Below are 248045 nucleotides of genomic sequence, written 5' to 3' on the forward strand. Positions count from 1 at the left end.
TGAAATAGAAGTCATCTTCTCCAATAATCTAATAATCAATTCCCTTTGAATCTTTGAAAGTTCTCCCATCTGCAAGAAACATCAAAACTACTAATTTTAATGTATATATCTTCCAGCATCCACTTCCCCTGATCCTGTTATCATGATCCACATTTTGTGAAACCTAGGTTTTCATGCAAAAATGTGAAGATTTTGTCTAAAGGATAAGTCATGTTCCTCTCTTAAAGTGAATATGGATAGCAAAACAAAAAATATTAGGAATTATTCTTTTTATTATCATACCTATTCATAAGCCCTTAGTATTTACTCCAGTCAGGCACAAGAAGATTAGTAACCCTTTTAAGATTACTAACTTTTGTTTAACTAAGCCAACTATTCAAAGTAGGTGAAAACTTCTCTTAGAATGACAAGATGTGTTTATATGTTGTTAATATTGTGTATGCAGAGCAGAAGACACACTGAGACATTTCCATTCCAAAATGTTTACCCTCAGATAGCAACATCTGTTACCATGATGTTTTAGATCTTACTAATTTAAAACAGAAGAGTGACTTACAGCAATGTGTAAAAAATCACTTCAGATGTTCCCTCTTTGACTGTTTCAGTCCATCTGTAATTGCTGGTTTCCAGCATCCAAGAAAATATCTTGCCAAAGCACAGAACCGCTGGGAAAGAATTCTAATATGCTACTAATTCAAGTATGTACTTTCCTTGGAGACTGGATTTTGAAGCCATATTATTTATTGTTTGTAAATGTCAGTCATGCTCTTGTCAGACATTTTTAGTTTCCTAGGATGAAGAATTAAGGATTTGCAGAAGAATTCAGAGTGTAAACTAAGTCAAAATGTTAAATTCCATTTCAGAATCATAAAATTAATTTAAATTGGGAGATTAATTATTTCAGTGGTTTTCCCTTCAATCCCTTTTGACGTCCATGTACAATATTATATTATCAAGAATGAAAATGTCATCTTTTCTGAGATGCATCTCATGATTTTACAAATTAAAAAAAAAAAATTACAAAACAGACTCTATTTACATGGAAGTTTTCATTTTGACAATCATATTCTACACCAGTTCCTTTCTCATGGAAAATTACTGAAAACTCATAGAATATTTGAAAACAGTGCAGTGTTGATATACAGTCTTGTAACCCAAATAAAAGCAGCAGGTACTGGAGTTCACTGAAATCTGACAGGAATACCATTAGTAACTGCCACATGCAAAAGAGCAAAGTGAGTAATGTACATCAAAATTTCTTCACAGCATCACTATTTAGCTCTCACTGATGGAGGTTTCCTTGGGATAATTACACTGCTAGCAAAATCCATGCCATTCATGGGATGACTATGTCATCCTTTGCTTTGCTCTCTTTGCTTCTTTCTACTAGAATCTAGCAGTAAATTCCCCTTGGTATGACCACTCACTCCCTTCCTCTCTTGCCTGTTTTTCCCTCTTCTTCCATCTTTCTGCCAGACTAAAATAACCTTTAGAACAGCATAAGGCTGTCACAACCTCTCGCAGTAAATAGTGAATAAAGGAGATAATAAACTCAGGATATGACAAAGAGCCTTTCCTTTCTGGCACTTTTCTTTTGAAGAGTGAGTACAGAGCTATGTAAGAAAAACAGATTCCCAAATTCTTCACATTCTAGTGGTTCAACACAAGACATCCTTCCAGCCATATATTTTCCATAGGGAAATCACACAAGACAATATGTAATAAGAAGCCTTGCAGGTAGACTGCCTTGGCTTCCTGTAAGTTTTGCAAAGAAAATGCTGAACAAAGCAGACAGCTCCTAGGTCTGCCCCATTCCTGCCCAGATATGGAGATCTTACTGAGCTCTACCAGTGTGGAGAATGGAGCTGGAAGTAGCAAAAAGTCCCATAATCATTTTCTACAGTGCAGCATTAGCTTAAAATTATAATTCAGTCACTTCAAAAAGATGACATCACTACCAGAGCAATGGAACTGTATTTGCCTTATAAAATTATTCAATATGTGTCATCAGAGTCACAGGCTGAATTAAGATCAACCTGTATGAGCTAGGGACATCACAAGCTAAGCTGAATTCTACTGTGCTCTGATTTTGTCATCCATTGAATTGCAAAAGCTGTAGAAAAACCACAACCACCGTGGGCAATTGTGCTATTGGATATGCCTAACTCCTAACCTGCACCCTGGGAACAACTAGACTAAGCTAGAGTAACCATGTACAGAGAATATTAATCACTAAAATAGAAAGGATTACAGGAAATATGAATACAGATTGTTCTCTGATGCACAGTGAGGAGAAAAGAGACAACTGTCTCAGCTTGCAGCAAAAGCAATTCTGACTAGATTTCTGGAGAAAATGTTCTCTGTGGAAGAGGTTAAACACCAGCACAGGTGCCCTAAGAAGATATTCAATCCTTGGAGGAGATGTCTTGTCCTCAGCCAGACCAGGCCCTGAGTGACTTGATCCAGCTTGGGTATGAGATTGGACTGGGTGATGTCAAGAGAACCTGCCAAAACTGTTTTTTTTTTTTTAAATGAAGTTAACGTTTTCTACACAAATATTCTCCAATCATGTTTAGACTCCCTTTTCTACATAATTTTTTTTTTTAATACCTGTCTTTACCAAAATGTTACAAACCAGGAAGCACAGCAAGTGAAAGTGTAGATAAACTTCCTCAAGTCCAAGCTACCCTCCAGTCCCAGCCTCTCTCCTGACCAAAGCCTGTTCACATTGTTTTTAGCAGATTAGGCAAAACAAGATTTTGTGCCTTGCAGACCAGCTCAACATTGCAGCGCTCGTAATTCAAGCCAGGAGAGCCAGGAGCAGAGAGCTGATTTGGCTACCTCCATCCAAAACATGCTCCACACAGCTGCTCAGCAAGTTGCCTGGCATGTGCTACCATCATCTGTATCCAGGATGTCATTCACTGAACAAAACTGGGAGGTCAAAGTTCAATTTTGACTAGGGCCTAGTCGACCAGCACAGCCATGCTAGGCCATGCTGTTAGTGAACACAAATACCTTCTTCAGGAAAGATGAAACACTGGTAGCAATCAGAATCAAGGCAATGAAAGGTCTTGTGCTCCTGCCTTGCCTAGACAAACTCAGTCCTCAGTACCTTTATACTGCTGAACAAATTAGTGCAGAGCTCTTCATCTACCATTGTCCTCCTCCTCACCTTTAAAAGGCCACACTGTGCACTTGGAACAATTCCTAGACTCACAAACTGCTTCCAGAATTTGTCAAGGAAACTTAATGTTTACCAAAGTTTTGTTGAGGAGTCCCTAAAACGCTGCATGGGCAACTTCAGCTTTAGATAAAAAAAAATGGGCTGGTTCACAACCTCAAAAAGATCCTTGTGTATGATGTGCTCGGCAAAAACTTCTCACTCTTATCATTCTTCAGAGATTTGCCAAAGGGTTTTATTCCATTTCCCACCCTGGATTTCCATGCCATGGTGCCAACCTCGACACACAGACAAAGTTCATATAAGTGCCATGGCTAGTAAGCAATGAGACAGACTATTAGAAACAGCCAAGAATTCATTCTAATGAGCAATTGTATAGCAACCAGTGCAATAGCAAGAAAATGATGAGTCATATTATATAAATAAAATATTTTAGGCAGTTTCTCTTCACAATATTATATTATCTATGGCAGGAGTTTTCCAGAAAATTTGTAATTGACTAGATGAAGAGAGGAGAGAAATCAATTTAGATAAAGCATTTCAGCAGGCAATTTAAGTCAAAAAGTCATACTCAGCAATGAGTATTTGCTACAAAACTAGGAGGAAGAATGTCTCATATGTTGAATATATTTAGTGCAGGTAGCTCACTATGCAGATTGAAGTCTGGGTGGCAAAGCCTGAGGCAAGTGTCCATGAACTGCCAACCTTTTGTGTAACAAATGCACAGGGACCTCTGGCTCAGCCAGGTGAGGAATGCTGCAGGAGCCAAGGACTCAGCAGGGAGACCCCAGATGTCCCCATGCAGACTGACAGAGTATAAAAGTCCCTTTTTTGGGGGTCCCTCCTCCTCCTCCTTGGCACCAGCCTGAGGTGTTATTCTGTTGTTGCACAATGATTACATTATTTTAAGGAGCCAGAGGTCTGAGACTCTGCTCTGGGAAACCTGAAGTCGAGGCAGTAAGGAAAGTGGTCTGACTGTGGGGTGTGGAGGGAGCCAAGCAGGGCATCCATCACCTCCCTGGGGCTGCCTCTGCAGAGGGGCTTCAGTCCCAAGCAGGTGGTGCCAGTGTGGAAAATGACCTCCAAGTGCAGATATTACAAATAAAAATCCAATACTCATCTAGGTTTACACTGTAAGAAATTTGTTTGAAAATAGTGTGAAGCTAAGAAGAATACGAAGCCCTGCCCAACACAGCTGTACTGACAAAAGACCTTACTGGAAAAACAACATTTTTTCAGAATAATAGCTTGTTTCCCCTGGGGCAGGTGAGTGGGAGGTCACGGTGGCTTTGCTATATGTGTAAATTGCAAATCTTTGTCTTTATAGTTCTACTGCTAATATATAACATCTAAGTGTCTACATTCCAGGAAAGCACTCCTTATGTAAACAAACATAGGCTAAAGTTCAACCTTTTCTTGCTAAATTCCCTAGACATCAATGTTTTAAAAGTCACCTTTCAGATAAAATTGGATAGGCTTTGTGTATTTCTGGAGTTGTCATCCAGGCAAAATTCTTCTGACATGGCCAGAGCAATACCTTTTGAAGGCAGTACTTTAGAACAAGCATATTCAAATGTGAGTAGGATATGCTACTGGTTCAGATTTTTAAGCTTCAGAATAGAAGTTAATAAATCAAAAATATAAGAAAGCAATTGACCATGTTCTCTGATAGTTAACAAGACTGATTCACATCTCTTGGAAAAGTGTGATAGTTGCCATATATCTGTCTCCAAAAATACTGCTAGTGCTGGCACACCCCACTGCTGGCAATGCCTGTAACTGCTGCTTCAGCATTTTCCTCCTCTGGTAAGCATGCTAGCCTACCTGCATGAGCCTGCCATTTGGCCTTAAACAAATTACTCCCCAGATCCTTGGCCAGGGTAGTTAGAGTGTGTTATTTAAAATGCAAAAGACTTTACTTTTCTCTCCTACTGATTTATCAAAAATGTTCCACATAAAAGATTGGGATTAATGGGAACACGATTTATTCTGGCCAAGTTCTTGTCTTGGCATCATGCAGAAGGCTGGGTAGCTATTGGTCTTATAGGCCCCCAGAGTGGTAACCAAGTTTATCTAGCAACTGTCTTCAGTCTCCTGCTGAACATGAAAGAAGGCAAAAATGTCTTCACAGTCTGGAAACAAAACCAGAGTGGGGAGTGTTGAAGGAGGACTGCAATGAGGAAGCAATTAGTCAGAACTGCAAGGATTGTGCATTTCAGCCAGGCATGTGTTCTTTTATTTATCTGAGTTTATAAGTGAAGACTACAAGGGGAGCCAAATTTTAAAGAACACATTGTACATCTTTAGTACTTAAGTTCCATAAATATGTAATACTGCATGTCCTAAAAACACTGATCCTGGGCTAAGATAAAGTCAGTTAAGAATACTATAACAAAAACGGAAAAAAAACAAAAAGAAAGTAAAAATAGTGCATTTTCATACCATGAAAGATCTCTAGATCATCTAAAGCAAAGAAATCACGTGGGCTTTCTTATATTAGATTCTGATTTCTTCCACTGTATTACTTAGGGAGCAGGAAAAAAAAGGCACAGGATTTTAATTATCCTTCATGGTGAATATGCTGATCTCAAATGAAAATCTTTATACATGTGATTATTTATTTATACATTTTTATAAAATGCACCTGTGCAAAGTGCAGACCTCTGCTGCTCTGTGGCAATAGCCCGTATCTTCCACCTCAGGCACAAAAGTTATATGTACCCTGCATATGTAAGAGGTGTCCCAAGGCAAGGTTCAAGACCAAATGAACCATTCATATGAACAGAAAGCACAGTCAGAGGCCACTTTATGAAACACATTACATGCCCAGGTATGTCCAAAGCCTTGGCTGGTTGCTGGATGTCTTAACATGCACCTTAGAGCTGACAGGCTCCCTATGGCCTACCTGTGGGCAGTCAGTGCAGCAGTGGTGTGGATCAGGGAGAAGTCAATCCTAATGCTGCTCACAGTTTTTTCTGGCACAACTCAAAAAGCAAGACATAGATAAAGCCATAGAATCCAAGCTCTGTGTGACTGCAATTCCACTGAGCAAAGACCAAGATGTGGAAACTTTCACCTTTTCTTTCACTTTGGCTCTTTCCACCCAAAGCCCACTAGCTCAGGGCCATGAACTACACAAAGAGTGAGTCTTGCAGACCACCACAGAGATGAAGGGAAACTGCTGGGTTGTACTTACAAGCGTGACCACAGGCAGAATACTCCAGACTTGCCAAATGGCATAAGAGATAGTGGATAATGAGCCTTCGTCATTCTGACCAGCCCTAAAAGTCTTGCAAACATCCTGTTTTATACAGACTCTGTAAGATTTGTGTACAAGAGCTTTCTCTCTTTCTCCTGTTTCATTCTATCATATGTTTTTCACAAAATGGGACACATGTTGTAGTCTGATTTTCAGCCCTCTGGCTAGGTGCTTGGTGTAACAATTACAAAATAGCAGGTGTTTACGATGTGTGTTTATTTTTGTATATATTTTCTTATATTTTTTTAATTAGGTACTGCATCTTTTCCTGTTATTAGTTGCTCAAATTCAACTGAAGTCATCTAGCTGGGCTAGTGCCTTTTCTTACTTGAAGGTTAGTGTTGATAAGAATTAGATTTTCATTGCCAATACCACACTAAGATCAATAACTCATGAATACCATTTATTCATTTAGTATAAACTTGTGAGTAAATGTCACTGTTTAAACTCACCAAAATAAAAAAAGAACAGCAGAATAACAATGTGGATGACAAGTCTCTCACTAATTTCTCTGTATTCGTTGTCTGAAAAGTATAACGTTTGCCTTCCTTTACATGATTATTTACTTTGTTTGTACCCATGGCATTTAATTCATTCTCTGATTCACTAGAAATAGCCTTCTTTCCTTGTGTAACACAGGAGAGATGTTGGTCTTAGCCCACATTAGAAAATGAGTAATACTATTGCTGTTTCTCGGTAAGCTCCCAATCCCTGTGGGTGAAATTCATCTTCATGGGTGGGGAGGAGGGGAGAGGAGGATCTACTCCAGACCTATTTTATTCCACAGAGCAGGGAGTTAGCACACAGCTGATATTTAACCCTTCCCACCAGAGACTGACAAGCCATGAATCTGAAAATGAGTGTCAGTCCAGAACCTTGTCCCCATAAAGACACAGCAGTCTGCTCTCAGCTTTCATATTACAGATCCAAGCCTATGACTCAGACACATGAAAGGATTTAGATCTCTGAAATAAATCACCAGCAGGACTTCAGTCAAAACATTCAAGCCTTGTGACCTCTGTCTAACCACAGTGCTGACTAAATCTTGGAGACACCTCAGGTCTGAGGCAGGCAGTTTAATGGGAGCATCTTGTCCAGCTCAGCATCTGTGCAGATGTGACTCAGAAAAGTCTCTGCTGAATTCACTACCACTGAGGTCCATCAAGGACCACAGATGCTCCCCACCTCAGGGATTTTAGCAGATATCCACAAATCTCACCCAACACACCTCAACCGCTCATTCAAAAGTGTGGCCAGCCAACAGAAAGCTGTTAACAGCATAGCTGATAACAGCACGTGTATCTAAGAGCAGCACACCCAGTAGGTGTCTACCAGCATATTTTGACGTCACTTGCCAAGATTAGGATACACAGCTTCTAAAATAAGTAGTTTACAACAGTCTTTTACGATACACTAAATATTTTCATCGGCTCCAGAAAGGATAAAAAATGTACTAGCACCATGAGGTCTGGACAGATGTTTTGTCTTTCAAAATTAAATTCTGAAAGAAACCACAGATCTGGATCTCCAAACATGAGAACTTGGTTTTCCAATGTGTACACTGACTATTACAACTATCCAAAAACTGAATTCTTACTCCCTGTCTCTCAGATTTCCATCAGTCATTACAGCTTTTTATGAAAAAATGTTGTCTTCTCTCAATTCCAGAAACAAATTACACATATAAATTAGTGAGCTAAAAAAAAAAAAAAGAGTTGAGGAATATACACTGATAATCAATGACAATAACTTACAAACAAATATTTCAGAGACTCTGCCATAAAGAGGATCAGAAATATCAGGCTGTGACATATTTACATCACAGAGCATTCAACACCATACAGACTGTACATTAAATTATCCACATTTCATGGCAATGATCAACAGTGAGATCAGCATTCCAAATATCACAGGAATCATCCCTGTAATTAGTCACTAAGGAATGACTACTACACATAGCAGAGTGTACTGAATAACTAATATTCCGTACTAATGCTAATGAAAAGCAAATCTATAGCTTATCTTACTACTAATATAATAATTCAGACACAGATCTTTCACTTACTCTAAAACTGGTACTTTAAATCAGAAACTAAAGGTCAGTTCTGTTCTCCATCACTTCAGCTACTCTGAGGAGCCATACAATTATAATCAGGAAATGCAGAATTATAATTCATGGGATAATTTAATCCAATTAATCAAAATATTTTTTGTATTCAATTAATTTGTATGCTACCAAGAAAAAATTAAAATATGAGGTCCTTTACCTGCTATTAGTTGCTTCCAAGAACTCCAGTAGCTTTACGTACCATCGTAGGACTCCTACTTTGTCACTCATTTCATATACTGTGAAACATGTATCTTTGCAAAACTATTTTCTTTCTCGGTTTCCAAATATCACAAAAACATTCCTACATCACAATCACATGTTAATGGCTATATCATCTGGACTGCAAATATTTTTTAAATTATTAGTACAATTTAGAATTATTTCCTCTTTAAGGAAATTGGCCCAGATTGTTTCAATATTTTGCCATTTCCTTAGTATTGTGTATACTGCTTGCCTTATTAAGGTGTAGAGATTTTCAAATTTGATTACATTTTTTGTGTATCAAGTTTAGATGCATTAAGAAGACTCCACTGTCTAAAAAACTCTCTTTAAAATTATCAAGAGTGGGGGACGCAAGGTTTGAATCCACAACTCAAATTTACAAGTTACTTTTGGAAATCAAATTATCTTCTTTTTATAACCATGTTCAATAACATAAAATAAATCAAATGATGTTGCTTAAAATCAAATTGTCTCTCACCAGTTTCCCATGTGAGGACATGACAGGCTGTGCAACACAGAGAAGGATGAGGGAGACAGTGGTGGGATCTCAGAGACCCTGCAGGCTCAGGAGTCTCATCCCACCATGGCAGCAGAGGTGCAGGTGTATTCTGTGCCATTTCGAGCAGTAAGGCAAGTGTCTGTTGAATGTGAGGGCTGGAAGCAGGTCACTGCCCACACAAGAAAGAGAGCTCCTGCTCCTCCTGAAGACCAGCAGTTAGCAAATAGGTTTGGTACCTCACAAAACAGGTATGAGGGTCTGGAAGTGGATGGAGTGATCATAGATTCATAGAATGGTTTGGTTGAAAGGGACCATAAAGATCTTCCAGTTCCAACCCCCTCTGCCATCGATAGCAACACAAGACCAGTTTGCTCACAGCCCCTTTTCAACCTGGACTTGAGCACCTCTGGAGATGGGGCAGCCACAACTTCCCTGGGCAACTTGTGCCAGGGCCTCACCACCCTTACAGCAAAGAGCTTCCTCCTAATATCTGATCTAAACCTACTCTCTTTCAGTCTGAAGCTATTCCCCCTTGTCTGGTCACTACATGTCCTCGCAAATACTCCCTCTCCATCCTTCTTATAGGATCTCCTCGGGTACTGAAAGGCCAAAGCATTCTCTTCTCCAGGCTGAACAATCCCAGTTCTCTCAGTCTTTTCTCATAGGAGAGGTGCTCCCTCCCTCTGATCACCTTGGTGGCCTCCTTAGGACTCACCTATATTTTTAAAAAATATGTGACTCTTTTATTATTCCATGTTCAATTATGAGATAAGTTCAACAATTGAAAAAATGGACAGACTTTCAAAACTTCTTGGCTTCCATAACTGAGGCCAGATTTTTGGAATAGATAGATATATCAAGCACAAAGTTCTCGGGTGTCCAGTCAGTAGGGTCGCAGTGGAAACTGCTAAATAATGAGCATTAAAAAAAAAAAAAAAGGCCCTAAACTGGTAAAAGCATTCAGTATTGCATGCTTTTCACTTCTTCAAAAGATTAAGCACATAATACTCAAAAGCTAATTATTTCTTTTGCTTCTTTTGCTTTAGCAAGGCTCATGATCTCATGATTCACAATCCTTCATGTTACAAATCAGGAATGGAGTGGAAATCAATTAGTATTAAATTTCAAGGAGCAGGATGATGTCTGAATCACTTCCCCAAATCTTTAGTGCTTAGAAGATCAATAGTGTGGAGAAGAGTATATTTTTCATCAATCCCATTATATATTTATTTGATGTCAATATTCCATTTATTCCACATTTATTCTACTTAAACAAGTCTACAGATGCAGTTACACTGTGAGTTATTAGTTTGATTAAAAATTGTACTTAAAAATGTTATTTTAAAAGTGTTTTTTCTCTACCACTTCCCAGTGGTCTCTGGAACAGCTATATACCGTTCTGCCAAGCACTGACTTCACAGCTGCTATGAGTTAGTTATTTATTTATGCACCATCCTACTTGGCACAATAGGTTTGATTTTGTTAAAGGCACAGTGAATAGGCACAAATCAGAAATTTCAAATTAATTCATGGCTATCAACTGTTAATGTTAGAGGCTGAGAGCCATTGCTCAGACAGTGCTCACCCTCCAGAAGTGTGAAAGCCAAAGAGGTTGCTCAGCCTTCCTCTCTCAAATCTAACTTGGCCCTCAAGCTGAAAGGACAATCTCTGGCATCTCAGGCTCTAGGCCAACACATACCTGACTGGAAAAAAACCTCACAGAAATTACCTGAGTGGGTATTTTGGATTATGAAACATTTTCAGGGCCAGTGCCTTAACTGATTTCTCATCTACCACTTCCAAGTAGGCAGCTGAAAAAGCACTATGGGTGAATCTTACAGCATGAAAGTACTTCTCACTGGAAAGGTGCTGAAATTCAGTTTTCTTCAGGTCACTGAGTAGCTGCCAGATTCCGTGAGGCTTTCTGACACCAGTGACCTCCACCTGACTGATTTTGAAGCCAAAATTCCAAAGCAGTGAGGTCCTGGGCTGTGCTGGGGAGGATGTGGTGTCCTTCAGTGGTCAGTGTTAGCTGTGTGAAGCCCTGGCATGCCATGTCAGTGGAGCATCCCAAAGGTGCCTGACAGGGCACATTGTGACACCAGCCTGTGCTTTGCACCCATCAGCAGATTAGGACTCAGGGTCAGTATCAGAAAAATCTACCCCCTGGATGACATACCTTTGCAGCTCATCCTTATAGCAAATCTAGACTGCTTCTGAGGGCTCTTGGGACAAGTGTGTGGAAGGGTGGGCAGGACATTTCCTGGTGGAACTGGCTTTTGCTGTGAAAAGCAGTATGAAATATCTGTGTATGCATGCTGCAATCAATCTGGCATGTTGTCCAACACTGATCATCACTATAGTTACAGGGCCTGATCTATTTTGGATCCAAAATGACAAAGAAATGTAGAATATCATCCATTCATAGGCTGGCCAGATACTACAGTCATGCAAGCATTAAAAATATGTGTGGTAAATCAGGTAACCAAGCAAAGGTAGTCAGACAGAAATGTGGATTTTGAGATGCAAAATATTATGCCTGTGTTTGTTTTGGTGAAATGACACATCCTTCAGCATAGAATCTGGTACAGTCATGTGTTTTTGTGGTACTGTATAAGTAATACACATCAGGCAATTACCACTAACTAACTGAAAAAAAAAGAAAAATCACACCAAAATTATGGCACAAGTACTGTCTTACTCATTTTCTTTAAAAAATTAAAACCGGGAACTAGAATATCTAGGGTAAATTGTGGAATAACACCTCTGTTTGTTTTTGTTTGTTACCAACACACACCATACTACAGTGAACTGTTTTGAGTTCTTAACAAATGCATTCAGTCTTGTCACACTAAATGGGAAGGTTCCTATGAAAACCATTTTTCTTGTGAAGTGGAAAATTATGTTTTTAATAATTTAAACATCATCTACCAATAGTGCATTGTCCCACTGAATAATTCAGAAGTATATTGGGTTGATGTTATGACATTTCAAATCTAATGTTTGCATTTTTCAGTCACCCTTTCTAATCAAGTCTCCATAAATAATCTGATTAAAATAAATTAATCCCTGATTTGATGCCTTATGCTGATAAATAAGTGCAGATAGTTTGCAGGCTAGCTTAAAGTTGGGGCTATGTCTAAACAACCACTGCTTCAGTCAAATCTTTTGAATAATTTCCTCACATCACACTGCTTCTGAAAGCTAAACCACTTTTGATACCAGAAAATGTGGTATCCACTTTGGGCTCTTCATTTTCAACTTGAGAGGGACTTGGCAAAGGATTAAAAGAGAGCATTACTGGATGCTGATACCTTCTAGAGATTTTGAATAGCAGAATAGTGCTCTGCTACCAACCTGCCTACTCCACACACCAGGAACTTCCAACACTAGGGACAGGAAAACAGCCAAAAAGACAGTTCTGCATTCTCCTTCCTTGATTTCCCCCAGAGTGTCAACCAGGCCAGAGTCCTGGCCCAGACATAACCCATTCCTAACATCAGAATCAGACCAGTTTAGCCCTCGTCCTTAAACGTATTTACACACAGCCACATTCTGTCCTTGTTTATACAAGCATGGATGAGAGGCTTGCCAATAGCCCACTTTTTGGCTCAGACTCAGCAGGTGTCAGACTCGCAGGGCCAGCCATAGGTACAGCAGCCAGCTGTTCCTCTACTCTGAATTGTTCATGAACCTGATACTCAGCACCTTACTGGCTGTATGCCCAGGCTTTCTTCTGGCAGACAGTTCACCTCCTGTTTTCAGTGGTTACTATCTGTGCTATTTTCTTATTTCCCAAGTGATTCAGTGCTTGTTGGGCATCACTTCTCCACTGTTCCACCATACTTTCAAAACTTTGCGCTGTCCTTATTCCTAGTGGCTTGACTACCTCTTGCTGCCTTTATTGTATCTTTCTCCTCACTTCATGCCTGTTAGAGTTCCTTTTTCTTTCACACAGCACTATTCCCACCATCTTCCTGTTCTTCCTCTGTGTTCCAAGCAAGATTTTCTTGCCTCCTCCTGGCCATTTTTCTTACTCAATTTTTGGCACACTTTCCTACCTTTCCTAGCTGCCATCTCTGTTCTTCCATGGCTTGCTGCTTGATCCTCGCTTCTATATTCATTCTTCTCCACCTTCTCCACATCTTCACACATTTCCAGAAGTCACCTACAGTATCTGGCTGCCCCACTTGGCATAGACCTCTGCAATTAACACAACCCCATTTCTGTGTTGGTCTCTCCTCTTCTGCTTCATGCTGCCCGTTACCATGCCTAAGAAAAAGTAACTGGAAAATCAGGTTTCTCTTTTCCTGTTCAGCTCACTTCAAACTATCCCTTCATGTTCCTATACATCATATTTGAGTCATCTCCTCAAATCTGGCTCCTTTAAGTTAAAAACCTCTTGCTGTGCTTCTCAAACAGTGATTAAAACATTTCTACTATGAAGACTTTCCCTATTCCCTCCAATATTCTTTTTTCTTCCAGTTGGATGTGTCAGATGTGAGTAGATTGAATTTGCTTGTAAAGTCCTGAGGGATGTTCCTGACATACTCTAGGTTTATTTACTGTCTTGTATACTTAGGTTGCAGCACTGTTTAGAACTTACATGCACTTCTAAATGACAAACAAATACAAGTAATAAAATTCAGTTCCACTGCAATCTGCAAATATATTGCTACTTTTTTCTAATGCTGATTAGCAATTAAAAGTGAATTTTAATTGTAGATAGTACTCTTCTACTCTTTCTGTCATATAAATTCCTCTTCCAGTAGTGAGCCTGAGAAATGCCAAAACCAGGATGACAGAAAGAATGCAAAGAGAAAGGTGGGGAATTCTAAAGGAATAAATAAACATTTTTTTAAAAATTAATAAAAAACAAACATCAACAAAAATAAACAAAAACAAATCAAACAAACCAAAACCAACAAAACCAAAACCAGCCCCCCCCAACAAATAAACAAATATAAGACAAAAACAAAATAAGACCAAAAAAACTCAAACACAGAAAGGAAAGCATGCATTCAGCAATTGATCTAAGATCTAAAACTCGGGATTATTGCATTCACTGAACATTTATCTTCCATTTTCCTGAAGCTCAAGGCAAAAACCTGGGCCCATTACAGTGATTTAGGCCAAGGTGTTGACATGTTACCTGATTTCTGAAAATTTGTCTTCTCCATCAAAATGAAAATATTTGACTCAGTGAGACTGGTAGAAGCCTCATTTCTAGTTAAAGTACAAAAACACTTACCAAAGCACCCTTATGCCAATATACTTCTATCTATCTCCTCAGGCCTTGACACAAATTTAAAAAAAAAAAAAAAAACCTTAAGGACTGTTTCTGCTAAGTTTTTTTAAATTATAAAAATATATCTTATTTTTCACCTATTATATGTTAGCTGAATTTGGGTAAAGAGTATCATGTCTCTGAAAACATGAAGGGAGCAACATATTTGAAAAAAAATGTTCTAGAAAAGTAATGCAGTACCTGGAAATCTTGTTTAATAAGGTTTCCTAAAAGCTGTGGGTCAAATGACAAATGACAGTACATCTCCTTCTCGTCTACTTTTTTCTGATTTGCAACCCACAGTTGTACTGGGACTAGAGCAGGAGATGCTGTTATGATGTATACTGCCTGTCCTTGAACCTTATTGCACATAGTAAATCGACAGCTGTGTCAGATGGCCTTGCTGGAGGATAATAATTTAAATAGTCAGAATAGCAGGGAACTAAATTTAATCTAGAGTGGAAATTAATGTCAGGGAAGGACAGGAAGATTTCCTTCCATTACTTACCACTGCAGCCAATATAAAATCATTGGTTTCTACCTTGCCATTTGTGGCTTTTCTGATACCACCTAAATTGTCAGAGGTTATTGCTTCAACAAAGTCTCTAATCTGCACCTGCATTATTCATTTGTTTTTGTTGACTTACAGAATTTTCACATACACTTATAAATGTGTGCCTGCATTACAATTGTAATATCGATTGAAAGGCATTTTAAGAACCACTCAGCATGTACTCCACTAAGTTGGCAGCAGCAATCTCTACACTAAATGCCTCTTGCAGCCTAATTTCAACAATCCCACTCTTAACAACAGCTTTCCTGGTGGGTAGCAAACATCTGTAGATGTATTTGAGCATCTGTACAACTGTAACCATGGGCTTGAATAAATCTTTCTTCTTCTTACAAAGGTAACCAGCAGTGATTACCACTTATGGCAAATTGCTACACTTAAATTTTACTCTTTCTTATGATATGCTGGTACAATCCTTGCTCCAGTCTGAGTGTGAAAACAGGTGTGTGACTGTGTTTGTGTCTGCCACAGAAATATGAGGACAGCCCATACCCTGGCTCCAGGATACTCCCACCTGCAGCTTTCTATAATGTGCAAAGATTTTTACTAGGCCACAATAAGAGAATTTATTTTGCATTTTTCTCTCTCATCATCTCAGTTGTTATTTTGGTCTGCATTTTGTGTGCAGAATGTACAACACCATTTACAAAGACAAAAGTTTTTTACCAGGGAAGGAAATGTTTGCATGTTTTGGGCACACTGAAGTATGTGGTTACATGCAAGGGAGGTATGTATGCTTCAGTGCTGCTTGAGAGGGAAGCAGGTAGAATTACTGAAAGTACAGAGCAAAAAGGCTGGCATGACCTTTTGAGAACCATGTGTAATGTTACACTATCAGACAGGAATATAATGTGAACAGACAAACTGAAGAAGAATTTTAACATGTCCTGTTCCTTAGACAGTTGCCAAACAGGCTGAGTAAAATCTGCCCACAAAAAAGCATGAGATAATGCAGGCATAGGTTAGCCTGAATGACTGTATCACAATTAAATCATAATTATTTGCGAAGCATTACAGCACAAGCAATATACCAAGAGCTGCCTCAGTACAGCACAAGCTTGTTGCTAATACAGATCACACTCCAAAACCACTTCAGTCTATGGCACACAGCCAAGTGGAAGAGTATCTGCTATGAGCTCATCATCCGGGGGGAAAGGGGATGGGCTGCAAGCAGCCAACTTCACTGAACAGTCAGTGCTGGCCGGGCGAGCCTCCTTCTCACTCAGCCAGTGGCTCCCAGCAGCTTAAGGTCAGGTACCATCTCTACATAGAGATGAATCAAAGGGCTTGCAACCACTTTCTGCCTATAGCTTTCCTTCACTTGTCGCTTTTTTTTTTTTTTTTCTGGAATTAACCCTTCTGAGCCTACTCAGTACTTAAATATCCCTTCACCCTACTCTCCTGCAATGGCCATGATTATGGATTGTTTATTATTCTCAGAATTTCTAGAAGTGCTTCTAGAAATAAAGGGCACTTAATTCTTTACTTTGCACGGTTTTCCTCTTTCCACTCTTCTCAGTGCCTTCTGAACCCAAAAAATATACAGCCCTCTACATCTCAGCACATAAACTGCACTGAGAAAAAATGAGATATCTATTTATTTATCCTAGTCATCTGCAAAGGAGTCTGTAGAGATACAATACTCAGGGAGTCGCAACTGAGGAGGCCTTGCCATTTGTACAGTTGTCTATTATTTTCTTCCACTTTCAACTCATCTATCACTGACTATATAGGTAAACAAAACTAGTTCCTTCCAGTTTACATGAAACCCACTTCATTTCAAAGTCTGGGGTTTTTTTCGTTTATGATGTGCTGCAGAATACTACACCACTGCTTACTGCAGTATTAATAATTCTTGCCCCCAGGCAGCATATCCTGAAAGATCTCTTCCACACCACATGGTTGCTGAGGCAATTGCACTTATTTCAATGTGCAAAGCTTGGCATCTAGGTCCAGGAGCCTAATAACCAGAGGGTTAGCTCCTGCTGAATCCTCTAGGAGTCTTGAATAAACCTTTTAAGATTTGACACTATGGAATCAATGAGTTGATATCTTGTGCTTAGCTGAAAAATACTTGTACAAGCTGAAATTCAGACAAATTCTTGGACTACACCTGCAAGTTTACATTTCTTGGTTTTCATTAAAATTTTGGATTTAGACAAGTTCTTACTTTGTCTGGTTTAATGATACTAATTGTGCTTTCAGCGTCTCTCTGAACCTATGTGAATGACACCCTGTTTTATCAACTGGGAAAATTCCTCCTTTGCTCTGTCATTTTTGGTTTTAGGTCCTTATGTGAGACACCTGCATGTATCATCCTGCTTCTCCCACTCACACACAGACCTGTGGTAAAAGGAGCAGCTAATAACTCCATAGCCTCACATTTCTTGGCTAGAGTATACAAGTTGGTTTTATCACTATATACCAAAAAGATGTACCTCTAATCATCAAACAGCTACTGTTGTCTCTGGATCCTTGGGATTACTCATGCTCTGTATCTCACAGGACTTGAGCTAGAGGGGGGTCAGCCAACCTTGGAGCCATTCTAGTTCTCTGCGCAAGGTGGATCAGCAGCACTGCTGATGTTACATTATACTGAATTTCAACAACTGCTGTGCAGCTTTCCAAGCAGCTGGGAGCTGCTGTAATGCTGCAGTCTTTTCCCATGATGTGCCTTCCATCCAGAAGCAGTTGAGAGAGAAGACCCAGCCATGCAGCAAACTGAGTACTCAGGGACAGAACTGGTACCTGAAATTTAGTTTGTACTGGACTACCTACAAAAAATTTCTGGTCTATTAGCCTATATAATTTCCTGAGCTTTGCCACCATTACTCACAAGTGACCTCACTGACCATCTAGAAAGAGTTCTGGGTCAGAACTCTGTATTTCTGCCCTGTTATTATATTTTATGCATCATTACTTTCTCTTGGTTTTGTAATGCTGGTTGGGGTTTTTTTACCACCATGCATCTCCATGAGAAGCAGCAAAAAGAAAGATAATACCAAACTGTGTTAGGGCATGTCCTCTCAACATCATAATCCATCCCTGAGAAGTGCAGCACCCGCCTGCAGTACAGCACAGAAATACTTTTCTTTCATTATAGCTGATTGTGTTTGCTCAATTAAATTAAAGCACACAATAGTTTTGTCTAAATCAGAGCTTTCAGCTTTGTTTGCACAGGCAAAAGGAAACCTCAACCCTTTCAACACATCCAAGAACTACCCATTCAAGCAGAATGTCCCAAAAGCAAACATTCTCAAAAGGGAAACCAGAATTTAAAACCTGTTAAAACCTTCAAGTTCCAATGCAATCTGTTTTGTGATCACATTGTTTCAGCAGAAATTGCTCCAATATGCAGTCTAGACTGTAGCCTTGACAGACTTATCTTTTATTCATGGAAGAAACTGAGAGAGCAGTTGCAGATTTCATTGTACACCTACTCACTCCTTGCTACTGTTTCGCTGACATCAGTATGTTTTGCCCTTTTGCATCTATTATCCATCACCATATGTCCTCTGTTCACAAACATGATCCTCAGGGAACCAAATAGGGAAGCACTCTAAATATCAGATATTCAGATTTGCAAATGATCTGTCCCTTGTGCCATACACACACTCACTGTGTGCATGGCCCCACCACTGGACAGAAGTAGGTTTTCACTCGAGCTTTAGACCTATTTTCCACAGACCATAGGGACACAGTGCTTTAGGTCAGTCTACTTTTGTTTAATTTGAGCATTATGATGTCAGTCCTGCACAGTGCTGATGCAGGCAGCACCCAGACTTCACAATTCTACAAGTTTTCCACAGCCCTCTCCTTATTACAAGGGTGAGGAGGGGAGCATCTCTTATGCCCTACAGGCCACAGGAGGAAACTGAGGCCAAGCCATGCCCTGAAATCCTTCTGTCCTCTCCTTCAGTCCTTCACTGGCCAAGGACTAACTCCTATGCAGAGGAAAGCTGAGGAGCAGCAAGAACAGGGCTCTGAGTTGAGCAGGGGCAACACACCTTGGCAATGCAGTTGCCAGCAGCCTGCAGTTGTCTGCGTGCCACATCCCCATGTCTACCACAAGACACCCTTGCACAGAGCAGGAGGAATGGAGGAAAAGCATAGAGATGCATTCTTCTGTGACTGTGGGCACACTTTCTACCTTATCAGGGTAGGAAGCTTGGAGCTGTTTCAAGTTTGCCTTGCTTTAACTGGATGCATCATGCACCCAGAATCCTCTCATTCATCTGGTTCCTAGGCTTAAAAAATCCCAGCTCTGCTGGGTAGCCATGACTTCTAGCAGAGAAGTGATATTTTTGAAACAGAAGGCAAGGAGATTCCAAGGGAAAAACAGGATGCCTGATTGTGCATCTCAGGGAGAGACTGAGTAATGCCCAGTGGCAGTAAACCTCCGCTCACTGCTGAGAGAGACAACTGTGGACAAGGGAGGAAGGTAAGGAAATGACTGGAAACACCAAAGACAGTGGAATATAAATAATTTTGTATTCTTCCACTGTATGCCACACTAGAAATTATTTTCCAGTTGCTACATTCGCAGGCATTAGACAATCAGGAAATTCAACCTTCTCTCCCTTTTAACATCTTACACTTTTGGCAGCTCACAGCAGTTCATTTGGCAGGCGCATGCACCAAATGTGCTTTTCAGTCTTGTAACAGATGGAGTACATTACACACAGAACTGCATGCCTCACATACAATATCTAACACTTAAACTAGGAAAGGACATCCAACAGATCCCACTGACCACAAAATTATTTCCATATTGCTGAAGGGAAGAATTTTATAAATGAGTTAGGAGCAAATATTCTCTCTCCTCATGGTAAATAAATGTGTTATGCCTGACTCCACAGCCCTTGTTTTCAAAGATGCAAACAAGTTATTCTTGTATTCACATTTTACTTTGGATATGTCCCACCTGAAATCTAAACCTAAATAATTAAATATCCTCTGATCTGTTTACATTTGTGGTATAATTCTTTCAGAAAGAATGAGTACCAGATAATTTCGCTAGCTGTTTGGTTTTAATGGCTTCTTTGTTATATGTTTATAAATCCCAGAATAAAATATTAGCCACACAGAATTGTCAGGGACCACAGGATTTGATTAATCTACAGATTAAAACGTTTTATTCAATTCATAGATCAAATCCAAAGGCACTGTAATTTCAAATACAACTTACAGAAGATTTTCAGAAATTCTCAGAAATTTTTTCCTAAGTGCCCACAGCAGACAGGTTGATGGAGCTAAAGAAAGTGCCTTTCAAAACATGGCAGGTACCAGGTGCATGGAAAAAACAGCCAGAGGGCAGAATAGAAAAAATAACAGAAGGACAAAATATTAAAATATAAACACTGATGGGTTTACTATTTATATATTCAGAAACTGAAGGAGGGATTTGCACAGTTGTGAATCATACAGCAAGTTAGAAACTACCAGTGAATGTTTAATATATATTAAATACATGTGCTAAATTATACAGAATATGATATAACATATATTAATCACTCATGGGTGCTTTCTAACTTGCAGCATGACTTGAGGTGAGATAGTCACTTCTTCGATTTCAGAACTGTTCAGATGGGGATAAAAATATTTGTTGATATCAGTGGTCTAGCCTGAGGATGTTCTGGTATTTCAACAGCAGCCATTCACGTGTATAAGTGTTACAGTTTTTATCACTGAATTATAGATAGTGCTGTCAGTACTTCAGCAACTCAAATACCAAGGTAAGCCATGGACAGAAAATCCTATCCTTTTCACTGCAGAGCTGTACTCAAGAAACAGACTCTGGGCCCATTTTCTCCTGTGATCAACATTGTCTCATCTAGAGAAGGGTCAACTGTAGAGACAAAGAAATTAACTGTACAATGGATGCTGCAATGTTAGCTGCTGCTCAATGTGACTCACTAGAAATCATGTGAGACTTCGTCCCATCCCATCATAAAGGGGGAGAGAGTTTAAAGAGTTTAATTTCTTCAATTTTTTTATACATGTATGTATGAGTAGCTGGTATTTCTCATGTTTCTTGGTATGCATGTTTTATATGGTATTATGTGCATATATAATGCCAGTGTTTCTTGGTATTTCTAGCTAGTGTTTCTTGGTATACATCCTGACATGAAATAAATATAAAGCAAAACATAACACTTCATTTGGGGACATAGCAATGCATTGTTTGGTCTGTCTGAAATTAGCTATCTGGAGGACAAGTGTATATCCAATTAGACAGTGACATATGTGAACAGAATTGCAGTACAGAAAGGTTCAACAAAATAATTTACTGTATTTGTTCTCATTCTATGGAAGATAATAATAGATCTTCAAGAAAACCTCCAAAGCCAAATACTTTTCTTCAAAAAATTCATTTCCTGCTGTCACAGAAACAATCTTAAATTGAGCAAAGCAGAGGAACAAAGTTAATGTTGACTGAATTCTTACATTCCAAAAACTTATCCAGACCATGAAGACAAGATAACAGAGAGAGGTAATGAACAACTCTTAATTCATGGAAAGAGAGTAAGAATTTACAGGAAGGAATAGTCCTGTATTCAGCCAAGCCTTATCTCTTTGTTCCAAGTACAGATGGATTCTATTATGCCAGAGACAAGAGCCAATAAAGCAAGTTCACAAATTTCTGTATGACACAAAACAATGCTGTTTATAACAGCAGTATGTAGATGTATTACTTCAGTATAAACATATAATAAACTATTTCAGGTATAAAAGTTCAGTCTTTCTTGAGAATTCAGTTGCACCTATAAAACAAGTCAAAACAGAGCAGGTAGATAAAAGGAATAAAAAGCACATCAGACTGGCTGTGACCAGTCTAAGGCTTCTCCTCTCACACGGGCACATGTGAATCTTCTTAGTTCTGCTGTGCTATTGAATCTAGACAAAGAAAGTATTGTATCCCACAAACCCAGACTGCTCTCCAGGACAGGGCTCTTGACTGTAGAGTGGCATTGGTAAAGTGCTGAGGACTAGGGCCTCATGGGGCTTTTATAATGTTAATAATGATTATATGGACAAAGGCACTGATGACAATGCACACAGCAGAGACAGAGCTGTGCTACTAGCAAAAATGCTGCACCAGATAAATTATCAAGCCTGGGTTTCCTGAGATCTTTGCTTCAACAGGGTATTGCATTCATACATTAGGTTTATCTGACCTTCATTCACTATTCACATGCAAGATATCAGTCAGTTTAAGCAATACCCCGCTGTGCTCTGAGATGAGCTAAGCATAGTGATTCCCTTAGATCTAACTCCAGAAATAAAAGGATAAATATGTGCAATATATAGCAAGAGAGGTGTAGGACTTGTGCACACAGCTCAGGACCTGTTCTGCCTAAAACCATGACTTGGCAAGCTGTAAGGCAGGTCATCTCAAGAACCCATGGGACACGGTGTTGTGCATGTGCTATGCTAAACACTCTGACTCATGGACATCACCAGTGTTAGATGACAAACGTCATGGCTTAAAAACTGATGACTCTGCTGTCACCAAGCACTAGTGGCAAAAAAAGCATGTCCCCCTTCAGCAATGGTAGTTCACATCCAGAACTTTGATATCATCAGGTAAGAATTTGGGGTGCTAACAGCTGGGGTACAAACCATCTCTTACAAGATTTCTGATGGAAACTGCTGCATCTAGAACAGCTAAAACAAAAAGGGAGCCTGAGTAAGAGCTCAGCCATATTGCTACTGTTGGGCCTATCTTAGAATACTGCAGGGACTGGTTTGCAGGCAGATATCTAAATATCCCCTTAAATTATATCAAAGAAATGTACACATAATAAAGGACACCTTTCCAACATCTATGCTCCTGACTTTTGTTTCTTGTAAACTGAACACGAACCTACAGTGTGGATTATTACTGGGATGTAGACCAAAATATGATGCTTGAAAGAGCAAGCATCTTTAAAAAAGCCCCACCATACCAAAACCAAAATTAAAACAACAAAAGCAGCAAAATCAAACACAACATCAACAAAACAGCATTGGTTTTAGCCAATTTTTACTCATAGTCACCAGAACAGTGTAAAAATAGTAATTAGATAGCTATACAGCAGGCATGAACACAGTACAAATATTTTGGTTTATGTATTCTGAGGGTCTCAACCATCATTCAGAAGATTATTAAGATGATAAAAATAGCTCAGCATTTAGGTTTGTATTAATCCTGAAGGCCTCTGCTTAAACTTTGTACAGGAGTGAAGCAGCTACCTACTTGCTTTACAATTTGTATTTAATTCTTTTTTGCTCTCCCTTTCATTTGATATAAAGCACATTTTTAATACAGGCTACATCAGTGCCACATTCTCCAAGAAGATTTCCGATGATGTAGAAGGTTTCCACATGGGTGAGGGTAATGAAAAAATAATTTATTTCCAGTTTTGGCAAAATTCATAAAAACCTGTGTAGTGGCTATGCAGGTTCGTAAAAACAAATCATTTCAATTCTCCAGGCACTTGACAGGTTATGTCTTGGCAGGCTTCCATTTAATCTTTCCAGATATTTGATAGAATTTGTATGACTTTCTGACAGCTAAACTCAGTGTTGTTGCGAGCTGTTATTCCATTGCAACCCTGCTTCATCCTCCTCTATCTGCTCAGCCACCCTCCACCTGGTGCGGGTAGGGATTTTAACACCAAGTGCAGCTGCTTCAATGGGTGATCACTGCAGCTCACAAACTGGAACAGGAGTTGAATGTGGACGGAATTTTATATTGCTGCTATGATGGGCTGGAAACAGCAGTGGCTAAAGTGCTTTCACTGGTCATCATCCAGATGTCTGCCATAAAGTTAGTGATCTCCAGGAGGGGAAAGCTGGGAAAAGGGGATGACAATAAAACTTCAACACTGGGACTAACACTTGCTGTTCCAGCCTCCCTAGAAAAAATACACCTATTCAATTGAATTCCACTCCCACTTAGCAATAATGCCTTCTCACATTTTTATGCTTCTTTATCTTGTTAAAAATACCTTAGCTAGTTTCCCAGTTGGTTAAGATAATCATATTGCTTCAATAGTCAAGGCAGCTCCTTCCCATCTAATTCTGGTCATGGCACGAAGACACAGATTTTGAGTTTAGACCATTCTGTTGTTATCCACACTTCACACACCTTATTGTACGGCAGTGTGATCTTAATGAGGTTTTCTCTTCCAGACTTGAAAAGGTGACAATGGATTTGATTTTTAATCATACCACTTCCTGAGAGTGCGTGGTTACCAACACTCTTTGACCTTAATAAGTTGTCTGTTGGATTCTAGGTGACATTGAACAGCATAAGCTCTGATCTGAATACTTTGAGAGCTGCCCATTTGGAAAACTTACTCTTTCCTCATGGGATAGTGTTAATGCATCTGCCAAAGATGGTGGATGACCTGGAGCTCTGAAAAATAAAAGGGAGTGATGGAAGGTATTTTTTTGTACGGCTTAGCTCCAGGACTTCTTCATCTTTTAATAAAACCTGCCTGGGATCTTTTAGACTAGTGCAATGGGTATTGTTAGACACTGAATTAAATCTCATTGAACCTGGTTCAGACATCTCCCCTCACCAAACAGCCAAAGGAATTCTGTTGCTATAGGTAAAAGGGATTTTATATGTTTTTATTTGAAGTTTGAATGGATGCTGGGCACGTAAGTTCGGAAAAAAGTGACATGCTGATAGGGCAGGACAAAAAAGTCAAATATGCTTGGGCATAGAAAGAGGTACAAAACCAGGGTTGGCCCTAAACAAAAGGACTATGAGGAGGATATTATTTGATTACTGCTCTGCTCAAAAAAAAAATACAAATTTTCTGCATTATTGCAAACAAACACACCAGAACAAACTAACTCAGCTCACTGCTTGGTCTCTTTTCCTCACTGGAATATCCTTAAAAGCCCCAAATGTTTTCTAGTCACTTGGACCAAGAGGAAGGCAATTATCTGTGCTAGGTCTTTCGGGAAGAAAGAGAATTTGTGTGGGTAGAACTATTCCCTGCTGTTCTACATTTGTTCATGTTTCTGATGGGTGTATTATGGTTAATTAAGCTTTACATAATTTGTTATTTAAATAGTTGCTAAATTATTTAATTCTCAAGTAATTGTAGGGTCTAGATCTGGAAATGGATGGAAAAAAGAAACAGCATAGTTGCTCATGGAACAATATTAGTCAGGTATTTTATTTTCTTCCATTTTCTTTCTCTTTTTTCCTCACATCTCAGGAGATGGGTGACATTCCATAACTTGACCCCAATCGTAGCTTTTCTTGAATTATCTGAATTTTCCATCTCTCTTACTATAACCAACACCTAATCATTACTTGGAAACAGCTGGAAGCTTTTTACAAAAAAAAAAAAAAAAAAAAAAAAGCAGGAAGGAATTAACAAGACAGCATGTTTTATAGTCCACCCAAAAGACCAAAAGCTTTCTCTCTTCAACACACCTCCACATGAAACTGTGTTGTAAATAAATTCAGGGTTGAAATTTAAAGGAAAAATAAATCAAACACAATTAAAAGAACTTTACAGAAAAAAGCTTGAAAGCTATTTCAGCTTTCTGCATAGTCCATTATTGACTCCTACCTGACCTGTTTGAAACTAAACATCTTTGTTTAAAAATAAATACAGTTGTCACTAACAAAATGATACTTTGATTCATCTCCATCGATCTTATCTCCACACATGGTGGGTTGGCCACCTGTTTAGTGTCAACAAAAGAACCTCTTCCTTTCTTATAGGAGGGGAGAGCCAAGGATATAATTACTATAGATGGTACATGGAACACAATTGTCTCACACTTTCCAGCTTTTATTTTTCATTATAAACTTTCTTCTCTGCATCTTACTCTTCTGGGTAATTTCATGGTTTCTGGACTTCAATGGGGAAATGAAACTAGAATTCCATCACAGGTGTTGTTGACTGATAAAGAATGAAGTCTATTTTTAGAGCTAGCTAACTAATAAGTTTAATTGTTTATCACTAATGTTCCCAGATTCAGATGTTGTGATAATTGCAATGGATGGTCTGAAATGTAATAAACAGATGACAAGACATAAAATGTTACACTGATGTACTTAAAGTTTTATTTCAATATATTCTATCTACTTATAGGAAAAAAAAAAAAGAAGAAAACTGGAAAACTTAAAATCTCAAAAATTAAGCTTTTCTTCAAAGACATCCATTATCGATGGAATTAGGTTTTATCCAAAGTGCCACTTAAAACACTTGATCTTTAGCACTAACATAAGAAAAATACTTTAATAACACAAAACCCATAGAAAGTGATTAGCACTTCAAATTTTTTGATATGTCATCTCCTCATCTTGTTCACATTTATCCTTTATTTAAGTGGAATCACTTAAGTTGTCCCTGTGTGTTTTCTGGTCCAAGCTCTTACCCAAAACGGGTCTCCAAAGAGCCTCCAAGTTGGATTAGTTTGATCAATATCTGTCCTACAATGAGAAATCTCCAGAGATCAACATTAAATATTTTCATAGGACACCTGTGCCTAATCACTCCCACAATTAAACAGGTTTTTTGCCTTATACCTACTTAGAATCTCTTCTTCTGCAAGTTGGGACTGTTGCCTTTTGTCCTTCCCTCCTCACACCCCTAGGAGCAGTGGGGTTTCATCTTGCCAACAGCCCTCATTCTGCAGCTGAAGAATTAAGTCTTTTGAAAATAGAGCCAAAAAAACCCCATGGCCCTCAGTCAGAATGTTATGTGCTCAAAGCACCTACTGCTGACCTCACCCAAGTTTTGGCAAGAACTTTCTTGTACTGGGGTCCCAAAAAGGGATAAAGTATTCCAGATGTGGCCTCATAAGTGTATAAAGGGAATAACCAGTGGTAAATGAATTCTGGCTAATGAAGCCCATCTTCTATACACAATGTCCATCTTACTCACCATGCTGCTAGTACTTAATATTTGTCTCTATAGGCACATGGGTTCCAAACAGGCCAAAACCTTGGTTTTTTGTACAGCCTAGTTGAAATAAAATCTATGCTATCACTCTTTTAAAAAGATGATTAAACAAATGTTAAATATAATACCTACACAGAGGTCATCTGATGAGCAGAATAAATGTAGGTGTCCAAATCTAACACCACAAACACTTAAGCCATGAAACATGGAAGTCTTGTTATTTCAAAAGGCTGTTTTAACCTCAAGCCTCCAACCCCTCACAGCATGCATAAAAGAATGGTTATTTCCAAAATAGCCTTGAGTTAGAAACTAGATCAAGCATTGGACTTTTCACTAGTTTAATGATGATATTTTGCTAATGTTAGACTGAAATGCTACTTTTCTCTGAACAAACACTAGTAAATTGGACACTGATTTTTGCTAGCAGTTTGAAAGGTGTACTACACCATGGACCATTTCTTTTGGTCTGCCCAGGTAACTGCACATATGGCTCACCACAGTAAATTATTTTCATTATAAGAAGATCTGGTGTCCTATTGAGTACTCCTATCTACACAAAATTTATTTCAAGATATTTCATAAAGTTGTTCTCTTCTTGCACAAGTAAGTTCTACAAAGAAAAAATGGAGAACTAGTTCTTCCTTTCTTCCTTGCAAGTGCACTGGATTCTTCTTACTAAACAGTTTTTATGTAGTCTATTTTAACATGTTGTTGCTAGCCTTCTAAACAAGTAAAGCAAAGCCTCTGGAGAAGATAATTTTCTCTCACTTTACACTAGCTTTTCTTAAGCAAAAACTACTTGTCTTCTAAGCAAGGTCTCTCAAACATCAGGTTCTGAAAAAAGAAAAATTATTTATTTTGTTTGTGCTATGAGTGTTTTCAGGATCTGAAATGCTGTCTGAATGAGACCTTTTTCAGAAAATGTTTTTTCAAAGTCTGTCTAAACACAAACCGTGATTTTGACAAAGCTTACAATAAGGTAGGGATTGAACTGGTAGTTTCACAGATCATCTGCCAAAAGATTAGAAAGAATCAACAAGAAATTACTTGTATGATTCTGAAGTCAAGCCACATCTTGCTGTGGTAGGAAAACACAACCATAAAATGAAGGATAGACAAGATTTTTACATAAGAAGGCAAGTTTTATTCATGTTTATATCAACTGAAATGACACGATTTTTTGTCTCAATCTTGGGGCAGTAAAAAAGTGAACAAACAGCAGTTCAGGTATGCAGATAAAGCCTGTATCACTGAAAGTCACATCAGGGAGAGAAAAGACAGTCCCTGTCATTAACTTTTGCTTATCAGCCAGCATCTCAACTTCTATCTCTTCAAGTTCAACTCTTCAAGCCTGTTACTGTTAGCCCTACAATGACATGTCCAGAAATCCTAGTCAGCATCAATGTCAAAAATTGTTAGACATACTTCATCAAGAAAAAAACCCAAACCAAAACAGCAACAACAAAATCACAAGGCTTTTGCTAGTGTACATTAGCATATAAAAATTTGCATATAAAGTTGCAGCTCTGTCAGGAAAATATTTTGCATTATACTGGCGAAATCTTTCTATTGGTCCTATTTCCAGAATACCTTATACAGGAATGGGAGCTACTAAAATCAACCCATCTCCCCAGAGTTTGAAACTGCAGGCAGTCAGGCTACTGGTGGCCAGAGCCACCCAGCTGTCTGCCACATTTCTTCAGAGCTAACTTACACCACACCTAATACCAGTGATTTGGTACAATCAATGTCAACATCAAGGAACAGCCCTAGTGGAAAAACATTTTAAAAATTCATGTAAATTAAAACAGTAGACACAGGGGAAGAAAAAGCAACATGAATATGGGGGTAAATGAGCACAAAGTCACATAAAAAGTCAGACACAGAAGCAACTGCAGAGCTCTGTGGAGCAGAAACAGGCATTTTTCCACTCTTACATGTAACTTGCCCATGTAACTTGTCCATGAGAACAGTTCAGTTTGAAGAAATTCACTTGGAGAAGTGAATCTGCAGCCTAGATTAAAACTGTGAATTCACAGTTTTAATGGAAGTCATGGCGAAATTTAGTTTCCATGTCTTCCAGTCCAGTATCTTTAACGCTTATTAACTGTTATGAAAAAAAAAGTTAAAATTTTTAAATATAATATTAACTCATTGCTATGGTCATCATGAAAACAGACTACAAATCCAAGCAGCCTGAATTATTCACATTTCATTTCATTTATAAGAAATACCTGGCTGTATTTCAGCTTCAGTCTTAATAGAAACAGCCACTTGTACACTAACTTGTTCATATACCAGAACAGTTTTTACGCCTACTTGAAAAAAAGTTTCAACAAAATATACCGTAAAAATTGTTTACAATTTTTAAATTGACTTGCAAAAAACCAAATCCTAACTTAATGACTATTCCCAAATGTACAATATTCTACTCATGACAGAAAAGTACTTCACTGCATAGATCCTGTTTGAAGTACTAAGGTCATATATTCTCAGACAAATTCCTTCCTAATTAACCAATCAGCCTGGGAAAATTCTCCAAGAAAGCCTACTATAGTATGCCCAAGTGACAAATTCAATAACTTTTGCCTTTGTATATTCAACAACTATTACAATAAATGTGCGCAGAGACAGGGATGCCTCCCTGAAGATGGCCTATTAAGTGAACATCCAAAAAATAGAAGTATTCAGATAAAAATATGTGAACTTAAGGAAAAAAGGATATTTTTTAAGGGAAACATACCTGATGCATAGGGAAAAGCAACACACCCTATCAAGTGACTACTTTTCTCAACCAAAACTAATAATCGTTTTCAAAGTCATATATTAAGTATGTGCAAAGAAGTACTCAGAAATTACATGAACAGAAATTGCTTAGCAACTTATTTCAAATAACAGAAAGATACAAGGAAACTGGAAGTAATTCATGCTTAATTAACAGAAAGAGAACATATTCATTGAATAAAGGATTTGAATAAAAATTATTGTCTTGCATCTCGCAGTTCAAGTTTCCATGACAACTTTTCTTTACTCATGAATAGCAGGTTTGAAGTAGTACCAAAGTATGATTCAAATGTACTCTACATTTCATTTGAGCTTATCAAGCAAGATCCCTAGTAAAGAGAAGAAAAAATACATGCTTATTACATTCATTTTACAAAATACCTGAGTGTGCACTACAAAAGAGTCCATAATGGTGATGTGTTGGTAATTATTTCAATTTAAACTCCTGACTGCTAGTAATGGCACATACACTGAAAGCCTATGCTTACAAAACATTTAATTACCATAAACAAGCCCAGTCAAATTTATTTCAAATATTAACAAGTTTTGCTTGCAACTGAAGTGTCTCCATGTTTACTAGGTTTCATCATGAAAATTGCACAGAAACTCAAACTCCTGTTAACTTCAACATATCAGTATCTGAATAACCAGCAGCAGAAAGAGTAAGTTTCTCATGTGAGTGGAGTGTTAAATGGAAGGAAAAAAAAAAAAGGTGAAGTACCTTCCAGTGACTGTGATGTCATCAAACTAGTTTAAATAAAATTATCATTTTTATGATATGGTGGTACCTTTGTATTCAAAAATTCAATACATTGCCAACTTTTGAGGATGACAAGATTAAAAAAAATGAAGCAAGGAGGATTACCACATAAATAAATTAGCTGGATTTCTTTTTCAAGATAACTCTTCTTACACAAGCTCCATTCTCTGGGTTCATCAATTGAAAACCTCCATAGAAATAATAGGGCAAGTTTAAAAGACAGAATTTGCAATTATCACAAAAGAATTATCAGCTTAGCAGTCCCAAAGGATACATATCTTTTTCTACTACCTCAAGGAGCTCTAGAGACAGGTGCAGAGACACATGAGCTTGCTCAGCACAGCTTATTAACTCAGGCTCAGAGTCATGGTAATGAAGCTATATGATCTGCAGGCCAAAGCTGGCCCAGTTCCAGGAAACTTCCAAGTGTAGTCAGAGGAAATGCATTCACTTTTTGTGTCTGTCCATAAAAATGACACTTACAGCCAGTATTTCAGCTTCAGGTGTTCATTCTGCTTGTCACAAATTTTGAAGCTCAGCATGTGATTTAGAGCTGCCCAAATTTAAGCATCAGCTACATCAAATCCCAGGAACTGAGCTCTTATCTGAGTTTACTATGTTCACATTTGAAAAGACTGGCCATGGTCACCGGTTTTCAATCTGAGGTTTCATGCATTATTTCTAACCGTGAAAACCAGGCCTGGTCTCAACAGGCTAAGGCTGAGAATAAAAGGCACATCTACCAGAGTGCTTTTTAGAGGATCTGCAAGGTGAAGAACACTGGCAGCTCTTCCCAGAAAAGTACTCTGTTCACTGCCCTGGAGCATCACTCCACATCTCCCACCAATTGTACTGAGACTTCTCATCCCACTAAGTTACTGAATATACAGCTCATGTGCAAATATTTCTGCCCTCTATTTGTCAGCAACATTTTCCTCTATGACAAAGGTCTTGTGCATAGCCCTACTCCTTTGCTTTCTGTACCTGCATCAGCAATCTGTTTTCTGTCACCTTGTGCTAATAATATTTACTCACATAAGATTGTCACCAGGAACTACTTCAATCTGTTGCAGAGAAATGCTCATTTGAAGTGTTTCAGAGTGTTTGCCTGAGAAATACATTTGACCATTGCCTGTCACTTATTTGTGAAAGAATGCATATTTAAGTACACTTAACAAGTTTCTATTACCTTTTGTCCTTCTCCCAGAGATATTAAGATGCTAGAACCTAAGATAAAATGTATGTTTGTCACATCACATTTGTACCACAGAAGTTTTGTGCTTGATAGTCTATACACAGGATTCCTAAAGTGATGTTTAGAATGGCTGATTCACTCACATGAGTCAAAGTCACAAGAGTGAGATGAAATCCTAATTCAGAACTGTGTTGACTGATGTCAACAAAAGAAAACAGTATGAAGAAAACACAGAGAACAGTTGAGTCCTGAATAGCCAATTCTAGTATTTTAAAGACAAGCCCAGTTGTCAGTTTTCTTCTATCACATACACAGTTGTATCAATGGTAATTTCTGGGGAAGAAAGATAAAAGTGTTAGGAATACTACTAAATATTACTAAAAAACACCAGCTGAGGTCTTATGTAATTCCTTGTGTCATCTCACTTCTATATACTACACACACCATATGTATAAAAAAAGGATTTGTGAACACTAAAATAAGACAATGCTGTATAGCATCTGCAATTCTTGTCTCTACAGAGCTTATTCTTATGTATCTTGTATTCAAATTACTGTAATAGAGAAATTTTAAAGCCATCAATAAATTATACAAGCTTCCTTTCCTTAAAAAAGTTATGGATTTGATGTTTCTAGTCTTTTAAAACATTACAGTTGTCACCAAACATTGCAGTTTCAAGGCAAATCTTTGCTTAAAAAATCCAAAGCTAGAACAAACACTGGATTAAATTACTTTAATAATGGCTTATGAACATAGGCTATTTTTGAAATAAAAGATGCCTACATAACTAATTTTTAGAAAAGTGAAGAAAATGTTTTCTTGTCATGCTCTCTTCTTCCTGTAATCATTTGTTGTGTTTAGAGGCTTCAATATTTGGAATAAATCTCGTAGGTGATAAATTAATAGGAACTGCACATCATCATGATCACAGTCACCAGATAAATTGTAGGAGGTCAGACAGATTACTAATCCTGCATTCATACAAATATGTATGTAAGAGAGATGGAATGGAGCATGGGCCAGTCTCTCTGTTTAGATTTTACCTGAAAAACACCTCAGTATTGCAGCACCATACAAACATGACAGGTCCAAACAAGAATGGTATACTCTTTTCCATAATGCAATAGTGCATTTGTATTTTATGGAATTATACAACTTTAAAAAAAAAATTCCTAGGCTGTGCTTACCAATATTAAAAATACAGAGAATTACAAGTACACTTGTAATATTCATTACCTGTATGTACCACCTTTTACAACAGACCTAAACCTACCTCCTGCAAGTGACCTTTTTTATCAAGACCTTAATGAGATAAACACATGGTGACTATCTTCCTTTAAACAAAGGCTTGATTTTGGTGTCTTATCTGTATAGCAAAGCACATGAACAACTAAAGCTCAGTGAAGCTCCACTGCTCCATTTTGTGAAAATAATTCCATGAACCATAGTGAACTGCAGCAAAAAAGTCAGCAAGCTGTGGCATCATTACTCTTTGGAAATTCTGTCTACAGGCAGGCTGTCTTCAGCATAAAAGTGAAGAGGTCTGGCTCTGCACATTTTAAATTTTATTCTCTTCCACTCTGAATACAGTAAATCTTATATTAAAACAAAAAAAAAATCATTTCACAAGCTACTTTAAAAGTACTGTAGTTGTTTGCATAGAGACAAAAACAAAAAGAAGGAAGAATCTGTTTTAAGGACTCCACCACTTATGGGAAAAACTCCATTATTCCCCCACACTATGAATGTTCCCAAATATATAGATATATGTATGTATTAATATCAAGCCCTCCATATGATCTCCAGTATCGTCACCATCTGTTAGCATATATGACCAAGAAGGTACTTGTCCAGTAAAATTAATTTCATGGGGTTGTGTCTTTTTCTTCTTCTTAGATGACAGCTCCATTTGTGAAGTTGTGCATTGCTTCACTTAAATCAAAACGCATCATGATGGAATGACATTGCATAAAGAGGCACATGCAAGAACATCATTTTGTGATGCAAAAATACAGTTTGGTTTATGATACAGCATAGCAAGGGTTTCTGACCTTCTCCTAGATCATTTCAGAGCAAGCAAAAACATGTGTCCAAATTTTCAGTTCACTTGAACCATAGTAAGTCCTTCTCATATACTCACTCTCATCTTATTATGGTATATAGGAGCTTCTGTTTAGTATTACAAATCAAAATGGTTTTCCATTCTGGTGTAGTATGTTACTGCCAAGAATGAGTCACCTTAATCACATGGAATTTTAAGTGGCTAGTCCTTGCTTTTTGAGCTGAATAAATTAAGTTTTCTGCAATCCTGACCTGCCATGGTCCATATTTAATATAACTGTTTATCTTTCTAGTTTCAGGTAATTATAAGAAACAAATGCGTAGTTTCAGAGATGACTTAACATTTGTGCAAATCTGCAGCTTTGAATCTGAGTTCAGTAAAGTTATCCCATAAGCAGAGTGACATAAGTTTAAAAATATTCCTTGACTAGAAACAGTGCTTTCTTTGACATTTTTTTAACCTAGGCCTAAAATACAGCGACGCATTGCTCTACACAAACAAGCCAAACAAAACCAAACAAACAAACAAACAAAAACAGCAACTCAGAGAGAGAGGAAAGATACTCAAGAACTAATAAAATTATGTCCTGGCCCTGTCTGTTTTCAAGTGCATTTTTCTGGAAATGGTCAGAAAACAGCTTTTTTGCCTGCATTTTGCAATCTTTCTAGCAGTCACATAGCTTATATTCCTTGTTTAGAAGCTACTTTACTCTCTACTTTAAAATCCATATTTGAGTATTTAGTTTTTATTTCAGTAACTAACTTATCTTAGATATAAGTGCTTTTCATTCCCAGGCAAAAATGAAATCTGCTTTTGTTTTCAATTTTTAAACAGCTGTGTAACAGGACACATAAGGACATAATAATAATAATAATAATAATAATAATAATAATAATAATAATAGACACAAAAGTATGTGGACATGTTTTCAGTTTACCTTTAAAATGCAGAATTAATTGTATCTCTCTATTTTTAAATCACTTACTTTCTTAGGCCCAGATCTTGTATTTATACACATCTAACCTTAAGCATATAATTAATGGCACTGTTGCCCTGAAGGAATTCATGTAATCTTGATAACATAGTTGTCACTAGCTCTTCACTACAGATCAGGTTTTCAGAAAACAAATTCTCAAGGTTGAAAATTATAATTTTAGGGTTTTTATTCACATCTAGGACAGTAGGGTTCCATTATTTTCTGAGTCTACTAAGTCATCTTCTGAGCTCTACTGGAAATGAAGAGGTATATACTGAGATATATGAAAAAAGCATAGACTTAACAAGGGATTGCAATTTGGACCCTGCATGTTACTTGGCTTATCTGTAAAGAAAGAAAAAGGAGATTAGATTCAAAAATAGGAAACCCTTTCCAGGCGCAATTTAGGATTTGGAAAAGCATCTCCAGCATGAGCATTAGGCTGTGCCAGAGAACATGGTTGGCTAGGCTTCAGCATCAATGTTTATTAGTTTGCAGGGCTCACACGCACACACTCTGATGCCTCCATTTCAAGGGCAAGTGAATTACCTAATACCCACTTTTGGGCTGTGTGCAGTGGACAGTGGCATCTCTACCATGCTGATCACCTGGAGGTCATCAAGTCAAGCTTTCCAGGGGTAACTACAATTGCAGCAGCGTGGCATTCTGTTCAGTCTGTCCCAGAAATAAACCCTTGTGCAGCTGGGTTTTGCAGTGCTGCACACTGTTCATGCCTGAATGGCCCTATTTAGCAACACCTTGCAGGTGTCTGCTTGAGTGAAGTTCATACCTTCCTCTACACGTGCATGGAAGTAGAAAGCAAAGACTCACAAACAACCTCCTATTCCCCTATAAAACTAAAGAATGCTCTGTTTTGTTGTGATTGAATATTATTAATTTCTCTATTTTAACGTTATCTAATGTTCCCCATGTAGATCTGACCAGTTCCATAAACTAGCAGTCCTGAGGAAAGATCCTATTTTACATTTCTCATTGGATCAATTTCGGTTTTGAAAATAGTGATTTTCTCATTACCTGAAAGAGTAAGTATTACAAGGTGTTCCATGGGTAGCAGAACTAAGAAGCAGGTTTCTTAGGGTTGTGTCCTTTGTTCTCAACCTTTAGAGAACACCCTCACAAGGGCAAGAAATAGAACATGCAGCTGCTAACATCCAGCTCCCAGCTGGTTAATGCGCTACCAAACACAACATCTAACACCTGAGTTGTCTGTGTTACTTCTTTCTGTGACACCTTTTGCTTATAAAAAGCCTGTAGTTCTCATTAGATTTATAGGAGGAATGTTTCTAGAAAATAATTATTTTAAGTGTAAAATCTATAATACTAACCAAGAATGAAGAAAACATACTACTATAGACACTGTAATATCTATTCTCTGTGTTAGCTATGCCTGTGTTCCAGCTGCTTGATTGCTCAAGCACCAGTTACCTCTTGTTTGCTTCCAGGTTGTAAACACTTCATGGAACACAGGACTACCAACTAGTGTTTAGCACATATCAGCACACACAGATAGAGGTTTCAAGCCTTGTTGTTCTTAGAGTCTTTTCTTCACATAAACAGAGAAACCTGAAGATTTTTTTGTTATCTCAGGACATTCTGTTTCCTATTCATTAGGGAGGGAAACACAGCACATTATATATTATAGTTTGAGGTTTTTGAAGTTACTGAGTAATAACAGACTATCTCACTTATAGCCATATGCCAAGGAAGAACACATAGCCATATGCACTATGAAGAACTACAGTGACAGCTTTCTGAGAGTCAGACCATTACACATTTGAGAGGTACACAGATCGATTCCCCTGGCTACTTATGTTCCTGCCCATCTGTTGCAGTGGCAAGGTGCCTGCTTATGGACAGACATTTCCATTTCAGTAAAGTAAAAATAACAATTGTCAAGAACAAAAAAGCTTACAGGTGACGTAAAACTTCCAGCACTCATACTTCCACAAGGAATCCCTCCTCAGTTGCAGCAATACCATATGCTCCTCTCACACCACTCCAGTGTCACATGTGCCAAACTCTGTTGGTAGGAAGGAAGAACACCATGGATTCACAATTGCCAGGATGACAGACTGAATACAGCAGGAGGAATCTGAGAAGTACACTAAGACAACATGTGATGTTCAAACATGTCACAAAGAAGCACAACTGGCATCCGTGGCTGGTAAAAGCATTCACAGCTGAAGTCACAGTGTCAGTTGTAACTAAGACACTCCAATTTGTATTCCCTACCTTCATGTTAAAACAAAAACTTTTTTCTTTTTTTTTTAACTGATATACTGATGTCTCTTAGGCAGGTCTTTTGAGCATTCTGCATTTATCATTCTGGAACTTTCATATCAGTATGTTCAAGTCAAAAGGAAGTACTTTCTGACAAGCCCAAATTTAGCATGTGATTTGAAAGTCAAGATGAGGTCATTTCTGTTTGCATATGATCGTGAGAACATTCAGCAGGAATAGGAAAACCCATTGTTTTCAAAGGACATACAAAACTTGGCATTCAGTAAGCAACTTCTTGAAGAATATACAAAAAGAAGACTCAGTGTATTCCTTTTAGATGAGTCAACTCTAAGGGTAACAGGAGGAAAAGCTGGTTAATGCTTGTTTATCCTGTCCTCCTGAATGCGGTGAGCAGATCTGTTGAGAAACAAAAGCCTTTCCTGCAGTCACATCCTGACACAGAGCAGTTTTTAAATTCTAAGCAAATCAAAAATGAAATTTTTGTCTAAAATGAAATTTTATACAACATCATATCTGGTTGCCAGTCTAAAGGCAACTTCCAGAGAAGCTGCATGTATTCTGGGTTTTAACTAGTTGAGGGAATTACATGATGAATTTGGAAATCTGCATTTATTCCAGGCACCTAAATAGCAAATTTTAACCTGGCCAGGTAGCAGCAGAGTCTTCCATTTAGAAGTCTGAATGAACCAGCAATTAGATACTGGTAAGCAAAGCCAGCACTACACAGCAACGAATAGACAATGAGCACAGTGAAATAGTGACATCTATATTTGAAAACTCTTTTCAAATGGATATCAGGGTGCTCTGAGAGGCTTCCACCTTCATGTCCATATTAAGTCATATGTACAGGTGTATTGCAGTGCAAAACCGAGACTGCTCTGGTATCAGATCCATAGAGAAATATAGGCTTCATAATCCTGAGAGTAGCGTGGTGATCCCATGTTGCCTCGGCTTTGAAGTCTGTCTCCCTCTACCATACAAAGGGAGAGTTCAATATTTCAGAACAAGCATGAGGAAAGAAACCCATTATTTTCACACAGAATCATACACACTGAATCACTAGATTGGAAAAGATCTTTAAGACCGTCAATTAAGATCATCAAGTCCAACTCAGCCCTAACACCTCAACTAGACCATGGCACCAAATGCCATACCCAATCTTTTTCTAAACACATCCAGGGATGGTGACTCCACCACCTCCCCAGGCAAACCATTCCAATACTTTATCACCCTTTCTGTAAAAAACTTCTTTCTAATATCCAACCTATATTTCCCTTGATGCAGTTTGAGACTGTGTCCTCTGGTTCTGTCAGCTGCCTGGAGAAAGAGACCAACCCCCACCTGACTATGACCACCTTTCAGAAGTTGTAGAGAGTGATAAGGTCACCTTTGAGGCTGCTTTTCTCCAGGCTAAACATCCCCAGCTCCCTCAGTCATTCCTCACAGGACTTGTGTTCCAAGCCCCTCACCAGCCTTGTTGCCCTCCTCTGGACGCGCTCAAGCGTCTCAACGTCCTTCCCGAACGGAGGGCCCAGAACTGGACACAGCACTCGAGGTGTGACCTCACCAGTGCTGAGTACAGGGAAGGATGATGTCCCTGCTCCTGCTGGCCACACTATTCCTGACACAGGCCAGATGCCATTGGCCTTCTTGGCCATCAGGGCACACTGCTGGCTCATGTTCAGTCAGCTGTTGACCAGTACCCCCAGGTCCCTTTCTGCCTGGGCACTGTCCAGCCACACCGTCCCCAGCCTGTAACATTGCAGGGGGTTACTGTGGCCAAAATGCAGGACTTGGCACTCGGACTTATTAAACTTCATCCTATTGGACTCTGCCCATCCATCCAACCATTCCAGGTCTCTCTGCAGAGCCCTTCTACCTTCCAACAGATCGACACACAATCCCAGCTTAGTGTGATCTGCAGATTTACTGATGAAAGACTCAATCCCCTCATCCATGTCATCAACGAAGATATTAAACAGAACTGGCCCCAGCAGAGAGGGACACCACTGGTGCCTGGCTGCCAGCTGGATGCAGCACTGTTCACCACCACTCTCTGGGCCCAGCCATCCAGCCAGTTCCTAACCCAGCAAAGAGTGCTCCTGTCCAAGCTGTGGGCTGCAGCTTTTCCAGGAGTGTGCTGTGGGAGACAGTGCCAAAGGCTCTGCTGAAGTCCAAACAGACAACATCAACAGCCTTTCCTGTATCCACCAGATAGGACACTTGGTCATAAAAGGAGACCAGGTTGGTCATCACGACCTACCCCTCCTAAACCCATGCTGAGTGTTTACCTTACCAGGTACTGAGGTCAGGCCAAATGGCCTATAATTACCAGCATCCTCCTTCCTAGCCCTCCTGTGAAGGGGCATCACATTGGCTAGCTTTCAGTCATCTGGAACCTTGCCAGTGAGCCAGGACTGCTGGTAGATGATAAGAAAGTAGCTTCACAAACTCATCTGCCAGCTTCTCATCACCCTGGGATGGATCCCATCTGCTTCCCTAGATTTCTGAACATCCAGGCAGCTCAGCAGTTCTCTGACTGCCTCCTCCTGGATAACAGGGGGACCATTCAGCTCCCTGACACCATCGGCCAATCTAGGAGGACAGTTGTCCTGAGGACAAGCCATCTTCCCACTAAAGAAGGAATAGAAGTACTTCCGCCTTCTCCTCATCTGCAGTTACTAAGTTCCCTCTCACATTCAACAGAGAACAACGGTTGGTACCCTTCATTTTACCATTGATATATTTGTAAAAACATTTTTTATTATCCTTTACAAAAGTTGCCAAATTAAGTTCAAACTGAGCTTTGGCCTACTTTTTTTTCCTACATGCCCTAGCAACCCCCTTAAATACTTCTTGAAAAATCTGACCCTCTTTCCAAAGATGATACATCATCTTTTTATTCCTATCTTCTTTTTATTCCTAAGTTCCTTCAAAACCTCATTGCCCATCCAGGCTGGACGTTTTCCTCATCGATTCCTCTTTTGGCACACAGGGACAGTCTGTTCCTGTGCCCTCAAGACCTCTGTGTTGAAGCACACCCACCTTTCCTGGACTCCTTAATTTTTAAGGGCTACTTCTCAAGGAACTCTCTGAATAAGTCTCCTAAACAGGTAAAGGCTGCCCTCCAGAAATCTAATATAAAAGTCTTGATGTTTGATGTTCCTCCTGATTTCACAAATATTAAGAACTCTATAATTTCATGACCACTGTGCCCCAAGCAGCCTCCAACCACCACATCTCCCATGAGGCCATCTTTATTTACAAGCAGGTCTAACATAGTCCCTCCCCTGGTAGGCTCACTCATCAACTGTGACAAACAGTTGTCCTCCACACACTTTAAAAACTCCCTTGACTGTCTCTTCTTGCTGTATTAAGTTCCCAGCAGATGTCTGGTAGGTTAAAATCACCTACAAGAACAAGGTGATCCTGAAACATTGTTCAGTTGCTTATAGAATAAGTTGTCCAGCTCCTCTTCCTGGCTGGGTGCACAATAACAGACTCCCAGGAGGATGTCAGCCTTGTTGGCCTTCCCCTTAATGCTTACCCATAGGGACTCAACTTCATCGTCATTAGTTTCAATACCTATGGCACCAAGAGCCTCCCTAATATCAAGGGCCACCCCCTCCACCTCTTCCCCCTTTCCTGTCTCTTCTGAAGAGCTTGTAGCCATCCAGTGCAGCACTCCAGCTCTGTGAGTCATCCCACCACATTTCCGTGACCCCAGCTACATCATAGCTCTTGCTGTTGCACCATGGTCTCCAGCTCTTCTTGTTTGTTGCCCGTGCTGCATGCATTGGTACACATGCACCTCAGCTGGGCGGCTGATTTCACTCCTATCTCAGGCTTACCAGCCTTCAGCCTGCTTCCAGACAGCCTAGCTGCATCCCCTTCCCCCTTCAAACCTAGTTTAAAGCCCTCTCAATGTGTTCTGCCAATTCATGAGCTAAAATCCTTCTGCCCTTAACAGAGAGATGGAGCCCATCCAGTTCCAGCAGGCCAAGTGCCAAAAAAGTTTCCCCATCATCAAGGAACCCAAAATTCTGCTGACACCAATCCTTGAGCTATTTGTTAATACCATGATTCTCCTGTTCCTTTCAACATTTTTCTCCACCACCAAAGGGACTGAGCAGAACACTACCTGTGCTCCTGCCCTATCAACCACTTGACCCAATGCCCTAAAGTCCCTTTTATTGCCTTGACACTCCTTTTTTCGATCTGATCACTGCCAGCCTGGAGTATCAGCAGTGGGTAATAATCAGAGGGTCAAATCAGCCCAGGGAGTCTCTTGGTAATATCCCGTATCCAGGCCCAGGGAGGCAGCAGACCTCCATGTGGGATGGGTTTGATTAACATATGGAGCCGTCTGCTCCCTTCAGAAGGGAGTCACCCACTATGACTACCCTTCTTTTCTTTTTAATATCAGAAGTGGTGATCTGTCCAACAGACAAAGTGTAATTGGGAAGCTCACTGGGCAGATAATTTTCTTTTACTTCCTCTGGCTGACCCTCTAGATCCAGGGCCTCAAACCTATTCTGAAGTGGCACCTGGGTAGGTGATGGGGGTCAGGAGGAATTTTTATTACCTCCCCGAGTAGGGATCCATTTCCACTCCTCTTTATCTACCACGTGTCCTTCTATTGCCTCCTACTGACAGTGGGAGACATGGGAGCCTTCTGACTCTTAATGGGTCTTCCTCAAGAATGGAAAGGCCAAACTCCACCAATCTATTTCCCTTTCACTTTCCCTGATACTCCTTGGTCTTTTAACTTCCTCTTTAAGCTTGGCCACTAGCAAAAGGAGATCGTTCACCTGTTCACATCACAGGCAGGCTTCTTCTGCAATGCCCCCTAGAACGACTGATAAGCTCAAACACTCCAGACAGGAATAGGTCTGGACAGACACAGCCTTTTTGGTTGGCTACATACACTTTTACTAATTGCAGTTTTTGATCGTGAAAAAGCCATTGCTAACAAAAAAAGCCCAAAAACCAACCAACAACAACAACAAAAAAAAAAAAAAAAAAAAAAAAAAAAAAAACACACACTAAAAACCTCACTAGCAGAAGCAAACCTGCAGCCCTACTTGTGTGAACTGCCACACAAACTGCTGTGCCACGCTCTCAGAGCCATGCCATGCTCCCTAGAGCCCTCTTTTAATTACCCCACCGCTTGCAGGAGGAAAAACCCACCCTGCACCTACGTAGCTAACAAGAATGAGCAAGTGCTACCTATAAGGGTCAATAGAAAGCTTGCTACCAAAGCCACACTCTGCCCTTTCCATAGTTTGGCATTGCATTTACCCCAGCGAGAAGGCAAGTCTGCAAGGAGCAAACAGGTAGGTGAGGTATCCAGTGCCTCAGCTGGCTCAGCCTGGTCTGCAATCAATGTGCATCCCTGCCACTGCAGCTGGGTATGTCCTCAGTGGACCCTGAACACAAATTTCTCCTATGGAATGGACACCTGTGACCAGCAGATGTTCTAGTCTAAGTTAAAGCCAATAGCTCTTGAGGAAGAGTGAAAACTTGTATCCCATTTTCATAGTGAATAAAACTATGGGGGTTTTCTTATGCATGGGACAAGAATTGCAAACCTATTCGTACTGCAGTACAAATGAATACCACAGTGTATAATTTATCATTTATAATTCATCACTCATAATTGCTCATAGTGAATGGGACAAATATTGTAGATTAATACTGACATATTTCATATTGCAGCCTGAAAGGATCTTCTACTCTGCAATTTCCTAATTAAAGAGGATGTATGCAATCACAGAATGAAATAAAAGCTCTGATTATCTTAGCCTATGTCAAGCCAACACATTTTCCAGTGAAACTACAATGTTGAGGGTTAATAAGCAGCATTAATGTAAAATAACGTTAATTCTGCATATTAGCACTGGCAGATAACATTATTTCTCAGCTATGAGCACAGTCTCACAATTGGATATTTCATTCTCTGAATGACACTGTGCTGCTGTTTCAAAAGAAAAATCTCCTGGAATTTTACATCCTACTCAGAAAGGATATATTAAAAAAACCTGAACCATGCAAAAGGTCAATGGTCATCAAATAATACTATAGAAGTGCATAGCAGAAGAAGCAGATGAGGAAAGAAGGCACATGGATTAAACTGATTTCCAGTTCTGTGGTCAGTTTGCAGCAAGCCAAGGCAATTTTTCTAGCCTGCAGTTTGCTTCCAGTTGCCCTTTTTCCTGAGGACTCTATGGAAACAAGTCACAAGGTGGACAAATTCTTATATAATCTTCACCTAGCTGCCTCCCTTCAAAGGAGCCCTCAAGATTTGTTACTGATTATTCCATGTTTCTACGAAGCCTCAGGTCTACCATTTAAGCAGAACAGAACTGTATATATTCACAACTGCTCTTCTGGTTAGGGGATAAATATGGCCCACTTCCACCATTAGGTAAAACAACACTGTTCACTGACTAGAAAACCTGGTCATCAGGCAAACAAAGATATGTGTCAAAGTACTCTTAAAAGGGTACCACTTTTTCTTTATTAGTCCAAATTAGGTAATTCCTAAGCACATCAGGACTAGGAACATCTAGCAGGGACACAGAAATGTCAGATCACTACAGAAAAGGCCACATGAAAGACATCAGTGGCTAACTTTTTTGGAGGTGGCCATTTTTAAACACTCCTCTCACCCGAAACTTTGTGTGTTTGTCAGCACATCTCTCTCCTTCCAGTTCCCCTGCTTCCCAGTGACCCAGAGACATGGTGATTTCCAAGATATGTCATTTGTATACAGACAGCAGCACTTACAGTAATGATATGCCAGCACCCTTTTCAGAGTGAGAAATGCTGCCAACACAGTCAGTGCACAGAGAATTGTTACAGCTTCTTAAACCTATATAGAACTAAAAGCCAGACCAGTGATGCATCACTCTGCAACACAGCCATGGGCCCCATTCTTACAAAGCCAGAGGAGTTGCACCTACAGAACATTTTTACAAAGAAAATGTATTGGTAATTTACCTAGGTGTCAGCTCCTGATTATCTGGACAAGAATAAACAAGCCCTTGTTGTAACAACAAATTTTGAATCTCTTTTACTCCTTTCCACTAGAAATTAAAGAACAGGGAACAAGGAGAGCCTGGGACCTATCCAAGGGACTCTGCAAAGAGAACACACCCTGAAGAAAAGCAAGGATACTGTAATCTTTCTCACTATTGTTCTGCCCATTTCCACAGGACTAAAAGAACCTTGTTCCAAAAAACTGAAAAAATTATTCAAACTAAACCTAGAAGCCATATTCAAAAGTGCCCAGTGTCAAATTAACTAAACAAGCTACTCCTGGTTAATGTGCAAAGTGCCATAATAAGACTGAACTTCTAGTGGAAAGAAAAAAGCTACTTTCACAAATCACCCTTAAAAAGTACCAGCACTATCACTACTACTTGGTGGTAATTTAGACAAATAGTCACCATTTTTACTCTGTGTCCACCTTGACTGAGCTTCTCAACAAAAAATAAACAGTTCAAACCCTTAACAATGATGGTGAGAATGAGGGGGTGTATGTTTGTTTACATTAACTAATGTTTTGAAAATAAAAGCTATTTCTAGACTATTTGAATGTATTAGAAATTAGAGTTAACTTTTCCAAAACAAGTGTAGTGTATATACCATATACAGTGCAAGACAGTGCTAATACAGATACAAAAACATCTTGCTTTGAAAATAATCAGTCCACCAACTCAAAAATTAAAATTAGACCTAACAACAGAGAAATTCTCACAATCAGAATCTGGGGCAGGTTCATCCACCATCCCCACAGAGGACCTGAGCAGCTCAGATCTTCTGAGCAGAACTGTGGACACTATGCCAAGGACTAATGTGTCATTTTCCTGCATCAGTTTCAAGTTTTCTTCTTAATTCAAGAGTAAATAAACATATGCTGCTGGGCAGATCTCTACACCAAGCAATTCCCATATTGATTTTCTGTGGCTTTTTCAATAATTTTGAGAATCATTTATACAATAATGGAAATACATTATCCTAAAAGCATATGTAAGAGAGCAGTCTGTTATTTGCCACTGATGCCCAAATTTACACATTGGAAAATGAATCTTCTTTTAGATGCTCAGGTGCACGAAAATCTGCTTTACTAACTGATTTACCTGAGCTTGAGTACTTATTTCTACCAAATACTCAGTCCTAGAATTACCAAAAATAGTCAATTGCTGGATTCATATCACAGGGGGAAAAGACAATTGCTCAAAATATTTGTTATGTCCAGGATAACCTAGCCCATTGTCTCATTAGTAGTGATAAAAATCACAGAACAGGTAGGAAAACACTCTGGCAAGCCAGCTTCAAATGCAATGCACCAGATGAAGAGACCTGTGATACAGAGTGGTTGCAAAAAATTTCTGAACAGAAAAAAAATCTTACATGTTTAACAAAATTCTTAGTGTGCCAATATTTTAGTGGGTTTTGTAGTTTAACATACTTAGCAAGTGAGGCTACCAACAGAAGCTGAGAGGAGCTTGCAAACGGCCTGCACAAATCAGCTGAATAGGGAAATACAGTGGCGAACAAAGTCAGTAACAAATAAAAACTAGAGGAGAAAAAAGAAATTACACTAAGAGTCCCAAAATGTTTCCCATTAATATTATATTAATATTATAACGTTTGAAGGAAATTGGCATGTCATTGTAGTCCAGTGAGGAGCTTTATTCAATGAACAAGTGTTGCCAGAAAGGGAAGGGAATGAGCCATTGAGACAAAAGCTTAATAAGATTAGGCCATTCTTTGGCTCTCCAGAATACCTGAAAAGCTGCTAATTGACATTAACACTCTTTCAAAGATACAGCCAGCATCATGCTTCTGGAGGCCTGTCAGCCTCTGACAAGCTCACCATCTAGAGGTGACTTCACTCTGACTTATTGCCAGCTTCATACCCTTTCCCTAATTCAACTGGTACTGACAAAAGACAAGGTACGCTGCTGACAGATCGCTGCTACGCTCCTGTGACCCCAGCAACTTGGCATTACTGTCCTGGCCGTACTGCTCGCCATTCTTGGCATTGCACTGACCTCTGGTGGGCTGCAGGAAAACAAGACGCCGAGAAATAAAGCGGATGAAAAGCCAAGGAAATCATACCCTGCAACTTCGGTGGGAGTTCAGCGAGGGCATGCAGAAAGTCTGACTTTGAAAGTGCCTCAAGATAGGCCGATAGGAACAATGCCCCACTAATGCCTCGCTGCTCACAAACCACTGAAGAGATATTTCAGCTTTTTCACACGATGCTCTCTCCAAATACTCTACTGTGTTGTGTTAAGGTTTCCTGTAACACCACTAAAATATTGTACACACAGCAGCCCCTTAATCTTTATGAAGAAAAGGAAGCAAAGAATAAGTGGATCTGCAAGTTTTCTCTGCAATATGCATCTCAAACTGAAATGCATATGTTTAACATTTCTTGACTCTTCTCAGGCTATATTTAACTATTTTTGTTTATTTTATTATCTTCTATTGCACATTTTAGTGTGCCTGAAGGCAAATTGCATGTTTTTAAGAGTCTGACCGTTTCAGTGACCGGTTTTGTGGTATGCTGCCACAAATACCAGTACTGAAAAAACTCATGGAGCAGTTAATTGATATTGGGAACTGAAATGAGGCCACAAGCCAGGAAGGGAAAGAAGTAGTTTTCTTGCTGAAGAAAGCACAACGGGGAATTTTAGCCTTAAAAGTTAGTGATGGAATTCACTCAGGAAAACTAAGGACACACCCAGACAGAGTGGAACAAAACAAGATGTTTATTGCAGATTCAGATTTTGACTGCTTATTAGCGTTCATAGGAAATCAATGACTACTGAAAAGGACAAGGAGCCAGAACTGTGCTTACTGCACTTGTAGAGTAAGACCAAATATTCACTCTCCCTTGCACACAGTGTTAAATTTACAAAAAATTAACTTAGTTTGACATTCTACTTCCTGGGGAGTGGTGGTGCAGGGAGCCCCCTTCTGACTATGTCAGTTGCCAGCTGTTGAATTCTACTTTGAAAATAAGAAGTAAGAGTTAATGAAGAGATCATTTATGATATGCAGTACTTTTTAAAACTAAAGTTAATGTCATTTAAAGCCTAAATAGGCTCTTTCAGTACTAACTTGTCAGAAATATTCTCAGGTCTGACAAAATACATCAGTAATAAGAAAAGGCTTTTTGTGCATGTTCAGGAAGTGCCCAAGAATATTTTAACTGAAAGGAAAAATCTCAGCTTATGTAGCTGTTAATAGCAGATTCACTTAAGTGCTGGGTTTGAAGCAGCTCAGCAGACCTTGAAAACACAAATGCTGTCCACAAGTACTCAGAGACACTGGTACCTTGCTGCTAAAAGTCTGCAGTGCCACTTGCAAGCTGGTTTAATAGACTGAAAAGGAATCCTGTCTTTTGTAAACTGTGCCACTGATTATTTTTACTGTCTTCAAAGTTGTTCAATAAGAAAGGAAAAACAGGATGTGTGATCAATGTCCCTAACCTGTTTATGATCATGGTATATGATTGCTTCAGCATTTTACAGATGACACCAAACTGAAAGGCATGAGAGAAGGGATTCTCTTCAGAGAGACCCCAACAGGTTTGAGGGGTGGGTTCAGAAGATTTGGTGTTGTTCAGCCTGGAGAAGAGAAGGCTACAGGCAGACCTTAAAGCCTGTAGCCTTTCAACACCTAAAGAGAACTTATAAAAATATATATAGACAGGCTTTTTACCTTTCCCTGTAGTGACAGAACAATGAACAATGGTCTGAAACTAAAAGAGGAGAAATTTAGATTGGACATAAGGAAGAAATTCTTTATTCTGAGGAGAGAGTCAGATTGCCCAGAGAAGCTGTGGATGTCCTCATTACTGGAAGTCTTCAAAACCAGGTTGGTGGGGTGTCTTTGTGCAACCTGGTCTAGAGAAAGATGCCCTAGCCAAAGACAGGGAGTTTGGACTAGCAGGTCCCTTCCAACCCAGACCATTCTGTGACTCTGTGATTCAGTAACAACTTCTGGGTTCACCCGAAGTGACTACATTGTTCATACAGTCAGTTAGTGTTCTATAGATGGAACATTTTCTCATTTAGCTGTTCAAGTTCTCCTATATCCCCAGGCATAAATAATAAATGTCATGGACATTTAAAACTTTTTCCTCACTATACTGTTCACTGAGATAGTCAAAACCCAGTTATATTTGACGTAAACTTTTGTCCAGGCAAGTGTCCCTGAGCTGCAAATCAACTCTTGACTGTATCAGCAACACAGAGTAACAGATCTCCACTGATTTAATAGCTTGACTGTCACCAACAATCTCATCCATGTCCCTCCAAGACCACTACTTGTGAATTACAAGTATCACTTTAGTCAAAGTGCTGACCTTTATGCATGCATAAAGTTTGGCTTGAGGCAACATCTAAGACAATCTTCCTCATGTGCAAAACAGAATTTCAAATGACAAGCCAAAGCTATTACAGGTGAATCTGCTTAAAATTAATGCTGATGTTATTTTAGTTTGTGCTACAAACAGAGCACTAATATACCCTGTCTTGGACATGTCTAAGCATAATGATGCAAAAGCTAATTTCTATGAAGTCTTTCCCAGAAGCTGTAAGTGGTGACATCTGCTTGCCCCTTAACTTTTTCTTTTATTCATCTTTATTCCTCCTAACTGTCTTGGCTGCAATGAATCATGTCTCTTTGCCTCAGCATTAAGCAGCCTTCTCATAACCTCCTGTAATTTAGCTAAGGCATCACACTCCAGGCTGTTCTGCAGAAGTGACTTGGCAACTCTGCCTTCCGGCCACTGTATAAGTGCTCTGATATTCCCAGGTAAGGAGGAGCCAAAAGAAGCAAGCAGACCACAGCAGCCCCAAGAAGCAGAGCAGGGTGGATTCCAGCAAAGAATGTGAAACCCTATCGAGAGCAAGAGAACGCTGACCACTCCACAAGCAAAGAAGCAGGTACACAGACAAAAACTGCACAGATATTCCAACTTGCACCTGATGTCTTGTGTTTCACCCACAAAATATTGTAAACATTGGGTTTTTGTAAGTGTGGGAATCAGTAGTGTTGTAGAATTTTTTGTTAGACGATAGCTTAATCCACCAGAGCAAGGCAGGTAGGAGAGCTGTGCAGGTTTCCATACAGCTGGCACCGGCCTCGTCCTGATCTTCCCTAGACACGGTGCCAGTTTATCCTCCTCATGTACCTGCCTGTTCTGATTCCACCTTCTCACAGGATTTCAAATGTGTGAACACAAGGTCAGGAAATGTGGAAACTGTGCACTCAGAGCTGAGCTTCTGCCAGTGCTCAAGCCTTAAATATTGAGGACTGTCACAACTTGCAGTGTGAACCAAGGCTGGTTCCTCTCTCCACGTGCTCCCGGCGGAGCAAACAGCAGGACACTGCTGGGATGGATGTGGCCGGTTTTGGCCCTCTGAACACAGACACAGAGCAAGTTTGGAAAAGAAACATTGCTTATTCTGCAAGGGAGCAAAGTGGAGGTTTCCACAAATCAAGCACACCAAAGGGTAAAAGGTCACAGCTTTCACACAGCAAAACATTCTCGGCCCAGCTAATGCATGTGTATTTCTGTGACGTAACCTTGCGCAATTCTTCAAACACAGCCCTTTTCTTTATTAAGCAACTTCTACCGTATGTTATCTGAGGGCACTGGTTATGTTTACAAAAGGCATGGGGAATTCAGCCTGGGGACAGACAATTCAACCTGAAGGCATCGCAACCACGGTACACGGGATGGAGGTGTTTAAGTGATCTCCCCCCATAAAGATAAAGGGAACCCCGGGAACTTGCCCGCCGCAGCCTCCTCGCCGCGAAGGCACAGGGATCACAGGGACCCCCACAAAGGCCCCGGTAACATCGGGAGCTTCCACAAGGAATACAAAACACCAGGAACTTCCCCTCCACAGCCCCCACGTGCCTCGGAGGGCGCGGCACTGCGCATGCGCAGACAGCGGGATGCGACACTGTCTCCCTCTCGGAGGCGCCTCCATCGCCGCGTTGACACAGGGGGGAGAGCCGATGCTGGTCCGCACCTTGTCGCCTTCCCGGGGCGGTGTCGCCTGCTCAGGATTCCTCCTGCATGGATGGCCGATTCTGTAGCCTCGCGTCTGCGGCAGACGCAGTACGCGGCCGCTGCGCTGCGGGAAGAGGAGAAGGCGGTGCACGGCGTGCCCCCCTCCCTTTCGGGATGTTTCGCTCCGCGGGAGGCACGCCGGGAGCCGCGGAGCGGCCGCAGCCGCAGAGGGAGCTGTGGTGTGAGGTCGTGGTCATTGTCTTCGAAATCGGGCACTTACCTCTAGTACGTCTTTTTAGACTCCTTGTACTCTTCTTGTGTCTCTGTCACTCTTCCAAGTAAGTCTTCTCCCTTTTTTTTTTTTTTTCCCCTCAGATGAAAGCAATGGAAGTTGGTCAGTGGCCGGAGCATGCACCAACATGACCAAAAGATGTCCCAAGAGCATGGTATTCTTGGCTTTTCTTATTAAATGTTTGCTCTGTATAAAATGTTAATTAATTGTGAATTTTGAAATAATTTTCAACTGATTAATTGCTCTTTTTCATAAGTTGTGAATTTAATTTTGCAGAGGTAAAGAGTTCCCATGCTTAAGTTTTGGCCTTTGTGTTACCTGTTCATTCCTGTCCAGAATGGATGTGGTGTCAAAAAAGGCAAACAGGAATTGTTGCTCAAACTGGTTTAGGGAGCTGGTTATGTACCTTCCTCCTCTGTTTTTCCAAGGACAAAATACCCCAAACAACCTGTAGAAATAGTGTGGTTGAGTAGCTACGTAGTAGATTTTATTCTCCAGTCTTTTAAAGTGTAGAATCTGACAGTTACTGAAAGCAGAAAAAGTAACATTATAATGGCTTATTTTAGCATTGCTTAGCTCTCCTGTCTGTCATGACCTTTACATCTGCAGGTAATTAGTACATAACTTTCCAGGTTTCCAGCTGTGTCCTCTAGTTTTTCTATTGTAAAAAGATATTTACAGCTTAAAAATCATGCATGGAAAAGATTAAAATCTTCTTAAAGGGAAAAAATTGTGTTTTGTTTTTGTAGATTTGTGGCTCTGTTACTCAATATTGAATAATATGTTGTCTACTCTTTTGCTGGGCTTTCCTTGATGCCCTTTTGAAAGTGTAAAGTGTACTTTGATACTGTCACATTCCCGACAGAATGTTTAATGCTAGGAATGCTTCTTACAGGTTTCTAGTGTGTTTTGCCGGAAGTTTGGGATCTCCCAGAGATAGCCCTGTGTGGTGAAAGCCTCTGAGTGTGAGAAGGTCATGTAGGAAGAAGCCAGCAAGTGCTGATTGCACAGCTGTGAGTAACAATAATTCCTTGTTCAACTCTGTCCTGTAGCCTGCTCTACAATGAAGCAGGGTTTCTGCTAAGAAGGAGGTTTGACACAATGACTTCAGAGCAGAAATTAGACCTGAAACAGTGAGAGTGAGATCAGCCTGATGGCTGTATTCTTATCAACAGGAGCAAAGTGGAAGCTCTAAAATAAAAATTTTGGTGTGGGTGGCTTGTTAAATCAGTATGTGGCTGCCAAGACAAGGACATGCTTTCTCATGTTTGTTTTTACGGGCAGTTATTGTGAAGCAGTTCAGAACACTAGGATTGAAAATGTTAAAAAGACAGGCAAAATATGAAAGAAAGCTTGGAATGTCATATGCCAGATATTGCTTCACTGTAAAGTTTTGGAAAAGCCAACATTATTGAAAAGCTGAGTAGTGCAAGTCAGCCCAAAATTCATTAGTACAAACAAGGTATTAATAAAAATTGCATGCACTATCAAGTCTTTGTTGCTGAGGCTGTGATTTGTTAAACTACATAACCAAGGGTGTGACACATAATCCAAGTCTCTGAAGCCAGGAACTTCTAGGTCAATAGTGGAAATCTGGTGTAAGAATGACCCAGTACTACATCACTGTAGCTTTTGTTTGGGTTGGGTTTTTTTTCAGGAGAAAATGTAACTAATCTTCAGTGCAGTGATGAAAATCTTTCAGGCTGGCGATGATGCTCTTGAAAATAGTAAAATCAGAAATTTTCATCAATGCAATGTTAAAATCTGCTTGAGCGACACAGATGCACTGAATCCTTTACCACTGCTGCTGGTACAAAATGAGTCTGTGAAATCCATCCACACCTTCTCTACCCCAGGCACTGGGGACTTTTGCAGGGCTGCTACTTGTTTTTCCAACATAAAATTATTAAATCGTGTATTATTGGCTTACTGTTCCCAGAGTGTTTTCTAATGCACAGACATATGCATGAAATTTCTGTTGATTCCCACTAGGCAGAAGTGTTATTACTGCCACCAGCTTGTAGTTACCATCTGAATTCTCGCTTAGGTGGGCAAAAGGCTTTTCTTACAGGCAGGATTCTTAAAAATTAGATGGGCAAATTTTACCTTTTTGCCCATGGGATGAGGCGAAGCTTATTTTTTAAATTTTGTACTAGTGTTGGGGATGTAGAGGATGTTACTGAGAAGAGCTGTGTGCTACATGTGTCCAGTCTCACATTGTGTGTTTATTTTTTTCCTTAGGAAGAATTGTTAGAAGCAGCCTGAAAGCAATGTCTGTCTATTGAAACACTCCCCCCTAAGAAACAAAAAACTGTTTAAAAGATGGACTATTAAGCCTCCGTGTAGTAAGACGAAGTGCATTTAACTGCATTGTGTCAGTGTCTGGTAATGTTTATATAGACAAAAAAATAAATACTTATGTTTCTGTTCTCAGAATTTCTGTCTTTTCCAAGCTTTAGTAACAATTACTTCTGTTTCAGAGTTCGGACTTCTTTGTGTTACTGTTGGGATACCAGTGTACCCCTTTGGATGAAATAAAGCCTAGGAGTGAGTTGGGATGAGATGACTTAAACCATGATCTCCTGTAGTATTTGGAGATAAGGTTGGCTGAGATTTGTATCGTAGTGAGCAAAAGTAGAAATTTAAAAAGTAAAAGTTCCGCAAACCTGGCTTTAAAAATAGCAGGAAAGGTGTTTATCCAACATGGAGAATGGCAAGCTTGTTTTATTATCACCTTGACCAGCTGTGTAATGTAGTACTTCAGCATAACTTGGAATGAAATACTCTTGAGATAATTGGGATTGCTGTTTATTTTTCTAGGAAGGCTTAACATGTTTTATCAGAAGAACAAATGTTTAAATTGTGTATCTTGCAATGTGTGATTTTTCAGTGCTGAATGTAAGCATGTTACTAATTCTAAGTGTAAGGTTGTTTTTAGTTTGTCAAGCAAGAAGGAGGTTTAGACAAGAGTAATTAATTTTTAGAGATCCAGCTTGTAATTATGGGATGTACTTGAAAGTTTAGGGTTTTTATTAGGGATTACATTCCCTGAAGATACCATCTGTTCAGGAGTTCTGCTCGTGGGCCTTTGTTCTTGAAGTGTAAGACCAACTGGAGTAGCTTTTTTAAACTTTTATTTTATTTTGTATGACTGGTTAACTGAATTGCACCCTTAAAAAAAAACAGACTATAAGGATCTGCTCAGCAATAAAATCTGAAGAGAAAGAATAAGAAATTTGTATTCTGGAACAAGTTACTACGTGTACTGAAGCTCTACTTTGCAGGAACTGGGTGGAGACCATGTGCTCCTGGGAAGTAGAAAAGTAAATCTTTTGGAGTTTGGGTTTTTTTTGCTTTTGCTTCTGCTTTATTGAACTCCTTTGTCTTGACCCACAAGGATTTTTTCCATCTAATTCCCTTGCCCATCCTGTTAAGGAGGGGAGTGATAGAGCAGCTTGGTGGGCACCTGGTGTCCAGCCAAGGTCAACATACCACAGCTCTTATTCAGGAGAACAAACACAGGAATAAAAACAGACACATTAAGGAGAGAGTGTCTACCACACTGGCTCTGAATCTGTGTGTTTGCTTTGACAGCTTACACAGTCTGCTGTTGCTCTCTGGTGATTTTTAGGTGAGAAAGGAAACTGGTATAGATGTGCAGTGGAAATGCAAAGCTTACACTGACAACTTCCTGCTACAAGATAAAATACTTAATCTGGAGAAGCTGTATTCTCAAGTGGATTTTAATTGGTACTACACCTGTTTTTACCAGATGGTGGTGTCAAATGAATCTCTGTTTCTGAAGGCTTTGCTCCTTAGTGTAATGTAAATAAGACACACAGGCAACCATGCAATGCCCTAAAAATTCAAGTTTTACTTGACTTTTAAATAACCTGGACACAAGTATTGACACAGCCATCTATCAAACTCATTTTAAAATAAAGCACACACAATTGCTTCATGAATACCTAATGTACATGGAACAAATGTATCACATTAGTATATGCGTGTATGTTGTCTTCAAACACCTTTCTAGGGAGTTCTGAATTAAATCTTCCCAAAAGAAAACATGCCATCTCTTCACTTCAATACCCAGCTGTATAAAGGGAATGAATTTGGCAACTTAAATGGTAATGACTTTGCAACAAACATCACCAATATCATGAGCTTAGTTAGAATACAAGTTGCAGAGTTAGTGATACTGGTAAGAGGTGCAGTGTAGAAAATAGCAGGTCCAGGCTAGTTCCAAATGAAAGAAACCAGCCAACTAAGCAAGGAAACCAGTACAGGATGTACAACAGTGCTTTTGTGCTGTGGTTAGCAAGCCTTCTTTATTGCATAAAATACGTGTTTTGCAAAAGGTTGTACAAATATGTTGTAATTGTTGCTAATTAGTGAGAGTTCTGTAACTTACCAATGCTTAGCACTTACAGAAGTCTCAGAAGAGGTAAAGGCAGAGGCACAGTTAAAATCATTGGCCTGAGATCAATTCAGGAGAATTAGGATGAGAATGCCTCAAATACCAATCCTTTGTCCAAGTGAGCAGGGGTCTATATGGCATTCAACCCCAGAGTAAGCTTCCTGACACTGTTACGCATCTCTTTTGCCTGATTCATCAGGATGTACAAGTATTTTAGACTGACATCCAGACTCCAGATCTGAAAATGCAACTGCCTCTAGGCAGTGAATGCCCCAGGAGAGCTGGGGAAGGGTAGCAAGAGTGGAGAGGGCAAGGTGTAGCTCAGAGGTGTAAGAGGCTGGTCACTTAGACATGTAGAGCTAGTTTAGGTGTGGAAGGCATAGCTGTAACACAGTAAGTGTTTTCAGTGATTGATCATTTGTGTGTATCTCTCACAAAAATATCATAAAAAAGGTACTTTTCCTCAAATGATTGAGGAAAAGAAGCTTGGAGGGAAAGGAGGATCACATATATGAAAGAAATTTACTTTTCTGACAGTGATATCCTTGTTGCAAGTTTTGCCTTGTTTTGGCACAGCAAAACATTTGGAAAACGTGTAATAGAGGTGTTACATCTTTAGTCTTTTGTGGACACAAAACTGGATTGTAGTGGCCCAGTCTAACATCAGACTTGCTAAAAACCTGCTTCCTACATAGTCTCATCAGGGAGAGATTCACATCTAGGGCTCTCTCCATAAACTTCTCATCTAAATGCAAAAAAGTTGGCTTTATTACAAAACAACTTTCCAGAGAATTTAAACCTTTCACTACTAGACTAGACAGAAGCTATTTTCTGATGAAGTGCAGTAAGTAAAACACCATGCACTTGGCTAATGGTATCCAGCAAAAACACACAAAAGGCCTGCAGGAAGATGAAAGCATACAGGAAAACATGAGGTTGGATATAAACCTTCTTGATCAATATTTAAAGATTGGTAAGATAGATACACTATGTACAGATAATTCTCAAATAATAACACAAATCCTCCTGCAGTAGTAGATATGTACTACTTACTTGTGCCGGGGTAAGGATAGCGAACTAATGGTAATGATTAGAAAGCAGCAAACTAAGCAAGTGTGTAATGCTCCAAGCTGGAATACCTTCTCAAAGGAACAAGGAGTGGCTTTCATTGCTGACACGAACCAGTTCTTGTATAGTTTGTCATTTTTCAGTTATCTTCCAAAAGATTGTGATGCTCTCCATTAAGCCATTTTGCCATGCTGATGTTTTTTTTCCTAGGGGTTGGTCAGGGTTTTTTGTTATGGTTTGGTTTTGGATTTTTTTTTTCCATTTTGGTTTTGTTTGGTTGTTTGGGTTTTTTTTTGGGTTTTTTTGGGGTTTTTTTTTTGTTTGTTTGGTTGGGTTGTTTTTGTTTTTGTTTTTTGATTTGGTTTGTTTTTTTTTTTTGTCTGGGCTTTTTTTGACTGTTGTTCTTGACAATACTATACAAGTTCATAAACAGATCCTAAAGGATCATTTTAAATTGGAGCAATGACAATGAAACCATTTAACAAACTTAAAAAGCTGAGCAAATACTTTAAGCCAAGCCCAACAATGTCCTAGAATTAAATCCAGAGGAAATTAAAAAAATTGTGAAGAACCTCCATGAAAACTGAATTTTTACTACAGAGGGGTTCTTGCTCTTTCCTTCCCTTAGATTTGTTCACTGAGACTGTAGAAGCAGAGTTGTCCCAAGTAAATGACCAAAGTATTTGTTAAGTGAATCTGCCTTCCCTGCAGCACTTCCCAGCATAGAGACCACTCCATACTGTGATAGGAATATACAAACTATGGCTGCCACCCTGGCTAGTAACATCCACCTGACCACCTCAGATCATGAACAATGAAGAATCAAAAAATAAAGTGAAAAATAAAACACATTGTACAACATTTTGCTTACCAGTTTAGTCAGTTAAAATGTGTATTAGTAATCCCATGCCTCTTGTAAGGTGTAACTTAAACACCTTATGCTAACTTCAGTTCTCAAGCAGTGTTGCTTTTCTGACAGGGCTGCAATTCCCTGGTGTTGCTTGGACTGGAAGACACAGGATCACTGCAAGTCTCTGTGGGTTGTGAGGATTGAGTGCAGAGAGGACAGATGTAGAAAGGCACATGAGCTGCTACAGCTGTTTGCGACACTGTTTGACAAATTCAGTACTTAGTTCAGTGATTACACTTAGCTACAAATTACTTCCACAACACAAAGACTTTGCTAAGCTCCCTAGCAAGTCAGCAACACCTGAAGGTTCATCCATGTGCTGACTGTGGACAAATGGGAGGCAGAGAAGTAATTTTCAGATATTTGTAAGAAGCGGTAGGAAAAGAGGAAAGCCAGGCATCACTTGAGATACATATTAGAAGATAACCCAGTCAATCATCATTAAAATTTCGTATTAATCATTACCATTAAAACTCAGTGCAGCATAATTAAAACTTAGTATTCCTACCATGACAATAGAAAAAAAAAATTATAGTTCTCATACCTGAAATACTGCCTTTGTCATTTTAACATAGTAGAAATGGCTCAGAGAAGTGTCAGATTATTTTATATGAGATATTAAGACAGATTTTGCTAATCTAGATTAAAAAAAAAAAAAAAAAGAAAAAGCTATTTTCTAGCTGTTTTAAATACTACTCCACAAGTTTCATTTAACCAGCACTGAAGTGCCTTGTTAAGCAGTCTTAACACAGTGGGTCAATTTATATTCCCCCGTTTCCAGTGTGCTTTACTACAAGCTGGTAAATGTATTTCTGTGGTATAAAATGTTCATTTAAATAGTCCCTCTACACGAAAGGACATTCAAAATTTAGAACACTTAAACCTGCCCAAAGCAAAGTGAGTCTGTATCACCTCTGGAACACACTGCTACAGCATGTTACAGAGTCTATTGTTTTTGAGCTAAAATGGGTTGAGTCAGAATTTGTATCAACAACACAAGCATCTGTTATTGTGCTAGGTTAAAATAACCCTTGTAAGAGCTATCTGTCCTTATGTCTCAGAACATAAGTTGATCCCCATATAAATTGTGAAGACAATTTCCCCATATCACACTGTATTGCACAATTGACCAAAAATATGACTATTTTACTTAACTTGAAGCATCTGATCCTGATCATGTCAGTTAACAGTCGCTTCTTGGAACAAGGCTATTCAGTTACAAAGCAGACCATGAAGCCTGTTTTGTTGCAGCAATTTTTTTTTGTTCATTTTTTGGAAATGTAACTGCTGATCTTTCAGTTTTGCAAAAACTTTTGGTTTGGATGTCTATCAGGCAGCTTGTCCTCAATCAGTCACACCACTAGAATGGTGTTGGTGATAAAACCATTGCCTGGTCTTCCCAGCAAGCAGGCTGCACTGCCAGGTGTCCTGAAGGAAAGACCACCACGTCGACTTCAGTTCCTTCCCTTGCACACATAAAAAAATTATTACTTTCCAAAGACCAAAATCCATTCACCATCTTCAATTCATCAGTCAAGTCTCCACCTTGAAGCGTGACACCTGTACAGTTTTTACAATCTTAGTGTTGGGTTTTCCATCAACATTATTAGTGGATAGCAGAGGTGGTTCTTCTATTAGGTTGTCCTTAGATCCATTCTGCCTCTGAAGAGAATAAATTAAATGTGTTGTTGAAAAGATACAGCAGAATTTAAACACTATTTTGCTAACTTGTTATAAAAGCCTTAGGCTATTGGTATGGCAATTCATATATATATATATATACACTCATTAGGAATATTAAAGGCCATTTATTTGATCAAACAGAACTTTTTTCCCCTCTTGCCTCCTCCCAGCTGCTGCCCCTTTGTGCTATTGCCTATTCAGGAAACGCCATGATTAATTATTTGATATTTAGCAAAACGCAGCAAGGAAACACTCACAAGGAGTTAATGGCCACTGTCATGAGGGAGCCTGGGGCAGAGGGAAGAGAGAGGTGTTTGTAGACACTGAACATTTTAACATTACTGTTATGGTAAGTTAGGTGTCTGGAATTCTCCCTTCCATGTTTTGGTTCTCCTGTTTTGTGTTTGTACAAAAAATCTGTGAGTGCTTTTGAATAGAATTTGTTTTTCACATTCAGTGCTCAATAAAACTATCAAAACTGAGAGATATGGCAGTGTAATATATGATGAAAGACAGTGATTAAGTTAGATTAACAAAAGGCAAGTTCTGTCCTTTTTAGATGTCAATAAAAAAATATATAAAAAATAGCCTAAAAAATATTCAGTATTTGTGGGGGGAAAAATAAAAGAGAAAGGAAAAGAAAAGAAAAGAAGCACTGTTTCAAGCCCAAGCAACAAAACTCTTCAGACAACTTCTAAAAGAGATGATTAAATGGTGTGATTACAACTGCATCACAACCACATCTGCATAATTCAAGAAGTGGTAAAAGTCAGTTTTCCTTCTGTGACAAGCAGATATGCATCTTAGGAATGCATCAGATTGGGAGAGTTCTCCAGCAGCAGAAGCAGGTGTTCACAGGGGCATATGCTAAGAACTACATGTATTTTGGGATACAAACAAAATGTAAGTAAAATAAAAAAAATCAATTCACACTGCTGCTGAAAAAAAATCTCGTCTTTATTTTTCACTGAAAAACAAAGAGTATCTTAAATAAAGCACTAGAGCCCCACTTCTCCCTCCAATAAAGAGGAAAATTGCAAAGGATGTACAATAACTAACCTGTTGAGTCAGCTGGATGCTGGGAACTTTTCCATCTGAAGATCGTGTAACAGGCAGTGGAGGGACCAGATCAGTTTTGATACTGGAATTATGATATCACAAAATGGATATTGCTTTAATGAGGTAAACTGTAACACTGCAGAGTAAGAACAATGAAACTGACAGACTGCTCTATAGATCTGAAAGGCTTTTATCACCTGACTTGGGACATCTGAAAGCTGTCATGCTGATCTTCTGTGGGCACCTTCGGGGCATAGCCCATCCCATCCCTGTCTTTTCCTGGTCTTTGGAAGCAGCCCAAATTGATACAACATCATTGAATCATAGAATGGTTTGGTTTGGGAGGGACCATAAAGATCATCCAGTTCCACTTCTTGTTGTGGGCAGGGACACCTTCCACTATCCCAGGTTGCTCAGAGCTCCATCCAACCTGGCCTTGGACACTTCTAGGGATGGGGTAGCCACAACTTCTCCAGGCAACCTCTGCCAGGGCCCAGCCATCCTCATGGCAAAGACAAGTCTCACATAAACACATGGGTGTGCCACACCTCCTTCAGGGTGCTATCCAGCTAAAACTAGTCTTTCAGGTGGGGGCTGCTGTTCATATTTTTATGGCCTTGCTGCAACCTAGAATGGGGCTGTTGCTCTTCCATTCATAAGTACTCTTCAGTCTTCTAGGAAAGCCTGATCCACCAATTCATGAAGGGGGTTTTACCAGAGTTCCTATGAAACAAATTACAGAGCTAGCACAGATAACATCTGAGCTGCACTAGACTAGTTCAGTGCTAATAACCACTTTCACATACTTCACTTCAGACAGGACAGATCTCTCCCCATCAGAGCACTGGGACCGCCGGTACTGCCGGTAGCTGCGAGGCGAGTGCGAGTGCCGGATACGGATGGGGTCACCTTGAGTCCTGAGAGAGACACAGAAATCATAACAGAGGGTTGGTAAACCAGATCTTCAGCACAAAACAAAAATTCAGCTGCAAACTGACAGCCTTCCCATTTTGTACTAAAGTGTAACAGATGGCTTCTAGCTGAGTTTAAAGGGCTAATACTTATTTTTCAAGGACTGTACTTGGAATTCAATGCTTTAAGAGAGCAGAGGTCACAAACTGGCATGCCCATATTTGAGAAGGGAACTTTAATAAAGAATGTATTAATTTATATGTCCTTAACATCAGCCTTTTTTGCCTAGTGGTGTTTGGAAATACATGATAATGCAACCCAGGATCCCATGTGTGCCACATTCAGCTGCTTACACTGACACATGGAATCCCAAATGGGCAATTATTGCAGTGAAATGGATGTTGGTTCTTAAGGAAATAGTTATGCCCTGGCAGCTGCCCATGACAAACCAGGGAAGGGATTAAAGAGTACCTTGGATGATTGGAATATTTAAAACAAAGAAGTTTAAGAAAGAATTTATTTTCTTGTTTTCATTCACTTCTTTCTGGTTCTGTAGTTTATAATATAAGAAAGTTTCATGGCTAGCATAGGGAGACATACAGAACCTACAGACAGGTTGATGAGTGTGTGGGAGAGATTAGGAGAGATTAAGATTTTTTTTTTCTTATTTTGAAAAGGAAAAATATTTGATTTTAAGATTATTAAGTATCCCCACCCAACCCATAATGGGGGAGTATTTGGAATAGATATGAGCATATAGATTATATATAAACCCATACCTATTTCAGTAGGACAGAGTTCACAGTAAAGTAAGAAAAGTGGGCCTTTATATTCACAAAAAAAAAAAAAAAAAAAAAAAAAAATCTGACATAAACTCACTCTACTTTAGTGTATGGAATTTCTTTCAATTGCTCCTCGGATAGGCCAGATGGATCCACAAGCTCCTTCCTATAAAGGATCAGGAAAAGTAAAATATGTAACAGTAACTGTGAAGTGCAAAATTTTTTTTTATATTTGGCTGAAAAGATTTACTAAAACAAGCTGTTGTCAGCCCTGAAGCTAACTTGACATCAAAATAGGACACCTATTTTGAAATAAGTGTAACTTCACCTTGATTGCGTCAACTGCGTGTCTCATCCTGTTCCACCTTCTTCTCACCTCCCTGCAAATCTGATCTTGTCGCCTCAGAATATCATAAACATTATGTGTGCTAAACACATAAATAAAAGTGAATATGCTTTGGAATTGCTAAATATCTTCCTAAGCGGTAATGGAGTGTCATGCTAAAAGTGTCAATATTGACATTTTGGAAGCCACATAGGAATAAATCTCTAAAATGATGTATTGTTCTTTAATAATTCATTTAAATACAATGGTCATCTTTATTCATTGCACTCAGTGACCTGCAGTATATTCTATACACAGGAGGTCATTAACATACACATAATTTACTGAAACTAAATCAGTGTAGTGCCACAGTGGAGGGGAATTGAATAACTACATTAAAGGCAAACCAAGCATCTCTCAGACCCTACAAGGACCATACTTACTGAATATGTTTCCACAGTTCTTCTTTAGCTTGTACATCTGGGCTTCTCCTATAAATATCAACAAAGACAACAAAGGCTCAGCTGTGAAAACCATCATCTGACATGTCACCTATTTATGGACTTAAATATTTTAGCAAGTATTTAATTCACATGTAAAGAACTTACCAAAGATGGTAATCTCCTACATAGAGATGTAGCAAAGCAAGCCTGAGGGGCATGTTTAGTATTTTCTACTAAATCACAGAATGCATGTTTCTAATGATAACCTCTTTATTTTTACTTTTCTTTTCCTTTTCTATTGCAAGGTAAGTGCAAAACCACCGCTGTTGTTTAAGCTGCACCTGGAATTCACCCAAACCCATTCAGAGTAAGCAAAAATTTTAGACAGTGGCAAGGACTACATTTGCATGGAGAGATCAATTATCTCTTTTCCTTGTTGTTACATAAGCTCAGTGTCAACAGCTAGACTGTTCCACGCTACCTAAGATGTGAGGGATGCAACTTTTAGACACATACAGCACACATAAACACGCCCAAAGTTTCTCAAATACTAAGTCTTACACCATCAGGTCATACAGCCTGATCTTTTTTTCTCTTAGACAAAAAGGCCTAATATATTCAAAGATGCTTTAGGAGCGATATAATCCAAATTTAGATGCTGATCAAGGAGAACAGCAGAGATCTCCATTTTTGCGCCTCTAAATGGGCTCTCACCATTACCATGTTTGGCTGATTTCCAGACTTCAGCCTAGGGATACTGTTCAGAGACATCTATATTGCAGTAAACACTATACAGCTGATGTAAAAGCAGAATATTTTGGGATGGTAATATTTTGGGATACTTTTTAGATTTTATAGGAGCAAAAATACTAGGAGATACTACTTGACTGGTTTATAAGCATCAGAGAAAGACCAAAGGGCAAAAAATAGCCTAGCATTTGTGTTTCCCTAGTAGGGTTAAAATTAATTCATCCATAACCACCTCAGGCTCCAAGGCTTTCCAGGCAGGATGATTCCCATCCTTGATAAACTGTTGTCCCTTCCAGCTCCTCAGGTTCTCATGGTGGCAACAGCTACAGCATGGGTGGTTTACAGTCCATTTGTTGTCTGTGTTCAGAGCTTTTTAAAGATTCCTTGGGTTTCTGTTTATTATAATGCATTTAGTTTTCTCTGATTTTCACTTCTATCAGTGCCTCCTGCTTTCTGTGTACAATACCAGCTCCAGATATTTTGCTCTGTGATCTCTGCCATTTTCCCTCTTTCCATCCCTGCAAATACACTAATAATAAAGACTTTGCTGTACAATACCAATTTAGCAGTATGGCATCCCATGATAAAAAAAGGAAAAAAAAATATAAAAATGCTAAATACAGTACTCCTAATACTCCTTCACCCCTCTTGCATTTACTTCTCTTTATTACATCTGTCCAGACTGCTTTTAACTCCCTGATGCAGTAAATGCAGTGGCATTTAACAGCCTTTCTCACCCCTCAGTTTTGAACTTTCTGCCCCCATGTAGCTTCCTGCTTACAAAATAGCAGCTGCAAACCCTGCAATCACCCTGGGGGTGGAAAGATAGGCATCCTCTTCTGAGGCTGAATAATCAGACAGTGGGGGATGTGAAAGCTCCCCGGAAAATGCCAGCTTCTCCAGGGAGGCTTTGTCATGCTTACAAGCCCTAGTTTGCCCGGGGAAGCAAAGCCCCAAGGTCGCTCCCTAACCCAGGACCCGCACAAAGCAGGGTATTGTACGCACCACTGACCCATTTGATCAGCTCGTGGCTTTTACTTATTCATGGAAATACAGCAGTTCAGGACCTGGCCTTAAGTCTCAAGTATCACAAAGCATCGTGTGAAGCCCCACCGACAGTAAGAAATACTAATTTGTGCGGCAGCATGGAAAGAGAGTGGCTAAATAAGAAGACATCTTCACTTCTCCACTTTCTGGGAACTGTGCCTCCTGCTTTCTGTGACCAGCTCCAGGTATTTTTCTCTGTGATCTCTGTCATTTTCCTTCTTTCCATCCCTGCAATTACACTAATAATAAAGACTTTGCTGTACAATACCAATTTAGCAGTATGGCATATCATGGAAAAAAAAAGAAAGAAAAAGAAAAAAGGGCTAAATACAATGAATCCTCAGAGCAAACTTCTCTTAGACTTCACATCCTGCAACTAGTTTTTTTCCATCTGTTTAAGAAGTTACCATACTGGGATAACCTTACAGCATTTATTCAGGTTAGCTCCCCACCAAAGAATATAAAGAAATATGATGCAGATAAAGTAACTTAATTAAGGCATTTTCTTTCCAAAGGCCTGTTCCCCTTCCTTTGAAAGCCAAACGACAGAAAGTTTACAAAATAAAAGTGAAATGTAAGATGAAATGTAGATATTGCATATACTGCATAGGACATTCATGTTTGTATGGTTCTTAAGAGCCCACAACAAAGCAATTCTTCTGTTAAATCTTTAAAGCCAGATCACAATCCCCCTGTTACTTTGTTTTAATCTTTTTACTGTGAATTTTTTTTAGAACTCACTGGTTTGATATATAGGACTCATACTGTCGTATCTCAGTATCTGAATCAATACCTTCTGGACAATTTGCATGCTAATCAGTTTCTCTAATGCACAAGAAACCTAATGGGACTTCCCAGTAAGTGATGAATCTCGTGGGGGTTTTTTTTTTGTTTATTTTTTATTTGATTTGCACAAGCTGGAACAGCTCTACACATTAATAAGGTCTACATTAATTTTTGTGCCTGCATCTGCACCCTTATTAATATTTGAGTTTGAGTCAAAAATGATAAATCTAAATAGCCATGGAATTTTATGGCCATTCTTCTTAATTAGAAAAAGCCCTTTGGCTACACGGATGTTTTACATGAACTCTTGAAAATAAACCCTGTGGAACTAGAATTGGGAGCTCTCTGCATTTGCTTATTCCTTTAGGAGAAAGAAAGGTTAAATTCCTGTCAAATACTTTTACTCCCAAGACCAAGGAGACACCACCATACCACCACGAATGATTGATATTACTCATTATCAAGCAAATGAAATGGACTGTGCCAGGCACAGTAACAAACATTCCAGACACTACTTCACCTATCCAAAGGGAAGCTCTAGTTACAAATGCAATAATGGACTTACTGTGAAAGAATTACCTTTTCTACTAAATTTAAGGGTTTGTATCAATTTTTAAACGGGCAAGTTGAAATGACCATTTGACAACATTTAAAACCAAAACAACCATAATCTATGGAATTATGTTTCCTTTTCTTCTGAACTGTATCCAGTCAAGTAAACAAGCTGAGCAAAACTAAATTAAATACATTCTCTTTTCATGTACTACATGCTAACAGTTAAATGCCTTTTACTAATTTATTTTCAAAAATTAATTTGGGCTTATTTAATTGTCAGTTTGTTTGGTTTTGTGCGGCTTATTTAACTGGAGAGTGTGATATAAAGGGATAGCAAAAGGAAATGAGAAGCCTTCCAAAATCTTCAGGACTTCCTAATTTCTTTGCTTCCTCCAGGACCTTTGCTTTCTAAGTTAGATGCTTAACATCTATGTGTTTTTGCTAAAAGTAGTTTAAATGAAATATAACTCCAAATGTCACTGTGCTGGAAAATCAAAGCCATTTCATAAGTTAAGTTAACCACAAGAGGGAACCCGTGCTGTCCAAACAACGAGATTTACCTGGCCTGTGGGGAGAAAAAAAAAGTCGGCTACAAATGTAATGTAACCATTATTAATGGAGTACATTTCCTACTTTACAGCACTTTCTGTATATAATAAAACAAACCAAAATCAAATTTAATCAACTGTATTCGCTGGATTCCATACAAGTAAGCTTTAATAATCTTGAAGTTTAGTAATATATCATTGTACAATTCCACCTAATAACACATGACTTTTGTGCAGCTGAAAGTGAACAAGTCTGTACAAAGCCTGTTAAAGAAGAAATTCCAGTATTTGGACCTTTAAAGGTAAATTCTGCTCCTCATAAAGAAATAAAACTCTGCACTATAAAACTGGAGACAGCAATGAGTTCTATCAATATGGACAACAGGCTGTAAGCAGGAACAGCAGTGCCTGGCATTACGGCTCCATCATGGAAATCATGACATTGGGATGCAATATACCACTGACTGCGGCTTGTCAGGGATAATTTGACATGGAAACATGAACAGCTGCTTTTGGCTGGAACACCACTGCAGATATTATATGATTAAACAGGTGTGCATGTATTCCATGAAAATGTTTGCAGCTATCAAGTAAAATCTCAATGCTTCCACAGACATGCTGCCCAGAAAAGAGGAATCACTGTACCCATTACAGAACTAATGTTCAATGAGCCACAGAACCATCCAGGACTTATTCCCAAGTGATGGACAGAGTTTCTCAGCAGCTTTGTTACAAAGCCCTCTCTGCATTATTTGTGCCCTAGAATTCAAATCACTAAACAAAGGCAATTTGACCACAAAGACAAATCTTCTAATGTGGGAGTATGCCACATGAAAATCTCTGCTCCTCAGCAGCTGAGGGCCACCGCCACAATGGAGATATTCCTCCTGCTCTTTAACACGATTAAACTGCCTTAATTTACACATCAAAGGGTGCAAGGGTTACATACGATCGAGATCTGTGCCTGGATCGCCGGTAGTTTGGATCTGCCTGGGTTTTCCCCTTCTGCCGCCGCAGCACAGCTTCCCACTGAGGAGCCGAGTCAACCATATCATTCTCCTGCCGCAGCCTGTGAAGGAGATACCAAGAGTTTAGTCTGAGAGCTCTGAGCACTGGATGCTCTGAGAAGCAATGGGGTATTTCCACTCCCACCCCCCAAAAACTTCAGCTTCTGCAATGTTGTACTTAACCTTTCATCTTGCTAAATTTTAACTAATGCTCCCAAACTGCTTTAAAGTGTAAGAACTATATAAAAGAAAACTCACTGATTTATTATTTAGAAACAGTACGAGCCCAGAATTTAACAACCCATGCCTTTAAGGACAGACCCACAACTTGCATTCTTCTTCCCAGTCCAAGCCAAACATCTGGAATTTTTTCCCTGTTTACATATTCCACTCTACCTCATCTCCACCAAATGGGAGACCCACATCATGATACAAGTTCTATTACAACTTTCAGAAGCACTTTACTGCAGCATGCACCTTCCTAGCATCCAGGAAAAAATCTGCTTGGTGAGCCCCCACTCAGAAGAATCATTCTTTCATCCCAACCTGCAACAAAGCTCAGAATGCATGCAGATCTCCATGGCACTCCTTCTGCACCATCCCCTGAGGCTTTGATCCCTGTCATGGCTTGTGTGGATCTAAATGACATGCTGTGCTTTTTATTTCTTCCTTTTTTATTTGGTTTCTTTAAAATCAGTTAATTCATTAATGGAATTCATTACAGATTGAGCCAAATATCAAAATCCTGTCAACACAGCACATTTGTTAGCAGGCTGCAGTAATTCCACAATGCCACAGCCCTCTAGGCAGCCAGGCAGTGCTTGACCAAAGTTCCATAGATGCTTCCCACAGTTTTGAGGTTGCACATATGACTTTTGGGATGAAATGCTAAGGTGATGGAGCAAATGGATATGCTTGGTCACAGCAGTGAATTTAAAATTCAGCAGAGATTCCAAAACATCTCTGGAAAATACCACCCAAGTGTGGATTGTCTGATCGGATGGTATGACTGGGATACTGGAGAAACCAGAGGGAAGACTGACAGGTACAACAAACAAAGAAGCCAACAGAGATAAAGGGATTACACTGGAGACATAGGCAATGCAAAGTATGTTGTTGTTGCTCCTCACTTCAGATGTAGTTTTCTCTTTGAGTTTTGAATTATATCAGGCTAAACCAGCTACACAGGCTTCTGCTTTTCCTTTAATCAGATCTTCTCTCACATGCATAATGAATTTTGAGCTCAATCCCCAGCTACTGTAAACAGCCACAACTCTACCAAATGGTATGAAGCATCTGGAGAAGACTGCAACCTCAGGTTTTGATTTCTAAGCAAATCTTTTTAAATCTGTAATCTGCTGACAGGTATTAACATAAACTTCTATCTAAGGATTTAGTAGAAAGACTCACACAGCAGCAAGTAATGAGTTGAGATTTTCATCCCAAATAATCCAATTTGTACAAACAGCAATCATCTCATATGCTATAGACACAACCAACTGCCTCCCACAATGGCAGTCACTTGCACAAAAGTACTGAAAATCTAAATATATAAAGTTAGCATAAAACGAGTAGTGTCAGTGCACTCTAAGTACTGTTGCACCATGGCAGAACTCTATTAGATGGAGACATGAAGAAACAAAACATACATTTTGCAGCTGCAAAGAAAGATAGTATGCTTACATTTAACAAAGTAAAAGATGACCAAGGTACCACAATCTCTACATGAAATTCATTATTTGAATGCAGTGTTCAAATTCTAATAATTTTGGGGCAAATTTTTTAGGTTTTTGGAGACAGAAATGACAAAAAAATGCTGAAAGAAGTTTAGCTCAATCCTAAATCTCTTAATTTCTATTAATCCTAAATCCTAAATTCTAAATTTCTATTTGAAGGTACTTTTGAATAAAAACTGTTGCCCTTGTACTGAAAGCCCATTACAGTTTTCGTTTCAAACTTTTCACTGAGCACTGGCACAGGTTGCCCAGAGAGGTGGCAGTGTCTCCATACTTGGGGATACTGAAAAGCTGGATGGGAATGATCCTGCACCACCAGCTCTTGGCAGCCCTGCTGGAGCAGTGGTCACACCAGATGACACCCAGAGGTCTCTGCCAGCCTCAACCATTCAGTCACTCTCTGATTCCAATCAGATGCATCTTCTAAGTGTAGAAGGAAAGCATACTTCAGTACACACTGTCTGCTCCTTTTATATATTTCTATCTACACAATAAATTTGGACCATAGGATTGAAAATGCAAATGCATTTCTTCTGTGATTGAAATACGCTCATCACAGGTTCTTCTTCACTTTCATATGAACATCTGCTTAGGAGAAAACATTTACATAATGGAGTGAAACCTCAAAGATTGAGATATGGTAAAACATTTTCCCCAAGATTTTTCTAGTTTTCTACCTTCTCATCTACATTTCTAGTTTTCTCTGATAATTTGTTTTCTTCTGGCAAATAGTTCATAGTGATGTCTTGTCATGTGAACCATATATTCTACTCTACTATGATCAGAAGCAGACTTCTTTGGTTAACGTGAATATTCACTCATTTTATTCCAATAAAATAAACCAATTTTGTTTCTTCTTGTGTCAGGGACTTGATTATTGTACTGGGAAATAAATTGTAATCATTTATGCAACAGCAGAAACTTCAGTAACAGCAGTTGCAAGCCTGGTTATAATGTCTTATTTAACCCTGCTAGGGCTAGCTCATCTCTGAAAACAGGAAAGCTGCTCAAAGCCTCTGACCTTCCAGCTTGTTATGTTCCTGCTATGGATGCTAACAAAATGCAGAAATTCATTATGACTGGTGGTTTTCCTGCACCTGCTCACAAGGAACAAGTCTTAGACTTCCAACTCATTTAGTACTTGTTTAATCTAACACTGATAATGGTTTTTTTTCTGGTCAGATTTCAAGTGATCACCTAAGAACAAGAGATGCTGAAACATTAACATTTTTGTTGCATCTTCCATTTCTGAAAACATGAAAAACTTAGAAACAAACAAAAAATTTTGATTTTTTTTTTTAAATTTTTTTTTTTCCATTAAGTGAGGAAGCGTAGGTAAAGGCCCTTTCATTCTTCAAAAAATGAAAAGCAGTACTTAATCCTTCTTACAATTCAGTGTTTATATTGCCAGGAGTTCTTAAAAACATTCTTGTGGTCAGTCTCTAATTTCTTTCACTTGCTTGTGGAGCTCCCTGCACAAGGAGTTTCACAAGAGGAAAAAAAAACCTGGCAAGAGTGTTCTAGGAAAAAGGGATACAATATACCATTTACTGCTGATCACTGAAACTACACTCAGCATGTCATTTAAACTTCAGCTGAGAAACAAACCTTCCATGCACACTAGGTTATTGTTAGCCACGTACAAGACTGTGCTATAATTTAGGCAAGCTTCAAAGAAATCTCATGTCTCAGATGTGCTTTATGCCATCCCATGTGAGTGTCACAATGATTTTTTAACATTTCTTTAACTACTGCAAGTCATGCTGAAAATGTAATTATACTGCATATTCCTGCTGCACTATCTAGCATGCAATTATTTCTCAGCGCTTCCAGAGAGCTGGAAATCATTTATCACTCAATATAAGACATGAAGAAATTATGGCATCTCATGCAGACAGTAACTTAGAAACTTTGCCTTAAAACAGTTCCTCTTTTGTCTAGCTATGTTTCTCTTGCACTGTGTTTATGCAATATGAGGAAATTCTATGTACTTTTAAAAAGTATATTTTCAGAAACACCTTCAGGATGTTGTGATCTCCAGTGCAACACAAAATACACAGCTTTGAAAGGAATTTATAAGAAATCAGTAGTTATGCCATCTTTTTCATACCAGCAGCAAGAAAAATAGAATGTATAAATCAGGACTTGTTAGCATCACTTGATAAGAACTATTGCTGTCCTTTTAAAACTTGATGCTATACACATTTTGGGTTTGGGCCCACACCTGACATTTTGGAAAACAAAATCTTTATACAATCAAATACATGAATTTAAAAACAACACTGAGATTCATATCCACTAAAAATATTTTTACTTCTCAACAGCTTATTTTCTGCTTGAAAAAATCTGCACTTGAATTTGTGAGGTAAAAGTATATGCTGATAATATCATTATAAGATATTATCCACTTTATTTGCATTTATACTGCAAGACTTTTGTAAGTGTGGCCTGTACTTGATCTTGTGGTTCATTACTGAGCTCTTCCCAAGCAGCAGGAGGGCAGACATTCATTGCATACAACTGTGATGATGTATTCTGGCAATTATTGCTCTTCTTATTCAGAAAAGGGTACCTGGCAGTACAACCTGGTTGCCTCAGGAGGACTGTATACAAATAAAGTATGTTAGATCCCTTCTTACTAGGTTTATCTGAGAAAAGTCCATCTCCATTTGTCTGTTTCATGTTTCCCCGTCAAAAATATTTAATATATTGTCACCTGTTTCTCTTCTTCCGATGCTCTCTGTTGGAATTTTCGGATTCACTGCCACTGCTGGTATTACAACGGGACCGTGACCTGGAGAAGAGAAAAGCAACATCTCAGGACAAATTTATCTACTAACACCAGAATTATTGCAGTGCTAAATGAGGAAAGAATAACACTGTAAAGACATTACTCAGAAAATCAGAATTAAAAGACTCTGGAGGGCTTGTCTACACCTGCAAGTCATATTATCTTTTACTTATTAACTGATTGGGAAGCACTGCTTCAAAAGTAGTACATCCAGAGTGTAGTATCAGGTGAGTGCTATTTTAATTTTGAATAATTTCACTGTTTCATTTATTTTTTAAAATGTTTATTATTTTATCAGCATTCCTCAGCATTCTTTTTGCATGTGCCACATCAATTTGTTTCTTGGAGGTGTGAAATGTTTCATATCTAATCTGCATGGCTCTCTTCTTCTTGCACATTCTGGTACACCCAACAGAAATGATACAGAATTTTGTGTTTGCAAGCAAAACAAAATGCTCACATAATATTCTATTCCCCTCAACTTCCATCCTGTAAGTTCCTATGCCCTCAGTCTATGGAGTCTGTTCTCCTATACCTCCTAAATTAGAAAACCATTAGTTCAAATATCTCCCACTGAAACAAAAATGTGCTATAAGAACAGGACAGCTAAAGTCTAGGAAAATCAGCTCAGCCAGCTTGTCAGAAGGAAATGTCAGGCGGCCTGGAAGAAACACCAGTAGCACGTCTGCTACTGAGCAGCAGAGTCTGCTGCTCTTCATGGAGAAAAAAGAAGGCTGTGCTACCTACAGGCAAACTCCTCTCTACTACCTGAGACCCTTAAATCCGTGATTGCATTTTGGAGCACACAGACCAGCTGTCAGGGCCTAGAATCCAGGACTCTGCCACTCTACCACTAGCTAGATTCTAAAGACTGGCACTCTCATTAAAATCTGGTTTGGATCGTTTGTTCTTTAGTGTGAGGATGGTCTCGGAATGGTTGGATTTGATGATCTGAAAAAGGTCCTTCCCAACCTGAATATTTCTGTGATTCCATGAACACCCCCAAAGACAGACGTGTTTCTCTACTATACTGACAGCCCAGCTGATTAATGAGGAAAGCTGGCTGATATTTACAGGAGCTAGTCTACAAGGATTTAGGCTGTCTGGAATTGGAATTGGTGATGGTTTTGCTGCAATGGAAAATAGAATTTTTCTTCTGAGTTCTCTGGCCATGAAATAGGAGCTATAAGGGGATACATATTTTCTTATGCCTCCTGACTTTTCTTTTGCTCTTTGATAGCTAATATTTGTAAGAGGACAGATTCATTAAACTACATCTCAAACAAGACAAGGAGAGAAAGCAGTTTCTTAGGTGTAAGTAACAGGGAAGGGGAAGGGAAGCATTTAATTCCCTTTACTTCCTACAAGGTAGGAAGTTCCTGACTAGTTCACTGCATGTTCTAACGGTTTAGGAAGAAGAGCCCAAACAGGATGAGAGAAGATTGTTCCCAGGGAACAGAACAGATGCAGCATGGAGCTGTTCTATCTGGTCAGGCACACACCACTCTGCTTTCCACACGACTAGCACTAAATAACCAGGACACTGTTACAGTTGTCATTCTGACACACCTGAGAGCCTCATGAAATTCTCTATAATACCAGTGAATTATGGTTGCCTCCAACAAATTGCTGAGTCTTTAAATTCCCTGGTTCTCTCCCCTCTTCTAAATTAGGAAATCATTAGCTCAAATAGCTCCCACTCAAACAAAAATGTCTTAGAATAATAGGACAGCTAATGTCTAGGAACTGGAAGAGGAGTCAGTCCAGCTTGCCTGAAGGGAATAAATTTGGCAAAGTGAAATCTCCCCCAGAGAAGGAGCTTCTCCCTGTTGGAAAAGACACCAAGTTTATTTTTTTTTTTTTTTTTTTAATAGCTTTAGTCAGGTTTGTTCGCCTTTGCCCCGGGGGAAGGGAATCGAAGTTTTTTTCAGGGCATTGTTCCACTAGGCAAGGCCTGATGAACTTAACATCTTAACAGACTGGGAGTAGCACAGAAGAAACACAAAAGATAATAACCATCAATGACCATTAATGACCATCAACTCTAAACATCAACCGTGGCATGGTCAGAGACACCTGGTCTGGGAAAGGAAAGATAGGAGTGAGGACCAAATTAGCTTTGAAGGTGAACAAATTCATATCCAATAGAAAACCAAATATTGAGAACCACATAACTTGGAACCAATGAATGTTGAACCAATGAATCTCTATGGGTTTTGACTGTATAAAGTTAGTGAAAAATCTAGTAAAATGTATGTGTCATGGAATTATTTCCTCTGCACACCCAGGCTACATGAGGATGAAATTATTTCTGTTGTACATCCTGGTCAGAACTGCAGCAGACCTTACACAGCCAAAAGAAAACCTTTCCCCACCCCAGTCTTATCAGATGTTTAATAAATATACCACTAACATCAACATTAAGTCATTTGAGCAACATTCTTCTTTCACACTTCTAGGTCATTAGCATGACTCTTCTTCTACATTTTTCAGTACGGCAAGAAGTTTCTTAATGTGATTTAAGTAATTTATCTTGTAAGGTACCAAAACAGCCAAAAATCACAGTGTGGCAGGCAGAATACAAGATAAAACATTCAAATTGATCGAACTCAAGCCTTTCTCTAACTTTTCAGGAATGGAAATCTGATTCACCTTTTGGATACTGCACATCAAATTTCCTTGTGTTCCTTGTCAGGAAAGGATTTGTGGGGACACAGAAGAGCTCCTGAGCTGTCAGCTGAGTGGCAGCTGCTCATGCTTGTTGTCACAATATTATCTTTCACTGAATATTAAATATCATCTTTTACTGAACTGAATATATTACCAAAAATGGGCAGGAAAAATAAGTTTCCTAAATCAGGTGCAAGAACACCCAAGATCATCCCAATCTCTGACAATTTTAAGGTACCTTTTGTCCTTTATTCCCCTGTTTTCCTCATCATGCAATATATTTGATAATTTGCAGGTAGAATACCTATATACTCTGGCATAAGGACCAGGAAAGAAGTCATAGTCAGTTTTACAAGAGACACAACAAATACTGCCTAGGAGAGGGCTTGGAGAGCTGAAGAAAGCTCATATTCTGGCACAGTCTTTTTCTGATTAAAATGAGAGGAGAATAGCCAAATTGTGAGGAAGTGGAGGAGGTCTTTTGCAATATACAATAACAAACCTGTGGTAAGAGGTCTCTTCTGAGCACTGGGGCTTTCCACCTGAGATGCTTAACTAAATCTTCCCAGTTTTATGTGCTGGACATCACAGGACTACAACTAGCAGCTTGTAATGCTAACATCCTTCCAAAAATATTATCTCATAGTAAGTACAAAGTATGTGAGCACTTTCTCTTGGCTTCCTGTGATTGTCCCAAGATGTTTGTATCTCTGCCAGAGCTCCTTTCCCAAGCTGCTGCAGTGAATCAGATCCTGGGAGTGCCTCCTCGCCTTCCTAAGCTCCAGGAGCCTCTGACATTGAAGTGCACTCCACTGTCTCCTTATTTCAGCAGTGCAAGCAGGAGCAGAGGAGTGAGAAGAAGCACTAAACAGAGTCATGACAAGCAGATGGGGCAAAAATCTGTCAAAAGGTGAAGTTGTTGAAGGTCACACCCAAATTCACACCTGCATTTTATTTGAAATGTGATAACTAGTCAAGTCTGAAATGGGAGATGGGGGCAGGGAGGAGAAGCTTAAGAAAAATATCAAAAAGTGTGCAAGGCAGCAAGAGGACCATCAGGAGTTACATATACCTTTGCATTTACCTGTGGCAGGATAATTCATGTCAGATGATAGCACACTTGCTTGAAAACAGATTAATTAAAAGTGGGTAGGGAGGCTGGAGAAGTAAAATCAAAACTGCAGATTCAAAACCCACAAGCTAAAACTTCTGGAACTGACTTTCAGGTTGCAGATAAGCCTTAGGAAAATATCACAGGCTGCTTCTAACATGGGGTAGTAACAATGTGCTGCAAGACTCTGCTGTGATGAGGCTGTGTCACAGAGCATTTTAGCAAAGGATAAGTAATAAAGAATAAAAAGGTCATAACACAACAAACCTTTTATACATTTAGGAAGATGAGGGAGAAGGAAGGAAAGAAGGGAATGCAGTGAACCAAAATATGACCAATACCTCCAGTATCATTTCATAGCTGCTATAGATCATATATTTACCTTCTCCTTTGCTTTAAATCTGAATCTTCGCCACTGTTTTGATTTTTCCTGTGACATTAAGGAAGTTTTAATGAAACGTCATAGAGTTACTTAGTACAAATTCACAGAACTACCCATAAAAAAACTCAAAATGTTTTAAGTTTTTTCGTGGAATTTTTTTTTCCAGCATGATGTCTGGCAGAGAAAATAGGGCATGTGCTTGTTTTAAACCCTTCAGAACACCTTTACAATAAGCTTTGAAGGCATGATTCCATTCAAGCTCTCATTGCAAACCCCTGACTTGCACAATTAAGCAGATCATTCTGCTCTTTGGAGTTTCCTACCATTTCCAACATTGCAGAGCGTGGTGGTTTCCTCTTAACTCCCATAAAGGGTGCATAAACAGAACAGCTATTGTTATTAACAGCTGGAAAAGGAAAGTGCATGAATAAAACCAAGACTTAGGAAGGCATAATTAAGTTAAAATCTACCTACTATTGTCAATCTTCGAAGTCTCACATATGAGATAAGACTTTTAAAAACATTTATTCATGTGGTAGCCCAAGAGAAAACTTGCTATTGGCATGATTGTCTGTCCACTGACAAGATCAGCCCAATGCAAATCCCAGATGATAAAAACAATTTCCTGCTGCACAGTGCACAAACACTTTTCTTTTCTTGATATGAGAGAGCTTTGCATTGGACATCTCTACTCTTTTGTTTTTACAAAGCCAAACGAGCCCTTCTGACAACTAAGCTAGCAATGACCAGAAAACCTGAGCTGGTTTTGTCTGCAGTAGAGTTAGTTTTCTTCACAGTGGCAGGCATGGGACTGTGTTTTGGTGTTGTGCTGAACACAGGGCTGATAATATATATATGCTTTTGTTATTGCTGAGCAGGGACTGCACAGAGCCAAGGCCACACTGGGGAGGAGGCTGGGGGTACACGGGATGCTGGGAGGGGACACAGCCAGGACAGGTGACCCAAACAAACTGACCAAAGGGATATCCCAGACCATGTGACATCTCAGGCTCAGTGTATAAAGTGGGGGAAAGAGGAAGGAGGGGATGTTTGGACTGATGGTGCTTGTCCTCCCAAGTTACCCTTACTGTGATGGGGCAGTGCTTAGTGTGATGGAAATGGCTGAACAGCTGCTCAACAATGGGAAGCAGGGAATCCATTCCTTGCTTTGTTTTGCTTGTGTGCACAGTTTTTGCTGTGTTTCTCAACTGAAAAGGTTTCTATCTCCTACCTTTCTGATTCCCTCCCTGATCCTGCTGACAGGGGAGTAAGTGAGGGGTTGCCTCGGACTTGGCTGAGGTTAAAAGATGACAAAACCCATTCAGGAAACACATTGCTGTTAACACCTACAAGGGCTCTATCCAACAGAGCAAATAAACATAACTCCATTGCCTGAGAGTTACACTGATTTATTTGAGGTCACTAAGCATGCACTATGGCTGAGTTTTTTCTCTCTTGTCCCAGACAGCTAACGGCAGATAAAAGGTCTGAAACAGTTCAGAAACCTGACAAGGATAAAAGCCCCATATGAAATTGGATTTCCTCATCCATATAGCTGCATTGTCAGAGACCCCTTTGCAAGCTCTGGCTTTGAAAGCCAAACAGGTACTCATTTCAGAGCTGTCAGAAAGGGACGTAATTCTCGTGTATGGTCTCCTAAGGCAGTTCTAGAGGACTGCAATGAATATGGCACAGTATCTGTGTTTGTTTATACTTCATAACAGATCACAGCACCAGGCAGCGTGCCCCAGTGATGAAAGCAGCTTCTCAGCAGGACAAATCATCCCAGGTAACACAAAGTATCTCAATTCTATTTTACTCCTCTAAGTCATTCAATTCAGCTTGTACCAATTGAAATTGTCACTAGTTGAATTTTTGCTGGCATCCTCTCTAATGCACAGTTCAAATATGGGACTGTTGAAGACAGTTTTATGGCTCATTTGTGTAAGCCTTGGGGCAGTTAAAGTAAAGAAATGTACTTATAACACTACTTTGGAAGCTCACTGTCAAGCAAGCAAATCCATCAGTGCTTTCATTTACCAGGCAAAGAGAGCTCCAGTAACTAAAGGAATCTTGCACATGCCAACAATGCAACTTTTCACATTTTTAACATCATTTTCCCACAACAACACACAGGCAAACAGCCTGACCAAATCTTCCTTTCCAAAAACAGCTGTGGTACTCTTGCTCAGGTGTTTTTTCTTGACTAACAACATTTCCCCTGGAATAGCCCCTTTCCCAGGATCTAGCTGTGCCTCCATGAGCTGAACACTGAGCATGCAGTACCTCCAGTTTCTACACAGAAAACCTGACAGTAATTGATCCTGAGGCTCTTACCTCCTCCGAACTGGCTGCCCAGACTCATTCTCACTGCCACCAGATGGGATCCTTCGGCGAGAGTAAGGAAACTTCGGTGATTTATTGCGGTCACTGGCAGAATTATACAGTCCACTAAGGTTAAAAAGGAAGAGCAAAGAGTCAGCTTTAAAATTTCCAGGGCAGTTAGGCCACCTGAGATTCAGCTCACAAAAATGAAAAGATTCATGCACACACACACACACACATACAAGTGACTATTCAGCTATGTGTACTTTTCTGGGTGTTAGTAGGTGTTCTATGTAAATGCAGATAGTACTGCTTTCTAGCAATAAATTTTTCACACTAAACCTTGAAATGTAGGAGAGATACCTCTTACCACTGCCAGATCAATAATTCTAAGCTTACAAAGTATAAATTTTAGTTTCTTTTACCATAATAATAATTCTTTTATCATAATAAAATACCTGTGCTTTAGTATGACATATCCAACCCAGAGCTAGGCATTCTTCATGTTTTCCATGGATGTAAGTATGAAAACTTCCCATGTTTTGTCATGACATTTGTCTTCCTCACAGAGCTGATGCTTGGGAACATGAAAGAATTCTATCTCCATTTCTCTTCTGTTCATCCACTCAAACCTCTGTCAATGGTGAGGAGGTGTTCCAAACTCCAGCTTTTCTTTCTGCTTTCCTAAAAGCCTCTGGCCTTCAAATTTAATCCATTCTTCTTCATCTACCTGTGCAGACAGCTGATTACAGCACTGCTCTGCACAGGTGAAGAGTTCCCACAGCCCATCTCAATGAGAATTATTAAGAGCTGTGAAAGCCTCTGTGCAACATCCAGCCTGCTTATGTGTCTAAACCTGCATAGTGCTTTAGAATTAATAGATTTGCAAAACCATTGTTTGGCTCCTGCAAGATCAAACCTCCTGCTCTCCTGAGAGCAACTGAAACACTAGAGACATAAAGTGACAAGATGACACCACTTTTCTAAATATAACAAAAGAAAGGTCTGTAGCAAGGGAATATATGCTCACTGCTTTGTTCTTACTCTAGAAACTACTGCTGTTTACAGAAGGAGTACAAGGGGTAAATCATCAGAGTACCCCAAATGACACATCAGGTATAGATCTGAATTGTCACAGAAAAGCAGGACCATTCTGGATTACACTTTACATGCTGTCTAGTTCAGTGGCCTGTTTCCAACAGCAGCTGTAAACAACTAGCTACAGGAAGCAAAACCCTGAAGGCAGCTCCCCAGTGCTCCCTGAGTCCCATGCCATTCCTAGTCTGGGGGACTTACGAAGCCAGCTGCTGCACCTCTGTCTTCTGAAGCCCTTCAGGATTTTTGTTCCATGAGTCACCCAGCTTCCCCCAGGAATTCACCTCCTTGCAAAGGAGGACCACAGGTCTCCCACTCATGATGAGTCACTACTGACTGCCTTTTAAACCACCTTCAATAGCTTCACCTGAAGATCCTTAGTTCTTTTACTGGAAAAATAGAGTCCTTGTCGCTTTCTTTTTCTCAGTACGACTCTTGATTTTCTATATGTCATACCCTGAAATTGCCTCTTTTATAGTCTGCCCTTCCTCCTTGTACATATTTACTGCAGAGCCTTTCACATATTTGATCACTTCTGCTGCCCCTCTAAAGCCTAGTCCTTTTCCTGAGATAAGAACATCAGAACTGCTTCCAAAATGTGATCCACCAATTTATATAATGGCATAATGTTGTTCTCTTGCTTTACTAATAATTACTAATTGTTTTTCTGACTGCTACACAGCTGATCTTTTCTTTCTTATCCATCACAATTCCACTTCATATTAACCAGAAAGCTAGGGTTATTTTTTTGTCCTTATGTACCTCTCTTTACGTTTTTTGACTCATCAGAATCTACCCATCAGTCTCACTTTAGGAGTCTTTCTGACATTCTTCACAGACAAATTTCTCACTATCCTAAACAATTTTGTATCATCACCAAACTTTATTACCCCTTTTTCAAGTTCTTTGACAAATATTCTAAATATCAGAGGTCTATGAATAGATCTCTGTAGAAAGCCAGTGCTGACATTCAATCACTGGCTACCTCCTCCTACACATACTTTCTTAATTTTTAATTGTTTATTTATCCATGAAAGAACCTATCTGCTTACATGCAATACATATCTATTATGAATCAAGTAACACATTAATATATTATATTAATTACCTTCTACCTTCTGCTATGGTATGATATTTATTATTGCACCATACCTAAGACATCAAGTCTTGCCTTACCTCTGTTGCCCATTTTCCTCCCACGGAGCGCTTGTTTTGCTTCTTTGTGTTTCTGGACTGTTTTCATTTTTCATCTTTTTAAAGCTAAATAAGAGAACAAATATATACATATGCATATTGTTTAAAAAAAGAAAAACAACATTTTACAGAGATCACATTTTCTTCTATGCTGACCACTTAAAATTTAATTTTAAAGGCATACACTCACTAGAGAGATCCACCCTGGCATATAGTTACTTGTTTGTTATGTGAAAGAGGGCAAAGAGCTCCTATGTTGAAAAATCTCTCCTATAAAGAGCAATCATAAGGAGATGGAGAAAGAAGAAGTAAAAAAAAAAAAAAAAAGATAAAAAAATCATCTCTGTAACCTCATAACTGTGGCAGCACTGAGTCATAAAAACAGATAATCCTGTCTCCAAATAAATATGAACAGATACTTAAGCAAGAAGTCTAGCAGTAAGACAAACATACAGCACGATCTCATAGTCTTCCATAATATGCAGTTAAAAGATTATTGAATCAGAGGCTTTACCTCCTTTTTATTTTACAAAGCTCTTAATGAAAGTTTTCTTCCATGGGTTTGCTTAAATACCTTTAGAATATTTTTTAATTTTTGTCATAAATAGTGCCTAGTAGGAGTATATTCCAGTATCTGGCTATGACATAAACAATTATTTAATGTTCTTTCAAAACTTCCACTTGGTTCAAAACTTCAATCCCTTGTTCCTGACTGTTTCTGTGATTATAGAAAGAAATAAAGAAAAACAAACAGCTATGAATGATGGCTCCCTAAATCAGAAACTTCACCCTTAATTGTTTTTTACACATTTTTAACTGTCTAATCCCTTTTCCAAATGAAAGAACCACAGACTACTTTATCTCTCCCAGTATGAGAGTCACCACATACCTCAGATTACCCTTATCGTATTTCTCTACCATTTTTCCAGGTGTACAGTACCTACTTTAAAATGGGAGCACCAAAGTCCGGGGTGATGAAAACTATTCAAAGCATGACAGATCACAGGTTCATAGGTTCACAGAGTAGCATATCCTTCTCATATCCTCCCCAGTAAAGCCCTGGGTTTTATTTTTGCCAGAAAAAAATGCTTTTGTGAAAGAGCTGACTCACTGACTGCTGCAAGGCAAAGTACCAGGATATCACCTGGCTTGAGACATATCAGCATTTGTAACCAGTCTCCCACCATAGCTATGGGGATGGGGGGGAAAAGCAGTATGCTCCAATTCTTCCTTTATTCCTATCATTCCCACAGTGTCAGGTTTTACAGCTTCTGACCCATTAAAGCTCCCAGATAATTGCCACTTCAAATGCTGGGAAGTGGCTTTTAGCTGAAGCACACCCCTGTCCAGTGGCTCAGCAGAGCTCTTCCTGCAGCACCATCTCTAGAGCTCTTTTCCTGCAGTTCACCTGAGACAGAATGAGGCAGTCACATTGATTTCCACTAAGGTCATGAAGTACTACTGACAGAACCCTGTACAATTATTAATACACCATATAGTTATAAAGTGCAACTCAAGCAGGAAAAATAAAAGCTTTACAGTTGCTTACAGAGAGGAGGATATAAGCTAGGAGTTCTCTCCCCAGAGCAGGAGGTGACAGACTCAGCTTTATGAAGGAATTGTGGCTACTTAACTCACTAATCCACTTTTAACCTCAGTCTTTGGTTACTACAGGTCACTGAGTTAATCATTTAATTCTCACAGAGTGAACAAAATGCAAAGCTGCAGTAAGTCAGCAGGAAAAGAAATTAAATTACACCTTATCAGGTAAATAATTTTCTTAATACTGCACCTACTAATTATTGACTCACAGATGCATGCAATCTATCCACAGGCTTAAAAATATGTGCTTACTACAGACTGAGCAAGTAACTCAGATAAATACATTTCTGTCCCATATTGCAAAAAGGAATTGATTTGCACAGCATGAACTACTGAATGATACCTAGGCTGAACTTAAACAACTGTGAATACTGTTTTCAAATCTTAAAAGGAGAAAGAAAAAGTACCTGGGAGGTGAATTTACTGCATTAAATTCCCAAGTCATTATTAATTTTGAGCAGACGCACACTGTAGACAGAAAGATAGAGCGTGGCAGCTCTTCAAATACCAGCAGTATCTCCAGGAATGCAGTTGCAAAAGGTACTCAGTTCATTCAAAGTATGTGAAAGGGTTAGGATCTGAATTTCGTGTGAGATTTCATTGGGGGGTTTTTATGATTTGAGTTTATACCACTTACACAGAAGTGATTAACTATAGATCTCAACAGTGAATTAGATGTTAAATATGAAAAGTCAGCTTATGAACACTACTGAAAGATACTCTGTAACCAGTACTAACAACTAATGCAAGAATTACACAGCATGGAGCAAACTTCCAAACTGTAAGTGCTACACAAATTTTGTGTGCTACCTCTCACATACACAAACCCTGGCAGACCCAAAAGGTGTTTTTTATGTGCAGACAGAGACACAGAGAAAAACAAATCAAATCCTAAATTTCCAACTTTTTTTTTTTTCTGGAAGTGACTAACACTGTCTAAAATATGACTTAGTAAGAATCTGCCTGTGAACTGCTTTTAAACTGTCAAGGCAAGAAACTGAACTCAGTAACCTTGAAGCTGTCATATTCAGAGCAACTTATTCTGGTTCTTCATCTAAAACCTGCCTATCCATTTCTTTTTAACAGCTCATTGTTAAAAATTCTGTAATAAAGTACTCCCATGCTTCCTAAAACAATGATCTCTGCACTGTGGAATAGTGGTACCTTTTGCTTTATATATTTCTTTCTCCTAACAAATCACAGAACAATACAATGGTGGGGTTGTCAGGGTCCTCTGGGCATCATCTGGTCCAGCTGCCTGCTCCAGCAGGGTGACCCAGACTCAGTTGTCCAGAACTATTCCCAGACAGCTGTAGAATTATCTCCAAGGATGGAGACTCCACCACATTTTTGGACAACCTTTGCCAGTGCTCAGTCATCTGCATAGGGAAAAATTGTTTCCTGACATTCAGAGGGAACCTCCTGTGTTTCAGTGTGTGCCCACCTGGTTCTGTCACTGGGCACCACTGTAAAGAGTCTGGATCCATCCTCTTTGTGCCTTCCCTTCATGTACTTTTTTACCTCTGTATTGTTTTCTACTTAATGGTTTAGCTTCAGCATGACCAAGTGGCAATCATAAACTTTTTTTTAACACATTATTAGCATTATTTTCTAAGGGCTAGAATAATGGATTCAATTTCCCTTAAAATGAGAAAGCAATCTAGCTCAGCTTTTCTTTTGGAGGTCAACCGTTCTAAATGTTAGGCAATAGAGAACATTATCCACCAAGTATTTGCAGTACATCTTTTAGATCCTTTTTCAGAGCTCAGTCCAGATACCTAGTTTGTGAAGCCCACAGCTTCAATGCATAGGAAAGCCAAGTTAAGGGTTGCTCAGTCAAGAAAAAAACCTAACTGTCAGGATTGCCAAGCATGCAGAGACAGATATCTAGGCAACTAAACAAAAGTTAAGTACTGCATTTTTTACTCATTCTTTTATAAGATCACTCTTTTTCTGATTCAGGCATATAAATGCCACTTAAAATTAGGGGTGGGGATACAAATACCTTTCTGAATCTAAGCCTTACCTCTTCCTTTCAAATATCCTTAATAACCAGAGATGTGCACTTCAACACTGATAAATTAGACACAGCAGACCACACAAGTCCAGAGGAGCCCTGGCAATTCACTACTCCTACAGACCAGGGACAAACATGATTTTTATCTGATTTTTACTACAATTTGAACAGTGTAATGGGCAATCACTGCAAGATTAACAAGCCTGCTGGGAGACAGCCCATGCCCAGCTCCTCCTTGCCACACACCCCAAGCTTGCCCTGTTCAGAGACAGAAGACCCATGACCTGAGGGCTCTGACAACCAGCCCACAGCTCCCAGGGGAGAGACTAATAAGACTTCACAGGACTATCCTGACACTTTGGGTCATTACCTGTTTTTTTCTCCTATTTAAACCTGAGACTCTCTGCCTTCCCATTAACTTGTGCTGATTTATGGGTTTTCAAACCATGTGTCACCTGAAATCCCTGCTCCACACTAATTGGAAGGTCAGGGTTTTATAAAATTAAATACTTGGCAACACTCTCTGACCTTTGTCAGCAGATGATCAAATGGTCCTGAACTCAAGGGCAGGATAAATAGGATACTAATGATTACTAAATGTGTTCCTCTATCCAATGCATTGTACAACCTCTTAAAAGCTGTAAGGAAACTGCAGGTCTACATACCTTTTCACTGGAGAAGGTGCTATAATTTTGGTAGTTCCTTCATTTTCCCCAGTTGTTGTAATCTGGCTCATGTTCTTAGAACCTAGAAAAAAAAAAAAAAAAAAGCCCAAAACAGCTGAATCCTGTAGCATAAATGTCCGCACACCTACTCAGCATAATCACCTACAGGGCAGCATGAGAGATAAAATGACACACAAAATATTTGGTGCATGCTCATCTTGTTAACACAGGTGTGTAAGGATCACACCTTTGTGTCTTAGCCTTATTTCTAGTTGTACCAGGTAACAATAAAGTTTAACATGAAGCACATTCATTACTCTTCCACATAAGACAGAGAAGTCTAAAGCTGTCGTTCTGAAAGGGATACTCTGCCACTGTCAACACAAGGAAATTCCCTGCTCAGTCAACAATGAGAATAAAGGTGTAAGGAGAATACAGTTTGGTTCCTGCTGGTGCTACGATTTCAGCTTCCATGCTATGCTATTAACATCAATCTATAATTTCCCTTCAGTTCACACATTACGTTTCCACCTAATTGGCAATTTCAGACATTTTTTACAAAATTGTTAGCATATATAGAAACAGATGTCAAGTAGAACAACAAAACAATATCATTATTGATGTAGATCTCCTCTGGACAGGATTCTGAGCATGTTCATTGAAGATAATGAAATAGATTGAAGATTATAATACGATGTCCTCTGGACACAAGCAACAGCATCACAGGGTTGTTAATATAGTGGTACAAACCCCAAGCCATTTTGACTGGCTAAAACAAAAATGTGATGTCTTAATTTAAGCTGGGAAAAGATTTTGCATGGTAAGTTTTCTCCTCAGCCTCAGAGAAAGGATTTTTTCACAATCTCCCTCAACTTCCCATACCACCCCTTTGGCATACAAAGTCTCTGGACCCTACCTCAACACAAATACTTGAGATTTTCTGAGGCCCTTTGTCTGCTCATAAACTGGTTCTCTTACAGGTTAGATTTGCCAGTCTTCTGCAGAAGTTAGCAAATATATGACTTTTTCAAACAAAGGAATTGATCTCAGTACTTCACATATTCCTCCATGAGGCAGTTTTCGATTAAGTCATAGAAAGTCCTTGTCACTTAATGGAGTAATAAAAACTTGTGCTCCAAAACATATCATAGCCATGAAACTACTGCTAGAAAAACAGCCAAGGGTCAGATGATATAAAAGTAATCACCTCCAGAAGTGATCGTTTGCTATGTTTGGTAATATCCTTACCATTCTGCAGGTACCCAGTCACCTCTGGTGTCAGGCTATGGTGGGTTAATCAGGAGTTTTCTGTCCACACTTACAGAAACTGTAATGATTGTCTCCAAGTATGTTCCACTTGCAGTATCTTTTACTGACTACAGTACTGTTTTACCAACTTACACCTCTGTATAATTATCTAATATAAAAGAGCAGACGACAAAAACACGATCCAAACACTAACCCCATTGCAAAAACTTAAGTATATTACTTCTTGCTTGCTTCTTATATTGCTTCTTGCTTGCTTGCCAAGGCAATAGGCCTCTCAAAAATACCTTAGGCAGAAATCCTGAACATCTCATTCGAGGCCAGTTTTCCTGGTTGTTTACATAAGGTACTCTCAGGACTGAGTACACTGCACTGAACTTTTCCAATTAAGTGAATGCACACACTTAATTCCCTTTTACAGCCATATTGACGCTGACTTGTCCATTCCATTCAATTTCAAGCCAACATTTTTAAAAACTCAAGTGTCCAAAACCATATCAGCCGGGCAAGTTACTTAGCTTGTCATGCCTGTTTCTTATCAGGTAAAGCCACTTAACTGACATTATCTGGAAGCACTCTTTGTGTTTAAACCAAATCATGAGAGCAGCAGATAGTATGACCAAATGGAAAACATGCAGTAAGAGCTCATGCTTTGCACCCTGGGCTACTGTGAGCCTACAAAAATGAATGGACTTTCATATCTCTACACCAGCACAGCCTACTCTGTGATAAGGGCTGTTTTTCTTATTAGTTTCTAAGCCTGAAGCCTTAAGAGTTTGTTCATCTCACACCCCATGACTGAAATGCGGAAATAGTCACACCCATCCTTTTACCAAACATTGTAATTTAAGTAAAGTTAAAAGTATAAAGCTCAAAGTACACAAATTAGGAGACAGCTACAATCACCCCAAGATCCATTTTCTCAAAAATCTTACTTTCAAATCCAGTCTTACAGTTCTCTGGGAAAATACTTTGGCTGGGCCAGACCAGCAGTTCTACCTACCACGGCTACCAGTAGGGTAGTGACAGGCATCTGTGGCAAAATGTGATTGCTTAGGGAATATCACAACACAGACAGTACTGTAATTGCAATACTCACAAACAGTTCTCCACCTGCCTTCTAAATCAGAATAGCAGCGCTTATTTTACCCTGGTTTATACAACTACCCTGCAAAGGCAAAGGGACAAACCAAGTCCTCAGCTACCAAACAACAACAAATCCTAAGTAACATGTTTTCCACCGCTGAATAAACTCAGACCCACAGCAACAGGTCTGGTCACATCAATGTTTGTCCTGAGAGGATATTCCCAAGGAGCTTTTCATGTTCAGCACTCACCCAAAAGAATAATGAACACTTTCACCCCATGTTGTGAGAACTGAATATTATCAGTCAGGCCCTAAAATGGTAAGACAGAACAGTAAGAGATCCTGTCCCGCATTTGAGTTTATTATTTGCAAGCAAAGCAAAATGCAACTGTAATTCTCTCTCAGCTGAAAGGGGAAAAGTGAGAAAATGAATCAAGTTACGCTTATCTCACTCACAAGTGACAGAACAAAACAAAAAAACTCTTTCTCTAAATGAACACCAACTTGAATACCAGCCTAAACATACAGCAAAAAAAAATCCCCATGCACTACTATAAAAACACAGTCTATATCTAATATAAAATCACAGCCATTAAGGTTGCCTGATATGATTTTTGCATTAGCCCTAGAACAACTGAGATATGAAATGTATCAAACAAGTGACAAAATTGAGGTTACTGCATTTTAAACCACTGCAATCTGTATTCTAGGAAAATAATCTGCCATGCTAAAGCCAAAAGGTCTGCACTGTTCATCCTAGCAGGGGAAGCAATCAATGGCAGTGGCTTGTATACACAAAAATAGTTTCTCTCTATTGACAGTATCACCCCCTCGAACCTTGATGTTAAACCACAAATATTTTTACTGAAAACAGAAATAATATTTTCTATCACTGTCTTGGCTGGCACCTGCTCCAGCTCTTAACCCAGAGTTCACCAAGTGCATACAGTCCTAAGGTCTTTAGCCTACTTCAGTGGACCAATGAGATAAAGAAACATTATTGCTCAGCTCTGCTAGAGATAACTAACCTCTACCTTCAGGTGACAGAAAAAAAATATATAAAAAGCACATACTAGGTTTATAACACCAGAACATGTACACAAAAGAAGCAACAAGGGGAAGAGTTTTAATTAGATGTCAGAGATTAGAGATTTTAGCACTTCACAGACCCTTATCTGATGGAGGCAATGCCAATGTTATATGCTGCAGTCATGCACTTCTTCTAACTATCCCCAAAGCCACTGCTGTGGCTGGTCCCATCACTGGTACCAATAGATTTAAAAAAAAAAAAAAACATTAAACAAAATCAAAATGGCTAATTGCAGTGATGGCAAAAATGAAGCCTTTAATACATTTCACTTTGCAGTCATAAGAAAAGATAAAAAGGGAAAGAAGCAGATCAGGAAAGATGCTGAACTCAAAGAAGGTGGAAGGAAGTAATTTCATACAAGCTTCTTGTGAGCTGTTGTTGGATTTGGGGAAGTAAATGGAAACCTGACTTTTATCCCCCAAAAAAATGCTATATCCTAATTAAAGGTGTATTTGACAGAAAATACCTTAAGATATATTATATGTTAACTGAAATCACCCTGTTTAAAATGTTGGACAAGTCATATTTAACCTTAATACACTATACTACAAACAGAAAATGAAGAACAAAGGACAAGCCATCAGGGATGACTATCTGCATAAGGTCACTATGCAAAAGGAATATTTATTTTAAGAAGAAATGTAATTTAATTTTCTCAAATATTTTAGTCAGGGAAACTTTTACATAACCCATAAAACTTATTAGAGTACCAGGTTAATTTGCAAGATAAAAAAATTATCTACAAAATAAAATCTACATTGGGATAATATATTTAAGGAAATTATGCTTAAAATATGCCAAATAGTCTTGATTTATTGTGTGAAATGGACTTTCTTATATCTAAGAACAACATTAGGTAAAAAGAGGTAGATTTATTTTATGAAATAGACTATCATATGTTGTCTGACACAGCAAGGAGAAGCAACACGAGTCTTCATTCATCTTCTGAAAGCCTGTTTAAATGGAAGAAGTGTTTATCACTGTGAATAGCAAAGACAAAATTGGAAAAAAAAGAAGAAAATATGCTTATTCATAGGGAGAGATGGCATTTAAAAGACACAGCTCTCTTCCCTCAGCCCATATTTTGAGCTGGTAATTAAACAAATTAATTTACATTAATATAATCTAAGTTAATACATTTGTCCCAGTGATATGACTGCACATTTGGAACACATGGGTAATCAATTAAGCTGAATTTGAAAAGAAAACAGATGGATGATAGAGATTACACAACTATATGTAAGTAAAATGGTAAAAAAGCAGAGATTTTATTTTAAAGTGGGATAAAGTGTTTAAAGCCACCAAAATAGCAAACACATGTTACCCAAAGAATTCTGCATCCAATTGCATCAGCAAAAGAGGCTACATGAAAGTTTCAGTTTTTCCTCATTTTTCCAGCCAAAGAGACTGAAAACAAAATGAACAAATACAACACATGCACAGGCTTGCAGCAACACAGACTGACCTTCACTGCCCAAGAGCTGAATTTTAGCTGACAAATAGCCACACAAATTTCCTGAAACATAACCAGGGACAAATGAGGTAGGAAATGCTGTTTGGCTTGAACTGCTGCCATAAGAACAGAACAGTCCAGCTGAACAAAAAGTTTAATTCATTAGGTTCAAGGGTCATTATCTTCTTATCCTCTCAGACACCCACTTAAAACTGCACACACAATGCAACATATCAGAATCAGAAAGCAAAGCAATTCTTCTCTTTTTACACAAAATAAAATAAAATAAAATAAAATAAAATAAAATAAAATAAAATAAAATAAAATAAAATAAAATAAAATAAAATAAAATATTTTTTTAAATGGTGTAAACTGCCTCTATTTTCCAAGGCTATACTTTTAATTCTATTACATTTCAAGAGCCACCACAGCTAAAAGGCAGAGCACACCAGTTTTGTTTCTAAATCAAAAGACAAAAGACCGCATTCCGGATAAATACTGGAGGTTTCCAGAGGTATATATCTGTCTTCTTTTAAAAAATAGGTTCTAAAATTCTATAGAGGCATATTGAACCATGATAAAAGAGAGATACTATTTACATTTTAAAGCCCAGACAAGTTTTTTCTCAAATACCAAATACACACACATGTGCAAAACTCCAGGCACAAGTTTGACTGAACTGTGTGTGTCTTCTTGTCATAGATGAAGCTAAGCAATACCCCTGTAATCATATCTGGACCTGGAGCTTGACATCTCTATTACCAAATTTCAGGAAGCATCCAGTATCTAGGGCATGACTTCTGTGATCCGAGCTTAATCCTATCTCCTCTAACACCTGTGAAAACTTCCATTTTGCCATGACAGCTTCCACGTGCAGAACAGATTTCCAGCTCACACATCTGAAGCATGTTAAAATTGCATGGCACTACCTTCTGTGCCACTTAATATCAAAATAAAGGGATACTGTCCTTGAAATGGGAAGAGGGTGCAAAAAGTGGCACCTTGGGTCAAACAGGCCAAACAATGGGATACTAAACAAGACACATAGGTATAAAATTCATTTGCAAGAGACAGTCTCTAGAGGAAAAAAACATGTTCTCACTGCCTGCTTTCAAACTTCCCTTTCAACTTTTACATTAGACCTACACACATGAGGGCTTATCCTCTTTAATCCACAGCAATTCTTTTTTTTTTTTTTTCTGGAAAGCTGGAGGTTTCATATCCTGTTAAGGTTAAATTTAAATACTGACTGAAGGCAAAACACAGAATCAATTCCGAGAGTTCCTCAAGGATACTGCAGCAGTTCTGAGTCACCTGGTGATGATAAAATGAACCAAAAAAAGAAGACATCTTCACCCAGGTCAGCAGAGAAGGACCTACCTGTCTGTTGTGTTCTTTTGGGGTAAGTCTTGCTGCGACTTCTTTCAATGCTCTGGTCAGGCCGTGGAAGCTGCACGGAAGGGTCTCTGGTCATTCGCAAAGATGTTTTGCCACTTCAAAACACAATAAAATAATGAAAAAACAGTTGGGAAAGTTACTTCGACTGAAAAAAAAAAATGCTCTTAACTTGTAATCCCACCTCTGGCTCTCCTGTTGAGTAGCACTACCCTGAATTTTGTTTTGAATCAGTCACTGGCAAAATCATCAACAGATTGTGCCAACCACTCCTATATTTGGCATTTTCAAGTGGAGATATGCCACTAAAACAAAATGGTTTTTGTGAGGAATAGCTTAAGATAGCATGACCTTTTCTAACCTACAATATTCTAACATATGACTTTCTTAAGTAACAATATTCCTTCCTGAACTTTTTCTGAAAGTTTCCTCCCAGGAAAACATGTTTAATATTGTATACACATATTTAATATTGTTCAGTTCCAGTCAGTCAGGGGCTACTTCTCTGGCATGTGGAATGACAGCCTAAAAGACTGCAAAACAAACCGTAATAAAGGACTCTCACTAACAGCCCCAGATGACAACAAATTGAGTAAAAGTCTTGATTCTTGTTTACAGTAAGGTTTTTGTTCACTGCACAATTGAAGTAAATTATTAAGTTTCAATAAATTCTTTTATACTCATTTTAACGTTCCTCTCAGCGTGACTAAACAGAATATAGTGGTCATAACAAAAATCTAAAATTCATATTCCTCCCCAAAACTCCATATTTGTTCCAGGAAACTTACTACACAAGAGAAGTAATTGTCACTATTAATTTCTTAATACCTGAAGTTTAATCATTTTGAAGTAAAAGCTATTGTAGTAGAAAGTACTAAGCAACTACACAGGAATTATTTATATAGATTTTTTAAATCATGTAAAGAGACTCCATGAAATACTGATAGTATTTTCACCAATAGCCCTTCACAGATAGTCAGCACTGCAGAATTTAAATGTTTTCAAAATTATAAAATAATTGAAGGACAGAAAAATCTCAAATCCTAACCCTACATCATAGTAATGTGGGTGTTTTGTTTGGGTGGTTTTTTTTGTTTGTTTGTTTGTTTTTTGTTTTTTTGGGTTGTTTTTTTTTTTGTAGTTAGTTTAAAGCATGCTCCCAAGTTACCCAGAAAATGTTTCTGTTCAACTTTTAAGTTTGGCAACCATGACAGTCCTGCAAATTCCAGAAGCAATTTTAACAAAACATCTGGGAATAGGACCTTCCACCCCCACTAAGCATCCAGTCTTAAGACAAGAAAATTGCCTTCCTGAAAACTGTCTGATGCACAATGAGAAGTACCAAAAAGATTTAAAAAAAAAAAAAACCAAAAAAATAGAACACCACCCAAACAGACAAACAAAAACAGAGCAACATTCAAAAAACACAACACCACAAGACAAATGAAAATATCATGATCTATCACTTACACAGAGAAACAGTGGGATTATGGTTTCTGCTCTGAGCTAATGTGTATAGATACACAACACTGCCACTGCTTTTGGTAATACAATGGGGGCCAAAGACTAAAAGGGAAGACAAGCAAAATTGTCAGTTATGACCATCATCCCAACATGGCCAGCCTGATCACAGATCACCCATGACATTTATTAAAATAGGAAGACAAACTGAACTGCACCACCAACAGCCCTAGCTCGAACATAGTTAACTGCCTCACGGCCTGTTGGTTTTTAATTGATTGGAAAGTTCTTGCCAGTACAAAGCTTTCTCCTCCCCAGCATCAGTGCCCTGCTCCAATCTGCTGAAGTGATCCAACAGAAAAAACTCATCTGCAGTACTCTAGCAGGAATCAGTGAGCTACTAGCCATTGTCCTGGATGGGGCAATGTAGGCCAGGATCCACTACAAACACAAAAGGCAGGACAATCATTGCCCTGTTATCCACAGCAAGGAGAATCTGGATCATGCCAGAGAGCGTGATAACTCAATCTGGATTAGGAAATGGGAAAAGTGAGAAAGATCTGCCTAACTAATGATTATCAACCTTACTCATTATGATCCATTTATTTCTTGCAGCGTAGTGGAAACAATGCTCCTTATCCATCCTAATTTCAAGTTTACAATATCTTTCAAGGTTTAGAGCCTTGAACATTCATCTAATGCTGTCACCTATTAAAGTCAGAAAATATACACCCTCATTTTGTTATTCCCCAGCTGTCAGGAAAACCTCTTTAGGACACGAATGTAATTTCAGGACTTATATGGAGATAATGATTTAAAGAGTTGTCAAGGCTGCTTCCTTGAATACTTTGAATACAGACTATAGTAAGCCTCAACCAATTCTGGGGATCTGGAGAAGAAACACTTGTCCCAAAACTGCTAGGCTCCTAAAGAAAGTCTGTTAAAATGGCCCTGATTCATCTTTCCTCTTCAGAACTATACTGGGTCATATTCTGGGTGGTGGTTTTCTTTCACTGGAAGGAAAGAGGAGAAAAGGAATGAAGTAGGAATGAATTCAAGTTTAAACAATCAAAAAAATTCACCTGTACCGATGTTTATAACCTATGGATCCAAACTTGCTGATTTTTCTTGACAGAGAGTTTGATTCATTCTCTGGCACCCTGTAATTTGAAAAATAAAATAACAGAGTAAGTTGCATAGATAGGTCTGAACTATAGTCCCCTTCCCAAGTCAAGAAAAAAGAATACATATTTGGCCTCAATTTTTTTTTCCTGCAAGTTCCTCTTCATCCCTACCTCTAGACAGATTCTTATGGGGTTGAGAGTCTCCCAAAACCACCTGTTTGTCCCCCCTATTTCAGGGTCAAGTGTAAATTGCTGGCACCAGCAGCCTTTCACCTAATTTTGGGAGAAGGCAAACATACCCTGCCACAGTAGTGAGACGGCAAGAGGGACTCTCAGTTCACTCATTTATAGCACTGCTAAAGGCAGCCCAGGGGATTCCATCCACCAGTTCTCAGTTAGACACCTTAGCACATTTCTCATGGTGCTTTTTACAACAGTAAAATCAAGTGCTTTGAGATGTGCAGTACTGAGAAGATTTTATACACCTCAGTTAGTAAGCAAAATGTTATAGAAATTCAATGAACTTTTATTAAATATATATATATATTTCTGTGCACTGTAGAAAATAATAATGTATGAATTCCAAAGGCTTCCCTCTAGCCAATGTTGCTACAGAAAATCTGATGATTAAATATATCAAAATCTATACGGCAACTTAAATCCTGCCATCTTTCTCATAAAGCCTACTACATGCAACCTGAAGTACTGTTTAGAAAAGAATACTAAGACAAAAGAAACCACCAGACTACCCATTTTTAAAAACATTGTTTCAAATCACTGTAAGAAAAGGTGTTGGCTTTTAAAAGCATTCCATAACCAAGAGCACAAAGGTGTTTCCAGGCAGCAAGTCTTTGTGGAACCACTCTGCAGCTATAACAAGGCTCCCACTCAGTGTAGTGGCCCTGTGGAAAACACAACCTAACTTCTGCATCACTCACCTGAAAAATGTATGATGCTCTACACAGCATTTCCAGAGATGTTTGCATGTGACCTTGTTACGTGCTTCAAAAAAGAAGGAAGTTTCATTGCACTGAAGATAAAACAAAACAAATGAATGTTCTTATGGGAGATCCTGCCATTGAAATGAATCTCATTTACTGAACAAAAGAACCAGCCATTGCATGTTAGTCCACGCATGAAAAGTAGTCAGCACAAAGAAAAGCAGGTTCTATAATTCTGTATAATTCTTCATTTAAAAGTGGTTTTCTTTTTGAAAAACAGAGAAAAGAGATTATTGAAACACTTATGTTCCTTCATTCTTGTTCATACACATCAGCTTATTTCCTAAATAAAACACACAAGTTGGTTTTTTTTCAAAAATTATGTTTCTGATGTTTTCTGAAACAGCAGCTCAGATGTCAATCAAAAATATTCTGGTTAACAGTATAAAAAAAAGGCAAGGATAAGTGAAAGAAAGAAAGGAGCTCAAGATCTGTTACAAACTATTATGAAGCAATGACAGAGGAAACATAAAACAGGACAAAGTAAACCTGAGCAGGAGAAAAGAATGAAGAAGGGAAGGGTTTCCTTTTTTTAAAAGAGCTAACTTCAGAATAATTCAAAATGCTAGGAAAAAGTTGAAAGTCTTAAAATCCAACTTAAAATCTCTTAAGGAAGACAACAACAGCCAGAACAAAAGTATATACAAAGCTTAAAAGCCGATCTCTGAAAACTGGCAAAGAGAAGTGGGACACATACAAACTATAACATACTTCTAACAGAAAAGGAGACGCAATGGAAACATCACAGTGCTTGTTTTCAATAAGCCAAACACTCAGACGTGTTCACAAAAAATACCCTTCCATCTATTTTTCACTTGGTGAATTTGGGCACATGGTGTTTCAGCTGTAATTTGCACAAAGAATGAGCAATCCCAGTGATGTCAGTGTGAGGGCTCAGCATGGCATGACACCCCCTGTACCAAAACTGAGTCTAAAACCATTTCATCAACGTGTGAGTTACAAAGGAGGTGTGATTCACACCACCTTCAGCAGCTGATTTTGGACAATCTATGCCTTTGCATTACTTATACTTCCGCAGTGCCATGCATACACAAGTAAAGAGCTCAGGCAAGTTTCTCCCCCTCCTCATTTATTATTGTTATTATTATCTGCAAGCACCTTGCAAACTGTGAATTAATTCTCTATGTTCTCTAGAATTCAAAATTTCACCTATTAAAAGAACCCAGTTATATCTCTATTAACAGCTGTCAAGCAGCCTCACAAAAACACAAATTACCTCCTCAAGCAGCTTTTCCTTCACCTTGAAACAAATAACAGTAAAACAACAGAATTTTGCACCTGTGGTTAGAATAATAGAGATTTCATTCCCTGATTAAAAAAATATACAGGAGCCTATTTCTCCCATGCCTTATTTTAGTTAAATATCTGGCTGGAACAATCCCATGGAACAGGCAAGGAATTAAAATAATTCTCTGGTCTTCCATCAAAAGCACATTTTACTTTCCATGACAAGAAAGAAGAATACAGGCAGTACAGTAAGACAATGCCCACCAAGAAACCCAGGATTCATCTGATACTGCTGTGTATATTGTAAAATGTCATTGTAGTACATTGGTCCCATAAATATATACCCAAGGTCCCTCAGGTTTGATAGGGATTATCATCTCTCTACAGGATTCACAAGTGGTTTAACTTATAGAAAAAATAAGTTGAATTCATGAAAAGTAAAGGCTTCCTGAAAAATCTCGAAAATAGTTAAGGAGAAAAATAGATTTATCTTGGACTCTTCCAGAGTAACATTGCTCTTTCTCCCCTGATGGCTAGAAACAAGTCTACCCACTGAAAAATCATAATGTATTTTACATTGTAAGATTTTTAAAGGAAACATGTAAAGTGGTGCTTTATGTTTGCTTATTTTGCACACAACAGAATAGGAGCTTTGGATTTCATTATTTGATTTAAATTACAATTTCTGTATTAGGCTGTCATCTAATATGATTTCATATAAACCCACACAACTATACTCATCTTCAAAAGGAGAATCAATCAAACTGGATTGTAGTATTGCAAACTTGATGCAATATGATGAGTCAGTTTAGCTTCTGTTAGGAAATAACTCAATGACTCACTTTTAATATGCAGGGTCTTGCTCCTTCTTTGTTCACTCCTTCTTTTAGGCAAAGAATTCACTGTTGCACTTAAATGTATTTAATTACATAATCTCAAAGGAAGGAGTTTCTGGTATGTGGGAAGGGAGGGGCAGAGAGAAGACAGGTATGTGTTTTTTTGTTTTGGTTTTTTTTTTTTTTTGTTTTGTTTTGTTTTGTTTTTTAAGAGAATTTTAAAAATAAGGTGTTTCTGCCATATCTTACTGTTAGACCAGTTTGAATGCTGCTGGCATTCAATGACAGTGGGAAAAAGTTGGGGGAAAAGTTCTATTCCTGTTGAGAAAAAAGTTCTGTTCATCCCTTTTGTCTTCTTTAATTTACAGTTTTAGAACTTTCCCATACACAGAACAAACAGCAGGAAAACACACTAAAATCAGTAAGTGAAAATAAGAGGGACCATATAATTATACTGCCATATCATAGAAAGATCCAACTGGCAAAAATTAGTGATTTCATCATATGAAGGCATTATTTTCTAAGGTAGAAGAAAGTTCATCCTAGCTGGTAAGAAAAATATTGATGATGCTGAAACATCTAAACTTAGTATTCAGTAATCAACAGCACTCAGGGAGGGCAAAAAACAAAAGGGTGGTTGCAGGGGGGAGGTGAAAGGAGGATAATAACACTATAGACCCAATTTACCAAAACATTATGGAACTCAGATCTGGAAAATGAAATAATTGCCTAAAAATCATGGGATAGACCAACAAGGCTTCTGATAACATACCCGGGCTTATTTATTTGAATTTGAAGGAAAACCACCTCTGAAAACTATGGCCTCAAAACTGATGCTTGCTATAACTCTGCAGCACAATTAAATTTTATTAGAGAGGAAAAAGAGCCTAAAACACTCATCCTCATCAAAGGGGAAACAATTCACAATTCTTTCACCATTTCTCAGCTTATCTGGGAAGGATTCTGTAACTTACTGCAACCAAGTCCAGTATGACACTGCTTAGGTTTAGGACTTCCTCTATATTCCTTTTAGGACTATTTAAGGCTTGTAAGAGCAGTGATTACCCTGATAATTTATAAATGCTTATATAAAAAGTAAGCAGTACTGAAAACAGCAATATCTTTCTGGATTAACATTTCTCCCCCATGGGAATTAATTGATTTATATAGGTAAAGCAAGGATGGTAAACCTGTTAATACCATGACCTTTTGTTCCCAATAAAAGACAACATTTTTAGCCTTTTGAACGTCACAATTTCCTACAGGTAGTTAGTGTTAGCTGGGTGATTTGCTTATTATTATCATATATCTGAACCAAAAGAAACAAAGACTTATTGTAATTTTACTAACAGTTTATAGGAAATTACACTTCCAAAGTCATTCAGTGCTGTTTGGTGCCTCACAAGCTCCTCCTGGCTACTCATCCTGCTGCTTTCAGAGTGCCCAGTGTACTAAAGGTAAGGCACTGTAAGTCACAAACTGTTCCCAGAGCAGTCCTGGCTGTCTGCACACTCTGGAGATCTCTCTCTTTTGAGGCATCTTGGTATTTGTCTGTTCTTTCAGGAAACCCATTTTGCTGATCAAACAAATAGAAAACCACTTATTTTTGTATGATTATTTTCAATCCCATCTGCGGCTTGCAGGAGCAAGGGAGGGGCAGGATGACGGGACCAGAGGCTGCAAAATCACCCTTGCAGAAATAACCACCCATCAAGCTGTGGGGCTGCCCCCTCCTAACCCTGAAAAAGGCACACCAAAAAACGCGAGGATGAGCATAACATAGCCCTCTCCTTTTAGGTGCTTTGAAAACTTGTCCTGCAGTCTCCAAAACATGCTACAGCTCATGCTGCTAGAACCTCACCACCATTTTTAGCCATAGCAGGAGAGAGAGAGACTAGCACAGAGGATGTAGATAGCTTGTCTACACTACAAGCTTATACAGAGATGGACACTGAAGCTCTTCCCTGTTTTATGCTGGCATCCAGAGCAGCCAGAAGACTGATTTGGCAGGGCCTTTAAGATCTCCACTAGAGAGGTGGGAATTGGAACAATGCTACACCCTAATACCCACACCTCTCAGGTGAAAGATTAAAAGCGTGTTACAAAACCCTTCAAAGGAGACAACTCAGAGGGGGTTATTGTTCTGCCTAAGTAAAGAACACCTCTGGAGCTAGTACACAAGTTCAGGAGTGCTTGGCAAACAGCTTCCTGCTTGCTTTGCCTTTCCAACCTGATTACACAGCTTTCAGTCTCAGAAATGCTTTGTGCCCACTTAACTCAGTTCCTAGGCAAGGCAAGCTCAGCTCCACCTGGAAGAGAAGACATACACTTATAATGACAGCTCTTCTCTCTGAGGGGCAGAAGATCCCTTGTTCTTGGCGTTCATGGATTACTCCCAGGATAAGAGGCCATTGTCAGTAGATTTACACCCATTCCAGGGAGCACTAAACCCACCAAAATTATTCAAGAACCGCTGATTCAGAGCAGGCTTTAGCTACCCTAATTTACAAGACATTTATGGGCTCCCAGCAATGCAGGCTCAGAAAATGAAGAAGAAAACCCCAAAACCACATTAGGAACCATGCCAGTACACACACCACTCCTCCCAGTCACAGTGAGTGCTAATGCTACATAAGGAGGGATCTTGCCCTGTTGCAGGGCACACTGCACATACACATACTACACCTGCACATGTAACTGATTTATTAACACTGGCTCTGAAGCTACTGCTTCAGAACATTATTCTTTGCCAGGTTAGGCACACACCTGCTTATCATCAGTTCTAAATTCCTATAGGAAGAATTCTGTCTTTAGACATATGCAGAAAAATCACAGCTTATGTAACAAAAAATGTACTATTACAGGTTACACAAGGTCAATCTTTAGGAAAATTATACCAAGTTGGCAATTAAAACTGTGCCAGTTGCATGTCAACACTGAAACAAACATACCTCAGCTTTACATTACAGCAATTCAAAACACTAAGGAAGAATTAGGAAAAAAGAAGGCTGACAGCATCACCTTAATATCAGTGAATTTAATTTTATGCAGGCCTTCAACCAATCTTATAGTCCTTCTATGATCGCTCAGAAAGCAATTAAGAAAAGACAGGAAAACCCCCAAGCAACCAAAACAAGCCAAAACAATTTAATTTGACATATTAATATCATTGGGCTTGCTCACCTCCACCCTTTACTATCGCTCTGAGTTAAGTGGGTGCAAATGCAAATGATGCAAAAGTGTTGCAAAGAATTTGCAATTCTTAAGCCATAAGAAATATCAAACTGCTATTTTTGTCTGGAAACTACACATATAACCATACAATAAATGGGACTTAAGACTGAGAGTAACAGATCTTCAAATCCTGTTCAATCTTCCCAAGAAGCTGCAAGAACAATAAATCAAATTAGAAGTTCCTCGCTGAAATTTGTAACTCAAGACAGAATACAGCATTTGATAAGAAAAGAAAGGGTACAGCCAAAGCACCTAATTAACATAATTATTTTTCAGACTTACGGCACTTAAGAAAAAGCATATTAAAAAGACAAAGCATACTTACAGTGTTTTCTGGACTATTTAAAATAACAAAAAAATATTGTATTTAGACAAGTTTCGGCCACACAAAATGGGGAAGATTAGGTATTTTGGACTTGCATCAGTGGTTGGTATTGCCCCTGAAGAGTCATTACCTATTTCACCTTGTGAATTCATCTGAATATGGAAGACTGCAGAGGAATGCACAAAAATTTGGAAATCATTTTTAACTGCACAGATTGGAAGATTGTTCTGAAAATACCCAAATTTCAAGATCTCTTCAAATAAAAATTTCAGAATTCAAAAAGACCTTTCTCTTACAGCAAAAATTATGAAAGCAAGTGTTTTGCACATTGAATTATTTCTGTTTTGTGAAACAGGAAAAGTAAGAACAGAAGTTTTGCATAAACTCTGCTAAGGAGTGAAATCATTCACATGCATGTTCAGACATAGAGCAACTAAAGTAAAAGGCTCAGTTACACCAAACAGCACTGGGGTGCAGGGACCAGCACAAAAGTACTTGGTACCTACAGACAAAAAAACTCCACATCTCTCACTGCTGCCTATTATCACATTTACATTCCCAGCCTACACAGCCTACCAAAGAGTGTTTTTCTCTGTTTCCTTTCATATCCCTAGCTGAGAGAGAAGTCTAGGAAGCAGGCCGTGCTTCTCACATGGGGAAACACAGGAGGTATGCTGGGCACCCCTTCCACTACTCACTTCCACACAGAGCATCCATTGTGATCAAGCTCTGTTTTGCTGGTGGAGAGGGGTGGGCTTTGGCAGCCACCTGTGTTGCTGGATTGTTTACAGCAAGATTGCTCCACAGACATGGTGCCAGGAACTGTGCACAGGCATTAGATTAATTTCTCAGTTTTCTGAGAAATAAACTTCTTTAATCTTCAAATATTCTTCGCAATTTTTTTGTCATGTTCAGGGAATGTGAACATGTGAAGCCCTTGCAGGGGAAGGGTTCCTAATTTCATGTTGATACTTAGAAGTGCCAGGGAGGACCTAAAGCCTTTATAGCTCAGAATTCACAGCATGGATTCATGCAGGGGGACAATGAAACACTGATTCAGTGATTAACACCACTGAAAAAGAGCTTCAGTCTCATATGTCCATGGATGGCCAAATATTAAGAGCCCTTTTTTGTTTATGAAGGGGCAACAGCAATGACCTAAGGGAGAAAGCATATCATACAAGCAAAGTAGTGAAAGATAGAACCAAAACACTGATGGTCATGCTTGTACACAATAGTAACAGGTGTGCAGGAAAAAAATACGAGGCTGCTAAATATAGAGGAATTATTCTCATGGAAGAGATATGAAGAAGTACAAGAGGTTACACTACAAAACAGAAAAGCCAAAGCAACTTACTTTATTATAAGACACTAAGCAATAACATCTTTTGCTCAGTAAACATCAAGTTTATGAAGAGTGAAGCAATGCAAACAAGAAAATGAGCAGCCATAGGTTTGGCTGACGCAGATGCAACAGCGCAGGGTTTAGGTAGTCTGAAGATACGGACTTGTACATTTAGACTGTCATCTGTCAAGATCAGATGTCCATTTCCACCCCTCTAGTGGGAAATACACAGATTCTTCTGGCATGGTTGAAAAAATTTCACACCAATCTCAGCAAGCAACAACAAAGAAGTTACCACAAGTAACTCCGTCCAGGGAAAGAGCTTTGCTGGTACTAAAGGCACCAACAGCTTCCTCTTTATAAGCAGTGAAAGGTGAGTCAGTGTGAATAAGGGTAGCTGGTGTGTGTGGAAACATGGATCAAAACCCACTCTGCAGAGAGTTTTTACAATATATGGAAAACACGATTCACACAAAACACTCAGTTCACTCAGAAATAATCTGCTCAGACATAATCTCTAACATACATGGTATTAGCACCTTCACTTTATGCCATAAAGTTCAATTTAAAGACATGGCAAAGCCCCCATTATTTTTACTCCTCCTGAATCTCTTCTGGAGCTCTCTACAACTAACTGGAACAGACATTCCAGACTTGATATACCATATCTGATACAAGGAAAGTATACATTCCCTAGGCTGTAAAATATTACAGGAGGCAGACTGGAGTGAAAACAGCATATTTACTCTCCTATAATATACTAATGTGTCACATGGGAGGACAAAGAGAGAGCATTTATTAAAAAAAAAAAAAAAAAAAAAAAAAAAAAAAAAAAAAGAAAAAGAAAAAAAAAGAAAAGAGGAATGAAATAAATTTGTGAGTCAGATTTTTTAGATTATTGGAACATACATTCATACAAATACACTGACGAGCTTTTCCTCCTCTGTGTAGAACAGCATAAATTGTTATGACAATTTTAATCCACAGACTGAGGTTACTGTCTGCTTATTCCAATATATAATTTTGTTCAAAGTACCCCCCAACTTTTAAAAAAAGGAAAAAGAAGTTTTTTCTGTGCCATTTTGGCCTTTTCTGATCTTGTGTAGGATATGAAGTGCTGTAGAAATACTTCAGATTAGTATTAGTTGCAACGGCAAATTTAGTGAAGGTACACACCCCTGTACTTACTGTTCTACCCAACAATTTCCTAGAAATACCTGTCGAGGCTTGAAACTACCAAGTTCTGTCAAAATATTTGCCTTATGATCACAATGGTAAGAGCTCACCAGCCATCAGTATTCACAGCCTCAAATTTTCCAAAACCTTCCAGGTTTTCTACTCATGTTAAGCCTTTGCAATTCCACATGGTTAAAAGAAAACTGTAGAAATGTGGCATCCAAGAGAAGCTACAGCTTCACTTCCAAGCAATTCACTCTAAGTCAAACTCAGACATGTTTATACATGAACTATCACTGACCCTGTACATGAAACATGGTTTTCCCAACCTTTCCCCAGCCTTTAAATAACTCTCCTATCTCAACAAACACACCTTCAGAAATAAAATTCCCATAGATTACCACACCAAATATAAACAAGCCACTTGGGGGTAACAAAAGACATTTTGATTTGCCAAGACATCTAAAAAGACACCAGAAATGCTGTCCACAACAGAAGCAAGACAGATGTCCTCATGGAAAAACCACGGATGAGACTGACAACCTTTACAAAGATGAACAAAAATACATAGATAAACAGTAAAGGGGACTTTTGCCAGCAAGTTAATACCATCTAAAACTATAAACTATCAGTCCTTATGAAACTATAAAATTTCATGTTCCAAAAAGACATACAAATAATCCAGCCAACTAAACTTACAACTAAACCAGACAGTAAAAACCACAAACTGACTGAAACTATGTTTTTTATTACATGTTATTATTTTTTCCTACAAACAATCTCTGTCCTCCTTTTCCTACTCCACATGCTTTGTAGGGGAAATTTGTTTGTTTGTTTGTTTGTTTATTTGCTGTATCTTAAAACCTTCTCTCTTGCTATTAACCTGCTGTCCTTGCCCCACTGGAACCAATATTGCTTTCTTTCCAATAGTCTAAGAGCAAACTGATGTTAAAGTCTCACAAATGAGTTTGAAGCTATATAACATGGCTGCCTGTTTTGTGCCTGACAGCTTTGTGAGGTTCCCTTCACCTACATTTGGTTTCATACGGTAAATTTCAATAAAACCAATTAGACTTTGACAGACTCACTAAATTTCCACCTTCATTAGACCAATTTTTTATTTTTAATCTTTTCAGGCCTGAATAGAAACTTACATCTTTTCCGAGGACTCGAAGTTCAAACTGTGTTTCCTTGAAGTGAACTTTCGTAATTCTAGGCCTGTAGTATTGAGAAAAAAAGACAGACCTTCATGATCTTTTAATTTCATCTATAATAAGATATAAAGTTGTATACATTTGCAAAGGCAAAAAAAGACAAAAAAAATTCACAAATTCACAGGTAGATTTATTTTTCAGGTATGCCCCAGATGTCAGCAGACAATTAGTGATATGTAAACATTTCAGCATGAGTATTGTAAAGTGATCTACTGTTTTCAATACCAGAACTATCAAAGAATTAAAAATCTGCATAATCCAGAAAAATATTAAGAATTCTATGTATACTTTTTTGATATTGCTATGATTAAACTTTCAAATAGATACCACAAATCATAGACATCCATACAACATTGTTATTGTTTTAGTGCAGGCTGCACATTTAAATAATACATACCAGAAATACTTTCCTACTTGTTTTTTATTCTTGTAGACAACAACTCCTATGGGTGTTAATCCTAAAAAGTATTCAGATTTGTTTTCACCCTAGAAAATAAATATCTATGTCATTCATACAGTTGCAAGTAGAATCACAGTATCAGTGAGATCCAGTGAGAAATTCATCCTGGTGACTTGAATATATTGTTTCACTCTCTGTACAAATGGGAAAATAGTACTTGATCTACTTATGAAAGCTTCTATATGAAAATTTGTAGTTTTCAGGCAAAAGAGGCAAGAAACAATGGCAGTGAGGGAAAGAAAGGGAATTTCATGCCATGGTGAAAAACAAAAATATCCTTTTTTTTGTTTTCTTACTGAATTAATTTTTGCTATTTGGCAAATGGCCAAAACTCGGAAACTGAACTCCTTATTCAGGCATGAATGCAATTGATATCCCAACTTTCAGCTGGAAGTAAATAGGGATTTTCTGACCTATAATACAACCACACAGCTGCCTTCTCCCTCCTAAAATAGTGTCAGCTGCTGCTGCCTCCAAGTGAAGTAGCTCCTTTGGGAGAGTCAAGCTTCTTTTTTGTTGTTCAGAAAGGGCAATGGTATGCAGGGTACAGCCACATGCATCAACTCCTCCAAAGGAAACCATTCCTGAAGTCAGGATAGAAATCTCAAATGGCACTGGGAGAGAACAGGGTGAAAGCCCTTCTGCTGAGTGGCAGAATGTCCCCGCCACCCCAATTAACAGTCAATAAATAAAACCAGAAGCAGCTTACAGCTGAAAGAGTGCAAACCCTAGTGCATGAGGTTAAAAGAAAGTCAGCTGGAAAAGCTCATTCACCTGCCTGCTTGAGGCAATGAGGAAGAGCCCTGCAAGTCTAAACCAGTGGAGCATGAGCAGCAGAATTATCAACTGTGAGAGGCACTGACTTGAGACGCTGAGAAAGTGTCCAGTGTGATTACAGGGCTGACAAAAGTCAAGCACACCTGGCAAGCTCTGCCTGTGGTCCTCAGTGAATTAACTGCTAAAGGCAACTTTACTTTTAATATGACCAAAGGAGCATAATAACTGCATCTCGTCATGTGTGCAGCTTCAGTCTCAAATGAGGGCTTCTGAAGTAATTTAAGTAGGAACAATGATGTTCACAGGTTACCCAGGCAGGGATTTCATTGCACAACAAAGGCAAGTTATGAGGCAAAAAAAATTCCAGGCAGTACTAATTTAACATGATTTTGTTGGATCATGTTGAATCTTGTTCCAGTAACTCCCCATTTTTCCATTGGTGGGAGGGGAACAAAGCCTGGGATATGAATACAATTAAGCCATAGGGTGCATCAAAAGGTACTTTATATTTCAGGCTACACATTTTTCAGAGGAAATACATATTTAATCTTCAGGTAGGATCTTGACTTCTTTATTTTCTTTCTAGTAATTTTACAAAGTACTGACAATCTAACTCAGTGAACTATCTATACTATAACTCCCCATTTGAACCCTTGATTTTCTTTTATTAAAAAAAAAAAACAAAAAACCAAAAAAAAAAACCCAAAAAAAACCCAAAAAAAAATCCACAAAAAAAAAAAAAAAAAAAAAAAAAAAAAAAAAAAAAAAAAAACCACTTGCCACAAGCAGAATAATTCAAACATACATGCTGACAGACAAAAGAAATGGAGAGGTTTTCTGAGACAACTTGCAATGCTGCATGATACAACAAGGGAAACCTTGAAAACAAGTACTTAAAAAAGCCAGACATACTACTGCTACTCCACCCTAATTTTTGCAATGGTATTGAAAAGGTTGCAGGACACACTTACTCTTATTTAAGAGAAAATAATGTGCAAATTCTTCTGTCAAAGACAAAGGTGATAACCCTCACTCCTGACACTTGCACAAGTTATTTCTTTTCTATCTGAATTGTTTTTATCCAGAGTATAACTGATTGGTTTTTATAGGCATAACACAATCACAGCATTTGATCTGAAAATCATTAGGCTTTTGTATGTATGAATAACTGAATCCTCTTTGTCTGTAAATATGTGTTCCTTTCATTTCTTGAGTAGTGTTCCCTTTACAGCTATCCTGTGGCAACAAAACTATATAAGTAGTGTTTCACACATTAGTGCAGTAATTATTTTTCACAATTAACACTTACATAAACAGGATGGAGATCCACTCCATACATTTCCAGAGATTTGGCCACACCTAAGTAGTTCACTTCTGCTTCAGCAGGAACTTGACCCCTGTAAACACAATTATTTTTAAGAATCTTGTCATTCCAATCAACATATCAAAATAGATCATGTTAATAAAAACACTTTTCTGGACACATATACAGCCCTTCTTACCAGTTTTTTTAGACTGTCATTGTCTTTTCAATACTGAACTTCTTATTCTAGGTTAGACTAGATCTCTAGTGGTCTCCTAGCACAGACATATATGCTATCATATATATAATGTTTGCCTAATGCAGGGGCTAACCTTTTCCTTGCTGTCACAAACACACTTCACACATTTCATTTTTAGGCTTCAATATGCAAAATAACTTTTTTCCCCAATAATTACATTATTATTAATAAAGCAGGAATAGTATGACTGCTTGGGGTACTATTTTCCCATAGCAGTGTTGAAGCTCCTGAAAGCAAGGTTGATAATTTCAGGGAAATTATTACATTCTCCAAAAAATATTGCCTATATTAAGTCACACCAGCTGGTAGCACCCAGGACTGCTATGTTGAAAACAAGATTTGGAGTCTGCCTCATGAGATTAGCCATTTTCAAAGATCCTGCTTGCCTTCTTAGCTACAGATATCAATCCATCAGTTAAAAAGTACCACTGGCAGGAAACAACTGGGAAAACTGGTGAGGGAAAAATCCTGGCTAGTAGGAACATATTTGACATTACCAAAAATGGACTTATTTTCAAAAAGAACAATACAACTAAATAAATTCAAAGCCTTATCCTCAGAATTTAATTTGCTCTTCGCTTAATATCTGTCACTGATAAAAGGACAAGATTCTCTTTTTTAAGCCTGAAATAGTTGAAGCCATGTTCTCATTTTTACTTCTTTTCAATACTGATCTGAAAGCAACTGGACTGTTATTGGGAAAGTACAGCACACCTTAAAAATATCAGCTCAGGAAGATGAATATCCTGCTTCATCCTGTTGGTTTTCTTGGGGGAATACTGGATGTTCTACCTTTCAAAGTCAAGGTGTGAAGTAGAGCATTCTACATTCAACATTTTCACCAAAGATCTGGAAAAGTCCTGCAATATGCACATTCCTGCTTCTTGTGTCACCATTCTCTCTAGCCTAGAAGCTACCATCCAGGTTTTCCCAAGTTTGTGTTATGGCTGACATAACAAAAAAAAATTTCCAAGTTCAAAGACGTGAAGCAGCAGTGCCAGCATGAATGCAATAGGTATGTAAAGGTATTCAAAGGCATGTAAAATGATTTCTTTGTATCTGGGAGATGGACTGCTTCAGCACATCTTATCCATGTAGCAGCACTGCCACTTTTCCAGGTGCTCTTTTCTCCAAGGACTCCTGGAAAAGCAGCAGACCTGAAGCTTGTAAGAGAAATCCCTTTCTTCAAATCCCAGTAGATACGTCATTCATTATCTGTATTCAGAACATGCAGAACACTGGATATTCAGCACATCAGTAATGTCACATCTGTCACGTCTTTTATACACTTTTGCTGTAAAAATTTACTCTGCAGCTTGATTTTTAATTTAAAGTCTTGAGAGTTTATCTCAGAAATGTAAGCAAAATGTTCACAGGGTTGTATTCTCTCACTGAGTTTGCAAGCAGGCTAAATGCCAGTCCTGAGCAAAATGGATTACCCCATTACTGAATTAGTGCTAGAATACAACACCAGTTTAAAATCCTGCTGTTATTCTTTACTTACTGACCAGGCTTATAAAAATGCTGATGCACTTACTCATCTATTCTCACCTGCCTCTGAAAGGACCAAAAGGCTCAAATGTCAAATAAATTGTTTGAATGTGCTTTTAGAAATACTCTCACAGCAATACATCATGTTTTAGAAACTGAATTTTCAAAAATATTGACGGAAACAAAGATGTGAGCTGGAGCTTCTGAAGGAAGCAGATGGGAGCCAGAGATAGAAGTCCTCCCAAAAGCAGATGGAGAAGCCAGAACGTGAAGGGAAGTAGAACTGTCAGGGACTGAAAGTACTCCCATTAGTACAAAGAGTGTTTCATTTTTATAATGTGTGAAAACACAAACTCTCCACAGCATCACACATCCCAAAACTAAAGCAGTCTTTGCCAGTGGGGATGACAAAGCTGGCAAAGTGGCAGCCATGCAGCTGACACACACACACTCCTTTGGATGGACAAAGGGCACCTGAGTGACACTTGAGGCCCTAAGCAAAATTGAAAGCTACTTTTAAAGCTAAACATCAGCGGCAATTTTGCTTTGCTTGTGCCCCACTGGCAGCATGAATTGTTGATTCAAAACAGAGCAGCAGCTGACTTGCCAAGCACCAGTCAGTGATGGATCTCCCACAGTCTGAAATGGGCACTGTCAGCAGTGCAGTACCAGTTCTCCTGTCTGCCCTGAGGGATTCTGTCCTCCAGCACCAAGTGTTTCCTCCCTCACAAGTGAGCCCCAAAGTCACTGCTTGATCCTCCAGACATGCCTGACAACATCAGGTCATGTCACACTGCTCTCCCTTGGAGATGCCATGTTGGTTTATAGATGGGACTACAATCACAGTAGGCAGGCTGCAGAGTCAGAAACCCCCTCTACTTCTTCCTTCACCTTCTTTGCTTTAGAAACTTTCTCAAAAATCTTCATCCTTACTGAATCTCCAAATAGCTATTGTGCTGTGTAAAAAAACCCAAAAAACTGAGAGATAACATGCAACCAAAACCAGTTTTTCTCAACATAACCAGTAGAAAGAAGGTATATGCAGTGCCAGAGCTGTTCTGAAAAATAAGAAAAAACAAAAACAAAAAACAAACAAACAAAAAAAAAAAAACCAAACCAAACAAACAAACAAAATAAAAAACCAAGCTAACAAAAAAAAAAAAAAAAATCCCCCGTGTTTTCATGTTGGGATCCAGAAAGAATAAAACCAGTTCTTCCAAACCATTTCATAAACCTGTCTCTAAAATGTCTCTGGTCAATGAGACAATTTGGGATGCCCTCAGCCATTATAGCTTCACACTTGTTACCTGAAGAGTCTGTGGTGACCTGTGCAGAAGTCCAAGCTGGCAGTGCTGATGGTAACAGCTGGGCTGAAGTAGCAATGAGTACACCCTGGCTTTCCTCTCTGTTCTGATGCCACTAAATCCCTGATACCCAACTGCAGCCAAGCAGCAGAACAGTACCAGGGCTCCAAATCAGTAAGTGTTTGACAATGATCCCTTCCCTTTACAACCACTGCCTTCTGAACCTAATGGCTACAGAAGCTTTAGAGAGAGAGAAATGAAGGCTGCTTAGTTCACAGCAATTCATCTCAAGTCTCATTTCTCACAAACCACTTCTGTGATGTTGAACCAAACTAACTAGCTGTGACTCAGTTTCCTCTCTCTGGAATGGAAAAAACAATACTTTTTTACTTTACAGAAATACATATAGTAAGTTCTCAGAAATGCATCAATTAGTATAAGGCTGTCATGCAACCACATAGAAATAATTAGTGACAACAGACTCTCTTCCCTGGAAGAGAAAGCTCAGGTCAACGTGGCAACTGGCACAGACTCCAATTACTGGAAAACTTTTCAGAGAACAGCTGTGACCCTGAGTTAATAACTATTCTCATTAAACAAGACACATATAATATTACCACACAATGCTACAGGCAAAAATTACTTAACCTTTACCCAGACTGTGGCTTCATTATAGCAAAAGAATCAAGAACTTTAGATCTACTACGAGATGGGTAACTGATTCTCTTTGCATTACTTTGACAAAGGCTATGATGAACACCCTCATGAAAGGGTCCTTACTGCTCTCATCTTCATAAATGGTTATATCACAATTGCACCTAACTTGGATTTGTTAGAACAAGCTTCCTTACACTTACCAGGAACATGAACTTGGAGATAAGCAAGCGGTTTTTTTGGCTCTACACATGAATTTCTGGCATACATTTTATTAAAACTGCTGGCTCTGAAACACCCATACCTAGGTCTGACACACCTCACATTTCCAGCTATTGTCCTACTCAGTTCCGAAAAGAACAGCTTGAATATGTAAAATCTTTCCTGCTTCTGAGACGTATAACTAGATTCCCTGCGTCTTTTCCTCAAGTCTAGAAACTTCCACTCTGTGCCACAGGCTGTTCCTCCCCACCTACCCAGCATCCCTGAGTCTGGTATTACCTGCCAAGTTCCCAACAGTACTGAATTCTTACATCAGAGTCTTGTGTATCCGCTCTATGGCATCCTCCAGTTCTTCCTTCTGGTCAGGAACAAAGCGGTACTCGGAGACGTAACCTGCAGTGTGCTTGTACGGGTCATAGTCCCCCAGCTCAGCTACAGAACACAAGGAGATAACAAAGGTCACCTGTGCTTTTTCTCAACCAAAAAAATGTGTTATATAATTAACCTACTGGTGCCCAGCCACCCCTCTCCATCTGACGGCCTATTTAATCAGCAGTCAAATAAGAAAAAAAGGAATAAAGGAAGAGAATACAGAACTATTTGCATCAGCACAGATAAAACCAAGAAAAAAACTTGTCTTCATGCATTTTAAAAGATATATTTAAGGTTAGAGCTAGAAAGAGCTAGAAGCTTTGACAGGAAATCTACTGCTTCTACAGGCCAGACAAAATTTTGACCAAACCAGCAAAATTTGAATTCAATTACAGTGATTATTTGGCAGCATATGCAAAACAAGTGTAGAAGAAAATTCTAGTTTTGTAATATATATGCTCTCATGATATACTGCAATATTACTGGCAGAAAAGTTTCATATTATTGCTGGGACTTTAACATAAACTGGGAATACAAATGGAGGTAAATATCCTGTGAGTCCTAGAAGGAAGGTTTTCTAATGGTGTTTCTTGTGAAGAATCACAAGCTTTCCTTTTTCAATAAAATATCAGTGTATTTCCTGGATATCAAATTCACTTTTAAAATAAAAATAGTTTTTCAAAGACTTTTCTTAAAGAAAAGAACATGATTAATAGCCAATGTAATTTTGTTTGACGCAACCCTGAATTTGTACACATTACATAATTATAAAACAAATATGCATCTTGGCCAGAACTCACGTCTACTGATCTTAACTATAATTGCATCTAAGAAACTCTGCAGAAGTTAGTATTTCAATTTTTTTATAACCCTGGGTAATATCTGCACACTGGGTTTCTCTGAGAAAGATTTCACAGGAGCTTTCTTATCCAATGCCCATTAAGCCAAAAACATAGCCAAAAGAAGGCTTCAAGAGCCAAGAAGGAAAAGACTCATCTAACTACTGATGTTTCTTTCCTAAGTGCTGAAATGAAATTGCTAGAAAAAGATGGTGATCTGCTTAGTAGGGATGTTGAGAAGTCTCTCTGGAAAACCTCCATTGAAATTGTGTTCCGTGTCTGAGACAGACATTTCTCAGGTGTCTTTACATATTTGGAACAACTGCTAGCCCTAAATAAAAGGATAAAGTTTTTTATAGAGCCCATGAGAATGCATAGCTTCTTGTGCCTGGACTAACTTTAACTCACTGTATGTAACCTTGGCTATGTTTTAACTCTTCTCTCTCCCATAAACTTTCTCATTGTTTTCCAACAAAATATTTGAGATTAGAATTACAGAACAGGACACTATACCAAAACAACAGCTCTCACCACCTTACAAAATTACTGAAGGGCATGAATTTACTCCTTTTAGTAATTTCTCATAATAAAATGAAGATGCTACCATCATTGCATATTTTCCTGCTTCACACTTGCAGTATTTTTTCAGAGAAGGCATGTCTGCCAGTAAAGTGAAATGTCCATTGCAAAGAATTTTTCAGAGGATGACATGTAATATTTCTAAGATGGCAAAATAAAGTAAAAAATAATTGTACACAAATAAATACTGCCTGAAATTTTAGCTTTTCAGATACACATATAACCTACCAAGAAATCCTGTATTATGCCCATTCCTACTTCATACACAAGTTATTCTGCCTTGTCATTCTAAAATGGATATGAAAGGAGGACTATTTTTTTATGTTATATTAAGAGTTGTTGAGTCACACTTTTAACACTAATAATACAAATAATCTTTCCTTGATACACATCACTTTAGACAAATCTAAATTTAATACAGAAGAAATTACAGATAGAGGTCCCAGCATGGCTCTTCACACAATTTTTGATTACAATTGTATTTGAACATAGATCTTGAGCTGTAATGGAAACAGAACAACTGCTCCAGTAGACAGACAACTCCTTTCTAATTGATTGCTAGTTCTATTAAGCATGCAGCACATAACATCCACTCCTGAAATGATCTCTACTGATGGATTAATGTAGATAAATACTAAATAAAATGAAAATTCTTAACTTCAGGTCAAATCATATCCTCCCCTTAAGTATATCATATTGATATAATATTGATATTGATATATCATATTGATATAATGTAATTTTTGAGATAATATTTTATTTCCCAGATTTGAGGCTGCCAAAAGCCTTTGAAATCTGTAAATCTCCTGATGAAAGTTTTGTCATACTCTATATGTAATCCAAAGTAATAAAGTCTTGAGTACTTGACAAAATATTCCCCAGCAAAGCAAATAATGTTTAGCAGAGTCTTCAGACTGATTTTAAAGTTTTTTCTTTACACTAACTTCTATATTGCTCCTGCATTATCTATTCAAAATGGTCATTTATTTACGGCTCCTGAAGTGAAATCAGTTACGCTACTTCTGTTTGGAAGTGAATGCATAAAGTGTTAATGCTATCTTCAGTCATCACCTAAAATTAATCACAATGCAGGATTGAAAGAAATAAGCTCTCAGTGGGCCAGGAGAACTTACACTGAATTATGTATGCTCCCAGCTGTGCTGCAGTATTGGTTGGACAAGGCAAACGGCCCTGTAGAACATCTTGCTTTACCTGCAAGAAAAACTGATACCTAAAACACAGAGATAAAATAAAATTATTTCAAGTCCAATTAATATTTGAAAATCATTCCTTTAACTATGCACATACCATGTACCATAACTTTGTGACAGTAAATGCCTGTATTCCTCTCTAAATAACTTCCCCTACTGATCCTGAAGTAACTACTAAGATTCATCCAGTGGAAGAACCCAGGAAAGGGAGCACTTCCTATTATTTTCCAATCTGCTTACATTGTGCAGATGCATTTATTTATCTCCCTAAAATGTCATTTCCCTCTTTTCACTTTCACAGAGCAGTCAGGAAGTGGGGAAGAGGGATAGGAATCAGAAAATTTGAACAAGAAACCTATCACAGGGCAAAAGTTTAACCTCATCACAGGATCAGTGTAAAGGATGACTGGGTATTGGATGCTTGCTTACTCAAATATTTCCTCTCCACATACCAGAGTATCAAATACAATGCAGCAGGGAGGTTTGATGGAGCACATGAAAAAGATGGATGGGTGTGCCATCAACAACTAACTGAATCTGTTGTAGCACAGGATACTCTCCTGCTTGGAATAGTGATAGCAGGGGTGAAAATGTAATTTTCAAAGTCAAAACCTGCTTCTACACATGATAAAGCTGAGACCACTTGAATGAATCAATATGCCCAAAGTAGATGGAACAGACAAGATAACAAGCCATTATATAAAGGATCTGCAGTTTTGCAACTTTCCATAATGATTTATACAAAATCTTTTAAACACTATTTTGAATTTATCTGATTTTATTACAACAGATTTATGCAGCGTTTCACATCATCCTGAGTTAATTTCTTGCACTGATTTCCTACAAAATGTAAAAATATAATGAAGGTAATTTTTTACAGAAAAAAAAAGGTCTTCCATGCAAGCACATAGCTTTTCCATTATTCACTAGTTCAATTTTATCTACATAGAGCCATTCAGCTACTCTGCAAATAATTTATTCTGTGTTAGTACAAGCAATTTATGAAAGCACCTTGGAATGCTCTGTAAGTGCAAAGTGCACCTACACTGATTTCAGAGAAGTTTACAAACTGCAGGTTACATGATAGCTGACTCAGAAAACTTAAGGTCCAACCAAATTTTCTAGACTTTATCAGATGAGCCTCTGAATAAAGATAACAATTCAATGTCTTTCTGATTAATGATTTCCCCCAGAGTTTGTGCTATGACAGATGTTATGGTAGGAATGTCCATCCTCTAAAAAATGGTTAATGTTCTCTACTTTAGAGGAATGGCATTAGCATAGGAATTTCCTGGGAATATCTCTGGGCAACACAAAGCACAGACACTCAGTGTTTCCTCACTCTAAGCAATACCTCCGTCCTGTTTCTAGTTTATGCTTGCAATCCTACCTAGACAAATCTTCCCTGTATGAATTATGATAATGACCAAGATGATTTTACATCCTCTGTGGAGTACACATCATCATCTTTCCAACATGAAATGCATTTCTGTTGCACACCCATACTTCTGTTAGCATTTCTCCACCTCTACAAAGCAGAGCTTAGAAGAAAAGGATGCTAGAAATATATTATCCTTGGAGCAAGTACCTATATTTCTGTAGTCTCAAAATAAAGTACCAAAGGAACCTTCAAAATACACCTGCATCCTACACTGTTAATTGCTTAAATGACTCCTGTAAGGTGAACAATCTCAACCAGGCCTTTTGTCTATATCTATAGCTAAAACAGTCTCATCTTGTGTGCCTATGTTTGTCATGCACATATTAGAGTGCCTAATTGCAAGTTTTCTCTAGCAAACACATCCTGCAAACACCACAGTGTTAGCTTTTGCTAACAAGCCAGAGAGATTCTGCTGCAAAGCAATTACAAATTTGACAGATTTTCATTATTTGCAAAGAATAATGATGTAATGGCACAGATCATCAGAATCTAATAATGGAGTTAGCTCTCATGTCCATTAAAGTAATAAATACATGCTCCAAAGAAACACATTGATTAGCACAAAGCAGTTAACACATCACTGGAATTACACAGTTAGGCAAAACATTATTATTATAAAGGAAAAGAGGGTTTTTAATGCCTCCTAAGTGGAAGGACCTTTAAGAGTCCCTTCCAAACCATATTATTCTAAGGAGATGGTGGTATTATTATTATTATTATTACTACTACTACTACTACCACTACTACTACTACTACTACTACTACTACTACTACTGTTATTTTCCTGAACAAAAAAGAAAAAGCCTTCCTTCCAAGATTTAAGAGCCTGTGGGAACAAGCGCTCATAGATGTTGAAGGCTGTTGACTACTCAGTGTTTTTCACAGAAGACTGACAATAGCATCATATCACTTTTCTGGGCTGGCCTTCTGTACCACCCAAGGTGCCTGTTCTGCATGACCAAACACTGCCAGGTCATGACCAGAGGCTTCCTAATGATACTGCAACCTTTCTTAACTGGATTTGCTCACCTAATCAGCAGTGTAGATCACTGGCTGGCCTTATCACAGGGCAAAGGAAAAACTTGTGAAAATTTAGGCCCCTGGCTCCACCCTGCCTCTTGGGAGGCAATCACAACAGGTTCTGTGGCCAAAGTTCCCTTTCCCAAGGACACCTATCTTTCCCTGTGAGGAGGATTTAAAGCTCTTCTGGGAAAGTACAAGAAAATTGCACCAAATTTCCATAGTACAGGGGCATCCCATTGCTGCCAGCTTATGTTCTTTTACCTGCCAAGTCACAGCATTTTTTATTTTTACCAGGCCAGCCTGGGTGTTGTTACATTGGAGACTTCCATTCCTGTTGTGCCAGTTGGAAACAAAAGAATTTTCTCACTCTGGAATAAGAAAAATATTCTGCCTGTGCTGCAACCTTTGATTAAGGAAAATTAAAAACCTTGCATGCATTCGAATGAATCCTCATGTGTCACATTCTTAGGATATCAAAAGAAGTATTTGGCATTTGTTAATCCAAGCCAGCACAGTAATTTTGTCCGCCTACCTACCCAAATTCTCAGAGTTCCTTTTGAACCTAAAGTAATTGTCCAAGACATTTAATAAGTAAAATAGACAGAAAACCCCAAAACTGTGAGAGAGTTCAGATAACCGTGTGTGTGTCTGTGTGCAAGCACGTGCATGTGTTACTGTATGCATCATCATACCTTGCAGAGGACAAGCTTAGGTAAAAGAATCAGAGGCATGCAACTCTTCAATTTCCTTCACATATTTTTATTAAGTCCAAAAGAAATCCCCTTGAAAAACAGTTCTGGAATTTAAATTATGGCAAATAAAGAAGAAAATTTCCTGTATTTATATCTGATACCAAGTAAACTCTAAACTTGGTTATAGCATAGTATAAATGCAGTTGTAACAATGCATTACTGAAAATATGGGGGGGGGAAAAACCACTCTCAAAAATGCACATCAAGGTCCTTTGATTTTTGATGCACCAGAGAACATCTTTTCTTCCTGGGCTTCCTAACATTCATCACTATCAACCACTGTGAAGTTAATCAGAATTTTCTTTCTACACACCAGTGTTCAAGGAAAAACATTCAGATGTTCAAGAAAAAAACAAACCAGGCACCACAACAATATGCACCTGGTTGAAATAGATTGCCAGCCTGAGATCAACAAACTATACTTTTATTAAATACTGTACCTTGTTATTTCTTCCTTAAGTTTACATGGATCCTCTGCATAAAATTTAATGCCAAAATACAGAGTGTATGGTGGCCCAGCTGCAGGAAAAAAAAACTGGTGTAAAAGTGAGTTGTCATGAATTGCTAATTGGTATTAATTGTTACTAGGTGACTACAAAACAGCTACTAAGAAGCCTATTTTAACATTTTATGAAACTTTTAAATTTTCAGAAAAAATGTTGCATTCACACAGAAAATGGTTATGGTATGCTAAGCATGATAGAGGCATCACAGCTACTATAAAATTAATTATACAAATTAAGAATAATTAACACTTATTAGCCTAAAACAAAATTTAAGCACACAGCAGTCTTTGGACAATAATGACACTGTTAAATGATACCATGTTCAATGCATGTGTGAAATTTCGATACAGCAAAGAACTGCAATAACAAACTTGTTAAGAACTATAAATCTCTTGCGACTAGAATAGAGATATTGTGCAGACTGTGTAGATGGAACATTGTTACTTCATCTTTGTCGTCTAAGTTCAAATTAAATACATACTGTTTATCAATTCTTTATGTTCAGCGAGGGTCTTTGCAGGATCCAGCCAGTACTGCAAGACAGATAATTATGGAAATTAGTTACTTAACTTTGAAAATTAACACAGAACAATTGGTTATTCATATCCCTTACCCTTTTCTTCTCCTTCCCTCATACTGAGCTGACAGGAGGAACTGCACTCTCATCCCTGTAAGAGAGAGTGCTGCTGCTTGTGCTAGTAAAAATAAGTGTCAGCTGGCATGAGAAAATACGTTTTCCTGTGAGTGCCACAGGTCTTGAGATCAGCACAGGTGAGATTAAACAATTCAGTATGGTGGAGAAGAGACAAGAATCTCATCTGCCTTTTCATTTCTCCAGTGAGTACTTAACTCTGTGGCCATGGCACAAACCCATGCTCAAAATCACCGTGCAGCTATTTATTATTTCAAAGGCTGCCAAAATTTTCCTGAAGAATGCAAGACATGGGGGGAAGAGCAGGAGATTTCTAACATTGTGTTTGCAAGCCAAAGATGAATGGAATTTCATGGATAATGCAAAGGCATTTTTCAAGACAAAGACAGTAAAGATGAGAACATTTAGAGATCCAAGAACCCCAACACCAGGGCCCTGTGAGCCCACCTAGGCACACCTACACAGTAATGTGTGTTAGATACTTGTTAAATGCTTGTACAGGTGGATAAACAGTGCCAGCTATAGTTACACCACCAAGCTGATAGGCTGAAGTGCCAAGAGAAATGGAACAAAAGACCAGTGTCTCATTAATCCAGTGCACTAGCACAGCAGTTGCTGACAACAAACCCCGGAGTGGTGAATGCCAAGGCAGCTCCTTTGCCCTTTTCATCTCCTGGCAGCCCCTGTGACACTCCCCAGTGCTCTCCCACCTGCGCCCCCCCTAGCACAGGCTTGCAAACAGCTCACCACTGCTGCAGAGAGCTGGAGGACCCAGCACCTCCTCACTCAGCTGCAAGGGATCAACGCTGCCAATCTAAAAAAAGTATTTAACATTTACAGAAGAAGTGGGAAAAAAAATATAATCATTTTGTAATAGTCCTAACCAATGTAACTATCCAGTTACTAAAGGGACTAGTTTACTAATTGTTCTTTACAAACACATATAGTATTACTTTAATAATTTTTTATTTACTAGGACTGATTAAAGAGGTACAGTGGTATTAAAGAAAATAATTCCCTTTTGACTTTCAGGTAGAAATTACATTTAAAAAAAAAATGTTTTAAAGTACAGCATAAAGAATAAATGGACTCTTTTGTCCTTTGTACATTTACAAATCTGGCTCTCATACAAGCCAGGTATGTAAGCAGCTTGCATCCAAGCTCCATGCAGTATTTCATATTTAGCCCTTTTAAATGCCTGCAAGAACTTTACCACAAATCTGGAATCTTAAGTTTTTGCATCTGCAGAGGGTTAAACTTAGGTCAAATTCCATAAACCTGCTTGGAACAAAATATTAACTAGGTTGAAATGTTTGCTGTAGTTTCAATCAATGAAGTGTCTGGTGCAGAAAGCTCTATCAACTTCAAACTAAACGTTGGACTGTCTTAATTAGATTCTTTCAATTAAGGTGTTAGTTTTTGATCACATTTACAACAGGAAGAAACACAATTTTGAAGATAAAATGTGTCATTTTTCAATTATATTCTGAAATGATTGAGATTTTCCCACAACCTAAGACAACACTAGGAATTGGAATTGCTGTGTCAGATTTCTCCTGCAAATGTTCCCTGCAAAGAACCTCAATCCACTGAGTTCAGGATGTCCCTATTATATAAGAAATGCAAAAACTTTCAGGCAATTCCTACATACAAATATGTATTTAATGCTACTATCTTGGTTTTTAGAATCTAAAGTTATATAGATTATGTTTATTATTGTATCATCAGTGAACTGATCCTTCACTCTAAAAATTTATTTTTATTACCTGTAACTCACTTGACCATCAGCTTTGTGTCTGCTGTTTTAATCCAATAATATTCTTCTAAAACTTACTGTTTCTACTCAACACTATCAGCCTCCATTTTCTTTCCACTGGTTATGACATGTAATTTAACAATCACAAACAATTCTCTTTCCTCCTAGGTAATTTAGTATATCGTGTCTGGGGATGAGTGTAAAAATCCATAAAAAGAAAAAAAAATCCATTCAACAAAACAGAAGCTAATTACAATTTGACTTTTTTTTCTACAATCTTGAGGACAAAATATGCTCTACATTGTATGACATTAATTCTCTGTATTGCCATGGGTTACCTCCTACCTGCTGTGCTCTCAGGGTTGTGTGCTCAAACAGAGCTTCCTCCGAGCAGGGGAGAAAAACACATCTACATTGCAGGGTGGGGGCATGGTGCAATATGAATGAATATCATTATTTGTCCTTCTGTATTTGTATTTCTCCTCTCAGAGCCCTAAGAGGGTATCAGTATGTGGTACATTCTGATTATAATAGTTCAGATTAGCACTATCAGGTAAGAAAAGAATATTTACATTACAGCCTGCTGTACAATTTTTTGTATATAGCATGATTCTTTTGGCATTTCACAAAAGGGAACATCTTTGGGCTTCAAAAGGACCCTTCCCCTCATCAAATTCTGCTCAACTTTTCCTGACATATCATGTATTAATATTGCTATCTCTGCCTTTTGTGTACCTCAATAAAATACTGGCTTCTTCCAGACCAGTAACTAGCTTGGCTACCCTACACACCCCTGGCAAAGCCATAAAGGCAGTAGCAAAGGGACTGGGTGGAGAGCACCTAGAAGCTGCAGCACAGCAGGAAGCAGCAGTGAGAGTGGCAGGACAGCCCTCCCCACACCAGTTCATCCAGCCCCTGGAGAAGTACACCCATGGGCCACTGTTTTCCCCAAATCCTAAAGCAATGAGAGACTGTAGTGGAAAGAGTGTGGCCAGAAAGTCAAGGGAGGTGATCCTGCTCCTCTCCTTGGCCCTAGTGAGGCACATCTGGAAAACTTTGTCCAGTTCTGAGGTCCCTAATGCAAGAGAGACAAGGAGTGAATGGATAGGGTCCAGTGAAGAGTCACAGAGATGGTGAGGGTTTTGGAGCATGTCTTTTGTGAGGTGAGGTGGGATCTGAGCCTATTTAGTCTGGAGAAGAAAAGACTGATAGGGGATCTCACTAATGCAAATAAATATCTCCAAGGCAGGTGGCAGGAGGATGGTGCCAGGCTCCCTTCAGCGGTGTTTAGTGACAGGACGAGGAGCAATGGTCATAACTAAAACACAAGAAGTTCCACCTCAATACAAGGAAGAACTTCTTTCCATTGAGGGTGGCAGAGCACTGGAAGAGCTGCCCAGGGAGGGTGTGGAGTCTCTCCCTCTGGAGACATCCTAAAACCACCCGGGTGTGCTCCTGTGTCACCTGCTCCAGGTGACTCTGCTTTGTCAGGGCGTTGGACTGGGTGATCTTCAGAGGTCCCTTCCAACCTAATGATTCTGTGATTCTGCACAGTATCCTAAGCCACCCTCAGCTTCTGCTACACATATTCTGGCGATTGTGTCTTACCTAGAAAGAGCAGATGGGGCACAAAGTCTTGGGAGATGAGGCAGAAGACACAAATCCCCTCTCCTGGAAGACCCAGCTGACTATCCACATTGAGAACCATGAGGACAGCATCTGGTGTCAACTCACATTAATTTGGATGCCAGCACTCTCTGCAGTAACGCAAAAAGCTCAGGTGAAGGTTAGATGACGAAGCACAGTTAGGGATTCTGTGGCGCCCAAAGAAAATTGGTCTTTCTTTTAAAGAATTTGCACCACAAAAAAAGTACTCAAATACCACATGAGAAGAAGGACCATGTCGTTTGTCAACAGAGGCGATAAGAGATTAGGAAACACTACTGACAACACAGCATTAGCTGAACCTATCTGTTCACTGGGGTGTACTTTTAAATCATGGAATTTTTAATTCATTATTAAATGTTGTATTTTAACTAATTATTAGAAGATACATTTTGTTCCTTTGGAGACCTGTCTTAGTCAGAGCATTAAGTAGATATATGTAATGGTAGTCTGATATCAACTTGTAATCTTCCAGAGCTTGATTTTTCTATTTGAATACTCTCCTTTTACTGTGAAGAGTTTAGAGAAACCTGGAATGTCAGTAAATAAAATTTGTGTAATATGACCAAATTACCACCCTAGAGACAGGGTCATCCAATTTATGCTTTATGCTACTGTTTGTGCCCCTGCCAGTGCCACCCAGTTCTGTCAATCTGTTTGCTGCATCCAGCTGTTCTCACAGGCTAATTAGTTGGTTGGCTGGTCAGGAAGAGACCATTTTAATGCTACACATTCATATATACTGTGTAGCACAGTGAAACCTTGTTCACTCATTAAAGCCCAACTGGTAGGACTAAAATAATTCTTATACCACCCACATAAGAGGTAGCTCACCAACACAGCACTTAAAAGACCACCTGGAAATGCTTAGGCATGCAACAGTAATGGGGAAAATAACCAAACAATCCCTTTCAAACCCTTAATAAAAAAAAATGTTTCTTTTGTGATTGATTTGTGCTCTTTAAAATGCATTGTTTTGTCTATGCTGCTTTGTTCACCATTCAGTTAAATCTATGGTGTGACAAAAAAAACCTGACAGTACAAAAAATAAAACTTTCCCCACCACAAGCAATGTATTAATAGGTAGCTCAACCCCTAAACACTTTTCTCCCTCCAAGACTAACTCAGGACCATGGTTTTAAAACTAATTAGGAAGGTAACCTTTTTCCTCTTCCCTTAGGAAATCTACTGTGGTCCAAAAAAGATCCAATCCAAAACGCAGATCTAGGCTTCTTGCCAGCCATTACTGAACTAATTCCCACAACAGCCCAGAGAGTTTTAGCCACAGTCAGCATGCAACTAAATATATGTTTACAGCTAAAGCACAAGGTGTTGTTTGTTATGTGAAAACTTTCCATTATACTGCCCATTCTTAAGAGCTTACAAGAGTTCACTAAAAATAGCAAGCTAGCAGCATAAAACCACACATCATAAAACACATAAAACTACACACAGTAGCACTGTTAATGAACTTTTATAGCTCATTTATCAACTTTTCAGATGAGGGAGCATCAGCTTTTCGTTATCCTTACACAGACAAACAACATTAACAGGCCTTTTCACAATGGTTTGTTACAAAACAGCCCAGGTGCAAAGGCAGCAGCTCACACTTGGCAGTCCCTGTGGCAGCATCTCCATGGCTGGGCAGGAGCACTCCATAGCCCTGCACACAGCTGAGGTCCTGTATCCACATGACAAGGCCAGTGTTGGTGTAAGAGCCGGCGAATAACAGAAGTGGGATAAACATCTTCCTAATCCATGGGAAAATCAAGAATCACAGTGGCTTCCTGACATTGGGCTGGCCCGAGGATAAAGCCTGAAGCTAACATTAAATTTACACCACTGGAGCACCACATGAGAGAAAAAGTAGAACAAAAGGATGTGCCCTAAAATGTGCTTTTATGTGCCCCTTTCACAAAAGAGGTGCAATCCCTTTTTATACTCATATTTTCATATACACCACTAAATATATCCTGTGTATGCTTCTGGAAATATTCCCAGGAACAGCCATTTCTATTTTATTTGCAACCACAGCTAAAAGGAAGACATTTCTGAGAGCAAGAAATACCTACCTGCTGTTCATTCACACCTCAAATTTGTCAGGAAATCAAAACCACCATTTTTAACAGTCTACCTGTAGTTCACAGCTGAATCTGGCTTTCATCTTCACAGAATAAAATTATTAGAAGCTCATCAAGGAACTAAATTCATAAATTTCTGGACGATGGCACAGAAGTTAAAATACAGAGAGTGGGGCAGTCGTTAGCTCTCAATAGCAATCAGTAACCTGCTGAATACTGTTCTAAATTCAATCTTTACATGATCAACTTCTGGTTAACAGAAGAAATCGGCAAATATTTAGCCAATTCAATAAGTTATTACTATATATAGATGGAACAGGCTCTTGTGCAGCGCTATCATCACAAAACACTGGCTTCAAAACTGTAATGGCTTTTCGTAATTTAACCACAGGCCAGGCATTATTTACTTCATAATTTTAAGGTAGTATGAAGACTAGCCTGTGAATACAGGACTGGTTCCTCTTGCTGAGCACCCCCAGCTCCTCATGTCTGCCTGCAGCAATCCTGCACAAGCCTTTGGTGGGGCAGACAGCACTGCTCCAAAACACTGCCTGCTTTGGCTGAAACATCTCAGCCTGGCTGAAACATCTCCTTGTCTGTTTAGGATGGTAACGTCCCAGTGGAAAAAGCCTCAGATGTGGGGTGAGTCCCTGTCAAGGAGGCTCTAGAGAACATGGGCTCAGGGACACAGAAATGGTTCAGGCAGAGTGAAAATGGCATTGCCCAACACACCCTGAAATAGGTCTTCAGCCGATGTTGCAGCAAGTGAAGCAGGATGTGATGCACTCAGGGACACTGCTTCCCAGGCACTGCAGGGCCAAGAGAGGCTGAGCAGCACAGACCACCAGGCACTGGCTTCAGGGCACAGTATTAAAGAGGAAAAAATATCAATCCTACTTTCATATAATAACATTTTACTATTTGTACTTTCTTAATTTAGTTTTCAACAACATTTAACATTTGATTTCATTCCTATCTAAGATGTTAATGGCTATTCCAAGAATTTATTGGAAACAAACAAAATAAATTATTACTGGAAACATGAGCCAGGAAACAGTGAAAGCTAGGGGAAGTATGACAATCTAATGCTTTACAGGTAACACCACAACAGTGTGAATTTTATACATGGCAAATCCAATCTGCTGTGTCTTTTACTCACCGTTTGATGACTTCGGTCACAGTAACGCAGCCCAAAGTAATCTATTTCCACCAGGTTTAAGTGACGAAATACGTAGCCCAGGACAACCGACCCTTTCGTTGACTTCTGTGGGAAAGAATTTACAGAGCCTATTCACAAAGATGCTCTGCCTTTGTCAGCTATGTGCAGTGGCATTCATGCATTCAATTAGCTTTGGCTAAAAAAAAAAAAAAAATAGGCAGTTCCCATTGCCTTTAACAAAAATTTCAACAGTACAGATGAAAATATTTTGCATGTTTAAAAAATAATTCTGTAAAATACTATTAGGAAGCTGGCAAGGTAGTAGTAACACAATACTAAAAGAAAAACAAACAAACAAAACCCCCACAGTTCTGGTGAACACAGCATTTTTCAAATCCAACTCACCCTTCCGGTACAGACCTGTCACTCAAACTCTGACAATAGAGATCAGGAGGCAAAACTGCCCTTAAGACCTAAATTATACATCATTAACTTCTTTGTTACTTATCTTTGTAAAGAAGGTTAAGTTTTATTTGTTTTCTTGTAAAATATTTTTGATAGTAGAAGGGGGAACAGTCCAATACACTGAATTGAAATAATCCCACTGTTTTCTTGAATAGCATTTCCTTAAGTGTCTACGACATTATTTGCAAACAATGCTGGGGACAATATGATCTGTGAAAAGCTCACTTCCACCTGAATGCCTCGTATTTGTTGGTTTGCCTGGCAGCCAACAAGAAAAACATGAGGAGGATGGAGAATAATTACACAGAATGATCCCCTATCAGAATCAGTTAGAGTCTTTGATGATTACAGTCCTAAATTCCACAAGCAAATATGGACATAACTCATAATTAGGCCTTGCTTAGCTGCTTCATATTTTATAAACTACTAGACTGTAGTAAAATCACCACAGAGAAAAGGAAAAGAAGGTGAAAGCTGTGAGATATTGTTTGTGCAATTTCGCTTTCTAACCTATGAACAGATCATTTCAAAATTAAAATGGCAAACAATACTGATTAAAAAATTCTTTAATTTAGTTCTACTGGTGAAGTATCAATCACATCACAATGGTGAAGGTCTGGGTTTTTTTTTCTTTCCCCAGCACATGCATTTAGTCAGGATTCATATCTAATCCCACGAGCAGGGACAATACAACAATTTCAGGTGGCCACTCACAGACTAAGCAAGCTATCACAAGGTAAATATCTGGAAATTGCATATCCATTCTATTCACCAGATTTACTATATATTTGTTTAAAGCAGGAGATGTATTTGAAAGGTTCTCTTTGTCTGAATCCATCAGACTGGTTGCTTACATCAAGCAACTGCAATTACATATTCCCTCAGTGTGTACACAGTGAGCCTTAATGATCAGCCACAAAACAGAGAGCAATCTGGGGGGAAATATGATTAAGGTAAGCAGAAATTCACTACATCTCAATTTATCAAGTTGGATAAAGCAGAGCAATACAATGATTTTATCATCAGTTTCATCAACAAGAAGCTGAAGTCAGGTTGTGAGAACAAGGCAAGATGAGCTGTAGAGTGACTATCAGGAGCACTGCAGAAAAATGTTGCAACAAAACGAAACGCACCTTAAAAAACACTAAAAATAGAGGTTTGATTACTAGCATAGGGACTTGAGACTGAAGTAGTAATTGTCCTTGCTCATTTTATTTTTAAATTAGTTGTAATTCAAAAGAAGCAGAGAAGACGTCCCACTAAAAGGGACATTGTTATCTCATAATTAATGTCCTGGACTCCAATTGGCATGTTCTATGATTCTGTGTCATATAAGACAAATTACCTTCAGCATTGTTAACTATTTCCATCATCATTTAAACAGTACAACAATGTCTTGGAAACCTAGGGCTGGACAGACATCTTTAGAAACAGACACAAGAAAGTTGAAAATAAACAAGCAGCTCTGACTCCAAATGACCCATGCAGATAAATGATGGCAACACTGCCAGCTGGGCACTAAACCTTCAGAGAACATTTTAGACTAAAGGATCTCCAACATCAGCCATTCAGAGTCAATGGTTTTTGACACAGTTAACCACAGTGAGGCCAGTAAACCCTTGCAGAAGGTATAAAAAGGGATGCCTGCACCATAGCTCACAGGACACATTGAGTGGTGCCCACCCAAGCCTTGCTCAGCTTCTGTGACTGTGTGCAGTTCAAATCTGTTTTCTTTCAATGAGCTTGCCACTCCTTGTCTGACCAGTACCATTATTCACAGTATCAGTTGGTTTTATTAACAGCACTGAGAAACAGTGATTGAGCCACCAAGATGAAGCTATCAATTTCAATAATGTAAGTATTATTTTACTTACAATAATAGTACACAATCCTGGGAGTAATCAAAGAAGCTTAAGTCTTACAGGAGTTCAACTTACATGACTCTGCACCAGTTTAGAATGCAACTACCCTTCTTGGCTGGAAGTCTTCTACTTCATTCAGCTGAGGTCTGCACAAGAAGTTTTTGGGACAGCTTTCCTTCCATGGACCCTAAAGCTGGTGTGTTATCCCCAAGAAAGATGCATATATCAGACCTGGTTTGGTTAAAATTAAAGCCTCCTTTCTTTCCTTTCAGAGATAAAAGGCTTTTAAACTGCTTTTTACTTATACTGCTAGGCAGATAGAAAACATAAATGCCTGTTAAATTATTCTCTTTTGATGCAGCCCACTTAACACTTCAATAATTGCAGGTCCTGCAGAAACAGGTGGTCTGGCTGGGAGGAAAGGTTGAGCAAACCTATCCAGCTCACAATGCTGGGGGATCTCCATCCCTACAGCAGCAAGGTGCTCAGGGCTTTGGTTACTCTCAGCCAAAACAGGCTGCATGTTGTAGTCTCCACAGCCCTCTCTGCCAATCCCTTTCACATCTTTCAGCAAAGCCTGCTGAACACAAAGAAGTACTTTGCAAGGGAACAGCCAGGATGTGAGCCAGGACTTATCCTCACACCCTTCAAACCCCACCTTCCTTAACCTCATATTTTCCCAGCACTGGGGATCACTGTCCACATAAAACACTGACCCTTGGTGAAACCACTGCAGACTCATTTTCAGTTAAGTTCTCATTTTTAGCCACATGATTTCAGGATTTCATGCAAGTAATTTTCATCTTCAAGTCAAGTCCAGAAAGAAGTTTTGCTGATGAATCTCTTAGTAACTACTTCTCAGTCCTGAAACACATTTTTACCGCATTTGCTCAAAGTTTTACAAACTAAGAGAAGCCATCTTATTTTCCCTGATAAAATTACAGCAAAATTCAGCAAAGCTAGAAACCAAAACTATCAAAGACATTAACAGGATTACATTCACATCATATGGCATTGCAAAAATTACATATTCTGCCTTGCATTAAGCTCAGACTTGCAAAAGGTTTGCATTTTTAGGGGTAAACCCAAGTACATTTGAAAATGCCATCAACAATGCTTTCAAGAGAGAACAAAGAATTATTTCAATGAGTCATAACATCTTGCTTTACATGTTAGCACTGTGCCTTCGTAAACCAGAAAGGCAGGTTTATACTGGCTATAGAAAATGACAGCCAGAACATGCAAGAGAAGGCTGATTTAAGTGTAGTTTTCTTAATCAAATTGAAATTATTCTTTTAAAAGCAGTACATAGAGTTCTGTGTTTTAACATATTCATATTACTCTATATTTAGACACCAGAAATTCTTATCTTTCACATAGCTCACTGCTTTTTAGCTCCAGTGAGGTTTTTCTTGTTGGGTAGTTTTTAATTTTCTCTCTTGTGTTGTACAGAGCAGAGGAGGCCACATCAGAACTATTACTGACATTAACTGAATTTAAAGACAAGATCTCTGCCCCAGTAGGATGCTAGACCCTCTATTGAAGGAAAAGTGGTATAGGTAGTGAAGCCTCTTGTTATTGTCTCTTTTAGATCAAGAAGACATCATGATGCTTTTCTCCTGAAAATAATTCAGTCCACACACTCTACCTCTTACAACCCAAAAAAAGCTAAGGAAGATGCAGAATTCATTAGCCTTTGCTCAGAAGAAGGGTTTAGAACTTAGGTTGAACATAACCTTTGCTTTTTGAGATACCCATCAGAGAGATTCCCCCGATGCAGCATGCTTGGAGACCAAATTGCAGTATTTGCCCTAGGTAATGGTTACTAAGGAGAGAATAAAATTATGCGCAAAGGCAGCACACAATCATGCATGAGAGTGAGCAGACATAGAGCAGAAATAGGTGTTTCCAAACAGCATTTTCTCACTTTTCTTTTTGGCCTATTCTTCCTCCTTACCTCAAGCTCAGAAAAGACTAGACACCACTGCAATTTTTCATCACCTTCCCCTCACAAAAGCAGCAAGGCATGAAGCTCAGAAATCAGAGTCCTTGGTTTTTAACAATGAAGACTAAGGACTACTTTTCCCCAAGGCAGTGTGCCACCCAGGCCTCAATTTGCATACCACATGTTCAAGCAGAGAAAAGTCTTTAAATTAAAAATGCTAAACATTTACAAATATTCACCCAGACAAAACAGCTTAACCTTAATTTCCAGAATGCATGTCCAAACAGAGAAGAATTTACACTGGTGTTATTTTATACATGCGAGGCATTTCCCAGCAGAATCATATAACAGAAGTAAATACTTTGAGGAACTGAAAGTTTAACAAATACAAATGAAACATCACAGGCTGCTCTAAGTATACATCATTAAAATGAACCATCCAAAATGTACTAATCCATCCCTGCCTCTCTGCTTCTATTTCACTGGCAGCAGACATGTCAACATGTTTTCAGAGGTTTTTGTGTGAGAGCTCCATGGATTTATGGGCACAGGCACAGACCTCCGTGTCACTACTCCCAAGAACTTGACACAGTGTCTGACCTGCCTGGATGTAACATGACACAGAATTCTAGCTGCTGTATATTAAGATACCTGTAAATCAGTTTAGCTTTCACTAGTGGTCAATCCATTGCATTCCAGTCAGAAAATGCAATTCTAGAGAAAATATCTGAAGATGCACCATATTTTTCTGGTTTTGCAATTATTGTATCTGTCACAAATTCATCTGCTCAGGGGCAACCTCCTTGAAAGAGGGACACATTCCTTGGAGTGTGGGCTCCAGCCAGTTAAACATCTCCCCTTGTAACTACTGGCTGGAGTGCACTTTGAGGCACTGTCACAGATAGATGTAAAGTAATTCACTTGACTCTGAAATGCAAAAGAAAATAAGTTAAAGAAATTATGCTTTTAAAATGTTTGGCTTATGGGAAATTACTTCAGTTCAGTGGGGTCCTTTTTGGGGAGAAGATGTAAGGAAGTATATTTATATTTACATGGTATAGCAATGTAATTTGGACATGCACACACGTTAAGGAGGAATCAAAGCCCAGTGAAGACAACAAAGGGCAAGTAGAGCAAGCACATAAGTAATGGGAAGAAAAATAAATTTTGGAAACATAATTAAATACTTACTAGAGCTTTAAAATTGATCTCTCCTCTGCATTGAATATTTTACAAAATAGCAGCAACTGGTTCTGAATTCTAGCCATATAAATTTTATTTTAAAATCTATTCACTAATCTATCCCCTAATATTAACATTATCCAGTTCATTAGCATTTACATTCACTGTATGACAGATGAGTTAAGCTACCAACAATAATGCATTTCAAGTTTTCACAGAAAAGAGCTTTTCTGAAGAACTGAATACTAACAAGCATTTCCATCATTCTCATGTACTTTGAATAAATCTGCACCTAAGAAAGGAATTTTGACAATACTAACAAAAATTTAAAAATACAGAATACAACCACTCATTCAGAATGGTGAAGATGTAGGTTGGTATTGTTTTTCTACTTTTTGAAACTGATCTTCACTCACAGCTGTGTGACCTGGTGCACCTTCTCATAAGGAGAGGGCCCTTTACTCTGGGAGGTGAGCAGCTCCATGGTAGGGCACTTGGTGGAAGAGTTACCCTGGCAGAGAAAGGATGCTGTACTTACTTTTGGCATATTCATTCTAAATAAAGTAAGCATCCCCTGTTTTCTAGGTGATTTTCATGACATGGTTTCTGCAATTCTTTTTGCAGTCACTGAAGTCTTTCTTGAAACCTTAAAACCTTGAAACCTTGTTAATTTGTTGGAATTTTAAAAGTCTATTTTTTTGCTGCTGCTTATTTTGGCATTCTTGGTTTGTGTTTTGTTCCCTTTTTAGTTATTCTGCCTTATTTCTTTTTTCTTCTATTTGTTGTGTTTCATTACGGCAATATTTCTCACGTTAGTTCTATCAACTTACATACAAAATATCAATTTAGGAATAAATACATAGGTATAATCTTTTTTGTATCAGTCATCTAGTCTTATTATATTTGGTTCTATTCCTCCTATTTGTAATTTTGTGATTTCTGCCTTTGTGTCAAAGGGAGGCACTTGTGGTACTAAAGCATCAATTCTAACACACTCTATCTTTTCCTATGGTCATCCACTTAAATACCTCTTTTAAATTTGGTGTTGCATGCATTTTCATGGAGCATATTAAACTGATTATGCATAGCAGTTTTAGGGCACAGGGACTTAAAATTTAAATAAGTCACTTGCTTTGCTTAACTGCTTTAAGTGCGAGACTGACAAGGGAGAGTGTCAGTAAAGAATTGGACTCTAAAAGGCTTTCAGAAAGAGAAATGTTAAAAATTAAAGACTAGACACTCACTCTGTCAAACTGCTCAGGGATTTTACAATCACTTCAGCTGTTAAAGAAGTAATGAAGTTATATTCTCATAAGAAGCTGGCTATAAATATTAGCTGGCAGAATTGTTAGAAGGTTTTCTGTGTTAGGTTGTTCGGGAAGCTTTTAGAAGCAAGAAGAATGGGAAGGAGAAAAGGTCAGTGAACATCTTGCCAATCCTTTTTTTTTTCTGCCATTTTTTCATTCCGAATGAATAGCTGTACTGTCAGAGCTGAGCATACCTGCAGAAGTTTGTTTGTACAGAGCTCCACTAGACTGAGCAAAAAACAAACCCCTTCTCATGTTCTCTCTCCCTCAGCAAAGGCCAAATTTGGTGCCCCGCTTATCACTTGCTCTCAACCTTGTTAACCTCTTTGCCTTCAAGTTGCTTCTTCTTTTCTAAAGATAATTCTTTCTGCCACTCTGACTTTTACCTGTGTCATCCCCCTGTTTTTCTTCCCCCTTCTTTAGTCTCCATTTCTCAAAGTCTCATCAGTGTTCTGGTCATGAAGTCAGCAACTTATGATGGTAATTCCCAAGTAGATTCTCAATTTATTTTTTAACCCTTTCTTTCTAAATCCCCATGTTCAAGAGTAAGAGCTATAACATATAGAACACAGAGACTTAAATCTTCATCTTCAAGTCAATTCACATCTTAGAAACTTCTATCAAGCTCAGTTAATTTTTTTTTAATGATTTCTTATATTTTCCTTCTTCAAGAGCAATGGTGCTAGCATGATTTTGTTTAGTATCTGACTCTGTTAATTGAACTCTCTAATTATCAATCAAGAGATATTACAAGAGAAAAAGTTACAAGAAAAATAGTGGAACCTTCTCAGATGTAAAACTAACAGAAAGGACAAAGAGAAGGTATATTTCTTGATTGGACAGAGCCATCTTTTCTCCCTAGCTCTGGCACAGGTGACTGAGGGAAGAAAGAGAGGGGGAAATGCAAAACAAAAATAGAACCTCTCTCTACTCAGAAAGCCTTTCAAAGCACACATATCTTTGGAACTTTACTCTTCCACCATAACCCAAGGGAGTCCTGCCCCACTACAGAGCCGCTCACATCCCAAAAAGCTTTTCCCAAACATTTAATGATTTTTAGTATTTAAAAGTTTTATTTCCCATTTGATGAAGTTCAAATTCTCATTCTCATTCTCATTCTCAACTAACTTGACACCACCAAGTTAGTTACTTCTGCAGTGGTGATAGACAGAAGTCAAAGGAATACATATATTATCCTGAAAAATGTACAAACGATTTCTGTACATCTTTGATAATTTGATTGCCATGCTTCCCAGAAAACTGATTCATTATACTGAAAACTTAATTCTTAATTTCTCATTATAAACATCTGGAATTTCATATTAAAAAAAAAATTGAAGATTGACATTTTTTAAAAAGTCTTCATTTTTTGTTCAATGGACATTTCCCATTGGAGCAATGGAGGATACACTGCAAGTATTTTGTTCTAAAAATAGTTTTCCAGATATTCTCATTAATAAATGCCACATACACACACACACACACACAAAAAAAAAAAAAAAAAAAAAAAACCTGTTTGCACCAGGACAAGAATAAGTTACCCATTAGCAGACCATAATGGCTGATAATGGGGAACTCTATATACCTGCATTCTCTCCTTCCCCTTCTAGAATTTCTGGCTGTCCTGAAGAGATGCTATCCAGTGCCACACACTGCATGGGCTCATATTACCATTTTACTGGTGTTGGGCTGCATTCAACTTTAACATGCTTGACTGAAAAAAAAAAAAAAAAACCAACATAAAAGCCCGTGCATGGGAAAGGAAGAACGCTCACGGAGCCGCGGCAGCAGAGGGGGATGAAAAGGACCTAGGTATCCATAACAGCTCCCAGCTCTTGTCACCCTCTGCTAGTGCTCCCTGGCCCCTCACATCCACACTCACAGCCAGAGTGCCTCATTCAGCTGTCAATCAATTCCCGAATCATTAAGCTGTCAATCAGTCCCCAAATCGCTGCATATTCTAGCCTTGCATATTCAGAATTCAAGCCAGCCTTTTTTTTTTTTTTTTTTTTTTTTTTTGTAGAACAATACCCCTGCACATAAACAGAAAACGCAAGTGTTAAGTTAAAATAGCAACTCACATAATTTAAATTTAAAGTATCGACAGAACCTGCCAACCATTAATTCATTCTTTTGTGTGAATGTGGCAGTGTCCCCCCCAGTTGTTTCCCCTCCCCCTGCAACTCACACAGGACTATCACTGTCTCCTCCCTGGCATCATTGTTCATCCCTGGCTGCCAGTGCTGCGCTCCTTAATTAGATCTACCCATGGTGCAACCCAGGGGGGGATTGTGTGCTTTCCTGAACCACTTCCCAGTTCCTTGCCCTTTCCCACATGATGCCTCATTCCACAGAGCACTAACAGCACCCTCCATTATCACACCCCCTTGTCACAGACACTTCTGCTGCGCCCAGGCAGACATCCTCACTGGTTCCTGCGGATTGCACTGAATCCTCCCTCCCCTACTCTGACCCACCTCCAATCTGTTTCTTCACTCTCCCCTGCCGTCTTTGCCCTTGTGAATCAAGACAGGAAATTTATCCACAGTGTCTTATTGTGGGACAGGTACCACAGAGACACATTTGATGGTTCCAAATGCAAGAAAATTGTTCTCAGGAACACCGGGACCTGATAGGACCAGTGTGAGACAGTATCCTAACAGGACTACACTGATAAAGTCTGAGGAAATATCTCCTGAGAGAGAGATTCCAGTATCTTAAATGGGCTTATTTTAGGCATATCTTTTTAAAAAATGGAGAAAAACACATCTGTGGTGTGGTGACCATGCTGACAGCAACTGTAGTCTCTTTGCTCCAAGAGTCTCTCAGACAAAAGTTATCTGGTTTTCTTTTCCTTGGAAATAGGTAAACTAATTTGAACAAAACTTTGTGAAATAATTCATTGCAGAGTTTGAAAACTGGTGAGTAGAAAACCTACAAAGAGAACAACCAATTCTAGTAGGGCTAACAACCCTCTCCCTTGCACCTTCCCTTACGGAAAGTCCCACATGCTTCTCACATTGAATTTACAGCTATTTCCTCAGAGATTTCATTAAAAGTCAATATTACTCGGAACAAGGTCTTGGGCAAGGAACTGTAGTGATAACACAGTTCTATCTCCCTATGAAAAAGTAATGCACAAAATATTCTGTGTGGTTTCAAGGGAAACTATGGCATATTTTAGTGAGATTTTCGTTCCCTGTGACCTCCATTCTTTTTCCCTTTTAGCAATTAAACCTCTCAAGTAGTGACTTGATGTTAATCACAGTCATTCAGGCAAGGACACTACTTTCTCACTGCTTAGTTTTCATTGGATCCCTAAAGTGGGTAGTACATTTTGAAGTGCCTTTGTAGGATATTGGAACTGCACAAACCAGAGAACACAATCTGCATGTTCACATAGTCATCAATAAAATTACTACAATGTCTTTATTTTTAAGAGATGTTTAACTTACCAAGGTTGTTGGGGAAAGATGTTTTTAACATGAGGCTACAAACAAATAAACTGCTATACCTTGACTTAAAACCTATTCCTGCAGAAAGTTTTTATTCTTTGATAAGGAACATTCAAGAAACTAAGCATTTTATACATGGTGTAATATGATATGTATGATATATACTTATATATATGAGAGTTATATTTTTATACATGGTGGCAGTCTACCTATGTAAGTTAGCAAGAATATTCCATATAATGAAAAAAAAAAAAAAGAATAAGCCACTCACCTTAATTAGCATCTCTACAATACATCTCCATGAAGGAGAATATAAAGCGATTATATACATGTGCAAATCTGGATAAATTTATTTACTGCCAGCTGATAGGCAGATCAGTGATAAGCATAGTATAAAGATCTATACACAAACATGGCACATGTAATTTTGCAGAACCAAATCCTTCTTTCTTTACATTTAGTACAAAACCAACAAATATGTCTGTACATTATCAAAAGTTGCAGACATGTAAGCAGTTAACCTCTTAATGCTCATAGTCTCAGTGTTGTGACTCCACTGAAAAAAGGCATCCTTGCAGCATCTCCATTATCAGACTCAAGAGGTTAGTTAATGAAATGCCCCAGGCATACCAGCCTTTCCTATCTGCTATGCTCTATGAGTCCACTTACACATCTCAAGCAAGTAGGAAAACAGTTTTTAAAACAGCTCGCTGACTATGGACATGAAATCACAAACATATTTCACACTAGGGAAAAAAAAAGGAGTCGATTATTACCAGAAGACAACAAAAATCTGATTAAATTTTTCACTGGTGATGTGAAAATAACTCATTCAGATTTAGATAAATGTGAAATTTATTACTGAGTTTTAAGGCAAAGAATTTTAGATTAATGTTAGAAATGAGATTTTAAGCCTTTAGCCTAAAATTTGCTCATAGTGGAGCTGTGCTCACAGTGCCTTCTTTGGACCCAAACAGCACACAGGTCCCAGCTACCTTCCAATAATCAGAGTAAAAAACTGATGACTGCAATAAAAGGAAAATAAACTATGAAACTGAAGGCTGATACTAAAACATCTTGTGTTTAAATCCCAGGCTTGCAGGCAAGCCAGTGGTGTATTGTTGGGAGTCTCCAGCAGAGAATCTCCAGTTCTGTTACAGCTGCACCCTGCCAGAGAACTGGATGAACCTTAAACAATCAAGTTTTAAAGGAATTATTTTAAATACGGCATATGCTGTACACAATTCTTTCACTGCAGGCAAGTCATGACATGTTATGCAGACTAGGCCATTACATTTCAAATAGATCACTACTTTCATTTTTAACTTTCTCAAAATGTACTTGGTTACATCAAAATCTCTAAGACAAAATTACCCATCTCTGATCTGTGTTGAATACAAGACTTTTGGCAGCAGTACTTTTGTTTAGAGTAAATTTAGCTTACTGAATGATTTGGACAAAATATTATTCAGATTGAAATCCGAAAGTTAAAAAAAAAAAAAAAAAAACCAAAAAAAACGCCACAGCCCACACCAACCTTTTGCTTAAAGACAGGAGGTTCACATCCTTTAGTTTTGATCTGATTGCTTGAAGATAAAATAGTGTGGCTTGCTTAGAGTAAAACCAGCAGCATATTCAGCAGAACTTAATAAAGTAATAGCCCCTAGGCTTCCCGTGGCATTTTAGTTAAGAGGCATCATTTCTGTAATTTTTTAAGGTCTACCACTTCATGTAGACCTCAACCATGCCCATACTTATCCCTTTGTCAATGGGCTGCTAAATGAGATATACCAAACTAGAGCTTCTTGAAGTTCTGCTGCAAAGTCAGTGACACTCATTTTCCAGAATTAATTGTGACTAAGCAGTCTTCCTTGCAAAATAAAAGGGTTTAGCTTTTGCATCCTGTTTTTTTCTGGTGATATGAACTCCTGCTCACAAAACTTCTCTGCTGACAATAACCACATCAGGACTGTTACATGAGACAACATCCAAAACCACATTAGAATATGTATCTCTTTTATGTACATTTTACAATACGTATGTAAGATGATTGTTAAATCACTGTATTTAAGTGGAAGAGGTTGTGTTATTATTTAGGGCATCTACCAAAATACTGATGCTTCCCAGCCAAGTTGATTTGAAACTTTATCCCAGGTAGCTAATAAAAGGAAGACAGACACTAAAACTGCAAGATTGTCTCTTTCCACTGAAAGGTGCAGTTCTGTATGAGTCAAAGTAGGTTTCAGTAAATCTTTTCCACCATAAAAATCTAAACCTAACAGGTGTTGGTCCATTATCCACCATGTTAAAGATTCATCCCAGCACTATTTCTCCCAGGCTCCACTCCTCAGCCACAAGGTTGTACTACAATTTCCCAGCCATGACTAAGGACCAAGGCTTTCATTTATTTGCCCTATTAGCTCTAGCTGAAATACCCACATAACAAATGTTCTCAAGGACAGTCTCATCCAACTTCCCAGTTGTTAACAAATCCAGCAGCTTTCACCAAGATGCCAAAGAGGCTTGACATCCCCATCCCCCTGCTGAACAGGGGGTGGATGCCAGCCTACACAGCTGCTCCTGGGAGCATAACTCATCTGGTTTCAATGAAAATGAACCAGGATAGCACAGATCTCTTAGGTAAACTTCACAAATGTAATGGATTTTGACTTGCCATAGCCTGCTGACATCTCAGTCAGAAACCTGCTGGGAATTGTAAGCAGGTATCCAATCAGTATGAAAATTAACAAGTCCCCCCGGTTGCAGGAGTAGCACTGGAGTAGTGATCAGTTATCCCAGACACAGCACAAAGATAAAGGGCATTTGATATATCCAGTTATGCAAAACATATGAGATTTTAACTGCAAATTGGCCATCTCCCAGACAGAGTTATGCTGTTAAAATACACAACTTATATCTAGATTGGGCCTGGGAGGACTACAACACTATGCCAGTGATGTACATGGCATTCATCCATTTAAATAAAGAGGAGTAATGCCAGTGGCTTTGACATTTCCAAGGCCCAGCCTGGATCTGCTGCCATGCAACATGCCACCAAAGTCAGTGACTGAAGTCATTCATGGATGAGTAGACAACACTACTCTAGTATCTTCCCTGTATTCTAATATACATTTTAACAAATAGCAAAACCACAGAACAGGCAATAAACCCTCACTGAAAGAAGGATGATCAAAAGATTATCCAGGCTACCTAAGAAAATATGGAAAACACTCAAGTTGGATGCTGAAGGTTTGCCTGGTCCTATGCACCCTTACTTCCTCCCAGAGTGAAGTAGTTCTCACTTCTTTACATTCAAACTGTTCACTCCTTTACAGTTGTCTGACAGGTTCTATAAACTCAGCTATTACCTAGCTGTCACTCCCTGCCGCAAGAGCAAAAACTTCGCCTGGGAACACTGAGAAGGAAAGTGATACTGACTCCATTAGAGAATCATAGAAAAGTCGAAGTTGGAAAAGACCTTTAAGATCATTGAGACCAACCACTGACCCCGCACTGCCAAATCCATAACACTAAACCATGTCCTTAAGTGCCATGTGTCCACATCTTTTAGTACTTCCAAGGTGATGGCTTAACCACATCCCGAGGCAGCCTGTTCCTCTGTTTGACAACCCCTCCATACAGAAATTTTCCCTATTATCCAATTAAAACTCCCCAGCACTACTTGAGGCCATTTCTTCTTGTCCTATCACTTGTTCACAGGACAAGCAACCAGTACTCTCCTTACGGATGGTTGTGGTTGTAGAGCAATAAGGTCTTTCCTGAGCCTCCTTTACCCCAGACTAAACCCCTCACATCAGACTTGTGTTCCGAACCCTTTCCCAGCTCCCAGAGAAGTTTCTCTTCTCTGGTCATGCTCCAGCACCTCACTGACTTTCTTGTTGTGAGGGACTCAAAGCTGAACACAGGATTTGAATATTATCATAGTCTGAAATATGCTGCTGATGTTTCCTCAAGAAAGGCAGTTGATGGATTTGAGGATGTAACATTTTGACACAGAATCAGAACAGTATGAAAATCAAGTGCAGGCAATTGAAAGCAAGTGAAATAAGAGAAACCATCATCCTCACTTGCACAGTCAGATTGAGAATGGTCCATGAAGGTTGCCAAGAAACACATTTTTCTCAATTCAGAGTTGTTGATTGAAGCAAAAATAACATTACTGTTTTGCTAGTTGAGGGGAACCCATCTGTTATCCCATTCAGAGCTGCAATAACCCAAACAATGCTGGAACTCCCATCTTGGGTAGGGGGACAGTTACCACTTAGGCCAAATTATTTGGCTAATAATTTTTGGAGAGGAGAAGGGTAGTTTCTCATTACTGTAGCTCTGAGGTAATGCTTCATATATGTCCCCTAAATCACTCTACTTTAGTCCATAATTACAGGTCTAAATCTTGGTTCAAATAAAGCCCTAGCAACTAGCAAGAACAAACTCATTGCGTGTTTTTACAGAAACTAGATTACACCTAGCACTAAATGTAAGAAGGCAAAAGTATGCTAATTTTCAAGAACTGAGATGTTTGCAAATTTGTATTGACTTTGTTTTGCCCACAAGCATTTTTAGTACTATTAAAATTCTTACTGTTCTGATAGGAAAGTCTTCTCTGTACTTATTCCCTTGGTAAGAATAATTTTTTTTTTCCATTTTTCACCTCCACATTTGCAAGCATGATCATGCATCCTTTCTGTTACTAAAATGCTTATTATATATGTATCTACTTCTTCTTACTTTTTTTGCATAAATCCACTAAAATCAATACAGCTGAGATATGCCCAAGGAAACTTCAGCATTCTATTCCTAAACCTATTCCTAAAATAAATATCATCACACAATACCAAGATCCAAGTGGCTAAGACAGGTTAATTACCAAAATCCTGTTGAAGAAGCCTACACTTCAAATATACACCAGTGAACTTTATATTCATTGTGCAGCTCCTTCTTTTAAATTAGAAGAAAAAAAAATTACAATCCTAGTCATGAAATTCAGTTTTAAGTTCTTTCCCTGGAGATCACAAATGCATTGCATATTTGACAATGGCAAAACAATTTTTTAAATCTCTATCCGGTTAATTTTATGAGTGCAATAAGTCTTAGGGACTTGAGACTTTTCAGGATCTTCAGCTGATACAAGTAGAAGAGCCTCAGCTGGGTTCACAGTGCAGTTCACAAGACCTGTAAACACCCGGTGTTCAAACAACAGTTACAAACCAGTTGGCTGCACTGTTCCAGGTGACAAAAATAAAGAAAATGTTTGAATAAGTTAGATGCACAGCTGTTGAAAGTCAAAGTCAAAGATATTGTTGGCTCACCAAATAGCAGAATATTGTAGGTCTTACTACGTTCCCCTATAAAATGTTTGCTCTCAAATCTGTCACAAAGGAGACAAGGTGTGCAACTCCACTGTCAAAACAAAGTGGCATAAGTAGGTTCCAAATGCTTCACTGTTTGACAAGTCAGCTGGTGACATGGCTGTTTTGACAGCACTTAACTCATTGTGTCCTAATCCTGCATTCAGTGCACAAGCAAGATACTATTCAGAAAAACTGCATTTCAAAGAAGGGCTTATATACATAACATTTACCAAAATAAGCACAAATTTAAGACCTAACAAACAAACTGGGAAGTTTAAGATTTCTGTTTTATGGAAAAGGCAATTTTTTGGAGTCAAATTATTTCAGTAGCTTGATAAACAGATGCTCATAAAATAGCAAGCAGAATACATTGCCACTAGGACTATGAAGAGGGCAAATATTTCCTTCTAAGTAATTTTATAGCCATTATAATACCTATTTTTGCCTGGTTTCAGAAGCCAGACCCAAAGAAGGTAAGACCAGTTGCTGTTAATCTGGTATATTCACACTCCTACCATCCTGGGAAAGTTCTGGGCTAATTAGGACCAGAAGTTACACATCAAAAGTCTTGTTAATTTATAGTCACCATATCTAGACAGGGATGAAGTACAATTTTTTTATATTATTTACAGACAGACATGAGAAAATTCATGTTTATTCCTCACTCTCTCCTGTTTGCCTGAGTTGCATTACATTGATTAAGCCTCCTTTCTGTAAAAATGTAAGTTTATCCAAGTCTCACACAAAGATAAACCAGGATAAAGTTCTGCAGAGAGCTGCAAAGCTGGCTAGTGGGGTGGAGCACATGGACAAACAAGCATCCACGAGAACTTATCTACATTGCAGAGAACTCAAGGGAGGATGTGGTTACAGCAAGAAACAACAAAGCCAGTCTCTCATCACAGATGCACAGCAAGAAAATGAAGGATCACAAGATGCAGCAAAGGAAATCCCCGACTGGAGAAGGAGTAAGAGCAGAAACAGGCTGCCATAGCCACAGTTTACGGAGCTTCCGCAATTAGAGAGACTCAAAACTCACCTGGGAAAGTTCCTGCTCTAACTTGGAAAGGAGATAAACTACATGACCTCCAGCAGGTTTTTCCAGCTTTAATGTTCCTATCACACAGTTTAACACAGCCCACAGAAGAGAGCTAATTAGTGCTGCATCACTTTATCTGCATTTGTCTGAAATTAGACTTGAATGTGAGTAAGTGGAAATAGTAGTTTGGGGTAAGGATGCGCATATCCCTGGCTTCCAAGGATGTTGTGAGAAACCTTTCTCATACAGAAATTATTAAAATAAATTTATATAATTGATACAACTATAAAAACAGGTGGAAAAATGGAAGATAGTCTGTAAAACTCCCAACTCCTAACAGAGCTTGTACAGACATCTAGTCACCAAGCATTATCAGTATTTTTTAATTGAAATGGTTATAAATAGTGCACTTACTGTTCCAAGACAACAGAGTATTGTTTCTCCAAATGCTACTCACTTTAACTTCAAAAATATTTTGAAGGTATAACTACACACACTGAAAAATATTTTTATGTAATTGTGACAGCATAGGATTAATTCATAGTGGACACCCTCATAACGACTATGCCCACAAAAATACTTTATGTTCATTTTTATACTGCTTATATTTATATAAAAGGAAAGCAAGAGTTAAAAGAAGTTACACAAATCTCTTAGATATTAATTACAACTCTTAACTGCAGTGAGATATTCTACTGTTAACCATCAAGTCAGCTTAAAATTAAAAGTAAACACACCAGAAGATAGGTTATGCATAAAGTCAATTACGCAACTCAGCTCTGTTTACCTATAGCAAAATTTCCAGAAATGTTGCCTCTGAAGAGTTTCTAAAGAGAATAGTTAGAAACTTGAGGCCAGCAGCACTTGTCATGAGTTCTTTTCAGTAATTATTAACAGAAGACTCTTAGTTCCAGCAGACTATTTTCAATAAATTACTGTGCTGCCAACAGGGCCACTTTGAAACAATGGCACAAGCATCTCAGTGACCCACTTAAAGCCATTTTAGTCACAGCATGATCTGATAACTTAGCATTAATTATAACATAAGATGACTGACTTTGCAATTCTTAAATTTACTTTTGTCTTTCATGGTTTTATTCAACCAACTTAGTTCTATGTACTACTATGAATTATTGCTTTTCAAAAGAGAAAATTTTGGACAGCTTAAACAGGGCCAGCTATAATCACCTCTATTGTAACAGGACAATGCTTTGATTTTCCTCTGGGAAAGGCAATAGCAAACTGAATTTGCTTACATTTACCAACTAGATGAGGAAAGAAGCCCAGTCCCAACAGAAACTGGAAATCAATCTTTCACTCTCCAGTAATTACTGCTTACAAACTGGCAAAAATTAAAACAGAGCCTTGTTGTTACACAGAGCTGATATCTCAGAACCTAGCACTGACGTTATGGATGTAATTTCTACCATTTATGTCACACAGTCAAATCTGCTATGTTTTTGAAACATTATGTTGATAGAGGAAAACATTTCTTGTGCATAACTTATAATTGAAATACATAGACAATTTCCTTATTAGAGCTTCGCAGCTCAAGCAGTTCACAGCCAAATCTGCAGCCACAATTAAAATTAATTCTTCTTTTATATATGGAAATGAGAAAGACAGTGTCTGGAAAAATGCAGGGTTGAATACCAAATTCCAAGGATCTTTATCTGAACTTTTTTTCTTTTTCCTTTTTCTTTTCTTCCAGCACGGGAGAAACAAATGCTACTTGCCTACAAAGCTCAGGGAGACTATATAGCATCTCACAGTTCAAAAGTCATCTCCAAAACAAAAGTTGCAAGTTGCAATTTAATAGTTGCAGTTTAATTATTATTAAAATTTTCAAGCACAAATTCTTTAAAAGCCGGTTGTTTCAAAGGCAAGATGGTTCTTAGTTGTAACAAGCAAAGTCCTAGCTCATTATGGGCTAGGCACCATCAGAACTGTATAAGTTTAGCATTTAAAAGGAAAGTTCCTTTCCTGCCAGTGTACTCCTTAAAACTTTATACCTAAATACCTTTCAGGGAACTTTTCTAACACTTCTTTTGCTGTTTTATACAGAAAAATGAAATAAAACATTCTGACCTTAGGTAATTTCATGACTCAAGACACTAAGATAGCCTCCCAGGGCAAAACACTATTTTATAACCTCCACTCTATAGGCAGATAGATAACTTATGGCTTCTTCAGATTACAGCTGTACCCTGATTTAAATAAGTGCAATCAATTAACATGCAAGATATTTGTGTTAGTAATGCACAAGAGACGATACTTATCTTACTGGTCCTTCATTTTCTTATCTTTATAAAGCCATTGGAAAGAAAATAAATTAACTCAAAATTTCAGCCCAAATCTGTCGTACTCCAGCCCCAGGCTCTGTTTTGGAAAGGAATATTGCGATAATTGGACCCCACACAGAAAACTTTGATTTAAAGCTGTTGCCTTAGGCATTGGTCCAATTTGTCTATAAAACAAAACTGAATCAGGTCTCAATCAAGAAATTATGCTGTGGATGCAAAGGTCACCTGTTAGTTGCACCATTTTCCACAGGCAGGTTCCACAAAAGCAACACATTTTCAACTCAAGAACTTATGTTTCAAACCAACCCAGTTGAAGACTGTTATTAACAAAGATTATTAGCATTGTTGGCTTATCTATCCATGTGGTGACACTATGCTACTGTCTCATTCAGGCCTTCCAAATTCTTTGGAATCCAGTCCACACAGTCTCATCTCAGGACGCGCCAGTCCCCCATGTCCTCACATCCAGATCCTGCAGTACCACAGAGCTACCCTGAGCTTGAGGAATTTGCAGCAAACCTGCTGCCAGCTTGAGAAGGCCATGGCCATGCACCTGTGCCTGCCAGTAGCCTCTGGCATGGGAAGTTCTGAGGCATGTGAGCAGATAAGTTTGTTGCAAGCAGAGAAAAATAAATTCTCATTATTAGTATGCAACATCTGGTTTAACTTCAGCCAGTGCTCACATTATCCACCCAGAAGGACTGGTGAATTGATCCTAGGCCATTCTATTTATTTGAAATTTAAAAAAAAAAAAAAAAAAAAAAAAAAGCCACTGGAGGTTCCAGGACCCAGTAATGTGTTTTTCAATTAAAAACTTTCCATTTCTTGAAGAAATAAGTAAACATTATGTAAATTAGTTTGATTCCTAATTTGCTGGCCTTCAAACTGCACAACAGTACTTTAAACCTAAAGAAAGTCTCCACAGCGTATGAAACCAAAGCCACAATACCACACCTCCTTCTGCTAATCCACATGAGGAGGGCACTTCAGCAGAAAATCTCCAACCTGAGACACAGCAAACATGATATTAAAGAAAATACAAATATAAAACATACTCTTCTGTGGAGCAGGAAATAAGTTCACCACTGCATGTTCCTCAAACCCCTTGAAGAGACCTAGAGATGTTGTCCTCCTGCTCCTCTCCAAACAGTGATAACAAAAGTAGTCTTTTTCATTATAAATTATTAGTACAATTTTTGCAGCAGAACATATCTCAATATATGCAATTTAATTGTGGAACTTTCATGCTGATCACATACCAAAATAAACAATCAGAAATTCATGATCAACATTACTTTCTCATATACAGTTTCAAAGCTGGAGCTTGCAGTAAGAAACAATTACAAAGATCTTCCATTCAAAGATCTTGCCATATTGACACTTTTTCCTCCTTTCTTAATTTTTTTTTCCCATTTTCATTACGGGAAGAATAGTATTAATATGCACCAGTAGTAAAAAACCATGAAAGAGTAGGTGTTTTACACCAAAGCTAAAATGCCTTCTAAAACCCTAAAAAAATTAAATTATCAAAAGTGTCAGAAATCTACTCCTTCTGCAGCCAACATGAATTGTATTTGAAAAAGCATTAAAAGCCACAAAACAAAACAAAGGATGACTGAAACAAGCATAAATAACTCTTATAATTAGTACCTTTTAAAATACAGCTAAATATTTTTGAACTACAGTAAGTGTAGAATAAAACTGAATGTATCAACTCAGTGTTAAAACAGGAGTGGGACAGCAATCATCCACTATGACTATTGCCAAGCACATATATAACTTAGTATTTTCTCAGTATTTCAATTTATCCAATACCCTTCCTCATGAATATGAGCAGCATTGTCATAAACTTTTACAATAATATATTCTTGTTCTAATTCAAGGAAACCAGGCTGCTAACATTTTGTGTCCAAAATCTTTATTGTTATAGTGAGTAGACTTGGCTGGCTTCCAGATGCCCACCCAGTTACTCCCTCACTTCCCCACCTCAGCTGGACAAAGGCAGAAAACAAGATTAAAAGCTCATGGGTCAAGATACAGACAGAGAAATTGCTTCATCAGTTACTGTCACAGGCAAAACAGACTCAGCTTGGGGAAAGGTGATTTAATTTGCTGGCAATTACAAGAAGGATGGTGAGAAACAGCAGCAAAATTTAAAATGCTTTCCATTTCCCCTTGCCAGGCTCAATTTCACTTCACCTCTGAGTCCTGTTTCCCCTCCCCAAGCAGTGCAGAGAGATGGGGAGCAGGGGTTGTGATCAATCCACAACCGCCCCTCACTGCCGCTCCATCCTGTCCTCTTCTCCCCTGTTCCCCTCACAGGGGCCAGCCCTGCAGACCCCAGCACAAAAGCCTTTCCATGTAAACACAATGTGATTGTGTAAATAGACTGCAGAATAAGCCTTTGAAAGCCTTATTAGAGTGTTCCATAATGATGTTATTCTGGATGGTGGGAGCAGGGAAAGCTCTGTTTATAGGTTTCATAACATTTCAGCTTCAGTACCAGAAACATCATATGTAAAATTTCCTTCCCCAAAATAATTAACCACAGTCAGGGAAAAAAAAAGTAAAATCAACAATTTTCTGTGTGTAAAATAAATGTGTATTATGGGAGGGGTCTTTTTTTCCCACACACACACTCAAATTTTGGAGTCTACTATAACTGCAACACTTTACTGGAGATGTCTGGCAGTTGTAAGTAAATCTACCCTAAATAATGTTTAAAAGTAATACTATAAAAAAACACCAATGAACTATTAATTAAATTAAATAAATGTTGTGAATTATACATCCTTAAAGTACATTTTTTAGTAGAGAACTATCTTCCAAGTTCAAAGGAAGGCTTTGCAACAGTTTTTCTATGACCTGCAATATAAGACGCCCCTAGAAAAATTTGTAGACATTCCAAAAATCACTAAAGTGACAAGTAATGAGAAAAGCCAGTTATTGGTGAAAATAATCTGAGCCTCTTGGTAAGACAAGCTCTCTGAAAACACGCATTCTAATAACTGCAAAGGGCAAGACCATCTATAGCAAGAAAATACACCAATTTTATGAAGTAAGGTTTGTGTCCTGACAAGCTGCAGCTCTGAACGGAATTTGACCATCACCGGGAATAAGCAAGTTAACCTGAGACCACAGTGATGCAGCAAGGGGAGGGAGAGAACACAACAACCCCGTGAACTTCTGTTCCAGGGATCGCTGTAGGAAGGTGGCAATGCTTTAATATAATTGAAGAAATGTAACTAGTTCTTTTCTGGTTCTGTACTTCAAGAATTCAAACTCATTCAGATGGGGATTTTTGAAAAACAAACAGATAAACTCTGGAAATCTTGTCATTTGGGAGGGGTCAAAGAATGTTGAAATATTCAGTGTATCAGAATGAGATTAAACATGATTTGGTCTGTGCCTCTCAGTATCAAGACAAGGAAGGCCTCTGACAGAGACCTTTTAAGAGCAAAAGGCAGAGTAAGCTGAAATGGATAAAAGATATCTACGCAAATTTGCAGCAAACATTAAAAAGAATTAACAGTGACAATAACAAAAATGACACGTCAAACAACCTAACAGGTGATACAGAAACACTTAACTTTGCGTTCTCATCATTTTTAAAAATTGGCACAAATTTCTGGAGAGGCAATATACTGCATATATCTAAATTTTCACCAGCTAGGGAATACAGAATGATTTCTGGGTCAAGACTGTTAACATGATATCACCAAAATTAAACATCCACCATAGTCACCAATCACAGCTGCAGTGAAGGATGTGTGGCTTTCTCCAAACACATCAGAAGAATGTATATTTCAAAGCCTAGACACTTCACTCACATGTTCATGTTTCCAGTTCAGAGCACTGCCAACAGAAGGGCTCACATTGAAGTTCTCTATAACTGTCCTTTAGGAATAGCCATGCTAAGGATCTAAATTATCATGTTGGAGGGGGATGGCTCAAGGCAGTGCAATTCTGAAGCCAAAGACTCCTGTGGTGGAGGAGTTAATTTCTTTTTTATTTTTTTCCTTTTTTTTTTTTTTTTTTTTTTTCTTTTTCTGTCCAGAGGGGTGAAAAGACTACTGGCTGGTATAACTCAACTCCCCAAAAACTAAAGTACTGCCTCTGGTGACACTCAGATTTTCTCACTGTATCAGGCAGCAGCAAAACCTACAGAAACCTCCATTGCTCTCTCATGAGAAAGCTTAAGCTAAATTTTACATGAAACATAAAATACCTGTTAGGCTTTATCTTACAGGTATATTGCATAATATCAGAGAAAGTAGGTGTGGTTACTCAGTAAATAAACTAGGACCCTTTTTCCCCCTCTGTTACTTCAATATCAGATACCATTCTCTATTTCCAAGAAGATACATCCCTTCATTTCTTTTTGTTTACAGCAAGAATGTATCACTGGATTCAAACACCGATGGACAAAAAGTGCTCTCAAACAAGCAGGTACAATGTGAAAGGGTTGGAAAAATTACTTCTATATTCAACTGCAATCACTATGTCAATAGCAATCCTGAAGCTCTGGGATTCATTAAGTGAAGGGCAAAATAATAGCACAAACATGACAGCAGCTCAAGAAAGCAATAATTTCATTTCAGGTATAAAGGAATATTCTAATGTATTTTGTCTAAAAGATGAATGCCAATTTTTAGGCATTTAGCTTTCTTGCTGTGCTTTTGACAGACAGGCTGCTCTGTCATATCTGTCTCTGCAGGTTTATGAAACTTCATAAGCCAGTAAAAATGAGCTAAAGTTTGGTCAGTTTTACATAATGATTGCTCCAAATTTGAAGCTGCATTGAAATTTGCACTTAAAGCAAAAACAAAATCCTTTTCCTTCACAAATTATGGGTGGGTTTTGCTTCAATTGGCACAATCTGCCATAAAAGGCACTTTTCTTCTTATGGATGCTGCTTTTTGAAGAATGAAAAGAATTACTGAATTACTTAGATGAAATAAGCAGGCACAATTTCTGAGCTGATATTCTCAGACTTTATCCTTTCTGACAAGTTTTAGTGTCTGTATTCCACTCACATTTATTTATTTATGTACTACCTGAAACCAAAAATTCCTTGTTCACGGTAATTTTTCTAAGTCAGACACAAAGCACTTTGAGATCTCCATTGTCACACTTTGACTTCCATATGCAAGCCACACATGCAGATTAACTTGTCACAACTGATGTGATCTATACCAAAAATAGATAATGGGTACTTTAAAACTGCATTTCAGTTCTTCCTTTCAAGAAGAAGTGAAGAGAAGTAAGAACTACTTGGAAGAGAATGGATTTTGTTTAAAACGAGATGGAAACCAACTGTACAAATACTATTTGGATTCATTAGTGGGGGTGGCTTTGTCTACAGCCATCAGCTCTAAATTTGCTTTCAAATTTTGAAAGGACTCAGATAAAGAATACCCTTCTTCTGTATCTCTGGCTGAGTGAGAGAGAAAATGAGCTCTTGCTTCAAAGCCATATGCCTGAGACCAAAACATCCCTAAGCTGCACTGAAAGCAGTTGTGCATTAGGCTTCATATACTGATAAGCAACATAAGACACGGCAGTAAATGTCTGCTTTCAACACAGTAAAGCAACAAAAAGAAAAAAAAATCAGCCCTATAGTCTGTTTTCTTAAAGTAAGCCTTTCTTTTCTGCAAAACAGAAAGAAAGTAGGTAGCAACTGGAAGGATGTCCCTGGAGCTCCAGTCATGAAGGAGACAGCCAAAAATGCATTAAATGCAGGCAGAGCAAAAGAGCAGAAAGAGTTAGAAGGAGACGGAGCTTGGTTCCTTTCTTCCTCACACCCCAAGCTCTGTGCCCTCCGTGAAAGAAACAAACACCTTCTCCTGCCTAACAGGGAGGGCAGCACAAATATCTGCCTTCAGGGAGCAGCACATGAGCTTTGCATGTCCCCTGTGCCCCATCCACCCACTCTCACCCTCTTGTGAGACTCCAGTTGTGAGCTGTTGGTTCTGCAGAACCATCACCTGATCATGCAGGACGTGGTGAGAAAGAGCCTGCCTAACAAGCCTGTACAAGCAACCAAGAAAGAGGACCAAAAAAACCCTACACTCACAAAACCTCATAAAAACAGAATAAAAGGGAAAAGGTAAAAAGAGAACAAGGATGAAATAGGAACCAAAAGGCAATCAAAGTGTACTTCTAAAAAGCTCAGAGAACTGGCTGTCAGGCATCAATTTATTGTGCAGGTTTATCCATATCTGGTTTTAAAATGTGATTTTTACCTCCCTTTGGGTACTGCATGTAAGGCTAATTACAGAACACTCCCAGGCAGGTGAAGTATACAGAACACAGCCTGGATTTGCTTTATATTCCCATCATACTATTTATCACCTACAAGACAAAAATCCTATGCCTTCTGCAGTCCCTGCCTACTCCAAGGCTTTCTGCTGTTACATAGGTGAAAGGATAAGATATCTTGGTAATTCACAAACAGAATACAGGGCAGAGTAATTTGCGAGAAGTGATCTAGAAACAGAGGCTTTTCAGCAGCCCCAGTTGGACCAAGTAGGGATAAAGGAAAACATTTAAGTGCTCTGCCAGAAAGTTACTAACATGCTGGTAACCACACATAATCTCCAAAATTCTTTGAAACAGACCCAGACATGCTGTTGAGATTTGTTGTTTATTCACTTCTAAAAATTGGCTAATTCTGTGTTCATTTGTGGCACTGTGAGAAGCATACCTGGCTTTATGAAACCATGACTGGCACCCCACAGTCATGTCAAGACAGATTATTTCCACAGTGATGCTCCACAAAACCTGTCATGAACCAGAACTGTAATACTGCTATTTTCTTCACAAGCTCACAAAGTACTTAAAAGTCCAGACAACAGCTATAAACACACTTCTAAACACTGTACTAGTAGAAACTTTGGGAATATTCAGGTCATATCCAAAGGTTCTCTAGTCTGGCCTCACTTCAGCTCAGAGCACAGCAGTGTACAGAAATAAAGCACAAAAACATACCTGGCCTACTTAGACAATGCACTGCAAACATCCTTCAGAAAAACAAAATAAAATGAGCTCTTTGCTCATAGATTTCCTGCTCCCTGCTATTGTGTCACTGGGACAACCAACTCTGTCTCCACTGACCTGTTTTCCCTGACACCTTGCTGTCCCACACCACAGGTAGAAACCCCTGGAAATGCAGCAACATTAACAATGCACAGCTGGAATCACAGAATCACAGAAGGGTGGAGGCTGGAAGGAGCCACAATGGGGTCATCTGGTCCAGCTGCCCTGTTCAAGCAGGGTCATCCCAGGATTGTGCCCAGGTTCTAGAATACCCCTAGTGAGGGAGACTCCACATCCTCTCTGGGCAGTCTATTCAGTGCTCAGTCACTGCACAGTGAAGAAGTTCCTCCTCATGCTCAGGCAAAATTTCCTGGACCATTTTCAAACTCTGTAAGTTTAGTGCGCAGTCAATGGAAATCTACAAAGCCATGTAAAATAGGAAATATACCACTAGGAAACCATACCTGAAAATCCTGGCCTTACATTTTAAGGAAAATATACCCAGAAATCTCAAAAAATACACTACTTTTAGGATTTTAAAATGTAGGCTAAATCTGTGAGTTCACATGATCAGGTAATATATTAAATTTTGGGGGTTTATGTTAATACTGTGTTTACATGTTAAATTGGTTCTCTTGACAAAAATGATTGAGACATGAAGCAAACATTATGGGATGTGTGTGTGTGAAATCGCCTATAAAATGAAAAGATGGCACTGAACACCAATGTATTGAAACTTTTACCACCAATTCCTGTTCTGCTAGAACATTTATGTTGTTTTTTAAATTGCCTAAATATCTCAAGAAAATTACACACACATACACATTTTTTCCAGGCCCTTGTCAAGGTCTTTTTCGACAGAGGAGAAAGTGATAAAAGTGATAAAAGACCTTTAGTCTTTTGAAATCTGCGAAAAATGTGACATTTAACTAAGCTGTCTGTATAAAGATCCAATTACAATTCCTTAAATTTACATCATCTCAGTCAGCAAAGGTTACTGATATTGTACATCACATGGACAACACATCTTTAAATTTCTTCCCATTGCAACCAAGTCACAAAAATTCTGAGCACCTTCTGCTCTTTCACAAGAGGTTCAAAGCCCTCTTTCAGACTTTTAGGAATGGCAGCTCAGCAGTTCTTCAGCACACTTGCATTTTCAGCCATCAGTCTCATGGAAAAAGGCTCTCGTCTTTCAATTACTTTTTTAGGTAGACTCATAGATAGAGAGATCCCAGCATAAATTACATTTATATTTCTATGTACTGTATACTCTTTTACATAAAGGATATAACATTTTTTGAAAGGCATTTTTACATTATGTATTTTTTTATTCTATTTAAGGCTAATCTTTTCAGTAACTCAGTAAAACCAAATAGTTACAAAACTATACAGGTCCTTTACACAGAACATATCCAGATGCTTAAAAATCCTGAAAATTCATTTTCACAGTCAATATTTACACAAGGTTTTAGATTTCCAGCTACGCAATTTAATACACTCTTGTTCACTATAATCTCAAACCCGCTCAGGTTCTATAAGCCAGAGAGATAATGAATTTTAGTCTGCTAATTAGCCTGCTGAACTTTAAAGTGAAACTTTTTCTTGCTGACAACAGCCTACTGCAACATAAAGGTGAAGTTAAAGGTTAATATGGGAAAAATATTTCTGCTATCTGACAACATTATGTCAAAACAATATTACACATTTTAAGATGCATCTTCTATGATGGATGTTAAGCCTGTTCAGAAGGCTGCAGGGAATAATTCCCCATGTAATAAAAAACAGTGATCTTAGAACAGGCACAATGCATTGGAGCAACACTTTTTATTTGTAAACTCTTGCAATGACATCCTAATTCCTAATGTATGTGTGGTTGCATTAAATCTGCCATCAACAGAGATGAAAGTCAATACTGAGCCCAGCTATAAAACACAAAGTTAAATAAATGCATGGAGCAGGCAAGTAACACTAAAAATGTATTGGTGATAGCATATAATCCATGGATGTGCCTTTTTCTTTTTATTTAAAGAAACAACAGTTCTACTGTGGACAAGGAATCAATTCCTACACTTCAGCACAAACATTTTTAATAACAACTCTTAAAACATGGCATATATTAAGAAAGTGAGGAAAGAATAAATGCTTTTAATAAAAGCATTTATCAAAGTATTTCTGATGCAAAGGAGAGGGGGGAAGAAAAAATAAATAGGTTGAATGAATTATGACCTCAGTTTATCATGTTACACTGTATTCTGTAATTATTTATTGCATTTACTATTCATATACACTCTGTTAAGTGAAACAGGATGATAAAACTCTTTCCAGCAAGATGAAAAATAATCCCATCTTTTGTAAATTAACTAAGGCAACTAAATTTTCTTTGAAATACTCCTATTTTGCTCATCCAAGTAACATTTTTGCAAAAGATGAAGAGACATTAGTACCTCTGACTAACAAACTGCAGAGCTGTTCTGAGAGTGCCTTTAGAGAAGGTCCTTGATAAAATGCACTGACTTCAGCCAGAGGTCCTTGTGCCTGTCTTTCAGATTGCAGGGCATTGCATGGCAGCATTTAGACTTCTCACTGTGCGGATGAGGGGGTATCTGAAGGAAGACAGTAGGTTAATTCCTTGTCTACACCCCACACAGCTTAAACAGGAAAGTCTCAGCAAGTTCCCCGCTGGGGGCTCCTCACTTGGAGGGGACCTGGTGGGCTTTGATCCAAGAGATCCAGCTCCCACCTGCCCACAGCACCTTGACAGGGCGAGGAAAGGGAGTGGCTGGGACCAGCCCTGTTCTAGCCATGGCCAGGTGACATACAGCTCCTGAGGGACCACTGCCAACTGGAGTAAATTAAAGCAGACCTCAGGCTACCTTACACAGGGCTGGGACAAGTCAGGAGAGGAGAAACATGCAGCTGTAAATCAGACTTGAAGATAGACTTCAAGAATCACTCTCTTAATCAAAGACATTTTTCCTCTTAATTTTGTTGAGCATTAAGAGTTTTACAAATGTCTGCTTGGCCTATCTCCATGCCTCCTGTCTCCATAGCCAGACTTACAAATACCAACAATTCTAGGCTGGAACAAGCATGAATGGGAAGGGACAGCACCTCTGCTGTGTCATTCCTATTTCTACTGCACTCAGGATTCTTGGATCTTAAAAAAAGGTGCTAGAGTTAAAAATTCAACTGCAATACCAGTGCTGCTATCCCACTCCCCTAGCCCAGAAGGTGCATCAGGTGTGTAACTCAAAACAGGCTGTTCCTGACACCAGCAAGCCAAGTGCCAAATTGGAGACCAATATCAAATGCTGTGCACGAAATGCACTAAAGTTCTACAGGCCTTCAGTTACACAACCCAGCAACAGTGGAAAATATTGATTCAATGTACTTTTTCGGTTTCTGTGATTTTGCTGCCTGCATAGCAGATGGCAAGAAAGGTGGTTAATACCATTTACAGTTTCAGTCTAATCCTTCACTATCAGAATGATAGCATGACCACAAAGACCCCAGAGCACTTCTCAAACACGAAAGGTCAGAACTAATCTAGTAAGAAGCTATTACAAATGGCTTCTTCAAAGCCTGAGACCAGAATGCAAATAGCAATGAGTTCACTTGAAGGAACTTCCTGAAATCACAGAATCTTTTAGGTTGGAAAAGATCTCCAAGATTATCAAGTCCAAACTCTGACCAATCTAGATTGTATCACTTAGTGTCCTGTCCAGTCATTTCTTGAACACCTCCAGGGATGGTGACTCCACTACATCCCTGGACAGTCCATTCCAATGCTTGAACAATGTTTCCATGAAGAAATTCTTCCTGATGTCCAACCCTCAGACAGATTGAAGCTATGTCCTCTTGTCCTGTTGCTAGATGTTTGGAAGCAGAGGGCTCTTCGAAAAACCATATGTTTTCTAAAAACCATGAATTTTCTAAAATCTTTCTAAAATTGTGTGGTTTACCTCTGGGAAGTAAATATATAAGCATTTAAAAATGAGAAGGCACACTGGATGCAACAGTGTACTGGAAATTATAAATATTGGATGCATAAGCCAGCAAACTTAAATTTCAAAATTAATTCTGCAGAGACAAATCTGTCCACAGCTGTAGGCATTTTTTAAGGGGAGAGGGGTCAGGAAGTTGGCAGAGCTGGTAGGTGAGGTTTGTTTGCATATTTTTTTGCTCTGCTTCTGTTTTGTGGGTTTGTTTTAAGTCAACTCTTTTTCTTTTAGTTTAAATAAAATCCCAGATTTTATGAATTAATTATGACTTCAGTTTATCACATTACACTGTATTCTGTAATTATTTATTGCATTTACTATTCATATACACTCTGTTAAGTGAAACAGGATGATAAAACTCTTTCCAGCAAGATGAAAAATAAAATAAAATAAAATGTGTTTGCTTGAACACATTTCCAGTCTTCAGGATCCTCTCAGATCTTCTAAAAAACAACTGTATGAGAACTTGTATCTGGTAGAAGGTCCTATATCTGAAAAGATCAATTTTAATTAAAATATATGTTTCATACTGCGGTGCTTATTTCCCCTCATGCCACTTGCCCCTTCTGCTTTATTACTTGGTGATTTATTTAAATCACCATGATTTAGAGACGAGACACAAAAAGGAATGCTAAAATACTGTAGTTTCCCTGTGGTATGGATTGTAAAAGATACAATTACTAATCCCTGACTCCCAAAACATAAAGTCAAAATAGTGAAACAAACCAAACAAACAAAAAAAACCATTTCCCCATTCCCACTTTTTTAAGTGCAGAGAAATGAAGCCCAGATTGTCCCAAGTGCTGTAGAAACAAGAACTGCATACTGCTCATTTACATGCCATCTCAAGCCTTTGGCTAGCAGACTGATGCTACCAGCAAGGAAATAATAGAGCAAGAAGAACTATTCAAGGAAGGCAAGAGGAAACTGCAAAACTCTGAGGACATACTGCAGGAACAAAGATGAAGGATCCTGGGGGTACTCAGAAACACTGAGCGTGAGAGAAGCAGCTACGGTAAAACAAACCCAAATCCTGATATTTTCCTTAGGTACATGAGTAGGAAAGATGGTGGTGGAAGACGTCTGCACACAACTTAATGCTCTATATTCAGGTAACCTCCTCCACCCTGGCTGTCAGACAATTGCCTGGGTGTCTTCCTCTGCTCGAAGTCAAAGCTTCCAGCATCTCCTAGCATCAAGTCTTCTAATGTTCTATTAAAAAGCATGTGGAAAGAGGTTAAGGATCAAATGTATTCTGTGCACAGACCCACCAAAGTCAGGAAAACATGAAAGCAGATTAACTGAAAACAAACATGACCCTGACGAGATGTCAGGGAAAGCTTTCTACTACAAGACTAACAAAGGACTGCAGCTGAGCTCCTGGGAGGCTCCTTTAGTTGGGGTTTTCAAAAACAGATCACACTAAGAGAACCTGTAAAGAATAAACCACATAATTGTGACCTCAAGCCCTCATAATTCACTGTACATTGACTATATATCCTACTCATCTGATTCCCTCCTGTCCTTGCTGTTCTACAGAAGCAATCCTGGCCATTGAGAAATGACAACTTTACCTTCAAGAGGAAAAGAAATCATAGCACTTGCTTTAGTTCCAAGCTTCCACACAGAAATATGCAGGCTTACTGGTTTTAGGAGTCAGCAGGGTTCATGCCTTTGAGCTCCTCTCTGCAACCATGACAACAGAAAGTTTATTTCAAATGAAAGCAAGAAAGAAATTCAAGACTTTGCATTGACAAAAACACCAAAGTGAAATCTACTGTAAGAGTCAGACTGAAGCGTTGCAGATTTGAACCTCACAGAGAAATCAGAGCCCTTCAAATATGAAAGCTGAACCACCACCACCACAACAAGTGAAGGCTCTTAGCCAATAGCAAATAAAAGGTAATGCAACTAAATCCTCTTAGTGCAATCTAAAATAAACTGAATTACTAAATATTTGCTATTCATGCATATGGACAGCTACCAGACTGAACACTTACCAGTTTGATCACATGTCCAAACCTTTCTATAGAAACTTGAAAGAATCAGCAGGGCCTGCAAATACTACACATAAGTAAAATATTTAGATACTATAATCCCTCTGGGGGACTGAATTTCAGATAGAGTAACACACCAACCTGAATCACAGAATTTTCAGCTCAGTGTCACCACCTAAATGACTCTATGACAGCCAAACCTTCCTTTTGAAGTACAGTTTTAATATCTTCCCATGTGAAGAATTGCTATGTGGCAAACATTTCTTTGTCTCAGCAGCAGCTGTTCCTTAAAACTGTTAAGTCCACAGCCTCAATAGCATAAAATTCTCTATCTTTTCTAGCACTGAATTTCTTACTCAATTCTAGAAACTCTGTTTCTAGTACTGAGTAAGAAAATGCCAGCTCATACAGCTGAGATGCTGCTTCCCGGTCTCAGCTCCTGGGTCAAGCTCTCATATACCAAGTACCTCGATCTTAGTGACACTGTTGTCCTGATATTTACTCTGTAACCAGTAATTCAGTCCTGAGAAGTTTTCAGAGTTGCCTGAGTGCCCAGTACAATCTTTAACTTTTGAAAGACTCTTATGCAAGCACCTAAATAGTTCTGAAACACCTGTGTCTTCTGTGTACAATTGCAATCCTGCCTATGATTATGTGATACATGATAATTCCCACTGAAACTGGCAGGCCCTTCCTCACCAAGGTCAGATCCTTCCAATTTCTTCATTTTATTATGCATAATTTCCTTCTGTTTGATCTGCACTTTATTTGTGTTGATATATTATTGCTTAAATGAAATTTGAGATAATTCAACACAGGAGAGTATTCTTTCCTCCTCTTGTAGCATGAACATGTGTGAGATGACTAAACTCCAACAACTGACTTGACTTATTTTGGCTTAAACAAGTGTCATTAGAGGATATAATTCCCCCCTGAAACAAGAACCAAAAACTAGAACAAATTCTTGTTTAAAATAATGTGTCCTTTTAAGCAGATCCAGCCTTCTATCTAAATGAGGTAGATCAAGGGGAAAAAAAAGAGATCACAACAATCATCTGTTATGACACATTTGAATAAGTCTATTATTTCACCAAAATATTGTTTCTGCTACTTTTTAGCATAATTATACATATAAATATGTTTCAAGGTGTTTTAACCTTCTCAAATATATTCCTTTGCCCACAAGTGAGTAACCTATGTTACATGAGCACTACCATAATGCATACTCAAACAGACTACAGGTGGACTGTAATTTATTTTCCCCAGGAAAGCAGACCCAGTTAGTCAAATACCATTTCTGCATGCAGAGAAAGTCTTGAGATTTCAGGGCTCAACAGTTGGCAGAGGTGATGGGATGATCAAAGGGGTTCAATAGATTCTGGGTAGATTTTGATAAGGTCAGTACTCACTGTGAAATTAGCTGTTAGGCCTTTGTCAGATGTGCTACCTTTGCAGCTTTGAGTTCGACATGCTTAAACTTTTCGGGCCTGGAATTTTGGGCAGAATTCACTCTGCTCCTGGAACCACAGTGTACCTCCCTCCCAGAGGTTACGCAGGAGGAAACAGCTGTGCACTTGAAAAGTAACCTAAAACTATATGTACTAAGAATGCTAATTGAGTCAAAGGCATTGTTTAATTAAATGTTCAGTGCCTCCGTCCAGATTGAAAATGGTGCAAGGCTTCAACAACTACTACTGCAACTTCCTTTAAATCATACTTCTGGTTCTCCCCTCCTGCTTCGGACTTTAAACTGCAAACAAAACCCAGGTTTTCCCTGCATTATTGTATGTCCCCCCTTTTTTAAAGCCTGTACTGAATAGAAAAAGCCTATATTAGGCCAGTCAGGTTTCCTCTTCCCCTGTAACTGTTCCTAACCAACTTCAAAATGTGAGCACATTTGTATGCACAGTGAACTCCACAGCAAACACCTGCTTCTTAAAGGCACTGTACACTGTCCTACCTCCTGTAATTTGCTGCTCAAGTACATTATTTCACTTCATTTTCTGTACACTCAGAAATCAATGTTCAAAATTCAATTACACTGCAATTTCTTCAGTTCAAGTGATTTTTCTTATCCCTTTTTCCTTCTGTATGCAAGAAAAGGAATATGAATCACAGCAAGCTTGAAAAACAAGATAATAAGCAGCACCATGTTAGATGCTCTTCATCTTATAGATAATAATACCAAGTCCATCTGCTCTATGTGGTTAGATTAGGTAGGAAAAAATGCATATTAAGATGAAGAGCCTTTAATCCACTGTAGGGAAAAGAAACTGCCACTTTCAATAGAATTGTGTGAATCCACTGGTGGATTAGATACAAACACAGTATAATCACCTCAAACTGGGCATGGAGATAGGCAGTGCACACATTTAGTAACTTTCAAAGAGAGGTGAATGCTGTAATTAACACTAACTTGTAGTTTTGTAACTTTTCAAGTGAATGCTTATACCTTAGTACAGCAGGCACATAAAAATCTGTCTGGTTTGAATTATCTTCAAGGTAAGACACATGGTAGGATTAACTAATACTGAAGAAAAAGGTCACTTACCCTTTCAATTTTGAAGTTTCTTTGGGGGCACTATTTGTCTATGAGAAGTTCCAAACTAATATTCTTGGAGGGAGGGTTTTATAAGCACACTATGTGTGTATGTCACACACAGCAGAAATATTTCTGTGTGCTGCCCTACAGCAAATCTTCAACTCTGATTTTTCTAAAACTCATTAACAAAACAAAAAATTATCATAAATAAACAAATCAAGTAATTTAATTTAATTAATAAATAAATATCAATATAATTGAAAGTGTCATGATCTGAGACACAGACTAAGAAATAGAAAAAAGAAAATATATCTATAACAAATAACTGGGTTTGATTCATTTTCACCCAACTCAGTGGAAGTGGTTTAACTCCCTCCCAATGAAACCTTCCTCTCAACACAGTATGTCAAGCTGAAGTCAAGCTTTCCTTCAGGACTTCTGCCTACTTCCGGAACTTTTCCATGCCTTAGGAAAAATTTTCAGCTTTCACAAAAGTACAAACACTGCAAAGAAAGATTTAGAACAACAACAGTACTTAGAACTATCTTGGTTTTGACATTTTATAGATTCCTCTCCCCAAACAACTTCATTTCGCCAAGACCCCTACAATTTCTGTTGGAGACAAACACACATGTAATACCAAAATTAAACCTTTTTTTTTTTTTTTTTTTTGTCATTACTTCTGTTCACCTGTTCCCAAAGCAGCAGTTTGTTTTCATAAACAATCATGGTCAGCATTGCAGTTTTCCTTTAAACAAAGATTTCAGGAGACAGTTCACGAAACCTGGTTCTGTAGATTTTTTCCAGGAAAGTAGGAAAAAAGAAACAAAATAATAAAGATTCAGACATGGAAACAACAAACACAGCTTTCATGCTCTAAACAGATACAAGATCTGATGAAAGGTCAAGGATGATTAAGAAAAAGATTTGACTTCTGTTAAAAAGGTAGAAATTTTGTATGTTTATTTTACATTAATAACATCTATCATCTTCACCCAAGAAATAACAGTTTTTCTTTCCAGTAAATTTCTATTTATTAATTGAACCTGCTCACAGAAAAACTGGGTTCAATTTGGCTCCTGTTGAAGTTGGTGCCAAAGCACTCCAAAACACATGTCATTGACATTGGAATTAAAACCAGGTACAAAATTTCAAGTATTCTCCAATCCAGGAAAGCCCGTGGTAACTCACTATTGCTTTTACAGGGAAAAAAAAAAAACATTATTACTAAATGGTGGTCCAAGAAAGAGAATTGTCTCTTGCAGGAACTGCTTTGAGACACTGAAGACACAGATAAAGGAACCTCAAGGCCAAGAATATTTTCTTAGTAAATGCTCCAACCTGGAGCATTGGGAGAGTTCCAGAATACTCTCCATTTTTGGAAAAAAATGGTTCAGTCAGAGGTGATTTTAAAGGCATTATAATTTGTCAACAGAAATGCACTTGTTAAGAAAAAATGGCTTCTCAAAAAACCCAGAATAAATGTGGTAGATACCCTTTGAACGATACCAGAAGCTTTTGTTTCCCACAACTTTAGAGTTTGCTATGTTCCAGAAGAAGGACACACACACTGAAAAGAGAACTGAAGTGTTCAGCCAACTTAGGTGTTGTACACAAAAAGAAATTATGGGACTTTTAAAAAGTAAAAAATAATAGAAGGAAGAATACAGCTGAAGGGGGATATCACTTCAAAATATTTGATCTTTTGAACATGACGGCTTTATTCCATCCTGAAAATATTACTAAAAAAACATTTTTAATGTTTTTCCTCCTCCCCTCTCCTTTTCCTCCCCTCCCCAGTTCCTCCTCCCCTACTCAAAGTAGCCAATGGAAATTAAACCTAAAAAGCTGAGGGCAGGTCAGGACATCCACACACCTCATCAAAAGTTTCCTCTACAAAGGCTTGCGGCTTTCTCCCCTTCTTTCACAAAGCAAATGGTGATACAAAAAAGTTTGTTTGTTGCAAGACCATTCTGTCCATTTGCAACTCTCCTTCATTTGCCCAAGAACTTTTTCTCCCAGTCACCACTACTGAACTTAAGCTACTTCTCTCCTGTGGTCCCTCCTGCGGTGTCCTAATTTGCTCTGAAGGGAAATCCAGGTACAGCTTTCAGGATTATTTGCAGTCTCGTCCCTCCAAGGCACCCCAATACATATCACCCACCCCTTACAGTCATGGTATGACAATCAGAATTATGAGAGTCTGACATTCAGCTTTCTTTTGTTCTGGCATATTAAATAAACAAATCAATGTCATAGACAAAAGATTGCCTGTCAGCCTGAAGCACACTTGAAAGGACCCCTGTGGGGGAGGTCTGGGCTCTGTGTGACGCAGCATTGAAAGTGTCAGGCTGCAACAAGCCCCTCGCAATCCTTCTCACTTCCCACAGCCACAGGAACCACAGGGAATGAGGATCTGAGGACTCCTCTGTGGGAACAAATACTGAAGAAATGCTGGCAGTCATGGCCTTCCAGTCCCACTTGGTTCTGACATGTGACTTCCAGTCCTTTGGATGGCCGTGATGAGATTACACCACCTTATAAATTACAGCCACCTTCTACATCACAGCAAACTCCACCAGCACAGAATCAGGGCAGAGGCAGAGCCTAGTGCAGCATTCTTCTGTATCTGGTGATGGCCAAACAAAACAAAACTCATTTCAAAACAGTGAGTTTTGCAGACAGTTTGAGGCACCCCCAGAGAGATGTGGAGAATCTGCTCCCATGTTACCTGTCACACCAGCATTGTAGGATTACCTCTTCTCACAAGGGGTATCGAATAATTTGCTTCAAGTCCCAAATCAGTGCTGAACTCACTCCTCATTAGTCTCCTATTCATTCCTCCTCATTTTTATAATTCCAAACTGTTAGTTCCACCAGTCTCCTGTGGTACTCACAAACAGCATAAAAAGAAAATTTATTTTCTGTTATGGTTCTCAATGCAGTCTCTTAAAAAGACAATTCTTGCTCTGGTATTGTAAGGGGGGAAAAGAACAAAACCCAATTACATTCCTTCCAGCTACCATTCATCTACCAAATAGGAAAGAAGTTTGTCACAGCTCTTTTACACTGTGACACTGAGAATCTGAATAAAACTGTGGAACCAAAACAAGAACTGTAATTTTTTTCCCCATATCTAACGTATTTAAAAGTTTAATAATAAAATAAACTAGATATTCTATATAACACACAAATGAGCATAGATAGAAAACATTTTCCTACTACACTACAAATAACCTCTTCTCAGACATAAATGAGAACTTTCAGTGAAATATATAGTATGAGAAAAACAAAAACCAGACCCAGTGGGTTTTGTTTGGATGAACTTTCTTCTGGATCAATTCTACAAGATGATCAAGTGCCTTTAGTTCTACAAAGTGTTAAATCATGCGCTTGCCTACATTAATAGTCATGCCAAATTTTACCACTAATTATATAGGGAAACTGCCATTTTCTGCCGTCCAAATTCTTTTCATGGAATTGAGATACTGAAGGTCCTTCCTTTCCATTCCTAAAAGGCATTCTGTCTCTCACACAAACAAGACAATTTATTCTTCAGTGCACTCAGTTCTTACTTTCCTGAGAACACAGGAAAAGTACTGAAGTGCTGAGCCATTTATTATCAAATTGGCTCACTCAGCAACAAAGAGATTTTACCTACATACCCAAAACTTCAAGAACTACCGGAAGATAGATTGCCTTCTTCTCTGCTTTATGGTCAGCCAGTTGTAATCCTGCAGAGTTTAAAATGTAAATATTGATGAATAAATAAGTACATCACCCATACAAATTAGATCCACTTTTCCTTCACATTAGTAACTACCCATTACTGTAATGACTTTATTATTTATTTTATATGTAAGCAGGAGCAGCTGAATTTCACTGAATATAAAGTCTTACGCTTGCTCTTACCAAGCATAACTAATGCAAACTCCTGACAAGAAGGAGAGTTTTCCATTTGCATGCACTTCCTTCGCACCAAGACAGAATTAAAAAGAAATCATGAGGGGCAAGAGGAAAGAAAGGCTTCTTAAAAAGGAATCTTTACAGACCTCTGAGGCCTCTAACAACCAAGCTTTAACATAACTACCCTAGTTATGTTAAACCATAGGTTAATGGTACATTCAGCCCAATAGGGATTTCCATCTAGAATGATAAAAAATGCCTATGCAGGTATATTAAATTTTGGTTGTTACTTTCAATAAAGACAATTTGTATATCAATTCAAAGGAAGTTCTGAGGTGTCTTTTTCCTGACTCTGGAAAGGTACTGCTAGAATTACCATTCACAAAAGGTCTCTTCCATTTAAAGAAATCAGTGTTTGTGGTCACAAGCCAAGAAGAGCAGATAAAGCGTGTTTCCCACTTGGCAAAACAGGCAGGTTCCCCACTTCATGCTGCAGCAAAACCAAAGGAGCAGAGCTCTCATTTTGCAATGTTTCTATTGGTTTTCCACTTCTGAATAATAGCATGGGTTGACCTCGAGCATGGCCTTTTGACCTTAGTGCCCGCAGTGTTCAGCCATCCACAACTCAGGATGCAACGAAGAAGTGGGAACAAAAGTTCAATCAATACTGAAATGACAACCTTCATTTTAAACTCTGCAATTAAATAGGTATGCAGCAAGCACAAGATCTGATCAAAAAGCAGCATCTAAAATGAGCACTTAAAAATGCAGTTTGCAAAATTATACCCAGATACTGAAATGTGATTATTCACTTGCAAATATATCAGTTGTGAAAAATGTGAAGGTAATATAGCTGATCTATCATTACAAAATTAAATCTCCTTCAGGAAAATAAATTTTAAAAAAAATTAAAAGACTGGCAAGTCATCTCTCATCTTTCTAGCAAAAATACAGATATTAATAATGATGCAACATGACCAATACATAATTTCTCTTTTTCTCCTACATGTTCAATATCATGTTGAAAACAGATATTTTTACAGCATGAAGTGACACAAAATTTTAGCTTCTAGAAACATTCTCTTTATTAAATACCTTTTCAATTCAGTCTCTTCAAGATTTCTCCTCATATCATGTGATGATTTTTAGCAATTTTCTTCTTTGAGGGAAAGGACTGCAATTCTGCAGCTGAATTTTAGTTCTGAATTCTCAGGAACTTAAATATCAAGAGATGATACTTAACTATACTAAATATTTTAATATACTAAATGCTCAATCCAAATTACATAAACCAAAAACTGTACAATAAAAAAGCAGCTTCACACAGCTCGCATTTGCCCCAGTCCTATTATGAAATTACTGCTCAATGAAAACAGAAGAACAGACACCTCTGATAATATTATTGCTCAAGCCTCAGGTTGACTAAGACATAACTCTATTTAGAAGTTAATGGATTTCCTTCTTGTTGTCATGCTGGTTTCATTAATTTAGTTAAGTGAACCTAAGGAAAATAAAGTGTTTCATCGTTCATTTATTTTATGGTTATTTCGTGGAGTATTCAAGATTGTTGGCCTCATCTGTAAAGATACTGGTGAAATTAGTAATCTATTTCAAATTTGTGACACAAATTTTTGTGGAGCAGTTAATAGCAATGCTCATTAGCCATTTTGTTCCTTTCATTCTCTGTCAACTAGAATTGTGCACTATTTCAGTCCATTTTTAAAGGACTGAAATAGTTCAAAATTTCATATAAACCATCTGGTCCCCAGTGTGCAATCAGACAACCATTTTACACCCATAACGGAAATTTAAGAAGCACCAGCACCTTTCTGATATGGAAGGGATTATCAATAACTTACTTTTTTGTTAACATTTTTTCTATTGCTCTTGCTACAGACAATCCTTAGATGTATGGTGTCAACAGCATTAAAGAAGAAAATGAGTATTTATTACACTTGGAACTTGATGATATTGTCTGTGTAATTTTCCTGCTGCTATGAAAATACGTACACATAACAAGAACTGTTGCTTTATAAAGAAGATATATTACAAGGTTGAAACGAGACTGAGATTGTGTCCTTTTAATCAATTCACTTTTTATTAACTATTCTTTTCAAATCAATATGCAGAATATCAAGAAGAACCTGCCTTGAAATATTAATCAATTAATTATTTCTTTATTAATCAATACCAAAGAGGGCAGAGGAAAATATGATTAAATATGCTTGAACTTTCATATTTCAGTTTAGTAATTCCTGTAGGTGGTGAACTACCATAGGTAGAAAGCAACTGCAATCTACCTAAAAAGATTTCTCAGATTTCTGAAGTAGTGTAACTAGAAAATTTTAAAAATTTCTCACAAAAAAGATGCTTTCCTTTCCTAGTAAAATGTAAAAGAATAAACCAGCAGAAATCACTTTCATAAAGAATACATTCCATATTCACAGTAAATGACTACCAATTTGATTTTAATGCTAACTCTCAATTAAAAACAATTAACACAATATAAGTTCTTTCTATTCATAGGATTTTATTTCCTGCTATCAAATGCATTCATTAAGCATTTTCAATGGGAAAAAAAAATAGATCCCTATCATTCCCAGACTGACTCCTTGGTGTACCTATAGCTAAAATAGCTTGATGTGAAAGTGCACCCCATATTTTCTGTATACACTGTATTGTAAAGACATGAAGTCTGGAACTGCTACTGGGGACAAAAAAAAAAAAAAAAACAAAACAAAACAAAAACAAAACAAAACAAAACAAAAAAAAACAAAAAAAAAGAAAAAAAAACCAACAAAAAAAAAAACAAAAAAAAAAAAAAAAAAAGGAAAAATACCAGAATAATCCACAGAAAACTTTCTAAGAAATTGTGTGTTTACCTACTTCTATAGATCATACTGAATCCTTTTGTCAATTATTCCGTAAGTATCTGCACAATATGTATAATATTCTGATGAACCCCACTCATGCTTTTTACATATCCAGTTATTTAACACAGTTACTAATAATATCAGTCACTCTCTATTTCAGGTTCGTTTCTTTGCTTTGGTTTTTTTGGTTTTTTTTTTTTTTTTGGTTTTTGTTTTGTTTTGTTTTGTTTGTTTTGTTGGTGTTTTTTTTGTTTTGTTTTGTTTTTTTTTTTTTGAGGCAAGGGTTTGGGGGTGTTTTTAAACTATCCTTTTGCTAAATTCTCGGTAAATCATCAAGTAAGTGGTATGATGGCCATAATATCACCGGCCACCAGCGATAAATGGTACCACCTAATAAAATAATATTACAGAACATCTTCTCCCAGGAAGACCTTGTGTATCATCACTTCTCTTCTAATGCAATACTGCTGTTGGCCCATCATACATGTCAATCTAAACAGAACATAAAAATTGTGCTCAGAGAGGAATTTCAAGGAGGACTTCAAAAGTGCAATGACCAGATGGCTTAAGATTAATTAGAGAACTTCTTCACTGCGGAAGTAGCTAATATTTTCTTTGAAATCTTTGTTCCAGCCAAAGAGATGCAAACATGAGATAGAGATGCTTCATATCATTTTTAGCTTCTTCAGGGGAAAAAGAAAATCTTCCTTAAATACTATTTTTGAGGGGGGAAAAAAAAGGGTTCTTAGATTCCTGTAACATACACATAACAAGATGAACACTCTTTATGAAACAGCTGATCACCAATAGGTTTCAAGGCATTATTTTTAAGGACCCACAGAAGTTTCCCTTAACCTCCAAAAACAAGCTTGTACAATAAGGCACACCACTGTTTACAAGGACAATTAGCCCAGTTCTTAACACAGCCAAAATATGTAATGCCCACAACCCCTCAGTTAGGTATCATGTCAAAAGACCACTGACATGTCTTGTGACATCAACATATGAACTACAACTGTTACTGTATCATAAAAATACCTAAGTTATTGTTTAGTCTGTGTGAAGAGAAGACAAAGTAGCAGTCCTGGACAAGTGATTATTTTTCAGCTGGCAGCTGATTCTTATCATATCTTTAGCAAAAATCCATTTCCTAACTGGAAACTTGAACACCCTTTTAAGAGGAAAAGCTGTCCCCATTTGAGGCCATATACCTTGACTAGACAAACTGTACAAGAATGTGGTGAATAGCCTCTTCCATCCCAAAATTGCTGGGACTAACAATTGCCATCACTTTTCATCTCAATGCATGTACTCCAGAATATCTCTGTTAATATACTATAAGGAAACATAAAAATTAATATTATGAGACACCTGATGGCCTTTCCTTATTACCTAACTCTTATCAGCCTCCTCTAAGCCGCAGTGCTGGAAAGCCAGCTTATACATTTTCATAGAGCAGTTCTCTAACCTTAAACCACAAAGAGAGAAAGGGAGAACAGCAACGCAGCGCTGATAACAGTTAAAAAAACAAAAATCACACACAAGAAAAAAACTGAGAAGCAAAAATCAGTTTGAGGAAGTGTTCCTCACAAACCCCTCCAGAAAGCACAGCCCGCGGCAGAATGGTCAGTTGCTGTCACCCTAATAGCAAAGGGAAATTGTTTCCTTGTTGTATGACCTTGAAAAAGCCACTTGACCTCTTTCCATCTCAGCTTCCCCACTTGGAAGCCAGAAAAAACTAATCCTTCCCTTTCCCTAGCAAGCTTTTTGAAGTCCACAGAGACAAGTACCCCTAAATTGCACTCAAAGTCTCAGTCTTGTCACCTCTGCTTGTTGTTTCAATGTGAAGTACAATTTGAAGCCCACTGTAGTATGAAGAATGCATCAATGAAATTGTAATTTTAAAATGTCATGTTTTGATGAGTAGAGTTGCTGCCAAGCATAACAAGTCAGAAATAACCACTACACAAACTAAGCAATGCATCCTCAAAACTCTCTGGACACAAGTATCTACTTCATATCCAAGTCCCTGAAGAAACAAATTTGCCTCGGATTCCTACAGGGCACTGTCTTTCACCCTTCAAAGCAAGCAGGATTATATCTACTAATATCAAGCAAGTACATAGATAGCCAAAAGCTGTTGAGCTGTGGTTTTTATTTCTAACAGATGTGCATCTGCTTGGGGGAAAATAAGAGAACAAAGTTGCTTGTACAACCATTTAAAAATCCTGCTCCTGTAACAATTCAAGATCTGTGAAAGAGTACCAAAAGCTTGCTTCCCATGTATCTCTGAACCAAATTAAAAGGGAAGATGACAAAAGGAAGATCCCATCCAGAATCTGTAGTTTTAAGGTAATGGTTTTTAAAAAAATGTTGTTTCCAAATGAAACACATATGAACTTTTACAAATTATACCCAGGTGCCAAAGCTGAAACACCAATTAAAAAAAAAAAAATAAAAGTCTCTGCATTTACATGAGTACATTTAAAAAGATTTTATATAAAACATTTGTATTTCAAGGTTAAAGTGCCAAATGACAAAGTATGACAGAATATGACAAATATTATGTTCTGTTTCACTAAGAATTAATAATATAACATCTCTGGAAAGCTGTAGAATAATACCAACACGAATGTCCCCTGAGTAGTTGAAAATAACAGAAGCCAGGACTGAGTTGAAAGCCATTTCTGCCATCCTCCAGCTGCGAAGTGGACTAGGGCACAAAGGTCCAGCTGAAGGCTCACCCAGCAAAAGGCAAACCAGTGGCCTCCCTTCAGCTGAACAGGAGCTGCTCTTTTATGCACAGCTGCACAAGCACTTGTGCGGGTACAAAGGCAGGGGAAGACACCACGGTGGAAAACACTGTTTGGGAGAGAGCTCTGCAGTTCATCACTTTGGGTTTTCAAAGGCTTATGGAGCTACAGCACTGGGCTTCACCATGCACAAACTTTATCTTAAAATAAAGGAAAGAAAAAGAAAACACAGAAAACAGGCTGCTACAAAAAGGGAGATTCTCCCTTCCCTAAGGTTTGCTCCTGTGCGGTGTGAGTGCCTATGCCAAAATGTTAACGAACTACTACTTTTCTTGTCAGATCCACACACTGTTCCAACTGATTCCATGACTGGGTGGGTTCAAGACAGAGAAGGAGCAGGTAGAAGGGATGAAATATTCAGCATTATAGCACATTTAGATCACACTAAGAATGGCAGGAAAACACACCCTCATGTTAAACTAAGAAGAAAACAACTAGACAGTTCCCAACACAGCAAGTCATGCATTCTTGGAAAAAAAGTTACATCTTCATACTCTTTCTTTCCCATGGGACATTAATTTTTATTAGACACTGCACAAACCCTTCACTTTCACTTCATAGGACTATCTTTGCAGATTACACTTTTAACATACTTCTGCAACTGTACATTGACTGCACAAAAGCATGCATGACATACACACCCACATCTGCACATAGAAAGGTAAGTTCTTTCAGAAGTGTCTAAACTTAGACTTCAAAGACCCTACACAGATACTGAATTCCAGCATCACCATGATTTGCTTACTCCTCTGTGCTAAGCATGGATTTATGTGCCTATCTGAAGGCAGTTGATTCAGCAAAGCTTGACAATTCTGAATACATGTAGCCCTGGTAATACCACTGTTTATGGTTGAAAATATATTGTTAAATGTAAACTCCCTCTCTTCACCACCAATCTTCAGATTGTCCTTTCCCTAGTTGCTTCACCAAGCTTCAATCATTCAAGCTAAAACATAAAGGCATACAGAATTTTATTCTTTGGATGTCGTAGGTAAAGTTGGTCAGCCCTTTCTAACAATAAATTTTAGAAGGATTAATTTCTTTCTTTGATTGTGTTTTGGGTGTTTTTTTTGGTTTTGTTTTTTTTTTTTTTCCCTGATCCAACAATCTAACGCTGAAACCACGTTCTTACATTGCTAATAAATTCATGTCCCCGGCTCTTTGCTCTTTGAACAAGGACTTCAAGTGTCTGCAACATGCTATCAGCTGTCATCAGGCTTAACCAAACAGGACTAAGTTAAGGGCCTTTAGAAAAATCTCAGTTTTCACAAGCTCTGTCAGGGCTCATTACCGCTTGGCATATGAATACTTTGAAGAGTTCATCCACGCCGAGCGTGCTGCAGCGCCGCAGAAGCTGCTCCCACCGGCCGGGCGACGGGACACCGGGCTGGGGAGGCGGCTGGACCTTCACCCCTGCGTTCGGGAGCTGCTGCGCGCCCGCCCCGCACCGCTAACCCCGGCCTTTTCCTGGGGTGAGCGCGTCCCAGGGCGGGCACGGCCAAAGACAGAGGGAGCGGGGAATGACTCAACAGGGGTGCGCAACACTCCGTGCACACCGCCGCCTTCTCTTTTTTTGCTCTGGCAGGTACAGAACAATACCTCTGCGCCGAGCGTCCCGAGTGCCACGGGGTGGTCGGCACCTGCGCGCTTTAAGCCACTCGATGTGAAGCCTTCCAGAGCCACGTCTGCCCCACCAGCGCGCGTCACCCTGATCCATCTGTCCTTTGCCCGACCTTAAGCAAAGTTACGACGTTTTTCCTTCGCTTCCCGAAACCCCTTTTTTCTGCAGCTGCTACCTTCCCGGCTACCGCAGCGCAGTCGGGAGGGAGCCGCCGCCGGGCTGCCCCGCGGGCTCTCCCGCAACGCTCTTCGGCAGCCCGGCCGGCGTCCTTACCTTGATGCCCTGCTGCTGTGTGGTCAGGGTCAGCTTGGACTCGTCCAGGAGCAAAACTTCGCAGTAAAATTCCTCCGGGACCGCGCAGAAACAGCCCATGCCTGCTGCGATGGCCGGAGACGGGGCGGGGAGGCGAAAAGAGCCTCGGGCGGCGGCGGAGAGGGACTGAGGCGCAGCCGGGTCTGGGCCGCGCCCGGCTCCGCGCCCGGCTGCGCGGATGGAGCCCAGGAGCTGCTAGGGCGCAGCGCCCAGCCCCGAGGGGCGGCCCGCCGCCATCCCGCGGAACAGCCTGGACGGGGCTGCCGGGCTCTCTCTGCCGGGAAAGGAGAGAAAAAGACCAGCGGCTTCCTTAGGAAGGATCCCAGGATCCTTGCCCGCGCCCGGTTGTCACGGCGGCTCCCCCGCCGCTGCCGCCCCGGGGAGGTACCGAGCCGCCCACCCGCCTCGTCCTCCGCCCCGTCCGCGCACGATTCCGCGCCTCCCCTTTGTGTGCAGGAGAGGGGCCGGGGGAGCGCTCTCCGCCGCCGCAGCCGGGGCGTGGGGGTGGTCCCCGCCCGGCCAGCGCGTTACCTCCGGCCGTGGACCCTGCGGGCAGAGCGAGGCGGTGACAGTGCCCGGCCGGCGCTGGGCTGCTCCCCCCGGCTGCCCGCGGCCCTGCGGGGGGGGCGCCGGCAGCGCTCGCCTCCTCCCCGTCGGGGGCGGAGGGATGGAGGGAAGAGAGACCCGGCGGCCGGGCAGTGCCGGCCGCCTCCTGCCGGCCGCCGGGCAGGACTCCCCCGGGGCGCCTTTGGGGCGGAGAGCGGCGGATGGTACCTGCCTGGCACCGGCACCGGCACCGCGCCGCATCATGGCACGGCACCGGCGTTCCAGGTCCGGGGTCGGGCCCTCGCTGCCCTCTGCCCTGGGGCGGGAGCGATGGTCCCTGCCCCAGCCCGCGCCCCTCGATTGTCCCCGTCGCCGCTGGGCACCGCTGCCCGTCCCGGCGGCCGCGGCCCCGGTCACCGCAGCAGCACTGACCCCTGCGGGCTGCGCCGGCTCCGCTCCCGCGGGCGTCAGGTTGAGGAGCGGGTTTTGTGTCTACACTTGACAAAGAAGTGCTTCAGGAGACACCACGAGTGAAGGGTCCGGCAGAGGTTGAATTTTTGAAAGTGCCCTAGATCGGGAGTCTATTCTCCATTGTGCTGTTAAATACTGAGCTTGCTACAGGTATATTTAATTTACAAAGCAACGGTATTAAAAACAAATAAATAGATAATTTTTTAAAAACCAGTTTTAAAACTTGAAACCAAAATCCAACAAAGAAAAGGAGGAGCACGAGAGACTTTCCAACTGCTTTTGCAGTTGCTGTCTAGAGTTTCTGGAGCACACAACAATCCACTAGCACTGCTGCACATACCTAACCTCCAGGATTTTTCCCTATCAGGTAGAAGAGGGATCCTACAAGTCAAGCCCTGATCCCACAAATGCCTGTGCATTTATGTAAATCTGTACGCATGAGTCGTCCTATTGAAGAAGTTCACATGTATAAATTTAAGAATATGCAGAAGTGTTTTCCTTATGGTCATTAACTTTTTCATGTAGCATAAGAGAGGGGCACAAGGAAATTATGTTTACAAAACCTACTGGATATGTAGGTAAGTCTGCTTTTAAACACCTGTCCTAAATGTAACCCTGCTGCTCCCAAGAAATGACACTCTCATTTTCATGTTTGAACTTGGACGTTGGGGTGTTGGGATCTCCATATCCATCCTGTAGCTGCAAAAAACAATATTGCATGAGCACTGGGAAGATCAGGACAAAACCCACTATATAGGTTCATAAAAATAAAGCCTTTTGAAAGACCTAGAAAGACTTACGAAGACTAACCAAAGTTTAAAAATTGAAGTTCCTAACCTTTTTTCCTGGGCAATATGTACCCAATGAGAATGCCATCCAGAAAGAACAGAAAATTTAGGAAATTTACTCTTGGCTTTCTAAACAAATTTTTCAAACAGTTCTTGAGTGCCTCTGAAAGCAATTTTCTAGAGAACAGATGGTTCCTTTTCTCTTCTCTTTAGTCTATTTAGATCCATATATCATGCACATTGTGACATAAATTACCCTGTAAGTCAGTTAAAGTCATTATATATGTGTAAATCACTGGTTAATCAAGTGAAAGGGAGGGGTCCATGAACTCAAAACTGCTTCAAAATCTTTATTGACAATTTTAAGTGTTCATATAGCTACAATCACAATCCCAAATCTGAGCAGTTTTATCAATACTATTCTGGGTTATATGCTGCTTATAAGCTGTCCAAGTGAACTATTTCATGTCTTCTCTTTTTGAAGATCCATTTTGTGCTGCTGCACATTAGCTAATTTGTCCATGGGTAAAATAAAAAATACACAGTTATGTTGAGCTGATGCCAGTGTTTAGAGCACAGAGAAGTTAACTCATGAATTAGTCTCCTAGCCAGCTATTGTCACCAGCTAAGCACTTGATGAAGAGGCAGTTCCAGAACCTGACACTTGAGGTGAAAACCTGGGAGGAGTTTCAGAACTTCAGAAGTGAGAAAATCAGCCAGGGGAGCAAAGGAAGAGGGGACAGAATAGATGGGATCTAGACTATAAACCCTGAGAAGCTCAGGAAATCAAAACAACCAGGGGGTAAAAACATTGGGCCCAGTCTTTCCTTGGAGCACCATGTTACAGAAGACCAGCCCTGCCTCACTATTTCAAGTATCAGGACCAGCTCACAACTCGTGAAGATCCTGAGATAGTCATCTGTTTTCCAAATCCATTGGGAAACTGAGCTCCTTTTTACTTCTCTCTACAATAAAAAACACAGGTCAAGCACTGCAGAGGGAAACTTGTTGATGTAAGCTCTCATCACACAAACACTTATGGACATGTTTAACTCAGGCATGTAAGTACAGGACCAGAGCATAAAGGCATTTTTGTCTATTGCCTGTTTGATGAAGTAGCCAGCAGAACGCACTGCAGCCTCTGTGAACCAGTACACCCTCATTAAAATGTTCAGTTTTAGCTGTAATGCAGTATTTTCAATGAGATTGTATAAACAAGGCACCACAATGGCACCACAAGGACTCCTATACATGAAGTGACCTATATCCATATTCTAACATGCCAGCAATTTGACTGCCCAAAGGACGCAGGGTGGTATATCTGCTTTCTCCCTCATTTTTACACAGTTTTGCTCACATTTGCTGGCAGGAATTTGATAATGTAGTAGGAGTCATGATGATTTGTTTTAGCTGTTATCAGTACCATTTACTTATCACTATTATCCATTGATACATAGGGATGCAATTCCTGCATCTTGTCCATGTGGGCTTCCAGCGACTGAGTGAAAAGTTTAAGAGAGGTGCAAAGCAAGCTCTTCATTCTTCTTTACATGTAAAAACAAGTCTCCTGGACTCAGCTCCCCGCTCAAACAATGAGCAGAGACAAAGAACTGAGATCTAATGCAAGAAGTTTGAAATGAAAATTGAGAGAAAATGAAATGAAAACCGAGAGAAACAACACATACTCTCTGGGCTACATGTACAATCCTGAATGTATCTTTCATTAAAGAAAAAAATCTTACTGAGACAACTGTTCAACAGTTTTGGTCCAGTAGGGTCTCTGGTATTTACAGGGAAAATAAGGTACAGCTCCCTCAGCAGCACTGCACTGCTCTGGTTTGGCACTGCCCATCTGCCCAGACACACCTGTCCTCAGCCCTGCCACAGGCGCTCTCCAGAGCTTCAACATGCTGTTAAGAACTCTGCTTATTTGTGGTTCTTGGATCCAAAAAGAAAAGCAAAGCAGGCAGTGGAAAAAGAATAATTTCCACATAGTATTTTACAGTGTTCAGAGGCAAAAGTTTGCTACAATAGTGCATGAATTGACATTTCTCAATTTCTCAAGCCATTCATTTAACTAATGAAAAGCTTTACTTAGAACATATTCAAGGATCCTGTCAGCTACTGATTTATCTGGATTCTGTGTTACTACTACACATTAGACATGTATGCACCCACTGCACCATTAGAATCTATGGTCAAAAACACTGTTAAAATAAATTTATTCAGATATTCATCAGTTTTATATTTCCTGCAAAAATGTTGACATTATAATCTACACAATACATTTAGAGTCCTTAAAGGAAGACATGCCAGTTAAGACTACTTACTTACAAAATATGTTACAGAAAGGCCAAAGTTCAGCTATACAGTGCAAGGATAATGTAAAACAAACCCACACAGGCAAAGAAAACAAAGCATAAAAAAAAATCTTAGAAGGCCACAAAGTAAACTTGAACAGCTCATTACATTTATTAGTAATTCTATGCAATAAATGCCTTGAGATCCTCTGAACTGACATGGGACTGAGTCACAATCAATTCTTTATTTTCTTCACACATTTATAAGACCCCAGAAGATTGCAACACTGCAAACACACACTTAACACTCAAGGAAATCATAAGCATCTCTCAATTGCTGATTTTTTAATAAGAACACATGACATTAACTATGTCTCCTCCACCCAAAAAAAAATTAAATAAAGCATTCAGGATATTTATTGTACACCATAGAGCTAAAATTAGAAACTGAAAAATCTGTACACTTTTATCAAAGCAAGAAAAAAAGTCTGGTTTTAGCTACTATTTATTGAACCTAATTTTTTGTGTGATGTGGTTTTAACAAGTTACCTCTATGCAAAGAAGAACCAGATGATCCTGTTTTATTTTGCTTATGCTTAGCTTCCTCAGCAGAACTTAAATAGTAAAGGTAATTGGGTGGCAAGATTTAACAATCTAGCTTAGCAAGAGGAAACAAAACCAAGCATTCTCTACATGACTTCAAGTTATGCTCTCACAATTTAAACCAGTACCTTGTAGCCCCAATCTGCAGAGAAAAACAGAGGCTGTGAATGATTGTGGATATTTGGGAGGTGATCTTCTTGCAGAGAAGAGTTTTTCAAAGAATACTACCTAGTGGATAAACTGTTGCTTTTCTTAATAAAGCACAACAGACTAGATCCATGCTTAAGCACAAAAAGGAGAATATTGTCACCAAAGTACTGCACTTTTTCTTAACCCATTAGAATAGCTCCAGACAAGTATCTTTGGGGTAAGACAGTGAACTATGTAAAGCCAGAATCTACATCTCAGGGAGCTGGTGCTATGCCTGTTCCAAGGCACCAAATATATTCTGACATTCTTGTAGAAAGCAGTTGCTTTGAATACACTTAGTAAAGCATTTTTTATCCCAAGGACAGGCTGGCTATGTTGGCTGGCAAATGACAGGGGGCTCAAGTAACTAGTCTGCTGCCTTTTTTGCCCCACATTATTCAAACACAACAGAAACCATGTTTGTTTGTAACCATCACCTCTTCTTTTCCTCTCTGCCACTTCCTGGATGCAAGTTTTGGAGATCCTCAATTCTGTTCCACTGAGATTAATTAGACAGAGGTCTACAAATGCCATAGGACACAATAAACCTAAGCAATGATCTAGGCAAGGCAAACACAGGCTAAGAGGACTCTCCCCAGCCAGAACTCCAAGCCAGGTCAGGGAGGCAATTAGTCAAGAGTGACATAGATGTCCATTAAAATAAGCATTTTATACCCATAAAAGAAAGTATTTATATATACAAGCCATCAGTAGGAAGTTCTGATGGAGAAAACAGCTGACTACTTTTATATTTAATAAACTCACTACTGTGAAATTTAATCTTTAAAAATTCAGAATTCAGGTCCATTTTTTTTTAATGTACAGATATTAGATCTTCATTTATTCCTTCTGATGTTTGGATATTACAGCCACATTCTCAATTAAGAACTTCAGTGCTAATCCTAAACACAGTTTCTAATTTAAACCTGTCATTCTCATGTAGCTTATCTCAATTTCTACTATTATGAGATGTATACTAAAATATTATCAGCTGTAGTATGCAGCAACACTTCAAGTTTTGGAAAATCTGAAAATCTAGAGATTTTCTAATACAATTTGTGTGAAAAATTGCCCTTTCTGGATAAGCAGTGCTCTTTAGCTGAAACTTGAAAGCAGAAAATGCAGTTATTGTCTGGACAACATCAGCTATTGTGAGCTATGATGAGATGGGGTGGTGATAGGATGCTGGAGGAAATTGGAAGAAATAAATCTTTTCTTCAGTGACTACACTTATCTATGTTGATTTCAAAAGCAAAGAGATTTAAATAGCTCCCACAACTGATTAAGAAAGTAACCAGATTGTCATATATCTTGTAGACTCACATAATTAATATGAGAAGATAAAGAATAAGCATGCCACATGTAGCCTGCTGTGTCTTCTTCTCAAATTTCCTTTTGGTAGCAGATGGATGAGAAGAATTCCCTCAAGCTCCTACACCAGCATCTGCTTCTGAGTGATGCTGAGCCTGCAGAGGGATTGCTCCAATTCAAAGTCAGTCAGGGCCACTAAACTGTCCAACTGATTTCATGTTTATCACATTCTATTCAACATGGGGGATGTTTCTTGCTGCAGAAGACAGAAACTCACTCTGATAAAGCTTATTTCCTGGAATTATTAAGTTAGGCTGAACAACAGTACAATCTGGAAAGTTTTCCCCTTTTCTGGGAGTTTCTATGCATGTTTATACCTGACTGACATACTTCTCTGTGTATCTTTTTTTAGCATTTGATTCTCTCCTTAAGAAATATGGGAAAAAATGTAAATGGGACCTCCATGGGACAGCAAGTCCTTTTAATAAAGCATGCAAATTACAGAACTCATATTGCATTCAGAATAAAAATTATCAGCACCCAGTGTTTTTCAAAGAAACGGATGATGTAAATAAGAGGTTCAGAGCATTTTTAAAGTCCTGGTACTGCTGCCTTTAATATTCTCATAGTGTGTCTCTTACATAGGCTTTAACAGTACAACTATACCTGCTGCTCCTCATCAGTCTGTATAACAGTCTAATTTACTGCCACCCCACTTCTAAGTTCAAATTATTTGGCCATGCTAACATTCAGCTGACTGAAACAAAAAAAGGAAAAACTCAATTTCCAGCATAGGGGAGGAGAAAGGAGTATACAAGAAAAGTGCAGGAGAAAGAGGAGGAGGAGGATAAAGAACATCTGTTTGTTGCTGGCATGAAAACAACTAAAAAGCAAGTACACCACACAGAGGTGAAAGCTAGGAAAATAAAAGCAACTGAGAGGTATATCAGAAAAGACAGAAAGAAAAGGAAAAGTGGAGGAAAATAGCATATAAACTGAAAAAGAGAAAGAGGATGAAAGTATTATAAAAATGCTCTAAGCAGGAATTGCTTCTGTAGGAGCTGGGCCTGCGAAGCAGGGACAGAAAGAGAGTATCAGACAAGGTCATAAAAATGTAAACAGCTTTGATGGAATTGAAGCGCAAATGTTGCTTGCACAGGTCTTATCCTCCAATGTAACATTTTGCCTTGAAGGCAACAGGAATGTGGTCTCAGCACCATGGGTGTTCCTCTCCTTCATCTGCTTCCACAGACCTCCTGTGCTCCTCAAAAACCCAAGCTGCATTCCTGGCCTGGCTTCCTACCTTGCTACATGGTAAAACACAATTTTTAAATGTGTGCTTCTGGTGCTTCCAGCAGGGAACTGGTAACCTGTCTTGCTGTAATTCCCCCTAAGCACATGGGTTATTAAACAGCAAGGCATGCTCTAGTTTGCTCATATAATATGGTTTTGGGTTTTTCAATGTTTGGAGGTTCTTTTCCCCTGCACCTGAACATAAAACATGAAGCAATGTTCATGAAGCCAAGTACATCTCGATACCTTGAAAATGAAAATGGGATTTTGTCAGCCTTGGAGAGCTACGTGTCCTACATTAGATGTTCACTGATGATCGTGAATAAATCAAAGTGTACACCCCTTTTTAGTATGCGAAATATTATGTACAAATTGATTACACCGTGGACATTAATTTATTTTCTAGGACATGAAAGTAGGAATGCTACAGCTTACACAGCATGTAAAATGCAGTACTATTCTAATAGATGCATATTCTTAAACCCACCACATTACAGAAAAGCACAGATTGCCAGGGACTGATACAGCAGTGCTCCAAGGATATAAGGGCTCTGTACACAGCGTCTGTGAAGAGAAGATTAATGAGATTAAGTCATTCCTTCTTTATTAATATATCTACAGAAATACTTTTTCTTTACAAACTGATAGTGTTCCATATTCATAATACCAAGTTCACCGACAATTTTCATTGCTGCTAGCACTGAATGATCACGATGAATTTTTAATTTGTTTGTACATGTATTTATATCATGTTCATGTTGTTTTGATAGGGTCTGCATTCCTAGGATCTTAATTCATTGCCAGAACAGCATACCTGAAATACCATTTTGAATGGCAGTGTATTTATATCTTGAAATCTATTAACCCAACTGATGCTTGTAACCAAGTTCTGCACCATTCCTTGCATATTTATAAATCTGTGTTTGTACAGACTATAATGCTACCAATTTTTTTACCAGTTAAAAATAAATGCTGCATTTCTGTTTACTGTAGTCTGTACCATCAAAAAAATAAGTTAAGTCTTTTATTTATACTGCTCTCCCAATAGACGTATAAAGAAAACCAAGAAGGCAATATTGACTGTATAGTAATCATTACTAGTGATCCAAGCTCTTTTGTAAAAGATGTAAGGACTAGCAGAAGAGGCAGACAGCTGACTGAAACAATATTGACCTTTTCAGAAAAACACTTCAGTCTTCTAAATTGATTGTTTCATCTACTGCTTTGAAGCTTTCAAAGAAAGCATACTCAGCTCAGAATAAGTGTAACATTTCAGGACAAGGATCCCATTTTGGGAAATAATGTAAAAAATTCACCCACTTCTTGTTCCATCCTGTGTGATCCTTCTGCACTTGGAGGAACCATGTTCAGAATGCTGTTGAGCAGAACTTGTATCAGGTACAAGTGTCCAGGTCTTGGCAGGATATGCTGCAGGAATGGCCACTGGAGAGGGAGGATAGGTCAGCCCTACACATGGACCCTCAGTGTACCCACTGTGGGGCACAGCCAATTCCTCAGCCAAGATGGTGGTGACTCTGTAATAACACATTTAACAACATGGAAAAATGCTGTACAATAACTGTGAGGGAGGACTGAGAAAAAATCTGAGGAACAGCCCTACAGACCCCAAGATCAGTGTAGAAGGCAGGTCAGGAAATGCTCCAGCGCCAGAGCTGAGATTCCCCTGCTCACCTTGGAGGAGACCATGGTGGGGCAGCTATGCCCCTGCAGCCCATGGAGGGTATGAGGGGAGCAGAGATCAGTGCTGTACCCGTGGAGGAACCCACACAGATGATGCAGAAGGTCCCAGGAAGGAAACTGCAGCCCATGGAGAGTCTACTCCAGAGGGGCTGTTGCCAGTGGAGGGTAGCCCACACTGGAGCAGGTTTTGGTGGCAGGATTGTGACCTGTGGGGAACCCACACTGGAGTAAGCTGTTCCCAACAGACTGACCCTGTGGAAAGGGAACAGCTGGAGCAGTAGTGAAGATCTGCATCCTATAGCAAGGACCCACACTGGAGCAGTTCATGAATGTCTGTATCCCAGAGAGGGGACAGTCTGCAGCAGCAGAAAAGTGAGGAGGAAGGAGAAGCATGAAAGAACTGCTATGGACTGACCCCAGCCTCTATTCCTCATATCCCTTGATGGACACAGAAGGAAGTAGAAGTGTTGGCACTGAAGGAGAGCTGTTGAGCCTGGGAAGAAGTTGGGGAGGGCTTTCAGGTTTTGTCTTTGTTTCTCATCATGCTACTCTATTTTTAATTGGCAAATAATTAAATCAATATGTTCCAAGTCAAGTCTGTTTTGCCTATGACACTAATTAGTAAAAGACGCCCCTGTTCTTACCTTGTCCTATTAGATTTCCATCAGATTTTCTGCCTCTATCCAGCTGAGGAGAGTGAGTGAAAAAGAATGAGTGGACATCTGGCACTCAGTTGAGGTTTACTCATCAGAGAACCGATGATAATTCACCTAATATCAACAAATATCTTAGGATGATGGTAGCAAAAGATAAGCTTGGAAAGGATCTCAAGATGTTTCTAGGTCAAACTCCAGCTTAATCAGCTGTGAGGCTAGACAAAGTTTCCTCAGGACATTATTCAGGCCTGCTTTTAAAACTTCAGATGTTGTACACAGCTTTATAGTCTCACACAGGTAAATGAAAGCCATCAGGGCAGAATATTGTTTGCATCTATATGAATATGCACAAGACAGGCAACAAATCAGACACCCCATTAGTCTGAATGAGGTTTTGAACATACAAGGGTTCTCCAACCACAGAGCATTCTTTAACACATAACTTCATGACCTTCTTTAACACAGGGTATTCCTGCTGCCCTTTACAGTGGACTTATACAAGATTAATAATTTGACCTTAACCACAGAGAAAACTCATTAACATTATGATGTTTATTTGGACTTATACAAGAGCATGACCTTTAAGTTCACAGAGAAAATCTGAGCAACTGGACAGTTGCTGGGTTCTGAGATTATTCAAATACCTACAGAACAAGCCAACATCTCCATTTGCAGGATCATCCTGTATATTTCTTCACAGGCAGAGACATACTTCGTTAAAGAATACTGAAAAGCTATTCAGTTATAATGAAATTACTAACCTTGTCAAGAATTTGATTGCTGGTTAGTTGGGATGTCCAGCTTACTGGGGACAACCCTTAGAAAAGTTCCCCCATGTAAGCTATTTCCAAGATGTCCCTCTTAGTTTCATTTGCTCAGAACAGCTTGCTTTAATGAAGAATCATTTTGATTTTGCTCTTCATCAAAAAAGACTGCATTGGCACTGCTCTCAAGAGGAGACATAGCCAGAAGACACAATCCCTGAAGGCAGCCAGAATCCACCCAGTGAAAGCTGACTGTAAATAAACCAACACCCACTCAAGCGCATACTGAGCTTCAAGCTTAAATTGGTGGCCAGAGAAGATGGTGATTCTTTATCTGGGGAATAATCACATTTCTTGATGATAATCAGAGTGAATACAGGAGCTACAATGACTCATGGGTCATCCCTAGGAAGTCTGGTAGCATTGAATGGGAAGAGAGATTGCTGAAAGTCACTAACAATTTAAGAAATATATTCAGCTGCACAGTGAACAAGGCCAGAGCTCCTCACTGATTCTGAAAGAGCTGGTTGATAAAATATAACAATGTGTGTGATCTATAGTTATACTGAGGAAACAAAATCCTATTATTAGAAGTATGGTATGAAGTAGTTGTATCTTCTCATAATGATAACTTTTATTTCAATTCACCATCTATTAGGACTATTGGTGTATGAAACTGGTAAAAGTGACTATATGTAAACTGAAAATGGTGATCATTCTCTTCATTTTAGAAATGCTTATGTTTATTCACCAGCTGTTCCCAATTTGAATAAAATATTGTATTCAACAATGTAGAATTTGATTCCTATATTTTCTAAGTAACATCTGCACTTTAAAATTTATCTAAAGTGACCAGACCTTATGGTGTCAAGATTTTGTAAATCAAATTCTTAAATATTGCCTATTTCAGTAGCTGAAGGCATTCTGAAGACTCCTGGAATTACTCCACTATTTCTACTGATTTGGCACTGCCCATTAGAAAGTTTAATTTAACCAAAAGTATGTGGCTTTCAGTAATCAGAAAGTTAATGTTGCATTGATTGAAGAGTTGAGACATGATGCTCTGTTTCTTTTTTACAGTTTCTTGGCTTTACTTCCCACATATTACAGGTGATTTACTACTATTTACACTGGATGATGTCAATGTATTTCTTTTTGGTATGCTAGATAAAATCTGAAATTATTTATCTTCTTGCTTTTTCTGAGTTGTACAATATTCTTCTATTTTTTCAGATTCCCTTACAATATCTTTTTCTTTGTTTGCTTAGGCTATTCTTATTCCACTAATATAAATTTTACGGCTTTTAAACCCACCACTTTTGGTCTCCTGCAGAGGCTATTCCTTCTCTACCTCGTGACATGTTAAGAGAAAGCTTTTTCCATGTATTTTCTTAGTGCAATCAATCCACATTCTTTATGACCATCATTGCCATTTACTTGTCAGTATGTAATGTTTCTTAATCTGCTGCTAATATAGTGTGCTAACAGTATATTGTGTCCTAAACATAATTCTGTCTTTTAAACGTCTGTTTCCTTCATTTGTGCTGTTGCATAATTTACTAACAATTTTATCAGCTGTTTGGCTGAAAAGTGTGAAGTGCTCTTCACATGGATAAATTGGATGCCCAGTTGTTTTTTTGTCTGGAATTAAAAGTAATTTTTTCATATAGTATGCACTACAGAATGTTGCTACTTCATACTTTTGTGAATTTTAAAATAAAATAGGTGAAGTCTTATACTTTTTAATGTTGTTTTTAGGTAAGAAAATTACTGTGACATAATACCTAGAGATAGAACTACAACACATAAAGTTAAATGTCTCTTCATTTTTCATGTAAATTTGAAGATTTCATCACAAGGCAAAAAAAAAGTACAAGAGACTTCCAAATCTTTTTTCTACTCTTGCTATATCAATAAATGGCTATACATCCTTATTGTAGTGTGTTTTGTTTGAAGTTCATGTCTGCCCCCTGTTCTCCTCCTTAATCCCCTCCTCTCCCAAGCTGCCAATCTTCCCCAGGTCCTCCCTAACCCCCTCCATTCCAAGTTGTCAGTCCTCCCTTTCCCCACCCCTTTTCTCCAGAATGTTCCTTGTCAATCCTCCCTATCCCTACCCTTCCTTCCAGAGTGTTCCCTGTCTATTTTGTTATACTCGACACCCTATTTGTTACTTTGTGTTATTCCACTCCCCTACTTCTCCTGATAGGTTTATAATAGTTTAGTCCCACCTTAGACCACTTCCCAGCTTTACCCTCATTGGATAATGTTCCTGCACCCCTCCTCCTGAGTTACTGTATAAAATTTCTGTACACCCCCCCCAAGTCTTGTCTTGGGGCTCCATCTTGTCCATCCCATAAATGCACTCTGGTTTCCCCCAAGACCTGTGTCTTCGTTATCTGTCCCTGTGCCGAACCTGCCGATAGCTGGGATTGCAGAACTCGCAGGGGGACGGTCGCACCCCTGCACTTGCCGCCCAGCACGCCTCGTGACAGCACGCTGCGACACATCCTCTGTTCTATCCTTATACCACCTTGTTTTCCATAGTTACTGAGATGTCATATTAATTTCATTATATGACATTTGCTGAAAAATATATTTAAAAGATTGTATTTTAATAGGATTTATTTGGACCCAAAATAATGTATACATGCATAAATGTATTGAGAAAAAAAAATAAGAATACATGATGGTATTTAAAGTAAAGTAAGTTAACACTTCTTATTACAAAAGCATGTACAAATACATAGTTTTTAAATTACGCAGAATAGAAAAACAATTCATCATTCAAGTCAGCTTGAGTTCCTTTAATTGCTGTAATACCTATTTTTCATACCTGTATAAACCAGTCTTTTTAAATTTATATATCTGTTGCACTCTCTCTGTGATGTAAGTATATATATAACTATATGTACTAATTTCTGTTTCTCTTGTTGTGTTTCACAGAGATTTTTTTAAATATTTATATTTATATCTACTGCAAACCCTTTTCTTCAGCTGTGCTGTTGCGTCTCCTGCCAGAATATGGGACAAAACATGAGTTTGTTCATTGACATTGGTGTTAAATCCATGTTGTCATAACATATTATCCATGGGCTGTATTTATCCAAAGAGACTGAAAATTGTTGCTTGAACTGCATTGTCTCGAATTGTTTATATCAACATTTCACATAGTTCTCCTTTTCTCAGTGGTGTCAAACAAATCAGTGCAAAAAGCAGTGGGGGCCTTCTTTGCTGCTTGACTCTCATGATTTACAGCATATCAGCTTGTGCATGCCCTGTGAGGTCAAAAATTGAAGAGACAAAGAAGAAATTCAAGAGGATAAGAAACATCAACATGTTCCAAAAGCTTGTGCAAGCTATGCACTTATGCCTCTATGCTTCATTTTTTTTTTTTCAAATACTGTCAATTTATCTGTCTTGAGACTTTTTATAACCTCTTCCCTCCCCTCCTCTCTCAAATGTAACCACAGGTATGCTGAGAGGGGTTCTGCTTTCTGCCTTCTACAACTTATAGTGTGAAGTTTAAACTGCACAAGTAATATCTTATCTGTACAAGTGGCGCTCTCAGCTTTGCAGAACATGTCTTCCCTCGTGGGTCGTTGCAGGTGCAGGACATCCAGCAGTTCCTGCAGGAGAGGCAGGAGGGCAAGGATATGTGTGAGAGGCCGCCCGGTGCAAGAGTGTTTGGGGAAGAGCAGAGCTCTGGCCCAGAGCTCTGTTCTTCCCCAGCCTGGGGTCCCTGCCTCCTGCTGCCAAGGGCTGCCCAAAGAGCACCCTGCTGCAGCCAGAGCCCTCCTGGCCTGGGGCCTGGGCAGCCCCAGCTGGGCCCTGCCACAGAGCAAAGGGCCAGGGCAGCCACCTCCTCCTCATCCTGCTACTGCCGCTGGGCCTTCCCGTTGCAAAGGAAAAGAGAATCAAAATCTGTCAGTGGAGACTGCCAGGCTGATGCTGTTGCAGCCTGCTCTGCCCTGCCTTCAGTGCTGTGCCGAACCATGTGGCACCCCAGGCAGGCAGCCACAAGTGTGGCTGTGGCATGGGGAATCCTAAGAGCTGGTGTGGTGCTGCGACAAGCCACCCCAGCCCTGGCTCTGCCTTTTTTCAAGCTATGGGCAGCAGCACATGTCCTCCCTCAGGGTGCCACACCTGCATGGCCACACTCGGGGCACAAGTGAGGGCAGCTGGGCCAGAGCAGGACGTTGCCTTTGCTTCCCAAACTCACCTGGGAAGTGAGCAGCCAAGTCGTCCTCCTTCATCGGATGGGGCCATGGCAGGACTTTGCTTGGGGTCAGCCTGCAAGAAGCCAGTTGCGCTCGCAGAGCAGCTCCGCAGCATAGAGGGCCAACAGCCTGCTGCCAGCCAGCCCAGCAGCCTGAGCGTGGCACACAGCCTCTGACCCACTGGTCTCTCTCCCCCATGTAACAGAGGTCCTGCCAGCAGCAGCAGCAAGGATGAGCCAGTGCTGCCACTGGCTCCCCAAAGGGTCTGCTTGCCCAGTGGCAGCAAGGCCCCTTACTTCCCTGCACACAAGGTCAGTGCACTAGGCAAGGCTTCCTGGCAGCCTCCTTCCCAGACCAGTGTGCAGAGCCATGCTCAGGCACAGAGCCCACGGCACAGAGACATTCACTGCACGGTGGCCATTCAACAGCACGGCCAGGGCTTTGATGCTTGGCAGGGGGCTGACTGGGTTCCCTGGGTCCTGTGCAGTGGCAAAAGCGATGAGCAGAGAGCTGGGTGAGCCCCAAGGCACTTGTGGTGCCTCATAAGGCAGCTGTGCCTGACGGAGAGGGAGAGGGAGAGGAGAACCAGCACCAGGCTCCACTGCCCCCAGCCCCTGCGGGGCAGAGAGGCAAGGTCCTGCCCAGGGATCTGAAGCCCCGTGGTGGGGGCAGGACAGAGACACTGCCCAAGACTGACTCCCTGTCAGCTGCCAGAGCATCGGCTTTTGCCCTTGCCTTCTGGCAAACCAAAGCTGACCGGGCCACACAGGCCACTCTCTGCTCCTGCTCTGCATGGACACCAGAGGCACGGCTGCCCAAGGCCTCCTGCTTCCATGGCTGGCAAGCTCTCCTGCCCTGCCATGGCACATGGCACCACGACTCACCCAAAAGGGGCAATGCAGGAGCCACTGGGCCTGATGAGGATGATGGAGGTGGCATCCTCATCACAGCCTTCCTGCTGCTGCTCTTGTTGTGTCTGCAGTGCCACCTCCTTCCCGGCGCTCAGCACCTACGGCTGGTCCAGGGCCAGGCCGAGCCGTGGGCGCAGAGAGCAGAGGCAGACAGTGAGGGGCAGGTGGCCTCCCTGGCATCCCCAGGCACAGAGCCTTGGTGCATCCCCCTTCCATAGTAGCACAGACGAGTTTGGGATGAGCTATCCCAAAAGAAGGGAGATGCCCTCTTGCCTTGGGGCTTTCTTTCCTTTGTCCACTTTCCCAATGGCAATTGGAGCTTTCCTTAGCAGGCCCTTGCAGTGCCTTCTCCCCAAACATGTGGCCGAGCCACTTGCCCAGACCCTTTTACAGTTCTTGGCCCGTCTTTGCGCAACCGGGGGATTGGCTGGGCAGGCCTGCCTTTTTTCCCCCAGCCCCCAGCAGCACTCTTTGCCAAACCCTCCTGGATCCTAAGGCAGGCATCTGCTAATTGCTCCCAATGACACCAACCAAGACTCGTATCAGTTCCAAAGTTTCACTGATTGCACCTTGCTCCAGTGGCGCTGCCCAGAGAGAAGTACACCAAAGCCAACTTGAGTTGAAAGAGGAAATGTGTTACAGCTTGTTGTACCCATGCTTCTTACATACACTTACAAGTTCTGTTACAAGCTTACTGCACATAGTTACATCTCTGCTGACTCCATGGCAAGTGACAGAGATCACTACCAGTTCACACCATCTCATCACTGACAGGTTACAAAGTGGTGCCTGTACAGATCCATGTATGGAGGGAGAGTGACAAACATCCCTGGCCCTCTCTAAATACCCACAGAGCTGGAAGGAAACTGCCCAATGCGATGCAGGTTTATTAGGAATTGATACAGAGAGAAACATAATGATCTACATTGTGAAAATGTATTAACTTCGGTATAAAAATGCCTCTACACAACATGGACCTGTGCAGAGCTGCACAATGACCAAAGTACCCAGCTACACCTCCGTGTCCTTGTAACTAAACACACAGAACTGTGTATAGCTCTACTGTTCCATGCATACTGAGGTAGAACTGGAGACAGACAGAGACATAACTATATACAGGCACAATGCTAACCTGGTACAAATAGGGCTAGGACAAGAAACAGAGGGAACGCAGCCGGCCCATCTCCCCCCGCTCCCCCTCAGTCCCTGGTTCCGCGCAGAGCGGCCCTTCTGGAAAAGTCAAGCAGACGGAGATCTCTAGGAAGCAAAGGGAGAGCAGTGAGTGACTTGCGGCATGCCCTCAGCACACCCGCAAGCTCCCCAGTCCTTCAAAGCCTCCTAGCCCATCAGCCCCTACAGTGCTGCCATCCCCCTGAACGTACCAGTGCCCTGAGCCCCGCCAGCCCTCTCAGCCCGTGCTTCTTCCCTGCCCACCCAGCCTCCGCCGCCATCGCCCTCAGCCCCCAGAGCCCTCAGTTCCGCTGCTTGCCCTCAGCCCCCACCGCCTCGCCGTCCCCTCAGTGCCGTGGGCACCAGCAGCAGCTCCTCAGCAGCAGCACGGTGCCTCCAGAGGGGCTGTCTCCTGTGGCAGCCTCGGTGCCCTTAGCCTTACCGGCCCTTCAGCGGCTGCCCGATGCCTTGAGCCCCGCGGCCCCTGAGGGGGGACGGTGCCTGGTGCCACCGGCACTTCCCGCCGCTCCCGTCAGGTGCGGGCAGCCGGGACCTGGGGCTGAAAGCGCTGCTCGGCCCGGCCCGGCTGCCAGCCCGCCCCCCAGCACGGCCACGGGGGACGGGCTGGCAGGGTGCGCAGGGCAAGAGGGCACAGGGGCAGCAGAGTGGGGGAAGAGAGGGAAAAGCAGCATCTCCCTCTCCCAATAGCAAAAGACCTACCTTCTAAGCCATGGAGCTAGAACTTTTGAAATGGATTGAAACATTATCTCAAAAGTGCAGCTCAAAAGACAGCTACATGGAGAAGTGGAGGGAGAGCCATGGCAGCTGCCCCATCTTCACAGCCTCGGCCGCTTTCTCCCGTGCAGAGCACTCCTCCTGCAGAGGTACAGCCCATGGCCGCGCCGGAAGCCAAGGGCTGCGGAGGAGCCCTTGCCAAGCCCTGGCCAGCAGCAGCCCTTGGTGGTTCTTGCCAGCACCTTGGGCTGACTTAGGGCAGTGTGGAGAGAAGGGCGGGCAGCAGAACCTGGGCCATCCCTGCCTGGGTTTACTGCCCTGCAGAGCCTCCTGTGTTGTTGGCATCTCCTGCCATCCCTCTTCCTCCTCTCAGGCTGCTATTCTCCATCTCTGACCCAGGCCTCCTCTCACCATGGTTTCCTGCTGGGTTCCTCCACCTGGGGTAGCTTGCAAGCCTTGACGTGCTCGGTTGGATAAGATGGGCAAAGCCCGGAGGCACGAGCTAAGTCCCTTCTTGTTGTGGCCAATGCAAGCGTCTTTCACCTGCTCGACTTGGGAAGGCTCGCTGGGGCTTCAGCCTCAGCCAGGACCTCTGTGGAGCTCTTGCTCTCCTTGCTTGGAGGCAAATCTGGACGTGCCTAAAGCAGGAATTCTGGAGGTGAGAGGTGGCAAGTGACAGGCTGGATGAGGAAGGGAGCAATTTGCAAATTGCCCCCTTAGCTGCACAGAGAAGACGCTGCTTGGTATCAGCGCCTCTCACACACTACACCTGTCCCCAGAGAGGCTGGAGGGAGCTGGCATGAGCTGGCATGGGAGCAGAAGCCCCCTCAATCTGACTGCTCCCCCACTGCTTCTTACAGTGCACAAGAAGAGAAAGGGCTGTTCATAGTACCAGAGGCAATGCCTTGATGTGAACACCATGCCCTAACACAATGCACATTTTTGATTTGGAAACCTGCCCCCAAGCAAGTGGAAAGTGCATATGCAACTGGCACAGGGGAAGTATCTAGAGGGACAAGAGCTAAGTCCATCAGCTAGCAGCAAGAGTGGCACATGTTTCCTGGGGCACTAGAATCCTTTTTTAAGAGGAAACATAGAAGAGGACAGCAAATGAGGGAATGTTTTGGCCTGGTACCCACTACACATGAAAAGTAATCTGTGATGCAAATCAAGTGTTGGCTTTGAGAACTAGCTCAACACAGCTCAATACTCTTGCAGATGCTTGAGATGCAGGAATACATTCTGGTCTGCCAAACTATCTACTTAATGCTATGGATGAAAGAAGTTGTCATCCCATATTCCCCTTTCTGTTTCAGCATAACTGGCCTTTCTTTGGGCAAAGCAAGGATATCTCTGCATGTGGTGACAAGACAGGTCACTGTTAGACAAGACACTGTTAGAAATCATGCAGATGGATCATTTTCAAAGGAAACATAAGCTGTTACGCTTGTATACTTACAAATTTATTTCTAACACTGGCAGACAGAAGTAGTTGTAAAATTGTTACTCTCAAGTCAAGGGAAAATTGTGACTAACAGGTAGCAGGGGAAAAAAGGCAGCTTTTTAAAATCTTGGATTTTGACTAGTAAGAGTGGCTGCCCACCACTGAGAACGGTGTGCCACGTTTATCTGTTTTAAAGAGAGTAATATTTCTGTGGTTAAGATTTAAGACTCTAGTAATTCCTTTTCTTGCAATTATTCAAACAGTGACATACATCCTGAATGTAGGTTTTAAGTCGTGTAATTACTAGAGATAGGACATGCACTCCTCTGATTTTGTGGTCTCCTCAGCACTTCCCCAACATTTCTGTATGCAATATATGACATCAGTATACATATAACAAGCTTCAATGGTCAGCGATATAAAGAACCCTTTGACACAATCTAAAATTCTTCTCTAGTTAAAGGACAGAGCTAACCTCTTTTTCTCTTTAGGAAAGTAAGACTAACTGTAGTTATCTGTTCCCCCAAGCTTTTTATCCCAAAAGCTTGGTAATGTACAAATATTTGTAAGTATAACTATTATATGGAGCACTATTTTTACCCACTATATTTTTTAACCATAATTTTTGTGCCTTACTGATATATTTATAATCCTCCTTACAAAGAGTTAGTGAGATTTCAGATCTCACTTTTTTTTTTACTATATGAACAGGTCATTTAAATGCACTGTATGATCTGTGTTACAGAAAGCTTAGGTCCTTGTATGGCTTTATTTTCTGTGGGCAGTCTAGGCAGCATGACAACAGTGCAAAGAGGTGTGTAATACGAATGTTATCCATACTGGGGAGAAGGAATTTTTTTGCCTAAGTATTTGACCTTCCTGTACCAGGTGCTGGCTTTTACTCCTTTAGGATTTTGCCAAATAATCAGAAAAGCCTTTCTTATAATCAGGGAGAAAGTCAAACTGTTGATGCTTGTCTAGGGTTACTCCTGTGTTACTGACCTGCAATTGAATGTGAGAACTTTTCTCTGGGCTAATGAGGCAATGGAAGACTCTCCAGCTGACTGACTTGACTGTTTTGGAATTAGGATCCTGCAGTAGTGTGAGGCAAATAAATTTAGTACCACAGTAGACAGAAACAGTGTCACACCTGGACAGCTCTGTGCTGCACGCAGAATGGAAGCATCAGTCAAAGTTTGTAAGAGAAGCCTTTTCACTGAGACACAAAGTGCAGTAAGGATCCCCTTGCTACCTAAATTCCTCCTCAGAGAGGGATCAAGGTGCATCTCAATTTAATCTTAGCCCTACACTTAGTCAATGCTTTATGCCTAAATGATTATACAGCTGTAATACAACCTTTGCACTGATTTGTCCAACACAACTAAGGATGGCAAACCATCATTTATTTAAAACTATTACAGTAATGCTAATTAGTGGACAATAAATACTTCCATCAGAAATTCCACACAGTATAGACGGCTATAACTACTATTGTAATGCACTATTGTTGAAGCGCTGTTGAAGCACTGCTACAGCACTAAGGCTAGCAAAAACCATTCTTTGGTTGAGATTGGTGTTACTCACTCATACCAACTACCACAGGCAAATCTCTCTCACTCAGTCTCCAGGAGCAGCCTTGAGGTGTACCCACAGACTGCCAGTCATGGATATTTTAGGCTTATTTAGCTTTTTTTTTTTTTTTTTTTTTTTTTAATTAGCTCTTTGGTTTCTTCTGTTCAACACTTCTGACTCTACATATCAGGGCCTTGCACAGCCTATCACTGGGTCTGATAGTTGGTCAAGGAGACCTCAATGTTCTTCAGCACTAAAACCAGCATATCCCCTTTGCTCAATCTCATCACTGATAAGCAGACCCTACTTGCTCAATGCATCACTGAACAGCAGGCCCTTCTTGCTCAGTTCATCACTGACAGAATGTAAATATTACTAAGTTCAAGTTGCTGTATCTGAGCTTAGGCAGAACATCCTGCTACAGACTGACATTTAGAAAGCTTTTTAGAGGAAAAAGTGTCAACTTAATTTTTAAAATATTAATATTCTTATTCCACTTTTATGGGACTGTCTAAGCTGCATTTTCACCACTGTGTCTGCCGTACTTCATTAGAACTTTCCTTCATCTCCTCCTTTGTGTTATGCATTGGATACCTCTGAATGCCAGGCTGTGTACAGCAGAATAACCTTGCACTGGCCAGATCATAGTAATTACGATGATACAGTTTTTATGGTATTGTCTGGTATCTCTGGATTTCCTGTGTAGATCTTGTGTGCAGATATACAGAATGCTGAGCCTGAAACAGCATCCATCACACAGAATTCACCAGAATTCACCCTGCACTTCCTCCAGTGTAGCAAATGGCATCCGTAAGTGCAGAGCAACAGGCAACTCCTAACTTGTGCTTGATCCCAAGCCCTGTCTTTGGTGTGACAGGCTTTTGTCTGCACCAGAAAAATATTTGGGAAAATGTTTAAGGATTTGTTCCTTAATGAATCAGTCAAGGATGTGCCCCTGCCTTTCCTCTTGATTTGACAGTCACCAGATATATTAGCAGTGAATAACACTCATCGTACAGGCTGGCACGTTTTTTTTTGTTGTTCTTGTTTGGGGGATTTAATTTTCTATTATGCTCCCTCCCCTCTTTGGCTGGCTGTCTTGGTCCACTCCCACTTCTGACACCAAAGATGTCCCAACCCAGTGTGAGGCTGGGGGGAGGGAAACTTATCAGATTCCTGAAATGAAATTAGATGCAAGGAAGACTGATATTACACCTGTGAACCATTACTTGATAAGAAAAAAAAAAAAAAAAAAAAAAAAAAAGCCCTAAGAGAGACGACAGAAAAGGCAGAAGCAAAGGAAGCAAAAGGAGGAAAGAGTTGGAGAGACACAGAGGGTGTTACTAGCATGGCTCTGGCGATGGCCTGTCAATGTTTGGTCGGCAGGTGGTGGTGTGCAGGCACTGCGAGCGTGGACAAGGGCATGACTGAAGCTCCGTGAACAGCGCGGTTCTCGCACTCCATGACCACAGAACCCTGAGGAGGCTCAATTCAGAAAAGGAAATGGAACACTACTGAGGCTTCCTCCTCAAGGAAATTTACAGTGACACTGCAAACACTCTCGTCTCTGTAATCTAAGCAAAATACCCAGGTTCTTGTATATTGGAATGAAGAAAGTTCCTGCAGACTTCAGAATATTCAGAAAAATATGCCTTTATTGCTCTGTTACTGTGATGTGGACATCCCACATCCTGAAGCTGAGTGGGGATGAGGAAGTGAGTTTTCCCTACATCAGAATAATGGTTTTGCACAAGAGAAATTTGTAGACAGTGTAGACAAACCTGACATAGCAGTACCATATTCACAAATGATCCTTAAATAATCTATATCCTGAGACCAACTGGAAGGGGTGCTATATGTGTGTGTGTGTGTGTATATGTACATATGCACACCCCTATATACATATACATGTACATGTATATGTATATAGGTGTGTGTATAGATATGTATGAGGGTATATATTTATATATACAAAAGTATGTATAGGTGTGTATATATGTCTTAAACAGCTTATATAATAGATAGATACAGATATAGATATAGATATAGATGATAGAGATGACAGAGATGAGAAGAGACAGAGATAGAGATAGAGATAGAGACAGAGATAGAGATAGAGATATAGAGATAGATAGAGATGCTACTACAACCGGACCAAATAGGTCATAGTCAGTTCATATTACATATATTTATAACACACACACACACACACACTCATAATATATATATATATATTTATATTATAAATATATATATATATATATATATATATATATATATATATATATATATATATATATATATATATATAAAAAATGCAGGCCATTACAGCCCTACAAAAGAAGACACATTTGTACACAGTGTGGACAAATTTGACAATCCACTACCATATTCACAAATGATCCTTAAATAATCCATGAGCTGAGATTAACTAACTGCTAGAGATCCTATATATATGTGTGCATATATAATATGAGTGTGTATATAGGTATGTATGTGGGTTACATGAATATAAATATAGCTACAGATAGATAAATAGATTAGATAGATATAGATTAGATATAGAGATTATAGATTATAGATAGATATAGATATAGATATAGATATAGATATGGATGATATAGATATAGATATAGATGATATAGATATAGATATAGATATAGATATAGATATAGATATAGATATAGATATAGATAGATATAGATATAGATATAGATATAGATATAGATATAGATATAGGTATAGATAGATATGAATATAGATAGGCTACTACAGCCCTACAAAAGAAGACACATTTGTACAAAGTGTAGGCAAACTTGACATACCATTACCATATTTACAAATGATCCTTAAGTGATCTATATGCTGAGATGAACTAACTTCTAGGAGTGCTATATAAAAATATATCTATACATTTATACAGTCCAGAACTATGAGAAAGGGAGAAGAGGAAGGAAATGCTGTTATTTAATCCTGTGTTTATCCAAGAAACAGTCCTTATCTATGAGCAGCAGCTTAATAAGTTTTATTCGGGAAGCAAGAAGTCCTCAGCCAATGTAGGTTGTCACGACTATATCATGAGGCATCTCTTTCTCCACATGCTCCTGCCTCTGGAGTTCATGTCTTCCTTTGGCCTTTCCAGCCACTTGCAAGCTTTTTCTGACTCTCCCTGACATCCCCTCATTCAAAGTCCTGCCAGAATTCAGGGTCTCTTCTGAATTGCTGTAAAGGCTGCTGGAGGCTGCACTCCACACTGACAACACACACACACAACACACACACACACACTGACCTTTGGAGGACTTCTAAAACTGGACATCACTCCCTTTTGTGGAATTCTCAAGCAGAAGTGACTTGAGCTCAATGAGCCAGCTTTTGACTGGAGATGCCCCTAATTAACTGGAATCCTTTCCATTCCCTTCTCCCATCTAAAGTTTTTTTTTTTTTTCAAGACACTAAAGAGGATATAAATGAGTCAGATCACAGCCCAGGGATTTTTTTTTTTTTTTTTTGCCCCATTTGTCCTTGAGGATTTAAAAAGTACACCTTGGATCAAGGCATGTAAGCACTGCCAAGACATATTACAGAGATAGCTCAAGATGTTGGCAAAGCTGTGGAGGGAACAGGGCCTCATTCTGGACAGAAGCTAAACAAATTGTTTGCGTTGGTGCTTGAATCAAACAAAATACACAGCTCCTCCACATTTGACTGAAAACTGGGTTGGCTTTAGTTGTATTTTTAGTTCTCAGTCCATATGCTAGCCTAACACGAGTGACATGCTCAAGAGATGCTCTTTAAGCTCAGTTACTCTCATCCCCTTCTGCACACGTTACACACCACTAGATGGCATTCAAAGTATGAGCCATACATTTCACTGAAGACCTGCCAGGATTTCCTTGACCTCATTATTAATATGTTAAGGGAAGGCATTATGTGCCCAGAAGACCATGATGTTTTACTCTGTGAATCCTTAAATAATGATACTTATGCCTCAAGGGAATCTTGAAGTTATCTGGCTAAAGGGCATTTCTCTCTCTATGGTGCTATGAAAAGCAGCAGTTTTGGATGAAATTAAATATAAAGATATGTACCAATGAAAAAAAAAAAAATCATTAAAATGGGGGGGGGGGGGGAAGTAGAAGTCTGTGGAGAGGCAAGCTTCAAAGGTACATTCTACACAGATATGCATAGCAAGGATATATTTCATTCCTACACCTATACATCTTGACAGGGCCAAGAAAAGAAAGCCTGGATTCCAGACAAAACCAAGCCTGGACAGACATCGTGAGCTCAGATTTTTTTTATCTATCTGAAACTATTATTGATTCCTACAGAAAATAATTTTTATTTAAAAATACAGGGTCTATACTTTAAAAACAGGAAGAATAAGGTCCTAATTACAGTACAATGCAGAAAAACATCCTCAAGTTTCTGCTTTCTCTCTCTTCTCAGAACTTCCTTCTCCTCTTCTGGCTCACACAAATAAAAATATACCTACCCACAATTAGTTTCAAAGAGAATCTATGACATGGTGGCTGCTAGGAGATACCTCCAGCTAGCCCTATCTCCTGCCGCATGCCAAGACTGGTCGCTCCCTATCCGCCCCTAGGATCGGTCTGGGTAGCAGTGTGAGCAGTGCTGCTTGGTACCCTGAAGCAGCAAGGCTGCTCTCTATGGCTGCTGTTTTTAATCTGCGTCAAGAATCCGAGGCAAAGGAATAAGAGGGAACACTTCTATGGGTTCCCAAGAGGTTTAATTCTTGAGAGGAGCAAGAAAAAAGTGACAAAGAATGCAGGCTTGCAACAATTTAAGTATGGGGAGGTTACAGGGGAGGATACAAACTTCAACCAATTGCAGGACACCTGGGGAGGAGGACAGGGTGGGGAATACATTGTGACAGCCAATGGGGGGCAACAGGGAAGGAGAAAAGTTTAAACATACCAATGGGGTTTCAAGGTATACAGGAGAGACACAGAAGATTCTAGGAATAAAGATGGGGCTACAGTGACAGACAAGGGAGGAGGGCAGGGTTTCACTGACTGGCAGGGAAGGATCCAGAATAAAGGGTTGGTCTTTGGGGAGATGGACAGGAAAAAGGGAGGGTACAACTCTGGGTTAAACCAAACATGCATGGGGGGCAACCAGAACAAACAATTTTGAATTTATAACAGAAAAAGCACACCACCACAAATATAGATGCAAGATGCAGCCAGGTAGGCATGTTCAGATGTATTTTATGCTACCTTGGTGCATTTCTTTAAAAGACTTAGCACGACCACTGGGAAAACCAGGGGGGACACCGCTCCTGATTCCCTGTTCCCAAGAGTATTCTCAATTCAACCTGTGCCAAGAGAGTATAGGAAAACAGCTTTATGTCAGCTCTTATAGAGCCTATAAAGATAAATTATTAGGCTTTGTATGCAATCAGTTGCAGCCCTTGTATTGTAATAGTGAAATCATGGACCAATACACTATTAAAAGCATCTGTAATCAAAATAGGGGACCTAGTCTGTTATCCAAGAACATGAATAAAATAATATCTCAGAAAGACAAACAAGACAGACAAATAAGGGCATAAGCACATGTTTCTGAAGAAGGATGAAGAAGTGGCAATGGTTATTATGTCCAGGGTTTTTTTTCCACTGGTCTTGATTCATCATGGAGCAAAAGCAAGATTGTTAGGAGCTGAAGAGAAAAGGATGAGTTCTAGGTTGGTGGAACACATTACCCTCTGGAGTACAGAGAAAAACAGAGACCAGAGTAAGTAAGGAACTGCTCACTAAGGAAGTCAAAAATTCTGTTTTGATTTTTCAAAGGTTTAAATTCCTTTACCACATGAAGTACTTAAAAAGTAGGCAACAAATGCTTTCATTGACAGTGAGCTCTCTGTGTTTCTCATGTAAGTCTGACTTCACTGTGATATATAACCCTTTCCACAAAAATCAGCATTCACAATTTATATTTTATGACCTTCTTAAAAGACTGCAAAAGTTTGGTTACATTGAAACACATAGAGACCAAAATATGTAAATAATTCAGGTACTTCATGTGCAGCTGATTCTCTGAGCAAAGCACAACAGAAAATTCATTATGCTAATATTTTTAGAAATGCTACAGGCATATGGATAGATGGAATCCCTGTTGAACTGTATTGACAATTCATCAGCATGGAAACCTTCAGACACCTTTTGAAATAATGTATTGTTGAAAAAGAAAAGATGAAACATTCAGTCCAGCTCAGTGTAGCACAGTGGTCTTTGTAATACACCATTTATATTACCTTTCCTCATCAGCTTCAGGGGCACATGAAATGATCTTGGATTGTTGCATTTACTTCAATGAAATGAATACAAGCATACAATATTTTCACTTCAACTAGATTAGGAGTAGAAGACATACAGGAAACCACACTGTTGGTAAAGGAAAATTCATTTGGTTATTTTATGTAAGCACGATACAGAGAAACCTTACCCTCTGTTTTTTTTTTAACTAGATTTAAAATATTTATTGTTCCCTTACAAGTAGATTTCAAGTGTGAGGGTAGTTTAGTTACCTGGAATAGATCTGGAAGGATGTGCCTAGCTTATTTTAACCCATTCATGAGGAATCTTATTACAGATTGAAAAGTGAAGATAATAAAAGTTTATAGCCAGATTAGGTTAGTCCAGATGTTTTTTTTTCTGTTTTAATTATTAAGTGATTCTATAAAGCCGCCCAAAGTTGATGGAACAGCAACAGCTTCCATGTCTTTTGTGTGATCTAAAATAACACCTTGAAACCCCTCAGTCTTCACTAAGTCTTGCTCTATTTTCAACCAAGTGTGTCAGGCACAATCCACAGAGCAAGTTCTGAGGTGCAGTGTGCACTGCATCCAGCTGGCAGAGGTGTTGCCATTCAAGCTGTATAGCATAAAGAAGCCCAGAGCTGTTACTCTGGCTGAGTTAATGACTAAACTGATCAGAGGAGGCTGCTGAATATGTGTATTTCTGAGATTAATTTTTACTTCCTAACTCAGTAGCTGTGTTTTTCAATCTCCCTTCCTGTGCCCCCTTCCAAGCTTTACCTCTCTCTGCTCAGCTTTCCTCTTTGCTCTGACAGTTTCCCTCACTCTACCCTTTCTCCTTGCCCCTTTAAGTACTCTCTCCCTCTGTCTGCATTCCCACATTCCCTGACTTTTCTAGAAGACTTTTCACCAGGGATCAAACAAGCCTGAACAGTCAAATCCCCTATTTATTGGTGGGGGTGGGGGAAAGGCTGCACAAGCAGCTGCACAGATGAGCCCTGAGCCATGGCAGAAGTTGCAGGCTGGTGCTTCTGCAGCTTGGGTGTAGTGAAGGCCAAAGAGTTTGCTCTCCTCAGCCTCAACATGTTTCAGGTATTATTGTGCCCTGATGCTGAATGTGACTGGGTTTTTCCTGTTTGTCAGGCAAGGCTTGCAGTTCCCCAGCTGCCAAGAAAAGAGGCTGGTGGGTGCTTTGACCTGGGTAGGTATTGCCACACAGCAGCAGGACATGGAGAATTTGGCTTTTCTGGCCTGCAGCAAAGGCCAAAAAGGCAAGGCAATTTTATTTCCCCCAGCAGCCTGTGGTCCTTGATGGATGCCTTGAGTTAGCACTATCTCTGTACTACTGAGACTGCAAGTTTTTAAGTCTCAAGAAAATTAAGGTAAGAGAGAAATAAGGTAATCTTGTGTCTGAGATACAAGTCTGAGACAGCCTTTACTTACATCTGCCCTGTGTCTGGAGTCCATGCATGAGTCAACTGTATAGAAGTGGCAACATTCAATAAATCACTATTTTTTCTACTCACTGTCAGAATTTAGGTAATAGACCTTAGGGTGATATTTCTGCAAATTTTAAAGTCCTTCCTTCCTTTAGAGGAATTATTATGGGCTGTTCTATGAGGTTTTCTTGAAACAGTATCTAGACTCCTCACAAAACCAATAAATTCATTAAGCACTTGCAAGGTAAGTGGTATCCTGCTAGTAATACTCAGAGCTCAGTCTGAGCTCTTAGTCCACTGCACAAACTGCTGCCCCTGGACCAAGCTGAGAAACTGATTCTATATTAGGATGCTTTCCTTTCTGCAGAAGGTGAGGAAGGATATGACTGTGGAATGAACAAGACACTTTGCCTTTGAATTTCACGAATATTTTTGTCTGTAAAGGAATAGTGACATTCAGAGTACATGCTGTCCAGCCTGGCACACAAGCTCTGTGTGAACCAGTTCCAGGTCTAGCTGCACCAATGCAGGACTTTGCAGCCCAGGAGAAGCACCACACCAAGGTGGCTGTTGTTTTGGAATCCAAGCTACTGTTCTGCTGAGAGGTCCATGACAACTCATTGTCATCTGTCAAAGCTCCTGGGTGTCTGAGGTGGAACTGTGCAGCACCAGGCAGGAACATGGACTTGGACACACATATTTTTCTGCTCTCTATCCCTCAGTTTAACACCTTATTCTCTGCTTTTTCGACTGTGTCCATTGCAGCTGTGTCCCAAAACTGCCATTTGCTCTTTGTCCTGCTCCTGTCCCCTTCTCAGTATCTCAGCACTTTCCCTACTCGGATTGCTGCTCCCTGTCCCAGCCAAGAAGTTCTGTAAGAAATTTTCAACACCAGGTGTCATTCTTGCCTCCGTTTGATCCAGATGGCTTCAGGCCAACATAATTTTCATTGCTTAAATGAAGGTTTTACTACAGCACGCATATTTTTATGTTTTTTCATGGTCATGTATGTATAAAACATCACCCATCCTCCTTTCCTACAAGAAAGGCTCATTGAGGGTGGGCACCTCCCTTGTGAAAATGTGTCACAGTGACCAGAAGAAAGAAAGTTTTCTTTGGATCTTCATAAATGTGATGTTAAAAAGTAGTCTTCCAAAGCTTTAAGGTAGTAGAATATATGTTATTATTTCAAAAGGAAATATAATAAGGAGAGAAACAGAAACAGTAGTTACAGAATCATAGTAAGCACATTTGGGAGGACTCTTGAGAGATTATCTCATCCTTTAGTAATTCTTGTAATTATAAATTCTTGTAAATATAGATATAAATAATAATTCTTAGTAATTCTTAGTAATACATGTCCCTGACTGCTCCTGTCTCTTTTGGCAGTCCCTCTCCCAGTACTTCTATTCCCATTAAAACATACATGGCTAAAATTTCTTGCTTGAATTGAAGCCTGTTAATTTTTATCATCTCCATTTTGCACAGGTAGCAAAATGTTTGGATGTATAACAACCATTTCTTTAGTTTCAGATTATCACGTGCCCTATGAATCCTCTTTGGGCCATAGAACACAAGATCCTCCGGTCTTTCCTTACTGGTCATATTTGATCATATTAAATTTTCCAGACTCTGTTAAATTACTTACATCTTTCCTAAGGGCAATACACAAGCATGGGACAGACTTCAGCTGAGCCTTACCAGAGCTGAATTGAGCAGAGAGATTAATGCTCTATTATATGCCAAATATCCTATTGTTGCCACGGGCAACAGCAAAAAGGAATAACCAGTGGCTGAGCCCCCTCTCATTAGTGATAAGACTATTTGCCATCTAAAAAGAATTGAAAGAGATAAGGAAGGTTGTGGAAAGTGGATACAGAAAACAAAAAGCACCAACTTGTTGCATCCCGGGTTGTGTTCAGATTAGAGTTTTATAATGTTAGTTAGCTGGTTCTATGTACCCCCATGTTTCCCCTCGCTATGGTTCGCTCCAGGCTGCCTGCCATTGGAGCTTCCCCACGTCACTCCTGTAACCACCCCCTGTTCGTTCCTGAAACCTCCTTGTCAGTTACCCCCATCCCCGCGTCCCTGTTCATCCCAGAGCCCTATATTCACCCCGTCGCGTTCCCCTTGGTTGCTGTGGCCCACATCACCACCACGTTGCCTGTTCCCATTGGGCAGGAGGGCTTCCGCCCGTGTCTGCCCGCCCCCTATAAAATCCCATGCGCCCCCAGTCCCAGCGCCATTTTGTCCGTGCTGCGCTAGGGAGCAGCCGCTGTTCTCCATTGCAGCTCCACGCGACAATAAACCCTCTCCAGCCAACCGCAAGGACAAGGTGTGCCTTCTTCGCCTCTTTGTCTCGCCCCTCACACCGGCCACAGAGCGCAGCCAGCCTCACGCCGGTGTGCTGAACGCCTCAGCCACACAGTGCCCCAGTTCCGCCAAGAAACAGCACCTTTAGCTGGGCTCTCCAGAGCTGCCCGGGACCAGGAAAAACAACGCAAAGCTGCAGGTGGCGCCCAATGTTCGGGCCACGGCCAGCAAAGTAGCCGGTGCAGTTGGAGTTTCACCAGAGGCACCCCAAAGCCGCACGGAGAGCCGCCGCCGCCGCGGGGCCGCACCATTGACCAGCAAGCGCCGCTGCTGAGCCAAGCGAGCTGCAGTCCGTGCCAGAGCAGTCCCTCTCGCTGGACTGAAAACTGGAGCGCAGACTCCATGACTCAGTGAAGACTCCATCACCCCCAAGGAAAGCATGCAGTGTTTTCCCCACGTGGGAAGGAAGCATAACTTTTCACGGCCGCGAAAGCTAAAGAGAAGCCGTTTCCGGGAAGCGAGGACCCCGGATGCAGTTTTTGTTTGTGGAGACTCCGGTTTGGTGAGTATAAAAGTGGCAGGGGGAACCTGGTTAATACTCTCCTTCACTAGGGTGGGCTTTGCCATGATCCCAACATAGGGGATGCGCCATGCACAAAAGACCAAAAGACCCACCGGGGTCTTTTGCCTTTTTTGCTTTTTTTTCTGCTTTTCCTGCACCCAGGGGTGGAGTCGTGTGGGTGGAAATAGCATGGGGACCATGCTAACCACTCAACAGAAGGAATTTTACCTCCAAGTTAGAGAAATCCTAAAAGTGAAGGGTGCTTTCCCCAAAAGTTCTGTTAAGAGTTTTGTTCGATGGCTGTGATATTCTTTCCCCCGCGTATCCGCAGAGGATGCTCACAAAAAGGAGTTTTGGGAGCGTGTAAGAGCAAAGCTGGTGGAGCACAGGGATCCCTCCATGAAAGATTGCTTTCCTAAGCTCCATTTGTTAATTTGGGAGGTTGTAAAAACAGAGACCGCGCGGGACGCGAGCCAGGAACGGGAGAAGCCACCGGACGAAAATGTTGTTCTCCCTGAATCCGTTTCCCCACCTTCCTCTCCTTCCCCTTCTTCCCCTAACCCCGGGTGGGCAGGGGGGGAGTACTCTGCCGCTCCAGGGCGCAGGGCAGCTCCACAAACGTGGTCCATGCTCCTGGCTCCCCCGAGCCCCCGCAGTATCCCTGCCTTAGCGAAATTGGCCACGTCACTGAGGAACTGACCCCAAACACTCCGTCCAATCCCTTTTTCCCAGTTAAAAATCCCAGTTTTAGTGCTACCCCACGCAATTCTGTGTCCCTGAATCCTTTTCTTTGTTCCCCTGAGGAAGCTGCGGCCTCGTGGCTGGCACCATTGTCTCCCCAAAATGGAGGACGGGAGCATGAGCGGGCTTCCTCTTCCCAAAATCCCTTTCTCTGCTTTGTCCCCTTTGTCCCCACCTTTGACCCCACCCCCTCCTGCTTCCCTGTGGGCGTGGGCACCGCCCACTCCAGGCATCGGGTTGCCACCCCAGCCCCTGTTCCTCCCTGTTCCCTCCTTGCATATTCTGCCTGCCGTGTCAACAGCCCCGCCCTCTCCCGACAGGGAGGACTCTGTCATCTCCGCCCCGCTGTCCCAGGAAGAGGATTACGCCCATCCTGTCCCTCGCACCCCGCCCCCACATCCTCCCGCTCCTCGGAGACCTGGGCTGGGGGGGGGGGGGGGAAGAGGGAAGTGGGACCCAATTTGTGAAATCGAGCAGCCGCTCCCCACTCCAGCCTCCTACACCGGGGAGGAGAGAACCCTACATGGGAACCCCTTCCCTATGGATCAATGAAAGAGGTCTGCAAAACATTACATGATTTTGGCCAAAAAAGCCCATTCTTTAAAGGCATTTTAAAAGTGATTCTAACATCTAAAACAATGGTGCCAGCAGACCTCAAACGTCTGTTTAGCTGCTTGCTTCTCCCATCAGAATACAATCTGTGGGGGAGGAAGTGGAAGAAATTGGCAGCAGACCTGCTTCCCAAAATCTGAGTGGGGCCGTACAGCCTTGATTTCGCGGAAGAACCAATCACTTTAAAACATCTCGTGGATGAGGGGGAATGGAGTAAAGGGCAGCTTCAAGCTCAGGGGATTCCAACAGCCATGGTGGACATGTCCAGGGGTGCAGCAGAGCGTGCGTTCCTGGCCATGCCCACCAAGGATCCGATGGTGCCCTACACAGCAATTAAACAATCTGTTACTGAGCCTTTTGTAGACTTTGTAGACCAGGTCCAGGCAGCAGTCGAGAGGCGTATGGAGGGACCCAAACTCCAGAACGGACTGCTCCTAGAAGTGGCATGCATGAACGCCAACAACACGTGCAAAAGAATCATCCTAGACAAGCCCCTCGATTAGATCATCGAGGAATGCACATTAAAGCCACACCTGATGATGGAGGAGGCCCCGAAGAAGCACAACGACAAGCTGGTCACCTTGGCTGCTGCACCTCCAAGGGACTCGGCGCCGAAGCAGTTTCCATCTAAACGCCGCTGCTTCCACTGTCATCGGGAGGGACATTTTCTGGCTCACTGCCCATTTCTAGGGACTGCACCACCCGGGGCTGTGAGAGGAGGGAGGGGGGAAGGGAACCCCACCACTTCAAAAAACTAAGGGAAGAGTGCAGACTTGCCTCACATGCTGATAAAAATGAGGCAAGTCGCGGTGCCGCAAGAGGAACCGCGATGCACCACATAGTTCCATCTGTCAGTGGCTGCCTCTCAACTACTGACAAAAGGGAGCTGTATTGGCTCCGACTCACTAATTCTGTCCATTTTAGTTCCCAGGACTGGTAGTTCTTCATAGCAGACGCAGAGCTTCTGTCACACATCTGCCGCTGTGAAACCAGGAGGAAGGAAGACCTTTTGAACAGCAGGTACCTCGTTGTTGGGGACACGAAGCACACTCCACTAGAGACAGAGGTTTCTCCGGTAATTTCCACCCTTAATCAGAGGCTCTTCTATCTCACGGCAAGCTGTGTCCGCCCCCCCCTCTACCTACTGAAGGGCCAGGTAATTGCACAGGCAATTCCCATTCCTCATGCTCTGTGTAATGACCTGGAACTCTCAGCCTTTTATGCTGGGAAGTTGGGAGAGGAAAAACCCCTCTTATGATGTAAACATAAGTGCGAGGAGCATTCCATACATCTTCAGGGGATGCTGGACACAGGGGCAGACGTGACGGTCGTCCCACCACACAAGTGGCCATCACACTGGGAGCTGCAAAGCATGGCCACACCAGTCATAGGACTAGGCGGGCCCCAACCGGCGAGGCAATCCAAAAATGTCATCCAAATTAAGGGTCCGAAAGGGCTGCTGGCCTCAGTACGTCCATTCGTGATCAACTGCAAATTTACTTTATGGGGGAGGGACACCATGTCACAGTGGGGAGCCAAACTGGAATTTCTGGCCCCCCGGCATTTTTAGGTGTGGTCACTGAAGAGCGCCCCACACAGAAACTGATGTTGCTCACCGATAAGCCGATCTGGGTGGAGCAGTGGCCGCTAAGTAAGCAGAAGCTACAGGCGCTCACAAAACTGGTGGAGGAAGAATTGGCAAAAGGCCACATTGTAGGAACAAGCAGCCCCTGGAACTCTCCGGTGCTTGTAATTAAAAAACCAAGGAAGGACAGGTGGCAACTCCTCCATGATTTGAGAAAGATCAATGAGGCTCTCCAACTGGGTATGCCATCTCCATCTATGCTACCCCAAAATTACAATTTGGCTGTGATTGATATCAAGGATTGTTTCTTCCAAATCCCTCTCCATCCGAACGATGCTCCTCGCTTTGCTTTCTCTGTACCCTCCATCAACAGAGAAGCCCCCATGAAGCGCTACCACTGGACCGTACTACCTCAGGGTCTCAAATGTTCCCTGACTATATGCCCGTGGTATGTCGCCGGGGTCCTGTCCCCACTGCATGTCAAGTGGACATCCTGTATTTTCTATCATTACATGGATGACGTGTTGGTTTGTGCCCCTGACAGCGAAGTCCTACAAGAAGCTCTGGAGGACAATATTAAGGTTTTGTCGGTGGCAGGATTTGAGTTACAGAAGGAAAAGGTACAGTTGCTGCCACCCTGGAAGTATCTGGGCCTAGAAATTAACAACAGGACAGTTAGGCCTCAACAAATTCAGATAAATAACAACCCCAAGATGCTGAATGACCTCCAGCGCCTGTGCAGTTCATTAAATTGGATCAGGCCATGGCTGGGGCTCATCATGAGGGATCTATCCCCTCTTTTTGACTTGTTAACAGAAAGGGAGGGGGATGAGGGTTTAGGTTGCCCGAGAGCCCTGACCCAGGAGGCCAGAGCAGCACTCAAGAAGGTCCAGACCACCATCGTGAGCAGGCAGGCCCACCGTTGCCAACCAGGGCTGCCTTTCCAATTCATCATCTTGGGTGAGTTACCCCATCTATATGGAATGATATTCCAATGGGACAAGGGTCAACGGGACCCCCTCTTAATAACAGAGTGTGTGTTTCTTTGCCACAGACAGTCCAAAAGTATCACCAGGCCACAAGAGCTGATGGTGCAGCTTATCATGCGGGCCAGGGCTCGTCTGCAGGTGCTAGCAGGCTGTGATTTCACATGTATCCACCTCCCATCAAAACATCCACGGGGAAGATGACCAAAGAGACTTTTGAACACCTTTTGAGGCACAACGAAAATTTGCAGTTCTCTCTAGACAGCTACTCAGGCCAAATTCAGATCAGACATCCTGGCCATCATTTGTTCAACACCGAATTCAAATCGTTACCAAAAGAATTGCAAAGCAAAAAACCACTCAGAGCCCTGACAGTGTTCACAGACGGGTCAGGGAAGTCCCACAAGTCAGTGGTGACTTGAAAGGACCCAGAGACTCAGTTGTGGGAATCTGATGTTAAGATAGTGGAAGGTTCCCCACAGGTGGCTAAGTTGGATGCCGTGGTGAGGGCTTTTGAGAAATTTGACCAAACTTTTAATCTCAGTGTATGTCGCTGGAGCAGTGTCTAGAGCTGAACATGCAGTCTTAAAGGAGGTCTCAAACCAGGTCATCTTCAGGTTGCTCGCAAAGTAAGTACACCTGGTTTCTCACCGTGAGCATCCCTTCTATGTGGTGCATGTGAGATCACACACGGATCTCCCAGGCTTCATCACTGAGGGGAACTGCAGAGGAGACGCCCTGGCAGCCCCAGTACAGCTGGGAGGCCAGCCGAGCACAGTCGAGCAGGCCAGGCTGAGCCATCAGCAGTTCCATCAGAATGCCCCAGGTCTGGTACACCAGTTTAATCTGCAGCATGACCAAGCCAGGGAAATTGTGGCCTCATGCCCCAATTGTCAGGAGGCAGCTTTACCAACACTGGGAGCAGGTGTGAATTCCAGAGATCTCCACAGATGTGAGGTGTGGCAAATGGATATCACCAAGGTCCCTGAATTTGGTAAGCTCAAGAATGTCCATGTAACCGTGGACACTTTCTCGGGAGCAGTTTTTGCCTCAGCCCACATAGGTGAGAGGGCCACAGACGTGAGGAAACATCTTGTCCAGGCCTTTGCCACCTTAGGGGTCCCAGACACGATTAAAACTGACAATGGTCCAGCGTATACTTCCAGAGTGTTCAGTAACTTCCTGCAGGAATGGGGGTCCAACATAAGACCGGGATTCCTCACTCCCCCACTGGCCAGGCAATAATAGAGAGGACCCATCAGACGCTGAAGCAGGTCCTCCGGAAACAGTGGGGAGATGTGCAAGTGCTGTCACCGCACGAGAGGCTCTGCAAGGCATTGTTTTAACATCAATTTTCTAAACTGTTCCTTTGACAGACCAGAACTGTCAGCCCTGAGGCATTTCAAGCAAAATCAGGAGCTCCAGCCAGAAGAGCGGCCTCCAGTGCTAGTGAGGGATCCAGACTCTAAAGAAATCCAGTGTCCATTCCCACTTTTGACTTGGGGACGGGCATATGCCTGCGTATCCACACCCTCAGGGGTCAAGTGGGTTCCCAGGAGGTATGTCAAACCATACATACCAGGGCAGTTAGTGAGCCGAGACGATAAGATGCCTGTGGATTCAACAAATGATCCCACCAACCAGGGAGTTGCAACCAACTAAAAATGCCGCAATGAGGGAAGGGATTCTGCATCTCTTTAAAAAATATTTTCTTTCCAGCTACCCCAGTCCATTTGTGTTCCCAGTTCACGTGTTTATAATAAAGTTGTTTTCCCAGTTCCCCTATCCCCAAACACCCAAAGAGGAACCAGCTCCAGCATCGTCTCCAGCCCTCTCCGTCTGCAAGGCAGTCATCGCAGTCACAGCAGCAGAAGAAGCTGGGAGAAGAGGCTGCCGCGCAAGCAACAAAGAAGTCAAAACAATTGTCTTTTTTATATTTTAAAAAGCGGGGAGATGTTGCATCCCGGGTTGCGTTCAGATTAGAGTTTTATAATGTTAGTTAGCTGGTTCTATGTACCCCCATGTTTCCCCTCGCTATGGTTCGCTCCAGGCTGCCTGCCATTGGAGCTTCCCCACGTCACTCCTGTAACCACCCCCTGTTCGTTCCTGAAACCTCCTTGTCAGTTACCCCCATCCCCACGTCCCTGTTTGTCCCGGAGCCCTGTATCCACCCCGTCGCGTTCCCCTTGGTTGCTGTGGCCCACATCACCACCACGTTGCCTGTTCCCATTGGGCAGGAGGGCTTCCGCCCGTGTCTGCCCGCCCCCTATAAAATCCCATGTGCCCTCAGTCCCAGCGCCATTTTGTCCGTGCGGCCCTAGGGAGCAGCCGCTGTTCTCCATCGCAGCTCTACGTGACAACAAACCCTCTCCAGCCAACCGCAAGGACAAGGTGTGCCTCCTTCGCCTCTTTGCCTCATCCCAGTGCTGGTTACAGAGCACAGCCAGCCCCCGCCGGTGCGATGAATGCCTCAGCACCCGAGCCGCGCGGTGCCCCGGTTCCGCTGAGAAACAGCACCTTTAGCTGGGCTCTCCAGAGCTGCCCAGGACTGAGGAAAGAACGCAATGCCGCACCGAGTCCAGATAAATGAGTAACTGAGGTAAGTGAAGGCAGTACCACACGTAAATGAAGAACTGGAAAACTGCAAAATGGCTGAGCAAATAAAAGGTGAACCTTTTGCAGATTGCTTAGCTTAGAGGAAACTGCAGTTGTGCACAGATCCTTTTCCAGGTTGCCAGGGCTCCAAGTTGTGTGGCCAACAACTTTGTGCTGCACATTCACATCTGTGTCCATAACATCTGCGGGGAGAGGGCAGCTGCCCTAGGGACAGCTGCTTGACTGCCCATATTTTCACCTTTCACTATTCCCACCTGTACATAGCTTGGAATATTGTTTCCCTCACAACAGAAACAGTGCTGATTTTGGGTTTTTTAACTGAGGTTTATCTTGTAGTCTAGTGATCTTCATTTTCTTTTCTGAAGGTTTGCTGCTTCAAAACATTTCCTCATTTTTTTATTGGTGATGACAATTACTTGCTTTTGCTTATTCTGAATGCCATCTTAATTACTTTGTTTGTCAAAATAATTTTGATTTCCAAACCCACCCTCCAGTCCTTTACCTCTTCATTTCAGTGCAGATTAAATAAGCTTCTGACTGTCTATGCAACTTACTAATTTTCTTTCTGTAGTGTCAGAGTTTGGAACTGGTACCCTTCAAAAGTATTTCAGACCAGCTTTATTCCTTGTTGCTTTAGATCTTGTTTTGTTTCCTCTAGAAGCTAAGGTTGAGAAAGACAGCTTTTAACAGCAACATTTACATTTTTGCCCCTGCTCAATTTTTACAATAGATTGAATTTCTAAATAACTCCTGATAATTCTAATCCAAATGGTTAGATATTTTTTAATCTAAAAATTCTATCTATAAAAGGAGTGCAGGTCCCAAATAATGCAGAATCTTTTTAAAATTTTGCTGTTAAAGAGCCACTCCTCAGCTGGAAGGAATGTGAACATTGGGCTACATAATGTTTCTTTTCCTCCATTTTTTAATCATATCTCAGGTGTTCTTAATTAAGCATGGAATTCAGATACATCCTATGCTGTAAAAGAAATGGTGGAATTTGAAGTGGGTTTTAAAGATCTTGAAAACTTAATTCTCTTTTGGAATTTGACAGGATGGAAATGTGTCATGTTCAACACATGTGACTATAAGGAATAGCTGATCTCATTACTTGACTTTATTTTCCATCACTTTTGGAACAACAAAAACTCCTCTAGTCCTTTCTAGACCAGTTGGTCACCTCATCTCCCTACCTTTTCATAAAATGCTGTATTTAGACATGGGTGAAATATTCCTATTGACACAGTATTATGAGTGGTTTTGTTGCATTGTCTGGGCATAAGGGTTAATGTGGCAAAGAGCCTCTGTAACCCACTGCTTACTCGCAGAGGGTTACCAGTTCTCAGCACCTTTAAAGATTGGGGCACACTAAAGGACATTTCCTTTACTAGCTCAATCTTGACAAAATAGTGATAAACTCAGAAAGATCAGTAGCAAAATATTTCCTGTGGGTCAGATCCATGCAATGAAAGTTTCAAGTCAACAGGCAAAACCAATTTACATCATCTCTGCTCGACTTTTTCAGAACACTTCCTTTCTAAAAATGTAACACTTGATTTTCTCAAACTGACATTACTTTTCATTTCTCCATTCTCTTGTAAAATGCTGTTGAGTTGAATTACCTTTCACTGGATTTTGAAAATTCAAAGTGATTTTCATTATAGAAGCCTCTTCCTTTATTGTTTTCATTAATAGGCTCACTAGATTCAGAAAGATGTACTTTTTTTGAAAAATCTAATTCATTTCTGTTTTCTTCACTTTACTTGCATAGACTAAAGCTCAATTATTGCCAACTAGTCTAACTAGGCTACCTTTTTTGATTTGATTAAGAAATTAATTTGAAAGATTGCTGTTTCTGCCTTTGAAGTGCTGTGAGGGATCTTTCTATGTCAAACTTTCTCTATTATGCCTGAGTTTTCTACTAAAAATCTTTTAAAATTCTATAAACAATCAGATAGTACAGTAAATGCCAGTGTTGTTGTAAGTACACTGTGGTCATAATAGTGCTCTTCCATTCAAAATGAGAGAAAATCAAAAGGATTTTTTTTTTTTTTAATCTTTGGGCTGAGTTGCATTCATTTGCTTCTGGCTTAGAAAGAGGATAACAAATTCCCTGTACTGAGCTGATTCTCCTCTGTCTAACATGGAAAATAGCTTCAAATCCATAAATAAGTGTGACATGCTGTAGTGTGGCATTGCTGCAGTGTCATTCATTGTAAACATGCTGCAGGCATCTCCTTTTTACCTGCTCCTTTGTTCCTTATCTCTATTCTCAATAATAAGCAGAGAGGAAATACTTAAAGCTATTTTTGTCTCCGTAGGCATGGATTGAGTATGCTCCAAAACTACTAAACCAACAACAGTAGAGAGCTAGATTCCTTTTTCCAAGTAACGAAGGAGTGGCTCAAACAGAAATAATTCAAACAACATAAGAAAGATTAGATTTTTTTTTTCTGCATTTTGTTTCATTGTTACCCTTGTTACAAGTAGAAAAGATCCATGAGAAAACCGAATTTTTAGCAGGGTCCCTAGTATTGCTCAAGGATGATTATATTGTCAAATAAATCCCAAAAATTATTTGAAAAGTAGGCTAAATACAATGGCAAGGAACTTTGCCAATTATAGTAAAATTCAGGAGAGTCTCATCTAGAGATGAGTGATGGGTAATAAATGTTACATGAAATTCAGTGCCAATCTCCTGGGGAAAAAAAAACCCAAATATAATTATAAAATATAATTATAAACACCAAGTTATGAGTAGAGGATAAACTGAAAAAATACCATTATATCCCTCTATTAACTCCATCACTCCTGCATTTTGTACACAGAAAGTGTGTAGTTGAAGAACAGAAAGTGGAGGACTCAGTAACAGTGATGATCAAAAGTGTACAACCTTTTTAAGTTTCTGGTATGAGGTTAATTCAAGTAGATTTGGATTCTGCAGTCTGGAAGAGTGGAAGAGAAGGCAAGGGAAAGCTGAAGAGTAGACAGTTGATTACTTTTCCTCTTAGCTCAAACATGAGGAACATAATGAAGTTATCAGGCAGCAAGCTTAAAAGAAGTAAAAGGGACATAGCACACTGCTAAGCCGGGGAATTAATCATTCTCAAATATCAAGTAGTCAGAGTGGGAGTAGGATTAGAAAAACTGACATCTGACAAATTCAGGGGTGGCTCTTGAACACAACAGACACAATTCAACCTCTAGTTCAGGACGTTCCTTAATCACAGATTGCCAGATACTCCTTACATCAATGCTACCTGCTTTCAGTAATATATAATTTCCTAAGTTTCTGTCTGAGATGGGTTACTGGATGGTCCTTGTTTTGACCCAGTTGTGACTATGACCCTGTATTTTTGTGCAGTATGCATTAAAGTATGCCAGGTCTAGGGCCAGAACTGACACAGAACCAGCCCTCATGGTATCAATGAGATACAAGTGATTTCTGACATAAGGACATCCTTGGGAACAATAAAAGGAGCATTCCCTGCATTCCTATGAGTTTGTGGACTCAAGCCATCAATGGCACAACAATGCCAGTTTTAATGATCACCATCTATTAAAGTAAAAAGCAGGAAGCTGAAAACCTGTGTGACTGTGACTGAGATTTCCAATTAATTTTGCACAGGCAGTGTGCAGACACCAGATGTTGTTACCCAGCCAGGATCAAGCTCTGAGCAGAGCTCCTGTGGTCAGAAGCCCTCATAACCATCAGCAAATTCCCTGACTCAGCCAATGCTTTCGTTTTCATATTTTTTCACTCTAATTTTGGATACAAGTAGTGCCATTCTTAGCATTAGAAAATGTATGCCACCAATTAGGTAAGAAAATAAAGGGAAAAGTGTCAAAGGCAAAGATTCAAATTACAATACCATTGAAAAATGGGAAGAAAAAAGAGAACTCTTCCCATTAAAAGATAAAAGTAAAGAGGAGGCTTATTTTTATAAAGAAATACATGTGTCTTGAGGTTAATCTTACAGGCTACAACACGTTACAGAGCTCTGCAGAAGAAGGTCACCACACTTCTTACTAATCTATTACTTCTCGTGCTGCTCACAGCAGTAATCTCTGGCACATGTTGATCAAAAATATTAAAAGGCTAAAGATCATGAATCATATCATACTCTAATCTCCTCACAACTTTTACTCATGTGTTTCATCCTATGTTTTAAATTTTTTTGTTTTAATTAATTTTTTTCCTTTACCAAAAATACAAATTGTAAGCAATGTAAGCAGGTAGAGGAACAGAAAGATTAAGAGGACATGATTAGGGAAAGATGAACAAGTAATGTAGAAAGATTATGCAGATAAATATCTTTAATAACAGTTCTTGATGTGAATGGCAGAGTTTAAAAAGTGGAATAACTGAGTGCCTTGTGTAATCTATCATGATAAAAAATGATGATAATGAATTTCATTAAGAGAAGGTGATATATTGGACATCTGCCAGTTCCTTGGTTTATTCCTCATGACCCAGTCTTTCCTCCCTTGCTTGAAAGAGTCAGAAGAGCAACTGTCCAAGTGTATTTTATAGGTTATGCAAATGTAGTTTATTAGACAATAAATTGCTTCAAAAGTCAACATGTTTACAATTATTCATATTTCTCCACAAAAAACACTAATCTATCAGCATCCCCAAATACAGTTGTTGCTCTGAAAAGAAAAAGTCAAAAGCAGAAAGAAATGTATGGTTTCTATCAAAACAGAATGTTCCGTGGTTTTGGGGTTTTGTGTTTGTTTGGTTTGGGGTTTCTTTAAGTATTTGTATAAAAATGAGATCTTAATAGGAAATTAAAAACCTAGACTTAATTCCATTGAGATGATACTAAATTTTCAGATGTTGGAATTCTCACAGAACAGAAATTACTGTTTACATTCAGCTTTTGAAAAAGGCTTCTTCATTTTCATTTGAAAGTTTTCCAGCTTGTTTATAAGGGTTGTATATGTAAGGGTTGAAGGAATGAAGTTCCTCCACCACTAAACCCTGACAATAAATTAGTATTTTCAAAATACTAGAATATGTACTTAGAAGTCATCCTTCTGGTCACCTCTAGCTTTCAGATTTTCTCAAGCAGTAGCCCTTGATATTTATTCTAGGAAATAGTTCTAGGAAATCAGATTGATTATTAAGATTTTGGCTGGTCAGTATTCCTCCTCGAGATATTTTACTGACCTACTGAGCTTTCCTGCCAGTTTAACGTCAAATCAGGAAAAACCTTTTGTTGGTAGAAAAATTCTTTCAGTATGACCTAGTTGTTAGTTACAGCAAGATTCATCTAAGAAAACCTTTCATTTAAAAGCTTCTTTACTGGCGTTACTATTCAATAGCTTGGGGTTATTTTTCCTTTTTTCATGTACACAGCTGTGGGATAAATTAATTCAGGTGTCTTCAAGTAACAAATCGATAAAATATATTTGCATACACTCTCTTGCTAGTTAATTTTCCCCTTTGTTGAATGCAATGATTTTACAGATTAATTACTCCATTGCAATCACATCCCAGACTGATAAACATCACGAGATAATGTAGCTGCATACAATCCTTTAATTGAACCTCTAATTTCAGCACAATCCTATTTGCAGCCCTAACACATAGCACATATGTCACCTTGATTCATCCTGTAATTGGATCCCAGCCTCACAGGAGCACAGCCAAGGAGCCCTCACACCCTGCTGGGGCAGCACAACCTTCCATCAGAAGGGAGACCTCTGACAGTGCCACAGCCTCACACTGCTGCCACAACTCCTCCTTGCTGTCACTGGCAGTAATGGGGTAATCTCCTACTCCACAGTGTCTCTTCACGGAAAAACATTTTGTTTGACTTCACAGCAGCTTTTCACAGAGAATGAGATTGCTTTTGCAAGGGAGGCAATAACTTGCACCTAAACAAAACTGACAGGCTCATTTTTTTTCCCCATGAAGCACCAGTTTATGCCAATAATACAAAAAATTTGAAGGCATCCACAAAGTGTCAACTTGCAATGAAACCGGGTTTAGTATTTTATGCCAGTTGTTTTGGTTTTTTTTGTTTTTCCCCAGGAAGAAATAATCCAGTGATGCTATAGGAACTCACTAAATTGCATTGCACTGCATAATACAACATAAAGAGGGCAGGAAGGTCTCCTCAGTGTAAGCAAAGAGAAAATGTGAAAATGTATGGCTGGGACCAACATTTTGACATTATTTCCTCTCACAGAAATAATGGACAATTACAGCTATTACAAGAATGAGAAGATATGAAGGATGTGGTAAATAACAATAGGATGAAATGTTTAAATTTCCATACAGTAAGAAAATATGATATGACAGAATTTCATTTTCTGCTGCAAGGCTTGCATCCCTCAAGAGGTCAGTGGGAATGTTCCAGTGCACCACCCTTTAGTAGTGCTTTGACCTTAGTGAAAATCCATCCACAACTTTTTAATGAAAGAGGCTCTAGAATGAAGCCATTAGTCCTGTGCCCTGGTGCAATGTCTGAAGAAAATTCAAATCCATTAAACAAAGCTGTGCTTTCTTTCTTTGCCACTCAGTTTTCCTTGTAACATTCTTCTTTACCTCAGTTTACTTCCCTACTTTTTCATTTTCTTTACTTCCTTTGTCTAGAAAGTCAGCTGGGGAAGATATATGACCCAATTTTACATATAAATATAACATGTAGAGATAGCAAAAAATTTAAGGATTCATCTTTCTCTCCACTTATAATTTAAAACTGCATGTGGTTATTCTAAGACACAATAGTGGAATGCTGTATTTTCATGCAGAGCTAGTTATGAAAATTAGTTTTTTATTAACACTGCAAATTATGTTAGAGTCAAATAAAATTATATGAGTAAACCAGACAAATAAAACTAATTGCATTGTGAGTGGTTTCAGAAAAAGTCCTCCTTTCTTCTGGCTCCAACACCAAGAGTTACCAATATTATATAATCAGAAAAATTCATTTGCTGATCACAAGCCTGAGGGAACTACACTGTTACTTTGCAAGTAGTGATAGTAGCTTTTTTTAATAAATAAACTCCTTGATGAGTGTGAAATGCATAACTGGTCTGTGGGATTCATAGCTTCCTTGCTGTTCTAAGGCTGTTTCTGACCACATCAGAATGAAGTCCATTTTTTTTTGCCATTACACACAGCCTATTCTTCGCCTCTGAAGACACAAAATTACTACACATCTCTCTTCATAACTAACAACTGCCATCAAGATGAATATGCCACATTACATTGCCTCATGTTGCAAACAGTCTCAACCCAGAGGAGACCTCTGTGTGACTGAGGTTTCTACACAGCCCAGCTTTTCTGAGAAGTCTGAAGTTCCAAGACAGGGAAAAACTATGGTATATCTTTTACACTTTTTTCTGCATTAACCAGTGCAAAAATTTAAATGTGGTGCCACAAGGCATCCTTAAAAATCCTGGATTCACAGTACAGCTTCTAATTTGTTCTAAAAACACACAGTTTGGAGAGGTTGCTTGGCATGTATGAAAAATAGCTATGAGTTTCTGATGATAGAAGTTTATAAAAGGCAATTTTTTGGGCAGTCAACACTTCCAGTGATTCATGAACTCCAATTAAGTTTTAGAAACTAAACATTTTATTATCTGAAATGAACTCTCAAACTGCATCTATTACCTAAATGCCAGGAGACTGGAACAGCTCATCAACAAGTCTGACTTACTGAATTGGTTTCCTAGAACTGTATTTACAGTGGATGGAATTCCTAAGATCAGTCCTGATGACAGACATTAAAACCAACCCTTCTCCTACTGCAACATAAATCTGGGGCAAATCCACTGAAATGAACTGAGCTGTGGTACACATAAACTCAGAGTGAGATCCCAGATGTCAGTTTTTGACAAAGCAAAAGAAAACTCACCATTTTCAAGGCTTATACTTAAAAAGATGTAAATGTAGAAATACTATCTAAACAACATTTTTCTGTCTTGACCTCTGCACCTGATCCAGTGGGAGCTGAGAATGCCACATAAACTCATACAGAGCTTAATGGAGGTAGCAGCAAAATTCAAAAGAAATGGGATCAGTTTCAGGGCATGAGGAGCACTTAGGATGTGGTGAACAGGGGAAGCAGCTCCTCACATGGCCAGGTCTGGCAGAGTTTGAAATCTGTATAAAGCTAAGTGAAACTGAATTTTTTTTTCAAAAAATTTCAAATATTTTCCTGTGTAAATACAGGCAGGTTGGACTGCAGATGGTATTTTCTTTGTACATCCTCTTGCTGCATAGCAAAAACACTTGCATATAACATGGCAATTTTTCAACACCATAATCCTCATATATTATGGGGCTCTTAAAATTTTAAAGGGAAGATCTTGAATATACCACATAACTGTGGTGGTTGGCCAGGATTTTTTTTTTTTTTTTTTTTTTTTTTTTTTTTTTTTTTTTTGTGGTCCTTGGAGAAGTCCTTCAGAGAGGTGATTTTTGCTCTGCAATGTGAACACCCATCTAGCTCCAGTATCAGAGACAACACCTTCAGGAGGAAAAGTTTGAAGTGTCTCAAGAAAGTGTCTCCAGAGCACATATTCTCTTATTTAAAGAGAATATGCAGGCAAAAGCAATTATATTAAATTCCAATGAAAATGAGATGAAACATTAGGAAACTGGTTACAGAAAGCTGTTACAGGAAAAACTGTATTAAAAAAATTTTAAAGCTGGACAGTTTATAGAAAAAGGTTCTGAACTGATTGGTGAGAAGTAAAAAATAAAGGTCAGAAAAACTATATTTCTGTTAATTGGAGTGGAAAATAATTGCTCATGAGGCAATCATCTCTGCCTTTTAGCTGGTTTACTATTTCTCGTTCTTTACCTCTTCTGACCTATTTTATCTCAAAATGCCATTTTTCAACAATGATTGTCTCTATTGTCTCAATCCTTTCAAAAATAGCCATTTTTTTCCTTGACAGTTTGACTTCTAATGATGTCTTTTCTGACCTTTATTTTTTGTATTCCCTTGGCATATTTATTAACCTTACTTTGGTTTGTTGTGAGCGTGCTGACACAGCACTAATTTTGGTTTCAGCTTGTTAGCTGTAAGCAGGAGTTACCCCTGAGTCCTCTTAATGTCACCAAGAAAATCTAATTCTCCTGCCTCTGCATCCTGAGTCCTTAAACCTCTGGAAAATGTAGCAACCTGTGAAGCACTTGCATTCCTACAGGCCGAGCTAAAGAAAAATGTGATCAGTAATTAGGTGTCATGATTTATACACCTGTTTCTTCTAGATCCTACTTGCTTCAAAAGTACTACTGTTTGATTAATGTGGTCTTCCTTTTGAAATCTCAGCTGAAAATACTAAGTCCTGGGTGAACAGATGGTGAATTAAATTGAATGATAAGAGGAAAAAGCTAAAGCACTTTGAACAAGAAATAGACAGGCACAGAATGGAAATGGCATTTTCATTCCTTAAAGGGGAAATATACAATATGCCTTGCTGACTAGGGGAGGGCCCTCCTGAATATTCGATTTCTTTATTTGTGGTTTTCTATTTATTTAATTCTAAATATTTTTTTAGCACAGTGTGTAACTTTCAAAAACACCAAAACACCAGTTCCAACAGAAAAACACTGAAATACTTTTCCATCCTGGAAAATTCTGGTTTTGTTGGGGTATATTTCACTGCCAAGATACCCTATGGATCCCAGATTACCAGAGGCAAAGGGACCAACCGGAAAGCAACAGGAGAGGATATCTCTATCTTTTTAGTGTGAATGGAAGGATGGCTCCTTCTCAGCACGAAGAATTCTGTGGCAGAATACAGGAGAGAGTTCCTGAAAAGACTCTGCATCAGTTTCCACCACTGCAAGGTTGCAGCTGAAAAGACAGGGCAGCTCCTGAAAGTGTTATTCTTCTGCTGAGCTTCTGTTGCTTGTGTCACTAACATCTGGAGCTTCTGAGTTTATTGTAAGACTATCACATTCTGGTTTATAGCATCCCGTATCTCCAGTTCAATATGCTTTACTGAATCACCAATAAATCCAGCAGCAGATGTGTGTATGCATCTCATCTGTGAAGCTATGCCTGGCTGAGACAGCCTTTCAATATTGTGTTTTCTACTGCCAGTCCACTTGAAGAGACTTTGTTCTATCCTCTTGGCTGCTAACTCTTCTTCTACAAATCCCATTGCTTAAAATAAAACCTTTGAATGGGGTGTTTAGACAGTTTTACGCACATAAAAAGCAAGCAGATGTATAGAACATTTCTTAATTCCTCCCTGGATCTTTCTAGGCTGGTTCTTAGAAGATTAGAGAAAACTATTAAGCACACACAAATGTGTTTGCTTTGTTTCACATATCTGCTTTTACAATGTGGAACTTCTGTGGAGGAGTTTCCAAACATATATTTGTTTTATTGCATCAAATAAAACAAGAGCACCACAACACAACTGGCTGGTAAACCAACACCCAGGAAATTGCTAAACCAGAGGTTAACCTGAGGGGAAAAAAATGTGAAGTTTATTCTAGAGATTGAACTATCCACACCAAATGCTTATAGGATCTGTTTTGATCCAGATACTCATCCCCACAATACTTGAAGCAAAATATTACTCAACCATGATCTTTAAATTACTAACATTATATTGTGGGTCAAAACTTGTGTTTCATCTTTCCATTGTTTTCCTTTTAATATTTTTTACTAGTTTGGAGGGCAGCTGACCACTAAGTCCTGGCATTTGGTGGGATTGAGGGTACATGAATACAGCTCTCTTCACAAAAATAATGTGGTGCAGATTCTCATCAGACCTGTGTTAGTCCTGTACCTCACATTTTCTACAGCTTTAATCAGCCTTGGGAGAAATAGGTTGGGTGAGCACAACAAAGCAGATTAAAATATCTCAGAGTTTGGTGTATTAGATGCGGATTTCATGGGTACTGAGCTTCAGAACTGAAGCAGTTCACTATGTAGTTTTCAAATCTTTCTACATGCCTACACGCCTACTGGGCACCACTGTTACCCAAAAAGAGGAGAAAAGACCTGTGTCCTAGGATCAGTTGCAGAAAGAAGAAATTCATTATTAGTGACAGCTAAAGCTAGCTCCTACTGCATCGTCTCTTCTCTGACATTTAGAGGCTGAATGTTCTGCAGATGAAGGAAATAATTTAGAAAGTGTGCAGAGAATGTGTTTGTATGTGTGTGTGTGTGTGGTCGCCAGTTCATTGGATATCAGGAGAACTGAAGGTCAAATCAGAAAATGGGTGACGATTAAAGGTGAATAAAAATGCTTGCAAATATACAGGATTTAAAATATGAACTTGGCTTCTGTACCAGCTGGAGAAGATGTGGAGAGAGACAGTCAACAAAAGGAGCTATTACAACTATTTCTTGTTCATTTCCACTGGAGGAACCTATGTGGATATGGAACAGAAGCAGCTGCTTAAGCTATTTTTAAGCTTCATAATACTTGCTGGAGATGAAGTTACTTGCTTTAAGATCATGTTACTGGCCACGCTGGAACACACTGTCATTCCAACTGCTGACAATACATGGTAACAGGGATTTAAAAGTGATTCATGTTCCCTAATTCTAACTAAATGTAATTGCTAATTTAGCATGCAACATATATTTGTTTTACTATTCTTTTCCCTAAAGAATTAAACACAATGTATAGAACACAAAAATGCATAAATATCACAGTGCCCAGTGCTTCACATTTGATTGACTACAGGAATTACTGAGATGAGAAATGAGCTGAAAAGCACAATTTCAACTTTATAATTTAGTTATGACTTAATAATCTTCTTGTTGAATGCATAGTGATCCATTTGATAAGAAGGCCTTCATAATGCTCCTGCAAGCACTGGGAGATGCTTCAGTATCCTCTCCAAATTTATTTTTCTTGGCAAAAAAAAAAAAATACTCCAAGCCCTATATGCATTTAAATTTTTCAGATTTTTGGATAGAACTCTGAGTACCTCTGCCTCACCTAATCATCCAGGTACCTGTTCCCTAGGTGGGGCCAGGTTTCAGCCTGTGGGTGGGTGTCACCATAGCCAGGTCCCCTGCAGGGGCTGAGCTGCTTGGCAAGCCTGAATCCCAGCACCATCTGTGTGCAGAGCCAGAGGAGAGGCAGGGAAAGTCACCTTTTGTATAACAGACTAATTGCTAAAGGAGCTGTGCAGGAAGCAGGAGATTTGGCTTTGTAACCCTCCAGAGCACAAGGGGAGTCAAAATGTCTCTTTGTGGTTTTTTGGAGGGATTTTATTTTATTTTATTCTATTCTATTTTATTTTATTTTATTTTATTGGTTTGGTTTGGTTTGGTTTGGTTTGGTTTGGTTTGGTTTGGTTTGGTTTGGGTTGGGTTGGGTTGGGTGGGTTGCGTTGAGTTTTTTACTTGGTTGGTTGGTTTGGGATTTTTTGTTGTTTCTCTTTTCTGTTTGTTTGTTCATTTTATAGAAGTTCTGATGCCACCTGCAGGTGAAATTTCATCTGATACCCATCTTCCTTTCTTTTCTCCCCACCTGCCAAATCATGTCGCCCATGCCCTTTTATCTCCTCTGGCACTTGCCAGACCCTTCAGATGCAACACAGCAACACCAAAAGATGAAACAACCAACCACCCTCCTTTTGCTATGGTGGTTTCTGACACATCAGTGAATTAAATCAGCTTATGGAGGTCTAATTAGTGTAGGGGCCAGAGTGAAAAATGTGGCATTCAGTGGCAGAACCCTGCTTCTGGTGTAGCCAACAAACTAGCTGTGACAATGGCAGGTGTTTATGGCAATGCAGTGATATTTCTGATGTGTTTTTTTTCCCCATTTCTGCTTCCAAAATAGGAATATTAATAGAATTGAATATCCATGCTTCTAATCACTGGGACATTCTCAGAATAACACTCCGTATATATTGGACCTTTAATTTGAAGAATTGCTTAAATTACCTCTTTTTCATAATAGTTGTTATCAGTTTTCACTTTCCAACAAAAAATTTAAATGCAAAATGAAAGACTACACGCAAACATGCTGTTTCAAATCTGATTAATTTAGTATGGTTTTTAATAAATGCTTCCTGTGCTCATTACAATTTTGCAATTAAAACTGAGAAAAGCAATCATTTTATACTGACTTTTTGCTGATGATAGGGCCATCTCCACCATATACATGTTTAACTCATTCATTATTACATTATTTACTTGGGAAAAAAGAAATTAAGCAAAGTCTCCTTCTCCCTAGGTGATCAATTAGACTTTGCTATTCTTATTTCTTTCCTCTCCTCATTATTAATATTAAAATGAAAGTACCTGGTTTAGTTGCTATTTCCATCTGAAAGCAGGGAGCTCTGTTACAGCAGACTATTGAGTTAAATGCAAAATTTTGATTGAGAAATAAAGCCAGAGCACTGTAGTAACTATTCCATTTAGAACATGCATTTCAAGGAAAATATTTTTATACTTATTTAAGTACTGATGAATTAATGGTTAGGCAGCAAGAGGACTGAACATTGCAGTCAAGAATCTCTATTATAATGCTGTTCTCCTTTTCAAATTATTCAGGAGAACACCTGATTTAGTAGAATCATTGAATGGTTGGGTTGGAAGGGACCTTAAAGCTCGTGTGGTTTCCTGATGGAAACTCCCTGCCATGGAAAGACATATATTTCACTAGATCAGATTGCTTAAAGCCCCATCCAACCTGGCCTTGAACATCCCTATGCCAGGGATGGGGCATTCGCAACTCCTGCAGACAGCCTGTTCCTCACCACCCTCACAGAAAAGAATTTCTTCCTAATATCCAATCTAAACCTACTCTATTTCAATTTGAAGACATTCCTTCTTGTCCTGTCACTCCAAGCTCTTGTAAGAAGTCCCTCTCCACCTTTCTTGTGGAGTCCCTTCAGGTACTGGAAGGCCACAATTAGGTAATCCTAAGAACCTTCTCTTCTCCAGGCTGAACAATCTCCATTCTCTCAGCCTTCCCTCATAGGAGAGGTTCTCCATCCCTCTGATCACCTTGGTGTCTCCTCTGGACTTTCTCCAACAGCTCCATGTCCTTCCTGTGCTGGGACCCCAGAGCTGGAGGCAGCCCTGCAGGTGGGGTCTCACCAGAGCGGAGCAGAGGGGCAGAATCCCCTCCCTCCCCTGCTGCCCACGGGGCTCTGGGTGCAGCCAGGGCACCCTTGGCTCTCTGGGCTGGGAGTGCCCATGGCTGGCTCATGTCCAGCTGTCACCCACAGCACCCCCAAGTCCTTCTGGGCAGGGCTGCTCTCGATCTGTTCATCCCCAGCCTGGGCTGGCACCAGGGATTGCCCTGACCCAGGTGCAGCACCAGCACTTGGCCTTGTTACACCTCATGAGATTCCCATGGGCAACTGCTCCAGCTTGTCCAGATCCTTCTGGCTGCCATCCTGTCCCTTGGGAGTGTCAACTGCACCACTCAGCTTGGCATCATCTGCAGATTTGCTGAAGGTGCACTCAATCCTTTCGTCTGTACCATTTATGAAGATATTAAATAGAGCTGGTCCCAGCAGAGACCCCTGAAAGGCACCACTTGTCACTGATGTCCATCAGTGCTCAGAGCTGTTGGCTGCAATGCTCTGATGGGACCATCCAACCAATTCCTTATCCATTGAATAGTCCATCCAGTCTATCTCACCCCAGTTTAGAGAGAAGGATGGGGAACGGTGTCAAAGGCTCTACATAAATTCAGATAAATTCCCTTGTCCACTGGTGTAGTCACCCCATCAGAGAGGGTCATTATGTTGGTCAGGCAGGACTCACCCTTAGCACAGCTGTGCTGGGTGTCTGGCATTCACCTCCCTGTCCTCCACGAGCCTTAGCAGAGTTTCTAGGAGGATCTGTTCATGACCTTCCCAGGCTGACAGTTCAGAGTTTCCAGGGTCCTCCTTTCTACTCTTTTCAAGTTGGGTACAATGTTTGCCCTTTCAGTCACTTGGGATTTCATTTGATTGCCATGACTTTTCAAGTATCATGGAGAGTGGCTTGGCAGCTACATCAGCCAATTCCCTTGGGACTCTGGGATGAATCCTATTGGGTCCCATGCAATTAAATACATTCAGGTCCCTCCGGTGGTCCTGAACAGGGTCTTTTCTTACAGTGGGAAGCACTTTGTTCCCCATACCCCATCCCGCTGTTCATTCGCTCAAGAAGTGTGGGAGTAGAGATTACCAGTGAAGACTGAGACAAAAAAAGCATTCTCAGACTTTTTTTTTAATCTGTTGTCACCAGCATTGATGGGTACACCTTCTTGGACTTGAGGACTGGTGCATATTTTATTTCATTTATAGAATCATGGAATATCCAGAGTTTGAAGAGACCCAGGATCATCAAGTCCGTCTTCTGATCCTGCACTGGACAGTCCCAAGAATCACACCATGGGCCCAAGAGCATTGTCTAAACATTTCTTGAACTCACGTGCTGTGACCACTTCCCTGGGGAGCCTGTTCCAGTGCCCAAACACCCCCTGGGTGAAAAACATTTTCCTAATACCCAACATAAATCTCCCCAACACAACTTCAGGCCATTCCTTCAGCTCCTATCACTGGTCATGACAAAGAAGAGATGAATGTCTGCCCCTCCTCTTCCCTTCACAAGGAAATTTCAGACCCCAGTGAGGTCTCCCCTCAAGTCTCCTTTTCTCCAGGCTGAACAGACCAAGTGCCCTCAGCCACTCCTCACAAGGCTTCTCCTCAAGGCCTTTGCCATCTTCCTGGCCTCCTTTGGACATCCTCTAATAGCTGAATGTCTTTCTTATACTGTAGTGCCCCAAACTGCCCCCAGGACTCGAGGTGAGGCTGCCCCAGCCCAGAGCAGAGTGGGACAATCCCCTTCCTTGCCCAGCTGGTGATACTGGGCCTGATGTCCCCAGGACAGGGATGTCCCTCCTGGCTGCCAGGGCACTGTTGGCTCATGTTCAACTTGCCAGGGACCAGGACCTCCAGGCCCTTTCCACAGTGCTGCTCTCCAGCCTCTCATTCCCCAACCTTTCCATACATCCAGGGTTGCCCCATCCCAGGTGGAGAGTCCAGCATTTTTCCTTGTTGAACTGCACACAGTTGGTGATTGCCCAGCCCTTTGGTTCATCGAGGTCTCTGCAGGGCCTCCCTGCCTTTGAGGGAGTCAGCAGCTCTTCCCTGTCTTGTATCCTCTGCAAATTTGCTGAGTCTCCCTTCCGGCCCTGCGTGCAGGTTGTTTATGAAGATGTTGAAGAGCACAGGGCCGAGGATGGAGCCCTGCAGAGCCCTGCTAGTGACAGGTCACCAGTTTGATGTCACCCCAGTCACTGCAACCCTTTGTGCCCAACCCGTGAGCCAGCTGCTCACTCATCACATGGTATGTTTTTCTAGCTGTGGGCTGGACATTTTGTCCAGAAGGATCCTATGAAAGACAGGATCCTAAACTTTACTGAAATCCAGAATACTACATCAGTTGGCATATCCTGTAGGTGGCTTACCTTGTTGCAAAAGGAATTAGGTTTGACAAGCAAGACTTTCCCCTCAGAAGGCTCTGCTGGCTGTGACCAATGGCTACATTGTCCTCTAAGTGTTTTTTCACTACCTCTCAGAATAATCTTCTCCATAATTTTGCCAGGCACTAAAGTGAGACTGACAGGCCTGTAGTCTCCAGGTCATCCTTCTTGCCCTTGCTGAAAACTGGGACATTGTTTTCCAGCTTCCAGGTGACAGAGACCTCTCAAGATTCCCAAAACCATTCAAAAATCAAGAGGCCTCACAATGATATCAGCCAGCTTTTTGAGTATCCTTAGATTAATCCCATCAGGCACCATAAATTTAGAGGGATTTGTTACACTTTAAACTCACATTCTATGAAGATTAATGAAAAAGCTGATTGGAAAGGTAGTTAAAAATTAAGAGCTTGATCTCTATCTAGTGCATATATAATTAAGAAAGGTGTGATTATTCTTTTTCCATTAGCAATTCAATAATTATCTTGTGCCTAATACATCCATACAGACTTCAGCATCTAGCATCCACATAAAAAATTGACTTCAAGATATGGTGAGAGGTTGCCTGGCAACAGCTCTTTTATTTTATTTTGAATGGCATTTTTGGGGCAGAGAGTGAGGAAGGAAGAGCTGAAAAAAAAGTTTGACTCAAGAGGCCTGCTCTGATCTAGATTCCTGTGTTTCTGCAGGACTGTGATTCTGCTCAATGTGGATGTGAGCCCACCAGGGACCGTGCCTGGCAGCTTTTTGCCTTAGTGTCTGACTCAAGCTGTGTAGCTTCTTCTTCCACCCAGACAAACCAGCCTCATTGAGAGACGCAAATAAACTGAGATTTTTTTGATGTCAGTCACATGAGGAAGTTCTGTGATGTCTGGCTCTGGAGAGGAGTGCTTTCTCTTAGGAATACGTGACAGGGTAGTCACACTAAAAAAAAAGGGATCTTCATGCAGACCTGGGTTTAGTTTCCTTTCTGCTGATTGCACAGTTGTAGCACTTAGTCCTCCCAGGGCTGCTACAATTTTCAGGTCTGCTCACATGGAGTGTAAGTCTTGGGACTATAAGCAGTAAATAAACATTCTAAGTCTCCTTTCTCAGAATACCTGGGACCTGTGTCCCCATGACACACTTCAGTGTAGATAGGATAGTTTAGTCAGTTTTTTAGATTTTTTTGAATGCTGTCTTCTGACGCAGTCATAAAATGTTATAAAATACTTTATATTTAAATAAAATAAAAATAGGTCAAAGGAAAAGAAAATATGAGAAGACTGGAAAAACAAAATACAACATCAAAGCAGTACACTGAGAAGGCAAGATGTGAGTTTAAAGGCATGCTAATATGCCAACAGTACAACCCAAAAACTGAAAAAGAAACCTAAAAAGGAAAGAAGAAGGACAAACCAAAATAAAACCCACAAAAAATTCCATAGAACTTAATATCAGATCTTTTCTATTTCTGTCGTATTTCTGGACTACTTACAAATCCAATGCATTTTTCTGCAAAACCTGTATCCTAGAAAAAAAAAATTGACTGATCATAAAAATTTCATTGGGAAAAGCAAATCAAATGTTGCAAAATCCTTGGATATATTAACAGCAGCAAATCAAGACTATGTGGTCCTGACTCTGCTCCTTATGAAGCCACCTTGTAAGGACTGTAATTTTCCTCTATACAGTGCTGCCATTCTTTTCTATCTATTCCCTCCTGGTAGAAAAGTAATGAAATCACTTGTTTCTTAGGTTGCTTGAACCGTTATCTAACCGTTTTCTCCACATCCCATTGAGTTCATATATTGAAACTGAGTGATTTTTTGAAAGAGTATTACTAACCTTTGAGATTTTGACTGGGCTTGTTCTTGTCAAAAAATCCAATCTATCTTACTCCTTGTCTTTTAATTTTGGATTTAAAGTAAACGCATCACACATGTAAAGTGTTGAAGACAGAAGTGCCAGATGTGTTAACTTCCATGTTAAAAAAGTTCCTGCTTTACATTGTGGGTTCTTTTGATACCCCAGAAAATAAATTATTGAGGGAAAATACCATGGATTTTTTTGTTTCATACTTTTTCATACTTTTTTCATACATTTTTTCATACTTTTTCATACTTTTTTTCATACTTTCATTCTTTTAATGAATGCTGGATGTTAAATGGGAAGATTTGGATTAATTTTGGTGGTTTTGTTTTGAGGCAAAATAAAAACCGAAAAGGTGAGATAAAAACAAAGGGATCAACATCAGCACTAAGAGAACAGTCTCAGAATGAGCTAGGTCTTCTAGATCTGCTTTTTAACTTACTCTTTTTATCTGATTTTCAGCTTGTGCTTTCACTTACAGCATTATAGGTGATAACAGCAATGGGAAATACTAAAAAAATAAACCACCAGCTGCATGCACCTTACAACCTTCTAATAGCATTATCATTTGATCCTTCTCTGAAACAGAGTAAAATCTCATCTACATCCATATTGCCATCGTTTTATATTTTGAAAGGAAAGGATGGGCATATTTGTATCCCAGTGTCTGGAAGCAATTTACTGTCTCTGCTTATAAAATACACATTCATGCAAATGACAATAATAGTTGTTAATTTATTTAAATCAAAGGTTTCTGTACCCTATTACTGGCAGAGAGTTTTGGCAGTTTTCAGTCTGATCTTTGAACTAAATAATAAAAAATGATATTCTCTTCTCTGTGCAAAAGCATGTTTCAAGTCTAAATTCTAACACTGCCCCTCAGAGTGACTGCAAATTCTCCTATCATGGTGTTACCTGGAAACTGCACTAGTACATATTCAGCTATGAATGGAAATAGTGTTACACAAAGGATTTAGGACAGTAACTTGTCAACCCATCCTGAAATTATTTCTCTCTCTTAGAGTACTTCATTCATTGCTGATTTCTGAGAGCAGCCTTTCACCCAGTGGTACATGAATGTACCAGTAATTTATTTTAGAACATGTTTCACTAGTTTGCTTTACAAATTGTGAAAGGCAGTAGCAGTAAAGTTTTCATAAAAGGCCATGGATATAACAGCTGTTTCTTACTTTGTCTGCTATGACTGTCCCTCTGTCAGGAATGAAATTCAATTGATTTAGCATGATTTGTTCTAGATAAATCCATGCTGGCTCTGCCTTACTGCTTTATTATCTGAATCTTTGAACAGTCACATATCATTTTTTCCTGTCTCTTCCCAGGAATCAGGTTCAAGTGTGACTGCTCTGCAACTCTACACATTGTCCCTTCCACATGCCTTTTTTAGAGATAAATAATACAGTGGACATTATTCCACTCTTCCTTTTTCTTTGAAGAGATCTTGGAAATAATTGCTGGGGTTTATAGAGTGCTGACTGGAATACACATCATTTGTTTGGTATTCTTTCAAGGCTCTTTCTCCCATTTTCTTGCCAGTTATTTGACTCCACACTAAAGCTGTGTTTTGTTCAGGTAACAATCATAAATAAGCTCAAATTGCCTTTCTGTGAAGAAAGAAGCAAAAGAGAGACATGAATGCTTCAGCCTTCTCTTTTTCTCCTTTATTTCCTTTCCCTTTAGTTAAATTGCTGAATTATAATTTTCTTTGTAGGTCCCCTTCATGAGTTTACAATACTTTCCACATTTTTTCAGCCTCTGCAACACACTCTGCCTTATTTTGTGCCTTAGTTTGTTTTTGTTTTTTTTTTAATTTACAGTTACACGCTCAGGTTAATCCTTTAAATTCATGTGCCACTTAGTTGTAGCTTTTTAAAAACAATATAATTCAGGCACATCATCTTTCCAGAAATAATTCAGCTTAAGCCGAACCCAATTCCTGCCATTTCTGTGTATAAGAAAAGACCTAAGCGGAGGATGTCCCCACCAGTGGTTGTAACATGAAGGCTGCAGTGGAACTGATTTTCCCAGAACTCAAATACTGCCTTGCCCTCAGCCCTGTGTCACCTCTTCCCAAACACTTGTGTGATGAACACACAAGTAGTTCCTCAGCGACTCTGACACATGGAACCCAAGCAAATGGGGAGCGGCTGGTGGGCAGCAATCTTCTTCATCAACATGGCTTTTTGTAGATACAATGTGTGTCTTCTCCCAGTTAGCAGCAGGGAAATACTCTCCTTGTGAAATTTTGTGTGAGGATAAACTGAAGAGGTAAGCTAGACCTGTGAATTCCAGTGACAAATGGTATCCCACAAACTACATCAGTCAAGTCCAGTGTTTGTTTTCATCTTCCTTTCTGTCATAACTGGCATTAAATATTGAAGAGTCTCCATGAGTATCACTTGACTATCACCTCAGATAAAGTAGTGGTGTTTTCCAGTCTCCTATATCTTGGCAGAACAGAGCACATATTTAAGAATTGACATCAAAATATTAGTTTCTATTTCAGCTGACAAAACACTGGAACCAATTACTGACTTGGACAGAAGGAATGGATATTTGCATGTGATCTCTGGTGATTTCGACTATGGAAACAATAAATTTATTTCAACAAGTCATTTGCTACTTCTACAATGGAAAAATAAGTACCCCAAGCCCTGCTCTGTTATTTTCATGGGAGAAGAGAAAATGCTTTAGGAAAACCAATCATTGAAAAGGGGATTGAAACCAAGTGGTTTGATTGCTAATACTAAGTTAATACTAAGTACCATTTACAGAGATGGCAGTACTTGTGTTAACTTTGCCAACCATTCCGTTCCATAGTTAGGTAAAATGGAAATTAACTTTGAACTTTTGCTTCCCTTTAGTTACCCAGTTCACATATTGAAAAATATATTAAAGTATAGTAGTGTAGGTAAGTATAACCTGATTTTGAGGGGTTTTTGATGTATTTTCCTCAAGCATCAAAGAACTTGATAATTTTGACTATATATGTAATATTTAAATTTTTAAGCCTTGGCACATAAATATGGTTAGGTATATCCCACAAATCATGTTTTTCTAAAAAGATCTTAATATGTTCTACAGATTTTTGAAAATATGAGTTGATTAGATTGCCCATTTGCAGGCGGTTTTAATTTTTGTAAGACATATATTAAAAAGACAAGTTATATTTCTTTCTCAAATTGCTAAGCCAGTTTTGTGATAGTGTTAAAAGTGTGAATTTATAGGTCTTAAACATTATAATATGGTGTGCTAACTGAAAACTTAACTAGAATACTATTGGTGAATTCCTTAGTCATTAATTTCTCAAGCATTATTTAACAAAGCATTAAAAATAGCAAGAGCTTTCATCCATCAAAACATAAATATCTAAATAACTGTCCTTACAGTTTTGCTTCTCATTATATTTCAGTTAACAAAATTACTTCAATGAGCTTTAAATTCTTTTTGCTATAAGAGGAAGTTGGTCTTGGGTATTAGGAAGCAGTTCTTTACTGTGAGCATGATAAGACAGTGGCACAGCTTGCCCAGAGAAGCTGTAGGTGCCCCATCCCTGGAAGCATTCAGGACCAGGCTGGATGGTGCTCTGAGCAATCTGGGGTAGTGGAAGGTGTCCTTGTCCATGGAATTGGATGAGCTTTGGGGTCCCTTCTAACCCGAGCCGTTCTGTGATTCGATGAGTCCATGAACAGTGACATTGCATGTTTCTGTGTTGCCTATTTAAGGGCCTGGCATAAGACTTGCATGCCTTCACATTTTTGCCTGTAGTCATTTACCTAACCAATACTATCAGATCATCTTTGAAGAGGGTATTTTTTTATTATGATTTTTGCCATTATACTTAATGGCAAATTGAAAGTCATTACAAGCTTAAACTATCTTACTAGCATTAAAGAGATGCAGATTGGAATGTTACAGTTTTGTTCTTTGCATCCACAGCAATCATTTTGCTGAACTATTACATTTCCTACAAAGAAAATAATGATGACATCAAAGAAAAGACTTACTAACTTATGGCATCTAGCTCATCCCACAAAAACCCAGAGTTCCCAGATTGCTAAGTAATGAAGAAATGAACCATATCTTTCCATCCTAAGGGACCATCCCACAATTCACTAACAGCTTCAGGTCTGCCAAAACCTTTATAAATACTACAGTATGAGAAGCATTATACATACATTTGATTAACTCCTGGCTTGTGTTTTAGCTTCCCCAAGAGACCATACATGGCAAACCAGTCATAAAAGTGTCATGCATTTAGGCTCTCCTCTTTCTAGACCTACCTTCCTCCCCTACAGCTTTCCATTGGTGTAGGGCTCCTATTAGCACATCAGGTGTCACAGTTACAGTTGACAAGAAAATATACTCTATTCTGTTAATTTATTTATGCAACTGAACAACTGTTGTATAAAGCTGCTGCTCTGGATCCTAACTTGTAACCCCCAGGTTAAGACTGTTTAAAAAGGTCCTCCTGTCATCTGCCCATCCTTTACCAGTGGCACAAATACCTGACAGCTGCACCTTCTAAAGTATGGGGGTGATTATGGTTCCTTTTCAATGTTGTGCTTTGAGCAATGCTGATTTAAGGTCTGGCTGTTGAGAAACTGAGCTGTTTGCAGAGCAGGGAGAAATGGAGCATCTCATCGGACATCCCAAGTTAGGTTTCCATTGAGCGTCAGTCTGACCCTTCAATCTTTGATTCACACCAATGGTTACCAATGAAAAGATTTTTAAAGTATATGGAGCCATTTATATCCCCTATATCTTCAACTCTATATTTAACCAAAAAGAAGCAGTTTTCCTTTTATAAATTTTTCTCAAAACATACTTTCTCTTTCTGATAAATAAAACAAAACCAAATGCGTATAAATTGGACAAATACATATAAATAGGACATTTCATAGGTCCTAGCAGCGGCAATATAATCTCTTATTCCTGAATCACAAAAGACATTAAAAAACCTTAATTTACTGATGATATTGATCAATCTCTTTTATGTAGATAATGGCTTAGATTTACATATCTTATTTTCAAACTAGGATTGTTGGATTGTGCAGGAAATAAAAATAGGCCACACTTCTGTCACAATCCAACCAAAACATAAATATCCATGCTTCCTTTACCTAGAAATGCTTAAGCAAAACGTCCTGTGTCATTGCTAAGACTGATGAAAGAGCTAATCACACTGAAAAGATCTAATTCTGTAGCACTCCAACCCTGAAAAATCAGAGAGTGTGGCAACATTGCAGCAAGAAGAGTTGTGCTGAGCAGCTGAACACTGCATTTTGAGTGATCAGGGGCTCTGCTGGACTGGAGTTCATGCACAGTTCTGCTGATTTGCTGAGCTCTGTGGAAGCAGAGAAGCAGAATCATCAGCCTGTGATGAAACTTTTAATCTCCCTATAATTCAGAAAGCTAGCCCAGCAGGCTTTGAACTCACCAAAACTCAAAGTATGCACTTGGAGCAGACCTTTTAAGATGAAGCCTGTTTTATGTGAACACTGTAGGTTTTCTGATCATAAGTACAGAGAGCTCTTTCAGAGATGCCAAATCTTTCTATAGTTAAATAATTTTCTTTTAAGCTTAACTTTTTATGCATGTAATATTTTTGGATCAGATAGGTTCTATAAAAGCAATAAGGTTCCCTCTGCATTCACAGTGAAGAAAAAATTAGAAAGCATTAGAAAATTTTTCCCTTGAGGGACTGAAAAGCTGTAAGAAAACATAAGCTCTGTCATATAAAGTTTAATGGAAGGGGAATGATATCTTGTACCCAGCTCTTCATATTATCACTATGTTCTAAGACAAAAAATAGTACTGAATCTCCTCTGCATTGGAATTAAAACCTTTTTTGGGTATGTTTGATCTCTTAGTGACTGACTGCCTGAGTGATGTTTAAGAATTTATCATCCTTACCTGGAGCAGAACACACTTAACTGGGTATTAATTTTTCAAGGATAAAAATCCCAGATTTAAACCTGGCTCCTTAGCCCAGGGGGTTTGCTATTTTAATGCTGTCTATGTCACAATACCAGCAGTGTTTGTAGAGACAGGAACTAGAAATATAAATGCACTTAGTTATCACACTTTGGGATTTATGCTAACACCCCAGCAGAACTGTAATCCCCTTTGCCCCTGTATGCTAAGTAATTTTGTTTTGGAAATAAATGTCATTATTATCATAAGGTAAATGAAATTTAAAATATTAAGTTACTTAGCTTGTTCTGCCTTCCTTGCTTCAGAACTGCTTAGAAGTCAAAGGCTGATGACAGTGTCAGGTGAGTAACAAGAAATATTTTTGTCCTCTGAAGAATATTAACATACAGAACTGTGCTTAAAATGTAGGAAACATTACTGAAACTATATTACATTACCTATTGAATAGCAACTCATTTTGCAAGACTGTGACTTGTTTATATTGAATATAGTCTCATTTCAGCCTCATCTGGGATAATCACATGCCTGTCTTAGAAGACTTTTTGTGATGAAAAATTATTTGCACCTGGTGGGTTAACACAATGCTTAGTCTTTAAAAACCACTGGCCTGTAGAATCAGAGAATGCTTATTCTGTAGGAAGGAAAACAGGAAAGCAACCAGTTCAGTTGTGCCAACTTTTGCCAAAGTTCGCCAGGCGGTCAGGTGTGACTTTGGGGTTGGTGACCACCAGAGACCACCAGAGAGATCCCCGGGACAGAAGAGCATGAGCAGAGGGGAGAAAATACACGTTAATTTTTTGGGAAAAATGTTTATTATACACACGCTTATTCCAGGAAAATCAATGGATAGATATGTAAAATATAGCATATAAATGGGAGCTTTTTTTAAGATCAGTATGCACAACTTTCATGGGAGATACCTCCTCATGCATCCAGCCTAATGAAGAATGCCTGCTTTGTAATGCTACATTGGTGTTGTGGAGTTTTATTTTTATTGATTTTTGGTAAGAGTTTCACCACATGGCTGTCATCCACACACAATACAATAAATCCAAAGTACATCCTTAGTGTGGGATTTCCAGGTAGGATCACATAGCAAAATAAGGACAACCAGTCAATAGCACTAACTAGATTTAGAAGGAGATGGGTATGTAGGAATATTAAGAAAGCTTCAGAAAGTGGGTCATGAAATTTTTATCAATTTATAGGTTGAAGGCATTCCACCATTTTTTTCTGTAAAACTAGTAATACAGTCAGGACAGTTTTATTGATTCCTTAGTTAAAAGAGTATGTATGGGCCGCAATTTTCAGAGACACAGAGACATGGCAGGCACATAACGTCCAGTGCTCCATGCACAGCTGTTGCAAATATTGAGCCTACCAACAAGTGTTGTTGCTATTAGTGTGATGTCCATGAGTTACAATAATTACAGAAATGTTGAAGAACATTGGTTTCTGTCTGTTCTCATTTCAGGTTTTAAACTGGTGTTTTCAGAGCAGACAATATGTTTTTCTTCCTTTGCAGATTCAGGTGTAAGCAAGGACACGGAAGCAAGCAGCTGTTGTGACATGTGACCTACATTTGCTCTGTAATTTTTTGCATTTTAAAAAATCCAAAAGGGAAGAAATGGTGCATCAAACGAGAAGCTAAAAAAGATAACAGAAAAACAATTATGTTTTAACATAATAATTATCCCAATACATGAGAAAACTGGGAAGTATATCACAAATTATTATATCAGACTCTTTTTCATGCCTCAAAAATCAAAAAATACCCACTGTAAGCAATGGTATATTGCTGCAGTACGGTACAAAATCATAGTTGAAGTATATAGGTACAAAGTAGAAACATTCGATGGCTATTTTCACTATTCCATTTAAAATAAAAAGTATCCTGATGTAATTTTTCATAAATAAAAAGTCTAATTACAAGGTAGTAGGAACACATCTTTCAGAAGAGGAAATGAAGGCTAAAGGTTATTTAAATGTAAGTATTTAAATTTTTTTTAAATGTGTAAGGAGTTGAAATCAAGAGGCCTGATGAAGATTACCATAAAGTAATGGTTCTCTATGGAATTTTTACAGCCACATCTGACCACATTTCTCTCACAATACAGAGATAAACCATTAAAAAGAAGATTTCTATTTCATTTCCTGAAGAGGAGAAAAAGCAGAGATTGAGGAATGGTTATGAGGCATGTCATGTGTACAGGAAATGCTCTCACTATAATATGCTAAAAGCAGTCTTCAATCTATTATCCAGGCAGTTCACTATACAATATTTAAAATCTGGACAGTACTTTGACAAAAGCTGTCTCAGTGACAATTCTCCACTAATAGCAGCTAAATAAAATACATGCCTTTTAATGTTTCTGTGACAGATTTTTTTTTTTCCCAAAATCTTGTTTTATTATTTAATTCGATGGAGAATCAAGCTGTATTACTACTCAAAGAATTTTTAAAAATTAGGAGGTAAATTAGCATACCACAAATGTTAAACCGTAGAATTTCTTAATACAATATATTCTGAATATCAAAGCCATAAATGCATAAAGATCAGCTGGACAAATTCATGGAAGAAAAAATCTGACCTGTAGTTAAAAAGCTCAGGAATTCCTGTAGGTCACAACTGGTTTAATATGAAGTAGTAAATGGGGAGAAATACCCCTATATACTTCCTTCAGCCTCAAAGACTAATGGCTGAATTTTTGAAACAAAATTAAAAGCTAAATTTTGCATTAATTTAGTTCTCCAGTTATAGCCACTCAAATAAGAGGGAAACCATTATTTTCTAATCTGGCACAGGGAAGATATGATGCATAATTCATGCCTTTGCAGCCAGTCTTGAAAAACCAAGTGTTTTAATACAGGGGTAGAATTTTCTGTTTTTAAAGACAGATATCTCTAGAAATGCAGTAAATTCCAAAATGCACTGCCAAAATATTAATATAAATTCAATACTTAATATCATGAATTTTGCTGAAGTCACTTATGCAGAGCAAAGGAATATCTGGTAAAGCAGTTACATAAATTAACATTTTGTGCACAGCATGTGACTGTACAAAGCAAAAATGGTTATAGCACTTAGAGTATATAAAGATGAGAAAGCTGTCAATCAATATTAGCCTGTGGGGAAAACAAATTTTATCCAAAGCAAAAACCACAACATGCATTATAATGAGTTATTAGGAGACAGGATTCCAAAAATAAGAGCCTTGGAGATGAAGATATGAAAAAAAGAAGACAAACAAATAAATATTTGTTTTTAAATAATGGGTTTTGGTGGCTTTTTAAGTTAACTGCACATCAGTTTAGCTTTGCAGGACGCATAGTGTCAGGATGCTAGTCAAACAGCTGAAAAGATCTTGTGTTTGTGCTGCACATCATGCAGATGTACTGTCCAAAGCCCACTGATTTGTACCCTTACCTTGTCCTCCCAAGACCATTTATGTGTTTTATGATAAACACTCAGCATAAAACTGAAACAAGCCCCAAAGAGGTCCAGAACAGATAATCACAATGACCCCTCCAGCCACTCCAGCTATGAGTTCATACATCCACAGCAGCACTAATAGTCTCTAATAGGGACGTTCTTACAAAGAACTGAATTTCTGACCAATGCTCTACCAGTGTTGAAAGTAAACAACCTCAGGGCTGAGCCTCTTCCTTGGCTGTAACCACTCCAGATGACTATGAAATGCAACGAGATACTGGCCAAAATGCTTTGGGCTATTAGCAAATGCCATTTCTGGTTAGAATCATGTTTTAGCAAATTTCAAAAATTTCAAATGTCCTCGTGCTACAAATAGAACAACTTCATTCTTGACCTTATTATTTTTCCATGTAACAGTTGCCTCTCTGACTAATCAACACAGCTAAATACTGGGTCAATTCACCTAAATGTAGGTGAAATACTGCTGTAAGCAATGTATGAATTATATTTTTTGACCTTGAAAATATAGACAATTTTTTTCCCCCAGGGACTCCAGAAGTAAATAAAACTTGAATGTTTTTTTCTCAAGTTTTTCTTAACTGTTCAGGTCAGATTTGAAACTACAGGAGTACCTGAGGCTGAATTAGACAAGTAAACAAAATTATGACAATGGTGTCTATATAATGTTTAACTTCTAGAAATCTGAAGTATATACAAAAATTAATATATTGAATATTATTTCTAAAATGTATCTTAACATCCCATCAAAGGAAACAGATCTATGATTCCTGTACTATGGAGGGCAGTAAGATTCCCCTTTTTCACCACCTTGAAGCTCTCTGTTGAGGCAAAGCTCCAGATGGATATAGCTCAGAAGGCATAAATTAAAGCAGTGAAGCTCTTTTCCCTCTTTCCCTTCATTCGCTCACTGAATAAAATAATTTCCCTCATAATTATTGTTATGCTCTGTTTCCTATTTTACTTTTCTCATGTAGAATAGCTGAGTTCACCTTTATATTTTTGGAAGCTGTAGAGTACCAATGACAGAAGTGAAAACAGTGATTGTGCCAATATGCAGAGATTGAAAAATACAAGATACTTAAATGTTGCCTGGGTGTTTTGAAGTTGTTTAAGATACAGGTTTCCTTACTTTTATTTCTTTCTCCTCTTGCTTGTGTTGTGATTTCCCTTTCCTCAGTCTATCCTTCCTCCTTTTCATTTACCTAACTTCCCTCCTATTGTTTTCCCATTGAAAATAACACTCTGGCTTCTGGTTTTTCTCATCAACTCCACTAGGAGGATATAAAAAAAAAATCCTTATACTTCCTTTGGGAAATGATTCACCACAAGGGATAGATTTTCACTAATACTCTGACACAAACAAACAGTGGGGGAAAGTGCCTCTTACTCCAAGTGAGTGCACTCAGGCTGCCTGCATCAGAAATGTGGCTCTGAGAGTGGTTCAGCCCCTGTCCAGCCACTCTGCTGTGAACATGTACGTGCAGGAGGAAGTATTCTTTTGGCCTTTTTCCTTCCACACCCCTCCACAGTCCACACCAGTCCACAGAGATGTCTGGTTGCGGAGAAAGAAGCAGACTGAAAGACAAGTGGACAAGAAGGAAGCATTAGGACTGAGACACTGGTGCTTCCTATCTTGGCTGCTTATCTCCCCACACTCCTGTAGTCAAGAGAGTGATCCTGAGCACCCAATGTTGCAAAGCAGGTGTGTAAAGCAAACAGGTCTGAATACATTCCCTACAACTTTTACTCAGTGCCTTTTCTTTGGAAGAGGGAGACTGTAGAAAAAACAGAACAGACTGGACTAACTAAACCAGAGGGCTTCAGTCCACTTTCACTTTGTGGGGCTTTTTTTCATTTCTATTTCCTAAATAAGCAAAAGTTACTCCATTGTACTTGTTTGGCACCACAAAGGAGTAAATAAATTCCTTAGATTGCAGTAGTGCTGCATATTGTTATTTACAAAGTGTCCAGGATAAAGATTTTATGACAGGCAATTCCATGTTCAATCCTCAGCTTACTGATGTAAAGTCTGACCAGCAAATGTTCCTATACAATCACTTTCAATATAGTTGTGAAATTAGTTACATTATTTTGAATGCCAATATTTTGTATTCATGTTTACTAGGAGGTGTTTAGAAACTGGAATATGTAAAGGACAATGCATAAGGGGATGTTTTATTTGTAAAATATATACAGATGAGGAGCCATTACAAAAGGACTGGATGGCAACCTAGAATAAGCAGGAGGTGTGTACTTGAGGAAAAGCTGTCAGAAGATATGCATGTGTCCGTGGTGTATGGGCACAGCAACCAACAACACCACAGAAAGTGTCATTCTGCTGCCAGTGACTCTCTTAAAACCAATCGAGTCACCTGAGGCAATGCAACACACTGGAAAACGGGATTGATGAAACCTACATGACTATCAAGGGAAATTAAAAAACCAGTCCCCTCTGTTAGAAAAATACAACCTGTTTTTCAGAGGAAATGTCACTTACCCCTTTTATTACTTGCATGTTGTGTCACCTAAGCCCCACTGGTATTTGGGAAGTAAACAGTACTTGATACATAACAGCAATACAGCACAAGCACAAATCTCTAAGTTGTGCAGCCTCCACAGTCCTCTTGGTTTAGCTTAGCTCGCACCCCTGTCTGTGTCCAAAATCCACACTTCCTTATGATCTCCAGCTTGAACTCCGTGAGAGCAGTGCTATCCTGATGTGGTAAGTTCAGTGTAGCATTTACTGGTTAGAACATGGATGAAACAGCTTGAGAATAGCTTGATGATAATCTAATTGCAGCCTAGAAGCTTAAAAGAAACCAGTGACAATGCAACAGCTGTAATTTTTCATGGAATCACAGAATGGTTTGGGCTGGAAGGGACCTTTTAAAGGTCACCTAGTCCAACACCTCTGGAATGAGCAGGGACATCTTCAACTGGAAAGATTGCCCAGAATCCCATCCCATCTGACCTCCAATGTTTTCAGGGATGGAGCACCTATCACTTCTCAGGACAACCTGCACTACTCCTTCAATTTTTTTATTCTGTTTCACATTATTTAAGAACATTGGTTATTGCACAGTAGGACTTAAGAATGGCTATTTAGAGAGAAGATAAATAGAGAATACATAGAAACAGAGATGCTGTACCCTGTCCTTTCCATTTAGCACTAAAAAAACAATTAAAAAATTTTTTAAATGGCAGGAAAGAAAGAAAAATATGATACTCATTATCCCATATGTTTTACCAATTATTTTAAGGCAACAACAAAATAATTAGTTTCAAAATATTTTTCGATGTCAGACAGGCCCAAATTGAACCTAGTCATATGTGAAAAACAGCCTTATGTTTTCATATTTAAGCTCAATTCTCTTTTAGTATTTTAACTGACATTACCATTTCCTTCCTGTACAGAAACACTTTTAGGATTTGTGGCTTCTATTTTAAAAATGCAACAAAAAATTTATAATGTGTTTATTGCTGAAATACTTACTAAGTTAACTTAACTTCCAGAAATTACATTACAATGTTAGTGTGTAAGCAATGGAGAGATACAATCAAGGGACTTCTTTCAAAAGCGTAGATTTTTATGCCTGGAAACAGACATACCTGTTTTAAAGTGGTCACTTTTTATTAGCATCACAAATCATGCTGATGTGAGAGTAGGACTGCACTTGAAACAGAAGTCTGTGTGTAGCCTAGCCTCTGATGTAAGAATACCGTTAATATACAGATATGCATTACTAATCTGTAAAAAGTAGAGCAAGCTGATATCACAGGGAAACAGAAAAAGTTAATCTTAAATAGAAAAATTATCATAAGGCAAATAAAAAATATATGTAATCACATACTCAAGCTTGGAGATAGAAAACTTCACAAATACCTGAGCCAATGTCAACAGGGGCAACTGAAGTCTCATTGCTGCAGTATCCCACTATTTTTTCAAGGAAAAAACATGAGAATAGATTCTATTTTGCTTGTCTTTCTTTCCCCATTAATCAACAAGAAAGTACCATACTAGGTCACACAATAGCATAATGCCCAGGGTCCTGTAATAGGATGTGCAGTGAAATATATACCATATTATCCAAACCTCCTCCAACGAGGAGCTAAAGAAGGGTGCATCCACTGTACCCCTTAGCAGATAGGAGAAGGATTACTTTCTTGCAACCAGTAGTTAATTTCTGCTGAAACAGAAATTTTATTTCTGAAACAGAAAACATCCTTGTTAGAATGCATGCACAGAAACACCTCCATTATACTCTGAAAATTATTTTTGCTTATTTGCTACATGGTTAGTTTAGATCAAAAATGACTGTACAAGGTGTTAGATGATGGGATTAAATTTGAGAATTTGTATTTATTTTGAACAATCTATCTTTTCTTCCTCCTTTTCCTTAGACAACACTGTTTAATACAACAGCCCCTCATTAGAAGTACTTTTACAGCCTTAAAAACATAAGTTCACCTATCAAAGTAAACATGAATGAATGACGATTTGCTTACAGTGATGCCTTAAGTTTTAGCTTTTATATTTTTCAGATTCTGTGCTGCTTTAGTGTGTAACTCTGAGCTTCATATTAGGTGTTAGCAAGTTCTCTTCACAGGGTAGGTAGACAAAACAATCCTTTTCCAGCTTGTCCAAGGACAACTGTTACAAGCTCCAGGCCCAAAAAGTATAAACAATGGTGAATTGAAGAAAGAAAAGCAAGGAGGATGGAACTTTATAACATACGGCTATAGTTGGACAATTAAGTCCAATATGCAAGTGGACCAAAAACTTTATAAAAGTGTGAGACCTCATGACCAGTCACCCATTTTATGACCCTTTTGGGCTCATCTTGGGTGTAACTCTGGCTAGGCTCTTATACTGCCCAAGGTGTATCCATTGGTGTATCCTTTTAATAAATACCTATTTTATTCTTTAACTCTGTCTAGTCCCTGTTCTAGGTCAGCCTTCTCAAGGCATCAACAGAGAGCTCTCAAAGAAACTATGCCTGCTCCTTCTAGGTAGTGTGTTGATCCAGACCAAGGCAGCATTCCATGTTTAGGAGCTAGTGATCCACACAACAGTTCATCGGAATAGGCAGAGGGCTATGCTGAATGTACAGGGTGGCTTTCAGGGCTGTTCTGTGCTGCACAAAGTTATTGGCTGCAGGATAAACTCAGCAAGCTCACTGGAACAGAGGAGCACACAGGCAGCTCCCACTGGGTACCAGTGATTTCACCACCTGCCTGGCGTCGCCTTTACCTACAAGTGCAGCAAGGAGTGCTCATTACATAATTCCTTAGGAATAGTGCTGTTTTCTTATAATGAAACAATGGAATATCTTCCAGTACTGAAAGGGAGAGCTTTTCTTCACAGATGGGATCTGCTCTGCACAGTGTGCCTTGGGAAAATCCATCCAGGTTACAGCTCAGTGTGCACAAAATCAGGGTGCCCCAGCCACTTATGGAACACCAGGTTTCATTCCTACCTATATTACTCCTCTTACCTTGTCTAATTAATGGAGTTATCTTATTAAGCCATTTTTTGTCAAAGCCTTTTTTACTGATTCAGAAAAAGCCCTGCATCATCTCTCCCTCACTCAACTCCTATCTTCCACCCCAGTGCAGAACAGGCAGGGACGTGACATGAAGAGACAGGTATGCTTGTAAAACTTATCCTTTGCATTTGACCTTTTAAAATTCTTGTTTCTATAGGAAAGTTTATACATATTTTCCATCTTCAGCAATAGTTTCAAGTTCAGACCTCAGGAGAATTAAATAAATGAATTCTATTGACTCCACCATGCAAAATTCTAATCCATAATCCATAGGCTGTAATAATGGAAATGTTGCATAAACCCATAATCTTTCACAGCACTATTCCTCCTATGAGATACGTTTAAGTAAAAGATCAAATACTTCCATGACTGATGACTGAATTTCTTTCAATCCCACATATTTGATGCTTGAGCTAAAGTATTTCTGTTCTCTTTCTTGTCTCTCTCCTTCCTGACCTATCATAACAGCTTAGCAGAGCAGATTTCTGTAAACAAGGTGAGCAGAGAAAATCAGAAAGACATAAAGGAATAACTTAGAGGAAAAAAGAAGACAGTGGAGATAGTAGCAATATATAGGTCTTTAGATTACAAGAACTACTTTAAGACCACACAACCTTTAGTCAAAGCAAATGGTGTAAATATTTATTCTTTAATATCACGAAAAGATAAAGTTGTAGATATTGAACAGTTATGCATGAATCACCTCGATTTGTAAAAAGTAAGCCTGCAGTCATATATTTTAAGGCCTCAAAATAAGGTCTTCTTTCAGGCCTGCTTCTAACTATTTATCATTATCTGTTAATGTCTCTAATTTTAAAAAAAATTCTTTAATTTAATATTATTTGTTGACAACACAGGAATTTAAACTGCTTTTTGATGAAGTTTTGATACGTGTTATAAGATATTTTAAATAATATATGATAATTGATTAATTTCAGAAACTGGCAGAATGTCTAACATAATCATATTAGGCTTGATTGAATATCTAAATCATAAATCATATAATTTTGGGGGATTCTGAATGTATAAAACATTATATGTGAGTTCCCAAATTGCTAGATGCCAATTTCTTAATAACTTAAATTAAATTACCAGATGAGGTTTCGCTTATGTCAGAGTTGAAGGCACAGTTACTTACCCACTCTTCAAATATGTAATGGATAATCTATTTGGGTTATTTATTTAAGTAACCCATAATAGCTACAGAATTACAGGTAAGAGAAGGGTAAAATTGGCTTCCTGCACTATTCTGCTCTTCCTTATTATCTTCATCTAATGAGCTGTGTAAGAAGTGACTCGTGCCCTTTTTTTTTTTTTTTTTTTTTTTCCATAGGGTATTTATAGCCCAGCCAGTTAGATTATTTCATGAAACTGCATCAGAATGTGGACAGAGCATGTACAGGAGACAGCCTCTCTACTAGGATGCAAACTGCTCAGTTCAAGTATTTAAGAATTATGTAGCAGCTGTGACAGTGCCAGAGGTAATTAAACTCAGGCTCTAAAAATAAATTTTTACATGTACATGGTGCTGCATCACATATTTGCTTTTTCCTCCAGTTGCTAATTATGTAAATTTATCCAGATAGACTTTACTTAGATTGGAATCTTCCTGTTATGCAGTCACGTCAATAACAAAAATCAAGTCAACCAACTTGTGTTTTGCTTCTGCCAAGGTCCCTATATACAGTTAAGCTTCTGACAATTTTGAGTTTAGCTCCTGTGCTGGTTTTATAATGCTGTTACCAACTAGAAAATGTCAAGTACGATAATAATCAGCCACTCAGGTAGAAGAAGCCAATTCTCTTGCTTAGGTTACCTCTCTTTGAACAGTCTCTTGGTTTCTATCTGTTTTTCATATTCAAAATCTTCACTTCAGGGACACTGTTTGCCCTGTAGTCTGAAGTTTGTGGGCAACCTGAACACACAGACATACAAGCATAAGTGTCAATGTTTTGGAGCTACTTCTCATAGGGATTTTAAGCTATAATCATGGACGCTAAATACAGTTTTTCCTTAATTTGTACATAACAATTCCAGTATTATAGTTAGATTTCAGCTTATTTAGTTCTCTCTCTTTCTGTACTTGCTTAAAAATTTATATGTTATCTTCTGCACCTCCAAATACACATGCTTCATCATAGTCAGAAGGTGTTTTTATTTAACTTCACCAAAAACTTCAGAAAAATACATTGGATAAAATATTATTCAGATAACTAAAACTGACCAGGAATAGAAATATAAGATTTTCTAATTACTTAGAAAATTTAACTATTATGTAAATATTAAATTACATTTATCAAAGTAATTTGACCATTCTAAAATTTACAAATATTTAAATTCAGCAGTTTGACATTACCATATTCTAGTTTTTCAAATGGACTTGGAATACGTACTTATTAATTCTACTCTATTGCACTACCAAATAAGTATGCAGTAGCGACAATAGTGCTTAACAGAGATTCACTAGCATGCAATTCTACTTGGACTAGCAAGTTCTTTAAGATTTGGCTCCATTACTTCCTTAGATTTCAAAGACTTTTCTAACTTTTTTCTCATTGTTAACTGCAAAATGGTCAATATGATACATCATGATTTAAGAAGGTTTCCAGAAGAGCTTCAGAAGAGGAACTAAAGAGCAGTAAACCTGAATTCTTCACAGGACAAGTTGGTGGAAACTATCCAAAAGAATAAAATTAATGGTAGTGTGGATAAATTATCTTGACTAGGAAAGAATCTGTATGGGTATTTTATGACTTTACACACAAAGCCAATGGCATTCTTCAAAAGAGGTAAAAATCATGTGCATTAGACAGGTCCTGCTGATACAGTCTACTTCCATTTTCAAATAATGTACCCCTGTTTTTGTAAGATTAGGCACAGTGGCAGTGCCTGTGTCTCAAAAGGCAAAGAGCAAAACTCAAAGAGGAACTCAGGTAAGTATGAAAGGCTTGGTACGCCTTCCATTTTGGGACTGACTAGCTCAACTAGGATAGTTCATCCTGGGAAAAATATGACTGACAGGGCATTTCAGATCATAAAGGATTACTAGAGAATGCTTTACTATCTCTCTGGACACATGAATTAAGTGGCTTCAAACAAAACTCACAGTATACCCATTCAGAACAAACGAACAATGCATTCTTCACAGAGAGCAAAACTAAAACACACCACGTTCTCTTATTTTCAGTAGATGTTGTTCTCTGACTGATTCTTGGTCCCTGCAGAGAAGATATCATGATTTTATAAACAAGCACTGATTCACAGCATGAGGGAATGAAACAAATGCACAAATCAAATTAATTAATACTGCACAGGCAACCTTCAGATTTCTTAATATTTACGTGCTTTTCTTTGCAAATAATGTTTTATAAGGTTGTCTGTACATTCTGCCTAAGAGCTCGACCACTCCATGAAATTGTACACACAGATCCTGAAATGATTGCAAATGATAGCATTCAGATAGATATATTTCTGAAGAAATATTCATCTCTCTCCAATACTCCTGCAGCACCTCACTGCAGTTTTCATCTGTTTCAGAACTGATTTTCAATTGTGACTTTTATTCTGCCATGTGAGCTTCTGTCAGCTGTCCTGGTGCTGGAATTTACAAGTTGATCAGAACTATTTGTGACTGACCAGTGCCTCAAAAAATCTACACCTGTGAGTGTGAAAATACTGTCTCCACTTCATGGTCTAGACTTACGGGCATGTCAGAACAGATTTCCCTTTTAAGTAACTAATTGAGTAGCTACTTAGAAGTATTTATATCTGTATCATTACTAAAACTCCTGTAGTTTATCTTCCACAAACACATGAAACACATGACAGCAGGACAGTAGATATCTAACTTGAGCTGAAATGCACTAGTTTTCGATTAGAAAAATATCTATTTTGCTTCTAAAATAAGATTATCATGTGTAGTTTTAGTAATATGCCAGGAATTTTTAAAGTGGTTTCAGATGTGACCTTTTGTGTGGTCTTTCCCATAGTGATGAATTTAGTAATACTGATATCTAAAGTCTAACTCTAACTCTCTTATTTTTTCTCAGAAAATTTATTAACTCAGCTGGCTTCTACTGCACAAGAACTGTTATTAAAATGTTGTTTTAGCTGAAATTAAATAGCTTTTCCCTGAATTTTTTCTAAAGTCCTACCATTTCTCAACAACCAAATCAATTTTAATTATATAGATTCTGCTTCCTAATACACCCCTCTACAGCAAATGCCCCTGTAAATAATAGAATTTTTTATATGAACTTCAGTAAATGAATGAAGCTTGGACACTACACAAAATCAAGCTTTCAACAAGCTTTCAAGGAAACAACTTTATTCTAACTCTTTTTACTCAAAACTTGCCACTTGCATCAGTGATGTAGTTATAATTATGAGCTTTTCATTTAGGAAGCCTTCAAAGATTTTTCCCAGAATACTGTGTGGACAGAGAAATCATGATTATTTTGAACTTTACATAATAAATGCAAATACTGTTGCTATCAGTGAACTATGATGCAGACTTTCAGAAAGAAAGAATGCAAAGATGGTCATGAATGTAGCTATTTGATTCACTGATATTGATGTGTTAGTTTAAATTGAGTTTTGTCTGACCTAGATCTAATAAATTAGGCCTCTGTATTGGTCTGGGTTTTTTCCCATGGAAACAGTAGCAATATCTCAGATAAAGGGTATATTACTTAAGAAAAGACCAATGACAGTAACAATCAGAAATGCAAACATTTCAGATTTCAAAATGTATGCCTTTTAGAGAAAATTATCTACATTTGTTAATTCTCACATAGTTTCTAAAAGTGCATTAGTTGCATTAACTCACTGGATTGTATCATCTTATAATGTACTGATAAATAAAATTATCATGTTTTCTTTTAAGAACATGAATGCTAGACTAAGACTCTAAATTGGTCCCTCTAGACTCTACTTATAATCAGCAGACAGAATCACATAACTCTAGCAGGCAATTTTTCTTAAATGCCTAAAATAAGTTAGAATAATTGCCCCTTGTGATATGTTCAACCCAGCTTCAGATGGCTGAGATGAATCTTACACAGGTGTACAAAACCATGCCCTAACAGCACTCTGTATTATCTGCCATATTTACTCAAATTTTATAGAAATTAAGGCTTAACATGGATATGTTTCTTTTAGTATGTACTGTAGCATAAACATGCTGAAACAAAGTATGAAGACTTTCACATAAAATATCATAATCTGGAGAACACTGAAATGTACTGTTCCATTCCCCACCTAAAATTTGTAACTCTTCCTCCAAGAAGATTGCAAGTACAGGTATCAGCAGTGTTAGTTCATTTATTCTACATAAAAACCAGTAGAGGGGAAAGGTTTATTAAGCCCACACACTGGCACAGTTGCTTCCCTGGTAAAGAAATCACTTCTGATCATGACAAAAATTTGAGGAAGATAACAGAGATTTGCTTCTTTTGGAAGAATACGTAAAAAAAAAAAATCAGTAACATTGCTAATTCTGTTGGGTTTAGAGCTCATACAAAGTCCATACTATTCTTGCTGTTTGTAGCAGTAAGCTACTTCTATACACAGAAGAAGAGAGACAGATTTTAACACAGTTGTATTTTTTTCCACTTTTGAAAATGACCACATGAGCAAAAATCATCCACTTTTATTTTACAAGTTCAGTTTTAGCGTCTTCACTGTGAAATGTTTACCATTACTGTTTACTCTGTGGTGGAATATTACCATGCAGATGGCTACCTGTCTGCTCTTATCAGAGTAGCTTGGGTTACCATATGTAATTCTTCTATTTATCACAGGCAATCTTTTAGGTGCAATGACTAGATTCTAATTTCTCCGAAGATTCTGTCACTTGTGTCCTGACCTTTGATAGCTATAGCTGACTTTTATCTCAACCTTTCCTCAAGAGCTTCCCTTGCCCATCTGTTAGATACCAGCTTCTCTAAACTTTGCAGTACTTTTGAGTAATCCAAGAGAACATTTTTACTCTGTGTCTTTGACTAATGGCATCTCCTGTTGTAAAGCAAGAACTATTTAAAAATCTTCCAGGCTTATGAGACTCGGGTAAGCAAAGCACATCAACTGAACTTCACCTTTAGGATGTCTCTATCCTTCTATCTCCCAAGGGAAGCAATATTGTGTAAAGATGCAGACATCTGTCTTTTGTGGAAAAACCACCCTTCTTTTAGAAAACTGAACATTCAGGGTGCAAGTTCAGACCTCTTCTGATGTCAGGACTTGAGCATAACTCAAAATGACTCATTCTCTGGACTAAACTCAAAGCCATTTTTCATGAATATTCAAGACCCTCATATCTCATTTTCTTTCCTGTTTCAGTTCCAGCACAGGAAACTTGGACATATTCCATTCAACTATCCCTTTCCTTTATATTGACAGGATAAGATTAACTAAAAATAATGTGGCTTTTGATCCTGTGATCCTAAGTTGGGATTTCTTCTCTGACATTAGTGTTTTTCTTTTTCCCTTTGCTTTCTCTTAGAAATGCGAACCTTAATATGAACCAGACTACCCACCACATGCTTCAAGTTCTCTGATCTAATTAGCTCATGCATTGATATTTAACTACACCAAAAATAAAATTATAAAAAAATAACAAGCTTTACAGTTTTAATTATACCTTTAGGATTCCAGGGTTACAGAATGTCCAAGTTTAGACAATTTTTCCTGAAAATAATTTCTTAGTTTTTCTCTGTTATGTGTTGGAACCCGAGACATAAGGTGTTGTGGGTTCATGCTTTCCTATTTCTTTCTCTTGATTGAAATTTCTCCAGTAAAACTTTACTGTTGTGTAGCACAAAACTAATTACATTAATGAGTGCTCTTTTAATATTAAAATATTAATTGCTCAAACCAAACACAAAAAAA

General features: G+C 39.4%; 1 protein-coding gene and 1 non-coding gene across 2 annotated transcripts; one reads left to right on the forward strand and one right to left on the reverse strand.

Annotated features, from left to right (window-relative positions):
* The first annotated feature begins 50733 nt into the window (after positions 1 to 50733).
* On the forward strand, positions 50734 to 50864 carry LOC128822697 (small nucleolar RNA SNORA13). Its single transcript, XR_008441564.1, has one exon. It is a non-coding gene; the product is annotated as a small nucleolar RNA SNORA13 (small nucleolar RNA).
* Positions 50865 to 56323: 5459 nt separating this feature from the next.
* Positions 56324 to 170169, reverse strand: EPB41L4A (erythrocyte membrane protein band 4.1 like 4A). The gene is made up of 23 exons (XM_054004267.1): positions 170071 to 170169; positions 124074 to 124178; positions 117242 to 117293; positions 116695 to 116773; positions 112961 to 113058; positions 110349 to 110469; positions 106114 to 106201; positions 103965 to 104053; positions 103508 to 103571; positions 94127 to 94218; positions 93147 to 93224; positions 90589 to 90701; positions 84313 to 84394; positions 80011 to 80094; positions 77752 to 77865; positions 75415 to 75462; positions 71177 to 71254; positions 66667 to 66786; positions 62032 to 62079; positions 61361 to 61429; positions 60376 to 60486; positions 59570 to 59651; positions 56324 to 58489 (listed from the first exon to the last, which is right to left on the reverse strand). The coding sequence occupies exons 1-23, from the start codon at positions 170167 to 170169 to the stop codon at positions 58361 to 58363; spliced, it is 2043 nt and encodes a 680-aa protein (XP_053860242.1). The 3' UTR covers positions 56324 to 58360.
* Positions 170170 to 248045: the final 77876 nt, after the last annotated feature.

Source organism: Vidua macroura, chromosome Z (genome assembly GCF_024509145.1).
Source record: "Vidua macroura isolate BioBank_ID:100142 chromosome Z, ASM2450914v1, whole genome shotgun sequence".
Classification (NCBI taxonomy): Eukaryota; Metazoa; Chordata; class Aves; order Passeriformes; family Viduidae; genus Vidua; species Vidua macroura.

Excerpts from the sequence above, each read along its gene's own strand:
- EPB41L4A (XM_054004267.1), bottom strand. The coding sequence starts at position 170,169 with ATGGGCTGTTTCTGCGCGGTCCCGGAGGAATTTTACTGCGAAGTTTTG. Across the intron at positions 77,866-80,010 it reads GAGGAAAATGGGCAACAGAG|TGGACTGTATAATTCTGCCA; the intron begins GTAAGGCAAGAC and ends TTTTAACCTTAG. Across the intron at positions 61,430-62,031 it reads GAACTGTGGAAACATATTCA|GAAGGAGCTTGTGGATCCAT; the intron begins GTAAGTATGGTC and ends GATCCTTTATAG.